Source organism: Callithrix jacchus, chromosome X (assembly GCF_049354715.1).
Source record: "Callithrix jacchus isolate 240 chromosome X, calJac240_pri, whole genome shotgun sequence".
NCBI lineage: Eukaryota > Metazoa > Chordata > Mammalia > Primates > Cebidae > Callithrix > Callithrix jacchus.
Genome location: NC_133524.1, coordinates 38,248,282 through 38,525,123, shown reverse-complemented (window position 1 = coordinate 38,525,123; position 276,842 = coordinate 38,248,282). Strand labels below are relative to the sequence as shown.

The 276,842-nt window shown below is 39.3% G+C and overlaps 3 protein-coding genes across 4 annotated transcripts; all 3 read right to left on the bottom strand.

Annotated features, from left to right (window-relative positions):
- Positions 1 to 33,618: 33,618 nt before the first annotated feature.
- Positions 33,619 to 82,069, bottom strand: XK (X-linked Kx blood group antigen, Kell and VPS13A binding protein). Its single transcript, XM_035287813.3, has 3 exons — positions 81,633 to 82,069; positions 73,623 to 73,885; positions 33,619 to 38,422 (listed from the first exon to the last, which is right to left on the bottom strand). Exons 1-3 carry the CDS (start codon positions 81,875 to 81,877, stop codon positions 37,596 to 37,598), a joined length of 1,335 nt encoding a protein of 444 aa, XP_035143704.1. The 5' UTR covers positions 81,878 to 82,069; the 3' UTR covers positions 33,619 to 37,595.
- An 8,804-nt stretch (positions 82,070 to 90,873) lies between these two features.
- Positions 90,874 to 181,197, bottom strand: LANCL3 (LanC like family member 3). 2 transcript variants are annotated; one of them, XM_003735713.5, is made up of 5 exons: positions 180,273 to 181,197; positions 113,647 to 113,770; positions 109,807 to 110,004; positions 101,987 to 102,194; positions 90,874 to 93,557 (listed from the first exon to the last, which is right to left on the bottom strand). In XM_003735713.5, the coding sequence occupies exons 1-5, from the start codon at positions 180,843 to 180,845 to the stop codon at positions 93,398 to 93,400; spliced, it is 1,263 nt and encodes a 420-aa protein (XP_003735761.2). In that variant the 5' UTR covers positions 180,846 to 181,197; the 3' UTR covers positions 90,874 to 93,397. The 2 variants fall into 2 exon arrangements, with proteins under 2 accessions (XP_003735761.2, XP_017824172.2); XM_017968683.4 differs by lacking the exon at positions 90,874 to 93,557 and adding an exon at positions 100,730 to 100,868 and having other exon boundaries at positions 101,984 to 102,194; positions 180,273 to 181,092.
- Positions 181,198 to 262,249: 81,052 nt separating this feature from the next.
- LOC118150601 (putative ferritin heavy polypeptide-like 19) lies at positions 262,250 to 263,908 on the bottom strand. The gene is given in 2 exon segments (XM_078363734.1): positions 262,250 to 262,429; positions 262,432 to 263,908. Coding segments are annotated over 2 exon segments (1,164 nt in total). The 5' UTR covers positions 263,521 to 263,908; the 3' UTR covers positions 262,250 to 262,354.
- Positions 263,909 to 276,842: the final 12,934 nt, after the last annotated feature.

The window sequence follows — 276,842 nt, the reverse complement described above, 5'->3', positions numbered from 1 at the left end:
TCCCTCTTCACCTTCTGCCATGATTGTAAATTTCCTGAGGCATGCCCAGAAGTCAAGCAGATGCCAGTATTATGCTTGCAATCTGCAGAACCATGAGCCAATTAAAACTCTTTTCTATATAAATTACCCAGTCTCAGGTATTTCTTTACAGATGCTGGAATGGATTAACACAGCTCTGAATAGACATTTCTCAAAAGAAGACATACAAATGGTAAACAGGCATATGAAAAATGCTCACCATCACTAATCATTAGAAAAATGCAAATAAAAACCACAATGAGCTATCACTTCATCCCTGTTAAAATGGCTTTAGTCAAAAAGACAAAAAAATAGTCAATACTGGTGAAGATGCAGAGAAAGGGGAATGATTGCACACTTTTGGTGGCAATGTAAAGTAGTACAACCACTATAGAGAACAGTATGGAGATTACAAAAACAAAAACAAAAAATGAAAAATAGAAGTACCATATGATCTAGGAATCCCAGCACTTGGTATATACCCAAAATAAAGCAAGTCAGTATTGAAGACTAAACACTCCCACGTTTATTGCAGCACTATTCACAATAGCCAGTAGCCCGGAAAAAAAATTAACTTAAGTATCTATCAATGGATGAATAGAAAATGAAAATGAGGTATATATACACGATAGAATACTATTCAGCCATAAAAAGAATGAAATCTGGTCATTCGCAACAACATAGATGAAACTGAAGACATTATGTTAAGTGAAATAAGCCAGGCACAGAATGAAAAACATTTCATGTTTTCACTCATATGTGGCAGCTAAAAAAAATTGATGTCATAGATGTAGAGAGTAGAATAATGGTTACTAGAGGCTAGGGAGGATAGTGGAAAAGTGGGGAGGAAGAGAGGTTGGTTAATGGGTACAAAAATACAGCTAGATAGAAGGAATAAGATACAGTGTTCAGTAGCACAATAGGATCAACATAGTTAAAAATAATTTTTTAGATATCTCAAAATAGCTAGAGGAGTCAATATGGAATGTTTCCAACACCAAAAAAAAAAGATAAATGTTTGAGGTTATGGATATCTCAGTTACCCTGATCTGATCATTACACCTTGTAAGATTAAATCAAAATATTACATGTACCTCATAAAAATGTGTAACTACTATGTATTTACAAAAATTAAAAATATAAAGAGAAGTATCTCTTCTCATCCTCATTTTATAGATGAATATGTTGAGGGTTATGAAACCCACGTAATGTTTCATGTTAGTATTGACAAATGGAATTCAAATTCAGGTTTATCTAAACAAAATTCAGGTTTATCTAAAAATATAATATATATATTAAATTTTATATATATATACTAAAAATCGAAAAATTTTAGTACTTTCGATTGTATCTACCAAATGGACTTCAACCAGTGTTGTCCAGTATATAATAGTAGCCAAAAGCTATATGTGACTTTTAAAATTTAATTTAATTTAAATCAAATGCAATTTAAAATTCAGTTCTTCAGTTCCACTGGGCACATTTTGAGTGCTCAATAGCCACATGTGGCTAGTGGCTTTTCTACTGAACATTAAAGATATAGAACACTTTCATCATCACTGAAAGTTTTATTGGAGAATGCTGATATAGAACTAACAGTTCCTGACATAATTTAATTGTATGATCACTTCTATGAGTATTTCATTGACAAGATATTTTCCAGCAACTCATTAAACTATGTAAATTGAAAGCTAGAAATTTCTTTCTCATACTGACTTGCAGGAGTCTTTACATATTTTAGGCAGAAGTCCTTGTTGGATATATGCATTGAAATATTTTATCCAGCTGGGTGTGGTGGCTCACGCCTGTAATACCAGCACTTTGGGAGGCCAAGGTGGGAGGATCACTTGAGGTCAGGAGTTCAAGACCAGTCTGGTCAACATGACAAAACCCTCTCTCTACTAAAAATACAAAAATTAGCTGGGCTTGGTGGCACGTGCCTGTAATCCCAGCTACTCAGGATGCTGCGGCAGGAGAATGGCTTAAACCTGGGAGGTGGAGGTTGTAGTGAGCCAAGATTGCCCCACTGCACTCCAGATGGGGTGACAAAGTGTGACTCTGTCTTAAATATATATATATATTTAATATATATTTATTATATATATATATATATATATATATATATATATATATATATATATATATATAATCCCATTGCAGCATTTGCATTTTTTCTCTCTAATGGGATCTTTTGATTAAGAGAAGATTTTATATTTTTACTTTTTTATTGTGGTAAGAACACTTGACACCAAGTTTTTAAGTGCAAAATACAGTATTGTTAACTATAGGCCCAGTATTGTAGAGAACATCTCTAGTACTTACTTATTTTGCATAACTTTATACCCATTGAGCATGAACTCCCAGTTTCCTCACCCTCTTCCAGCCTTTGGCAACTGCCGTCTGTTTTCTGTTTCTATGAGTGTGACTATTTTAAACATCCCATATAAGTGGAATCATACAGTATTTGTCTTTCTATATCTGCCTTATTCACTTATCATGAGGTCCTCCAGGTTCATCATGTTACAGCAAATGACAGGATTTCCTTCTTTTTAAGGCCAAATAATATTTCCATGTATGTATATACCACATTTTCTTTATCCATTCATCTCTTGATAGACATTTAGGTGGTTTCCATGTCCTGGCTATTGTGCATTATGCTATAATAAACACGGCAGTGCAGATATCTTTTTGAAATTCTGAGTTCAATTCTTTTGGATATACTGCCAGAAGTGGGATTGCTGGATCATATGGTAGCTCTAGTTTTAATTTTTTGAGGTACTTCCATACTGTTTTTTACAGTGGCTGTACCTTTTTATATTCCCATCAACATTGTGCAAGTGTTCTAATTTCTACACTTCTTGCCAACAATTCTTCTCTTTTGGGTTATTTGACAATTGTAACAGGTAAAAGGTGATGTCTCACAGTGGTTTTAATTTGCATTTCCCTGATGGTTAGTGATGTTGAGCATCGTTTCATCTACTTGATGGTCAGTTGTATGTCTTCTTTAAAAAAACATTCTCAAGTCCTTTGCCTGCCTTTTTTTTTTTTTAATTATTGGATTGTAGGAGCTTTTGTATATTTTGATATTAACTCTTTATCAGATATATTGTTTGCAAATATTTTCTCCCATTCTATAGGTTGCTTTTTAAATATGTTAATTGTTTTCTTTGGTGTGCAGAAGTTTTTGATTTTGATGTACTCTCACTTATCTATTTTTGTTTTTGTTGCCTATGCATTTGGTTTTGTATCCAAGAAATAACTCAAAAAATGGGCAAGCACCTTGAATTGGCAGGTCTACTAAAAAACACACTGAAATATGCCAATGACATTAGTAAAACATAAAATTAAAATAACGGAATGACTAAAATTAAACATGTTAACAATACTAAGCTGCAGAAAGTGTATGGAGCATAGGAGTTATCCTGTAACCCATGTAAGAGTTTATTAGTACAATTAATTTGGAAATAACTGGCAATTTCAAGACATGTGTATCCTATAGTTTAGTAACCTTTTCTTTTCTTTTTTTCTATCATTTTTTTCTTTGTTTTGTCTCCTTTTGTTACCAAGGCTGGAGTATAGTGGCATGATCTCAGCTCACTGCAACCTCCGCCTCCTGGGTTCAAGCAATTCTCCCGCCTCAGACTTCTGAGTAGCTGGGATTACAGGCACCTGCTATCATGCCTGGCTAATTTCTGTATTTTAGTTGAGATGGGATTTCATCATGTTGGCCAGACTGGTCTTGAACTCCGGACCTCAGATGATCCACTCACCTTGGCCTCGCAAGTGCATTACAGGCATGAGCCACTGCACCAGGCCTAGTTTTGCAATATTACTCCTAGATGTATAGAAATGTGTGCACAAATGTCACAGGAAACATAGCAAGGTGATACATGGCCACAGTATTCATAATAAAAAAAATTAAAGCCTAAAAAGAAAGATAAAAGTTTGATAACTATACTTTTAAAATGATAAAATATGTATACCTGGGAGTGAATATAACATAAACATACAATTATAAAACGAATACCTATGTAAGCACCACTCGGGTTAAGAAACAACATTGCCTGTCCTCTAGAATCTGCTACTTGTTACATTCCTTCTTAATTATGGTCCTCCTTCTTTCAGGAGGTTTTACCCTGATTTTATGTGATGATCACTTTTCTTTATAATCTTACCACCTATGAATGGATTAATAAGCCATGTAATTTAATTTTGCCTTTTAAAGACTATATAAATTGCAGCCACTTTGGAAAACTATTTGGTAGTTCTTAAAAATGTTTAAAAAAATAGTTGCCATATTAAAAAAAACCTATATAAATTGAATCATAAAGTAGGCATTCTTTTTCCATCTTGTTTCTTACATTCAATATGTCAGTAAGATTCATCCATGATGTTGCATGTAGCTATAGTTCATTCTTTTATTGCTGTGTAATATTCTTATTGCATAAATATGCCATATTTTATTTACCTCTTCTACCGTTGATGGTCATTTGAGTTGTGTCCAGTGTTTGACTATTACTAGTGCCCTCCTCTGGAAAAAAGAAAAAGGAGAATTTTCCTTTCAGTAAAGTTGAGATTTGGGTTCACAATAGTTCAAATTTTTTTTTTTTTTTGAGGCAGGGTCTTGCTCTGTTGCCCACACTGGAGTGCAGTGGCATGATTTTGGCTCACTGAAACCTCTGTCTTCAGGTTTCAAGAGATTCTAGTGTCTCAGCCTCCCGAGTAGCTGGGACTACAGGCACGTGCACCATGCCCAGCTAATTTTTGTCTTTTTTTCAGTAGCGATGAGGTTTCACCATGTTGCTCAGGCTGATCTTGAACTCCTGAGCTCAAGTGATTCACCTGCCTCAGTCTACCAAAGTGCTGGAATTACAGACATGAGCCACCATACCCAGCAAGTTTACAAATATTTGTTACCACAGCCACAGTAAGAACACATTTTATATTGTGACTCAATGTACTCATAATTGTATAGAATGGAAACAAAAATTCTCCCAAAGGATACTTGACTCAATATGAGGAGAGCTGTCTGATATCTCATTAGTATTTAATTCTTGTCTATTTCCTTTCCAATAATTTTTGGTTGTGACTCACTAAATTTATATGAGGATCTATTAATAGTTTGCAACCCACAAGAGGAAGACTTCTGGAACATAAGTTACAAAAGGTACAGAACACTGGGCTAGTAGGGCCTTTCGAGAAGCAAGCTTTCCACAGTTTCCATGGCTACACATTTTTCAGGTCAATAAAATCAATGATGCAGTGAACCAGAGCTATCATGGCTATCTGCTCCTCTCTTTCTTCTTCATCAGACCTGGGACCACACAATGAAAGCATCACACAATAAAAGCAGCAGGAATGTGACATCTCTTGACAGTGCTCTTGCAGGGAAATCAGGCCAGTTTTTGCAAGAAATGGTTCATATACCTCACCCAGGCTGTGAAAGTGCTGACCCCTTCCTTCGCTTCAACAGCCACTCAGACTATAATTTATTCCTTTATGGGTCCTTTGAGGAGCTGCCCTCCCCCAGGGTGTGGAGTATTACTGATGACTCAGAGAAGCCAAACCCCAGCTCTGAATCAGGGGACATGCCGCCTCTAAGTCTCCCTTCAGGTTTCCCCATTTGCTCCAAGTCCACCAGGCTCCTGAAGCCCTGCTGGTGGTGTGAGCTTTCTTGCCTTAAGCCCAGCTACCCTTTGCCACTGGGCTGATTGCTATAGGGCCTCTTTCCCATAATACTGGAGATGGGACCCTGAAGTAAAGGACCACAGCCTTTCCAGAGCAGCAGATCATGTTGCCACGTCTGATCTGCAGAACTATGAGAGGGGGTTGGCAAAGGGAAACTGGGTGTGGGTGGGCATGGGGGTGATGGCCCTGCTTCACTTTTAGCAGCTGAAGGAAGATCATGTGGTGGCTTGGAGGATCTCAAAAGAGTGGGAGATTAAGAGTAAGGTTTTAAAAGTCAGATGGTTTCAAGTAACTCTTGGGTTTTCCCCTTATTGTCTGTATGACTTTGCTATTGACCAATTTTTTAACCTAGTCTGTGGTCTCCACTTGTGTAACTTCTACTTTTCATCCTGTTTTGAAGAATACATGTGATAATACATATGAATCACGAATTGCCTCACGTATAGCATGGGCTCATTAATGGTAGCTGCTATTATTAATGCGTTGTTGTTATCATACTGGGTAAGAGAAAAAGGTGGAAAGACTTAGCCAGTGGCCCCTGGAACGCAGCTAAATGAAGCTGTAATGCCTGGGAACTGCACATAGAGTTTGCCCTATTACAGAAACTTACCCTTCCTGGTTTGGCAGGGTGTGTCATGCTTGCCTGTTAGGAAGAGAAGTTTCTTGAGTAGCTCAGAAGGACTGCGAAACCATGGCAAGACCCAGTGTGGTAACAGAGCCTCAAACTGAGCATCTTGCCCTGTCACGAGATTGGAGTGGTAAACATGGGCAAGCCAGCTGAGTATTTGCCTTCCCTTCCTTTTTAGGACTTAATATTTTTTGATTTAGTCTTAATCTTTCAGGCTTTTCTTTTTTTTTTTTTAATTTTTTATTGGATTTTAGGTTTTGGGGTACATGAGCAGAGCATGCAAGACAGTTGTGTAGGTACACACATGGCAGTGTGCTTTGCTTTCCTTCTCCCCTTCACCCACATTTGGCATTTCTCCCCAGGCTATCCCTCCCCACCTCCCCCTCCCACTGGCCCTCCCCTTTTCCCCCCAATAGACCCCAGTGTTTAGTACTCCCCTTTCTGTGTCCATGTGTTCTCATTTTTCATCACCCGCCTATGAGTGAGAATATGCGGTGTTTCATTTTCTGTTCTTGTGTCAGTTTGCTGAGGATGATGTTCTCCAGATTCATCCATGTCCCTACAAACCACACAAACTCATCATTTCTGATTGCTGCATAATATTCCATGGTGTATATGTGCCACATTTTTCCAATCCAGTCTATTATCAATGGGTATTTGGGTTGATTCCAGGTCTTTGCTATTGTAAACAGTGCTGCAATGAACATTCATGTACATGTGTCCTTATAGTAGAACGATTTATAGTCTTTTGGATATATACCCAGTAATGGGATTGCTGGGTCAAATGGAATTTCTATTTCTAAGGCCTTAAGGAATCGCCACACTGTCTTCCACAATGGTTGGACTAATTTACACTCCCACCAACAGTGTAAAAGTGTTCCTTTTTCTCCACATCCTCTCCAGCATCTGTTGTCTCCAGATTTTTTAATGATCGCCATTCTAACTGGCGTGAAATGGTATCTCAATGTGGTTTTGATTTGCATCTCTCTGATGACCAGTGACGATGAGCATTTTTTCATATGATTGTTGGCCTCATACATGTCTTCTTTCGTAAAGTGTCTGTTCATATCTTTGCCCACTTTTGAATGGGCTTGTTTGTTTTTTTCCTGTAAATCTGTTTGAGTTCTTTGTAAATTCTGGATATCAGCCCTTTGTCAGATGGGTAAACTGAAAAAATTTTTCCCATTCTGTTGGTTGCTGATTCACTCTAGTGACTGTTTCTTTTGCTGTGCAGAAGCTGTGGAGTTTGATTAGGTCCCATTTGTCTATTTTGGCTTTTGTTGCCAATGCTTTTGGTGTTTTGTTCATGAAGTCCTTGCCTACTCCTATGTCCTGGATAGTTTTGCCTAGATTTCCTTCTAGGGTTTTTATGGTGCCAGGTCTTATGTTTAAGTCTTTAATCTATCTGGAGTTAATTTTAGTGTAAGGTGTCAGGAAGGGGTCCAGTTTCTGCTTTCTGCACATGGCTAGCCAGTTTTCCCAACACCATTTGTTAAACATGGAATCCTTTCCCCATTGCTTGTTTTTGTCAGGTTTATCAAAGATTGTATAGTTGTAGATATGCTGTGTTGCCTCCGGTGCCTCTGTTTTGTTCCATTGGTCTATATCTCTGTTTTGGTACCACTACCATGCTGTTTTGATTACTGTAGCTTTGTAGTATAGTTTGAAATCTGGTAGTGTGATGCCCCCTGCTGTGTTCTTTTTGCTTAGAATTGACTTGGCTATGTGGGCTCTCTTTTGGTTCCATATGAAGTTCATGGTGGTTTTTTCCAGTTCTGTGAAGAAAGTCAATGGTAGCTTGATGGGGACAGTGTTGATTCTGTAAATTACTTTGGGCAGTATAGCCATTTTCACGATATTAATTCTTCCTAACCATGAACATGGAATGTTTCTCCATCTGTTTGTGTCCTCTCTGATTTTGTTGAGCAGTGGTTTGTAGTTATCCTTGAAGACGTCCTTACGTTCCTTGTGAGTTGTATTCCAAGGTATTTTATTCTTTTTGTAGCAATTGTGAATGGCAGTTCGTTCTTGATTTGGCTCTCTTTAAGTCTGTTATTGGTGTAGACGAATGCTTGTGATTTTTGCACATTGATTTTATATCCTGAGACTTTGCTGAAGTTGCTTATCAGTTTCAGGAGATTTGGGCTGAGATGATGGGGTCTTCAACGTATACTATCATGTCGTCTGCAAATAGAGACAATTTGGCTTCCACCTTTCCTATTTGAATACCCTTTATTTTTTTTTCTTGCCTGATTGCTCTGGCTAGAACTTCCAGTACTCTATTGAATAGGAGTGGTGAAAGAGGGCATCCTTGCCTAGTGCCAGATTTCAAAGGGAATGCTTCCAGTTTTTGCCCATTCAGTATGATATCAGCTGTTGGTTTGTCATAAATAGCTTTTATTACTTTGAGATACGTTCCATCGATACCGAGTTTATTGAGGGTTTTTATTTTTTATTTTTCATTTTTTTTTTTCAATTCTTTTTTATTTATTTATTTATTTATTTATTTATTTTTTTTTAAATTTTTTATTGGATTATAGGTTTTGGGGTACATGAGCAGAGCATGCAAGACAGTTGCGTAGGTACACACATGGCAGTGTGCTTTGCTTTTCTTCTCCCCTTCACCCACATTTGGCATTTCTCCCCAGGCTATCCCTCCCCACCTCCCCCTCCCACTGGCCCTCCCCTTTTCCCCCCAATAGACCCCAGTGTATAGTACTCCCCTCCCTGTGTCCATGTGTTCTCATTTTTCATCACCCACCTATGAGTGAGAATATGCGGTGTTTCATTTTCTGTTCTTGTGTCAGTTTGCTGAGGATGATGTTTTCCAGATTCATCCATGTCCCTACAAACGACACGAACTCATCATTTCTGATTGCTGCATAATATTCCATGGTGTATATGTGCCACATTTTTCCAATCCAGTCTATTATCAATGGGCATTTGGGTTGATTCCAGGTCTTTGCTATTGTAAACAGTGCTGCAATGAACATTCGTGTACATGTGTCCTTATAGTAGAACGATTTATAGTCTTTTGGATATATACCCAGTAATGGGATTGCTGGGTCAAATGGAATTTCTATTTCTAAGGCCTTGAGGAATCGCCACACTGTCTTCCACAATGGTTGAACTAATTTACACTCCCACCAACAGTGTAACAGTGTTCCTTTTTCTCCACATCCTCTCCAGCATCTGTTGTCTCCAGATTTTTTAATGATCGCCATTCTAACTGGCGTGAGATGGTATCTCAATGTGGTTTTGATTTGCATCTCTCTGATGACCAGTGACGATGAGCATTTTTTCATATGATTGTTGGCCTCATATATGTCTTCTTTCGCAAAGTATCTGTTCATATCCTTTGCCCACTTTTGAATGGGCTTGTTTGTTTTTTTCCTGTAAATCTGCTTGAGTTGTTTGTAAATTCTGGATATCAGCCCTTTGTCAGATGGGTAGACTGCGAAAATTTTTTCCCATTCTGTTGGTTGCCGATCCACTCTAGTGACTGTTTCTTTTGCCGTGCAGAAGCTGTGGAGTTTCATTAGTTCCCATTTGTCTATTTTGGCTTTTGTTGCCAATGCTCTTGGTGTTTTGTTCATGAAGTCCTTGCCTACTCCTATGTCCTGGATAGTTTTGCCTAGATTTCCTTCTAGGGTTTTTATGGTGCCAGGTCTTATGTTTAAGTCTTTAATCCATCTGGAGTTAATTTTAGTGTAAGGTGTCAGGAAGGGTTCCAGTTTCTGCTTTCTGCACATGGCTAGCCAGTTTTCCCAACAGCATTTGTTAAACATGGAATCCTTGCCCCATTGCTTGTTTTTGTCAGGTTTATCAAAGATTGTATAGTTGTATGTATGTTGTGTTGCCTCCGGTGCCTCTGTTTTGTTCCATTGGTCTATATCTCTGTTTTGGTACCAGTACCATGCTGTTTTGATTACTGTAGCCTTGTAGTATAGTTTGAAATCTGGTAGTGTGATGCCCCCCGCTGTGTTCTTTTTGCTTAGAATTGACTTGGCTATGCGGGCTCTCTTTTGGTTCCATATGAAGTTCATGGTGGTTTTTTCCAGTTCTGTGAAGAAAGTCGATGGTAGCTTGATGGGGATAGCGTTGATTCTGTAAATTACTTTGGGCAGTATAGCCATTTTCACGATATTAATTCTTCCTAACCATGAACATGGAATGTTTCTCCATCTGTTTGTGTCCTCTCTGATTTCGTTGAGCAGTGGTTTGTAGTTCTCCTTGAAGAGGTCCCTTACGTTCCTTGTGAGTTGTATTCCAAGGTATTTTATTCTTTTTGTAGCAATTGCGAATGGCAGTTCGCTCTTGATTTGGCTTTCTTTAAGTCTGTTATTGGTGTAGACGAATGCTTGTGATTTTTTCACATTGATTTTATATCCTGAGACTTTGCTGAAGTTGTTTATCAGTTTCAGGAGTTTTTGGGCTGAGGCGATGGGGTCTTCTAGGTATACTATCATGTCGTCTGCAAATAGAGACAATTTGGCTTCCACCTTTCCTATTTGAATACCCTTTATTTCTTTTTCTTGCCTGATTGCTCTGGCTAGAACTTCCAGTACTATATTGAATAGGAGTGGTGAGAGAGGGCATCCTTGTCTAGTACCAGATTTCAAAGGGAATGCTTCCAGTTTTTGCCCATTCAGTATGATATTGGCTGTTGGTTTGTCATAAATAGCTTTTATTACTTTGAGATACGTTCCATCGATACCGAGTTTATTGAGGGTTTTTAGCATAAAGGGCTGTTGAATTTTGTCAAATGCCTTCTCTGCGTCAATTGAGATAATCATGTGGTTTTTGTTTTTGGTTCTGTTTATGTGGTGAATTACGTTGATAGACTTGCGTATGTTGAACCAGCCTTGCATCCCCGGGATTAATCCTACTTGATAATGATGAATAAGTTGTTTGATTTGCTGTTGCAATTGGCTTGCCAATATTTTATTGAAGATTTTTGCATCTATGTTCATCATGGATATTGGCTTGAAGTTTTCTTTTCTTGTTGGGTCTCTGCCGGGTTTTGGTATCAGGATGATGTTGGTCTCGTAAAATGATTTGCGAAGGCTTCCCTCTTTTTGGATTGTTTGAAATAGTTTTAGAAGGAATGGTACCAGCTCCTCTTTGTGCATCTGGTAGAATTCGGCTGTGAATCCGTCTGGACCTAGGCTTTTTTTGAGTGGTAGGCTCTTAATTCCTGCCTCGACTTCTGACCTTGTTATTGGTCTATTCATAGTTTCAGCTTCCTCCTGGTTTAGGCTTGGGAGGACACAGGAGTCCAGGAATTTATCCATTTCTTCCAGGTTTACTAGTTTATGTGCATAGAGTTGTTTGTAATATTCTCTGATGATGGTTTGAATTTCTGTGGAATCTGTGGTGATTTCCCCTTTATCATTTTTTATTGCATCTATTTGGTTGTTCTCTCTTTTCTTTTTAATCAGTCTGGCTAGTGGTCTGTCTATTTTGTTGATCTTTTCAAAAAACCAGCTCTTGGATTTATTGATTTTTTGGAGGGTTTTTCGTGTCTCAATCTCCTTCAGTTCAGCTCTGATCTTAGTTATTTCTTGTCTTCTGCTGGGTTTTGAGTTTTTTTGATCTTGCTCCTCTAGCTCTTTCAATTTTGACGATAGGGTGTCAATTTTGGATCTCTCCATTCTCCTCATATGAGCACTTATTGCTATATACTTTCCTCTAGACACTGCTTTAAATGTGTCCCAGAGGTTCTGGCATGTTGTGTCTTTGTTCTCATTGGTTTTGAAGAACTTCTTTATTTCTGTCTTCATTTCATTGTTTACCAAGTCAACATTCAAGAGCCAGTTGTTCAGTTTCCATGAAGCTGTGTGGTTCTGGGTTGGTTTCTGTATTCTGAGTTCTAACTTGATTGCACTATGGTCTGAGAGGCTGTTTGTTATGATTTCAGTTGTTTTGCATTTGTTGAGCAGTGCTTTACTTCCAATTATGTGGTCAATTTTAGAGTAGGTGTGATGTGGTACTGAGAAGAATGTGTATTCTGTGGATTTGGGGTGGAGAGTTCTGTCAATGTCTATCAGGTTTGCTTGCTCCAGGTCTGAGTTCAAGCCCTGGATATCCTTGTTGATTTTCTGTCTGGTTGATCTGTCTGATATTGACAGTGGAGTGTTAAAGTCTCCCACTATTATTGTGTGGGAGTCTAAGTCTCTTTGTAAGTCATTAAGAGCTTGCCTTATGTATCTGGGTGCTCCTACATTGGGCCCATATATGTTCAGGATCGTTAGCTCTTCTTGTTGTATCGATCCTTTTACCATTATGTAATGGCCTTCTTTGTCTCTTTTGATGTTTGTTGCTTTAAAGTCTATTTTATCAGAGATGAGAATTGCAACTCCTGCTTGTTTTTGCTCTCCATTTGCTTGGTAAATCTTCCTCCATCCCTTTATTTTGAGCCTTTGTGTATCCTTGCATGTGAGATGGGTTTCTTGGATACAGCACACTGATGGGTTTTGGATTTTTATCCAATTTGCCAGTCTGTGTCTTTTGATTGGTGCATTTAGTCCATTTACATTTAGGGTTAATATTGTTATGTGTGAATTTGATACTGCCATTTTGATGCTAAGTGGCTGTTTTGCCTGTTAGTTGTTGTAGATTCTTCATTATGTTGATGCTCTTTAGCATTTAGTGTGATTTTGGAATGGCTGGTACTGGTTGTTCCTTTCTATGTATAGTGCCTCTTTTAGGAGCTCTTGTAAAGCAGGCCTGGTGGTGACAAAATCTCTGAGTACTTGCTTGTTTGCAAAGGATTTTACTTTTTCTTCACTTATGAAGCTCAGTTTGGCTTGATATGAAATTCTGGGTTGAAAGTTCTTTTCTTTAAGAACGTTGAATATTGGCCCCCACTCTCTTCTGGCTTGCAGTGTTTCTGCCGAGAGATCTGCTGTGAGTCTGATGGGCTTCCCTTTGTGGGTGACCCGACCTTTCTCTCTGGCTGCCCTTAGTATTCTCTCCTTTATTTCAACCCTGTTGAATCTGACGACTATGTGCCTTGGGGTTGCTCTTCTTGCGGAATATCTTTGTGGTGTTCTCTGTATTTCCTGCAATTGAGTGTTGGCTTGTCTTGCTAGGTGGGGGAAATTTTCCTGGATGATGTCCTGAAGAGTATTTTCCAGCTGGGATTCATTCTCTTCGTCTCCTTCTGGTACACCTATCAAACGTAGGTTAGGTCTTTTCACATAGTCCCACATTTCTTGGAGACTTTGTTCATTCCTTTTTGCGCTTTTTTCTCTGATCTTGGTTTCTCGTTTCATTTCATTGAGTTGGTCTTCGACTTCAGATATTCTTTCTTCTGCTTGGTCAATTCGGCTATTGAAACTTGCGTTTGCTTCGCGAAGTTCTCGTATTGTGTTTTTCAGCTCCTTTAATTCATTCATATTCCTCTCTAAGGTATCCATTCTTGTTATCATTTCCTCGAATCTTTTTTCAAATCTTTTTTCAAGGTTCTTAGTTTCTTTGCATTGATTTAATACATGATCTTTTAGCTCACAAAAGTTTCTCATTATCCATCTTCTGAAGTCTAATTCCGTCATTTCGTCACAGTCATTCTCCGTCCAGCTTTGTTCCCTTGCTGGTGAGGAGTTTTGGTCCTTTCTAGGAGGCGAGGTGTTCTGGTTTCGGGTGTTTTCCTCCTTTTTTCGCTGGTTTCTTCCCATCTTTGTGGGTTTATCTGCTTGTCGTCTGCGTAGTTGCTGACTTTTTGATTGGGTCTCTGAGTGGACACCCAGATTGTTGATGATGAAGTATTTCTGTTGCTTGGTTTTTCTTCTACCAGTCTAGCCCCTTCGCTGTACGACTGCTGAGGTCCACTCCAGGCCCTGCTTGTCTGGGGTGCACCTCTAGCAGCTGTGGCACAGTGAGGGATGCTACCCGTTTCTTTTTCTGCTATCTTTGTCCCAGTATGATGCCTGCCAAATGTCAGTCTTTTGGATATAGAGGGGTCAGGGAGCTGCTTGAGGAGACAGTCTGTTCTTTTTAGGAGCTCAATTGTTGAGCTGTGAGCTCTGTTGTTCATTCAGGGCTGTTAGGCTGCTATGTTTGATTCTGCTGCAACAGAGCTCATTAAAAAAACCCTTTTTTCTCAAATGCTCTGTGTTGTTGGGTTCGGGCTTTATTTTTGGATGTCTGTTGAGGTGTCCTGTCCGGCTAGGAGGCAGACTAGCCACTGTTTGTCTGCCTAGGCTCTGCCCTGCTGTTGTGTGGTTCGCCCTGTTGCTGCAGGCTCTGCTGTTCTGCTGTGGTCTCCGCCATGCCTTGCGGCAGAGTCTGTCTGTTGTAGCAGGTTGCCTCGGCAATGGCAGGCTGCGTCAGCAGTGGGCGTGTATCTCAGTTGGGGTGGGTTGCCTCGGTAATGGTGGATGCCCCTCCCCCACAGAGCGTCTCGGACCGTCTGGACGGGGATCATTTGAAATCGCAGTTTTGTTCGTTCCACTGGGCTAGCCCAAACGCTCTGTCCCTGCAATCCCCTGGGCTGGCCCACTGTCCAAGTCTCGTTCAGTCTGAAGTCCAGCCCTCTCAAGTCTCAGGTTGCTGGTTCAACAGGGCACCTGGACAAGCGCGCCCTGTGGGGAGCGTTGGGTAGGGCCGGCCGCCGCCACCCCGGCTGCCGGCTTCGCCAGGCATACTTACTGCCTGGCGTCCCACGTCTCCTTTATACTTGGGAATTTCCCCGTTTTGTGGGCAACTAAGATCAGTCTGGAAAGGCAGCTCTGACTCACCTCTCCGCGGATTCAAGGAGAGCTCCAATCCTGGGTTGTTCTCACAGCACCATCTTCGAAAAATTTTTCATTTTTCAGGCTTTTCAAGATGGCTCTTTTTAAAGGCATTATTTCTCATTGGCATTTCCAGGGGTGATACATAAGCCTCACCTACATTCCTGAAAATATTCTACAAGGCACATATTTGAGGAGGTTGTTAGGTGTGAAATAGAGTTGGGTCTAGCATTGGAGGGGAACAGTAGTAGTGGGAAAGAAAAAACAACAAGTCATAGAATAAGAAATATAAAAAGGAGAAAATTAGAACACATGCACTGTAAAACAACAAGCTGAAACTCCTGCTGGGCCCTGGTGCTAAGGCAGGAACAATATTCTGTACCTCAATGAGCAAACACTGCCACCTGCTGGCCAAGTGGAATGCGACTGCCAAGGGATTCCTTTGAAAATGTCATACATCCATACATCATTTTGTTGTGCTTTGAACGTAATTGTTTTCTTTTCGTCTTTTTTTTTTTTAAACGAATTGAAGGTTTGTGGCAGCCTTACCTCAATCAAGTCTATCGGCACCATATTTCCAACAGCATGTGCTCACTTTACGTCTCTGCTACATTTTGGTAATTCTCTGAAAGTTTTTAAGAAATGAAAAATTTCAAACATTTTTACTATTATTGTATTTGTTATGATGACCTGTGATCAGTGATCTTTGATATTATTGTCGGAATTCTTCTGGAGCACCACAAACCACACCCATATAAGACAGCAAATTTAATGGATAAATGTGTCTTCTGACTGTTCTACAAACTGACAGTTCCCCTATCTGTCTCCCTCTCCTCAGGCCTTCCTATTCCCTGAGACACATCAATATTGAAATTAGGCCAATTAATAACCATACAATGGCCTCCAAGTTTTCAAGTAAAAGGAAGAGTCACACATCTACACTTTTCAACAAAAAGCTAGAAATGATTTTTAGTGAAGAAGCCATGTTGAAAGCTGAGAGAGGCAATAAACCAGCCCTCTGTGCCAAACAGACAAGTTTTGAATGCAAATGAAAAGTTCCTGAAGGAAATTAGAAGTGCCACTCCAGTCAACATAGGAATGACAAAAAGGAAAACAGTTTTTATTGCTGATATGGAGAAAGTTTAAGTGGTCGGGATAGATCAAACCAGCCACAACATTCCCTTAAGCCAAAGCCTAATCCAGGGAAAGACCCTAGCTCTTCAATTATGTGAAGTCTGAGGAAGGTGAGGAAGCTGCAGAAGAAAAGTTAGAAGGTAGAGGAGGTTGGTTCATGAGGTTTGGGGACAGATGCTGTTTCCGTAACATAAAAATGCAAGATGAAGCAGCAAGTGCTGATGGAGAAGCTGCAAAACATCATCCAGAAGATTCAGCTAAGATCATTAAGGTGGCTACACTTAACAACAGATTTTCAATGTAGACAAACAGCCTTATATTGGAAGAAGATGCATCTAGAACTTTCATAGCCAAAGAAGAGAAACAATGCCTGACTTCAACAGACTGACTCTCTTGTTAGGGGCTAATGCTGCTGGTAACTTTAAAATATTTCCTTTCAAAATATTACTGTTCATTGACACTGCACCTGGTCAATGAACGGCTCTGATGGAAATGTGCATGGAGATGAATGTTGTTTTCATGCCTGCTAACATAGCATCCTTTCTGAATGCCATGGATCAAATAGTTATTTAAGGTTTCAAGTGTTATTATGTAAGAAATACATTTTGTAAGGTACAGCTGCCATACAAAGTGATTACTCTGATGGTTTTAGTTAAAGGAAATTGAAAAACCTTCCGAAAAAAAGTTACCATTTAAGATGACATTAAGAACATTCATGATTCATGAGAGGAAGTCAGAAATATCAACATTAACAGGAGTTTGAAGTAAGTTTATTCTAACCCTCATGGATGACTTTGAACAATACAAAACTTCAATGGAGGAATCAACTGCAGATGCAGTAGAAATAGCAACAGAGCTAGAATTAGAAGTGGAGTATAAAAAAGTGACTGAATTGCTGCAGTCTCATTTTTTGTTCTTAATTTTTGTGAGTATATAATAGGTGCATACATTTATGGGTCACATGATATTCTGATACAGGCATGCAATGCATAATAATCTCATCCATGCAAATGGGGTATTCATCACTTCAAGCATTTATCCTTTGTGTTACAAACAAATTACACCCTTTGTTATTTTAAAATGTACAACTAAAGTATTTTTGACTATATTCACCCCATGGTGCTGGCAAATACTAGGTCTTATTCATTCTTTCTAATTGTGGTTTTGTACCACTTAACAATTCCCACTTCTTCCTGACCACACCCCAACTAATACCCTTCTCACCTTCTTGTAACCATCCTTCTACTCTCCTTATCCATGAATTTAATTGTTTTAACTTTTAGCTCTTCACAAATAAGGAAGAACATGTAAAGTTTGTTTTTCTGTGGTTATTTCACTTAACATAATGATCTCCAGTTCCATGCATGTTGTTGCAAATGACAGGATCTTATTCCCTTTTATAGCTGAACAGTACTCCAGTGTGTATATGCACCACATTTTCTTTCTCTTTTTTAAGCTGAAGCCAATGATCATTTATCATTCCAAACTTCTAGGGCCCATAAGAATTAGGCCAAACCTACTCTGCCTGTGCTCTAGAAATGAAGCAACAAAGCCTAGATGACAGCACATCTGCTTGCAACATGATTTACTGAATATGTTAAGCCCACGTAGAGAAAAGTAGGTTCTCCATATTGGTTGTAGCAATTTACTTTACCACCAACTGCATACCAGTCTTCCCTTTTCTCCACATTCTTGCCAGCATTTGTTATTGCCTGTCTTTTGGATAAAAGCTATTTTAACTGGGGTGAGATAATATCTCACTGTAGTTTTAATTTGCATTTCTCTGACAATCAGTGCGGTTGATATTCATATGTCTCCTTGCAATTTGTATGTCTTATCTTTTGGGAAATGTCTATTAAGATCTTTTGCCCTTTTAAAACCGAGATAATTTTTTTTTCTAAAGAGTTATTTGAGTTCCTTATAGATTCTGGTTACTAATCTTTTGTCAAACGGGTAGATTGTAAATATTTTCTTCCATTTTGTGGTTGTCTCTTTACTTTGTTGATTGTTTCCTTTGCTGTGCAGAAGCCTTTTAACTTGATGTGATCCCAATTTGTCCATATTTGCTTTGGTTGCCCGTGCTTGCTGGGTGTTGTTCAAGAAATATTTGCCCACTCTGGTGTCCTGGAGAGTTTCCCCAATGTTTGTTTTAGTAGACTCATAGTTTCGGGTCTTAGATTTAAGACTTTTATGCATTTTGATTTGACTTTTATACATGGTGAGAGATAGGAGGCTAGTTTCATTCTTCTGCATATAAATGTAGAATCATCCCAGTGCCATTTATTGAAGAGGCTGTCTTTCCCCTAGTGTATGTTCTTGACACCTTTTTCAAAAATGAGTTCACTGTAGGTGTGTGGATTTGTTTCTGGATTCTCTATTCTGTTCCACTGATCTATGTGTCTGTTTTTGTGCCAGTACTGTGCCATTTGGGTTATTATATCTCCATAGTGTAATTCAAAGTTAGTTGATGAGATTTCTCCAGTTTTCTTTTCTTTTCTTTTTAGGACATCTTTGGCTATTCTGGGTCTTTTTGTATTCCATATAAATTTTGGACTGTTTTTTCTATTTCTTTGAAGAATGTCATTGGTATTGTGATAGGGATTACATTGAATCTGTAGATTTCTTTGGGTAGTGTGGACATTTTAACAATATGGATTCTTCCATAAACATGGAATGTCTTTCCAATTTTTATGTTTTCTTCAGTTTCTCACATCAATGTTTTATAGTTTTCATTATAGAGATCTTTCACTTTTTTGCTTAATTCCTATGTATTTTATTTTATTTGTAGCTATTATAAATGAGATTATTTCTTTTTCAGATTGTTCACTGTTGGGATGTAGAAATGCTACTGACTTTGTACGCTGATTTTGTGTTCTGCAACTTTACTGAATTTGCTTATCAGTTCTAATAGTTTTTTGGTGGAATCTTTAGGTTTTTCCAAATATAAAAAAGTATTATCTACATATAAGGATAATTTGACTTCTTCCTTTCTAATTTGGGTGCCCTTTATTTCTTTCTCTTGTCTGTTTGCTCTACTTAGGATTTACAGAACAGTGGTGAAAGTGGGCATCCTTATCTTGTTGTAGATCTTAGAGGAAAGGCTTTCAGTTTTTCTCAACTTAGTATAATACCAACTATAGGTCTGTCTTATGTGGCTTTTATTATGTTAAGGTATGTTCCTTCTATACCCAGATTTTTCAGGGTTTGTATCATGAAGGGATGTTAATTTTGTCAAGTGATTTTTTGGCATCAATTAAAATGATCATATGGTTTTTGTCCTCCATTCTGTTGATATAATGTATCACATTAATCGATTTCCGTATGTTGAACCATCCTTGCATCCCTGGGTTAAATCTCATTTGGTCATAATGAATAAACTCTTTAATGTGCTGTTGAAATCAGCTTGCTGCTATTTTATTGAGGATTTCTGCATTGATATTCATCAGTGATACTGGCCTGGAGTTTTCTTTTTTTGATGTGTCTTTGTCTGACTTTGGTATCAAGGTAACACCGGCCTCATAAAATGAGTTCTAAACTATTCCCTCCTCCTTTGTTTTTAAAAACTGTTCTTGTAGAATTGGTATTAGTTGTTAAAATGTTTGGCAGAATTCAGCAGTAAAGCTATTGGGTTCTGGGCTTTTCTATGCTGGAAGACTTTTTATTGTCTTCAATCTTGTTACTTGCTATTGGTCTGTTCAGGTTTTGCATTTCTTCATGGTTCAATCTTGGCATGTTGTATGTGGCTAGGAATTTATCTATTTCTTCTAGATTTTCCAATTTATTGGCATATAGTTGCTCATACTAGCCACTAATAATCCTCTGAATTTTGGCAGTATCAGTTGTAATGTCTCCTTTTTCATCTCAACTCTTATTTATTTGGGTCTTCTCTCTTTTTTTCTTAATCTGAAGTTTTGTCGATTTTGTTTATCTTTTCAAAAAATAAACATTTTTCTTCATTGATATTTTGTATTGTTTTCTTCATTTCAAATTCATTTATTTGTGCTCTGATCTTTATAATTGTTTCTTCTTCAACTAATTTTGGGTTTGGTTTACTCTTGCTTTTCTAGTTTTTCAGATGCATCATTAGGTTGTTTATTCAAATGAATTCTTATTTTTTAATGTAGGCAGTTAAAGCTATAATCTTTCCTCATAGTACTGCTTTTACTGTGTCCCATAGGTTTTGGTATGTTGTGTTTCCATTATTATTCAAGAAACTTTCAATCTCCTCCTTAATTTCTTCAGTTACCCACTACTCATTCAGGACCATATTGTTTAATTTACAGGTGTTTGCATAGTTTCCAAAGTTCCTCATTATTGATTTATAGTTTTATCCCACTGTGGTCAGAGAAGATGCTTAATATTGTTTCATTTTTTTGAAATGTTTTAAGACTTGTTCGTGACCTAACATATGGTCTAGCCTTGAGATTGATTCATGTGCCAAGTAAAGGAATTTGTATTCTGCAGCCATTAAATGAAATGTTCTGTAAGTATCTGTTAAGTCAATTTAATCTATAGTGCAGATTAAGGATGTTTCTTTGTTGATTTTTTTTTGTCTTGGAGGTCTGTACAATGCTAAAAGTGGGGTGTTGAAGTCTCCAGGTATTATTGTAATGGGATCTCTCTCTCTCTTTAGCTCTAATAATATTTGCTTTATATATCTGGGTGTGTCAGTATTGGGTGCATATGTATTTATAATTGTTATATTCTCTTGCTAACTTGACCTCTTTATCATTATATAGTAACCTTCTTTGTCTCTTCTTATACTTTTAGTCTTGAAATGTATTTTGTCTGACATAAGTATAGTTACTCCTATTCTTGTGTTTTGTTTGTTTGTTTCTATTGGCATGGAATGTCTTTCTCCGTCCCTTTATTTTCGGTGTATGTGTTTCTTTATAGGTGAAGCATGTTTCTTGTAGGCAAAAGATCATTAATTTTTTAAAAAATCCATTCAGCCACTCTTTCTTTTAATTGGAGAGTTTAGTTCATTTACACTCAATGTTATTATTGTTAGGTAAGGACTCACTCCTGCTATTTTGTTATTTGTTTTCTAGTAATTTTGTGGTCTTCTCTACCTTCTTTCCATCCTTCCTGTCTCCCTTTCAGTGAAGATGATTTTCTCCTGCAATTTAATTTAATTTCTTGCTTTTGAATTTTTCGTATATCTTGTAAGGCTTGCAAATGTTATAACCCATTATTTTAAGCTGATAACCACACTGTTTGCACAAACAAACATGCAAAAACAATAATAATAAAAAGTTTTCATGGTAAATTTGTCCTCCTGATTTTTGAAATTTTGTTGTTTCTATTCATATATTATTGTACTGTACATGACTAGAAAAGTTGCTGTAGTTATTATTTTTGATTGGTTCATTGTTTAGTCATTCTACTTAAGAAAGAGTAGTTTACACGCCACAGTTACAGTGTTATCATATTCTATGTTTTTCTGCATATTTACTATTGTCTGAGTTTTGTACCTTTAGATAATTTCTTATTGGTTATTAACGTACTTTTCCTTCTGCTTGACCTACTCCCTTAAGCATTTCTTATAGAGCAGTTCTGGTGTTGATGAAACACCTCAGCTTTTGTTTGTCTGGGAAAGTCTTTATTTCTCCTTAATGTTTGTAGGATATTTTCTGTAGATATACTATCCAAGGGTAAAAGATTTCTTTCTTCAGCACTTTAAATGTGTCTTGTCACTCTCTCCTAGCCTGTAAAGTTTTCATTGAAAAGTCCACTGTCAGCAGTATTGGAGCACCACTGTATGTAATTTGTTTCTTTTCTCTTGTTGATTTTATGATCCTTTCTGTATCCTTGACTTTTGGGAGTTTGATGATTAAATGACTTGAGGTAGTCTTTGGGTTAACTCTGCTTGGTGTTCTAGAAACTTCTTGTACTTGCATATTGATTTCTTTCTCTAGGTTTGGGAAGTTCTCTATTCCATTTGAATAAACTTTCTACCCCATCCTTTTCTAAGCCTCCACTTTTAAGGCTAATAACTCTTATATTTTTCCCTTTAAGGTTATTTTCTAGGTACTGAAGGCATGCTTCATTCTTTTTTATTCTTCTTTCTTTTGTCTCCTCTGACTGTGTATTTTCAAATAGCCTGTCTTCAAGCTCACTAATTCTGCATGATAAATTTTGCCATTAAGAAACTGATGCATTCTTTAATGTCAGTTGCATTTTTCAGCTTCAGAATTTCTGCTTGTTTCTTTTTAGTTATTTAATTATCTTTGTTACATTTATCTGGTAGAATCCTAAATTCTTTCTCTGTGTTAGCTTGAATTTCTTTGACTTTCCTCAATATACCTGTTTTGAATTCTCTGTCTGAAAGGGCACATATCTCTGTTTTTCCAGGATTGGTCCCTAGTGCCTTATTTAGTTCATTAGGTGGGGTCATGTTTTCCTGGATAGTATTGATGCTAGTAGATGTTCTTTAAGTGTCTGGGCATTGAAGGGTTAGGTGTTTATTATCATCCTCACTGTCTGAGCTTATTTGTATCTGTTCTTCTTGGGAAGCTCTCCAAATATTTGAAAGTACTTGGGTTTTGTGATCCAAACTGCATCTGCATTAGAAGGCACTTGAAACCCAGTAACTCTGTGATTCTTGCAGACTCATAGGGGTACCACCTTGGTGGTTTTGGATGAGATCAGAAAGAATTCTCTGGATTACCAGGCAGAGACTTCTTTTCCCTTCCCTTTTCCCAAACAAACAGAGTCTCTCTTCCTACTCGGAGTCACCTGGAGCTGTGGGTGGAATAACACAAGTACCACTGTTTCCGCCACCACTATAACTGCACTGGGTCAGACCTGAAGCCAGCACAGCAGTGAGTCAAACCTAAGGCATGCTGTAACCATTCCCTGGCTTTTTCCTTTGTTTGTTTAAGGGCCTTTGGCTCTACAATCAGCTGGTGGCAAAGCCAGCCAAGCCTGTGTTCTTACCTTCTGGTGGTGAAGTCCCCCAGGCTCTAGGTGGGACCAGAGATGCTGTTGGGAGCCAGGGACTAGAGCAAAAAACATTAGGTGCCTACCTTGTGATCTATTGTACTGCAGTATTGTACTGCAGGTGAAATGGCACTCAAACCACAATATGCAGTCCTTCCCACTCTCTCTTCCCCTTTCCAAAGGCAGAGGAGCCTCACCCAGAGGTCACCAGCACCACAGGCCCATGGGGAGTACCACCAGACTATTTCCAATGTTTTTTCCTTTAAGGCCCAAGGGCTTTTCAGTCAGCTTGTGGTGAATGCTGCCTGGTCTTGAACTCACACTTCAGGGTAGTGGGCTCCTCTCTGAGCCAAGGCAGGTGAAGAAATGCCATCAAGAGCCACATCCTGGATTTGGGGCTCCCAAAACCTGCTTGGTACTCTACCCCCTTGTGGCTGAGCTGGTACCTCAGGCGCAAGACAAATTCCCCTCTACTTTTCTCTCTGCTTTTCTCAAGCAGAAGGAGCCTCTCCCTGTAGCCACCACAGCTGGGAGTGTGCCAAGTCTCACCTGAAGCAGCAAGTCTCAGAGTTTCATCCAAGGCCCACAGCATACTATGTGGGCATTGCTGCTGGTTCATCAAGGCTTAAGGGCTCTTTAGCCAAGAGTTGATGGGTGCTGCAAGGACTAGGTCCATCTCTTCAGGGCAGCAGTTTCTCTTCTGGTCCACGGTGTGTCTAGAAATGTCATGAAGAAGCTAGGGCCCAGGAAAGAAGACTCATGATTCTGATTGTTGCCCTATCCTACTGTGGCTGAGCTGGTATCCAAGATGTAAAAGAAAGTCCTCTTTATTTTTCCCTTTCTTCTCCTCAAGTGGAAGGAAGGGGTCTCTGTTGGAGCTATGAGCTGTGCAGCTTGGGACTAGGGTAGGAGTGCCTCTAGCACTGCATTAGCCACCCCGGCTGGTGTCTCAGAAGGCTGTGCCCCCCAAGTGCACTGCCTCTGAGTCTGGTTCAGCACTAGGACTTGCCTAGGAGTTGCAGTCTTTGTGTCACCTGGCCCCAAAGCACTTTGTACCACAGTGATGAGGCTTGCTGGAACTGAATTGTGACCAGCCAGGAGATGAGCAATTCTCCTCTGGCTAGGGTTGGTTTGAATACTTCTTCCATAGGCAGGGGTCAGCTGAATTAAGCCTGGTTTTGTTTTCTGCTGTGGCAGGGCAACACTGAATTCAATGCAATGTCTCATAATTGCTGTGCTCTCCCTCTCCTAAGTGTACAGATTCTCTCTCCATGCCATGCTGCCACTGCCAGGAGATGGGGGAGGGATGGCATCAGCAATTCAAGACTGTCTTTTTTTACCCTCTTCAGTGCCGCTTTCAGTGACATGAAGTGAAATCCAGGTAATGTGAGTGCTCTTATGAAGGCACTTTTCTTATGAAGGCACTTCTGTGTGTGTGTATAGATAGTTGTTAAATCTGGTGCTCCGGTAGTGGCAAGGGACAACTGGTGGAGTCTTCTATCAGCCGTCTTGCTCCCCTCATGATAAAAGATTAACAGATTAGAAGTTGCTTCTTATGAATGAGAAAGGAAAGTAGTTTCTTGACAGGGAATTTGCTCCAGGTGAAGACGCTGTGAACATTGTTGAAATCATAATACAGGATTTAGAATATTACATAAACTTAGTTGCTAAATCACTTGCAACTTGAAAGGATTGACTCCAATTTTGAAAGAAGTTCTTCTGTGGGTAAAGTGCTATCAAACAGCATTACATGCTAGAAAAATATTTTTTGAAAGGAAGACTCAATCGATGCAGGAAAGTTCATTGCTTTAAGAAATTGCTGCAGTCACCCTAACCTTCAGCAATAACCAATCTGATCAGTCAGCTGCCATCAACCTTAAGGTGAGACCCTCCACCAGCAAAAGAATTATGACTCACTGAAGGCTCAGATAATTATTAGCATTTTTGGCCATAATGTATTTTTAAATAAAGGTATGTGCATTGTTTTTAGACATAATGTCATTGTACACTTAATAGATGACAATATGCTCTAACCATATTTTTATATGCACTGAAAAACAAAAAATTCCTGCGATTCACTTATTGCAATATTAACTTTATTACAGTGGTCTGGAACCAAACCTATGAAATCTCTGAGGTATACCTGTATCTGAAAAATATGATGAAACAGGAGTGAACATAGAAAATATAAAATATTTAACATGTTGCGTTTTATCATGCAAGTGTAATTATGTGTTTGGAATATAGGAACTGGAGAGCAATCAAAGTGAGATTATGAGGTAAATGAGGAATTCACACCATGTTATTAATAGCCGAAATTTACTGAATGTTGACAGCGTGCTGGGCACTAGTCTGTTGAGTGTGAATTATCTCATTTTCTTCTCACATCAACCTTGTGAAACGATACAATTATGTCCCTGTTTTACATTTGTGAAAACAGACAGAGAGGTAAATACACCTAGCCAAAAGTCACTCAGCAAGGAGCTGGCAGAGCTAAACTTTCAGCCTAGGCAGTTTAGCTCTGAGCCCAACACAGATATCTGAAGTATACAGGAAGCAAGAGATTGAATGTAAGTTTCAAGGTAAGCAATTAGGTAAAGGAGGTGAACTAACCAAGAAGACACGGAGATCATTTAGCATTTCTACAGCAAATCAATCCACAAATATTTTTTGAGCACCTACTATGTGTTCCCCACTGTGGGAGTCACTGTGAAGGCTGCAAATCTGATAAAGGATATAGTTCCCACCTGCAAGGAGGTCATGGTCAAGATAGAGAAATAGAGACTCTTCTGGCCCTCCCTTGTCAAAAGAAAGCTTTCTTGCAGCTCTCCTTGGCGTCTCCCAAGAAGAAAGGTGGGAGAATGCAGAGGGAAAGGACCACACAAAGGGAGAGAGGAGCTCAGCGGTTAGGGCACAGATTCTGGAGCCAGGCTAGACTCAAGTCTCTGGTTGGCATTTAACAGCTGTGTGACTTTGGTGAGTAACTTAATGTCTCTGTGCCTGTTTCCTCATTAGATTGTGGCTTGGATTACAATGATTTAATTCACATGGAGTACACAGAACAGGGCCTGGCAATCAATAAGTGTTCCTACATAATTGCAACTAGAGTAGTTGTCATGGCTTAAAATTCATATGAATGGACTTTTCTCTATTGCATTTTTCTGACCCTGGCTCTAGGTACCTTAAGGCATCAATCATTTGCTTTGCATGGGAGAATGGAGGGATGAGATTTGGGATCGAATTGGAAAGAGGAAGGTAGAGAATTTCCATTCGGGGCTAGCAAAACTAAGACTTTTTTAGTTGAAGCCATGATGCTGAAAGCTAGGTTTCGTTGTGAGAGAGAACCTTGTTCAAGTTCCTCTGGCTGTCACTTAGCAGATCAAAAGCTAGAGGACTGAGGTCACAGTGTCCCCACAGTGCAGAGAAGACACTGCTTCAACCTGGGATGCCTCCAGACAAAGGAGGCTGTGAATGAGGGCAAGAGGCAGTGGGCATCCATAGACTGTGGAAGGAGGGGGGCTGGCACTTGAGGCCCCTGTGTTCTGATGGCCTCCTCCACAACTAAGCCTGGGAAGGACACAATAAATGGGTTGAGGCAATACCAGAGGCTCAGGGGTTTCTCCACCTCTTTTCACTGGGTACTGTCTGAGGGTCCCTTTTCTGGGGTGCTGTCTGATCCCATATTCCCAAGCAGGAGAGATGTGGCCATGCCAACAGAGGGCAGAAAGTGGTCCTTTGATGAGGCAACATGGAATACAGGAGCCCAGCCTCATCCATGGGAGGCTGGGATGTGAAGCTGAGGGGTGAGAGCCTTCCATGGTGCCCCTGTGTAGAACTGCCCAGTCCCTGCCCTTGGAAGAGGCCATGGTGTGGACTCCTGGGCTGCAGCTCACAGTAGACTGAGCTAAGCAGAGGCCTGGAAGCAAGCAGAAGACAGGCCCTGACAACTGAAGATCTCGACAGTAGAGTCCAGCAGAACTCAGAGGGACCCATGTGAGCAAACCTGGGCCTGACCCAGCTGTAGGCCCAGCCTCAGGCCAGTAGGTCCTGGTACCCTTCTACCAGGAGGCAGCATGCAGTGTCTTTCCCAAACACCTGGGTACTGCCATCTCAGGGAAGGAGGAGGGTAGGGGGAGGCATCCTAAAATATAGAACATTTATTTCACAGACGTGCAGTCACTCCAAAGAGACAGACAGGTAAGAAGAGATGGGGACACTGAGCTTAGCAAGGCTGGTTTCCCCTCCACCTTCTTTGGTACCCAATTCTGGCAGGGAATCACAAGGAAGTGCAAATCCATCTAGAATATAAAGATGCTACATTTACTTGAACATCTGAACACAGTGTGAGGGAATCAGTGATTCTGATACTTTTAGATACCTATATCTGATGACCAGTTCACTGTTGTAAGCTCCAGACAGCTACCTTTGCTTATAAAGAAAGATTGCTGGAATACTGGAGAGTTCAGATGCAAACCCTGATGCTTGGGTCCCATGCCCAGAGATACTGATTTAACTGGCCTGAGGTGTGGCCTGGAAGCAGCATTTTCAATGACCCCCATCCTCTCCAGGTGATTCCAATGGGAAGTCATGTTTGGAAACCACTTAATAGAAAACATGTAGGATTGGTGTGGTGGCTCACACCTGTAATCCCTGCATTTTAAGAGGCTGAGGTGGGAGGATCACTTGAAATAAGGAGTTCGAGACTGGCCTGGTCAACATAGTGAAACCCCTGTGTCTACTAAAAATATTAAAAAAAAAAAATTAGCCAGGCATGGTGGCAGGTGCCTGTAATCCTAGCTTCTTAGGAGGCTGAGGCAGGAGACTTGCTTGAACACAGGAGGTGGAGGTTGCAGTGAGCTAAGATGGTGCTGCTGCACTCCAGCTGGTGCAACAGAGCAAGACTGTCACAAAAAAAAAAAAAAAAAGAAAAGAAAAAGAAAAAAAGAAAACGAAAACATCTCTTCATTGCTCAGGACACTTTCTGAACACAGAAGTAATACATGAGAGTGAGATGTCCTTGTTCTTATTGTAAACACACCTTTCCTGACATGAGAGAAGGGAAGTGCCATCCAAGGAACAGATCTTGGCTAATCTGGCATTTTTCTGGTGTACACTTAGTGTTCTTCATGATAAAACATATCTGCAAAATGTCTTGCCCACTGTAATACAAACCAGATATGGGAGTTAAGAGGAAATTTTAAATTTCTTAGTAACCATCATAAAAAAGTAGAAAGAAGTGAAATTAATTTTAATAGTATCTTTTATTTAGCCTCATATATAAAAAACTTTCCAACATGGCATCAAATGTAGAAATTATTAAAATATTTTGAATTTTTTGTGCTAAGTCTTCAAAATCTGGTGGGTGTTTTACACTTACAGCTCATTTCAATTTGGAATAACCACATCTCACATGCTTAGTAGTCACATGTGTCTAGTGGCTGCAATACTGGACATTGCCAGTGTTAATAATGTGGCATTAGTATTAAATGCCGAACTGAGTGCTTTTAAAGAGATGACATTCTATCATTTAAATTGATTTTCCTTTGGAAATATGCAGATGTTATCAGGGACCCAAGAACATAATATTTGTTTTCTTTTATTACCCCAAAGCTCTGTCTAGGTATAAATTGTCCTGCTGAACCCTGGTAGCTCTTCAGGGCTTAATAGAAACCTTGCTTTTCTTTCTCCTTCAGAATCAGTTCTCCAGAGAAAGTAGACCATAAATTCAGTCTGGGAAGTGGAAAATGTAATGGAAAGCAATGCCAAGAAGTTCTAAGAGCTAAAAAATGAGGTCAACATTCAGGCAGAAAAATTAGGATTATTTTTTTTTTCTGTAACTCATGGTACTGGAAGAAATGTACAACCCTGGCAGCTGAAGACGACCACTTTGCCTCCTTCCAAAACTCTTGGGACCCCTTCCATCTTTCAAGAAAAAGAAGCCCAGATTCAGTTTAGTACATATGATACCTGGAGGTCAGGTTACCATGCTTCAGTAATAAGAAGACAAGCATGAAGATGGAGCAACAGGTTGAAGGTGACAGGAAAGATGAAAAGCCTCTGGGGCCTGAGGACGATTTGCCTGCTAGAATCTAAAATCACCTCTTTCCAAACTGCTTGCTAATATAGGTAATGAAATCCTATTGTTTCAGCCACTTTCAACCAGGTATTCACAAATTGTAGCTGAAAGCACCCTGATATTATAAGAAGGCCAAGGAAGTAAACTGGGAGGTGAATTGAAGAGTGTGTAGAAATCATATTATTTTGATGGATATTATGATAATAATATACATTTATTAATGCTTTGAAACTAAAGAAGCATTTCACCTTGATTATATACTTCCTGTGAAGGTAGATAATATACTTTTTGAAGGAAGAACATTTACAGTACACTTTTAAAATAAAAATATTTTCTGATCTCTTGAAGCAAGCTGGACATGAGAGAAGCCACATGATTTGTGGGTGAATTATCCTCATTTTAAAAGGAAAAGACTGTATCATAAGTCCATAGAAGAAAATAATTCAGCAGAAAACGAAACAAAAAGAAAAACTTCCCAGGATAATAGTTCCCAATAACCTTAATTACAAAAGACATCCTTTAAGGTCACCCTCCAAATGACAGTGGTTGAATTTTGAATATTTGTTCATTGTGGGAGCTGAGAGGATAATGACAAAATTACTTTGACTACAGTGACACTTTTAATCAGTCCTGTCCTATCACTCACAATAGCATTCCCATTAGTTTGAAAAATAATTGCACAAGTGTGTGCCAGATATCTGTAGTTAGTAGAGAGAATCACAATACCTTTGATTCTTGGAGACCCGCAGCCCTACAGACAGGAACCATTTTTCTAGAAAATTCTGCCAATCCAATTAAGAAGGTCACCTTGGGAAGATGACAACAGGGAATCATTATCCTCGTTGCTATGGTGGCAGTGGGTGTGGTGTTGCAGCATCACTCCAAAACAGAATTTCAAAATCCTATTTTATTTCTTGAGTGCTATCACCCCTGAAAACCTAACTCATTAACTCTAGAGTTTAGGTAATTAAGATAGGAAGCAAACTGATAAGAAATTAAACCAGTATGCATAATGTATATGTCTAAGGAGGATGGTATTTCCAGGGCTCTGGGAAGCAGGCTAATCAGGTTTCAATCAGGAACTCATCATTCAGAGAGAGAAAATTAATTCAGGATGGGAGGCAGGAGGGAGCAAAAGCACAGGCAGAACCTCAAAATCAATTTAGATAAATTTATCCTTCTTGGGAGGAGGAAAACCCTCAGACTCCCTCGCACAAAGGTCCATGCTACAGCAGAGTCTGAGTGTGAAGTTTTCTGATAACCTGCAGCAGAGAGATGCAGTTATATGTTGCAGTAACACTCTTTAAAAATGCTCTGAATTCTAAAACCTGTTTAAACCAAGTGTTCTAGATCTCCTTGGCTTAATAATTTCCAGAGAAATAGCCATGCAGAGAGGGTGATAAGATGTTAGGTCATTCTCTAGAGCAGGTTTCTGTGGCAGACTCAACTTCTTAGCATATTGGGGGTCTACTCTGACAGGGGTTGTGTGTTTGTATACGTGTACTGGGAAAGGAGGGATTGGAGATGTTTCTGAATTTCCAGCTCTGTACAAATCTCTGCTGCTATAAAGTGCCTTTTCCTGAAAAAGAGGAAATGCTCAAAATGTTACAATGTATAGTTGATATTTCTGAGCTCTTTTTCAGTTGGAGAGATGTTTATAGAAAATATAGTTTCCTGGAAGAGAGTCACCCAGAAAAATATGGTCATAGCAGAATAATATCTACTTCCCTCACCTCATTCCTAATCTTTTAATACTTGGGCCCAACCACTGTAAAATAGAGTTAGAGCAGCAAGGCAGAGGAGGGGACTGAACTACAGGTCGAAATACTAAACAGCAAACACTTGAAGCATAAAATGGATGTCCATGAAAAAGAATTGCCCAGTTTGCCAATAAACATCTCAAATTTCCAGTTTTAAGCTATTAGTCAGCACTGATAACATCTATGTTTTTTCTTCAAGTAACTTTTCAACGTCTGCTGTAGTTCTCCCATTATTCATAGAAAAGTTAAAACTTACTCATAGTTTTAAATAAAGACAACGCCAAAGAAGAAAACTGATTTGATTCACATGGTTGAGGAAGCTTTGTGAAAACAAATGAAGTGACTGGCACAATTGTTAACTGGAGTACAGATATTAGATTAGATATTAGTATTGCATCAATATTAAATTTCCTGAATTTGATAACTGTAGTATGGCTCTGTAAGAGAATACCTTTATTTATAGGGAAAACATATCAAAGTATTTAGGAATAAAGGGGTGTAATGTAGGCAGCGTAATCTCAAATGGTTCACAAGAAAGAGAAAGAAAGTGATAATGATAATGGACATGGCAAATATTAATGATAGGTGAATCTTGGTAAAGCTTATAAAGAAATTCCTTCCACTATTCTTCAGGCTTTTCTATTAGTTTAAAATCATTTCAAAATAAAACATAAATACCAAATTAAATAATTTTATATGGACTTACCTGAATGCTATAGTTGTTAATATTCAGTTTTCTTAACATGAAAATATTTATTTTAAAAGACTCCTGCACAGCAAAGGAAGAAATCTACAGATTAGAGAAAATATTTGCAAATCATATATCTGACAGTCTCAGAACAGCTCCCACAACTCAATAGCAGAAAGCGCTTAATAACCCAATTAAAAGATGGACAAAGGACTGGAATAGACCTTTTTCCAAAGAAAATGTACAAATGGAAAACTGGTATATGAAAAAGTGCAAAACATTCTTAATACGAATCAAAACCACAGTGAAATATCACTTCACACCTGTTAGGATGGCTACTATCCCCCAAACAAAAAAAATTAAATGTAAGTAAGGATTTGGAGAAATTAGAATACTTGTATACTGTTGGTAGGAATGTAAAATAGTATGACCAATATGGACAACAGTATGAAGGCTCCTCTAAAAATTAAAAAAAAAAATAAAACTTCTGTGTGATCCAACAGGCTCACTTCTGGGTATGTATCCAAAATAATTGAAATCAGGATCTTGAAGAGATATTTGCACCCAGTGTTCATTGAACCATTATTCACAATAGCCAAGATATAAAAATAACCTAAATGTCAATTGATAGGTAAATGGATAAATAAAATATGGCATATTCCTAAATACTATTCAGCCTTAAAAAAAAGAAGGATACCTTGCCATTTGTGACAACATGGAAGAATCTGGAAGATATTATGCTAAGTGAAATAAGCTAGACACAGAAGGACAAATATGGCATGATTCCACGTATATGGGGTGTCTAAAATAGTGAAACTTACAGAAGCAGAGAATAGAATGGCAGTTGCTAAGGCCTAGGAGGTAGGGAAATGGGAAGTTGTTGTTCTATGGGTATAAAGTTTTCAGTTATGTTAGAAAAATAAGTTACAGAGATCTGTTGTACAACATAGTACTCATAGTTGATACTGTATTGTGAATTTAAAATATTAAGAGCACTTAAAATATTAAGTGTTCTTACAAAGAGAAAACAAAACAAAAACAAAGAGGCACAAGGAAACTTTATTTATTTATTTATTTATTTATTTATTTTTGAGACGGAGTTTCGCTCTTGTTACCCAGGCTGGAGTACAATGGCGCAATCTCGGCTCACCGCAACCTCGGCCTCCTGGGTTCAGGCAATTCTCCTGCCTCAGCCTCCTGAGTAGCTGGGATTACAGGCACGCGCCACCGTGCCCAGCTAATTTTTTTGTATTTTTAGTAGAGACGGGGTTTCACCATGTTGACCAGGTCGGTCTCGATCTCTCGACCTCGTGATCCACCCGCTTCGGCCTCCCAAAGTGCTGGGATTACAGGCTTGAGCCACCGCGCCCGGCCAAGGAAACTTTTAGAGGTGATGAACATGTCTATTATCTTGATTGTGATGATGGTTTCATGGGTCTTTGCAAATTCCAAGGCCACCTTCAGAAGCAAACAAATTATTGAAACAGTCCATGTCTCTCTCATGCTCTGAAATGACTCCTTTACTGACTGATGTTTTTCCCAACCATTTACATTTGATTATTTATGTTAATACCAAGCCATTTCTTTGGTGCTTTATATTTCTGAATCAGCATATATTTGTTTGTCTAGAAGAGATGTATATTGCCTCCATTTTTGTATTGTGCATGGCAACTAATGGATAACTGAACAGAATCTTAGTATCCAGAAGTGTAGTTTTTAACAAATGGAGTAAATATTTATAAAACAATCAGAGGAGTTTTCATGGACTGTTGTTGTCCTGCAACGCCGAATCTTAGCACTCTCAAATTTCTCAGCCTACAGGAAGAATTTCCAGGTGAGGTTATAAAACTGTAATTAGTCACAAGGAAACCATTTAAAAATTTGTTTTAAAAATAGTCCCTGAAGTTAAAAGGCCATGTAAGAATTGTGTAAGGAATGAAATACAAGGAGAAATTAAAAAATTAATTTATTATATGAAGAAACATAACAATATTTATTAGCATTAATGACTGCAGAGAAGCAGTCAATGAAAGCTCATATTCACAATGGTAAGTACTGGCACATACACTCATAACCATAGCACTAATGTTTTAAGGTGGTTTCCAAAGAAATGCTGTATTTGACAATGAATTTTAATGTATATTTTCCCATTTGCAAGGCTGAAAAGATTAAACTCACATCCAATTAATGCCTTGAATCAGCATTCAAGTTGTAAAGAACAATTATCAAAAGATGTTGTTATATGCTTTATAGAAAACTATACTAAAATGAAAAATTCATTTGCCACCAGAAAGTACTTTATCAGATTTAGTGGGTCTTTTTCCTCCAAGTGCCATGTGTTTGGGTGCTAATTTTTGTAAGCAACTGGTGGTAAGAGAAAGGGCACCTGCCAAGAAGACCAAAGATTCACATATCCACTCAGGAACTCCTATGAATGACACTACATATTTCTTTTCAAACAGTAAAAAAAAAATAATAACCTTTTTATGGATTTGAATAACTATAATAACAACTCTATAAATATGCATAGCACTTAAAAACATTGTCGAAGCATTTTCACATCTATTATTTAATTTGATCTTTCTGACAACCTTTGAGGTAGGTTGGACAAGTGTATAATGGGGAAACTGAGGCATAGAGGAATTAAGTTGTAGGACTGGACAGGGATATGCCAATCTCTACACTGGCCTGTCTACAGCAATGAGAGAAAGTCTAAACATGTTTGACAAACTTATTTCAATATATTTTGAGGACATAGTTCACTCCCATCCAGCCGAATGATAGCAATTCAGTTGAAGCAGCTATTCTGACAAATTATGGCATGTAATTAATTAGACAAAGCACCAAAAAATTTAAAAATTGAAATTATAACTGAAAAACACATTTTAACTTCAAATGCATGAGAAAATTTGCTGGTTTGTTTTATGCCCATAGGACAATGTAGCTCTGAAGTGTGAACTGTAATTTTGCCAATTCAGTAATATAAATAATTTAAAAACAAAAATTATCAGTTCACCATGGCTTATGCTTTCACCACACAGAAAGAAAGTAGTGATATCTCTCCCCAAAAGTGAATGGACATACATGTCCCCAAAGCTGGAATACCTGTATATCAGGGGTTAAAACTGACCAAATGCCCAAATGAGTTACCAAATCTCTGTCCTTATAAATGTGTGAAGTGAGCTCTGGGTGTCTGACAAACCAGCACTGTCAGTTTGGTTTGGGATCACTCAAGTTGCTCACCTATATTCTAAATTAAAGTGATTTAAAATGTATTTGAAGGTTGAGATTTTGTAATGGTTTTTGAAACAAGCTTCCAAGCCAAGACTGGAAAAAACCAGTCTCTCCATCCTTGTCTAATTCTTAACGTGCCTAGTCAGTGGTAAGCTGGTGGCTACTCCCACACCTCACTCCCAAGGTATGAGCTGAAGGCATCTCAGGTGAAAAGGGAGCACTATCATCCCTATCACTTGCTACTGCAAAACCTCAAGGCAAGAATGCCTGACAAAAAGCTTGAAAATATTTGGTGTCAATGAACACAAGTAACTGGTGTGATACAAATACACACTTGAAATGACTAAAGAATTCCATTACTGCTCTCCTAATCATTTATAGAGTCCTTTTGTTAATTAGAAAAAACAAAAAAATGATGTGTTAACATGGTAGTTTTATTTTACTCCAAATCATTATATATTTTCAAGGGTGTTTTATGTATTACAATTGTGTATCTATGCATATATGTGATTACATGGAGAGTGCATGGAAGTATATGTTGTATGAAGTATCATTTTGTTATATATGCTCACTATTTTAGGCCTATTAAAAATAGTGAAAGTGGTAAGTGATGTGTTGGAATGGAAAACATAGTCTTGAGTGTTATTCTTTTTTTTTTTTTTTTTTTGAGACGGAGTTTCGCTCGTTACCCAGGCTGGAGTGCAATGGTGCAATCTCGGCTCACTGCAACCTCCGCCTCCTGGGTTCAGGCAATTCTCCTGCCTCAGCCTCCCGAGTAGCTGGGATTACAGGCACGTGCCACCACGCCCAGCTAATTTTTTGTATTATTAGTAGAGACGGGGTTTCACCATGTTGACCAGGATGGTCTCAATCTCTTGAGCTCGTGATCCACCCGCCTCGGCCTCCCAAAGTGCTGGGATTACAGGCTTGAGCCACCGCACCGGGCCTGAGTGTTATTCTTATTTGGTAAAATATAGACAAAAAATGATCTACTGTCTGGGCATCCCCACAAAGTTAAACCACAAATATTGATAAACAAAAAACATTTCATATGCGAAAAACTGAAATTGAGGCTGTATAGTTTAGGAGCTTATTGATGTATTTCTATGAACTCTATAAATGTTAAACAATATAGATGCCTTGTGAAAGAATATATGCAGTTTCCTTGACCTCTGAATGTAGTAGAAACTGATTACTAAATTGCATTTTCACCTGTGTGCATGAAATTACTTAAAAATTTGACACCATGAAGAATTAAAAATGAAAATTATCAGAAGTGCAATGGCCAGATAAATATGTTTTGTAGGTTAACATAGAGAATGGATCCCTATTCCATATGATAAAATCGAGTCCTTAAATAGAGCCCTTTTGTAAATTTCTCATACTTTACTCTAATATTCATTCTAAATTGGTATAATCTTTATGGTCACCTGTTTTCAAGTAATTCATTTTCAAGATTTTAATGATAGAAATAATGGTACTAGATCTAGGCATTTTTTCCAAGACAATTGAGGATATGCTAACCAATCTTCTTTTACGAAACAAATAGGGTCTCAGATTAAAGGAAAAAATATATAGAACATTAAAGCGTGTCAAAGAATAAAACTGGAGATCTTTATCAAATTAACTCATGATTATGCTAAATCAAATTTCATTCAATGAAAGACAAAAATTTTCTGGTCATTCGTCTTTATAATTTAGAAAAGTTTCTGAAGTCAATCTCTAATTATGGGTGGTGGTGAGGAAAACCCTCTTCCTTCAAATAATGAAAAGGAAAATTCCCTATATACCTGAACTGGGTGAGAGATTTCTATCAGGTTTTCTAAAAAAATAAAAACAAAAACAAAAAACAAACCCTTAAATTAACAAAGGTAACTCTTGTCTAAAATGTTCCTGACAGGCAAAGATGGGGGAGGAGGAGTAAGATAGTAAGAATTCTACTTATATAAGCCTCCATAATTTTGATGTTTTAACACCCCTCCTGATCCAGAATTTCACCAAAATATCAAAGAATCACAACTTTCCTAAAATTCCAGGGCTTCCATAGCCAAATTTATTATTCATTTCTGCATCCATGGATGCTAAGGAATAAAGTCTCCAAATCTAGACTCTTGAATCAATTAGAGACAGCATGCCAGGGTAGCTACAGTTGGCTATGTACAAAAAGCCCTAATGAGATGAATATGAAACATCTATCTATTCAAAAACCAAACTTGAATAGCCCTCCCTGAAAGCTCTGACTGGAATGATATTATTGATGGCAAACTCTAGTAACGTTTTTTGGTCACCAGGACAGCTCTTGGGTGAAAATTATGTTCAGGGATAATAAATCTTCAGGTTACCCAAACCAACAGTCTGGAAAACTAGAGAACAGGTAAGCCCCTCTCCTCATTCCACCTGATGCATTTAACCAGTACAACTCAGATTTCAGGGGTAACTTGTCAGTGAAAAGGACATAACATGGTTACCTGTGAACTGTGATGTCTTGGGCTGCCCCTTCAACACTCAGAGGTTTCCCTGGCTTCTTCCCATACAGTTCTACATACTCAAGAGCTCTATAAAGAGAAGCAGCTCACAAGGAGTTGACAGCTAACTTCCTGCCTTGTTCCCTGTGCAGGGCTAATTATTTATATGAATAACAGGTATCAAACCCAGAAAATAATATGTCTGTGCCCTGAGACCTTGGGTCCCATTAAGCAGAGCAGAGATCTTCGGCATTCATTAACTGACTAGGCTCAGGACTTGTTTTACTGCTAGAAGGTGTCTCATCTCTATCTCTGGATGACTGTAGATCTGCCTTTCCTATTGGCTCACAGGATTTTTGCTGCCTGCAGGCCCAGCAAAAACATCTCACCCACCTCTGAAAGCCTTCAACAACACTGGTGGAAAAGAGCTTTTTGCAAGGGTGGAAGAACTGATAGAACACAAGCATGAAGAGAATGGCTGTGCAGTATGCAATGAGCAGCTGCAGAACCAACAGAGGTGCGCACACATACATATAGATGTCAGTCTTGAAAAGATACCAGAGGAGGAGGAGGATGGCATTCTCAATGAATCTCATCATGTAATACACCAGTAACTGGTACCAATTATGGGACTTGCTGATAAGGTCAGGGCTGTCTATTTTCAACTGTACAGCAGACCAGCAGAACATGTTGATACCAGTATAGAGTAAAGTTAGAAAGCATAGTACAATGGTGGTGCCCACCCGACTGAGGGCTTTCTCTATGTTCTCAGGGAATGGGGAACCACTGTACCAGAAGAGGATCCAGGGGTACAAGAAGAAGCTGAAGAAGTTGATGAGTATTATAACTACCACCCAGGTCTTCAGGATGGAGGTAAAGAGGACCAGGACTACAACTCGAGTGGCAATCTCAAAGCTCCTCCACAGGAAGATACAGACGTATGCCAGAGGCTTCACTTTGACTTCATATTCATCGTACTTGATTTTGATGGCTAGGATGTTACATCGCAAGGCTCCATACACAATGGACAACAGGGATATGGTCATGAGGAGACCTGGAGAGAAAAGAGAAAGTATTGTCAAGTCTCACCTCCACTAGGAATCCTACTGCAGCAGATACTCTGTCAGCACTCCACCTGCATTCCTTGGACTCTTTTGTTTTATGTGCACAGCCTGACTTCCAGTTGTTAGCGTCTGTCCACTGTGCTTGAGTATGTTTTCCAGAACTGTAGAAAGCTGCTGTGTCCAGATGCCTGGCAGGCTGAAGTGCCAAGAATTCATACTCCTGGGAGCACCTTCAATGCCCCAATTCCAGTGCAGATTAAGAGTGGGAATACAAGTACCATGGCTTCCCCAACCCTTAGATAGAATATCTCTGAGGCATGTGTTCTATGCCATTTCCTAGTATTTCCTCAATGGATTAACGTCTAGTCATCCATGGTGATAGTCGTCTAATAGTTGTATCCCTTTATTGGCTGCCTTCCCTTCCTTGCCTCATTTTTCTTCTCCCACACTCCTTACAACTTCCTCCCAAAATACATGCACTGAAATTCTTCTTTTAGGGTCTGCTTCCAGGTAACTCACACTAAAATACCTTCCTGGCCTCATCTGGGCCTATCTGAATATCTAGAGTCCTTTATATGGTGTGTTTTGATTCCTCAATTGGCTTCTAAGCTTCTGGGGAATCAAGACCGACCAACCAAATCTTATATTTCCTCTTGATGTTCCTGAGCACATAACAGCAGTAGATATACAAACAGAAGACACTCAGTAATAAGTTGCTCAGTATGTTCCTCTATATCTGCAGGATCTTTTAAACTGATACACTGGCTATAGAATGCTCATTGAGGTTGCATTCTTAAATTCTGTGGAAAGCTGAACAAATGAGAACTTCACTGTTACTGAGAGTCAATCTGTCTTGGGCTGAAAGTCCTTAGCGTTTCAAGAAGTCTCAATTCTAGCTGTTTATTTCTTAAAATGACTAATGGGTAATGGGTTTATCCAGTTTATAATAGAAGCTGAAGAGGAGATAAGATGTGGCTCATTTAAACGGAATGTGGTATTACATTCCAGAGCACAGCACTGTTGGCCTTGATTTGTATTATCTAAGATATATGCTGCTAACCGTTAAGTAGACTGTGGTCAAAACTACTTACTACAGGCTGCCACCATCTCTAAATACTGGCACAAGTAAGGATGGGAAGCAGGGCTATGAGTTAGGAAACGACAATCTGGCTCTTGTTTTATTCTTGCCTCACCAGTTTACACTGAAAAAATGGCAACCTCTCTGGGTTCTGTTTTTTTACCCATAAAATTGAGATAATACCTTTCTATGCCTGCTGCTTCATTTTTTAAAAATATCTGGAAATGTTTATTTATTTATTTTAATTATCTTTATTTTTAAGTAATTTTAGGTTCACAGCAAAGTTGAGCAGAAGGTACAGAAATTTCCCATATATTCCCTGACCCCACACAAACATATCAACAACCCCCATTGCCCACCAGAGTGGTACATTTTTTACAACTTTTATCATTCAAAGTCTGCAGTTGACATTAGGGTTCACTCTTAGCATTGTACATCCTATGAGTACACTGGACGTTATACATTGGACAAATGTATAATGATACATAGCCACCATTACGGTATCATAAAGAGCAGTTTAAGTGCTCTAAAAATCCTCTGTTCTCCACCTATTCATCCCTCCCTTGTCTCCAGCTCCTGGAAACCACTGATCTTTTTATTGTCTCCATAGTCTTACATTTTCCAGAATGTTATATAGTTGAAATCATACAGTATGTGGCCTTCTCAGATTGACTTTTTTCACTTAGTAATGTACATTTAAGTTTTCTTCACCATATCTTTTCATGGCTTGATTGCCAATTTCTTTTTAGTGCTGAATAATAGTCCATTATCTGGATGTACAATTTATTTATCCATTCACTTGTTAAAGGACATCTTGGTTGCTTCTATGTTTTGACAGTTATGAATAAATTTGTTATAAACATCCATATGTAGATTTTTGGAGGGACATAAGTTTTCGATTCCTTTGGGTAAATACCCACGGGTGTGATTTGTTTGCTGGATCGTAGAGTAAGAGCATGTATAATTTTGTAAGAAACCTCCCAGCTGTATTCCAAAATGATTGTACCATTTTGCATTCCCAACAGCTATTAATGAGAGCTCCTGTTGCTCCACAGCCTCACCAGTATTTTGTGTAGTCAGTGTTCTGATTTTTTGCCAATATACTTAAGGTATACAACATAATATTTTGATATACAAATATACTGTAAAATGATGACTATCGTCAAGCTAATTAATTTACCTATCACCTCATGTAGTTACCTTTTTTGTGTGAGAACACTTAGAAAATTTCAAGTATATATATGGTATTATTAAGTGTAGTCAACATGCTGTACATTATATCTCTAGAACTTATTTATCTGACATAACTGAAACATTGTATCCTTTGATCGTCATCTTCCTATTTCCCAGACCCATCCCTGTCCCTAGTAACTGCCATTCTATTCTCTGGTTCTATCAATTTGACTTTTGTAGATTATACATATAAGTGAGATCATGCAGTATATTTCTTTCCATGTCTAGGTTATCTCACCTAGTATAATGCCCTCCAGGTTTATTCATGTTATTGAGAAATGGCAACATTTCCTTATTTTTTAAGGCCAAATGATATTCCATTGCAATAGATATATAGTAGTACCTCATCAGTTTTAATTTGTATTTCCCTGATGACACGTAATATGGAGAATTTTTTCATATGTGTATTTGCAATCTGTCTATCTCTGGCAAGATGTCTGTTAAGGTCTTTGACCCACTTTAAAAAAAAATCTGGTTGTTTGTTTTCTTATTGTTGAGTTTTAAGAGTTCTTTGTACATTTTGCATAACAGCCCTTTATCAGATAAGACTTTTGCAAATATATTCTTTCAGTCTGTCATTTGTCTTTTCATCCTCTTGACAGTGTCTTCTGTAGAGCAGGAATTTTTAATTTTAATGAAGTTCAGCTTATCAGTTCTTTCATGCATCATGCCTTTGGTGTTGTAGCTACAAAGCAATCACCAAACCCAAGGTCATTTACATTTTTTCCTATGTTATCTTCTAGGAATTTTATAGATTTGTATTCTGCATTTAGGTCTGTGATCCGTTCTGTTCTTGTGTGTGTATGTGTGTGTGTGTGTGTGTGAAGTGTGTAAGGTCTGTGTCTAGAGTCTTAAAGATTATCATTTCTCCATTGTATTGCATTTGTTCCTTTATCAAAGATCAGTTGACTGTTATGTGGGTCTATTTCTAGGCTCTCTATTATGTTCCCTTGATCTATTTGTTTATTCTTTTGCCACTACTACACTGTCTTGATTGCTGTAGCTTTATCCATGCCAACTTCTTAAAATTCAATACTATGTAACTCAGTCCATGCAACGTAATTATCTCTATCTAAATGGACAATTTAAAATGCATAGGAATAAAGGTTTTTATTACTTAGGTTCTGAATAAATGGAAAAACATCTATAGATGGTGGACATAAAAACTCCGAAGCTTTCTTATTTATTTGCCTGGGAGAAGTTCAGTTTTACTCAAAGCATCAGTTTTTCTCATAGTCTTTTGGCACTGACTTTAATTAATGATGTAATTCACTGGAAAGACTGGGATCTACTAATCAAATTTAAAAGATAGAAACACCCTTACCTGAGTTGACTGGGAAGTAACTGGACTAAGTTATTTTTCCTGAGAGGCTAATTCAATGGAGCATTGTAAAGCAGAACATATTAGTGATATACTTTGTATATTACTTATACATGTATGTGTGGTTACAAATTTCCAAATTCAAAGGATCCAGTATTAAATCATTTTTATAGTCATTATGTTTTCTCCAATATAAGAAAAATACTTCAAGTGTGGAAGATGAGCTAAGCATAAATTATTAAAATCTAAGTTATGTGGTCACACATACACAGTATTTATATCATTATATTTATGGTATTTTAACTCCAAAATATTTACTGCTTTAAGCAATACTATGGCCTACATAGCTTTTTCAAGTATCTATTCATTTTTCTCTTGTTCAATTATTTTCAAATTACATCTTTTTCTCCATCAAGAGAAATAGGCAATTATTACCCAGGTAGTGCTTAATCAACCCCAGAAACCTTCTGAGAATGCATAGAAATTATTTTGAAATCACTGGCTTCAATCATCATTCTTACTGTTGAGTGCTCACTACAAAATGTCACAGACAGAAATGGGGTCAGGGAGGGAGAAACACTTGGGAGATAAGAAGTTTGTACAAAATGCTTCCAATGTACATTTCCAGCTCTAGAAATTAAGCTGTCATCTAATGAACGACGAGGATGATGCTCATGCAAATACCTACTTACTCAGACTTAAATGGAGGAAAGTTCCCTGACAATATTTCCCAATCTTATCTTCACACAGCCAACACAAAAGGGGATAAATTGGCAGTTCTGCCTATTTAAGTGGCATTTCACAGAAGTCTAACATCCCCTAGTAATCCTAATCTCATTTCTTACGTGTTTGTATGGATGGAGGCATTTTGCTGTTTTCATCTTTATTAGAAGGGAAGACATTACTGTAGGTAAAGCTAAAAGGAAGGCTTTGGCAATATTTTAAACCCTTGGCACACTCCTAAAGCTTCCTCTTACCCAATTCCAGCCAAATGAACTCTTTCCAAATGAATCTTCCTATTTCACAGAGAAATTAATTGTCACTAGGCATGCATTTGCTCATTTCCTGATGACACCAAAAACTTAATCTGTATGTAAAGTTATGGAGAATATTCCTTCCCCAGAATTCCTCTTAGGAAGGGAATTCTATTTATAGGACAAGGGAACAGTTTGTGTGTTGCTTTGAAAGAGATAACAGAGGCTGCCTGTAAGATGGAGGATTGTAGATGGTTGTTTTCTGTATTATGATTACTCTCTGTAGATATTGAACCTTCAATAAAATGACTGAACTTATGAAATGCTTTTGTGGAATAGACTTTTCAAAAAAATTAGTGAATGACTTAAAAGGGGAAACTGGGGAAGCCAAGGGAGATATGGAGTGCAGTGGCAGAGGGAAGCTGGAGAAAGTTAGCATAGAAAGCTTCTGAAAATTAGAAATACCACCAGATTTCTGAGAGTCAGTAATTCTTATCGTTTTTTTTTTTTTCAACTAAATGAAAAGAGTCTTTTTTGCGGCGGGGGGAAGAGTGATTAAGAAACTTAATTACAGAAAAATGAATGCATCTAACATTCCAAAATACATTTGTGACAAGAACAGACACACACACAGGAGAAACAGACAATAGTCACTTCATCACAGCCTTGTTCTTTCCAAAGGATAAAATGTCATTCATGAATGGGGTGAGGTGGTTAGAGGGAATAGGTACTATCTTTTTAAATGGAAAAAAAAAGAGCAGCAGGTTGGCATCTTAAGAACACATACAGTGGGCCCAAAAATCAAGCTAAGCCTAAGCCTTAGGTAACACCATGCCACTTACAGCATCTCAGAGAAACTAGGTTATTATTCCATTAGAGGAGCAACCTTGTGACAGTGTGAAAACATTGAGTAGTGAGTGGTCTTGCTGCACCAGCTAATGGACCAACTAGTCTCAACTTGACAGCCTCTTCAAAACTCAGTGTTTGCTAAATCAAAGATCATTTGGCTAAACTGCTTTGCCACTTCTGCTTAGCTACTTTGGAAGCACAAGTTACCCCTTTCCATCCTTTGCCCTTCCCTGGTTAGTATGTCTAGTTACAAGGTAGATGGGCACTACTTAACAAATCACTCTTTTTTCACTACAGGTTGTTTCTTTTTCACATTTGACAAGGCTGGCCACAGCTCCCAAATCTTGGCCTAGCACATCATGGATTGGGAAGCAGAAGCTTTAGCTTAGAATACCAAATTACAAGGACATAGCTGAAGCAGGAGGGGCAATTCTGGAACAAGTGCCTCTGGGCAAACCTCACAACTGAGTTTTTTAAATTAGTGGTCATTTTTTAGAACCACAGAACACATTTAGGATAAACAGTTCTGAAGGGAGAAGGAATTGATATGAATATATAGAGATCAGGCTGTCACCGTGACCATAACCTGTACTCATCCAGGACCTGAGAGGGTAGAGAGGACACCGCCTCCAGACATATGAGTTTCTGAACAGTGAATTTTAAGAAAAAGCTGCTTTCTCTTAAAATTAATACCACGAAAACACTTCTGCATGTCTCATAGCCTCAAACATATGCACTCAAATATTAATGCTGGGCAATAGCAACACTCACCCACAACACAGTACTGTATCATTCATTGCTACAGACAGTAATGATGTATGTATATATCAGCCTTCAAAATGGCATTTAGTGTCACCACTTGCCATTGTGGCCATCTCCCCTCACTCCAACCTGGATAAAATCTTACTCTACTCACTAATATAACCACTGACACACAAACCAATCTTCTTCCAGTTTAAAAACATTGAACATTAATCTACATTTCCAGTGAACAAGCTAAACTTGTGAGTAGGCCATTCAACTTTTCATGATACATTTAGTGCTTAGAAATGGTTGATTCCATTAGCCTGCCCTATAGCTCAGGTGTCCCAAGATGGAACCTACAATCTTCCTTGAGGATTTGGTGTTTTGAAGGTGTAAAGTAGGAGCAAAAAGATAGATACTTTCTCCTACTCCACGACCCCATCCCACATACCCTCACTGGCTTCCAGGAGACAAGCAGCAGGCTCAAGACCCCAAATGTTGGGCACCACAAATAACGTGATATGTGCCAGGAGCATGGGGGTAGAGGTGAAAGAGGAAAACTAAGGCCTGAATTTCTGAAACAACATACAGTCTGAAATTGCTATTTAGCAATGCATTTGGCCCACAAAATAGGGGGTGGAGGTGGAATAGAGAAAGTTAAACCTAGCAGTCAGCCTCAGTCCTAATCACCCACCTTCCTGTACCTTGGAAGGCTGTTGAACCTTGCCTATGTCCTTCTCTTGGCTCCTCCAGACTTCATCTTAATGCCACTCAGACACAAACAAAAGCAGGCAGTAGCTTCAAGTAGCCCTCTCCTTCATCTCAGCCCTAAGTGAACTGGCCAGTGAGTAATAAAGGAAGCTACCATATTTATAGGGAGGCCAGTCTCCAAATACAATGGAGTGGGGGTTTGTTCACTGTTGTGAGTCAGAAACTGACTGTTATAATAGAGAACAGTTTTAAAAATGTAATATTGTTTATTTAACTTCAAAAAACATTTCAGCATTCTAAACATACAAAAAAATAACAGAACGTTGCAAATTGTGTTTAAGTACAGAAGATTCTTGAACTTTCATTGATGCAGTGGCTCTTCACTTTGCTGACAATGAAGAGTTTTACAGTTTGTATAAAAACAAACAGTTCAAAAACTACCTCACTTAACTAAAAAACAAAAACAAAACAAAAAATTCTTATGCCAGCTGACCCGCTTTATCCACAGCTAAGATGGTGGCAGAATGCTATGTCACTATATACAGAAACAAGACAACCTGGCGCTAAACAGATGCCCACTGCAGAGTAAACAGATCCAGCCTCAGAGTGCATGACTGAGCTACAGCCCCTCCAAAAGGCATCTTCCCTACAGCCTCAATGCCAAACAAGGAGCATCAAGAGTTTGTCTTGGTTGTTTTGTTCCTTTTACAAACTATAGATATAGACAGTTGATGACTCAGGATTTCTAGCCAATAGCTATATAGTTAACACCACCTTACAAATAAAAAAAAAATGCCAGAAACATCTTTAAATGCCTCGTCACACCAACAGCAAAGTGCACAGAATGAGGAGAATATGAGAGTGCCTTTTCATTTTAAAAATGTTTGGAAATATGTACAACTTTGATACAGTTTCAGGGTGCTCCAGACACCCATGGTCACTTCATGTAAACTACTGACAATCTCTAGAGCACTTTGAGAGACTACAATATGATCATGATCAAATTTTGTAATTAAATCTAATGAGGGAAACGGACACTTCTCAAATAAGAGATGTGTCAATTATGGCGCTCCCCTACTCTAAGTATTCACAAGGAGAGAGATAAACAGTTTTTTTATTTATCCTCTTCCTCCTCCTCCTCTTCTTCCTCGTCTTCTTCATCTTCCTCTTCCACGTTTTTCCATGCAACTTTAGCAGGACCCTTTGCACCATCAACCTTTCCTTTCGGCTTGTAGTCAGCAACATCCTTCTCATACTTCTTCAGCTTTGCCACCTTAGTGATATAAGGTTGCTTTTCACTGTCATTTAGGTTATTCCACATCCCACTCAGCTTTTTTGCCACATCTCCAATAGAGATGCCAGGGTTTGTGGATTTGATCTTGTGGCAGAATTCTGAGCAGAACAGGAAGAATCCTGACAGTGGCCTTTTGGGACATTACGATTCTTCTTCTTGCCTCCCTTAGCTGGTCTATAATCCTTCATTTCCCGATTATAGCACACTTTATCCACCTTTGCTATTTCATCAAATTTAGATATATTTCACTTTCCCAGACATTGTCTTCCACCTCACAGAGCATTTCTTGGAAAATTCTGCAAAATTGACAGGGACCTCTGGGTTTTTCTTATGTTCTTCCCTGCACGTCTGCACAAAGAAGGCATAGGCAAACATCTTGCCCTTTGGTTTCATGGGATCACCTTTACCCATCCTGACTGTACTGTTCAATAGTCTGGGCAGCGCAGGGCATGATGCGCAGCTCAGTGCTCCCCAGCCTCGTGTTAGCTGCCTCCACAAGAGTCGCCACAGAGTCTTTCTTACTATCTGGAGCCAGGGTCTCTCCACCTGCACTACACTCTATCACTTGCCTCCTCAAAAACTTTGCTGTATCAATTATCACTTTTCCCTTCTAAATTTTCAACTAATCTCTCAATCCTGGCTCTTTACTCTTAGTGTATGAATCCGCCTATGTCAGCTGCATCTTTAGAAAACATCTTTCATTGGTTAAAAACATACATAATTGTTGAAGATGTGATAGATGCATGAGGGTTCATTATAATATCCTTTAAATCTTTTTGTATGTTGAAAAATTTCTATAATAACGCAGCCATAATTCACATACATTTAAAGTAAACACTTTAATAATTAAAAAATTTATATTCACATATAAGTACAACCATCATCAATTTTAATAAATTTTCATCACCTCAAAAAGAAACCCCATACCCTTTAGCTGTCAATATTGTCCCCACTGGTCCTAAACAATCATTAATACACTTCCTATCTTTAAATATTTCCCTATTGTGGACTTTCATATTAATAATGTGATAGAATATGTGGTATTGGGGGACTGGTTTCTTTCACTTTCCATAATGTTTTTAAGGTTCATCCATGTTGTGGCATGTATCAGTACTTTGTATGGCCAAATAATATCCCACTGTATGGATATACACAACTTTGTCCATTCATCAGTTGATAAATATTTGGATAGTTTCTACCTTTTGGTTACTGTGAATAATGCTGTTACGAACATTCATGTGGAAATTTTTGTGTGAACATATGTCTTATTTTCTCTTGAGTTTATAGAAGTGGAGTTGCTAGGTCATATGATAACATAATGTTTAACTGTTGAAGTGACTGCCATAGTGTTTTCCAAAGTGGGTTGCACCATTTTACATTTCGACCATTAGTCTATGAGGATTCCAATTTTTCCACATCTCTATCAGCATTTCTTATTATCTAACTTTTTTATTCTAGCCATTCTAATGAGCGTGAAGTATATTGAGATTTTGATTTGCATTTCCTTGATGACTAATAATTTCCAGCATATTTTCATGTGCTTATTGGCCATTTGTACATCTTTTTTGGTTGCTTTTGATTCTTTACTATGAATAAAACTCATAATAGATTTCACATTGTCCTATAGATATCCCAAAAAGTGTGCCAGAATTCAAAGGCCAGATCTGCATACACTAAATATATATTACAGAATAAAATATTAAAAATGATCATCACTAATCATCAGAAAAATGCAAATTAATACCATAATGAAGTATCATTTTATACCAGTCAGAATGGCTATTGTAAAATGGTAATAAAAATAACAGATATTGGTGAGGATGGGAGAAAAAGGAATGCTTATACACTGTTGGTGGGAGTGTAAATTAGTACAATGGCTGTGGAAAACAGTGTGGAGATTTCTCAAAGAACTAAACATAGAACTACCTTTTAATCCAGAAATCCTACTACCGGGTATCTACCCAAAAAAACCAATCATATTAAAAAGATACCTGCAGTCATATATTTATTGTAGCACTATTCATAATAGCAAAGATATGGAATCAACCGGTGTCCATCAATGAATGACTGTATAAAGGAAATGTGATATATAATGGAATACTATTCAGTCATAAAAAGAGAATGAAATATCTTTTGCAGTAATGTGGATGGACCAGAGGTGAATAACTCAGAAGAAGAGTCAAATACCATATATTCATTCTCACTTAGTGGGAGCCAAGTGAGCTAAATAATGTGTACACATGGACACAGAGGGTAAAATGATAGATGCTGGAGACTTGGGAGGGTGGTGAAGGATAAGAAGTACTTAATGGGTACGATGTACATTATTAGGGTGATGGATACACTAGAAGCGCAGACTTCACCACTATGCAATAAATTCATGTAATAAAACTACTTGTATCTCTGGAATTCATACAAATAGGAAACAGAAAAAGAAAAAAAGGATAAATTATTAGTCTTACAGCCATCAACAAACATTTAAAATAACAAAAAAGTACAATTTTCTTTTTTTTTTTTTGAGATGGAGTTTTGCTCTTGTTACCCAGGCTGAAGTGCAATGGCGCGATCTCGGCTCACTGCAACCTCCGTCTCCTGGGTTCAGGCAATTCTCCTGCCTCAACCTCCCGAGTAGCTGAGATTACAGGCATGTACCACCATGCCCAGCTAATTTTTTGTATTTTTAGTAGAGACGGGGTTTCACCATGTTGACCAGGATGGTCTCGATCTCTTGACCTCATGATCCACCCGCCTCGGCCTCCCAAAGTGCTGGGATTACAGGCTTGAGTCACCACGCCCAGACAATTTTATTTTCTTATGCATTTTGAATTCCCTAAAAAGGCATCAAAAAGCAAAAGATTTCCATGCTAGCCTGGCAGATTGGCTTGTTTTAATCCATTATTTCTGTCAAGAACAACTAGACAAACATCTGTTCAAAGGGATCAGAGATATTCCAAAGCAGTGAGTATTCCTGGGGTGAAGATCTTTGAGAGAAAAAAAAAAATCTGAAGAGATTTTCGAGAAAATTCTGAAGCTGCTTTTTCCCTCAAGACAGTTTCCCAAATTAAAGTGAGTACTAAGAGACAAATAATACGAATACAACTTACAGCAATCTCTCAAAGCTGGTGTATATGGGAGCAAATATTGATGTTCAGGTCCCATAATGATCCCAGTGTACACCCAAAACTTTCTGATAGGAATTCAAAGAACACCAGGAGTAAGGGTGACTGTAAAGAGATTCAGCCCTTGCAAAGACTGAAGTACATATTTCAATCATTTCAAATCATGACTGTGTCAAGTTGATCTGCATCTAGTCCATTTGACTGCCATAAACAAAAGCAACATCTTCCTGCAGAGCCTCAAATATTCTCTACTCTTTTTCTTACAAATACCTGGCATTAAATTAAAAATAACATAGTATGCCAACAATGAAAAATGACTAAAATCCAAAAATAATAATAGATTATAAAAATAGACCTATAGGAGATACAAATTTTATAAATATCTGACATGGACTTAAAATAACTATAATTTATAAATTTTTAAAATTGTGTGACAAAGTTGGAAACTTATCAGGAACTGAAAACTATTTAAAGAACTCAAATGACAATTCTAGAACTAAAAAAATACCATCATTACAATTAAGAAATCAGCAGATGCGTTTAATAGCAGATTGGATACAGCTATAAAGATAATTAGTACTCACCAGAAGGCAGGTCAGAAGAAAACACTTAAATGGAGAAACAAAAAGCATGAAAAACTTATGGGAGAGTGAAAATGTCCCAGAGAGAAAGAGAGAGAGAATGAGCAAGAGAGAATGATGATGAGACGCAATATGTAAAGCAATAAAGGCTGAGATTTTCTCAAACTGCTAAAATATCAAACCACAGATTGAGGAAATGCTACAAATCCCAAGTAGGGTAAATATGAAGAAAACCACAAATAAGCATAATGTGTTAAAATTGCTGAACACCAAAGTCAAAGAGAAAGTTTTTAAAAGCAGTCAGAAAGTATAAATAGATGAACTTCAAAGGAGTAACAACAATGACAGTGGACAATAGCATCTCAACAGAAATAATGGAAGCCGGAAGATGAATGATAACCTAAAAGTAGGAAGTAACACAGGCTTGCATACCTAAAGATGAAGGTAAATGAAATACATTTTCTGTCAAAACAAAAATGAGGAGGTGATCTGTCACCAGCAGATCTGCACTAAAGGAGAGATGCTAAAAGTAGTATTCCAGGCCAACAAGAAATGATCCTACGTGTAAGCATGGAGATACAAGAAGGTATGAACAAAGACCAAAAGGGCAAATACAATGTTTTGTAATGAGTAAAAATACTTGAACAGTCATTTCACATGTGTGTATGCATGTACACACAGACACACACAGAAACACACCCCCTCAAAATGGCCAGTAAAGACATAAAAAGAAAATTAGTTCATTAGTCATCAATAAATGCAAATTCAAACTACAATGAGATACTATACATTTACTCAATCACAAAAAGTAATACCTAGTGCTGGCAAGGATATGGAGGAACTGGAACTCTCACACACTGCTTATGGGAGTGTAAAATGGTAAAACTGCCTTTGCAGTCTCTACCGAAGCTAAACATTGGCATTGCTTATAGGTCTTGTAGTTCTACACCTGCATATACATGAAACAGAACTGCATATATATGTGTGCTAAAAGGCCTGCACAAGGATATTTACAGAAGCATTATTTGTCACAGTCACAATCTGGAAATAACCTAAATATTAATCAAAAGCAGACTGTATCAATACAATGTGGTATATTCATACAATGGAATACTCTACAGCAATGCTAAGGAACAAACTTCTGTTACAAACTACAATATGGATAACTCATGAATACAGTGTGAATGAAAGAAACTAGAACTCTGATTCCATTTACATAAAACTTTAAAACCCAGGAAAAAAATAATCTGTGGTGTGAGAAGTCTGCTTTCTGCTTACTGGTTACCTTTTGGGGAGGAGGGTGGGGAAACTGACTGAAAAGAAACATAAGGAGTCTTTTGGGTATTCTGGTACTCTTCTGTTTCTCACCTTGGATAAAGGACTACATGAGTAAGTTTACTTTGTGATAAATCATTAAGATTTGGCCTTATTATGAGTATAGTTTTCTGTGTCTACTTCATACTTCAGTAAGAATATGTATTTGAAAGAACTAGATACACTACTACTATACTTAGTAGGTACCCAATAAATGTTTATTAGATTAGATTTTTTAAAGGCAAAAGGACTATCATTTCATTGTTATAATGAAGTTGTTTCAGAGACATTTTTCCTTATCCTGGCAAAATGCCAAGTAGAAAATAGCTATGGCATAAACTATTTAGATTACTATAGCAAAACTCACCCTGCAGATGTAACCAGTATGACACCCTGGTACTGTTAAAAAATATTATTAAAGTCTTAGTGACTAAGATTTCACTGTTATTAAAATCTCTCTTGAACATCTGCCAGCTTACCAGATGTTTAATAAAAAGTTGAGGACTTTTCTTTCAATACATATTTATATCATGTTTAGTTCTCAGAACTATGAGAACTAATTCTATGGTCCATCATCTATAACCCACATGATGTGATTATAACTATATAGTCTATAATCCTTAAAGATCCTGAGTGAATTTTTTCTTTTCTCCCAGATATATTTCGATTTCTTGCCTAAGGATCTGGATGATAAGATCTCCTCCAGCTCATCTTTCTTATGCAAAAAATTACTGCACTCTTAGCTCATGCTAAAGGACTATTGTAAGAATTTTACAGGTATGAATCACTTAATCCTAACAACAATCCTATGAAGTAGATACTGTTATTATCCTCATAATAGAGATGAGAAAGTGGAGACATAGAGATGTTAAATAACTTCCCAGAGATCACTCAGCTAAGAGCTGGAATTCAAACCTAAGTAGTCTTGCTCCAGAATGGTAGTCTTAACCAGTAGGCTATTCTGCCAAAATAAATATAATTAGGTCCATTTCCCTAGCAGTGGTCTCAGCTTCACATTTTATCTCTTTTATCACTTGAAGGCAAGGAGTCTGCTATCCTTAAAACTGCCCAGGGCCTCAAGGAGTCTGGATAATCCACCAAGGGTACGCTGAGTAATTGTCCAATTTTTCCTTGCTTCCACTGAGCCCAAATTTCATATCTGTCTTCTATTATGTGAGTATTTCATATGTAAAGACCTTCTGAAATAATGCTGTTTAGGCACCAAGGAATGGGTAAGTCTCACTGTGCTAAGCTGGTTTCTGAGAACTGCCTCTCAAGGAATAACCAATGATCAGAGAAAAGTCGGGCAGAAGCAGATGCCTCTATCTGCCCTCACAATTTGTCCTCCTCCTTCCTTATCATCCTGCCTCAGGCAGAGAAAAGGGGCATCAGTGAATTGAGCTAGACACCCCCACCTGCCCCCACCCCCCAAAACCCTTCCTTTTAATAGCCAGATCAAGGAAGCAAGATCCTAGACTCATGCGGGGCCCTCTATCAGCAAAATGGCAGCAGCAAAATGGTATCTAACATCAATATAGTAGCAAGACCACTCAGAAACCCAAGATAGAGGTTCTCTATCCTACTGCAGATTTTCAGCTGGGGCACGTTATCACAAACTCTCTTAAAATGTAGCTACTCATGTACAGTGAACCTTGCAAATAATACAGCATGGCCATTAGACCCTCCATGACTGAATCAATCTATTATATTTTTCCCTTTGCCAACACTTGAACCATAGACACTCACAAATATTTTCGTGCACATTCTTCTTCTACTAATCTTTTTAACTACCACAATAATCCTCAGTGTACTCCCCCGTCCCCCCCCGCCAAATCTATCTTCCATTCTCTTTTTTTCAAATATTTTTTGTTTTCCTTATTTTATGGTCATGTTTGATATGTGTCCATGGTTATAAACAATATGAAAGCCTTTTAGCAATAGATAGGATATAAAGAATAAAAAGTAAGTGGTTTGGACCTTGCATGGATATAACTTCTGGGTGTGATTATATCTGCTCAGTGTCTCTAATTCTACGCAGCACTACCAAGACCTACTTACCTTACAGAAAAGTGGGTGAGGAATCAGAAGGCCTATATTGCCTATTGGATTATTCAAATAAAGGATTTTGAAAGACACCTAGGAAGCTATATAAGCAGAAGTTACATGTTTCACTAAACTTAGGCACAGCCTTGACAAGACATCCTTGTGTGGAAGGGGGTAGGAAGCATATGTCTTCCGACTGAGTACCACTAAGTAACTTCCACTGACTTGTGGCCACAAACTCCAAAAAAAAAAAAAAAAAAATCAGAGCCAACATCATGCTAAAGCCAAACCTAAGTGAAAACTCTTGGTGGGTAGATGGAAGCATTCTCCCTGCTGGCCCATTTGGAGGTGGGTTTAATTTAGGAGGAACGAATGTGAACCCACCTTCAAGTCTTGCAAATGTCATATAATGGTAGGCATATACCATTACATAATCATATGGACCACTGTTTAGGTTGCTATAGCAGCTATGTATACTATACTGACTATAGCCGAAAATGATCTCTGGTACAGAAAACCATTAAATGGAATTGTTGTTAGAAATGTTAGCTAATAAAATAAGAAAAGTACCAGGGCGTCCAATCTAATATCAGATATATACAAGTTATTTCTTTCTTGAATTTGCAATATGTGACACAGATCATAGACGGTCTGCAAAATCTAAAATGTTTTTCTTTTATCCCTTTACAGAAAAAGTTGGCCACCCTACAATAGAACACTTTTCTGCCACAAAAATGAATGAACTAAGAGTACATTCATGAATTTGTATAGTTCTCAAAAATATAATGTTGACCAGAAAATGCAAGCTTCAGAACGATATTTGCAGTGTATAAAGTTTAAAGATCTACAAAATCAATATATCCTATTTATGGATAAAGTGCCTATACAGCAAAGTTATAAATCATGCATAAGAATGACAAACTCTGAAATCAAGACAAGGAAGACTTACAGGGTGCCCCAACTATACTATAAATGTTATTGCTTAAAAAGAAAAAATATATATATCTAAAGCAAACATGTCATGTAAAGATTTGATAAAGCAGTCAAAGAGGTATGTGTGTACATATATATATATATATATACACACACACACACACAGATAAATATGTATATATGGAAATTTATATAAATATATATTATATATCTATATAATGCTTTTCTAGAAAATCTTAACATAACAACTGAGCTGTAGACTGTTGAACAACAATAAATGTGTTATTTAAACAGTCTTTGGTGGTTTGTTTTTTAGCAATAGCTAGCTGATACAGCAGAGACCTCTCACCCCCTTTCCAGGCATATGGCACCACAGTCTTTACTCACTCCAGGCTATTCCCTCAAGTCTCCTTCCTTCAGGAATCTACAAATGAAAAGGAGGCCTCAGTCACTATGCTCATACTCCTAAACTCCAGGATACACACAGTAAGCTAGCTATAAGGAAGGTAATTAACTGTGAGATAGGCCTATGTATTCCCAGCTTTGCAAGCCAGGAAGTGGCTTGGCAACCTTTGAAGCTAGGACCCTTCATCTTGAAATCCTCCTTTAAGTGGCTTCTGGAATGTAGGAAGTAACCTCTCACCATAAATAGATTAAAGAAGATCCTGTTCTCTTCTGCCCCTTCTCCCCAGGTAAGTCCTTTTAGAATCTGAAGGTAGGGGTATGTGAGATTGACTGTGGTAGTGCTGGTTTGTCACTCTCAGAAAATCCTGAAAGAAGAAAACCGGCCAAGTCTTACTGGCTTTTGTTCTGAGTGCAATATATTCAGCACGTGGGCCAGATGTCATTTCTGGAGAAAAAGGAAAAGTCCCACTTATTTTCTTACTATACAAGAAACAGTTTCTAACAATGAGTGCTTCACCAGTAGAAGTGTCTTTTGAATACTGACAGTGCCACTACTGAATATAATCAAGCAGAGGCTGGTGGACTACCTTTCAGGGACACTGATTAAGTGGTTTCTACAGAGTGTGCAAAATCAAACATGATGATCTCTTAGGTCGCTTCTACCTCTAACATTCTTTAACTCCATGAGAAGCAGTGTTGGTTAAAACAACTAACACTGGGTCAAGTGTCCAAAAACCGGGTCTTGGTCTTGGCTTTGGGCCCTTAAACTTCCTAATTCTCAGTGTTGCAGATACTGTGGGTCTCCCACTTAATTGGTATCGCTCCTCTCTTCTTCCTTAAAGGCAGAACTCTAATTCGGATTAGGTGCTGCTCACCCTTCCACATGTTCAAGGAAGATGATCCCAGGTTTGACCATTGTAGTAAATAAAGATTAGTGTAGACCAGTCTCCTAACTTATTCTGTGTCACAGACAAATATAAAAATTATACTATTTGTAATTTGTATTCATTGGGTTAATAGGATGAAGTTGGTCTATCCATTCCTGGCCCTGCCCAACTGTTCTGTAGGGTCAAGGATATCTATAGCACAGAGAAATCTGTATCTTCATTTTCTATTCCTGTAGCTAGAGATTGGTTTGGTATGGACATGTGACCCAGTCTTGGCCAATGGAAACTAAATAGAACTATGTTGAAAAAAGAGGCATTCTTTTTTAATAAAAAGAAGTACACAGGAAGAAATCTCCCTCTTCATCATGTCTGCATGTAATGTTTAGACCTAAAACTACCTGTAGATGTTTTAAAACATGCCTTGTAAAGTCCTTTGAAATGCCGCCCATCAAAAACTAGGATCTATGTCTTCTTCTTGAATCTGAGATCATGTGACTCCTGAATAGGATCAAGCAAAAATGATTCTGGTTTCCAGGACAACATATTAAGACACAAAAACTTCTACTTTGTGTCTCCTGGAATCCTCACTTTTAAGATCTAGCTTCCATGTTGTAAAAAAGCCAAGAAGAGGTCCACATGGAAAAGAACCAAGGCCTCCAGCCCTCAGCCATAGCTAAGCAACAAGTATTAAACAGTAACAAATTGCCAGTCCCTAGTCAAGCTGCCTCAGCTGATGCCACATGGAGCAAGGTAAGCCCTGCAGATACCTACACAAATTACAAAATCATAAACAAAAAAAGACTGCTATTACTTCATGTAATAAAAAATAACTGCTATTACTTTAAGTACTAAGTTTGATGGTGGTTTGTTATGCAGAAATATATAATGGATAGATGGTCCTCTTGCAGTTATTGGGGAGACACCAAAAAGCAGCCAAAGAAGACAGATAAAAAGATGGAAAGTGCCTGGATCCTCAACACTGCTTGCGATAATAAGTTAGTCAACCATAGGATCACTCTGCCTCTGAACATATTATATGAGGCAATACATTTTACAGTTTTAAATTGCTTTTAGTTGCATATTCTATCACTTGCAATTAAGACATCTCAAGTGATACCCTCAGTTTTTTCCTCTCTGAAGTTGAGATTAATTTAACTTCCCTGCTTAACTCACAAAAATACCTTCTGTGATAGAAGTTAGGTTTTTCAACATTCACTGACCTTACATTGAGCAGTCATATGTGCCTGAACTGGGCATGCATAAATGAGTAAGACAAAGACCCACAGCCAACCCAGAGTAGCCCATGATCAATCACTCTCTCTGTTGCAACAAAACCTTACATTCACTATGGAAGCATGAAAAACAGATACATGGAAAGAAGAAAAAGTACCCCATACTCTCGCTGTCTCATGACAACAACTAATTGACATTCCAGTGTGTTTCCCTTCATACTTTCTGAAGTTTTGTATTTCATGTGTGTGTGTGTGAATACACACATGCAAAAAACATGATGTTCTGGCAAAAGTTTATAAGCATGTATCATGTAAACATACAAACATAAAAAGCTATTCCTTCAACTACCTCTTCACAATATTCCTCTAAGAATATATGGATTAAAGCTATTATCATTAGATTAGTTCATAAAACAGTTGGTCCAGAAAACAGGCAAAAAATTAAGGGTTTTTCAGAATCTAGCCAATGTGTCTGGCCAAGGTAGACCTCTGGGCAGTGTCCTGATCAAATAAAAGATGATTGCATCAGTTTATTCAAAGTTTGAACTGTAGTATAAAATTAGACCTATGAATCCTAGCCTATTCAGCCTTAATACAGCATAAGTAAAATAGCAGGAGGAATCCAAGAGTCAATAAACACCTCTGAAATCACTAATTCAAACACCCTATCCTGACCAACACCACCTTCTATCCATCTGACTTGCCTGCCTAAGAGCTACTACAATCGTTTTTAAAATTTTTACCAAGTCCTCCAGTGAAACAAATCCTCTATTTTCCCATATCCAGCTAAGACTACTTGGTACAAAACTTCATTCATTCTCTTACACAAAACTCAAACATGCTTACCCTTCAATTCTGTCACATCCTCTGTGACAGAAATTGTCCCTGGATGAACCTAGCTGTCTTTTTCACAGCTGCATAGGCCTGGCCCACTGTGACTCAAATTATCATCTCTATTTAGACGACTGCTCTCAAGCTGAAGAGCTTGAGACAAGCATCTGAGTGCAGGTGGTTCATTTGGGAGGTAAGCCTAAAAAGCAGAATGAAGGAGTTGGGTGGGAAGTGGGAGAGCGAAGGAAGCAACGCTAATAAAGACTACATTTTAAAACTGGTTTCCACTGTGGCAAATGGGGCTTATTCCCACCGGATATCCACAGAGTACTGTATAAACTGTACCCCAAATTATTCATCTAAAGGACAGACAGGTTGAGGCCTTATCCATCAACTACCATCTCCCTTAATTTGGGGGTTGCTCCATGGGCATTACCTTCCCCACACTTCTGATCAGTAACTGAGCTGCATTCCCTGCCAGAGGAGAAAGGCCCAAGGCAGAAAGGAAGAGAAACACTGCAGTATGTGCTGCGACAAAAGCTTGAGATGTGATGTTGGCAACGTGCACAGAATCTTTCACCACAGCTGCATGGACATGTGGCTCAGAGCATCCAAGGACTGCTATCAGCCTATGTAGCTCCCCAGGCTACACAGCCATTTCTGTCTCCTTTCTAAATCTTAAAAATCTCTTATGGTATGTCTTCCTTTAGATATTCCACAGACACCTTCAACTAAAAATGATAGAAACTGAGAGGAGTCAGAAACACATCCATGGATTTAAACCTTTTGAGAGAATTTGCTGATGGAAACAGCATGGGGCTTTTTCAATTGAGTGGTTTTGCCAATGGATGAGGCTGTGAGGACACCTGCCAGGCTCTGGAACTCAGGCATCAGCAATTCTTCTTGAATTGGGACATGTCAGTTAGACTGACTGTCCCACCCCTAAAGAATCGGTGGCACTCAGGGCTGTGCACTGGCATCTCCATATTCTGTGGGATGATGTAACTCCTGTTGTTGTTACTGGTCTTGTTGCTTTTCAACTCCAGGATACAGGCTGTCAGGTCACTGATACACATTGCAAAATGCATTGTTCAATGGAGGTTCAACTGTCTTCCCTCTCAAAATGTCATACAAGAAGTTTTGTTTCCAATTACATACTTATTTTGTTATCCCTAATAAACAATCCTTTGTTGGTTCTCTTTTATTTTATTTTTTATTTATTTGTTTATTTATTTTGTATTTTTAGTAGAGACGGGGTTTCACCATGTTGGCCAGGGTGGTCTCGAACTCCTGACCTCAGGTGATCCACCCGCCTTGACCTTGAAGAGTTCTGGGATTACAAAGCATGAGCCACCACACCTGGCCATAACATCTGTTTATTCCCTCCTGAGTAAACAACAGGTTCACATCTGTATGAGCAACATACTTTTACCCTTTTGAAAAATACATTTTAACCACTTTGGAAGTCATAACAAGAAATCCAGTAGATTCACCTGTAAGATCCAGGTAAACATTGTTGACAAAGAAATGTACCTCGTGAGCAGTTAAAACCTGGGCATGCCCTTTCTTCACTCTCATAGGTTAATCCAGAGCACCAACAGAGTTTTGTTGACGCCTTCATTTTCTCATTTTAAATCCTCTTTCTACAAATTTTGTGTTTCTGTTCTGTTCTGGTTTACTATGGCCATTATGTTACTCCCCCTTATTGGGAGAAATTGTTTGAAATCTGATTTTATGGTCTAACAATCTGGAGATCTCTCTAAGTGCATCTATGGTTTATAGAAATCTAGTCCCTGTTGGGTGACAGGCAACGGAAAGTCTGGTTTGTCATCCTTTTTGTTAGTTTATTTTTCTAAGCTAAATCACTTAAGAATTTCATGCTCTTTGGTAAAAAAGAGCTATTAAAATCTGAACTGGGGAGATTTTCTGATTTTGTGTTCACTCTTGACCCATGCCTGAAATTGAAGAACTGAAGCTACAAACTCTATTTCTATCTGTAACACCCTAACCTCTGATTGTATGAGTGTGTAATGTTTACCTACCTTTGCACAGTATTAATATACTAGATTATAAAGTCTCCCAAATTAAAGGAGTTCTATTCTGGTATATCTAGACAAATAAGTGCTTAAATAAATTGACTATACTTAGAATTTCCTAAAATACAGAAATTGTGCTATTCATTTTTAAATGTGCTAGTTTAAAAGTATATGTTATTCTAGAAACCAACTCAAAACCGTTTTAAGAATTCAGATTTATATAATTTATGTAACTCTTTGGCAAATAAGACTAGTTTAAGACTTTGAGTTTATTGTAAACATCTCTGATTTATCAGTGTTATATTTAATACATGCATATATTTTTACACTCTTGGGTATGTTTTCCTAAATTTATACAGCTTTTTGATCAAATGAGCTAGAATTATTCCTGTTAAATATTTAAAACTATTTAAAAACTTAAATCTATTTTTAAGCAAATTGAATCATTGTTCTGATGAACGTATAATTCCATAGTAATAAGGTTGTGTACTATGTTACCTTGAAGAGCATTTCCAAAATCTTTAAATAACTGAAGATCTTGGATATTCACTGGCTTTCCAAATCATTTCTAAGTAAGACAGCAATACTGAAAAATTGATTAGCAAGTAGAGTTTTTATTTATACACTATTGCTTGTTATTTGTACATGCTACCAAGAGGCTCTGTCTTTGGGTCTGCAAATGAACATGTTCATTTCTGCCACACTATGGAATTAAATAAGGGAAATATGTGGCTGGATAAAGCTCAGTGAAGTATATTTATGAGATTAACTAGGCTGCTAAAATGACAGAAATTCACAAGTATCTACTCCCTGCTTTTCTTTGTGAAATACAAGTGGCTGCTTAAAAGTTATAATTAACACATGTGAATGAGATTACTAGGAATCTCAAGATAGTGAAATTTTTATTATGGCAAAAAGGTATATTTCTGTTTTAAAGAAAAATAACTTGTTCCAGGATAGAAATGAGGAAGAATGGCGAAGGATAAAACCTGAATGAATTAAGAAAGTTGTAGAGGTTCACAGAAAGAGTCTGAAAAGGAACACAATTTTGTGTTAACATATTGCCAAATCTGGCTCAGTTTTGACGGTATATTTGTGAGACTATTAAAAGTAAATAGTGGGTTATTTAGAAACAAATATTGCATTGAAACAAATCTAGAATTTAGTCTGTCTGTGAAAATGAGTTTTCTTGGAGTATTGGTCTGTTCTTAATAAGAGGCTGTAAAAGATTACTTTTGATGTGTATTTGTTTCCTACAACTGCCACAACACATTACCACAAACATGGTGGTTTAAAATAACACATGTTTATTTTCTTACAGTTCTGGATATCAGAAGTCTGAAATCAGTTTGGCTGGGCTGAAGTCAAGGTGTTAATGGGCATGCTCCCTCAGAGGATCAAGAAAAGAATCCATTTCCTTGCCTTTCCCAGCTTCTACAACTGCATTCCTTGGCTGCTGCGTCTTTTCTCCATCTTCAAAGCCAGCAGTGCAGCATCTTGTTTCACTCCTCACATTGTCTTCTTCCTCTGTGATCAAACCTGCTGCTGCCTCTCTCTTATAACAACACTTGTCCCAGGCCCACCTGCATGATCTACAAAATATACAATAATCTCCCAACCTCAATCTCTTTATCTGCAAAGCTCCCATTGCCATATAAAGTGACATACACAGGTTTCAGGGAGTAGAACTTGAATATCTTTGGGGGTCATAATTTAGCTCAAAATATTACCTATGTAATCCTGCCCACAAAGTAGGGATTCTGCATTTTACTACAATAACACCCTTTTCCCCCGACTTTATCATGCCCTTGATTATTCTCTTTAAAATTAAAAAAAACCCCACAAATTCTGAATTAAGAATGTGTTAAGGGCTTTTCTATGTTTATCTAAACATTGTACTGTCACTTTAATTAACAGAAAGCCAAGCTACAACCATTCATGTACTTAGCCACCCATGATCCTACCTTAATTCTCAAATCTCCTAGCAATTTTGCCTTTCAAAATCAAATTTAAAATTTTAAATGAAATAAAATAAAACTCCATAAATCTTTTATGCTTAGATTTATCTTTGAGATTTCCAACAGAGTACCTAAAAATAGGAAAGATTTGTTCCGTCACTTCATAAAAGGAGAGATGTTAGATAAAATTAGCTTTGTTTGCTGTAAGCATTGATGAGTTGCATGGAAAAAAAAAATCAAAAGAGGTGCTATCCAGCCTGGGCAACATAAGTGAGATCATGTCTCTAAAAAAAAAATTAGCCAGGCATGGTAGTGTACTCCCACTTACTTGGGAGGCTCAGGATGACTTGAGCCCAGGAGTTTGAGGCTACGGTGAGCCATGATTGCCCCACCGCACTCCATCCTGGGTGACAAAGTGAGATCCTGTCTCAAAAAAGAAAAGAAAAGAAAAGAAAAGAGGTACTCAGGCTTCCCTAGATTAAATCTGAATATAAAATATATTATTAATACAAGTATTTAAGTATTTCAGAAGTTCTAGATTGTATGAGAAGTTCCTAGAGATTTGTCAGTTCCCCCACTGTCCATAATGTTTCTAATTATCAGAGTCCTGTTGGTGCTCTCCTTCATGATATTAGACAACAAAATTATAGTGCTATCAGTTATCATTTCAGTAGATTTCTAAAACTATTTAGTCACAACTTTCTCTTTTAAATTTTATGAAGCATCTTTCCTCAGGGCCTTTTAAATTGAGGATGCCCACCAAACTTTTTTATGGAGATTTAGTAAAATACAGGTGTTTAGAATCTACTCTAGACTTATTTGAAAATAGGTTTAATCATTATTCTTACAAATGTTTTGTCCAAAACTTTTTACATTGTATTTAATATTATTTTGTATGTCACGATTTCTTCTTCAGTTGTATTATGTTTGTTATGTACTTCCACCAGACTTTTTACTTTATCGCAAGTCATAAGTGAACCACAGGCACTTTAAGTCTCTGTCATCTCCAGATACTTTTTTTTTTTTTTTAAGAATTGTGGTTCACTTTGTGGCCTAGTCTGGAGTGCAGTGCTTCCATTGTAGCCCACTGCAGCTCAGAACTCCTTTGCTTGAGAGATTCTCCCACCTCAGCTCAGCTGGGGAGAATCTCTTGTAGCTGGTCCTATAGTTATGTACCACCACATCCAGCTAATTTTTAAAATATTTTCGTAGAGAAAGAGGTCTCACTATGTTGCCCAAGCTGGTCTTGAACTCCTAGCCTCAAAGATTCCTCTTGCCTCAGCCTTCAAGTTGACTGGATTACAGGCATGAGCCAACATGCCTGGTTCTCCAGATGGTTTTTGATTTACATTGATGCTTCCCTAAAGGCCCTACAATCGGCTACAGGATGGAGATTTTTGTCTTCAACAAAGACTTGTCTTAGAGCACCATGAAAAAGGTCAGTATCTCAAGTACTTCAAATACTAGGCTCTTGAACACAGGCTTCTCATGCCATCACATGGCCACATTTAAGATCATGGTTAGTGGACAGAGTCAGAATTTCCAGAACACCGTAACTGAGACATATTTGTGTTCATAACACAGTTTAACACAATGTTCAGTGGAACAAGACCTAAGTTTGCAAAGTCCAAAGACCTATACTATAAAATCAGCACTTTTCTCCTAACCTGTCTGGCGTTCCCCAAATAAAGTACAAGTAAATATTCTTGGGAGTGAGTTATTGAGTGCTTCCCAAGAAATCCAAGAGTACTAACACCTTGGTATTGAAGATTTTAGCTTCTTTTTCTCAGAGGAGAACACTGAACATTTTCTCTTTTGAGACCCTTTTTTCAGGATACAGTAGAGGAAAGAGCCTCAATAACATGGAAGGAAGGCCAGGCTGTTGTTCGACTGTGTGGCCCACTCACCATGTGACTTTACTTGAGCTGATTACCATCATTGGGCCTCAGTGGCCTCAGCTGTAAAACAGAGACCCTAAAAGAATCCTGTCCTCTGAACCCTATTTACCCATTTTCCGTAGATATATTTTGTTAGGAAAAGACCTAACAAATTGTACATCTCTAGCTGACCTTTGAAATAATTTTTCCATTTTCCTCACTGGAAACTGATGGGCCCCCAAGTAATGCTGTAGGAAACTAGAACCCAGTTCTTCCTCTCCTTTCAGTATGTTCTTCCTTCTTGTCATGAAGACTCCCTTTCACAGTTGCCTTTGTGGATTCTTTTCATCGTACATTTCACTACTCAACAATCTCACAACTGCCACATCTAACATGCCCTTCTGTTGCTAATTGGTTTCCTTAATGTCTTTTGCTTTCACAGAAGTAGTTTAGCAACATTTTCATCAGTATTATTCTAAAGTCCTAAATATAAGAAGGATAAATCTGTTTTCATGAAGACTCTGAAGGAGAAACAATACCAAATGCAGGTCCTGTTTACTGCTTTTCATTAGATCTAAAATCTAAATCTAAAAAGTTTGAGGACTGGTACTGGTCAATGAACTGTCTGTTACCAGTCAGTTACAATAAGTATGGACAGAAACACTGAGAGACGGCATTTAGGAATTTGCATAACATCTGATTTGGCCACAACATTTCAATTAGTGGGCTCCCTTTTTGAACAAGGTATATACCAGTGCAGTTGTTAAACTCGAATGACAAGTCAAATATGAGTGGCATACTAGTAATAAAACCACATATCAGTTCACAATGTACTGGAACAAGAAAAACAAGGAAGTTTGCTAATCCTGGTCCTACACCAATGATATTTTGAGAAACATTACACAATATAGTACTTCATAAAATGAGATTGATTGTTCTGAATATTGTGGACTTAGAATTAATTTATAGTGAGAGTAACAATCTCAAGTATCTCCATTAATCAGACAACTACTATAAATTAATGAAGTGGATCAGATATGGGACTTCATAGGGAAGAGTATGGAAAGACTGGCAAACCAGAAGCTCAGTCTTCATGGTGCAGTAGCTAGTCATTTCTATGTGACTGTAATCATGTGTACTCTCATTTTTACTTCTCAAGAGAGCCAGAAATCATAACTTTCAGGTAAAATGTTTTTGATTTTCAACTGTTACCTGCTTATTAATTTTCTTTTAAGATGTCTGCTTAGAACTAGCATACATATCTGCCATCCATATTGAGTTGTAAGATGCCACTCTGTAGATTATGCTTTAGGAAATAATTTATTAGAGATTAGTAGTATCAGGGCTGTCCTTGACATTTGGAAGATGTGCTTGTCTAAATACCAGAAGGCTTTCTTGCCATACCATGTCCACTGACCATCATATTTCCAGGCACCTCATTGTCAAGCTGCCCACCCCACCACTGTGAGATTTTTTTATGGAGCACTCCCAGCCTTAGCCCAGCTCCTTGCTTTCTCTTCTGTGCATTTGAACTGCAAGCAGGCCTCTCTCCAGCAGCTCCAAGTGGGGAATCTCCTTCAGCTCATCACTTCATGGCGACATCAGTGCCCCCTCCCCTTGCTGGTAAAATATCTTTGTGTCCAGGACATGGGTTTCTCACAATCCAGTTTTTAAACACAAGACTGCTATTTCCTTCATTCTCAGGACACTCCTGTGAATTAGCCAAAGGCCAAGGTGGGTCCTTCTGCCTAGACAGAGGCAGAGAGAGGGCGAGTCACAAGGCAGGAGGAGCAAAGGGGACACCAGAGTGGGGACCACCTGGCCCATCCCTCTTCCGTTGTCTGCTTCCTTTGCTGGGCACTTTCCTGTCTCTCTATAGGGCTCAGCAGGATGTGGTTCTCACAGTCAGTGGCCCAAGTGCCCAACAGTAACCTGAGAACCAGGCCCAGATACACTCTGTGGAAGCCTGCCTGCATGTCTGGGGTTAGGGAAGGAGACACATGCAGCTGTTTATTAAGGACCACACTGTGCATATCCCAAGTGGACTCAATCTTTGGGAAAACAAAAGATAGAGGGGCTCTTGTTATGGTTATTTTACACATGAGCAAATCTGCTCTGTGAGAGTAAATGAAAGTCCAAGATTGCATGGCCAGAAAGTGGTGAACTGGGATCTTAAACCCAGGTTGTCTGATGTGTTATTGAATCTGGCTGGGCAGCCTCTGGCCAGCAGGCAGCAGAGTGTGGCCATAGAGGATCCAAAGAACAGGTGAAAACCTGAACTATGGACATTCACAGGCAAGGGGACAGAGTGCTACAACACTTGATGTGATACTTTTTAAAATAGTACAGAGCATGAATTTTTAAAAGTACAGTACATGCTTTGGAGGCCATCACTCGAGACAGAATTACACAGGTCATCTGAATACCTTTCAAACCTGTTTTTGGCCACTGATAACTCTATGCTGTTCTATGAAATACATGATCATACACAGATTATTTTTTCTGGGAATGCGATTGATAATTGTGTTTATAATGGATTACATTTACAAATAAGTTTTCTAGTATTTAGTAACCATTAAGAACTGATTAGATTGCATATCCTAGGCCACAGAACTTTCATATAATGTTACCAGTTAATTTAACAGTGTCCAGTGTCCACAAGAGGACAGAAGAATATATTCCTAACAAAGTTTCACAGTACCAGTTACTAACCGGTATCTCAAGTCCTCTTTTGGAATGAGTCAGAAATAAATAAAATAACATGACCATAACATTTTTTTTTGCATTTTTCCTTGTGTTTTCCGCATCACTCCTCAATATCCATGTAAAGCCTGTCCCATTAAGTTCATGCCAGCCAGTATGCAATATGCCCCCTCTGCACTCACCCCTGTGGCCACCACCCTCTTACTTTAGACACACCGTATCCTGAATAAAGCCTCCCGCACCTAAGTCAAAGTTTGCAACTCCATCCCAGGTCCCAGCATCAGGCTGAGAATTTAACAAGCCTAGGAGGCCCCTAGCCAACTACCTGGCCTCAAAAGGCCTTCCAGTGCAAAGCCAATGAGGATGGCTGTGTCTTTACCCCAGTCAGCTCTTCCCACCAGGTCCGGTGCTCTATCACCATTGGAAACTGTCCCCTTTAAAATCACTGATATTAACACCCTACACTGGCCATACATTCCATCCATTCAGCTCTCTATGGGATAGCTTCTCCTAGATGTCTCACAGACACCTCCAACACAAAACGAGAGAACCTGAGAGAAGTCAGGGGCACTGTCATTAAAGACTTTAATAGCATGGGCTGATGGCAGCGGCCTGGGTCTCTCATCTATGGAAATTTTTAAGGCTGGATGAAGCTGTTGATGAAGTCCCGCCAGGTTCTGAGACCCAGGCATTCATCCTCTTGGGCTGGGGCACTTCATCAAACTGAGGGTGGGTACATCCTCCAAGACGCATCTGAGCTGCTTATCCTTTTTGCCCTGACATGGTCTTGGTGAGTTTTGTCTTGATCAGCCCTCATTGATTTTCCCATTGGCCTGAGCCTCTCCAGGCTCAGTGCTCACTGTGCTCCAGGCCCTCCTTGGTCAGGGAGCTGCCTTTGTGACAAAATCATGGCCCTCTCCATATGTTCTGGGGTGATGGGTACCCTGCAGCTGTTCTGGGTCTCCTTGACTGCCTGCCCCAGGATGTTGGCTATCAGATACTAGAGAATACCAGCCAGGAAAACAGGTGTGGATGAGCTCAGGTGCTAGGCATACTGACCTTCTCACAGAAAACCATCCATGTGGCTAACAAGAAACTGAAACTAGGCTTTTGTGGAGCAGGAAAGAATCTCCTTTCTAAAGCTCCTTTTTGCCCTGACATGGTCTTGGTGAGTTTTGTCTTGATCAGCCCTCACTGATTTTCCCATTGGCCTGAGCCTCTCCAGGCACCAGTGCTTATTCCCGCCCACTGTGCTCCAGGCCCTCCTTGGTCAGGGAGCTGCATTTGTGACAAAATCAACTTTGTGATATTATTGGTGTCCACTGGGCCTTGATCAAAACTGGCCTCGAAATGTCTGTGACAGGAACCTACTCACACTAATAAGTAGACCATCTATTTGAGGAAAGTCTAACTTTGTACTTGACTTAAACATTCTATCAACAACCAAAAAAATGTTTCAATTAAAACATTGTCCTGTCTTCAGTACACCACTCCTGGTTCTCTGATTCTAACTTTGTATTGCCAGTGAGCTCATTTACATTCCTGTGTAAGCTGTAAGTCCCTAATAGACATGTTCAATGTATCATACAGTAGAGGTTCAATTGTCACCCCTCTCATGCTGTAATAAAAGCAGTTTTACTTCCATTCACATACTCATTTCAATATCTCTAGTCAATATTCCTATGTCTGTCCTTTGGGTTATCTTATAAGCTGGTCCAAACATCTGCTTGTTCTCTCATGAGTTAGATATAATCTTTAAAATGTATTAATTTCTTTAAGTCTGAAATTGAAAGTAAAATATACATCACAAACCTGATACTTCTCCAGAGTGCTCTACCAAGGCAAATGGAGATCCATGGCTACCACAGTCCATATCAGGAACTGGGAATTATTCTTGACATCTCTCACTGCTATACCTTCATATCCAAACAATCATCACATTGTTACACTTATGCACTCTTAATATTGCTCCAGTAATCCACTCTGACTATTCCAGTCCAGGCCATTATTCTCACCTTGACAACTATAGTAGCCCACTTCCTAGCCTCTCTGTTTCTCCCTTCACTCTCTTCCAATCCATTTTGCAGAGTAATAAGTTTCTAAAACTAAATTTGATCATGAAATGTGTTGCTTAAAACTCATCAGTGTCTTCCCATTGCCTCTGGAATAAAGCTTGAAATCTGGGATGCTGTTTCCTGCTTTTTCTTCAGCCTGGCTTCTTGTCTTCATCTACCAGTTTTCAGTTTAAACCTATGTTCTAGAAGGCTTTGCCTCATTTTCCAAACTTGGTTAGATACCCACCAATTTACCCTCAGAAAGGCACTTATCTTTCACTTTGCAGGATTTACCTTAAATAAAATATGCGACAGATTAATAATTTGTCTGATGTTTATATATCCTATTCTAAGATGATTGGGGTCTGTCTATCTTATTCACCACTTTATCCTCAGAGACCAGCACAGGGTCTGAAACACAGAACATACCCAGGAAATACTCATTGAGTCCATAATTAAAGTCACACAAATCTAACCTCAAATTCTGGCTTTTCTGGCAGACTATGAGTAAAAGTTTCCTCCTTTTCTTTTTTGAGACAAGGTCCTCCCAGGACCAGAGGATCAGGGGATCCACCTGCTTTATCCTCCTGAGTAGCTGGAACCACAGGTGTGCATCACCACTCCCAGCTAATTTTTGTATTTTTTGTAGAGGTGGGGTCTCGCCATATTGCCCAGTCTGGTCTCAAACTCCCGGGGTCAAGCAATTTGCCCACCACTGTGTCTGGCCCAATTGCCCTCTTTAGTAAGATGGAGATAATATTATCTACCTCAGGGACACTGTGAAACATAAGGAGGCCTATCACAGTGCCTGGCACAAAGCAAGGGTTCATGAAGCAGACATTTTTACTATCTACATTACCACTTTGAGTGGAATGCAGAAGGGCACTGTGAAGGCCAGGCCAGCAAAATGGCAGGCTGCAGGGGCCATCACAAAGCACAGTAACATTGGTGTGCTCACCTAGACTTGGGTCCAATCCATCCTCCAAGATCCAGAAACTTGAGCAAGGCCTTGCTGAGAACTGATTAGACTCAGGGAATCCCAGGATGTCCAAACTCACTCAAGACTGAAGCTCATGACACGGTGTCTGTTCATTGACTATGAGAAAGAAAACTTCCCATTCCACTGATATGAAATATTCGTAATAGTCAAATCCATAGAGCTAGAAAGTAGATTAGTAGGTTGCCAGGGACTAGGGGCAAGGGAAATGAAGAGTGACTGTTAATGGGTAGAGGACTTCTTTTTGGTGTAATGAAAATGTTCTAAAACTAGATAGTGGTGATGACTGTATATCATTGTGAATATACTGAAACCTACTGAATTGTACACCTGAAATGGTGAAATTTATGTTATATGAATTACATTACAATTGAAGAAAAACAATAACTCTACAGTGACCATGTAGCTTGCTCTACCTTCTCTGCCTCACAGCAAACTCTGCCAATGCCAAATCCATCAATGTTTGCTCAATGAGCATAGTATCAGAGAGAGAGGAGAGAGTTACAGAATTTGAATGCTGAATAGGGTCAGGTTGTGATAGACTCTATGTCCTTCTGTCAGGAGGGACACATTTCTATTGGTCTGGACTGCATTTAGATGATGTGGTAGACATTGTTAGTTGCCTGTTTATTTTCCATTCCTCTCACTATCTTAAGAGAATATAGTTTTGTTATGGGTGGCAATGGGCCCAACCACAGACAGGCCATGACTAGTCTAATCCAATGTTCTCAAACTTTGCTGATAATAAAATCACCAGGAGCCCTTGCTTAAGGAACAAAAGGGAAATAAAAAGAAAAGACAAACTTGGCTTCCATCCCAGACATAGTAAATCACGATTTCCAGAGATAATCCTAGTAATCTATATATTTAACAAGCCCCCAGGTAACTCTAATCATCACCAGGGAAGTTTGAGGAATACTGGTCTAAGCCATTGGTGGCAAGCATTCCTAGGTCTGGATTTCCTAGCATCCTTTGCAGCTAAATGACTGATCAGTTCTGGTCAGAGGTCTAAAGCCATTTCTGTTACAGAGATTTCTGGAAAAGCTATAGTTTTTAATAAAAGGAGGAAGACAAAGTAAAGTCTATTAGGGAGATTTATGGAAAAACTATAGTCATTAATAAAAAGAGAAAGATAACTAGCCTTCCTTCTTCAGCTCTTCTTCCTGTTTTGAATGTAGCCATGATGGTTGGAAATGCAGTAGCAACCCAAGCAAAAGGCCAATGGATTTGCAGGGACATCAACTTTGCCAATGTTGAGCAGCTGAAATAATGTCAGTAACTATTTCCAATTTCTAGTTACATAAGAAAAATAAACCCTAGGTTAACTCTAGAGTTAGGTGTTTGTTCCTTGTACCAAATGCATTTCTAACCACATGACAGACACTATCAACATTTGCCTCTGTGGCACATCCTAGACCATGCTTCATTCATAAAGGTCTTACCCCTTCTGGGTGAGATACTCCTTCCTTAGACATGTTAAGGAAGTGATTGGGGTTAGTCAACACCTGCATAAATGGCAGCCATCTATCTTTTTTTTTTTTTTTTTTGAGATGGAGTTTCGCTCGTTACCCAGGCTGGAGTGCAATGGTGCCATCTCGGCTCACTGTAACCTCCACCTCCTGGGTTCAGGCAATTCTCCTGCCTCCGCCTCCTGAGTAGCTGGGATTACAGGCACGTGCCACCATGCCCAGCTAATTTTTTGTATCTTTAGTAGAGATGGGGTTTCACCATGTTGACCAGGATGGTCTCGATATCTCGACCTCGTGATCCACCCGCCTCGGCCTCCCAAAGTGCTGGGATTACAGGCTCCATCTATCTTTTTAACAAGACCATGTCCACTTCCTTTTTCCAAATCTATTTGATTTATCATTTAACTCTCAGAGGACTTACATTTTTTCAAATTCTTTTGGGACATTTCAGATACCCCTTGTGACACTGACATTTTACAAGATAGATTTTCTTTTTCCTGAACAGAATTATGTCTGAAAAATTATATCAAGGGTTGGCAAACTTTCTTTGTAAAATGTTAGTAAATATTTTAGGCTTTGTGGACTATGTAATGTTTATTGCAACTACTCAACTGTTGTTTTAGTCCCAAAACAGTCACAAACAATACATAAATGAAAGGGCATGGGTTTGTACCAACAAAACTTTATTGATAAAAACAGGCAGTTCCCAGATTAGGCCCATGGGATGTAGTTTGCCAACTCCTCAACTATGAGACAATCTTCACTAAAAAAAGTTGAGGAAAAATATTGGATCTACCTGCAAAAATCAAATAGACTATCATCACATCTGATTTCTTGCTGTATCCCTGTCACTTGGAAAAACAATAAACTGGGAAAAATAATACAGTGGCATGCATCTTGGTCAAGACCCATTCCAGTTATAATTCCCTAGGGAATAAGGATGCTGCTATATTTATTGAGCTTTTACTCCCTACCAGGTGTTTTGGAAAGTATTTACAAATAAATGTTGATCTGCCAAGGTTCAAGATCTCTACTTAAAATCCTGACTCATATTTTAAGAATCATAGCTAGGCAACCTGGATAAGGGAGATGGCTCTAACATGTAAGTATCCTGTGACTCTGCCATGAATTACTACTAGCCAGTCTAAAATATAGGCAGAAGGAGGATAAAATTGAGTGAAGTAAAATAAATAAGAGTCTTTCTTATATTCAACATTTTCTTAAATATGTAGTTTTTCAACTTAAGGCTTTTTGTTTTTGTTTTTTTTTTGAGATGGAGTTACGCTCTTGTTGCCCAGGCTGGAATGCAATGGCATGATCTCAGCTCACTGCAACCTCTGCCTCCCAGGTTCAAGTGATTCTCCTGCCTCAGCCTCCCAAGTAGCTGGGACTACAGATATGCACCACTACACCCGGTTAATTTTGTATTTTTAGTAGAGACAGGGATTCTCCATGTTGGTTAGGCTGGTCTCAAACTCCCAACCTCAGGTGATCCACCTACCTTGGCCTCTCAAAGTGCTGCGATTACAGACGTGAACCACTGCACCTGGCCAACTTAAGTCTTTAAAATCATTTTGTATACCCAAAGTAAAACTTACCAGAACGGTTTCATCTACCCATAATATGAATACTTGGGAGGGGTTGTTTCCACTTCTCATTTGTAGGCTTTTCATTAAAGTCTTGACTCTGATGCAAATTTTTTTTGAAAACTTAACCCAAATCTGCTCTTTATTTGATGATATGAGAATAGCCCAAAGGTAGAAATATTGTGTTGACTTATAAACTGATATACCTATTGCAACTCTAAGAAGACAGGAAAGTGGCCTTGTTTCATGATTCATGACAAAGTTGTTAAGCCAACTGTCTCAACTAGTTTAGAACTAGCACTGAAAGACAGAGTGAAATCCCAAGAGGACCAGCCTCTAGTAGTTGAATTTTCAGCCTCTAGTAAACTATGTTTTCTAAAAATGGCCACAAGAGTATTTTTGATTTACATTTCTCTCCCTTCCCTTGAATCTGCGCAGAACTTTGTAACTACATCAACAAAGAGAAGGAAGCAGAAATGATGTCCCATAACTCCCAAGCCTGGATCACAAAAGCTGATAGGGCTTCCATCTGGCCTTCCCTCATTCTTAGAACACTCACCCTTGGAAGCAGCTACCATGCTCTAAGGCAGCCCAAACTCGCCCACCCTGAGAAATCAAATGGAGAAGTTCTGAGACTCCCAGCAACAGCCAATATCAAAACACGTGAGCAGAAAGACATGTGAGTGAAGGTGCCTTCAATAGATTCTAACCCCCAACCTTTGAGCCACCCTAGCTGATCCACAGTGGATGACAGATGAGATAACCCTTTTGAGCCCTGCCAAGAATGCAGTCATAAGCAAAATAAATGTTGTTATTTTAACTGAGTTTTGAGCATAGTAACTAGAACACAGATTCAGAATTAAATACACTTATGAACAAATTTCACTTGAAACAAAGTAAACTGTATGTTTTGCTTCTCATTTTGATCCCAAATGCAGGCAGAAATAAAAAATATACATACTTCTTCCAACAGTGACATCCTGCTGTATGATGCTTATGTACAGCTGTAGGGTCAGCTGGGGGGCTGAGCCCAAGAAAGCTTGTATCACCGATGCCCGGCTGAATGCTGATCTGTGGGTAATTAGCTTGCCTTCTGCCTGGCCCACCTCCTTCTCAATCTCCTCTGAGAGGCCATTTTTTGGCATTTGCCTCTTCTTGGTGATACTGACATAAGGCTCTTCATTGTTGCTTGACTGAAAGTAGATGCAGAAGACTTCAAAACACCTGAAAACAAATCAGCAAGTCATAATAATTAGAGACAGTCAGGATTCTGACGTTTCATGCTCATCCTACTTACTTTTAGCTTGATTCTCAAAGCCTTGACTTGGCTACTCTGAACTGTAGTCTTCTAAATCAACCACTCTTCTAAATCAACCACTCCAAGGACCAATTCTCAGTATGCAGTCCTCTTGAGGCTTTCCAGCAGGCCAATGGGAATTGAATGAGAACCAAATGAAGAGGTAACACTGAAGCAAGGAAATGTCTTAGAGAATGGAAAGTGGTTCTGGCTCCAGAGCCACAGAAAAAATGTGCATACTAGCTGTGTAGCCACAGCCAAGTTGTTTACTAACCCCGGTCCTGTGCATTCCCTCCACTATGAAGCAGATATATTACCCACTTTGTCATATTGCTGTGAAAAATGGTGATAATACAGTGTGACTCTGCACATGCACGCAAACGTGTGTATGCGTGTTCCACATCCAAAAAACGCCCCAAAACCACCCCAGTTAAAGCAGAAGCTATGGCTTGGAAATGGTCCAGCACAGGGCAGCCTGCCATCTAGCATTTCACTGGGAGACCACAATATATTACCTAACTGTCTGTTTTCATAAAACCTTACAGAGCAGGACTAAAGTCAATCCCACCTAGGGATGGAGCCTTAACCAGTGACCTTTCCAGACTGAGAATACCTGGGTTTTAAAATTTGGATTTCCTCTCTAGGTAAAAATATAGATGCTGAAGGGGGATTAGTACTGATGTCTGTGATTAACTTTGAAGTACACACACACACACGAATTGATGGATAAATATGTGAAACAAAATGCTAATTATAGAATCTAGGTGGTGGGTACTTGGGTGTTCACTATAGAATTCCTTCAGCTTTTCTTCTGTGTGTTTAAAAATTTTCATAATAAAATTCTGGAGGAAAAATGTGTTTTCCTAAAGAGTAAGAAAAATGCTCATGGTCTCAGGTTTAAAACTTGTTAAAGGACTTTTTGTCCATCCTCTAACATGCACTTTTATAACAACCTTATGATACTGCCAGAAGATTTTAATGGCTTTATCTATTTCATTAAATGTTAATGTTATAATGTTTACTTTATACTCTTACCCTGAGGGAACTATAGCAACTAGAATGTATTTATAATTTGACATAATAAAATAAAGCTTGATGTAAGAGAGGAAATGCAGGAACCTTTCTGGTGAGTTTGAAGTGGACTTATGTTGTGATCAATACCATTGTTCATTTGTTGCTAGGGCAAAGAAGGTGCATAATGTGTGGGGGTGTGGGAGTGGGGGTTGATTTGTATAGTACATTTTGTCCCACGGGGTCAAGAATACTTTAATATATTACATGAAAACATGTAAAACCATATAGACCAGTTTTTTCAGTTGGAAATAATGTCAATGAAGTTCAGGCCATGAGTTCAATCCCAAGCATGTCCAGTTGAATTTTCTCTGAAGGAAAACTCAAATTAATGACTGAGATTGTATAGGGCCTAGCAACTTCACACTGTTGGACCACTGACCAAAACAAGGATTAGAAAACAGAATAAACTGACTGAGCGTGGTGGCTCACGCCTGTAATCCCAGCACTTTGGGAGTCTGAGGCAGGTGGATCACCTGAGGTCAGAAGTTTGAGACCACCCTGGCCAACATGGCGAAACCACATCTCTATTAAAAATACAAAAATTAGCCAGACATGGTGGTGCACCCCTGTATTCCTACCTAATGAGGAGGCCGAGGGAGGAGAATCACTTGAAATCAGGAGGCGGAGGTTGCAGTGAGCTGAAATCATACCACTGCACTCCAGCCTGGGTGACAGAGTGAGACTCCGTCTAAAAAAAAAAAAAAGAAAAAAAAACGTAATAAACTGATAATCATCTTTATTCTCAAATATAAGATGAATGAAGATGCAATTTACTAAGTGCTGTGAGGAATGCAGATAGCAGGATACTCCTGCCTCATTCTGGGGCACTCACAATCTAAATGGGATAGTGGGACATATGCACAATAAGAATAATAAATAATGAAAATTAATATTTATATAGCACTTTTAGTTGTGAAATATTTTATCATCTATGATCTCACTTAGAAGAAAATATATTGCAACAATTTAAATCATAGCATTATGTGTAATAGAAAAATTCTGGGAATACGCTAAAGGTACCCAAAATGAAAGAATAAATAATTCCTAATATATAAATTCAATGAAACATTATACAGTCCTTAACATCAATGGTATAGAAGTACATATACCAATATACAAAATTTTTAAAAATGTCTGTCTCACTCTCTCACCCAGGCTGGAGTGCAGTGGTATGATCATAACTCATTGCAGCCTCCAACTGCTGGCCTCAAGCCTCACTCCTGAGCCTCCTAAGAAGCTGGAACTCCAGATGCATGCTACTGTGTCAGCTAATTTTGTTTTTTGTGAGGAAACAATCTCACTATGTTGACAAAGCTAAATATTTTTACCATATTTGGCATGTGAAAGAAGCAAATTACAATAGAATCATATATTTTAAATTTCATTTCTTTCTGTAAAAAGAAAATCACATATATAAAAATATATACAGATTACACACAAATACACATACATATAAACAGCAACCTGGCTGTTTGAGCTGGCTCATGCTGACTCAAGAGAGCAGACTGTTAAATAGGAATTTTGTGAGCCAGTTGTTAAACAATCGGTAGCTTGATAATCATGATGGGAATATATGAATTAAAGAAATCAGCAAACACGGAAAATCCAGGCTTGTTTTCTCCAAGAGACAGTTTACCAGCATACCATTATAAAAATATTAGTAAGTATATACAACAAAAAAAAATTAGGAATTGTTCTCTCTGAGCAGTCGAATTAGAGCTTTTCTTTGCCTCATTGTGCATATCTGTTTTCTGCTCTCCTGTCATTCAAAAGATGTCTTACTTGCATAATAAAATCAAGCTTAGAGTTTTGAAAGACTAAAACAAAAAAAATTAAATACCAGCACGTGCTAAGAACTGAATGAATTAAATGAGGGTTGAGAGGAGAAAGCAATTTTCCTGATGCCAGGGAAGGGGCTGTATGAAACTGGAAGCATTCTGCAGAATTGTAAACAAAGTAAAACTTTCATGGTCATTTGATGGAAATGAAAGAAGGTCCTAAAGCTCAGGTGGAACCTCTTATAAGAGCCTGTTTTTCCCAGGTGAGACTTGAGACTTTTGTATTAGCACAGACATTTACATGTAGTCATAGGTGTTTAACACATTTGTAAAAGGCTCCATGATCTCCTGCCACGGTTGATTAAGAAAACTGATAAGAAACAAACTACTATTCTTGGAATTCTGCAAGACTCATAATTACTCAAAATCTGTTATTTTTTGTTTTTTTTTTTTTGGTTTGTTGCTTGAGAGGTTGTCTAAATAAAGCCAGAAATTAAGATACTTTTATCAAAATTGAATATTCAAGATAGTTTTTCAGTATCATGTACACCAAGGGACAGCAAACTTTTCTGTGAAGTATTTATAAAGAGTAAATATTTTATGATTTGCAGGCCATAGTCTCTGTTACAACTGCTCAATTCTGTCTCTGCGACATGAAAGCAGTTGTGGCCAATACATAAACCAGTGGGTAAGGTTGTGTTCTAGTAAAACTTTACTTACAAAAACAAGTGATGAGGGTATTTAGCCTGTGGGGCACAGTTTGCCAACCCCAATACAGATAATCAGCAGGTTGATCCTTCTTTTTCACTTTATCCTATTTTCAAGCATCATATATCCCATTTTTCAAGCATCATAGCAGAAGGAGCTTATTCCTTAGCTGAAATCATGCATGTTGATGCCAGCATAAATAATCCATGGTATCAGAGACCCTAATTAAAATATGTTTTCCAAAGAAATACTATAACTTCCAATAAGCCGCATTATCTGCACATGACACACATGCTCTGTAAGCCTACACAAAACCCAAATTGGTTAAATGGAAAATGCTGCAAAACCTTTGAAAAGCTACTTGCTTAATCTCATTGAACCTCAATTCCTGGACTGTAAAAATAAGATAATGATAGTTAACTCACATGGTTTTACCATGGATGAAATTAAATACCGTATGTAAAAGTACTTTGCAAATGAAAAAAAATGCTCTTCAAATGTAGACTATTAATACTTTAAATTCTTTCAAAAGTTTATAGAAGAAGGATATACTATGATGAATCATTTGCAATATTCTGGAAAAGATTTTGAGAACTTCTTAGCCTTTATTTTATAAACTCAGATTTTTCATGTACCATTTTTCCTCACTATACCAGCAATAAAAAAAAGATGAGGGGAATCCCTGAACTTGTAACTCAATTATATTTATTCCTCCCAATTAATTTATGAAAATTAGAATAAATGTAAAAGAATGGTAAACAGAATTTTAAAATTTTTTGTGTTTTGGGTAAGAGATCTTTTCCCTGCTCTGGTTTGCTAGAGTATCTATTTTAACGCACAATAAGATTTTCCTTAAAATTATAAATAAATTCAAGGAATTATCCAAAGTTTGTATCATTCAATCTCAGGCTTAATGCCAAAACAATCATACAAGTTGCAACTACCATTTTAAATACAAGACTGATACAAATGAAATATGGTGCTCTCTCTATGCCTCCCTAAAGAAAAGAAGGAGCAAAGCCTAATTAGTAGTATTTAGCCCAGAATCATTAGTGTAATCTCTTGCAGTTTAACTGGGCCATCGTGCTGCATGAACCCTCAAACACAGCATCTACCTAGCAAAAACATCAGTTTGGCTAGTACTCACCCAAAGGTAAGAAGAGTTAAACTGTCAAAAAAAACAATTTAGAAATATTACTAAATCTAATCCATAAGGAAGGGGGTAAGAAACACCATGACTCTCCTCTGTTTGAGGGAAAGAATATTTATCTTTATGTAAAGTTGATGTCTTAGAGTTAAAACAGAATCAGTCAGCAGGAAGAAATTCCAGCAAGATATTAAGTCAGGGTAATATACAAGAACAAACTGCTTTTCTTTTAATCTGGAATCTAAGAGACTTGGAACCACATTTTGTTTATCTCAGCTCTAAGGTCATGGGTCCAATATCTCCTTGAAATAAATCAGCTGCATTAGAATCAGAGACTCTTTATTGGTGGAAGGGGGTTGCCTGTTGTTTTGGTTTTTATCTTTTATTTTGTTTTTGCTCCAAGAAGACAATAGTTCATTCAGAACTTTCTGGAAATAGATATTTTTATAGTGTTGAAACTTTATATATAGCTGAGAAGTTACTTCTTCAAAGCACCAAAAGTTTTCTTTCCATTAAAAAGTTAAAATATTTTTACTCTAAAAATGGAAAAATATAGAAAAGCATATAATTGTTTTATTATATAGTTTTACATATTTTCCAGAGTATTAATATCACTTATAACCTCACTATTCAGAAATTACTATTCTTAACATCTCGGTATGTTTTCTTGAGTTCAGGTTTATACTTGTCATCCTGTTTTTATATATATTATGTCATTAGCTTTGTCTTGGGTTACTCTTGGTGTTTAGAAACATTTTAAATGGTAGCAATGATAGGGTATTACGTTTATTTGGATACCTATTTAGGTTGTGGTTATTTAATTTTGCCAAGATGACCAAACTTGTTCTTAATTTAAAATGATACTACTGATAGAATGTACTACACAGTCCTCTGCTCTCTTCCACTGAGCATAGGGAACGTAATTAACTCCACTCTGTTTTTAAGGAGCCTTGAGAACATAGTCTGAGGCCTCATTTTCCTGCCCTACAAAATGGGGACAATTACATGTATGGCATGGTGAGGATTCAGTGAATTGAGGCATGTAAGTACATACCAAACTATCTAGCACAAGAAGCTTTTAAGAAATGTCACTTCCCCCTTTACTGTTACTCCACTTAAACATTATCTGTTTTCTTTTCACAGATAAGGTTAAGAAATGATGACTACCCTGCCCAAGTCAGACCACATTTATTTTACTGAGTGGGAAAACTGTCTGGACCACAGGACTCACTTGACTAGGGAGGACTAAATCTCTCCTCACTAAATGGCTCCGGGTTGCAGGACTTTTAAAATTCCCGTCTCTCCCTTTCTTTTACCCCAGACTCTTCCCAGGCTATCAGGAAATCAGTAGCAACTTCCCACTGAACTCCTGCCAGTGTACCTGTTTGTTTTCATTACTAGGGTTCTGCAGCTTCTGGAGGCTGAGAAACTTGTTCACCAAGTTTGCTGTGACTGTGTGTAAACTACAAGTCAGTAGTCTGTGTGTCAGCTGGAACAGTTTTCTCTAATATGAAGTGCAAAAGTTTTATGGCCAGCTGTGGTGGCTCACGCCTTTAATTCCTGCACTTTGGGAGGACTGGGCAGGAGGATCACTTGAGCTCAAGAGTTCCAGACCAGCCTGGGCAACATAGGGAAAACTCTGATAGTCCCAGGCAGGAGGATCACTTGAGCTCAGGAGCTCGAGACCAGCCTAGGTAACATAGGGAAACTCTTTCTCTACAAAGAAAAAAAAAAAAAAAAAAAGAAAATCAGCCAGGCATGATGGCACTTGCCTAAAGTGCTAGCTACTCTGGAGACTGAGAGCGGAGTATCACTTGAGCCCAGGAGGTGAAGGAGCCAATGAGCTATGATATTCACTGCACTCCAACCTGGCTGACAAAGCAAGAACCTGTCTCAAAAATTATATATTATAAGTTTGTAAAATTTATCTTGCTACTCGAGGTGTGTGTGTGTGTGTGTGTGTGAGAGAGAGAGAGACAGAGAGACAGAGAGAGACAGAGAGAGAGAGAGAGAGAGATTTCCTGGTCGAAAAGGTCCTTGGCTAGCTAATTTTCTGGCAGCTAAGGTGTCTCTCTGGCCTTTCCATCTCTTCAAATTCGTCTGTCGCCTATGTCTAAGGTTCAGCATTACAAACTTATTTCTAATCTAGATGAACAGCCTTTGTTTTGCTTCTCTTATAGAGATGAAAGGAACAACACATTTTAAACTCCTTAGATAAGCCAGTCTCTTTTATTACCATATATTTCTACTTGCTTTGTGTTAATAAAAAATAATTTCCAGAAATGTCATTAACAATTTTTCTTTATTTAACACACAGCAAGTTTTGTCTTCATGGTGCACTGTGCACCAGCTTTAATGGCTATGTTTATAAGTTCGGCAGGGCTGGAAGACATTTCTAGAACCCCTACGTTCCCATATCCCATAATATTCATAACACCATCAAGAGAAAAGAAGGGTGTATGGATTTCCTGACTTCCCTATGAGAATATTTGAAAAGCGTTTAGAACAGTGCTTGGCACACAGTAAGCTCCATGTGTTTGATAAATTAAAATTAAATCACCTGTACATGCTGTCCCCATAACCACAGCTTAGAACACACTTCCCAAGGGTTTGTGACCACAGAAGCCAATCCTGTCAGAGCCTACTTGACCCCAGAGAAAGCAGTGTCTTTAATGAGGCTGAACCACAAGAAACTGCCATTTCTGTCGGTCAAATTCAGTTGAATGTTGGCTATTTCATTTGAGGGAACCCAGCAGGAATGCATTGTGCCCCAGGTTTATGACCATTATGCCATGATTCGTCACACTCCTGACTGGAATAATGGGGCTGAGGGGCAGGGCGGGCCTCCTTCGGGCCCAGCCACCTGTCTCCACAGGAAAACCGCCTCCCTCCACTCGGGCCGGTGTGGGGATCAGGCCAGAGGACGAGGGTTACGGCCTGGGGCTGGCTCTGGACTTCTGCACGCACCTGAAAAGGGGCCCGAGTTGCAGCAGGTGCAACAGCAGTACCAGCGGGCGGTCGCGGCTGAGGTCGCGGTGTACGAAGAGGAGCGTGAGCTGCACCAGCGCGCAGGGCAGTAGCGAGAAAAGCAACGTCAGTGCCTGCCACATGCGGTCCCCCCCTGAGCGGTAGGTGCTGCTCAGGCTGAGCGCCGCCGTTGTCTCGGCCACGAACAGGAACACGGACGCCAGCACTGAGGCCGGGAATTTCATCTCCGCGCGTCAGCGGCGCTCACCGGGGGCGGACGCAGTGGCTGTGGCTGTGTCGCGGCGGTGGCGGCGGCGGCGGCGGCGGCGGCAGCGGCCGTTGCTTGAGGGGCTCCCAGCATGCTCAGCCCCAAACTACTCCCGCGCTCTGCGCAGCCCGCCGAGGGCACGCGGGCCCGGCCGACCGGCCTCGGCTCTGGAGCTGGATCTGGGAGGGGGCGGCCGACCTGGCTGGGGTGTGGTGGGGTGGGGCGGACACCGCGGCCCAGCCGGGACACGCCTACGCGCTCCGTGCGCCGCCCGCCCGCTTGCTCCCCACAGTGCCAGTTGCGTCTCTGTGGTGACTGTCCCCTGGCGGGCCGCGAACCGTTGTCTGTTCCGACACCTCACGCCGTGGCTCCGGAGCTCAAAAGGATACCGTGGGCCTGCGAGCGTCGCGCGCAGCCTCTGGGTCCTAGAGTCCCTTGGCCGGCGGTTTCTTGGGAAATTGTTCACATCCCTTTGAAAAACTGCAACCACCAGGCCCAAGAATTGGATGGAGTCGGGACGCCTTTCTAGCCCACTCTATTTTCTGGGCCGAGGAAACGCCTGATTCTTCAAAGGGCCAGCGTTTCCGGTCCTTTAAAAAATAACCAGACCACACAATATGCTTTTCAAAGTGCAAGTATATTGTCATACACCCACCACCAAGTGGGAAAAGATTTCACTTTTCACTGTGCCATGTAAGCATGTCCCTTTGTCTTCCAAATACGGTGGTCTGCATTGCTTCCAATGGTGAAAAGATCATCTCTAGGAACCAATTCCTTATCTCCCAGAAAAACTGCCTACAAAATGTATTCCTCTATAACTGTAATTCATTCAGGGCAAAGATCAGAGCCCAACAAGGAAGTAGATTTTTATTCCAAGGCAGACCTCTGCTTATTGGTGTGCTAATACCAAGACTAACACAACTCCTTTTCACCCATCAAACTTTCCATCATCTTCTTGATATTAAGATGTATTCAGCCCACCCCTGTCCCTCAAACCTCAATCTAGCCACTAAATCTCTCTAAAACTCAGGTTCCATAAAGGGATTGGACTTAAGTAATTATAAGATCTCTTCCCCTGTTGAAAGTGGGTGATTTTGATCTTCAGGCATCTCTGGTATTTTTCTATTTGGGAAAAATAATGTAAAAACCAATAGAATATAAAGATTCAAATGGAATCAAGACCAAAAAAAGGTACAGGGAGAGAACATGGTGGGCTGTCTTTCTGTTTTTTATGTGGCATGAGAAAATCCATTTATGAGTTAAGGAGAAAATTCAGCCAACAGCTGAGAGGTAGCAGGCCCTTTCCCTAAAAGGATTACTAATATCTATTTATAGAACCCAGAAGGCCACCATATCCTGGGCCAAGATACATACACTGTGACAAATACAGAATCAGCAGCAACACTCCACAGAGTATTTGTGTAATGTTTTACTTGATGCTGTGGTTAGCTTTAAAGGAAAAATTGGGAGCTTAGAATTATTAATTGGGACACTCAATATTTAGCATTGGATTTTATTTTAAGGCAAAGGATTATCACAGGTTTTACATTAAGTATACTGTACATAAATGTATTATAAGGGGGGCAATAAGCCAATAAATAACATTGCTTTAAACACTATAAAGTCCAGTTTATAGCGAATTATTTTCTACAGTATAAAACGAATACAGAAAACACATTTGGAAAGATCACAGTGTTTAGAACATTGTAACAGCAGTTTTTAAAACCATAAGATGCATCTCTAACCTTCAGACTCTATCTTGCTTATAAAGAGATTTCACTATACCATGCAGTGGGCCGTGAGCAAACACCCCACATGAAAGGGAAGCAATATCAGCTGCCTAGTACTAACCCCTCCAGGAACAACCAATAACAAAAGCTATATTCTGATGAGCATTTGCACGTTGATCCTTCTTAGTCTGCGCACCAGCCAACTTGCTCACTCAGTCTGCACACCAGCTAAATTGCTCCAGTGATCATCTCTTTCTGTATTATCATTTGTCATTTTGCCCTTGAGAATAATATATACCTTATAGTTTATGGTTACTAGTTTCCCTGTGAGACACCTCAATGTGTTTTGACTAAAGATTAATGTATTGCATTATATTTTTTCACTAGGACCAAAATACACATTATTTTAAAAAATATTATGTACACTATAATAGATTTATAGAAAGAGATGTTTTGGTATAATATGTAACATCCCAGAATACTTGAGAATTTGGTTTTATTATAAAATACAGTAGCATGACATTTTGTGATATAGTAAAATATCTGGCAGAATATTCTACTCTAAATTTAGACCTAATTGCTGCAGATGTCTTTGAAAGAGCCTCAAAGTGCCTCTAAGGAAATATAACAATTACCAAGAGGTCATATAACCTGTTCTGGCAAAAAGACAATTTTAAAAAGCCTTTCATTTTGTGTACAAGTCTTTCAAAATTTTACTTGTATATAACAGATAACTGGTGTTGAATTTAGTGCTAATGGAAATTTGTAAGATTTTAAAGTAGTAATAACAAATCTCTATTATTTGGTATATTTTAAAATATAATTTTATGTTTTTAACTCTGCATTTGTGCCAAGGCAAATATATTGCAAATAGTACAATTTTATTAATAACAGTAATTCTTTGATCAGTTCCTCAAAATTCAATAGCGCTTTAAATGGTAGTTATTCATTCCTAGATACAATTAGAAATAAGCAGTTATACTATATTGACAGAGTATTTCTTTATACCTCCTCGTAATTAAGAAATTACCCTAATGTGCTGTTTGTGAAATGTATCATTAGGAAGGTGAGCTTTGTTTTCTTCAATGATACAATTATATTTCTGTAAGTATTGTGAATTGTGCCAAAAAAGCTTTTTGGTGAGTGAATTCTATTCACTGGGAAATACAGATTTCAAAACTAACATGTGGTGCTTGACCCAGTATATATTCCCAAGTACAGGACTTTGCAAAGTGTTCCCCCTGATAATTTGATTCTACAAAATCTATTTTTTAGTGTTTGCTAATTTAGAGCCATTAAATTCAAGATACTAAAATTCGGACTTCCAAGAAGAGTTCCCCCAGATGTTCAAAGTTGAGAAAGATGTATCTTTTTAAAGATTAGGCTGTTCTTCCTTATCAGATTCTAAAGCGAAACTTTTGCACTTAGAATATTCCATTTCTACTACTAGAGAGTCTATGTGTAACTCATGTTACATTTTGCATTTTCAAGAACATAGGTATTCTACTGCTCCTACGGTCTTTAAAATTTTTAATACTTAAGAATATTAATTCAGTATGAAAGAATATTAATTCCAATGGTGAAAAGATCATCTCTAGGAACCAATTCCTTACCTCCCAGAAAAACTGCCTACAAAATGTATTCCTCTATAACTGTAATTAATTCAGGGAAAAGATCAGAGCCCAATAAGGAAGCAGATTTTTATTCCAAGGCAGACCTAATTAATTGTCATACACCCACCACCAAGTGGGAAAAGATTTCACTGTGCCGTGTGAGCATGTCCCTTTGTCTTCCAAATACAGTGGTCTGCAATGCAGAATTAATTATATTGGTAATTGCCACTTAAGCATAGATTTTAAAATGAAACTTATGGGAATGACATCAGAGACCCCACTAAAATGAAGTTGCAAAAAGATCACTTATTATAGATTGACAGTAGTCAGGTATAGTCTATATCTTTTTTAAACTGACTGCTATGTCACAGCTACTTCATACATATTACAAGAACAGTACACATTTAAGAATGTACATTAACACCACACACAAAATATAAAAATAAAGCATCAGCAAGAATTGCATTACTCTACTTAAGAAACTGTATTTGGTGTTTACACATATGCACATTCAAATGTCCCCCACCCCGCCCCCACAACTTTTTAGAGTGTTCACCATTTCTGAAAGAATAAGAGGAAGGATATATTTGAGTACTTTCTGAAGATCTATGTCCAAGTGCTAGACTTTAAAGCCATCTGTTGGTTTCAATGTAGGTGGTGGTTGTTCTAGAACAAGAGATATTTTTGCTCTCAGGTGATTCTGAATACAAAGATAAATAGAAATGGTCTCCAAAAGGAGTGGAGAAAGAGAGGAAAACACAAAGGTTTTCTTATGGAGAGACACTTGTGGCAATTTCCAGGATTCTTACAGACCCAGAACTCAACAACTAAACAACTTCAAACAGGTTTCTTTACCCAAGGTAGTTTTCTCAATCTTTAATAAGTTACTGTACCATGTATTCTTATAAAGGGGGTAAAATAATAAAACTTTCATAACATATTTAATCACAGAATCAATTTTCCTACAGGGCAGCTCTTGGTACTGCTGGGCTGCATTTCGGGAAATATTGCAGCACTCATGTAATAGGAAGGCTCTGCTTCCATTTTCTCTCATAACAACAACAGAAGGTAGGAAGACTTTATCAGTACTAGGAAACAGGTATGGGATGTAGGCCCTGCACTGTCCAATACAATAGTTAACTCACATGCAGCTTTTGTACACTTGAAATGTGGCTACTTCAACTGAGGATATATAGTAAGTACAAAATACACACTAGATTTTGAAGATTCAGTACAAAAATGTAAACTATATCATTCATGTTTTTATATTGATTGCATATTGAAATGCTAACATTTTGGATATATGAGGCTAAGTCAAATATATTATTAAAGTTAATTTCATCATTTTCTTTTTACCTTTTTGATGTAGCTACTAGAAAATTTGAAAATTGCATATGTGGTTTACATTTGTGGCTCAAATCACACACTGCTTCTGTATTTGTGAAACTCATGGCTGTTGTCTTCTACAGATGGTTACTAATGGCTTCAACCTGACAGAAGTTTTAATAAGTTCAGTCAAGCTTAATAAATAAGTTTAATAAACTTACTCAACTTAGCTTGAACATAGCCTTTCACTGAGATCTATCTAATAGCTAAATGTCAGCTTTTGCTTCATATGAGATATCGACTCTCCTTAAGTCAGTCTCATTCTCTTTTGCTCAACTACTTACACACACACACACACACACACACACACACACACACACAGAGGGGTAAACTATTTCCTACAGGAACTAAGAAAAACCAAAAGGGAAGCAAACAGGAAGTCCTTGCAAACTGTTTTCATAACCCTGGATAGTTAAGCCTCATGCATCTTTACCCCCTTCTCCCTCTCCTTCCTCAGTATTGGACAGGGAGGAGAAAGACAAAAAAGAGAGGATAGTCTGTTCTTTTAATCCACATTACTCACCAATCCCCCCAAAAACAAAAATACGGGTGATGTGGTTATTTTAAGTAATTTTTTCAAATTCAGTTCAGAGCGGGTAATTAACAGGTACACAAAGGCAAAAGAAGATACAGGGAATTCTGCAGATAAGTGACTTTGCCATTTGTGGAAGAGTGTAGATAAAAATGACAAGGTTCAATGTTTTAAGAAAGAAAAACAAATTTAAAAAGAAACTCGGCCAGGCACGATGGCTCACGCCTGTAATCCCAGCACTTTGGGAGTCCGAGGCAGTGGGATCACGAGGTCAAGAGATCGAGACCATCCTGGCCAACATGGTGAAACCCCGTCTCTACTAAAAATACAAAAGTTAGCTGGGCATGGTGGCTTGCGCCTGTAGTCCCAGCTACTCGGGAGGCTGAGGAAGGAGAATTGCTTGAATTGGGGAGGCGGAGGTTACAGTGAGCCGAGATCGTGCCACTGCACTCCAGCCTGGCACCTGGCGACAGAGCGAGACCCTGTCTCAAAAAACAACAAAAACCTCACTGTGGTCAGTTGTCGGGGGGGCTAGGGGAGGGACAGCTGGGGGTGGGGAGGGTGGGGAGGGATAAGGAGGGGAGAAATACCAGACATAGGTGATGGGGGAATGAAAGCAGCAAACCACCTTGCCATGTATGTACCTATGCAACAATCCTGCATGATCTGCACATGTACCCCAGAACCTAAAGTACAATAAAAAAAAAAAGACCTCTAAAGTCATCATCTGCCAGGCCTCAATTCATTAGTACTTTCAATTAAAGAAACAAGGAGAGAGATTCCACCTCCAGTATGAGATTTATTATAATGGATGAGGGCCAAACATTTAATGAAGCATCAACTTTTTTTGGTCACATTAAAAATAAAATTACCAGGTTTATTTATGGAGGGGAAGCAGGATAAATGCCACCACTACACTATTCTCGTGAATAGCCACACTCACTTGTAATCTGACTACTAGGCCCAACTTGTGTTGCCGCTGACCTTGAGGTTGTCTGCCCTTCTGTCCAAAGAGTAATCCAGTCTTATTGAGGCTGGAACTCTTAGCTAAGAACAGACATGGATGGAAGAGATAAGGAGAAAACCTGCCCTCCCAGGCAAAAGGATGTCACATGATAAAGCAGATCCAGGAAAAAAAACATCACAATGAACTATAATATTTAAAGAGGAGAAGTTGGCGAATCAGGGGTGGTTCTGGGCTAGAGGTTCCAGAAAGCAATAAAATTCATGGGTAAGAATGGACTGGTTCTTTACAGCATTAAATGTGAGTCCACAACTCACTTTGAGATACTGAGCTTCAGCAAGCTTCCCCCAATCACCCATTTGCTTGCCTTCTCATTTACTTTCTTTGCCAAATGTATGCCAATAATACATGGGCTCAGCAAATTTGAGGCTCAGTCATTTAGCTATTAATTTGAGACAGTGCTAAATAAATAGGCCAGGTCCGCAAAGGAAGGCCTAATATGCAACTGAGGGTATATTTTTAATTACTACATGTCACGTGGTTCTGAGACTTAAAGTGCAGATCAAACTCACCCCAGAATTACTTTATTTTCCAGTTCATTTTCTCTCTACAGACCTGGCTTGCCTGCTCCTTTTCTTGAGTTATTGGCACTATAATCCTTTGTTCTCAGCAAGCAAAATAAATACTTGCATTAAAAGGAGCTGCTGAACTAAATCCATCTGTTCCCATGCAGGAAGTCCTGGTGAATCAAAAGTTCTGAGGCAAAATGCTGTGCTCAGGACTGGTGGTAGAATAAAAAAAAGGTACACTTGGTTTTTATCCATCCATCCAGACCTCAAGCACTACATCCACATATAGAGATTCTATTTGGTTGAAATGCTTATTGGAAGTCATAACTGGGCATGATTTTTCTGTGTATATAGTGGGTAAATTATAGCATCCCTTTTAAGTGTAAAAAGGATCTGCACATTTAAAAACTCACTTATATCCATTTTATCATTGACAACTTTTATAACAACCCTGTGAAGTAGACAGGGTGATTATTATTACTACTACAGTGGACCCTAAAAGTGGCAGAGCAAGGTTTTGAGATTTCCAGCACAGGGCTCTTTGCACTACTGATTTTCTTTTTAATTGTGTGTTCATTTAACATGACTAGAAATCACAAACACATTTGTTTCATTGAAATTATGGAAATTTGCTCTTTCAAATTTAAAACAATTTCAGTATTACCATGATTAAAATCTTACTATGTCCAAAAAGTTAAAGAAATTAGCTGCCACTGGAAGAGATCCAATTTAGCACAGACCAGGAAAACGACTGTTTCTTGAGTTATCAGTAAGCAAATACTGTTATCTTAATAGCATAGTCAATTACCTAAAGAAGCACAGGGAAATATACTCCAGCAAACCCCTGTTCTATTCAGTTATCAAGTTACAAGTGGAAGTAAAAGACTACAAGCCCATGACTAAAAAAGGCTTGAGCAAAATAAAGATGTATGATATTTTGGGGTGCATGTGGAAGAGATGGCATGTAATTACATTAATGAAACCAAATACAGAGTTGTAATGGTTTCCAAAATGTCCTGCTATCAAAGTATAATGCAGTCTCCCCATTTGTGAGAGACCCTTTCGATGTATCCTCAAACATTTCCAACATTACCGTTAGGGTTTATAATTACTCATGCCATGTACAGTAAATAATATTAAAGTCATACTAGCAGTGGTGAAAATGCCCCTGTAGCCTTTAAGAGACAACAGGCTTAAGTGCTACATTAAAAATGTTGCCATAGATAAGGGAGGCAAGTTGAATAATTAAATAAGAAGTGATGCAAAACACACTGCCATGTGTGTACCTATGCAACTATCTTGCATGTTCTGCACATGTACCCCAAAACCTAAAATGCAATTAAAAAAAAAAAAGAAGTGACATGCCACACTTTCCTACAACAAAATTTAACAATCTTTTCCCCTTCTTGGGAAAATAATATAGAACAGTATCTTTCAAATTCTCTAATTCTTTCAGGAAAATGAAAAGTTTCATCAACAGGTTTAAGTGCTAAACAAGCTTATTCCTGTTTCTAATTTACTGAGATGTCATTTCATAAAGACAATACCCAAACATGGTCTTTGCTTAGATTTGACACACAAAAAGGGTTGTCTTTTCATAATGGTTAGCACATCATCATCAGACCTATCAGAACTTAAAAGGCCAGATAGCCAGAAAGTGGTCTGTTTTTTCTGAAGTTACTAAAAATGGAACTGATATGATAATGAACTAGAGTATCAGTTCTGAGTGCTTTAGGTTTCAGCTCTCAAGGATGAATTGTGAAAGGAATAGCAAATTGAAACAGAAGGTAGCTTTGAGGGAAAGGTGATTTTGTTCACTATTGTATCCCCATATTCTAGTCTAGAATACTGAATAAACTTAGAAAGTGCAACCCTGGGTTTGAATCCTTGTTTTGTCCTTTTCTAGCTGCGAGACTTTGGAGCATTTACCAAACACATTTGGAGGGGTTCCTGGCCTATAAAAACAGCATGTGTTCCATAAAGCTCTGTATGTAGGATGGTTATTATATTCAGCCTATATGAAAGAACTTCTGGACTCTATTTGGGGAGCTAGATCATCTAAAAGTTATTTATGTGGTATTGTCCCAAACTGAGCATTTTCACAGATGAACAACTGAGGCCAATTTGATATAGTCATATCTGAGGATATAAAAATGAAACAATAAGCTGAAAAGGTATATGCATTTCAAAATCATTTTGTCCTACTTTATTGCAATGAGTGCAAACATACATAGTCATAAAATACACAAAGATAGTTGTTACCTTTCTTTGGTCATATTCTTTGAGAATGTTATGTATGCAGAGATCCTTGTCCCAAAATGAGCACACAAACTGATCCATACACATATACACACCAACATACTTGTAGGTTTGCTTTTTAGGCAACAGAGTATCCTCTAACTTGTTCCAAGGTCTATGATTCAAGTTAAGAATTACAAACAACCCCATCAAAAAGTGGGCAAAAGATATGAACAGACACTTTGCAAAAGAAGACATTTATGCGGCCAACAAACATAAAACAATGCTCATTATCACTGGTCATTAGAGAAATGCAAATCAAAACCACACTGAGATACCATCTCAAGTCAGTTAGGATGGTGATCATTAAAAAATCTGGAGACAACAGATGCTGGAGAGGATGTGGAGAAATAGGAACGCTTTTACACTGTGTGAGTATAAATTAGTTCAACCACTGTGGAAGACAGTGTGGCGATTCCTCAAGGATCTAGAAATAGAAATGTCTTTTGACCCATTAATCCCATTACTGGGTATATACCCAAAGGATTATAAATCCATCTATTATAAAGACACATGCACACGTATGTTCATTGTGGCACTGCTTACAATAGCAAAGACTTGGAACCAACCCAAATGCCTGTCAAAGATAGACTGGATAAAGAAAATGTGGCAGATATACACCATGGAATACTATGCAGCCATTAAAAAGGATGAGTTCATGTCCTTTGCAGGGACATGGATGAATCTGGAAATATCATTCTCAGCAAACTGACACAAAAACAGAAAACCAAACACCGCATGTTATCCCTCGTAAGTGGGTATTGAACAATGAGAACACATGGACACAGGGAGGGGAACATCACACACTGGGATCTGTTGGGGGCTGGTGGGCTAGGGGAGGGATAGTAGGGTGTGGGGAGATTGGGGAGGGATAACATTAGGAGAAATACCGAATGTAGGTGATGAGGGGATGGAGACAGCAAACCACCATAGCATGTGTATACATATGTAAAAATCCTGCAAGATCTGCACGTGTACCCCAGAACTTAAAAAAAAAAGAATTACTGAACTAAAGATAAGTATTTGGATTTACATGGGAATAGCTATGGAATACACACACACACACACACACACACACACACACACACACTTCAAATATTTGACTATTTAAATAAGTCTTATACAGTATATAATTTCCTACTCAATCTGATATATGAAATTGCCACTGACCAAATTCTAGGAAAAGGGTCAACTCATGCTCTGCATATTGAAGTGACAGATGCTCCTATAGTATTCTGCAAACCAATACTTGAAGCAGTTTCACAGCTTCTGTGTGTTTACAGCAGGGTTGAATTTGATCTGACAACTTGGCTCAATGAGCACTGTAGCTAATTTCTAGTGTACCCTGTGTCTTGGAAGGTAAGGTAACTAACCTCAGAATTCACTTATCTCCTCATTTAATAGTATAAGATGGAGCAAAATTATTTCCACAATCACTGATGACTTTCTCAGCCTGTGTCTACCTGTCCCAGACAATGGCAGAAATGACACATCTTTGTAGTGGTTACCCTGATCTTTGAAATTAGTGATTTTTACCAAGAGTATATTTAATAGTTCAGCTAATAGCTTCATAAAGATTATGTACATAAAGGCATTTTACAAATTACTAACAATAGACAATACACAGTTCACACTTCCTTTGGAGAAACACTTGACAGCAACACTTGCTATAGTATACATTTACTAGCTTATACATTTTGCTATTCTAACTGAGCTTTGGGGAAAAAAGAAACGAGGAAAAGAGATGTTCTAAGGCCTAAGAAAACTTTACATTTTAGTATCTGACCTAAGTTATGATATGATTTCTTTAAATTGCCCAGGATAATGAAAAAAATAGATTCATATGCAAATACCTTTACTCAGTAAAAACCATAAATTTCAATAAGTATAAGCACAGGACAACCAAGAGTTTTTTTAATGTATGTCAGCAACCTCACAATTCATCCCTCCTAGCAGTTTTCAGCTGGGCAATTATTTTAGTTTTTGATTGTCTTTATTTATGAATTTAGGGGTAGAGGGCACACACAAATGGTCAAATTCTCATTCATAGTGCAAAGGTATTAGTATATTTCTTGCCATAGTCCACACTTTGTTTGGTTTTCTATGTATAGCTAAAAAACAGATCATTTTTATTTCCCCTTTTCCTATGATCCCTAGTTTCACATCTATTCCCTGAAACATTAAATCTCTACAGTTCTCAGATGAGTTGTGGTATCTTTATTTTGCAGATCCTCTCTCAAGTCTGGCATCATGTTGCCTTCACCTGCCTGATTCCTTCCCTCTGGTGGCAATGTTAAGGCTCATGGTTGTGATACCATTGAATGTGGCTTATGTGGAAACTGCTTCAGCTTGGCTCAGAAAATCTCAGGGGATCTCTGCAGGGCCACAGTGGAAGATGGAGCCTTCTAAACAAAGACGCTGAAGAGAGGGAATTCAGCCTGATTGGGCTGTAGCAGGTCAATCAGAAAGCACACTGTCCCGGAGAAGCCTTCATACAAGCTGTATATACTTTCAAGGACCCGAGAACCAGCCTTAAATTCCTCAGTAAATAAGAACTGAGCAAACCTAGGGGAAGAAGAAAATATGAACAGTTTAACATTAATGTTTCCATATTGTGGACCTTGGGTTGCTTCCTTCTCTTCTATTAAAGTTTTAGCATAATTTTCTTTCCAGAATTATATAATTAAGTATTTTAAGAAACACACTTTCTCTGTTAAAAAAAGGAGAAGATCCATTATATAACTGTATATGTTTCACAACAAATTATGCTGGCAAGCAAATCCAACTATTCTCAGAGTTTGCAAAGCAAAGGATTTCAATCTCTCTGTCATCCAGTAATTAAAGTTTTAAAAAAAAAGCCAGACAAATTGTTCTACTTTTATTTATCTTGAAAAGAAGCAAACTGATATATGACTATTCCTTTAAAAAGGTAAATATGCTGTGTTTCTGCAGGCGTATCACTTCCGATCTAGGTTTTTCTTTCACATGTGACAAAAACAGAGACTTTGAAAATAAATGGGCAAGATTTTATACAATCTGTGCTGTGAGCAAACAAGGGAATAAGATGAATAGGAAAAGACAGCAACCTTTTACAATGATATCATCAAATAGCAAATGCAGCTATGTGACAGATTATTTTTGAGACATCCGCCTTAAATTAAATCACAGACCTCTAAATTCCTTATGAAAGACCTCTTTCCTTTTACCCATATTTACCACAAATGCTAGCTCTTCTTCTGACCTTTTCTTCCATGCACTCATTTATTTATTGCATTATTACATGTTATTAAAGTATATATGATTTGTTACACTGTATTTTTTCACTTACAAATATACTAAATATTTTCTATGCTTTTCAAAATAATTTCTAAATGATACATATCAACTTAAAATACTATTCAGATTATTTATAATAAGTAATATTTTTATGGTGGTTTACAGCTTTCAAAGTGTTGTTACCTACATCATCTTTTTTACTGACTTGCTCTACTCATTCTCATCAAGAACACAAATAATCACCAATTCAGAGGCTGGAGTTCATAGCTTGGCAAGGCCCAAGCACTGATACTATCATAAATTTAGGTTACTGCTACTATATAGGGGGTCTTACAAAGGATAATTATTTATTTGATTTTTTTTAGGGCTCTTTGAATTACATATGGCAGCTTTAAATAAATCAGGAAGAAACAGACTGCAATTGTATTTGGTACAATTTTTCTATAACTGTTTTCCTGAATATGTAACAATTTTAAAATGAAATTTAAAATTTAAACAGTAGAATAATAATGCATCAGAAGAGTTACTTCAGAATATAGCCAGCATCTCATGATATAGCATCAGTCTGGCTCCTCAGGGGAAAAAAAAAAGTTTTCAAGTGTATAAAATAAACCACACAGGATTCCAAAGGAAATTAATTATATTAAAACACAACAATAATTTAAAAGCCATACTTGTGATGTAATAACATATGTATTATTTGCTAACACATTAAATGCCAAGATATAGTATTGGGTTTAGTAATTGCTAACATTTCTAGCTAGTGATGTGAATATAACTTATTTTATAATATCTATAAAAAGAGTAATACCACATGAGAATATCTATTAATTATATTGTTTGCAAAGTCACATCTACTAATATTCTGTGACTTATTACCTACATTCAGAATGGAAGGAAATGCTACATTTAAGTTTGAGACACAATCACTTTCTCAAGCAAACTCACAAATCCTAGATTAAGCATCCCTGGTATAGAAGAAAGAGCAAGGGCTTTGGAGCTGAGATACACTATTTTGATAATTTCATGTTGTATGACCTTCAGCAAATTTCTCAATTTGACTTTAAAATGGTGAAGTTGCAGAACTGGATAGTGTTATATGTAAAGATAAAGGATACCATATATTAGACTCTGAGCATACAGCAATCATTCAGTAAATGGAAAACATTACTTTTTACATAAGCATATTATAAAAAAGTTGTAAAACATAATCATGAAAGATGATTTGTAAAACCATGCTATAGAAGAAACACACAATGTTGCTAGCTCTTCTTCTGACCTTTTCCTCCATGCACTCATTTATTTATTGCATTATTACATGTTATTAAAGTATATATGATTTGGTATACTGTATTTTTTTCACTTAAAATATGCAAAATATTTTCTATGCTTTTCAAAATAATTTCTAAATGATACATAGCAACTTAAAATAGTACCAGCAATGTCTGAAAGTAGCAGTTTCATTGTATTCTGACCTATATTATGTGTTATTATTTGTAAAAACATATTTCAAAAATCTATCCAGTGGTTCGAAATTAAACAAATTATTTTTTCTAAAATGTTCCCAGTCAAAATAGAAGTCCGTATGCTAATTACAGAACTAAAAAGAATGGAAGACACAATAAAATATGAAAACATTTCTTATCAAAACCTATTGTTTATGCCAAAATGAATGCAGAAGAAAATTCACAGATTTGTGAGTTACTATTATTATTAATAAAATGATGGAATGCTTTCTAATTATGCATTTTAAAACTCTAGAACATAACAAAATAAAGGGAAGTAACAGTGGAAAGTAAACAAAAGACAAAAACAAAAAAATTAATACGCAAAACCAGGAGCTAGTTCCTTGAAAGGATTAGCAAGATAGAAAAAAACACTGGTGCATCTGACCAAGAAGGAAAAGCATTAGAAATCACAAAGGGCACATAGCCACAGGGATAGAAAATTAAAAATATTATGGAACTATATTATTGGAGCTCTATGTCAAAAATTTGACAATTCATATGAACTAGATAGCTTTATAGAAATACATTCACTACCAAAAAGAAGAGTTAGAAAACCCAAGTAATTGAATAAGCATAAAAGAAAATTAAGAAGTTGTCAAATATTTTTCTGCAGCCATAAAATCCAACTGTATGTTAAATAATAGATGACAACCAAGTAATATTCATTTTAGGGAGGTACATATTTTTTAACATGCAATTGTTAAAGTATGCCCCTAGCCAATAAACAAAATGGGTTCCCCATGGCAAAATGAGGTGCTCCAAGTTAAAACAGAATCAGGTAGCTATGGCTGGGTGAGGGAGTGATCATGTACTCTGTGTTCTGAGAAAGATGTAAAAGCATCACCGGACCTTTCTTTCTCCAAACCAGTTCCTGTTGTGAGTGCCAAGATACGCCAGCCCTCCACCCACCTTTGGAAGAAACAGGTGACAGAGACTTCTGGTTTTGAGCCTGGAAACTAATCAATCAGATCACACCTAAGCCAAACAGAGTCACCTGCCCTGGCCAATCAGGGCTCAGCTGCACTGACCAACAGGAACTGAGTTTCAATCCTTCATTTGTATAAAAGGACCTGACCTGGGCAGCCTCTCTTGTTCTCTGAAAGCCTGCTTCACTCTACACCACAAGCTGTATATCCTTTGTTTGCAAACTGTTCATTGGAATAGTCTCTTTCCTACACATTCGGTTGCAGAGTTGTTCACACAATACCCAAACAATACAGATATTACCTGCACATTTCCAGTAATCTACCTGTTAGTAAAAAATGTAAGTTGTCTCTTTAGAGCCCTGGACCCCAAATCTTATAACCAAGACTCTGTAAGCTAGGACTGGCCTGCCAGAAAATAATGTGTACAAAGTTTGTTATTTGAGTGATGGATACCCTGAAGCCCTGGTTTCACCAATATGCAATCTATCCAAATAACAAAATTACACTTGAATCCCATACATTTACACAAAATTTTAAAAGTTAAAATATTAAAAATTACAAAAAAGAAAATAGAGGTGTTCTGATCCCTTTTAATAGACTTTATAGCAAATGAATAAATTTCATTCATTTCTGATGAAATGTAGCCCAAAGGAGAAATCCCACTAGCCTAGATGATATCCAAAATTACTTTCTTTTTCTGTATTTGGGAAACAAAAGATCTGGCTTCAAGGAAACCATGAATCAAATATATAAAGACATTTCCTAAACAATAGAGCTTCAAATTGAAGACTTACATAAGTTAGTATTTGCCATTCAGTGCATTCATGTAAATATCATGAAAAATAATTTATGTTTTTTAAACATTAAATATTAGATAAGTTGGCTTGGGAAGGCCTTTATGAGAAAATGACTTTTGAGTCAAAGTCTGAATGAAATGTGGGGTTAGGAGATATATGTAGAAAGTGAGCATTACAGGTGGAGGGAACTAAAACTTCCAAGGCCTTGAGATGGAGTCTACCTGGCATCCTAATGGAATTACAAGGAAGCCACAGTGTTGGAAAGAACCAGGTGGAAGAAGAGTAGGGAATGAGATTAGAGAGGTAATGGGAAGCTAGATCATGTAGGACCTTTCATTCATAGGAAAGACTGGCATTTACTCTGAATCATATAGGAAGCTATTGGATTACACTTATCAGAGAAGTGTTATAATCTAACAGAATAAACATTATAAGAAGTGGATATAAAAACCATGGTAAAAAACGAAGCATTCCTAATAAAATCAGCATAAAAAGCAAGGGTGTTTACTACCACTCTTACTATTGAACATTTTTACAGGGTTGAATTGTTATAGAGAACCAAGTAGTGGGAAAAAAAACCACCATGCATATGAGAAAGGAAGTAACAGAATCATAGTTATTTGCAGATGTATGTGTATCTATTTAGAAAACCCAATAGAATCTAATAAAAAACTAATAGAAACAGTAATGGAGTTAATTAAGGCAGCTAGATATATTATTATAATATTTATAAAAAGTAAAATAGTTATAAGATAAAATCTATATTTATATTAAAAATTACATGTTAGAATAGAAAAGATTCAGTGATGTGTATGTTTTAAGAGCTTTCATATATACCAGAAATAAATGGTGTGAAAATATAATGAAGGAAAAGATTCCACTCACAATAAACCTGAAAACATAAAATACCCAGGAATAAAATTAACAAGAAACATACAAGACCTTTTTCATAAGATCAAAACCTTACCAAATTACATTTGTTTAAACTTAAATAAATGGAAAGGTATGCCATGTTCCTAGATGGAAAAACTCAATATTCTAAAGATGTTGATTCTCATTAAGTAACCTGTAAATTCAATGAAGTTCTAATCAAATTTCTGTAAGATTTTTTTAACTATGACAAATTGACTATAAAATACAATTTAAAGAATAAATGAGAGAATAATAGGTGGAATAGGGGAAAGTATGGAACTCATATTTATATCAATTCAGTTTATGAAAAAATTGGAATTTCAAATTATGGGGGTAACTGGTCAACAGAAGCTATTAGAATTTTTTTAATAAACAAAAAAAGATACACATCTGACACTATTTAAAAAGTTCTGGCAGAATCAAAAATTTTAATGTTAAAATAAAATCATAAAATTATGATAAGCCCATGTAAATTAATTGTTTTCTAATCCTGAATTGGGAAGGGTCTTTTAAAGCATAACACAAAATCTAGAGATTTTAAAGAAAAGATTAAAAACTTTGACAAGAAAAATACTTAAAAGTTTGGTATGACAAAAGGCTATGGACAAAATTAAAAGAGAAATGGCAAAGCAGGAAAATATTTACAACATATATTGACAAAGAGTTACAATCCTGAATAGAAGCATCACAACAGGAAAAAAATGGCAAAGGATAAAGACAGGCTAGTTATGGACCTAGAAATACCTATGGACCTAATGATTTCAATTCTAAAATATCTCTGACAAGTGCTTTCGCAAGTGTACACAAATATATGTATTGAATATTTGGGGAAATTTTGTTTGTATTAGTAAAGATTACATACATACCAAGTGTCCATTATTTGGGGATTGGTTAATTATGGTACATACATAGTGAGTAACTATATAGCCATTTAAAAATGAGATATATTTATACAAAATGAAATAAAGAATAGCCCTTCAAAACTGTTCATTTAAAATTATAAGCTGCAAACATAGTGGGGAGGTGGTGGGCTCACACCTGTAATCCCAATACTTTGGGCGGATGAGGCAGGAGAATTGCTTGAGGCCAGGTGTTCAAGGCCAGCCTGGGCAACATAGCAAAATCCTGTCTCTACAAAATAATAATAATAATAACAGTTGTTTTACTCCATTCTGGCACTGCTATAAAGAAATACCTGAGACTGGGTAATTTACAAAGAAAAGAGGTTTAATTGGCTCATAGTTCTGCAGGCTGTACAGGAATCATAGCAGCTTCTGGGAAAGACTGAGTTCCACTAGTCAGGAGCAAGAGGGCAGGAGGAAGTGCTATGCACTTTTAAATAACCAGATCTCTTGAGAATTCTATCACTATAGAATACCAAGAGGGGATGTTGCCAAACCATTCATGAGAACTCTGTCCCCAGAATCCAATCACCTCCTACCTGGTCCTATCTTCAACACTGGGATTACAATTAGACATGAGATTTGGTAGGGACACAGATCCAGATGGTATCAGCCACGTACGGTGGCATGATCCTGTAGCCCTAGCTACTCAGGAGGCTAAGGTGTGCCCACAAGTTCCAAGCTACAGTGAGCCATGAATCACACCACTGTACTCCAGCCTAGGTGATAGAGTGAGAACCTGTATCAAATAAATAAATAGGCAAGCAAGCTATAAACAGTATGTATAGAACTATTACACATCTATAGTAGTAGGAGCTCATTAAAATATACATGTACAGATATACATCTATGTGAACAAACATTTATGTATAAAGAAAAGTCTGGAATTATAGTAATAACAATGAACATTTACATTGCAGTTACTATGTGCCAAGCATTATTCTAAACAATTTTTCATATATTAACTAGTTTAAACTATCAAACATCCCTATGAGGTAAGTACTATTTTCTGTATTTTATGAATGAAAATATTAAGAATCACTTGTTAAAATGAGCTGAGTGACTTGCTAAAAGTTGTGTGACACTTAAGTCACTTAGCTCATTGTAATAAGTGATTTGTTAAATGTCACACAATCAATTTGATAATCATCAGTTACGCACTTTCAGTGGGAATCTTCGTAACAGTACAGGTGCTACTCTAGCACCCCCTCCCACCTCCACCAAGTGACAGCTAAGACTGATGGAAACCAGACTACATGGGTGGGTATGAAAGACCACTCTGGCTTAGAAGACCTAGGTGCCACACAGGAAAACAATGTCTTTTGTAAGCATTCATGGTTACAGACACCTTCTAAGTCCCTTTAAAGTGAATGCCACTTTCATGCCACTCTGCATTCAGGGAAGCCCCTACCTGTGCTTTCTATCAGATTATTTATAGTTCATTTATGGTCCCCGGCCCAGTTTCCCCAGATCACCAGTCAGAGGTAATATCTATTAAAAGCAATGTTGTCTGGTATATAGCAGATGTTTCACCTTTATTAGGTTTACAGGAAATAAACCATAGAGGAAAATTGTATATTGTCTGTCAAAATTACAAATATATGTATTTATATATATTTATTTATACAACACATATAGGAGATATGTATATATAATATATGTATACACACACACACACACACACACACAAGATATATATCTCCTTTGGCCCAACGATTCCATTTCCAGAAATTTATCTTTTAGATATACCTATACATATGTAAAGTGATGTATGCACAAGATTATTCATCATAGCAATATTTGTAGTACACAGTATTGGAAATAACCTAAATATCTTCCTATGTGGGACTGGTTAAATAAATTACGGTGCACTCATATAATATAATACTATGCAATAATAAAAATGTTTAAAGAAGCTCTTTCTGTACTGATATAGGGTGATCACTAAGATAGCAAGATGCTATCATTTGTATAAAAAAGAGAGACAAATACACACATACACACACATATGTGGACAAATACACACACACACACATATGTGAACAAATACACACACACACATATGTATGTATGTATTATAGTTTAGATATTTTACCCTTCAAATCTCATGTTGAAATTTGATCCTCGGTATTGCAGATGGGACCTAGTGGGAAATGGTTAGGTCATAGAGGCAGATCACTCATGAACAGATTGATGCATCCTCCTGGTAATGAATGAGGTCTCACTCTATTTGTTCCCACGAGATGATTATTTAAAAGAGCCTGGCACTTTCCTCCTCTCTCCCTTCTTCTCTCCCCTTGTGATATCTGTTTTCCCTTATTCTTCTGTCATGAGTAGAAGCTTCCTGAAGCTCTTACCAGAAGCAGATGTTAGTGATGTTCTTGTACAGCCTGCAGAATCATGAGCCAAAGGAAACTTTTTCTTGATAAAGTACCCACCCTCAAGTATTCCTTTATAGTAACTCAAATGGATTAAGACATTTACCTATACACTATGTATACAGAATATCTTTGAGAAGATAACCCAGAAACTATCTCTAGAGAAGTCAACTGCATGGCTGCAGGGCACAGTTGATGTATTTATTTTTACACTTTTCAAACCATGTGACTATATGACTAATTCAGAAAATTAATTAATTTTTGAAAAAAAAAAGACCTATAAATATCAGCTGACCTTTGAGCTCTGTAGATATATTTAGAGTTTCCTGTGAGCCGGTACAGCAGCAGGAAGACATAGGCACTGCCAGCTACTCCGTGGCAAATCCCAGGCCCTTTCTTTAGCAGGCCTTTCTGCCACGTGAGCTCCCCACACCGAATACATGTGTCCAGGTACTGCGGTTTCTTGGAAACCAGATAAGCTTTGGCAAACAGATAGGCAATTCCTGTGAAAACATCAAAGACATTAGAGGTAACTTTCAGGACTTAATATTTTGGAGCAGAACTTATAGAACTATAAAAAGCTCATGAATAACCTGAGTACTGTTAAAACACAGATTCTAATATGGTAGTTCTGATGTGGGGCTTGAGATACTACATTTCTAAGAAGCATCCTTCTAAAGACCACACTTTGAGTAGGAAGGTGCTAGAATGTTCTATAAGGGTCTAATTTTCTGGTAAGATTTTAATTTGTTTTAATTGTAATGTGGGGTTGGCTCTGGGAGAAAAAGCAACATTTAAAATTGACGTATATAGATAAAATCTAAAATTTAATTTACAAATGGGTTAATATTTAATGATGTATACTCTAGTAAGCATTATATAATATTTGGTTATTTGAAATGGCTAAATATTTATCCTGTAATGAATTTGTAGTTTTACATTTGTAATGTTTAAGTACTTATAACTATGTACATTTTCTTAAGAGCAAAACTGGGCGTCTTTCCAAGAAAAACAATGCTCCAGAAGGACCTTGCCAAGACTTCTACTTCAGCTGTGAAGTGAGCCCTTCCCACCCTGATTGTTCCAAGGAAAGCATTGTTCCTTCAAAGCTCTTTAACAAAAGTAGTATCAATTACAAAGGCAGAAATGGAAACAAGAGAAGCAACAGCTATTAATAGAAATGATCTTCCCCAAGTTCTGGGTGTTCATATTCAGTGAGGAGGTTGATATCACAAGATCACATTCTTTCCTGCATAACCTACCTTTCTCCTATATAAAAAGTGTGAAAGACTGAAATATAGTTGATATCTGGACTATCTCATCAATCTGGGTTATCATTGCCTTTTATTGCTTTGACTAGGCTATTTTACAACTCTGTAGAGATAGAAACTGTCTTATAGAAAACTGATAGTAATGTAAATATTTGTTGTCCCTAGAAACTCACATTCTGTCTAGTAGAGGTTGACTTCCCTCTGCCTCTGTGGAAGAAACCAGTTTTACATTTATTAAGCAAATTTATTTCAGCATCCCTAATAGCCCATATAAATATGTCTACTCTTTGGATTTTCCTTTGAAACAGTTGTAACATCTTTCTGGTTCCCTCATTAAATAATGAGCTCAGTAAAATGGTTCACACATATCCTTTTTATATTTGTATGAGAGTCATGATTTCATTCTCTTTTTAAGTGTATCCTTTAATATACCCTGTGATTAATACTTACATAGCAACAAGCTCTTTGCTCAGTCAATGCTTTCCAGTCAACTATTGACAATGGTTACCTACAGCATTCTCCTACTTCAGTTTTAGGAACAAAGTATCTTGCACAAACTAAAGAATTATATTAAAATAACTGAATTTATTTAACCATGCATTCATTCATTGCACCCATTCATTTGAAAGTAGTCATTGATTATGTACTGCATGCACAGCCCTAGGAAAGGCTGGCTTCATGGGCATGCCACCTGTGAACTCCTACAGCCCATACTCCTTAAAGGGGTCTTATGTTGAGTTTAATGCTCTGCTATTACCACCTTGAAATTCTCAATAATTTTTCTAAAAAGAACTTGAATTTTCATTTTTCTGTGGGCCTTCCAAATTATATACTCAGTTCCAGCACTGGGTGATATTAAATAAATGTTAAACATGACTACCACCCTTCAAGAAGGCACTCTCTATAAAGGGAGATAAAAATATATACTTATGACTAATACATAATAGGATATGTAATTCATGATGCTGCTGGAACATAAAATAAATGGTTCTCTCAATAATACTATTGGAATCAGAAAGGTGGAAGTTCCCTATGGAGATAGGTGATGAGGCCCTAGATGGAAGGAGCACTTTTTCAGAACTTTGAAGGATACATAGTAAACTCTAGGCTCAAGATGAAGCAGGGAGGGCATTCTATCTAGCACCAAGATTAGTAAGGGCAAAGATATGGAGCCAGAAAGGACAAGCCACAGGAAAGCTAACGGGGCAATGTTCTAACCAACAGACCAGTGAAGAAGAAGGCTAGACTGGGTTCTGATTATGGATGGTTTTACAAATCTAGTTAGATAGCTTAGACTGTACTCTATGATCATCAGGGAACCAATGAAAGTGTTTTTGTCATGGACTGGTTGGCTTTTATTTTTGTATGACAATGTGATTATTATGGACAAAATGTCCCAATTTTAGTGGTGTCAGGATAGACCTAAAGAAGGGTAACAGGGCAGTTGTGGGCTGATTATGTTGGTAGAAAGACAAAAGTGATCTGCATGCTCATCACAGCACTATTCACAATAGCAAACACATGGAGACAACCTAGATGCCCATCAATGGTGGACTGGATAAAGAAAATGTGGTACATATATACCATGGAATACTACGCAGCCATAAAAAAGAGATCATGTCCTTTACAGGAACATGAATGGAGCTGGAGGCCATTATCCTTAGCAAACCAATGCAGAAACAGAAAATAAATACTGCATGTTCTCACTGATAAGTGGGAGCTAAATGACGAGAACACATGGACATAAATATGGGAACAATAGAAACTGGGGTCTACTTGAGCAGGGAGGGTAGAAAGAGGGTAAGGGTTGAAAAACTATCTATTTGGTACTATGCTCACTATCTGCATGACAAAATCCTTTGTACACCAAACCCCAGTGACATGCAGTTTACCCATGTAACAAACCAGCACATGTACCCAATGAATCACAATAAAAGTTGAGAAAATTAAAAAAATAATAAAATGGTTAATTGTATATTATGTAAATTTCACCTTAGTTTATAAAAAGGGAAAAGCTTCTCTTAAAAAATAGAAAGCCAATGAAAGAGACATTTTGCAAAACTTGGTAAATGTTTCAATATTAATTGGGCATCTACTATATGCCAGGCACAGCAGTAGGTGCTAAGCATTTAGAAAGTCTCTATCTTCATGGTGTTTTTCAGTTTAACTGGAAGTATTAGACTATGTGAGGGGCAATAGAAGTCTCATGGAAGCACACAGGAGGTCCCCCAGCCCATATGTGGTAGAAGGAAATGACTACTAGAGGAGTGAAACAATCTAATCTGATTATTGGAGGTTGGTAAGGAATTAGCTAGGTGTACTGGATGGTGTTGATGACCTGCATGGATCAGCTTTACCTTACAGACCAAATGCCTCATTTCCTAGTTCCTGTGAGAGCTGGCAATTAATAAAGCTCACTGCTGCATCTTCTTGAGAGATTTTCCCTCAGACAAATGAGAGGCTATGCTATGCAGCCACTCCTCAAAGGGATGACACAGGGATAACCCAGGGATACAAAATATCAGCTTCCTTGCCTCAAGAGAGACCCAGCTTCTTGATATAATCTGTTTCTTAGCTTCTCCTCAGACTCAGGGTGAAGCCAGCCTCCAGGTAAGACATGGTCCTCTTTGGCCTATTCTGCTTCCCTGCTCCCTTACAGGTTTCTCTTGATAGCAAGCTCTGCTTCTAGACCCTGAGCAAAAAGCTTGTTGAAGAGTGAGGGCATTACAGCCAATCAAAGGAAGGGTGGGTGGGAAGGCCCTGCTCTTGCTGGCCTCCCTCAGGCTCTTAGTGTCCTTCCTAGATGATTGCTTTAGCTTCCTGCCCTCAGGTCTGCCATGCCTTAAACTCATTCAGTGGCAGTGAGTGGCCTTTCTGGGACAGTAATCTGACCATGACACTCCCCTGCTTAAACTACCAAAATGACTCCCTGTTAACCAGATGCTTTAGCATGACACAGAAAGCCTTTTGTGACTGAGCTCCTTTTCTATGTTCCCAACTCTTCTCCTCCATTCCCTTCTTGAATCTTTTCACTTCAGTAGAACCAAACAACCTGCAGTGTTTTCATACTTCTAACTACCAATGTGGTTCACTTTTCTTGGAATAAGCTTTGTACCTTTCTTGGTCTGGCTAACTTGCTTCAAGCATCACAACCTTCAGGAAGCCTTGCCTGGGCCTGTAGGCAGCACGAGGAACCCCTCTGAGCTTTCATTTCTCCCTATACAAACTTTAGCACTTACACAGAACCCAATTAAAATTACCTATTTCCATTGCCAGCTCCCTTAATACCATGCAAACTACTCAAAAGCAGAAACTGTATCTTGTTCACTTTTGTTCCACTAGTGTGTGGCATGGTGTCTGGCAAATGCCAAGAACCTCATAAATGTCTGTTGACCATAAAGTGCCCCATTTCTCACCTCAGCATAGGCCGATACTGGGGTATAGATGAGAGATGTAGAAGGAAGAAGGGTGAGATGGTCTAATTTTTATACCAGGCCATGAGTCCCAGACAGATTAAAAGGTATTGATCCTGTGGTTCTGGCCAGGGTGAAAGAGCCTCTTCCTGCATGCTGGATCACAGAATGGTACATGGAAGTGACCTTGCAAAACTTCTAAACCCATTTGGCTCCTTACCCAACATAATGGAAGTCACAATAAGGTGGCTTAATTGAAAAAAAAAAAAGGAATGGTCGGTTTCTTTCCTTTTGATAGGAATCAGGAACCATATCATTTCATCATAGGAACACTAATTATTGTGCATTGATGAGAAGTCTGAGTCAGCAATGATGTCTTTGCTAAATGCAACTGGGAAAGGAATTAATTGTTACTTAATATATATGGTTTGAGAGACTAAACTTCAGAAAATATGAGATCTAGCAGGGCCTTCTGACAGCCAGACTTGGCACGTATAGCTTCAACATACTGGAGAATCACCACTCAGGTCCATTCTGAGTTGTGTAATTTCGCTGAGGCATGCATTTTATGGTGTGCACTACAGAGCTTAATGACCGATGATATCTGTCCTGCAAAAGCCTTGTTGTTCTTTATTCAAAGTCACCTACCCAGGAACCTTTACAAAATGAGTTTTTTAAAAAAAATGCCCACATCTGTATTTCATGCAGAGTCAAGGAAATGCACTGTCAGTGTTACCACAGCAATGATGTAACCTAATGCAGTTGAGAGTTTATTTTAACCACAGCATTTGTTTTAATGATTTTGTAAATGACTTTGGTCCTGTATTTCAGAATCATCAAGGTTATGAAGAGGTCATATTAATCTTCCTGTAATACTTTATTGCACTTATTAAGAAAAAGCTATGTGCCAGTGCCACACAAGGTATTTATAGATGTCTTGTTCACAAAGCTTTTGAGAGACAGCCCTCAGGAATGGCAAGGGTCCAAAGTATAAAAGGGGGTCTATGGTGATGAAATGATTGAGTTCCACTAGTGAGTCTCAATGTGCTCATTTTACAGATAAAGAGACAAAGGCAGAAAAGAAAGAAAGTAATCCTTTCTTAAGGTCAGCAAACTGGTTAGTGTTGGAGCTGAAATTAGAAGCTGGAGTTATTAACTTCGAGTCAAGAACTATTTATACAGTGTATAAATGATAACTAGGCTTGTCACGTGTAGAGGTGGGTTGAAGGAACAATCCACCTCTACAGGTAACAATTACAGAAACAGATAAGGTATCATTAACGAAGCTCCACATTGTGGATTATTTCTAGCAGGTTTTTAATCACAGAATTTGTCTGCTGCCTCAAACCATCTGCACTGTTCATAAATCTACTCTCAAAAATGTTTTCCTTAAATAAATGAAAATTATTTTATACTTCATTTCCTGCAGAGAATTTTTAGAGAGTTTGCTGTTGCCAACTTCTGCAAAATCTTGGTGGTCCCTGGACTGCATTTATTGGACTTATAAACAATCTTGACGCTGTTTTTAGAGCATCTATTCAAAGAAAGACCAATACCCTTGAGATGGGGGTAGGGGTTGGTAGAAATAATGGGCCCCACTTAGTTTTTTATTCAGTTGTGAATTGGTTTATTTTTGGTAGTTCAGTGAATACGTGGATTGAATGATTTTTCTTTAAAATCTATGTTTAATATTCTCTAGATACTGAACATGAATGATAAAGGAGGATGTAGTCTCCAAAGTGATGAATTCTATGCACTGTTATGGCAAATGATTTACAAAGACAGATGGCATTTAGTGTACAGAAAGGATGGAATAATTTCCCTGTAAGACAATTAACTGACCCAGTCACTCATTTTAGTAGATTATCGTCCCACTTTTTTTCAGGACTTTTACTAGCACATTGAATGCTTTTAAAATATTCTGTGTTTAAATTAGGGTATCTCCAAAATTCAAGGATCCTGGCTGGGATGCTTGGAGGATATACAGAGACCATCATTGAGAATAATTAAAATAAATGAAAAATGGGAGAATTGAGCATAACGAGAAGGAGTATCATTTCCAGCATGGTAAACAACTTGTTTTTCCCCAAAAAGGCCAAATTAAAAAGAAATAGACTCAAATTATAACTGGCAGGAGTTAGCCTGGACATAATACACAATGCATGGATACTGGTACAAGCACATATTTTGAACTTTCTTTCATAGGTAAATGTAGCAGGCAGAAAAAAAAATGACCAATGGACTGCAACTTACATTACTCATCAACTCAAGACTATACTTTCTGGGATCATTATTCATCAACTCAAACTGAACCCCCCAAAATGAAATTATAGTTGGATTAAAGAACATTAATTCATGGGGGGAAGAGGTAATAAAACTAACGTTAAAAAAGCTTTAAAAAATCAAATATATTTTTAAAGTGTGCTTGTGGAATTGAAGCTTCTTGAAAATTAAATTGACTTGGAACCTAAGAATTTTGTACTATTTTGGTATTTTAAATCTCTCCCCTAGCCATCTAACCCATATTAATTCATTTATTTGAATTTAACTTTTTTTTCAAATTACCCCTTCTCTGAAGGCTTAATTAGCACTGTGATGAAATTTTTAAAAGGGGGAAAAAGAAGCAGTTTGCTAAATTTCTAGGCTCAGTTCCACAGAGATGATTGGGGATGGCTTTTCATGTTTCTAGACATTTTCTTTGGTACTGATGGAAATTTTCATTTGAAGAAGAGTTGTAGGACAGTACATTTCAACCTTTAAAGTACATACAATTTGCCTAAGGATACTGTTAAAATGTAGATTTTGATTCAGTGAATTTAGGATGGGGCCTGAGATTCTGGATTTCTATCAAGCTCTCAGTTGCCCATGCTACTGGTTCCTGTGGCCACATTTTGAATTGCCAGGCTCCAGATCAGCACTATCCAATGTAGGTACTGAGCACTTGAAACGTGGCTAGTATAATTGACATTTGATATAAGAATACAGTATATGCTGGATTTCAAGGACTGAATATTTTTTTAAATGTGAAATATCTCAATTTTTAAATTGGATACACATGGAAATGATAATATTTGAGGTATATTAAGATCTATAATATATGTTTCTAAAATTAATTTACCTGATTTTACTTTTTTAATGAGGTTACTAACAAGTGAAATTACATATGTGACTCATATTATACTTCTATTGGACAATACTAGTTTAACTTTATAAACAAATAGATGTAGCTCATATATATTAAAATATAGAGAACCATTTTCAGAAGTTGTTTACTGATCAGGATTTTTTTGGCTTTGAAAAATTTCATCTTGACCTTGTTATCTCACATAGTAATGACATAAGATGAGATATCCTTACTTCTCAGAAAAGGAACCTCCCTGTGGCTAACCTAGATGAAAGGCAATGTTTATAGATAACAGAGTGTGTAAGACCTGGAGCGCCATGGCACCAGTGCACCAGCTCGTTCTCTCTCTCGATGGTCTCGCCAAGCTCAGGTGGCCAGTTGCAGTTTTGTTCCTGTTCCATGAGAAAGTCCACGCTTTGCCATACCAGCTCCCGATCTGAGGGCTTGAGATGCTCATGGTAAGAAAGAAGCATCTGAAGAATAGACGACAAGCCATGAGCTGCCCCTGTATTAACAAACAAGGCATAAAATTCACACAATTGGGAGGACAACCAGTTTGATTTAGTGAAAAGATAAACAACAGGATAAAAAACAATAATGCCAATATTACTTGAAAGCTCATACAGCAATGTGATAACTAAGATACATAAGAACTAGGCTTCTAGCAAACTATAGCCTGCAGGCCAAATATAGCTCACTGCCAGTTTTTCTAAATAAAGTTTTATTAAAGAATAGCCATGCTCATTCATTTGCATATTTTCTGTAGCTGCTTTCTGGCTACAACAGCAGTGTTGTATTTGTGTCAGAGACTGTATGGCCCAGAAAGCCAAAAATATTTACTATCTCTAGCCCTTTACAGAAGAAGTTTGCTGACCAATCTTTGTTTTAGAAAAGAGATCTTTTAAAACTTTGTAATTAAAATATCAATAGCTTTCACAAAAAATTTCTTAAAATGCTTGAAAATAATTTGGTCTAGGTATCCTAAACATTTTTTTTATTCATTCATTCAACACACAAATATTAAGCACTACTCTGTACCAGATACTTTTCTAGGTGCTGAGGATAGATCACTGCACAAAACAGACTAAATCCCTCTTTTATAATGTTAAATACTAGTTATTGATATCCATTTACTTAATTCTTTACATTCAGCACTTGCATATTAGGCACTGTCTAACCCTGATTATACAGATAAACATGATTTGGTTGATACCTTTGAAGATCTCTCCATTCAGGCCAATGAGACAGCCAGATTTGTAAAGAAATAATTAGAACATGAGGCAGTAAGTGTTCTATGAGAAATGTGTACCAGAAGTATGATGGTTAATTCTGTGTGCCAACTTGACTTGACCAAGGAGTGTCCAGATATTTGGTTAAATGTCACTTCTGAGTGTTTCTGTGAGTGTGTTTCTGGATATAAATACCATTTGAATCTGTTCACTTAGTGAAGCACATTGCCCTCTCCAATGTGGGTGGACCTCATCCAATTCACTAAAGGGCTGAATAGAACAAAGAGTGAATAAGAATTAGTTTTTTTCTGCCTGACTGTCTTTGAACTGGGACGTTGGACTTCTCCTGCCTTCAGATTTGGACTCAGACTGAAACTTACATTATTGGCTTTCCTGGATCTGGCTTTCTCAGCCTCCATGATCATGTGAGCCAATTCCTTATAATAAATAATTTATTTATATAATATAACATATTCAGTTTGTCTAGAGAACCATAACTACTACAAGGACTAATGGAAAGGATGGAGGAGAGCTTAACTTGGCCTCAAGGGTGGAGGGGATGCTGAAGATTCCATAGAGATAGTGTCATCTGAGCAAAGTCTTGAGAATTCCTAAGAGAATTCTGAACTAGCAAAGGGTATTGAACTAGCAAAGGCCTCAACCTGCCTTTGGAAAAGAAGTTAGCTTAACAAAGGTAAAGCCCAGTCTCTCTAGGAGTTTTCACTCATTCCCAGTTAGTAGAATCCTGATTAGTGGATGGTACTTGGGTCAATATATTCTGATGGCTTCCTCTTTAAACTCAACTCTATAATTTTAAACCTTTCTCTTTGTATTCAGGCATGTTATACTTTGCCATACTCAGAACTTTTGACTCCCTGTAAACAGCTTTACAGTTTGTATTCAGTCAAAATTTCTATTGCTTTTAACATTTGATCATGAAATTTGAAAATGCCGTTACTTTGCTGGATTTGGAATTGTTGGAGAAAAAACTTGCTTTTCAGGAAAATACGTATGCATTAGACAGAAATCTAGTTTAAGTGATATATGTAAAAAGCCAGAATGTTAATTTCTCTAATGAAAACCTGAAAAATATCAGGAGGCTGAGGGGGGAGGATCACATGAGCCAAGGAATTTCAGGCCAACCTGGGCAATATAACAAGATCCTGTCTCTATAAAAAAGTTTTAAAGATTAAAAATTGGCCAGGCATAGTGAAGCATGCCTGTGGTCCTAGCTACTTGGAAGGCTGAGGCGGGAGGATCACCTGAGCTCTGGAGGTCGAGGTTGCAGTTAGCTATGATCACACCACTGCACTCCAGCCTGGGTGACAGAGAGAGATCTTATCTCAAAAAATAAAACCAGAAAAATAAATGGAATAGATTAGGGGACTATAGCAGACACTGTCAGTGCCCTGGCTTATCACCTCATCCACACTCACCATTCAGGTGCATTTTTGCTCCAGCTTCATATCTCAAGCATCTATCATCCTGCCCGAGGCTTTCTCTGGTCACAGAGTATGCCCTGCCTGAAGGGGCAGGACATAATTGCTAGGGAATTAACAACTCTAGGAGCAGCCAATCAATAGAGTAGAGAGTTGGTAGATGAATACCCCAGCTTCTTCCCCACTTGGGTGAAACAATTCTGAGACCTGTTCTATAAAGTCTCTAAGTTCCCTAGGGGAACTGAGTCTCAGTTGTCCACAATTGCTCATTATTACATACTCAATTAGCTTCTTTCTCTTCCTTGTGTCATTTCTCTACTCCTCTATCAACACTTTCTAAAATTAGAAAACTTGCCGTTTCAAATAAACCTTTTACACCCAAATCCTTTTCTCAGGGTCTGATTTTAGAGAAACTTAAACAGAAATGTAAAATTTCTTTGAGAAGACTCATTGAAGTTCTTTATTAGATATTCATTCATTCATTTGGGTTCCCTTATGTGCAGGCTCTGTGGTAAAGGTCTAGGGATCATGAAGATAAATGAGAGAATGTTCCCATCCTGAAGGGGCACAAAGCCTGCTCAGGCAGTTAGGCAGGTAAGCCACTAATTACAGTGTGATAAGGGCTCCAATAGAAGTACGCACAGGATGACAGCATATTATTCAATTTTGCTTTGGGGGAAAACCTGAAACTTGTAAATATTTCTCCACAGAGGAATCAAGAACCCTCTTTCCAAAAGCACAGAACATTTTGCAGGAGATAAATGATGTCTGAGCAGAGTCTTGAATTATAGGTATAATGATTACAGATAGATAAAGAGGCTGAGAGAAGTAGGGCATTCTAGACAAAAGGAACCTGGGCAAAGGTAGAAAGAGAACACTGCATGTGGGAGACCATGCTGGACAGAACCTGGAGGGTAAAGATACAGCTTGAATCTAGAAAAAGAGGCAGGTGGTCCATAAAGGACCTTGCAAATCTTGCTCAGTAGTAATGGTGAGCCACTGAAGGACTCAAAAGAAGAGTAACTACTTTTTTTTTTTTTTTTTGCATGGCCCAGAGTTCAACATTAGCCATTACAATTCAATTGTCTGGTTAATCCACTACTATTAAAACCTTCAGAATGTTAGCCACTGAATCCTGCTTCCCTACGCAGAGGCATTATCTGCAATTGTGTGTGAAAAATATTCATAATCTTTCAGAAAAATTGGGCCAATGAGCTTATAATCTTGAATAAAGATATTAGTCTTTAGTGAAAATAATTGTTAAAATGGCTACATTTCTGTCAGGTAGACTATGAAAACAAATATTAACTTGTGATTTGTGTTATCTATCAGTATACGTTTTTAAAGAACATTTTAAAGTACTTCATATTAAATGAATAGTAATGACCTACAGCAAAAACAAAATCTTCCAGCCTTTATTCTGTATTAATACTAGAGACTTTCTCCATCCTACAGGCCCATGTCAACACCTTCACTTACCCAAGTATTCAGTTCCATAGTAAGAATACATCAGGGGGAATGGTTTCCTCTTCTTTATGGCATACTGCTTCCCAGAATCCAGAATTGCCTGGCAAATTGATTTGATCTGTGCTGGAGTCAGCACCTGAATAAGGAAATAAAGAAGCAGAAGTCAAAGCAGGATCTTTTTTCTTAGACACTGAATTTTCTTGCTTAAGAAGTCTAGCATCATATCCACAGAATCCTGTACTATATGTAAATAAACTTAGTCAACAACAATTTATTCTTTTTTACCACTGATTCTTCCTTTGTTGTCAAGTTTATCTACCCTCTTTAGAAAACTTGCTGTTTCGATGGGAAACACACACCTTTACTGCTACAAGTTGCTATAAAATACAAAGACTACATTTTGGCTATTATATCATTAATCCTTGTCACAGGAACAAGGATTTGCTCAGAAAAGAACAAACAGCAGTCCTAACTGATTATGCTTAACAAAGCTGTTACTCCTGGTATATGATGTAGGATCTGGCCCAAACAATGGACCTTCAATTTGTGTTATTTAGACTGTGCTTATAAAGACTGTAGTTATAAAGCCATGATTCTGTGATAAGCTGAAGTATGATGGACTCACTCTAGGCATTTGTACTACCTGAATGAAACCCAAGTCTAATGGTGTCAAGACAAAATAACTTCTAACATCAAAATGACTCTGAATAGAGAATGGCTAAAATGTAATGACTTAGAGTTTTCCATATTTTATTCAACCTGTCCACAGTCGGTTTTAGGACACAGAGAATAACAGGCTCTGAAGCCTTCAAAGCATCATTGCATTTATTAATATTCTGCTCAGGTTAGCCATGTGTTTTGCATCCTGCCCTTCCTGTGACAAATTAGATGTTCCCATTGGCACACTCCCTTTATGACAGTGGCATTTGCTCTGGTGCACAGCACTTACTACCTGTTGTGTTAGATCTCTTTCTCTTTCACTAGACTATTAGTTGTTTGGGAGCAAACACTGTGACTTCATAATTTTGGTATCCTTGGTGCCTAACATAGAATCTGGGGGGGGGTACTTCACAACTGATGAGTGGGTGAGTAAGTGCCAGGCTATCTGGTATGAAAATTAGAGCCCTCCCTCCCTTCCCTCTTGATTCCTTTCCTCCCTCACTCTCTCCTTCCCTCCCCTCCACAATTGTTTCTTAAGAACCTACTACATTCCAGGCCAGATTATTCTAGATGCTGGAGATATGACAGTGAGCAAAATAGACAGGACTTGTGCTCTCATGAAGCCAATCTTCCCAAAAGTAGACCTACACAGGAAACGTACTGGTCAGAATAACAAAAACCAAAAATCACTGAAGTTTAGTCTGATTGAATGAATCTGGGATCAATGAAAAGTCTGTTGGATTTTGGCCTCTCTCCTAAAACTGACACATTTAATTTTCCTAACCAATATCCAGAATTAGACCAGCCAATACCTTTTGAAGTAAGCTTCTAACGATTTAATTCATAAATTGCTCCTCTGATTTACCTGACATTAGAAGGAAGAAATATTATCCAGGTTTTGGTTTCCCCAAATCTAGCATTTAATTTGAAAAAATAATTACTTCACGAGGAAGCCATTAATTAATTAATTAATTATGCCAACTATCATTTATTAAGCCACTATTCCAGTAAGGTCCCACACTAGGTATTGTGAAGAAATTTGAGAAACCATGAGACATATTTTTTCCCTACAGTGAAGTTACCATCTAGCACTGGAGATGAGATATAGACAAGAGTCTACAATAGAGCAACTAAAGCTCATGAGCTTAGCGATGGAAAGAAACAGTAATGCAGAGTAGGTAAGATAGTCTTGGCTTCAGTAAGACTACTTTCTTCTCTTTTCTTTTTCTGTTTGCTGAAATAATGATGTCATGGCTTTCAACTTAAATTTCCCTTTTATTAATCACTCTCTCTGTCTCTTAGGTTTACTCCTCCTGTCTAACATTCCTGTTAGATCTTCCTATGCAGCATCCCCATTGTCCTATCATATCAGCCCCAAGTCTTCTTTCCTTAGCTTAATAGTAAATTTCTCCTAAATGACTGAATATGCCCATTCAAATTGCTACCATAATTTTCATTTGCTATTGAAAACATTTACTCTTTGTGCCTTTATCAGTGCCAACGGATCTTAAGTTTAGTCTTATACTACTTAAAACCTTGCATCATCATTTGTCTCAAATCAACCCCTCTTTCTCAGAAAACTGCTAAAAGTCCTGAAGGGCATGCACTTAATAGGACTCTATCCTGATTGAATCTCATAGTCTTCCGGGAATATATCTGGCGTGGCTTGATATTGATTTTGAATTCATATGACAGAGGCAGTTTTTGTGGTAGGAAACAGTGACTGAATTTTCAGGGATATATTCATTTGCATTACTAAAATTTTTCCTATTTGACTTTCATGCCTATAACTGAAAATTGGCTTATTATTTCCTCAGCTGAACATTTATTCATATGTTGTGTGTGTATCTGTGTACATGTATATTTGCCTGCTTATTTTTTAACCCAGAAAAAAAATCAACTTATGCTATATGTGGTGCCCTTCCCCTTTCTTTCTACCCCTAATCTACAACTTAGAATAGGGAATGAGTTTATAAAATATTATTTCAAAACCTCCCATGGTCATGCATCATGTCTGGGTGGTTTCCTTTTATCTCTCAGAAACACTGTGAAAAACAAAGAGAAACCGGTGCTTGTTTGGCTGGATAGAGACCAGTTATACATGCAGTTCTTTATCTCTGGGAACAGACAAGACCTACCCTTCAGTTTAGTGATAAGCAAATAAAAACTAAAAACAGAGCTGATTAAAAGCCTGTGTGAGGGGAACACTGAGGAAGAGTATTTTTCGCCCCCCAACAAACAGTACAGAAAGAAGAAGGGAGTTGAGATTCTGGAGTAAGGGCTTGAGCTTGTTCTCTTGTGTGTCTGTTTTGTCAAAGATCCCTCCACTGCTGCTCCTAGTACACAGCAGCACATGCATGAGCACACCCACTGCTCCAAGAAGATGGCCACTGTGCTTTTGAGACACTTTGGGATCCTGGGAATGAGGGAGCAGCATGTCCAGTGGGGGAACAAAAATGACTAGGAATGGCAGAGGGGGCTCCCTGGCCATCAGGCCTTCACCAGAACAAGCCCAAATTATTCTCTCTCCTGTATTTGTTGCCCTTAAGACCAATGCATTTGTTGATATTTTGGATGGAATAGATTCTTTTCTTTTTACATTGAATTAAAACAAATTAAGATATCTCAAATCTGAGGTGGTTTGGTTTAAACTGTTTAGCTTAACTGATTCCCTTTGCTGACCTTGTGAGATATTCCTATTGGTTTGGCCTCTAAGTATGAAGAGACAAGAGAGCAATAAAACTCATGCTATATTTCTTGGCCCTGCCTGAAAGTCATGCTATGACTGAACTACTTCCATGCAGAGGAGAGATGACTTTCTTTTAAAAAGTGAATAAAAAGGACCGAACCACAGAATACTGGTCTCACCACAGACTCCTTCCCAAGGCAAGAGTCCTACCCACAGCTCCTCTGAAGTGGCAGTCTTTCCTAGCTATATTTCTTTTTCTAGGCATCAAACACCTCCTGCCCCTCCCCCATCAGCATTGACTGAATATGTAAATAACAGCAACTAAATCTTGGGTGTGCCAGTGTCCTAAAGCATGTTATTCCAATCAAATTCCTCTTCTTAGCAATTTGAAATACATGTTCAAAAATTAAAAATGAAGTTGTCAGCAATTGTAGGTGCTGCTGAAGACAGGTCAGGAATGGGCCCACGCATAAGCTGAGGTTAACAGGGAGTAAGCAGGGGCTGTGAAGGAGAAAAACAAAATAAACCACCCAGCGGTGAGAGTGAAAGGAGACTGGAGCAGATATGCTAAGAGAAACAATGATACCAAGAGAGAAAGTTAGAGAAAAGTAGCTGGTCCTTATAGCTCCCTCTTCCTAACAGTTTAGGGCTACTCCCTTTAGGGCTACCTGCCAATTTTCCATACAATACCCACCCCCATACTCCTGCTTTTCTCTTTAGTCATTTGAGAGTCTCAGTTTCTTACAAAAAGAGTCTTACTAGAATATACACAAATATAAAGTCAACCCTTTCATTTATCACTTCATTCCTCACATAAACAAATCAGCTTTGCTACCTACCATGCTAGATCCTTTCAGCCAAAATAACAAGGATACCTGTATCTAAGGTGCGTGATAAGGTGCAGGGTAAGACTCTCTGGGCATGGGGCCAGGCATCAGGATCTTTTTTAAGCTCCCAAGTGGATTACAAAGAGTAGTCAAGGTTGAGAACCACTGCCATAAAATACTGAGTGAATGCAAAACTAGTTTTAAAAACAAAGTAATATAATGGATAAGCACAGAAAATAAAATTAAAGAAAAAAGTAATAATAATAGAATGTAATACAATATAATCATACTAATGACGAAGAGGAGGACTAAAGGGAAAACAAGTAAAAAAAACTCCAAGGTATAAAGAAATGTCTTTGGTCTGAGTCATGGAGGACTCAAAATTATCTGTCCAGCCTTAAATTATCTGTCCTCATACTTCTGTCAATAACCCATTTGAGACCTCTGATATCTAAGAGGTATCTGCTCCTCAAAGTGTGGTCCATGGACTAGCAGCAAGAGCATCACATAGGAGCCTGATAGAAATTCAAATTCCAAGGCCCCAGCCCAGACCCAGTGAATTAGAAACTGACTTTTACTTATTTTAATCTAAAATTTTACTTTAAGTTCTGGGACACCTGTACAGAATGTGCAGGTTTGTTACATAGGTATATGTGTGCCATGGTGGTTTGCTGTACCTACTGACCTGTCTTCTAAGTTCCCTTCCCATGCCCCCCCATCCCTCAACAGGACCTGGTATATGTTGTTCCTCTCCCTGTGTCCATGTGTTCTCATTGTTCAACTCTCACTTATGAGTGAGAACATACAGTGTTTGGTTTTCTGTTCCTGTGTTAGTTTGCTGAGGATGATGGCTTCCAGCTTGATCCATGTCCCTGCAAAGAACATGATTTCATTCCTTTTTATGGCTGCATAGTATTCCATGGTATATATGTACCACATTTTCTTTATCCAGTTTATCATTGATAAGCATTTGGTTTGGTTCCATGACTTTGCAATTGTAAATAGTGCTGCAATAAACATACATGTGCATGTGTCTTTATAGAATAATTTATATTTCTTTGGGTATATACCCAGTAATGGGATTTCTGGCCAAATGGTATTTCTGGTTCTAGATACTTGAGGAATCACCAAACTGTCTTATACAACGGTTGAACTGATTTACAATCCTACCTACAGTGTCAAAGCATTCCTATTTCTCCACATCCTCTCCAGTATCTACTGTTTCCTGACTTTTTAATAATTGCCATTCTGACTGGCATGAAATGGTATCTCATTGTGGTTTTGATTTGCATTTGTCTAATGATCAGTGATGTTGAGCTTTATTTTTGTATGTTTTTTGGCCATGTAAATGTCTTCTTTTGAGAAGTGTCTGTTCAAATATTTGCCCACTTTTTTAGTTTTTTTTTTTTTGGTTGTAAATTTGTTTCAGTTCCTTGTAAATTCTAGATATTAGACCTTTGTCAGATGGGTAGATTGCAAAAATTTTATCCCACTCTATAGGTTGCCTGTTCACCCTAATGATAGTTTCTGTTGCTGTGCAGAAGCTCTTTAGTTTAATTAGATCCCATTTGTCAATTCTGGCTTTTGCTGCAATTGCTTTTGGCATTTTCATCATGAAGTCTTTGCCCATGCCTATGTCCTGAATGGTATTGCCTAGGTTTTCTTCTAGGGTTTTTATGGTTTGGGGTTTTACATTTAAGTCTTTAATCCATCTTGAGTTAATTGTTTTATAAGGTGTAAGGAAGGGGCACCATTTCAGTTTTCTGCATATGGCTAGCCAAGAAACTAAATTTTATAAAGATTACCAGGTGGTATGCATATGCGTATTAAAGTTTGAGAAGCACTGGATTAAGAAATATTAGCTATAAATTCTTTAAATTTCCCAATATTAGGTTAGGTCCTGACAATACTGTATATCTAAATTATGCAAATCTGCCTTTCCACAGATTTTTTTATCCTAACTATGACTATCATGGCTTTGGTTTCTATATGAAGGAAAGGTTGATTAAAAAAGAAAAGACAAGTTTTTGTAAAACTGCTATTGAAGACACTGCTCACAGTTTTCTAATGCCTCTATATGAAGGCTCAAATGGTAAGCTGCTCTCATAGCCTACCTAACAAACTGAAGTGAGAGTTTGTCTTAGTCTTGAGGGCCAAGAAGCAGAGTTAATTTCTGTGCTTAGCGCAATAACTTTCTTTATTCTAAGGGTTTTGCTATGAACATGTTACCTCCTAAACCTTAATCCATGTTGAATGGTTAATGGTTTCACTGCATTTGTGAATTTTTGTTGTAAGCCATCCCACACATTTTTGGAAGTGAGTAGAGCCTAAGGAAACATTTTTACAATATAAGAAATATGCATCTTAAGGTGACAATGAATTATTAGTGTAGAAGTAGAGTTATAAGGCTGATCTGACAGGCAATCCTCACAGAGTCTGAAACAACTGTAAGGAGATGCTAGACTTCCCACCCTAGGCCTTGCTCAAGTACCACCAACGTTATCATGCATTAGTCCAAAATGCACTGAGTGTCCATCTGCATAGAATGCAGAGTCACTCTGATATCAGAGCAAACACATATGTAACAGAGTAAGAATCTGATATTAACTTAATGTTTTCTCCCAGCAATTTATGTCACCCAATCCTTTGCCTCATCATCCTGTTGATCGCATAGACTTCTGCCTAGAGAAAGAAAGAAGCCTGACTACCAATAAACATCAAAATGTCTTTTTTGTATTTTTTTTTTAAAGTTAGAGCTACTGGAATGAGACAAATGACTTTTGATTCCCATGGACAATAGCTTTAAGGAAAAAAGCTTCCAGGTTATTAGAACATGGATGTTTTTAATACTTAAAGTTGATACCATAAAACAATGGATTTGAAGGATAATTAAACTAAGGATGGAGATACAAACTGTTCAAGGTGGGATGAGTTGACATGGAAAAGAAACCAGAAGTTGAATGTCAGTGTGAGTGTGGTGTTCTTGCTTTCCTACCTCCACCCCATCATGCCAAGCCTTAGGAGCCTTACAACAGGCCTCCAGATAGGTTTGGGGATCTATGGTTTGTTAGGATGTGTGTCTCCCTTTTGCCTGGAACTCAGAAAGATAACAGCCTCAGAGGTGTGTCTCTTGCTTCAGGGTCTGGGACCAGCAAAAGAGATAGCAACACGTGACCTGTCCCAGATGAGACATCAGAAGATGATCCTGAGTTTCCTTTGGGTACCAGAATAGAGTAAAAAACCATCTCATCCCCAAAATTAAATTTATTTTTTAAAATTCCCAGTCCAATTTCTTTCAAATTAAAAAGTTAGGGAAATTGTTTATACAAAATCAATGGTTAAATTTTTACTTCCTGCATATCTCTGGGGTTGTAGTTCACTTGGAACCTACTAGGTTACAAGAAAGAGCCGGGCCTTTCAGGAAATCTTTGTAGCAGATAGAGATTTACTTACTGTATTGACAAGACAGAAACTTGGAGGACGTTCTTCGAGGCAGAACGTCATAAGCACTCTTACAGTGCAGTGACCTCCAGAGAACATCATGAGCAGAGAAGGTGTTGAGCAAGCTTAAAGAGACAAAATAGGGCTAAAGAAAAACTTTCAAGTAGGAAACTTGACAAACAATAATTCATGAGTATTATGTGCAAAGCTTATGCTAGACACTTTGGAGAAACATGGAATCTTAATAATGAAACTAAGTAGACATGCAAACCATTTAAACCATGAAATATTCAGCATTTATTTCAATCCTAAAAGTAGTACCCTATAGGAGTAAAGTGAAGGTAGTAAATATTGAGGGCTTCACTAAGGAAGAGGTATATGAGCTAAGCTTTGAAGGACAAGTAGGAAGTGGGTAAATGAAAGCATGGAGAAGAGAGGATCTTTTTTTTAACCTATTGGATGATGGGGAAAGCCCTGTGTATTGGGGCAATGCTTCAAAAACCTCAATGTGCACACATATCACTTGGGGCTCTTGAATATATATATATATTCTAATTCAGTAGATCTAGAGTGAGGCCAGGATTCTGTTACTAAGAAGCTCCCAGATGATGCTGAGGCTGACACTGCTGGTTCATCAACCACACTTGAAGTAGCAAAGGATTATGAAAATAGAGAGGGTGGTTGCAGCAAAGGATTTTTTTTGGAAAAGGTGAGAAATTAGAGTGAAGGAACTATAGAAATTCACGGCTGGGTGCGGTGGCTCAAGCCTGTAATCGCAGCACTTTGGGAGGCCGAGGCGGGTGGATCACGAGGTCAAGAGATCGAGACCATCCTGGTCAACATGGCAAAACCCCGTCTCTACTAAAAATACAAAAAATTAGCTGGGCACTGTGGCGCGTGCCTGTAATCCCAGCTACTCAGGAGGCTGAGGCAGGAGAATTGCCTGAACCCAGGAGGCGGAGGTTGCGGTGAGCCGAGATGGCGCCATTGCACTCCAGCCTGGGTAACAAGAGCGAAACTCCGTCTCAAAAAAAAGTTCCCAACAATATTCAAGGCAGCAAGAGGAAGAATCAGGCAAAAGTGCTGCACACTATCACTTAAATGACTAGATTACCCAGAAAAGGGACACAGCAATGATGAGAAATTCTCTTCCAATATTCTATATGTAAGACAGACATGTCCATATTTGCATGCTCCACTGAGGAGCTCTTTTAGCCAATGTGGCCAGGTTTGTTATTTTCTTAATTGGTCACCAAATGGGGCATGTGTGCTGCTGCAGAATGAGCAAGTCCCTTCCATCTGGTTTTCCTGATGCTTCCTGACCATTATTAGGCAGAGGCAGGTTGCTCTAGTTGATTATTATCTTCCAGCATTAAAGGGATTCAGCAGGGAATTTCAATTATAAACATTTGGTCCCAGATACCATTTCACAGTTGTTTCTTTTCCCTTCTCATGTGAAGAAACACAAACCCAGAAAACACTAGCAACCAGAAAAGAAAAACAGGTTTTACCCCATTCTTACAGCCTGACTGCTGGCTTTAAAGATTTATTAGAAGTAGCTGGTAACCCAGTCTGCACCAAATGTCACTAGATGATTTTATTCTCTTTCCTCTAAGACACTAAATGTCTCAGAGCACAAGCTTCCTTATCTACAAAAACGGGATTACGTTTGCCTCACCTATCTCCTCAGATGATGAGACTTATGAAAAAGCAGTTCCCAACGTTTGACTGCATACTGCCATCACCTGGGGAGCTTTTAAAAATCCCAATGTCCTGTCCACACTCCACACCGATTACATCAGACTCTCTAGGCTTGGGACCCAGGGATGAGGATCTTTTTTATACTCTCCAGGTTATTACAAGGAGTGTCAAGGTTGAGAACCACTGACATGAAACACTGAATGAATGCAAAAGTGGTTTTTAAAAGCAAAGTAATAATACTAAGATGATGATGATGATGATGATGATGATGAAAAAGAGGAGGGCTAAAGGGAAGATATGGAAAAGACATCCCGAGTATACAGAAATGCCTTTGGTCTGCGTCATGGAGGAGTGGAAGGAGAAGCCTGATGTGTACATGAATGAACATGCTGGGTCAGGCCAGAAGTCTACTAAATGCCATCAAGTGTTTCCAACACAGGCACCAATGCACATTGTGGGAGGCTAATGGGAAAACCACAGAACACAGCAGTGAACTGGACTAGTAATCAAGAGATCAGGGCTTGAGGCTCCTTTGGCACCATACACATGGTTAAGTCAGCAGACCACCATTTCTTCATCTGTAAAATAAAGGGGCTGGACTAGTATCTATTCACTAGGTCATGGCTTCTCAAATGTTAGTGTTCCTAAAAATCATCTAGTGATCTTGCTAAAACACAGCTTCCCAGGCCTCACCCTCAGAGATTTTAACTCAGTAGCTGTGGAATGGGGCCTGAGGTGTTGCATTTCTAACAAGATCTCGGGTGATAGTGATGCTCCTGGCCAGGGAAGCACCTCTTGAATAGCACTGTACTAGGTGACATCTAAGGTCCCTCTAGGCTCCAAGCTCTGTGGTTCTCCAAAGCATTGGAGGAATCTGGTTTTAGAATATAAAAAGGAGAATAGCGTGGTGATAAACAGGGACTTGGGGCTCAGACACACCTGGGTTCCAAGCTTAGCTTCACCACTTTCTAGTAGCATGAATTTGTGAGTTACCTACTCTTTCTAAGCATCATTTTTCTCATTTGTAAAAAGTAGTGATAATAAGATCTACGTCACTGGGTTGCTGTAAGGATTTCACATAAGATACTTAGCACGGTTCCTAGCATAAAGCACGTGCACAATGCATGCAAGCTATAGTGAAAAGGGACAGTCGAAATCTAATAGTGACTGAACTCCATAGGCATTGGAGGTTTGAGCTCAGGATATTTCTCATAAAATAACTATGCTGTTGCCTACTTTCTATACCTCATCTTCCACCCAAGGACCAGGTTATGTCAGCCTGCATTCCTAAATTGTTATAATTTATAATTCATAAACTAGCAATGTTTGGACCTACATGTCTGTATTTACTTTTCTCATATCCACACTTGCAGCCTTCACTGTCCCACTTTTTCCAAAATGACATTGCTTTGCTCTTTCAAAATGTCTCTCAAGTTTATCTGGTTTCTAGATACCAACTAACTGGATAACTTTAGACCAATCATGCAACTTTTATGGATCTCAGTTCCTCATCTGGAAAAATAAGAAGTCAGGCTGAGGGTGGGCTTTAATGTATCTTTCACATATAGCAATTTATGATTAAAGCCTTTATGATATTTGCAAATCTATACACCATACACATATTTGGGCTATAATTCTGTAATGTGAACATGCTGGTATGTTTCAGCAGTTTAATTTCTTAGAGAAAAGGCAGAAAGTCATTCATGGTGAAACTAGAACACAGATGCAACTTGTCCTGTTGTAGGCTTTTTATTTTATCAATATGCCTATTTTCTTATATACTTTCTTCCCAATAGAAAGCTTAAAGGACTAGAACTCTTTGTAGCCTCCTGGCATCAGTAACTTGAATTATCTGCAGTTGTCAGTCTCCTGATGTACCCAAAGAGAACGACAACATTATTAAGGCTGAATGCTTTGTTGACTATTTCACATCAGACCTTTTTCTAAGCCACCGTTAAATGAGTATGTGATTACAGTATTCTCAAACCATGGTTCAAAATGTTCAAGTGCCTGCTGGGTACATGATTATGTATCAGAGAGAATAGAAATATAGGGATGAATAGTTGCTTATTGTCAAATATACAGTAAATGCCCTTCCTATTTTGAAAGGCCTATTCTGAATTTATAGTGGCTTATACTATTAGTTAGCAACATCTCTTTTTCCTTTATTTCTTGCTAACTGAATATCAATTTTACTAGGCTGGCAATTGTGCCTAGCTCTAAGTGACAGTAATTAGCCTTAGACAAACATGGAAATCTCATTGTCCCTTGCCAAGTACTCTGCCTTCCTTGTAGCTAGGGTTGGCTAAGTGGCTTCACTTGATCAATGGAGAAATTTGCAAGAACTTCTTGGAAAGATTTTTGTTTCATAATACATGGAAATAAAATGGACATACATGGCTGTTTTCTCTCTTTCCTGTTTTGGCTGCCTTGAATATATATGTGAGGCATGAAGTAGTAGCAGCCAATTTGCATCCAGAGACAATGACAGCGTGGATGAAAGGCCAACATTCTGAGAATGATGGAGGAAAAAGAAAAATCCTGGGATTTGTGGACATTATTAAACATCTGTACCACAACCAGGACCACCTATATCCAGACTCTTGTTAAAAGAGAAAATTTAATCCCTTTTTTAAAAGTCACTGTTCTTCGGGTTACTTACTGCCAAGCCCACATAAACTGGGCAGCCATAAAGTGCCAACCTAACAACATTGCTATCCTTCACTATCCTGCAAATTTTTGCCCACATGTACCTCTGTTGCTACAGAAACCTCTAACTCTAAAGCTTTTTAAAGTGGGGCTGACTGCCTGAGTCGACAAATTCAAATGCAGTTTCCAATTCTGACTGCACTCACAAGGTTGCAATTGATTTTTCTCATTAAGTGCTATCCTAGAGCCCAGGGACAAAGAGTGGAAAACACTCTTTGCTGCCTTTGACCCAGGTGACCTCCCTATTTCTTCCACTTATCCAGTTTCAGGTCAGGGGCAATGGACACTCTTCAATCCATCACCATGATAGTGGATCTTCAAATCCATAAAGTCACTTTGGGAAGACAAAGAGGAGGCCTGTGGGAGCTTCAGCAAGTGCTATGAAGCAATTATCTTCTTTTCCAGGAAACACTGTCCCTTCCACTCAAGTGACTGCATTATATATTACCAATTCTGTCATCTTAGAGAGCTATTCACAAAGATTGTCCTAGTTGAACAATATCTGAACAATTTGTGACATTTTAAGGCTTAATAGCTCTTTCACCTAGATGCTTTCAACAGAACAAACTGAAAAGATTATCTTTTCCCATGTTTTTTGACATGTGCCTGTAGGATTGATGGATGCACTGAAGGCCATAATTGGGGATGGGAAGGCAGAGATACTTTAAAATTGCTTAGATCTTTCTCCCTTTTTTCTTTAGTACCTTAAAATACACTTTAATAAATGTATTCTTTGGATGTAGGGAAAGCAGTGTGATATAGTGCTGGTTTGGCCATGAATGGTAACTTTTCTGTGTATAATATGAAACCTAAAGCTATGGGATGTGTGGGGGGTCTGGTAACCATGGTTTGAAAATTCAGAACTTCTAGCTTTGTCATAATATAGCCCTGAGTAAGTGTTTTAACCTCTCTGGCTTCTTTGTATTCATCTGCAAAATGAGGTGGCTGACCTAGTAACTTCCCAGATCCTTTCTGGCATGCTGGCTCTATGGCTGAAGAGGGGAGAGAAGGTAAATTGACATCCTTACTCTGTTAAGGGTAAGAAGTTCCCCAAAGTCTCTTCCTTAGATTTGATCTTTGACAAGTTTCAAATGGTCACTGTCAAATGAATGCAGCTGGGGAGCCTTCTGGCCTTAGAATCACTGAGATGAGCAACTAAGATATGTAGTAGGCAAAGCAGGATTTAAAAATCTTGTAAGTTAGTAACTAAGATATTTGTCTTAGACAAAGATTTATTCTATGACAATTATTGAGCGCTGCAATGGTTTACTAGGAGAACATCAGTGAGAAAAAGAGAGAAAACTTTCTGCCACTATGGAGATTATATGTGATATGGTTTGGCTCTGTGTTCCCATTCAAATCTCATCTCAAATTGTAATCCCCACATGTTGGGGGAAGGGCCTTGTGGGAGGTAATTGAAACATGGGGACAGGCTTCCCCATTGCTGTGCTCAGACCTCAGTTCTCATGAGATCTGATGGTTTAAAAGTGTGATACTTCCCTCTTTATGCTCGCTCTCCTGCCGCCATGCAAATAAGCGCCTACTTCCCCATTTCACCATGATTGTATGTTACCTGAGGCCTCCCAAGCCATGTGCAACTGTGAGTCAATTAAAACTCTTTTCTTTATAAATTACCCAGTTTCAAGCAGTTCTTTATAGCAGTGTGGAAACAGACTAATATAACATTCTAGTGGAGTAGTCTGAATAAAGTCATATCATGTTCCATGCTTTATTTTGCCAAATGTGTCTTATTCTGCCACTGTCTATAATTTATTATTTTAATGAGTGCATGTTTATAAAGTAATCAATATTAAGTGAATTGTGTGCCCACATCTCGTGTCGCCTGGGGAAAGTTTTACAGGAGATAAAACTCATTCACAGACTTCAATGTGAATTCAACTGAAGGCAATTGCCAACATTGTAAGGATGGACATATTAAAGAAATGGCCAGTCACTATAGCACATAATTATATGGTGAGTTTTTAAAAAAATAGAGGTCTCAATCTAGACCAAGACTTTGAGGAAAATGAGAGAGAAGAATCAGACACTCATATTTTTAAAAAAGCTCCACATTTGATGCTGGGACACAGACACTGCTTTACAGAGCTTTGCATTGCAAATCATGCATTATTTAGTATTGCAAATAGCACAGGTGGTTAGAATAAGGAACTGAGCTTAATCTCATGTGGTTCACGCAGTTTAGCTGGATATATTCCTAGTCACAGACTAGACTTTCAATAATAAGCTTACTCCCAGGTACCTTCCCTATAAGTTTGCCTCATTAGTTGTAACACAAAATACTACTGACCATTTACCACTTTTTAAATAAACCAAAGCAGGCTTACCCATGATACTGAGTAGCCTCATGTTTAACATGTAAAGAGAACAGGTTCAGTAAATATGTAATTGGTCATGAAGCAGTATTTTAAAAATATGGTCTCTCAATTACAACGTGAAGGAACTCAAGATGGAATTTACCTATATACATGCATGTTTTACATATATACACACGTACATATATGTATATATATGTATATATGTACGTGTGTATATATGGAGATATACATATATATAATGTGGACATCTATTACAGTGCATCAGTGTCTAAGGGAAATAAATGCCTAGGCCCATTTGTATAAGAATATCTACAGCAGCTTTATCCATGAGTTAAAATCTGGAAACATCCTAAATATACATCAACAGAATGAATCAATAAATGGTAGTATATTCATACAATGGATTATTACTTAACAACAAAAGAGAACCAATTACTGAAAAATGCAGCAACATGGCTGGATGTCATGAACAATGGACGAAACAGGTAAGACACAAAAGAGTATTTGCTGTATGATTCCACCTACATGAAATTCAAAATCAGAGTATGATGACAGAGGTCAGAAAAGTGATTATCTACCTTTTGGGGGGTAGGGGTGTGTGTGAGAGGGTGAATGATACTGATTGGGATAAATGAACCTTCTAGATTGATGGAAATGCTCTGTATATTGATCTGGTTAATGGATATATGAAATGCACAATTAATTCATTGAGCTTAATCCTTAAGATTTGTATGTTTTGCTATACGTAAACTATACTACATTTTTTTTAAAAAAGCAAAAGTAAATCAGGGTATTGAACAGCATATCTGTCATATGGTAGAATGAGCAGTTTCGCTGTTGTTAATACATTTTGTGTGAATGTTAAGGTCCTTTGGTTGTAAGTATGAGGCACCAACTTTACTAGCTATCCTGATGTAGGGTCTTCCTAAGATTATGTGAGATAGAAAAATGTGTACACTCTACTGGGAAGAGGAATTACATAAAGAAGCACATTACCTCCAGGCTGATATACCCCCAGGCCAGGGCTTGGTGACCAGAACATGATGACTGGATTTCACTTCCCTTGCCCTTTTGACCAGGTGCCTTTATGCAGGGCACAACCTTGCCTGTTCTTCCCCTATCTGGAAGAAAACTGAGTCAGCTCCTGAAACTTGAGGGCACCTATGACCAAGAAGGAACAAAAGCTTGGACCCAGAAATCCTCCAGGCTGTAGCCAGTGTTTTCTCTCATGGTGATAGGGGTCTCTGCCTCTCTTTCACTTTCTACAGGTCTTCTACTCTACTTTTCTGTGGCTGAAGGTGACCTCCCATCATAATATAACACACACATGCACAAACACACACACTCACTCTCTCTCTCTCTCTCTCTGTCTCTCTCCAAGTTTTAACATGTCCCTCAGTTTTAGTCACATCACAGCATCAACTAGAATCACTGAAACCCAATTTTAAATTCCTCAGAGAATCTGATAGGTTCAGCCTCATTCAGGTATGTTTATACAATGGCATCCACTCTAGCTGAAGGAACAGGGCCAAGTAGTTCAAGATGGCCGCAATGATCCACCCAGAGGAGAAGGAGGACAAAACCTCACAGAGAAATAGGGTTATTTTGAGCTAGGCAGACGTTCCCAGAAGGGTCTACTCTATTTGTGTCAGGAATGTGTTTAACTCAAATGAATAGAAAATTTCACTTCTAATGGCTTAATCAAATAACAGGTCATTCTCTCATGTAACAAAAAGTCTGAAAGTGGTTGATTGCTGATATTGCTTAGTGACTTATGATGTCAGAGCCAGGATGACACAATTTACACTTCCTTCCTTCATGACGGCCTGTAGGCACAAAATGGCTGCTGCAACTCCAGACACCATGTTTACATTCAAGGTAGGAAGAAATGGGAGGGAGGAACCACCCATATATATTCTCTTTTATCAGGAAACCAAAAGGTTTCCGAGGATACTACAGCATATTTACACTGACATGTCATTAACTAGTACTGTATGACATGGCAACCCTGACAGAAAGAAAAGCTGGAAAATCAAGCAATTATTGGCAAAAAATTGTTATGTCAAACAAAACTAGGGTTCTATTTGTAAGGACAATGTGACAAACAGAGCTCTGGTTGGGAATCATGTTTGTCACCACACTGCATTATAGGAATCCATATTGTCTGAAAATTTATGTTAGCCATTCATGATGGTGTCTGAACACAGGTGATGGAAGGCGCACTTAATTCCTTTTTCAAAAATGCACTGCTTCTTGCCACACGATATTCCATTATATATTCAATTTTGCACTCCACCACATAGGATTATTTGGCTAGGATTTGCATTCTATTTCAAAAGCTGTTGTGGAGATAATTGGTCAAGGCAGGTTTCTCGGCTCCGAATATGACTGTCTAACCACTACACAAAGGCCTTCTCTAAACCAAAAGTAATATAGAACTGTAGAAAGCATGCTTAAAGGATGCTTGGATTTCTCTAAATATAATACTTCAGAAGTGATCTAAAATAATCATCTCAATATATGCAAATAGATAGTATTCCATTTAAAATATGTTCCTTACTGTAAAACAGGTACAAGAGAAGAAGAGTGTTTAAGTAACCAAGTGCCAACAGTCTTCACCTTTAAAAGGAATAGGTAGGACTAGGTGGTTTCTAGGCACCCCCCTGCTTGATATTATACTTTCTAAATGAACTGCAATCATAGTCGCTCCATATCATGAGGAACATTTCTAAGAATTGTCTAGATTAGCATTATTTTTCAATTGAGAGTCAGTGTATTCTACAAGGTGAGAAAAATGTCATGGAAGAGGACAGACTGTACTTACCCATATGATAAGTGAAGAAATTCAAATTTCTAGCTGATTTTTAAAATTATTTTTAAAAATTGTACTTTAAGTTTGGGGGTACATATGTAGATCTTACAGGACTGTTGCATAGGTACACACATGCCATGGTGGTTTGCTGCTCCATCCCCCCATCACCTACATCAGGCGTTTCCCCCAGTATCATCACTCCCCAACCTCCCCGCCCCCTGCTACCCCTCCCCTTGCCCCCCACCCCCCAACAGACCCCAGTATGTGCTGTTCTCCTCCCTGTGCCCATGTGTTCTCATTGTTCAACACCCGCCTATGAGTGAGAACATGCAGTGTTTGGTTTCTGTTCTTATGTCAATTTGCTGAGAATGATGGCTTCCAGATTCATCTATGTCCCTACAAAGGACAGAAACTCATCATTTATGGCTGCATAGTATTCCATGGTATATATGTGCCACATTTTCCTTGTCCAGTCTATCATCAGGCATTTCTCCCAGAGTTTTCCCTCCCCAGCTGTCCCTCCACTAGACCCGTAGCCCCCAACCTACTCCAGTGTGTGATGTTCCCATTCCTGTGTCCACATGTTCTCATTGTTCAATACCTGCCTATGAATGAGAACATGCGGTGTTTGGTTTTCTGTTTGTATGTCAGTTTGCTGAGAATGATGGCTTCCAGATTCATCTAAGTCCCTACAAAGGACACAAACTCATCATTTTTTATGGCTGCACAGTATTCCATGGTGTATATATGTGTCATATTTTCTTTGTCCTGTCTATCACTGATGGGCATTTGGGTTGGGTCCAAGTTTTTGCTATTGTAAACAGTACCGCAATGAAAATATATGTGCATATGTCTTTATAGTAGACCGATTTATAATCCTTTGGATATATACCCAGTAATGAGATTGCTGGGTCAAATGGAATTTCTATTTCTAGATCCTTGAAGAATTGCCACGCTGTCTTCCACAATGGTTGAACTAATTTACACTCTCACCAACAGTGTGAAAGTGTTCCTATTTCTCCACATCCTTCCAGCATCTGTTGTCTCCAGATTTTTTAATGAACACCATTCTAACTGGTGTGAGATGATATCACAATGTGGTTTTGATTTGCATTTCTCTAATGATCAGTGATGATGAGCATTTTTTCATGTTTGTTGGCCACATCATACAAGATTGTCATAAAAGACAATCACCTGTGCTTTTTAAAAAATTATGTCTTATAACAGATGCTGGTGATGTTGCAGAGAAAGGGGAATGCTTATACATGGTTTCTGGGAATGCAAATTACTTCAGCCACAGTGGAAAGCAGTTTGGTGATTCTCAAAGAATTTAAAACAGAACCACCATTTGACCCAGCAAGTCCATTATTGGATATATACCCAAAGGAACAGAAATCACTCTGTCATAAAGACACATGCACACATATGTTCATCACAGCACTATTCACAATAGCAAACACAGGGAATCAACCGAAATGCTCATCAATGGTAGACTGAATAAAGGAAATGTAGTACATATATACCATGGAATACTATGTAGTCATAAAATGAATGTCCTTTTCAGAAGCATGAATGGAGCTGGAGGCGCCATCCATTATCCTAGGTGAACTAGCACAGGAACAGAAAACCAAATAGTGCATATTCTTGACCTATAAGTGGGAGCTAAACACTGAATACACATGGATGCAAAGAAAGAAACAATAGACATTGGGGCTTACTTGAGGGTCGGGGGAGGGAGGAGGGTGAAAATCAAAAACCTACTTATCAAATACTATTGCTTATTACCTGGGTGATGAAATAATTTGTACACCAAACCCCCATGACACATACTTTACATACGTAACAAACCTACACATATACCCTTGAACCTAAAAGTTTTTTGAACCTAAAAAACAAATTTTAATTAAGTAATAATTATACATATTCATGGGGTACATAGTGACGTGTTTATATACCAAATGTATATCAGATCAGGGTAATTAGCATCCAGCATCTCAAACATTTGTGATTTCTTTGTGTTAGGAATGTTTGGTATCCTCCTCCTAGCGATTTCAAACTATATAATAAAAAAGTTAATCTCATAAAAATAAAAAGTATAACGGAATACTAGAGGTTGGAAAGGGGAAGGGGAAGGTGGGGATAGGGATAGATTTGTTAAATGATACAAAATGACTATGCTTACCTAGGCTTTTTAATGTTTAGATATCTTATTATACACATTTAAGGACAAAATTTGGGGGAAGATCATGTTAATTGTGTGTGGGGAAATGTTTAGATATTTGTTTACACCATATATATTCATGTTACAGCATATTTATCATTATTTGTTAATGTTGTCCTTACTTTAACTCATATTCAAACTTAAAAATGTAAGAAAGAGAACAATCTTTGCGTATCCATTCAAAAATCAACAAGAAAAGGAATCCTGAATGTATGTAGTTGGAAACTACATTAATTATCTTTGGGCAAGTTACTTTAGCTGTGTGGATGTCAGTTTTCTCATTCATAAAATGGATCTTAAAAGTCCTTTTCTTGCTCTAAAATTCTAGGTGTCTAATACTTCAAAGAGGTCTGTCCAGATTGGAATTGTTCTGCTGGCATCAAGTTTTCACTTCCAGTTTTCAAGGTTTCCATGCTGCCCTCAGTCTTATATCTCTCTTTTTAAAATTTTGTGAGGTTTCCCAGTATCTAATAATAATAACTTTTTGAATTTATTTTTATTTCTATGATTTTTGTATATAATTCAAAAGAGTTTAAAGACCAGTACAAAACTTCTCATATACCACTCGACCAGGGTAATATTCTGTTAACATTTTGCCACATTTGCTCAATCATTCTATTTGGGGAGGAAAGGTGTTTTGGAGTAAGTTGCAGACATGATGCCTCTTTATCCAGAGATACTTCAGTATTTATTTCTTATAAACATGAACATTTGCCTACCGAACTACAGTGTAATTATCAAAATCAGCAAATCTAATAATTATACAGTACTATTATTTAATCTACAGTCTATATTAAATTTTCCAATAATCCCAATGGTATCTCTTACAGCTATTTTATTTTCTGTCACAGGAACCAATCCAGAATCACACATTAGTCACTTCCCTTTAGCCTTCATTAATGTAGGATATTTCCGAGCCTTTCTCTTTATTGACAGAAATTTCTGAAGAGTACAGGCAATTTTTTTCCAAGATGTCCCTCACTTTGGATGTGTATGATGTTCCTCATGATTAAAATCACCTTATGCATTTGGGGAAGGAAGATCTCAAAAGTGATGTCTTGTCCTTTGCAGAATATCATATTGGGAGAGACACGATATTTGACCCATACTGGGGCCACCTTTTTAAAAATTATGTTATTTCAAGTTGAATTTCTATTGCCTAAGATTGAAAAAGTTATGACTAATTGAAGGATTTAGCTGTTAAAGACCCACAGGCTCTTTTAACATCATCTCAACAGTAAGGTGTATCATCATTTAAGCCTGGTTACATTCAAGCTGGGAAGGTCTGGAACTTAGGAGTTTGACAAAGATCACCAGCTAATAAATTAAGCTTACTATGAAAGTCAGCTAAATTAGCCAAGTCAGAGGAACATAGATTGGTAAGTACAAGAGGTCAAAGTCCATGAGGTCAAAATCAGGAAGTATCAGTCAACAAGGATACTGGGCACTGATTTCAGGGCAGAGGTTATGGGCTTACTGCCCACTGTTATAAAGATAGTGGGTGGAGCTGGCCCTGGGCCCATGGGAGTTAGTCATAGACCTCAGTGGAGTACAGGAATAAGCTGTTCCTGGCTATGTCAGATTCTGAGGTGCTAGCACTCTCTCACTGAGTAATGCCAATACCTGTGTTGACATTACTGTGTGCTTTTCTCTTATTCTAGACCAGTATTTCCTACACTGAAATGTACATGCTGATTCCGTGGTAATCTTGTTAAAGCGAACTGTCAGATTCAGTAGGTCTGCAGTGAGGCCTGAGATTCTGCATTTCTAAGTCCCCAGATGATCCCAGGGGCTGCTGATTCAGAGCATTCTTTGAGTTTTAAAGCTGTAGAATAAAATTGTTTTTCACTATGGCAGGAATGGAAATGCTATCACTACCTCACATACCCTGGAGTCAGCATTACTGTGAGATTCTCCTCTATTCTATACTATCACACAGAAGCTTCTTTTAATCAATCAGTTCATATCTCACTGAAATATCCTATTATGTAATTTAAATCCAAAAAGTGACTCCAAAAAGGTGAGGAGGTAGGAAAGGAGGAGACATATATGGCGTACTGCCAAGCCAGAAATAAAGAGAAACTCCATAAACATTGAACAATGAACAATGGCTTTATTTAAAAGATTCACAAGAAACCTCACTTTGACAGCCCTGACAATGTGTATGTCCTAAGAAAGGGTGGCTCTTTCTGGCAAAGAAGTGTTGAGTTTGCATCCATCCTCATTTTTTCTTTACAAAAATCATAGTCTACCTACATAACATAGCAAACCTGGTGAGTCAGGATCATTTCCTCTTAGCAAACACCTTTAAATAGGCCCAACACAACCTTCCCATAATACTCACAGATGTTCTAAAACTGAGAAGGTTAGAACTGAAGTAACAAGGGCATTATACACAGGAAACAAGAAGTTGCTTATTAATAATTCACATCCTGGAATATTCTTTAAAATCAGTGTCTTTTGTAAAGCTCTGTTTTGAAAAGAAGTACCCGTCTGTATTATGGCTCTGTGAGAGGCAAATTTGGGACACGGCAGGAGAAACACTGTATATAAAAAGGCAGTCTAGCAATACAGCAAATTGTTTATTACATTTGCTTTTGACTAAAGGGAAAATATCTTGAAGTCTTCAGAAAAAAAAGATACCATTTTACTCCAGCAGAGGGAGCCTATGAAACAATCAAAATCAGTCAAAATATCAGTGTTCATATGATCTTGTCAGAGTGAGTTAAGGGTTATTTGCCAAAAGAAAAAAAAAAAAAAAAAAAAAGAAAGAAAGAAAGAAAATTTCCAGCTATTGAAGCATGAAAAAACATGACAATGACCTTGAAATAATGATTTCAGGTGCTCAGTACTTGCTTCGTGAATAAATCATTTGCTTCCTCCCTCAGGGAGCTGTCATATTGGTGACCTAATTCACTCAGCAACCTCACAGAATGCCAATATTAAATCACATACCTGTCTTCTGGGAGAAGCTTGGATGGCAAACAATCAGAATTCAGTTGTGGGAGTGAAGAACTAACTTTTGTTAAGGGTCTCCTATGGCAAATGGTTTCTGTTTATCTCTACACCAACCCAGAGAAAAGGGCCCAGTGCCATTTTGAGGATAAGGAAACCAAGTTTCTGAGAAGCTAGTAACTTGCTTATGCTCACACACCTAGGAAGAGTGAAAAGCGAGAGGTTGGAATATTGTTCAGTCTTCATTCTAGTGTGACAGGATTATATGTCTACATCTTTACCATGTAACTGTACTGCTTCCCATTGTGGCTGAAGAATATTCAGCCCTATTAATGGTCTTGGCCATGTGAATTACTTTGATCAAAGGAATGTTAGTGATAGAAGCAGAAGCCTGAAATGGGATTTTATAGTTTGTCTTGTCCTGAAACACATAAAGTTGAACCCTACATACAGCCTGAAACAGAGCAACCCCAGATGACCTGCAGACCTATTGGCAAAAAAATAAATGTTATTGAAAATCATTGAAATTTGGGATTGTTAAAAAGCAAGAATTGACTAGTACAACAGCTCTGTACATTATACCTAGCCCCAAGTTGCAGGTGAGAACACTAAGGTACCAAAAAGCAGCTTGCTCAAACAGGAAAAAAAATTTCTAGGGATACCTGGAAGAGCTATCCTGATATCCCTTTAGCCAGAACTGTGTAACATGGCTACCTATAGCAGCAAGGAAGGATGGGGAATTATCTGACATTGTGAGTCTTGACTCTGGGGACTAGGATCCACCACCATGGAAAGAGGAGAGATAACAGTGTCTGCCATTCCAGTGTTGTGAGACGCCAAAGTCCATTACTTTTATCAGTACGCTGTGTTGTGTTCTATTATGGGTATGCAGAAGTTACCTGGAGTTCCCTTCATCTTAGCATTTGTGAGCTCACTATGGTGGTATGATTTGGCTGGTCCTTTGGAACTTCTGCAATTTCTGAAAAAAGAAGTTGCTTCTGGTAACTGACAGTCCAAGAAGAACAGGACATACATGGAGCTAAGCTGAATCCACACAGAGCTGCCCCATGAGTGAGGAAAAATAAATTTTTTGTTGTTGTAATTCACTGAGATTTAGGGATATTTGTTAGGTATTTAAATATAACTAACTAAAACACTGTTTTCAAGTTCATCCAGCCCTATTCCAAACTAGTGATACAGATGTACTTCAATTTGTAACCACCCAGGAGTGTCAGCACATGGTACTGCACGGTAGCTGCCATAGTCAATGAGCTCTCCAAAGAGTCTTCTATAACATCTCCTTCACCTTAGTGCCTGCCGCCTGACCAGGATACAATACTGTGGGTTTTCCTTCATACACAGGAAGTTGAAAAGTGGCTAAATCTCATAAGAATGAAAGTAGTGAATGTGAGCTAATACACTTCTTGGGGTTACTCAAGGCTCTGAGCATCTTGAGAGGAAGCAGTGAAGGCCAGGGTCAGGGCTGACTCCCTGGTCACCACTGTCACATTGTCCACTGCCAACCAACTGCTGATGTTTCAGTAAATGGTGAGTATGACCTCTTATTCCTCAGAACATCAGGTCAGAGAAGCTTCTTAGAGGAGGCAGATAAGAAAAGTGAAGAAAATCCCAGAAACGTGCTATCCATTATCTTTTGACCACAAGTAGTACTAAATAAATGTGTCTGACCCTAGGTATACAATAGCTAATAAAAGAATCTTGGCTTTGTTTTCATGGAACTTATAGTGATTTAAATTGTATTAGTTTTACATTAATAAATTAATTTCCGGATGGATAAAATACTTAAACATTAAAAAGTAATCATAAAAGTTACAGTAGAACAAAACACAGAGGAATAATTTTATATGTTAGGAAAATATGTAACATGATATTAATATTTTAAATTTTACAAAGTAGTTAGAAAAAGAGCAACAATTCAATGGGAAAAATGGGAAAGGACATGAACAAGCAATTCACATATAATAATATGCAAAATACTTAAATTGTATGTCAAATTATCTTCATTCATAATTCAAAAGTGCAAATTAAAATGAGCTACCATTTTTAACCTAGCAGAGTGGTAGAAATGGGTAAGTAAAATTTATAGCACAGACTATTTGTGTGGAAACAGGCACTGTCATACACTGTTGAGAGAGGCCAACAGGTGCTACCTCATTGAAAGGCAATTTGACAACAATGATAAAAAAATTGTCTAAATTCTGTCACATCAGTAGTCAGTAGTGCCCCCATCTCATTTACATCCAAATGAAGAACATCTTAATATGAGATTTCGTCCTTTCCAGATTGACCCACCTGAATTTAGATATCTCAGTAATAAGCTACTTTGTCCTTTTTCATATTTACCTCCTCAGATAGTTTGCAGTATTTGTGTGTCCCTGTTTTTCTTGTCTACGTGCCTTGAGGTAATACACTGTCTTTTATTAGTTTTTCAGACTCCACACAGAGATTGACATAGCACTGGCAGAACACGTAGATACCATTGCTTAATAAGAAAATTCAAGATACTTGGTTGATTCTTCAGGACATCACTTCTGGAATCTTTAGCTACAGGCATTAAGTTTAAGGAAAACCTGGTTAAAGGTCATCTTTATGGTGAAAATAAGTGTTGGTGGATCAATAGCAACCCATTACAGATATATTTACAATCACTGAAGTGAAACTTTAAAAGTGGCACTCTAAAGAGAATATCAATAGCATTTTATCACTTTAATATTTGGGTATTTTTTCTATTTTCATCAGCTCACTGATATTTCAATGAAATTATTTGTTTTGCTTTGCTGAAGAAAATATTCATTTGTTAAAAGATAATTTTGGACTGTGTCTGATCCTCTGTCCAAATATTCAGTCTTTCTGGTTTTGTGACATAAAATAGTTGACCCTGAACTTCAAGTGGCCCTGCTTAGTGAATCACCATATTCCAGGGATGTGAAGGAACTTGGAAGCTTGAAATGGAATAAGCTGCATTGGAGCCAATCGCACGCAGCCTCTTTCCCCTTAACTGGTGGTATCCCCTTGGCTCTGCTTCATGGCTTTAGGCCAAATCACATCCTGTCAGCATCCTTCATATACCTCTCCCAGGTGCCCCTTAGGATAGTTCACAGTGGCCTGGAATGACTCTCATCTTCCTTCGTCTTTCCCAAGACATTATTGCCAAACACTCTGCTGCTCTACCATCCATTTTACCTCCTAATCCTTGGTTCTCTTTTTTTCTAAGAGCCACCCCCGCCCCCTGAGATTCTTCCCTTCAACTTGACATTTCTTCAAATCACAATTCTTTTTATTTTTTATTTTTTAAATTGCATTTTAGGTTTTGGGGTACATGTGCAGAACATGCAAGATAGTTGCATAGGTACACACGTGGCAGTGTGATTTGCTGCCTTCCTCCCCTTCACCCACATCTGGCATTTCTCCCCATGCTATCCCTCCCCAGTTCCCCCTGCCCGCTGTCCCTCCCCTATTTCCCCCAATAGACACCAGTGTGTAGTGCTCCCCTCCCTGTGTCCATGTGTTCTCATTGTTCATCACCTGCCTATGAGTTAGAACATGCGGTATTTCATTTTCTGTTCTTGTGTCAGTTTGCTGAGAATGATGTTCTCCAGATTCATCCATGTCCCTACAAAGGACACGAACTCATCGATTTTGATTGCTGCATAATATTCCATGGCGTATATGTGCCACATTTTCCCAGTCCAGTCTATCATCGATGGGCATTTGGGTTGGCTCCAGGTCTTTGCTATTGTAAACAGTGCTGCAATGAACATTCGTGTGCATGTGTCCTTATAATAGAACGATTTATAGTCCTTTGGATATATACCCAATAATGGGATTGCTGGGTCAAATGGAATTTCTATTTCTAAGGCCTTGAGGAATCGCCACACTGTCTTCCACAATGGTTGAACTAATTTACACTCCCACCGGCAGTGTAAAAGTGTTCCTATTTCTCCACATCCTCTCCAGCATCTGTTGTCTCCAGATTTTTTAATGATCGCCATTCTAACTGGCGTGAGATGGTATCTCAATGTGGTTTTGATTTGCATTTCTCTAATGACCAGTGATGAAGAACATTTTTTCATATGTTTGTTGGTCTCATGCATGTCTTCTTTTGTAACGTGTCTGTTCATATCCTTTGCCCATTTTTGAATGGGCTTGTTTTTTTCTTGTAAATCTGTTTGAGTTCTTTGTAAATTCTGGATATCAGCCCTTTGTCAGATGAGTGACCTTGATGCATGCCTTATGGCTTCCTGCAGGGAGAGGGCCCCAGATAATCTTGGGCGTGGCAGGGTCAAAGTAGCAGTTTCTAGGGCATTGTTCTTCAGTTTGGGTTTCAAGAAGCCCTTTCAGCTGAAGTAGGTCAGAGACAGAGCAGGCTGGCTCCAGGCATCCCACCCTACTTCTGCCCAAAACAGGTATGCTTTCCTCTGTGAACTGGGTTTCTGCACATGATTTCATTTGAACAAAGGGTTCCACAGATTTTTTTTAATGGCTAAAAATTCCTTTGTAAGACTCACATGCTTTAGTCAAACTCCTCTAGTAATCATTCTTCACACACACTACACCCTCCATGCCTTCATTCATGCCTTCTCTTTTGTGAATGCCCTTACTCCTAATTCCATCTACTGAAGTCTTCCTGTGCTATAGGCTGCTGGTGGCTTACCCAAAAGCTTTCCCACTGAAATGTGCTTGTTCCCTGCTAACAGCAGCTCCATTCTCCTGGAATATTGGGCTGAGATTACTAGAAGTCATGAAAGATAGAACAGACCCTGGTATACTGGTAGTCCCATGTTCCAGTTCTAGATCAGACACAGTGGAGATTTGCTGGGAGCCCTCTAGAAAAGAATTGCCACCTTGATAAGAATGCAGAAAGAGGATTTTTTGTGCTATGCCTATCTGCTTCCTTCTTGCATTTGAATATGGTTGGATGAGAATGGGATTCTCAGAACTAAAGCAGCCATCTTCTAATTGATCATAAGGGGGAAAGAAAGAGCTCTAAAGAGATGCTGGCTCAGAATCCTGGCATCCTTGAATAACTGAATCAGTGCTGGAGACTGCCTACCTTCAGGATACTTACATGAGAAAGAAAAACCCTTCTTTAAATTACTCTCAGTCAGGTATTCTATTACAGCCAAGTGCATGCACTTCAAACTGACAGTATTTCCCTGTCCTTCAACGCCCCCTCCAGGAAACATTCACCAATCTCTCCACCTACAACAAGGTTAAATCAATCTCAATCTCTCTCTCTTTCTCCCTCCTCTCCTCTTCCTTGTTCCTATAGTCACATGTGTGAGTGCTTCTTATCACATTTTATTATTCACATTCAAATGTTATTTTTTTTTCTTTTGAGTTACAAGCTCTCAAGGACAAGACCATAATGTGTTCTTCCTCTGATAAAAGTGATCTTTCAAAAGAGCACTTTTAAAGTTTTAATGTACATACAAATCACCTTAGGCTCTTGTTAAAAGGCAGACACCGGGGGTCCCAGCTAGAGGTTCAGATTCAATGGGTCTGAGGTATAGCCCAAGAATCTGAATATCAAACAAGTCCCTAGATGATGCTGATGTGCTGACCCAGGGACCACTCTTTGATAAAACACTACTCTAAGAAACTGTGTACCATTTGTATTATCCTTGTCACATACCATCTCCTGTTAACCTTGTTTCTCTCTGTATTATATCCCTAGCAATTCTGTGAACTCCCTGAAGGCAGAGACCATATGCTATGCTCGTTACCTTGAGTTCCTAGCATAGTGATGCTCAACAATCTTTATTTAGGAACCGAATGTACAAATGAGTGAATACAGCCACTGATCTTCTAGTCAGGTTTATTATTCCCAGGAATGATAAATGAGACAAGCCAGTATCTCACTGACATTTCTGCAGGGAAAGTAACAACTTTAGAATGCTAGTCAGTAAAATCCAGACAAGAGTCCTATTTAACATTGGTCCCCATTACAATGTAGAGATGCTAGCATTTTGCCCTAATCTTGGTTGCATGAAGTCACATATTTTCATGAGTCACATATTTTATATTATATATTTTGTTCCCTCCAGTTCTCTGAGCCAAGAAGTGCCTCTTAAAATAATCTAATAAGTAAATCAATTTTATTCCAGGCAAAGGCTCTTTGTCACATATATGTATTATCTGGTTGGAAAATATTATCCAGAGTGGTAGGAGTAGATAGAGAGTCCTTCCGGGAATGTTAATGGCTGAATTGTTACAAAGAACATTAAATTTGATTCTTGTTTTGATCTCTGATGGGCCTTGTTCTCAGGAGACCCTTCATGGAGGAAATCTATGATATTAAGACATGATAGGGAATGGAAGCCTGAATCTCACCCACTACAAAATTGCACTGAGTGAGAGTCAAGACTACTGATGAAGATATTTCCTTTCATACAAAAGTAGAAAATAATATTTTTGCAAAACCTTAAATAGTGGCACTCTTTTTGAATTATTGTGAATAATATTGCTTGTATAGCTACTGGGATTGCTATTCAGACAATTTAATGAGAACCATTTACATCAGCAGGATTCCAGTTCTGTGCTATTTTTTCAAAAGCAAAGGCAATGGTAAACAGACACACAAAGATATCTTCAAAAAAACTTGCTGAGTTGTTTCCTTTGTGTTCTCTGCTAACAGCAAGGGTAGAATAACCTGTTTAGGCTATCAGAAGAAAATGTGGTAAAGATGAAACTTGATACTAGATTCATTTCCAAGGTGTAAAAAGAACAGATGAAAGACATATAGTTATTTGAGTTCTATTCATTGCATTCTAACCTTTGACTATATAATAGCCACCTGTTGGACCCATCACTGAATCTCAGTTTACTTATCATTCAATAGCCATTTATCAAGCACCTAAGCAGAGCAGTTATGCAATCACACTTGAGACCCACTGCAGGAATTCTAGTTACAGCTCCACTGTATATTTGCTATGAGAAGCTGGTAATACCACTACCCTCTTTGAGCCTCAGAGTACTTACCTGAAAAGGGGACAATAATATAAATTATCCCGTAAGTTATGTTCTTGCCTCTCAAAATGTGGTCCATGAATCTGTAGCATCAATACCACCTGGGAGCTTGTTAGAAATGCAGACTCTTAGGCCTCATCCCAGATCTACTGAATTAGAATCCAAATTTTAACAAAATCCCCTGGGGACTTCTATGCATGTTAAAATTTTAGAAGCACAGGGTAGATGATAAGGGAGTGGGCTCTGAGGCCAAACTGCTAGCTCTACAATTTATCATCTGTGAGGCCTTGGTATGGTACTTAACCAATTTGTGCCTCAGTTTCTTAACCATAAAATGGGGATAATAATCAAAACTCAACTCACAGGGTTGCTGAGAAAAGTAAATGAATGAATACCATTAAAGAGCTTGGAAAAGGGCATAACACATAAGTGCTCAGTAAGACTGCTGGTATAATAGTGAGGACTGAGTTGTAAATGCTGAGTAGTAAATAACAGAAAGTACTCAGTAAATGTTAGCTGTAATACACGAAATGGCATTGAATGCTGCCAGAAAAAAGATGATTATAAAAGGACCCCGGCCTTACAACACTTGTAACCAAGAAGGGCTAATTGTGCTTATATGTGGTACACATTTTTTAAAAAATCAGAAGTCTTTCAGAAGAATCCACTCAATTGTAGTGAAGACATCCCTGCCACAGCTTGGAGTTTGATAGCTCTAAATTGTAATTCATGAGCCAAATTTCAACTAACATCTCTCTTGACACTATAGAGTGACAACCATGGTAGAAGGAAAAGCCACATTCTTTGACATCCTTGTTTATAAGCAGTTATCATATAAATCGTTCCCTAAGACTTATAAAGTTGGTAACATTCAAGAGTTTCATCTGGTAAGTTGTGTGGAAACAAATTGATTGTGCTTGATGCCAGGGGAAAGAAGTGACTTCATTCTACACATCTGCACTGTTTCCTGAGACAAAATGTGTCCTGCAGTGGTGCTCAAAATTGGCTGCCCATTAGAATTGCTTCAAGAGTTTTTCAGAAATAATAATATCCAGGTCCCACCCCCAGAGATGTTGATTTAATTGCCTTGGAGTGCAGCCCAGGCATAGGCATATTTTTTAAGTTCCCCAATCGATTATAATGTGCAGCCATAGTTGAGAGCCATGGCTATAAAACACATTAGGCCCAAAGGTGCCCCCAGTTAGTGAAGGGAATTAGCAGAAAGCAAACAAGAACCAAGGACAAAAGAGGAAGTAAAAGAGAGGATATCCAAAGAGATAGCTAATCAGCATTCTGCTTCTGTGTCCTGGGATGAACCGGCAGGAATGTGGGTTTACTACACCACTAGTCCAACTAGGGGTTTTGTAAATTTGACTTCGTTCCAGAGAGACATCCCAGGTCCAAGCATAAATCAGAACCCTGAAGTAGCAGGAAGAAAAGGGACAGTTCCAGAAATGTAGGACTGACAAAATGGGGTAATGAGGAAAAGCACACAGAATAGTTGCTATCAAATCCATGCCCTCTACTCATGGGACCTTTCAGGAACTTTCTCAAAGCTCCTTTTCTATAACACCAAAACCTAGAAACAACACACATGTGAGTAGAATGGACTAAACATACTGCAGTAAATGCAATGAATATTACAAGCAATAAGGCATGAACTGCTGCTTCACACAACACAGACATAATGTTGAAATGACTAACATATAAGAGCACAAACTACATGATTCCATTTATATGAAATTCAAAAATCACCAAAACTAATCAATTGTGATAGAAGTCAGAAGAGTAATTATCTTTTGGAGGAGGTCCTGTCTGGGCATGGTTTGAAGGAGCCTGCTGGTTAGGTACTGAAATGCTTCATATCTTTGTCTGAGTGGGGGTTATAAAGTAGGCACGTTTAATCAGTATTTATTGAATTGAATGCTTAAGATGGGTGCATTTTACTATCAAGCTATGCCTCAATAAAAAATTAAAAAAGAAACTTATTTGCTATTATTATCATTCATCTAATAAATATTTATTGGAAGCCAACCCTGAACCAGGCCATGTTTAGGTGCTAGATACTGAGGTGTGCTAAACAACAGAGCCCCTGCCCCCTTGACACTTATGTTCCAATGAAGAAAGTAGACCACGGAACATAAACAAACATATGTAACATGATGTCAGGTAGTAATAAAGGCCATAAAGAAAAATCAAGCAGAGCAAGGAGCTGCAGTGTTTGTGTTGGGGGTTGGGGGATGCAATTTTAGATGGCAAGGTCAGAGAAGGCCTTTCTAAGAGAGCAGACTCTCAGCAAGTTCAGGGTATCTGGTTTCAAGAACCACAGCAGAATGAAAGCATCACATGAGATGAGGATGGGAATGTCCTTTGAAGGCAGAAAATTGATAGAAACAGGGAGTGTCAACTGACAGCAAGGGAGAGACATAGTAGTTATAAGATAGCAGAACTCAAGGACTCAGGAGGCTCAGCATCAAGATAACATATCCTTCCCACTTTTATAGCTGTTAGGAATTCCCTGTAATAAAGCTCAAAACAGCCTTCTATTCTATCAATTCTCTCACTGTATCACCATTTCCTAATCTCTCTTCTACTAGATAGTGTAACTCTTGAAGGCAGGGATTTGGTCCTATTCATCTTTGTATCTTTAGCACCTACCAAAAGGAGGGTACAGAGTAAGACAGTCAATAAATATTTACTATCTGCCTGGCTGTCTGATGATAACTAAATCATTCAAAAATACTGTTATAATACTACTTTCCAGAATTATCTGGGTAAGCATGTGATATGTTATTTACTAAGCATAATACATCAAGGGTTAACTTTTGAGATTGAGTGTATATAGAGGACAGTCTAAGACATCTAGAGAACTCACTTACAGGAAACTTTTAATTTCTCAAAATTGCTGAGGAAATGAGATGTTACTATGTTAATCAATCTTGTCTTGACATCATCACCTGTTCATTCTCCTGGCCTCTCAGCTTGGAGCACTGGTGTTCAAACTTCAGGATATATATAAATCACCTGGGGAAGGGGGGTTAGAAATGAAGATTTCCAGGCTCCTTTCTCATAGATTATGATTCACTATGTCGAGGGTATGAACTGGAAATAATAATAAAAACAACAAAGTAAATTATTGAACACTTAGAAGTTGCCAGGCGTTATACTAAATTCATTTCACATTCTATCCACAAAACACTCATATGACCAAGGTACATTGCACAGATAAGGAAAATGAGGTACAGAAGGCTCAAGTAATTTCCCCAGGTCACACAACTAGTAAGTAGTTCAGAGATTCAAACTCTGGTTCCAAAACCTATGCTCTGAAGCTCCTCAGTCTTTTGCTTCTTGGTATAGATTTATAGCAAGCAGCCTGGGAGCTTCACTTTAAAAAACACTGTCCTATATCAATATTTTCCTTTCCCCTTTGCATTTGTTATCTATAACTACTGGTTGCTACCTCGACCCTGGTCATTCTGGAAACCTTTGCACTTTCCACACCAGAAGGTGACCACAGGCCCTATCTTCCTTGTTTACAATGACAGGATGACTACGCCTACATCCATGGCAAGGATGAAGTATGATAAAGGAACAAAGGTATGTCAAATCATAGTTTGGGATGGAGGACCAAAAAAACCCACCACAGCCATGGAGCAGAGGAGATGGCCAAAGGATAAGGATACCCATTGGAAGATAGAGAGAAAGAAAGAAGGTTAATCATCATTCTGCTTTCTGTTTTGGTCTGTCCAGAAGCATCATATGAAAGATAGATAATGGAAATATTTGTCTACTCTGCCTGAAGCCTTTGTTTGGCTTCATGAGTGTGTTTGGGCTAGGTATAGGACAAGCTGCAAGTATCAGAGTGAATGCTGCCAACCAATAAGAGCCAGGAATTGGTGGATAAATATTCCATTTTCCTCATTCCTTCTAGCAGACAACTCTGGGGGTGTTCTACACCATCCATTACGAGTCTCCATGGGCTCAAGTCCCAGTTGTTCATGAGGTAACCTGCTCATTATCACACACTTTATTGGCTTTCCTTCCTGGCCTACCTCACTTTCCACTCCCTCACTATGTTTCCTTGGATCGCCCATCAAATAAACTACTTACTCCCAAATCCTTATACTTTAGGGGAACCCAAACTAAGATAAGGACTATATATAGTATAATAAATGTGGTGGCTACCATAGGCGAAGTTCTAAATTTGATGAATCTCTTTGTGTGTCAAGGAGGGCCACTGTTGGTTAGAAAGGCCACTGATAAATACCTGCAACTTCTGCTTCTCTTGTTTAATTCTTTTTTGACTGCCTCCTTCTCAGCTCTGTGACCTGAAATGTTTTAAAATGGCCAAAATTGGCCTCATGAACAAAGATAGGGGAAAAAGTGGAGTTGCATCTGGGACTGGCCTTGTAGTAAAAGTCAAGCATTCTGTCTACGAGGATAGAGGGAGAAAAAGGAGCAAGATGAGAAACACTGAGGCATCTCTTTGGCTGTTGTAAATACTAATTGAAAATATAGAGCATGCCTTAGGGTCCCCTGTGTGGCAGATTGTATTATCCAAAAATGGCTACAACACCCCATCCACATGCTCTTGAAGTACCCTGCCACTCTCTATTCCCTTGAGCCTCAATGACCACTGTGATTGCTGTCTGATTATCTGACATTTTATGACATCCAAGGCTAGGTCATGAAATGTCATGCACTTTGGCTATGTTCTGTTAGGATGCTCACTTAATTCAGCCACCATAAATGAGAAAGCCCAATCAATTCATGGAAAGGCCAATATAGAGAAGAACCAAGGCTTCTAACCCTAGATGAATTCCCAGCAGACAGCCAGTACCAACTTGCCACCCATGTGAATAAGCACCTTGAAAATTGTTCCTCTAGCCCCAAGTTGAGCCCCTCAGCTAACAACAGAAGGAGCAGAGACAAACTATCCTGCCAAATCTCACTCAAATTGCCTACTTTCTAGCAAAATAAATGATTGCCATTATTTTGAACTATGAAGTTTTGAGGTGGTCTGTTATGTAGCAGTTGATAACTGATACCGCTTGGTTTCCCAATAATGGAAAGCTGACTCAGGGTTTTATCAAAACATTAAAGTCGCAGCATATTTTCCACTTTATGAAGCCTGTACTCTAAAGTTCTCCCCTCAATCTGCATGCCCCTATCTCTTTACTAAGTCTGTTATAGTATTAGGGAAAGTTTCACATCTCACTAACTGCAAAAACTTTCATGTGACTGTAAATATTTGTTAACTGATAGATACTCGTAGTTTTTTTTTTTTTTAATCCCATCCACTCTGGTTTTCTTGGAAACTTGATTTTCCATGGATTTCCTTGATTCCCTCTAAGAAACAAAGGTTATTACAACAGAGATGGAGTCTTATGTACTTTGGGTAAACAATAAATTCAATGACCCATGTGGTCCAATCTCAGAGCAGTATCTCTTTTAGCATCTACAGATAATTAAAAAGCAGCTCTTTCTTTACTTGGCTTTAAAGGACAATAATAGAAATCCAGTCTTAATCCACAATGATACTTCCTCATACCCCTTCCTCATTCTCCAACTTTTTTGTCCCTCTCAGCTGCTTCAGGACCTTTTACACATCAATGCTTTCTCAAGCCCCAGAAGCCATTAAAGTTTTATTTCCCCCTTCTCCAAAAACCTTAGTTTAGCCTCTGGATCAACAAGGAATATTTTTCCCTTCTCTAGGAGGGTAGAAGGCACTATAAAGAGGGCAAATATGGGTTTCTTTTTAGCAGGTGGAAGGTTGCTGAAAGGAGACAGGAAGAAAGGTTGCTACCACCAATTTACCTAAAAATTTTGTCTCAATATATTGTAAAACATCTACTCGAATGTAACTAGTTAATGGATACTGACAAAAAGATAAAAATAGCAAATAAGTGGAAATAAACTGTATGTTAATGAAAAGATGTGCTTAGACTCTCAGTGAGAATTTGTTTTTTAGATTTAATCTTAGTATCAGGAAATCTTCCCATTCTATAGCACCAAGGAAAACTTAAAGCACATTTCTGACAATCAATTTGTTACCTGGCCCAGATAAACAAAATCTGAGGGAATCAAGTTCTTGTTTTAAGTTTAATTCTCTGTGTAAAAATTACCCATTTTGTTTGTTTTCAGTCATCATTTCTGGTTCTCTTTTTTCCTACGTTAATGTGAATATTCAAGATGAGAAAAGGCAATTTGATAATTTTCTGGTGAGGAGTTGGATTCTCAAGAAATATTTACAATTAACCATTGTCCCCAGTGGGTCATAATTCTGAGCCAGGCAAGAAATTTCTGGGGCATTTGTGCCAACATTAAAAACCTTATCTAGTAATAATTACAAGGGCACTAGGAGAAGTAAACTTACTAACAGACCCTTCCATTCCCTGGTTACTAATACTTAGTAAAATACTTGCTCCAATCAATCAATCTAAGATTTCCCCTTCTGTAGGAAATTCCACATTTATTCTTATTTTCCTGATTATCCCTCCTATGCCTTTGACCAGTGGTTCTCAGTGTGGTCACTGGAGTCATACCATCAGCATTCCTTGGGAAATTGACAGAAATACAAATTCTCTGGCTCCATCCCAGACCCAAGGAGACAGCAACTCTGGGGTAGGGCCCAGCAATCTGTGTAGTAGCAAGCCCTCCAGGTGATTTTGATGCCTGCTGGATTGTGAGAACCACTGCCTTAAAACATAAAATTGAATTAGAATGATACAGTGACCTGAAAATCAAAAGGCCCGAGTTCTGTTCTGTGTTCTGCTATTAGTTTACTGTATGCCCTTTCCTCTGGACTCCAGTTTTCTCATGCATAAAATGAAGGACCTGGGAAACAAGTTGTTTAAGGCTTTCACTAGTTCTAGGAAGTAACAAAGTCACTGCCTTCTGAAGCACTAGCTAAGTACTGTAATATCTTGGCATATGGTTCCTTTGTTCTCATGTCAGATTTTTTTGAGTTCAGGAATGGCTAACCCAGTCTTGTCAAAATGACTAAATACCTTGAACAGCTAGAAGCTGTATTTAAAACATTTCTGTCAAGACCAAATCATTTGCTAAAGTTGCTGGTAAATCGCACTGACAGTTTACCTCCCTCAGAATTTGTCATTTCTCAGCCAGGACATTAATTCATCTGATCCACCCAGGGATTCTGATGTGCAATTATTTTTATTTGACCTAAGAATAGATTCATAATTCCTCTTCCATTCATAAAAGTATTCTCCCTACACTAAAATGACTCAGCATGAGAGTTGTTATTAAGATGCCAACCTACCATATTCTATTGGTAGGAGTGATATTTCAACATATTCTTGCAATAATACTAAAACAATTTTGATAACAAATGTTATGTAAGATTTATATCTTAAGCTGGTACTATGATATTCATTTTGAAAATATTTCATTTTTTCTGCTGATAAATTCAATTCGGTAATATTGAGCTGAGATTAATCTTAAGCAGAGACATAGAACATGGGCTGGATGCTCTTTGTTGAATTTCAACTAATGATTCATTCCATCAATTTGTCAAACTTCAGAATATGACAAGCAAAGTTGTGATGACAAAGATAGACTTTCCAGATTGACGAAATCGTAACACAAGTAGCTTTGAAATTAGATTAATCCTTCTATTACTGAGGGCATAGAGAATGAAAAATGATTTTTTTTTTGAAAAATGAGATTTTTACCTAAAGAGTCACTGATAATAGGTAAATGGAAGAGCTTACATAGTCACAATGAAAAATAGTTCAGGAAGTAGAAAGAGAAGAAGGAAATGTATGTTCTCGGGGAAGGGAATCATTTAACATGGCACTTTTGCCTTTAAAAGTAAACATTAGAAGAAGAAACTGAGACATTGGTAACATAGATGTCACAACCAGTCACAGGTAAAGTCAAATGATCCCTCCAAGCCAGTTTTTAGTCCAAAGTAGTTAAAAATGTTTAAAGGCAATATAGCATTTATTTAGCACAGTGCCAGGCACTGTGGATGGCAAAAAACAAATATGATGAAGAGAAAAAACAGATAAAGAGAACTAGACCCTCACTAAGCAACTAACTAGGTTATTCTGAACATGCCATATCTGAGCAAATGGGCTCATAAGGGAGATTTTTTTCCTCTTCGTATGTTGCATAATTCCATCCTAAGTGTTTGAAACACTATTGAATAGACAGACGTATATGTGAAATAATCAGATAATCATATCAGGGTGTGGAAGCTGAGCTTGTTTCAGGATCCTTGGACAGGGAGATAACTGGATAGGAGTACATGTACGTGGGTCTGCTGGTTCAGGTAAAGCCTTGTGGGGGTAAATCAGGAGCTTGTTTCTCCCATGTGTGGTATTTCTGCTATAGAGACAGTTAACTCAAGGGCCTGGGTTCCATCTATTCATTCAACAAATACTTATTGCACACCTACTGTGTGCCAGGTAGTTTTAGGGGATGCATCATGGACCAAAACAAAGATTTCTGTCCTCAAAGAGCTGATATTTCTGCATAGTGTAGAGAAATGTGTTAACATAGCAGCACTGGGAATGCTATTCTTAGAAAGGCCTGCTTGCAAGATTGGTCCTTGGCTGGCATTTGGGAGCTTGAATTTTGGGACAACTATTCCCTGGACTGGTAAGACTGGCTCACTGCACCTAAATTGTCCAAACAATGTGACTTATGCTGAACACCTAATTTCCTTCTGGGAGTCTGGAATTTTGATATGTGTTGGGCAAAGGGTGACTATGTAATCGTCCCCCAATAAAAAACCCTGGATACTGAGTCTCTAATAGAATTCTCTGGCAGATAATATTTCATATATGTTGTCATAACTCATTGGTAGGGGAACTAAGTGCACCCTATGTGAGTCCACAGGGAGAGGACCTTTGGAAGCCTGTGCTGGTTCCCCCAGTATTTCAATCCATGCAACTTCTCCATTTGCTGATATTGATTTGTGTTCTTCCAGTGTAATAAATCATAACTGTGGCTATAACTATATGAGTCCTTTGAGTTCTCCCAGTAACTCACTGATCCTGCGGTGATCTGGGGGATCTCCAAAACACACGAGGAGAAGGTTCAGACAATATAAAATTTATATTATAAATGAACAAACTGTCTAGTATGATAGCATGTGGTCAGTGTTAAGAAAAATAGAAAATGTAGAGCAGGGAAGGGGGCCTGAGATGCAGTGAGAATGTGGCAGTGTGTTATATTAAATTAGAGGGTCCATATAGGTTTCATCAAAAAGGTGTCATTGGATCAAATATCTGAAGGAAGTGAGCATGTCAGCCAGGTGATGTTTTCTACGCAAAGGGCACAGCTCATACAAAGGCCCTAAGGTGGGAGTGTAACTGTGTTTCAGGAACAGTAAGGAGGCCTGTGTGTATGGAGCAGTAGAAGCCTGGGGGACATAGGCAGGCCACGAGGTTAGGGAGGCAAGGCCAGTAAGGATTGTTGCTCATCTTTTAGGGCCCTGTGGGCCATCATGAGGATAATAAGAAATCAAAATAAGGGTAGGATAACTAAAATGAAGTCAGGGGTGAGATGAATGTATCAAAGATGTACACCACTGACCTTCATAGTTGTTAAATGGGCTATATACTTGCATTGGTCTAAGAAGGAAATATCAGAAGTTGAGTCATTGTATTTCAGTCTTAAGGTGGGAACTACATCAAAAGCAGCAATATAATAGCTTAATAATGGGGTTGCATAATCACTATCCTTTTTTTTGCTTTTCAAAAGAACAGCAAATAGCAAAAGCATATAATTGAATAACACCACATCATTGTGGCCTCAATCTGCAGTTTAATACCTAACATTGGCCCTTCAGAGGTATAAAGGTAAATATCCAATGATACTTGTGAAGAAAGCTGTCTGGGATTATTTGTGGCAGCCCCAATGAGAGATGATGGCAGCAAAGGAAATAGAGGGGTGTGAAATACTCTGTAGCATCTGCCCCTCCCCTTCTCCAGCACACACATCTTCTAATACTTTGCAGAAATGTAGAAACTGAGAACACACATCCACATATCTGAATGCACCTCTCATCTCATGCTGCCTCTGAGACCACATGCTGTGACAAATTGCAAAGGCTGCCACAAAGTCTTTCCCTCTCTGCATCAATGACTTTTGCTATTTTACTCTATAGCTCCTTCCATCAAAAGGTGGAATCCTGTTGTCTACCCTTCGCAACTGACCTGGCTACATTACTTGCTTTGTTCGACTGAATACAGCAGAAGCGATAGTGCACCACCTCCAAACGTAAGTTTTAAGAGGCTTTGCATGCTTCCATTCCTCCTCTTGATTTTGAATCACCCCTGTCACACCAGTCAACAGCTGGCTAGCTGAAAAACATAAATGATCCTGTGCCAGGCCAACCACTGTTAGCTGACTTTTCACCTAACTGCAGACACATGTGCAAACCCAACTCAAGTAAGCCAAGCCTAACACAGCTCAGCAGAACTACCAGGTGACCTGTAGACTTATGAACAATAAAAATAAACAAAACATAAGCCAATCAGTTTTGAGGTAGTTTGTTATGCACCAATAGATAACTGACACATGTGCCCAAGGTGGAATATCTCTGAAAAAGTTCTCTAGATGACTCATAACAAGAGCTCAGAACCTAAAACCACTGCAGAAGCTCTCACAGCATCTCTTAGGACAACTGCAGATCTGACTGCCACTTCAAAGCCAGGAAGACTTGGAGGGAGGCTACTGACTTCAAAGATGGGATGCTTGGCTTCAGAACAGCTCTTACATTTCGGCTTGAGAGTACAACAGTTGTCACACTATTTCTCTGTTCCTTTCCAGCTCACCAGGAGAAGAGCAAATGAAATGTTGGGAATGTTCTCTGCTCAAGTACAACAAAGGGCAGATTCTCACATGGCTCGGGGAGGCTGAGCCTTTGGCAAAGTGGGGAACAGCAGGAAGGGCACAGATGCCAGAGTAGCTGAGAAAGAACTCAGTGCCTAAGTGAAATGTCGGCAGGCTGCCCAGCAGGAAACCTGGCATTGTTTCAATATTGCAGCCTCATTTTGTAGAGGTGAGATAATATTTTCATCTCCTAACAATAGCAGAGCTGCCCATTTTTTTCTGTATATTTCTTAGGCAGCAACATGTAAAGTTAATTTAAAACCTGAATGTGCACATACCTATCCATTTCAACACTTGTTTCTTTTTCCCTATCCCCACCACTTTTTTCCCCTTTCTTCTGCACAAGGTATCCCCACTAATCATTGTGCTCTGAAAAGAAAAGGTCATGATATTTCAATAATTTTTCAAAGTCATACCAACAAGTCTCTCAATGCAAGTTGACTAAAGTACAGTGGGAAGTAGGCATGATTTGCCATTGAGAAGGTAGATCTTAAAATGAGATACAAATACAAGTCTAAGAACCACAGTGGGGTTCTTCATTCATTCATCAATTCATTGAACACCAAGTATGATGGAGAGCAAAACAGGATATACTCCTTACGCTCTTGGGTTTGAAGTTTTGGGTCTGCTCTCAAAGAACTCAGCACTGGCAATGCTCAGAACCCAAAGTGCCAAGTTCTGTGTAGACACAAAAGAGGGAGTAATGTTTAAAAATATGTCAACGAAGGGGCAGTGGAACCCATGGGAAGAGAGTATAGCACTCTATTTCAATGTTCATATCTCCCACAGTCTGTGAGTTCAGCTCATTCACTCTGAGGCATGCACAAATCTCCTGGAAAGTCTAGTTTCTGATATCTCTACCACACTGTCCCTCTAGGACCCTGCTCATGTTTTAGATCTTGGCACAAGTTATTTCACATTTTCTTGTGGAAGCAGGAAAGTGATTCTCTAGTAACAACTAATCTCCTGATTCAAGATCTATCAAAAGTAGCCCATCTATAGGAATCTGTAAAACACTTCTATTTCCTTTAGATCAGCAAAACAAAATTAAAATTTGTCTTTCATCTCACTTTTCTCCCCAAAGTCTAAAATCTACACAACACAGAAATCATTCTTTTCATCGTATGAGCTAATTCAGAAACAGAAAGCACAGAGAAAGAGGATTAAACAAGGTAATCACCTTCAAAATGTTACAAAACTAAGCTGAAAAGCCTGATTTTGACTGTACATGTTGTTTTTAATTAAAAGAAAAAAATCATCCCTCCAACCAAAATTGTATTTTTCCTCAATTTCAAAAGAAGAGTTACCTCCTAGTGATTAAATTAGTTTAAAGAAGGGGACAAAAACAGTTACCCAGGCTCTACTGTGTGTAAAATCCTACTCCAATACAGATCTAATTAACTTTATTTGATGCGGAACATTGACTAAAAAAACCAAAAACAAATATATACTAACGTCATTAGAGAGATATTATTTAAGTAATCAATGTCTAAAGAAAACTTTCTAAAGAAATATACCCCCAAGATTTTCATGTTTCATGCTGCTTTATTCTTTAGGAAAAGACCTTATGGATTGTTTGTTAACAAGAATGGAATCTTGAAGTGTCCCAAGAGGCATTCTAATGATAATTAATGGTACAGTGTTTTCTTTCAAAATCACTAGGGATTCATTAAGCCTACAACATAAGCTGTTTAATACTTGAACTTTCTAATAAGACTTCAGAATAAGGGGAGCTGCCATAATTATGACTTTAGAAATTCTGTTGAATATGCAAACTGCTTTGCATGCATAATATGATGTCCATTTGCCTTTCCTTTTGAATTCAGGTATAACTTGTGACTTCAAAACCGTATGTATATATGTATCTCACTGGGAGGGAGTGGAATTTGGATGCCAAAATGCTGTTTGACCCTTGCTTCTTCTCTCTACCAAACCTCCCTAACCCACCCCAATACACTCACTCTATTTCCTAGAAATGATTATTGCATTCTGCTAAGAACAAAGTTGAATCACATCAGGTAGGGAAATTCTACTTCTAGTTACTTTTGGCATGGCACCAGTTCCTTGCCTACCCAGTAGCAATCTCTCCCTTCTTTTTTTTTTTTTTTTTTAATTTTTTATTGGATTTTAGGTTTTGGGGTACATGAGCAGAGCATGTAAGACAGTTGCGTAGGAACACACATGGCAGTGTGCTTTTCTTTCCTTCTCCCCTTCACCCACATTTGGCATTTCTCCCTTCTTTCTTGCTAATAGGACCCCAATATTTTTTCAAGGTAGGCCAAATAAATGCAAACTTTCCCAGTTTCCCTTGTGTGGCCATGTAGCAGATCTGCTCAATAGACATAAAAAGAAATTGGCTGGAGATTTATTGGATAGCTTTTGTTTCCCTGATAAGTTCAGACATATCTGGCACAGACTTCACTCTTCTTCCTGCCTTGAACACAGATATGATATCTGGAGCTTCCACACATCATCTGAAACCATAAGGCAAAAAAGGCAAAAAGTCCAGAGACACTGACCTTGACATCACCAACCCATTGAACTCACTCGCTAGCAGCCACCAACTTTCAGACTTTTTTTATATGTTAGAAAAATAACTCTAAAAGCATTGCTAACTGACCTTCATCCAGGAAAGCAATCCAGCATTCACTCTAAGATCTGGTTAGATTTCATTGTTTAAAATAATTCTTCTTAGTTTACTGTAATGTGTTTCTTAAGAATAGAAGCATACTAAGTAGCCACAATGAGCCATGACTGCACAGACTCATTAATATCTCATCACTCGAGTTTCACCAAAGAACAAAGCAAGCAATGAAATTATCATTTTACTAAAGCAGTACTCATCCCATGCACCACTGATCATTAAGTTGAAATTTACAAGGGAAAGCTGTGGCTTTCTGATGACATCATTAACTGGCATATCACAGAGGCTGCATCTTATATCTTTCCTTAGTGTTTGGGGGCTTTTCTCTGATACCGTGCTATGCAATTACCCACAATATGCTATTCATGACAACTCTTCCCTCACCAAACAGCATTTTCTGTTGGAAACAAATTTGACATTTTTCATGCCCAAGGTAAAAAGATCTTAAAGGATATAGACATAAAAGGAGTGGTTTCCAACATAAATGGTATCCATAGTGTTACCTGAATGTTTTTACTGAGTGGACACAAGGACACAGGCTGTAACCACTTTGGGTGACTGGGCTAAGCTTCTGGTGAAGTATTATACCACTGTCCCACTTGCTAGTTTGTCAGGCAGGTGACTTTATAAGAGCAGAGGTTCAAAAGTGTTTAGCATCTTGTCACATAACATGTGGCCCTCAGACCAGGAACACAGATACCAACTAGGAGCTTAAAAGAAATGCAGAATCTCAGGTCCCATCCCAGCTCTCTAACAAGGTCTCCAAGTGATTCGGGTACAAGAAAGTTTGAGAATTACTGAATTAGTACTCTAGTAAGGTTTGTAGCAGGTTATAATGCCAGGATATTATTATTTCCATCCCAGTGAAAGGAAGGCATCATCTAATATTCAAAGGGCTATAGATCTTGCCTGTGGACACTGAAAAGATTAGCAGCATTTGCCATGGTGGCAAGAAGGAAGGTTACTCTGCCTGTGGCACCAATAATTAATATATTTGACTCATCCAATGGTATTAATTTTTCCCTAATGGGTAATTTATTACGGTCTCTGAGGTTGATATACTCTATCTAGTCCACCCTTACCTATAGAGGATACATTCTAAGATCCCCAGTGGATGCCTGAAACCTCAAATACTACTGAACCCCATGGACACTGTTTTTTCCTATTCATAACTACCTATAATAAAGTTTAATTGATAAATTAGTCATAGTATGAGATTAACAAAAATAATAAAATAGAACAATTAATATACTGTAATAAAAGTTATGTGAATGTGGTCTCCCTCTTTCTCTCAGTATCTTATTCTAGTATACTTACCTATTTTCAGACTGTGGTTGACCAAAGGCATCTGAAACCACAGAAAGTGAAATTGAGGATAAGGGGGGACTACTTTATTCTTTAAGATGGCAGTAATAACAATATTTCTTGTTGAGAAGCATGTCATGGATACATAATGCTGATTTTTTATAAACAAACTTTTTCCTGTCACCTTGATGAGGCAACACAAATATCTCAGAAGTCTGGCAAGCTGCCTGGTTTATACTACTGGAAAGGGTTACCTGGGATGCTGCTTGAGCAGCAAGTCTCTAGAAAGCTGTCAACAGAGTGCCCACAGAATTCTCAGAAGAACTGAGAACTTGATTATACCCATCATCACACCAATTCACTTGAAAAATAAAATATATGTTTTGCTCATCTAAGAAGAGTGTGAACATCTAACTAAACATGATCACATATACTCTGCAGCCTACAATGATTGTGCCAGATCTGAATGTGGTGCTCTGGACAGTGCACCAAGAAGAGGAGATTAAACTGAGGTTTAAAGAAGTTATTCTAACTTCACTAAAAGTGATTGCTGGAAGTCAAAACTTTTCAAAGGAGTGTCAGGGCTTTGTGTTCCACAATCTAAGCTGGAAACCATTGACAGAATTTCTGCTGCCACCATTATGGTGGTCTAGGGCAGAGGTTCTCAAAGTGTGGTCCCTGGACCAGTGACACTAGCATCACCTAGGAACTTGTTAGAAATGCAAATAATCCCACCCTACCCCAGACCTATATAAGGCCCAATGACTTGTGTTTTATCAGTCTGTGTCAAGTGACTCTGATGAACACTAAAATTTTAGAACCACTAGGATCAATAGTATTCAAGCTATCACTGGTGAAGAAATAGTCTTGTTTTTTATTTAAGTATCTAATGAATTATGGACTGATATTTTCACAAAATAACATGCTGATACATTACCAGAGAAATTACCAGAGAAAACTCAATCTAATTAGTCTAATGGTTCATAAAGGTTGCAAGTGCTTACCTCAAATTTCCATACTTATATCCTGTAGACCAGTAACAAATTTGCAGAATGGCACTGATCTGCAAGCCATATTTTGAGTAGCACTAGTCTCGATACTTCAAAGTCCCTTTTCCTATTATAAAAAAATTGCATAATTAAACAATTTCAGTACACACCTTTTTAAAAAAAATCTTAACATCCTTGAAAATGGAATATATCGCAAAATCATGTTCGGCCAGGAAGCAGCAGTACATGACTCTTGTCTGTGCGTGTGCATCAAAACCTTCAAAGTAGGTGTCAACTACTCGGGAAAAAATGCCACAGACTAAGTGGAACGCTCTTTTAAGAAATTTTGCATCACTAGTGCTTTTGATGGTACAAAGGAAGATACTTTGTGAAAAATCATGGAAATCAGTGACTCTGAGGAAAAAGTGATTCAGGACTGTAGAAGTTTGTAAGAAAGTTTTATGAATATCTTAACAAATTTATCTTGCTTGTATTTTTCTGTTAGGTATACACTTGAGTGATACATGATAAAAATCAATATCTAAATAACTTTAAAAGATGAGTTATACTTATCCTTCAATAAGTATAAAATCCTAAGTGATAAGAAGGTATTGAGTCATTTTAATGGACAGTGATTTTTCTCTTAGTGGTACATAAAAATGTATCTTACAAAAGACAGATTATTATAATTGACTAGATACTGCATATCCTTTATAAAACTTATTTACCAATAAATAGGCTCAAAGACAGAAGACACCTCAAGGTCTCCTAACAAAGCAAAACAAAACAAAAAAACTTGAGCTAAAATATATGTGGTAAGCAAGGCAAGGTTGCCCTTATGGTAAAAGAGCTGGTATCTCCTGCATCAAGCCAGGGAACCTGGAAGAAGGCTAGAATGGTCCCAGATTAGCAGTATCTCTGGCTCCCAGAAGCAGCAAACACAAATCTCTGTGGAGAAACATCCTCAATTTAGGCAACATACGTTAAAATCAACCAAATATGTGTGCATGGTGAAAGATTAAAGACCCAAGGAAGCAAGCCACCATGACTAACAGTCTGCAGAAACAACAAGAAAATGAGACCACCAAGGACTTCCAATGTTGAAATTACAAGATATAAAATAAAAAAATTTATTGATTACTTTATGAAAAGGTAAAAATCATAAAACTTGGCAAGCAATATAAAACCACGAAAAAGGATCACCTGGAACTTACAGAAAAATTAACTAAAATTTATAAATATAAAATTCAATGAACGTGCTTAACAGCAGATGAAACATCACTACTCGAGAGAGAACTGGTGAACTGAAAGATAAATCTAAAGAAGTTATCTAGAATGCAGGACAGATAAATAAAGTAAATAAAAAATGTAAAAGAGAGGAGAAGCAATATGAAGTGATATAAAGTTATAATATATGTTCATTTGCAATCCCAGAGGAGTATAGGGCAGTGTGTTCCACCTTGGTTGCACACTGGAATTATCTAAAGAACTTTAAAACTATTGACACTTAGGACCTGCCCCAGGAGATTCAGATTTAATTTATCTGGAGCATGGCCTGGGCACAGGAATTTTTAAAACTACCCAGGTGATCCTAATGTGCAGCCAAAGTAGCAAAGCATTGATATAAAAAGTGGAAAAGATAATAAATTCAATTTAGACAAAGTCTTATCAGATATGACACCAAAAATATGAGCAACAAAAGATAAAGTAGATAAATTGGACTTCATAAAAATTAAAAACTTATACTTCAAAGGAAACTATCAACACGATTAAAAGACAACCTACTTTTGTAGGTTGGCAGAAAATATTTGCAAATCATATTTCTGATAAGTGACTCATATCCAGAATATATAAAGAACTCTTACAACTAAATAAAAATAACTTAATTAAAAATGAACAAAGGATCTGAGTAGACAATTCTCCAAATATGTGCAAATGGCCAATAAGCACATGAAAAGATGCTCAATATCATTAGTCATCAGGAAACTGCATATCAATGTGATAACCAGATACCACTTCACACCCAATGAACATGACTATAATTAAAATGTCTGATAATAGTAAGTGCTGTGGCCAGGCTTGGTGGCTCACACTTGTAATCCCAGCTTTGGGAAGCTGAGGCAGAAGGATGGCTTGAGCCTAGGAGTTTGAGCCCAGCTTGGACAATATAGAAAAAACCCTGCCTCTACAAAAAAAAAAAAAAAAAAAAAAAAAAAAGCTGGGCATGGGGGCATGTGCCTGTAGTTCCAGCTACTAGGGAGATGGAGGCGGAAGGGTCACTTGAGCCCAGGAGTTCAAACTGGCAGTGAGCTATGATCACCCCTCTGCACTTCAGCCTGGGTGACAGAGACAGAACCTGTCTCAAAACAAATAATTAAGTGTTGGCGAGGGCAGGGAGAAACTGAATCCTTCATGCATTGCTGGTGAGGAAGTAAAATGGTGCAGCTGCTGTAGAGAATGGTCTAACAGTTTTTCAAAATGTTAAATGTACAGTTGTTCTATGATCCAGCAATTCCATTTCTAGGTATATACCCAAAAGAAATGAAAGCATATGTCCACATAGAAACATGTACTCAAGTGATCAGGATTATTCAAAATAGCATTATGGCAACATTAGTCATAATAGCCAATAACTGGAAACAACTCCAATGTCTATCAACTGACAAACTGGTAAAATGTGATGCATTCATACAATGGTAATAAAAAGGAATGGAGTACTAATACATGCTATAACATACATAGATCTTAAAGACATTTTGCTTAGTAAAAGAAGCCAGTCACCAAAGACCACATATTATATTATCCCATTTGTATTAAATGCCCAGAATAGGCAAATCCATAGAGACAAAAACTAGATTGGGGTACCTAGATCAGCAGGAGTATGGGATGGGGTTGAGAGGAATAGAGGAGTCATTGTTAATGGCTTCAAGGTTTCTTTTTGACGTAATGAAAATCTAAAATTGACTGTGGCAATTGTTGCACAACCCTATGAACATATTAAAACCATTGAACTGTATAAATGGGTGAATTGTATGATATATAAATTATATCTCGATATAGCTGTTAAATGAAGAGACAATATTTGAAGGGACAACAGGTGTGAATTTTCTATAAGTGATTAAAGATGTGAATCCACAACTACAAAAAGCACAACATATAACAAATAGGATATTTTAAATGAAATATATACAAGACACACCAAGTGAAACTCAAGAAAGCAAAAGACAAAGGAATTCCTAGCAATCAAAAATCAGAAGACACTGTAAATATACTGAAAGTACTACAGAACTGTAACTGCTAGAGAACAGAGCTTCAGAATTCTAAGAAAGTACTGCCTTTGGCCTGAAATCACTAAAAACAAAACAAAAACTAGACAGTAACAGAAATCACAGTAAGATTGTTCTGCCTTTGATTTGCATTTGGTTCATCAGGACAGGAACACCTAATGAAAAACATAAAATCTCTAAGCTCAAAAGTAAAATGTTAAAAGCCATTTGACACAATAATTTTAGTAGAACCTCTAAGAAGTCACTTGCACCAAAGGGAAGAATTGGAGACTTTTCTCTGACTGCTGGAGATACTGATAGGGATTTATCTATTATTCAATTCTGAACAGCACAACTCAGAAACAGTTGTGCCATATAGGGTACCATCTTGCTAATTAAAACCTCATGCTATCTAAGATGGGGAAATATTATATTAAGTCATAGTATGTTTCAGAAAAAATCTGAGGACCCATTTTTTGTTCCAACTTCTGATTTAATTATCTCTTCAGGTATCTTTATTCAGTAGGAGAAGGATGATTAGATATTCATTTCTTAGCTGTAGTAAAAGTAACTTATTAGAAACAAGCTTTGACTCTTCCATACATATATAATTCACAAACATTGAATTTAATACCTATTTGGGGAACAACATATTAATATAAAATTAAAGTGAAAATTTTCAATATTAGTCTCCTTCTTTACAAGAAAAGTACAAGCCCTTCAAAAGAAACAGACAAAGAAATTCTAATAGCTGTAAAGTACATAGCTAATCAATGTTCAATTTATCAAGAGTGAATGCAAGCTTTAAACATAAGGAGATAAGGGTCCAGAAATAAATATAAAATTTTACCACCTGCATGAATATAAAAGTAATGAGGATTACTTTTAAAAGCCAAACCAAAGCCTTTTTAGATGTCAGGTATTGTACTAGGACAAAATTATAGTTTCGTAAAAGGTATTTACAGTCAGAGAGTTCTACTTGTCAGCACAGAAACACATAAGTGGATCATTTGGACCTGTCACAAGCTAGGCATACTTCCCATTTTATAATGTACAAATGGTAAAATTTTACCATCTTTTGGCTGTCAAAAGGCAGATTGTAAATATAACAATATTCATGACACACCAAGTATCCTGTCTTTCAAATACTTAATCCTAAGCGGCTCTGCTGTCAGATCCATAAAGGTGAAAACACATTTAGGCAGGAGCATGTAAAGAGCTAGTTTTAGAAGGTAGGTTGTCCTTTCTTGAGATTTTTATACTTGAGCTTCAAAGGGAGTTATTTTGTTTCACAAAATTAAAAACATGCCATCTGTAATCCTTTCTTCCTTCTGCAAATATGTATTGAGCATATTGTTTGCCAGGAAGGTGCCTATCATTCTGCTTTGTAGTAGTAAAAAGGCAGTGGCAATCAAGACTTTGGAGTTGCCTTGGCTAAAGGCTCCCTAGGAAACATGTAAGATAAAAAACAAAAGTGATACTGTATGTGCAGTGAGCAATGCACCTACAAGGGCAGCCAGAGATGCCAGGGAAAGGGATCAAGAAAATTTCATAAACGGCTTGTGAAAAAAATAGCAGAAGAAACTCAGGGAACAAATTTTGTTAGAAACTTTTTGCTTTGTGGTTTATTTCACAACTTGCCATCTAATTTCACTCCATGTACTTAAACATCCACGCTTATCTCCAGCATGGCACCACCAGTCCTTTTATTATGTTCCATTTAGGACTTCATACCTGTACCTGAATGCCCCTCAAACACCTTCACTCTACAGGTTTTCAAGTTACTTTGGTGAGTCTAGGGTGAGAGTAAGCAACTAATCCAGTCCTGAATCCCCAAGATTGGTTTAGAAGCTATGCCCATTCCCGTGAAAGTTCTCTCAACAAACAAAAACCACTGCCATTCAGTCAACATTAATTGATATAATTAGGTAATGGGATAATTAGGTAATACACTAATGGTACCACCAGCCCAAGGCAGCAGAAAGTTCACAACTTTGGAGAACTTGAGTTCTGGATTAGGCTCCATCTCTTATCAATTGAGGGCCATAAGTCTCATAGGTAAATCTTGGGTTGTATCTGTTGTTAGATTCCCCACTGGCTGGTGCCTGTCAAAAGTATCCTGCCTGGGCAATAAATCTTATGATTATCCTACTTCTCAACCATATAACCTTTGGAAAGCTACTTAACCTCTCTGCAAAGTTTTCTATTTTCTATTCTGAAAATGAATGTGATAATATCCAACTTGAAGAGATATTGCAAGAATTAAATACGACAGCTTATGTAAAAAGCACTTAGCTACTTAATGTTCTATATAATTATCAGTTGCTCTTGGTTGCAATGACTTGCAAGCATTTTAGGGTCTTGGAGCATCTAAGAGCCACTGCCATGAAAAACTGTTACTCTTGCTCTGCTTTAAATAAATGGTTCAACCAGTCTTTATTGTATTCTAATCATCTACCTTTTCACTTTTAATTATCTTAACTGGGCCCTATCCCCATGCCCCTTCTCCCTGGGTAGAAGCTTAATATAGTTGCAATCCTCATTTTTAACTCACTACTTTACTAGGGAAGGCACAACTGTGTAAATTAAACCATATGAAGATTTGAATCAACACAGAGCTGTTCAACTCTTTATTCTACTAATAAAATATCATCATTAAATCTTAATTTAATATGGCTTATAAGAATATAAGGGGTATATCAAGCTATATTTTTGATAGGGAAATGTTTGACAAAATGTATCTATAAATGACCACATTACTTTTGTTATTAGATGGCATTCCATAAATGTTCTCCAATAATGCTGTTTAATCATTGAGCAAGAAGAGGGTAAATGTGAAGAACAAAACAGAGTATGGATAAATAACAGCCAAAAAGCACAGGTAAAGTCAGTTAAAGAGTCCTCATTTATTTTCTTGATGTTTATATTTCTCAATGAAACACATGTGCATAAAAAGTCAAGAGTTCTTCAAATAATAGCAGGCTCCTGCACCCACCTATTCCTACCCATTTATCAACTCCTTTGAGGAAAAAAATTAAAACACTTTGATCTGTGTATTTTTCTAGCAACTTACCTCCATATTTTAAAAATGACATCATTATACAACTATTTCTTTATTTGTTCATTTAGGCATTGTCCATTAATTTGCTAAAATTTAGCTTTTTTATGATCTCTCCATACATATTTCTCCTTTCTTACCTACCGCAAACAATAATATCACATTATTTGGCTAAATCAATATTCATTGAGAAATATCATGTGCAATTAGTACAACTTTTGTCTCCTTTTTCTCCCCTTGGTATTAATACCCAGCAGTGATCCTAGACTGTCCTTTTACCACCACTTGGGAAGATCTCTGTGATCCCCCTGGTATTGGAGCTTCAGGTTTCATGATCCCATATTTTCCAATGTTTTGGTTCATTCCATCTTTTTGGCAAACTACAAAAAGGATATTTTTTGGAGACTGTGCATATCTAAAGATAAGTTTTCTACTTTCATACTTGGTTGATAATTTTGGCTGCTATAGAGTTCTAGTTGAGAAAGTTTTCTCTATGAGTTTTGGAGGCCTTGCTTCATTGTATTTTAAATTTCTAAGTTGCTATGAAAATTCCAATGCTAATCCTTGTATGGAGCCAGGTTTCTTTTTATTTTTGGAATGTTTTAGAGTCTCTTCTTTATTGTTTTTCCATCAAATATGCTGGTGGGTCTCCTAAATCTGGCAACTCATGTATTTCACTTATAAAAATATTCTTTCTTTTTTCATAATTTTTCTCTTTCACTTTGTTCTCTTTTAATTGGGACCAACTACTAGACAGAGGTTGGACTTCTCTAATTAATCTTTTATTATCAATCTCAGTGTCTTTTGGTTGAACATTTATTCAATTTAATATTCTAACTTTTGCATTGAATTATTTTTATTTCTATCATATTTTTGTTTTCTAAGTGTTCTTTTCTGTTCTCTCAATATTCTTTTCAATAATACCCTGCTTTCATTTCAGACATGATTACTTTCCTCTCTGACAATATTTAATTATAGATTTGGGCATTTAGGGAATTTCCTTATGTAGTATCATCTGTTGCCTCCAAGATTGGTTTTCCTATTTGCATATTCTGTTACCATCACTGCCTTTTAAATCAGACATGTTCCTCAAATGTCTTTTGAATGACAGTCCCTCCTAAAAAACTCACTGGCAACTCTGGGTATGGGAAAGAGCTAGCCAGTTGGTGGGCTTTAGCAGAGGGTGAAGAGACAGTGTAACTGCATTTACACTGGGATGGAGTACACCTCCAAATGTCAGTATCTGTGATTCTTTTTTCTTGAATTTATCTGACAACCACATATCCTCCTTCAACCTACTGCCTGTTGGAGACAGTGGCTGCCAATGTTCTGGATGTGGATTTGAGGAAGAGGGTAACTAAATGTGTGTGCGGGAGGAAGGCAACCACAATTCAGCATGTAAACATTCATGTCATTCTCCTTTCAGTGAAGTACCACATCTCTGCCCTTGACTGCATAGGCCTCAAAGCTGAGTTTCTGTAATTCAATCTGCCAAAAAAGTGAATCCCAAGGCTTCTACTAAGGTGTGGAGGGCCCAGGTGGAGAAACTGCGGGTTTCCCTACCAAACCCTCTCAGATGCCTCTTTATGAGTTATTTGAATCCATCCTCATATGTCCATATGCTCTGCTTCTAACAACTCTCACCTGCACCCTTCTTTAGAGCCCTACTTTTGGGCAACAAGGGCAACTTCAGCAGCATGCCAAGAGGGTCAGTAGTACCTGAAAATTTACATACTCCCTACCATCAGCTGGAGCTCATTACTGATACAAGAGTGTACCTCTAGTTTAGAGTGTAATTTACATTCCAGAGTTTCCCTACAAGATGAAACAGAGGCTGGAATTTAGCCTAAGATCATACTCTTGCTTTGTTTTCTTCCATTTACTGCTTCCTACTTTTCCCATTCTCATACTGGTTTCTCCTTGGAACACTTAATAAACAATTCCATATGAATCCCCATCTCAGGGTCAACTTTGGGAAACCTGGCCTAAGACTATCATCTGGTCGCTCAGATTTGGGAAAGTGTCTGGGATTCTAAACACTGCTTATTAAACTTGCAATTAATTCTGTTTTCATACCTCACCCACACCCCCACTACCATAAGAGATGCCTGGAACCTCTAATTCCTTAACCTTTCTAGTGTTCAGGAAGCTGAGACTCCCAGGCTTCTGGATGTTTGTGGAAAATGTAGAGCACCTTCCTGTATTGTCATTTTTAATAGAAACATTTTGCATTTGATAGAGTTGAGTTCAGGCTATTCTTCCAAATGTCTTGGGGTACAAGCCCAAGATCCTCTTGGAAGTATGTGCTTTAGTAGAAAACATGCAGAGGGCTTACCTGACTTAAATCTATAGAAATTAAGAAGTGATATAGTCAGACAAACGTGGGTTCTCTTTCTTTACTAGCTGTGTGATGATGGGCAAGTTACTAAACCTCTCTAAGTCACAATTTTCTCACCTGTAAAATGAAGAAAATACACATATCATAGTGCTTGCCACATAGTAAGTCTTATCCTTTGATTTAATTTCTGGTGGTGATAAGTTTATGGTACTGCCACGATATGCCCTCACCTAGTTCCCACATTTTTGAGATGTTTGGCTAAGGTTAAGGGCATAGTCTAAGAAATTCATTCTCAAGATATATTCCGCAGACTAGCAGCAGCAGCAGCATCACTGGGAACTTGTTAAAAGTGAAAATTCTCGGGCCCATCTCCAGAAACTTAGGGAGTGGAGCCCAGCCATGTATGTTTTAATAAGCCCTTGAAGGATTCTAATGCATGTTCAAGTGTAAGAAACTCTTGTATTAGGAAAAAAAAAAAAAGATAACAGATCCACATGGAGACTAAAGCCAAGACTTAGAACCCAGTTGGTGTAGTACTGAAGATCATAAGCAGAGCTAATCAATATATATATAACACCCCCACCCTCGATTAGGGGTAGAGGAAAGTCATGATTATAGGTTTATTATTAGATTAGTGTAGTTGTTAATATCAAGAGCATTATGTGATAAATGAATATACATAGGAGCTAGGAATGAAAGAGTGAGGAACAGATTTAAGTTTGTAAAACTGACAGTGAGTCTATGCCATGTAGCTTTCAAATACTAATAGTGTATTAATGCAAGAAAAAATAATTTCTGAGCCCAGAAGCTGAAGAAACACTTAAAAGAATCCTTAATTGTATTAATACTTTTCTGAAACAAGCTACTAAATGTACATGATCTGGAACATTTGCTGAGAAAAACTCATTTGAAGTTGTTACTTTGACAGTGTCACAACTACTGAAATTCCTTGGAAATTCTGAATCAGTGCTATGTAAGTAAATTATCTCTAGAAACAAAGAAGAGAACCTAAGAGCAAAAAATAGCTCATGGAATCCACCACTGAGAATATGGGGGTTGGAGTGGAGAACAGAGCAAGAAGCAAGTATTCCAGCATCACCTACATAGCAATTTACAGTATCTTCAAGCCAATCAGGTGATTTACTCCAAGGAGCACAAATCAGAGAGACAGGAAAGCCAATTCTTTTATAAGAATGCAAAGAACCCACAGTTTTCAAAAGAGAAAGCCTTTTCCCTGGAGGAAGTACAAAGAGTAATTCACACAAGTTCTTATTTTAGGGGTGATGTCCAGCAACTCAATTTACTTTGACATATAATCTGCCTGAGCAGCTCAGCTTAATCTCCTGCATGGCAGAGCTGAGGATACTTCCCTCCAGCTCTTTATGGCCTATGTGTTAAAATCGCAAAGCTTTGGTGTCGCCATCAGGAACACAGCAACTCTGAATATCACCACAGGGAATATTAGACAGACTGGCTGAACATCCAAAAGAATACATATGCTAGTTAATCAATGCAGAGTGCTTTAGTACCTATGCTAAAGCACAGCAATACTCAGAATCAATAGCCAGAACACTGGCAACCACTGTCTCCACCAAGCAGTAGGTTGAAGGAGGATTTATAATTGTCAAATAGATTCAAGAAAAAAGAACCACAGATACTGACATTTGGAGGAATACTCCATCCCAGTGTAAATGCAGTTACACTGTCTCATCACCCTATGCTGAAGCCCACCAATACTCAAAATCATGGCTGACATAGGGAATTCTTAGTCTATGCCTGGGAGCATCCTCTGCCAAGCACATTACAACACATTCTTAGTGGCCCTTCATAGCACACCTATGAGGTAGGTGCTGCATGAATTGCATTTTGTTGGTGAAGAAATTAAGCCTCAGAGATACTAAGCAACTTGCTTAAAGTCAACCAGACATTGTAGTAGAGTCAGACAATCCCAAGGCTACCTGAATCTGAAAAGGCTATTCTTAACCATCATGCTTTAATGTCTTCCTTGAGAATCCAGCCTATTTTAACAATTACAATTTGTAATAATTGTGCAATTCTCTTTGCCTCACAAGAAAAAATTTAAAACACAAGATTATGTTAATGAAATACGCATGAGGACAATACATTCTTTCTGGTTGGACACTGGATTTCTTTGGCCTTTATAGCTGAAAAGTCTGTTAGAGACGTGTCTCCTGCCTAAAGTCATTGTGTGAGTGGAGATTCAGCAGTTACCGACAGTGCTTGCTTTGAGATTGGTAATGCTTTTGTTGTCATAGACACCAGATTTCAACACACCATTGAGCACAGGGAATCCATTTCACACAAAGCAATGCAGCCAGCAGATGAGCACAGTAACAGCTAACCACACATAATGCCATGACCAGTATTTGTTTTGCTACCTCTCATTTAGATGATGTTCTCACCAATGAAGTCTGTAAGACTGTCTCTGATTTGAGAAACAGCTTCTTTATGACCCAGATAGCAATACTCAGATTTTAAAGGCCGAAAGTCATTCATTTATTTGGTTCACTGAATGGTTAAAGCTATTCAGAAGGGAAAATCTGATCTTCCACAAAACACTCTTTTATTCAGCTTGCAAAAAGATCAAATACTTCTTGAAAATTCAATTTGTTCAAGTGGCTAGCACCCCAAGAATAATGGGCCTATTATCTTGGTAGATTTCCCTAGTAACTAAAACCACAAAGTAAATAATTAGGAAGATTTAAGTTATGTGTGCCTGTGTATTTTATATACATATGCATACATATGTGTGTGTGTAATGAGAACAATTCATTTTATTAGACAAACCAAACAAGACATTGTACTTGACTAGTGGTCAGAGATAAACGTATAAAGTTGAATCATGAAGAGAAGCACTTGGACACATCATGAACACATCATGGACCAGTTTACCAAGAGACCATCACTATGTGGGGAAACTACATGGTGATGTAGTCACTTGGAGGAAATCTACTGGATATTGTGTTACAGCCCATCACATGACAAACATCATTTACTCTATTAACCAGCCAAAGTGTAATTAGTGAAGAAGTTAGTAAGAAATTAATATAATCTGTCATTTTCACATTCAAAAGCCAATACATTTAATAAAATTCCATTAAACAATCTCCTTATAGAGCACTGGGCATTTAGTTATTGGTAAAATAAATAATTATGTTCATTTAAATGAATTTTTACCATGTTTATTTTTCCATTTACTCTAACAAAAAATTATAAACTATGTCCTCTAAATAATTATAATACAAATAAGTCTGGGTTTTAGTGGAATGTATATTAACAGATGAAAATATATAAATAAAGTGTATCTCAAGGTTTCGGGATTATTTTGAATAAGTGTTAAATCATTGTGATTAGAAAATAAAAAGGAAAATGATCATTTTAAGTTGAAGTTAATTTAGTGTTGGAAGAGAAGCACTACTTTATGTCAAACAGGTAAAATCAATTGAATGACTCTAAAATAGGAGTGGTATCATGATTATCAGGCTCATGTTTTCTGTTTGGGAATGATGTAATACAGTGCCTCTTGAATTATCATGAAATAATTTAAAACTGCTGGAATGTGATTTGTTTGGCCCTTTAAAGGAATTCTAAAATCTTGCTCTATACAGTGAAAAATTACATCTATTAAGAAAAAGAAATCCATGTATTTGCTCATTCATTCAATAGATGTCAACAGATTCCTTAAACATGCAAGGAGATGCACCAGGAAGTGACTCTTTCCTTCAGGATAACCTACAAACCAGAGAGCTGGTATTCTTGCACCTGTGGAAGAAGTCATCTTCAGTACAAGAAAAAATTATTAAAATCATGAAGTTTGTGGGAACAGTTAAATTTGTTGACAGGCAACCCCATGAAATTGAGGGAAAAATGTAATTAGGAGTATTGTGCTGGAGTCTGCTCCATAGACCAGCAAGAGCAGCATCACCTGAAGCTCAGTAGAGATGCAGAATCTTGGGCCACACTCCAGACCCACTGAGCCAAAAGCTGATTTTTAACAAGATCCCTGGGGTTTGTATGCACATTAAAATATGAGCATCACCAACTGAAATTACAGATTTAGCAACTAGCCTGGGGAAGATGGAACCCCATCTGTGCTACTGACTAGCTGTGTGATCTGGAACATGTTTCTCAACCTCCCTGTGCCTCAGTTTTCCTGCTGGATATGATAGAGACAATAATGGTGCCTATGTTATAAGGTTGTTGATGGTATTAAGTGACATATACGTAGAATCTCAAAAAGTCAAACTCATAGAAGATGAGAGTAGAATGGTAGTTGTCAGAAGCTGGAGTGGGTGGGAGGAGATGGGCAGGAAAAGGGGAGAAGTTGGTAAAAGAGTACAGTTTCAGTTACACAGGAGGAATAAGTCCTGATGATTTTCGGCACAGCAAGATGACTATAGTTAAAAATAATGTATTATATACTTCAAAGTTGCTAAAAGTGGAGTTTAAATGTTCTCACCACAAAGAAATGATAAGCATGTCAGGTGATGGATATGTTAATTAGCCAGATTTTCTCATTCCACAATGTACACGTGTATCGAAACATCACATTGTACCCCATAAATATACACAATAATTGTCAATTAAAAATAAAAATAAAATTTTAGCCAACAAAATTACACTGAGGTACATTTTGAAAAGTGACATAATACATGAAAAATGCTACAACAGTGTGTGGAAACAAGTGATGAATCATTGTTTGTCCCTATTACATCACTACATGTTAGCACTCACTGGGTCCTGGGTCATGGATAACAAATGGTCTAAGCTGTAGCCTGTAGAAGTGCCCGCTTTCGGGTGGATCTGTAATAAGGCAATTAGAAATTGGACACAGACTACAAAAATCCAGCTTGCCCAACCCTGCTGTCATTTCAAGCCAAACTTTAGGGTTTACTAAGGCAGTATGCAACACACACCTACCTGAAAAATGGGGACTGCTCAAATCCAAAGACAGAATGAAATCCTACACATGCATTTTATTTGGAAAAAGTTGAAGGGAACAATAAGGGGACTCAGTTTCTACCCTGGAAACCTCCATCTAATTTTCTATTCATCGGTTTGGCATATATTAAAAAGTCTGATGAAACCCAGTGAGAACACAGGCATTCCCAAATGCTGTTGAAGGGAATAGAAATTAATGGAACATTTTTGGAGAGCAATTTGATAATCCTCTAACAAATAAAAGCAAATATATAGGCCGATCACAGTGGCTCACACCTGTAATCCTAGCACTTTGGGAGGCCAAGGCTGGTGGATCACCTGACATTGGGAGTTCGAGGCCAGCCTGACCAACATGGAGAAACCCCTTCTCTACTAAAAATACAAAAAAATTAGCTGGGTGTGGTGGCACAAAGCTGTAATCCCAGCTACTCAGGAGGCTGAGGCAGAAGATTCACCTGAACCTGGGAGGCAGAGGTTGCAATGAGCCGAGATCGTGCCATTGCACTCTAGCCTGGGCAACAAGAAATGCTGTCTCAAAAAAAAAAAAAAAAAAAGTAAACTTTGAACCAGCAATTGTGTTTTAAAAATTATTTACTCTCCATAGATACTTGCAAAAGTAGGCAAAAATACACATATAAAAAGACATATATATGCACACATATATATATTACATGTATACATTATATTTGTATATATGCATTTTACAGAAGTCCTCTTTAATCTAAGGTTTTGCTTTCTGTGGTTTCAGTTACCAGGAGACATCTGGGATGCAAAAACACTATGTGAAAAATTTCACAAATAAATAATAAGTTTTAAATTTCATGCCATTCTGAGTACTGTGACAAAATTTGGGGACATCCTGCTCCTTCCCACCTGAGATGTGAAAAATCCCTTTTTCCAGCATATCCACATGGTAAACTACCTGCCCCTTGGTCATTTAGTTGGTGTCTCTAGGCATCTGGGGTATCAGATAGAAAAAGCAGTATATATAGCATTTGGTACTATCCACAGTTTCAGGCATCCACTGGTGGTCTTGGAACATATCCCTGGCAGATATGGGGGAATTACTGCATCTGTATATGCATTTATATTATTTATGGCACTATTTCTGATAGCAACAAAAGGAGATTAAACTTGAATGAACCTAAATGTCCATCAACAAAGGTTAAATTATAATATAACCATAAAATGGAACCAGTATAAATAATGTTACATCTCTCTATATAATATGCAAAGATGTCCAATGGACATTAAGCAAGAAAGCAAGCTGTATAATATATGAATATTATAATTTGTATAACTGGATAAAATATAGGTATTTTATAGAATAGACTATTTTAAAAAAAGAAAAAATGTTAACTTCTAAAACAGATTTTTTTTTTTGGAGACAGAGTCTTAGTCTGTTGCCCAGGCTGGAATATAGCAGCACAGTCTCAGCTCACTGAAACCTCTATATCCCAGGTTCAAGCGATTCTCCCACTGCAGCCTCCCCAGTAGCTAGAATTACAGGCACCTACCACCATACCCGGAGAATTTTTCTATTTTTATAGAGATGGGTTTCACTATTTAGGCCAGGCTGGTCTTGAACTCCTGCGCTAAATTGATCCGCCCACCTCACTACTTACACCTCCCAAAGTGCTGGAATTATAGGCATGAGCCACTGTGCCTAGCCTAAAACAAAATTTAAATAAACAATTTAAGGACACATTTTGTTTTATATCTTTGATGAGAGAATTTTTAAGAAAAGGTAGGAAAAATGCAGCTGCTGCCATAAAATATACTCCGCAAACTTTACTAGTTTAAATCTCAATTAATAGTTAATATCTTAGCTTTTACTTAATTGGCAGCTAGCTGACAGCAAAAACAAGATACCTTACAGGTGTCACAACACACAGAGGTGACCTGGAAAAGGGAAGAGAAACACCAAAGGGAGGAAAAGCGAACGGATAAAGGAGGTCACATGACAGACCTTGCCAAGGGACGCCAAAAGGCAGATGCTTTGGTAACCACCCAATAGTCATTTCCTTCTCCTTTTTTTCTCGTCAGTACCTGTGTACCAATTTTAACCAATAGAGGTTTAAAGTTAAAACACTAGCCTTCCCAGCCTCCCTGGAACTAGAACCGGCTAATGACCAAGTGCAAAGTCAGAAGGGAAATTCTTCTAGGATAGAATGTTCTACATGACTTTAGAAAAAGATGGAGGGGGAAAAAGCCTCAGATCCTCCTCCCTCACTACTTCAGTTAGGGGAACACAATGCTTGGAATGACAGCAGCCATTTTACAACATTGAAAGGTGAAACAGCTGAAACACTGACAACAGCAGAGAAAACAGCTGGAAAGAGTTTGGAATTGGATAACTCTCCTGACTTGCTGAAACAATCCTGGAATGGCCTACTTTTCAACTAAGTGAGGTAACAAAGATTCTCATTATATAGATCACTTTTTATTGGACATTTTGTTATTTACAGCTAAAAGCATTGCCTCTTACACAGCTGCCAACCACCTGCCATAGAAACCAGCCAAGGACCCAATTAACAACTTTGCAATAATTTGCTGTTGTTTTCAAATCTCAGCAGGAAGATATAATTCTGATTCTCAGAATTACCTTATGTTTTCTGTTAGTATTAGGGAAAAAGGCTACCACTGATTCCATTAAGCAGCTACTACGTGCCAAGCACTGTGCTAGGTATTTTACCTAGGACTGGTCATCACAGCAACTTCCAAACCAGTCTCCTTTGGCTAGGGAATTATTTTATGATCACATCTATATATTTCCCATGTCACTTAAACAATTTAGCATTTTGTTACAACTGTAAACCACAAACCACTAGTTGTACTTGTGACTCTGTCACCTGTAGAAATCACAGAGACATGCATCTTCCACACTTGCAGCTGTGGATGATATCTCAAAATATCATTGGCTCTCATCACCGTTTCAAAAGCTTTATATTAAACCTGCTGTTTAATCTAATGTAATGTGTTAATAAAGGAGCACATACGCTACTGCATGACACGTTTTAAAAATGTTTTGGTAACAAGATTGCAATATGATCGACTTCCTTTGTCATTCTGTGTGTTTTATTTTATGCTTTTAAAAATATTATTCTAAGAAGAGGTCCCATAGGTTTCACCAGACTGACAAGGAGTCCTTGGCACAAAAGAGGTTTAGACCTCACACAACCAGTCCTCGTCGTTATCATTGTTAATCTCGTCAATCCCTCTTAATACAGAAAACCAGGGTGACCTTTCTAAAAAGTAAGTCAGATCAAGATATTTCCTCCTTTAAACATGAAACAAATGCAGACTCCTAGTTTTGACTAACTTGGCCCGCCAGGATCTGATTTTACCCTGCTCATATTTCCTTCCATGGTTTCAAACTCCTCTATTCCCTGCTCTCTGCTCCAGGCATGCTAGCCTCCTTCCATTTCTTTGAAATGTCCAAGCCATTTCCTACCTTAGGGGCTCTTGCCCTCTGCCTGGAATACCTGTTCATAGAGCAGCCACTCGGCTCCCATGCTCTAGTGATAAGCTAGGACATTGCCTCCACAGAGAAGCCCTCCTACCAAACAGCAGCCCTCTGCTTTCCCACCTGTCCTCAGTTCCTGATTACACCCTTAAGAGCACTTATCTAAAAGGACTGATGTTATTTTCTTTGTTCACCAACAGACTTTTATTTTTTTGTTCACTACTGAACCGCAGCATCTAGTGAGTGACCTCACACCATGTAGAAACCTGACATTCACTGAATGGACGAATGAAAAGCAGAATAAGTCAATGAGGCAGCTTTTACTAATCAATTTACAGGGGAGGAAATTGAGGCTCAGCGATGTTAAAAATATTTTTCCTAGATCATTCAGTGGCAGAGTTATTATTTTAACTGAGATCCTAGGTCTCCCCCTAATCCCTCCGTCATTGTCCGCTACATTTCCACCAATCAGTGGAAAGCCCATTGGACCCAGTTTTTATGGCAGGATTTCTTGAGACTTCAGTGCCCCACTGCTCAAGGATATCTGCCTAAGCAGTCCTCAGAACTATTCCAGGAAGGCCAAGTTAAATAAAAATACATTGCCTGGAGAGAGGGATTCTCTGTCCCTTGCTACACACACATACATCTTTTTCTTATATCTGAATCTTGTAAACCTAAATACAAACAACAAAAGCAAATAAAAGGCAAAAAAGTCCAGAAAAGGGTAAACTAAGGAAGAAAAATTAGATAAACCCAGGGGAAACATCTACACATAAAAATAGATCTGATAAGGTATGGTATAATAGCTTATACGGACCACAATTCTAGCCATAAACTCCCTAGCGGCCAACACAGAGTGAGAAACAGAATCAGTTACACGCCATACTTTGAAGAGTTTTGAAATTCAATCCTCAGGAGTCACACAACTATTTCTGTCTCTACATTCTGAGAGCAATTCCTCTTGTGGATCTTTAGAGTGAAAGGTAGGATATAGTAGTCAGCATTCTAAACTACAGACCTTTTAAATAAACATATCAAGCTTATAGAGTGGTGTCTTATAGTATGCCTTAATAGAGGAGGTGGTTATAATGCCAAAACCTATCCACCATTGTATCACCTTGCTCTTCAAAGCATGCTCTATAGACCGGCAACATCAGCATCACCAAGGAACTTGTAAGAAATGCAGCTCTACAAGATCTGCAGGTGATTCCTATGCACACTAAAGTTTAAGAAGCACTGCTTTATTGGTTGAGCTTAAGCCAAGGAAAAAATCCTGTAAGAAACTAGAATTCATTCATCATTCGTCCATCCATTTAACAAATATTTACTAAATCTTTGGCAGGAGGAAATGATTTCTTTAAACTTGACACCAAAACCACCACCATAAAGGAAAATACTGATAAATGGGACACCACTAAAATTGAGTGATATTTGCAAACACACACATATCTGGGTATCTAAAAATATGTCGGGCAGTCTTGGCAATGAACATCGATGAAACCAAAAATGTCTACCTTTATGGAGCTTCCGTTCTAATCGGCGAAGACAAAAATAAACAATTTAAGTAAAACAAATCAGGCAAGGGGGATAAGTTAAGGGTGGGGTTGCATTTTTAAATAGGGTGGTCAGAAAAGGCCTCATTTGAGGAAGTAAAGACCTCTACAAGGCCAGGCCCAGTGGCTCATGACTGTCATCCCAGCACTTTAGGAGGCTGAGGCGGGCAGATCAATTGAGCCCAGGAGTTCCAGAACAGCCTAGGCAACATGGCGAAACTCTGTCTCTTAAAAAAAAATACAAAAGAAGTTGCCAGGTGTAGTGGCGCATGCCCGTGGTGTCACCTACTTGGGAGGCTGAGGTAGGAGGATCACCTAAGCCCAGGAGGTCGAGGCTACAGTCAGCCGTGGTTGCACCACTGCACTCCCGCCTGGGTGACAGAGTGAGACCAGGTCTCAAAAAGAAAAAAAAAAAAAAATCCTATAGAGGGTCAGACATCTAGCTATAGATATCTAGGGGGAGTGTTCCATGTAGAACGAACCGTCAGAACACACACCCTGAGACAGGAAAGTAACGAAAACAGTAAGATGGACGGTGCGGTTGAAGAAGAGTGAGCAAGAAGTAGAGTAGGTGTGTAGGCTAGATCATGTGGAGCCTTCTCGGCTAATTTTGAGAATCATAACTTTAGCTGTGAGATGACAAGCCACTGGAGGAAAAGGAATAGGGGGCCATTGCAGTGTGTTGAGCAGGGAAATAACAATCAAAAGTGTCTTTTGAAATACTGGTTTCTTAGAGGTGGATGGAATGGCTTGAGGGGGAGATTTTAGCTCCAAGTATATTGCACCAATCCCAATATATGGTGATTCAGTCCTTCAACTATGTATCAGGTGGCAAAGATGTGCCAAGTAATGTGGGGAGGATCTAAATTAGAGTGATAACTGAGGGAACTGCCGGAGGAATGTGAATACAAATGACGTCGGAGGGAAAGAAATTCAGGACATACTGACAGATTATTTAGAGAAAAATGATACAAATTCACAATTTGATTTAATCAAGGTTTATGGATCACCTACTGAGGGCAAAGCCCTGTGCTGGCTAGGACTTGGAGGGTGAGGATGGAGTCTAAAACTTGTACTTTCCCCTCAAAGGGCTTCCAGCCTGACGTGCTTAGCCCCTGCCCTATGCCTTTCAAGCCAGAAAGTCTTGAATTGCCACAGCTGCAGCTGGCACTGGAACTAACTGGTTTGCTCTGGTTAAGAGCTGATGGTAGTGGTTTTTTTTTTTTTTTATCCTTGAAGCTTGTTCCATCTCCTGGGAGCAGGGGATGGGACCCTGCACCTCAACTCGGTTAATACAAAAAAATAGACCTGGTTTGGCAGGAGGGCAGAAGGGAGGTCTTAATAAATGTCTTTGTGGATCAGTGTTGCCGACTGGCCCAAACCACCAGTTTTGGGGCAGAGTCCTTCTGGTCTGCTTCCACTTGTGTGACCTGGTGGTCAGGCACCCTTCCCATTCCATTCTAGAGAAAAGGCCTGAAGGCATGGAAAGGGGAAGAGGCAGGATTAAGGAAAGCAATTTGAAAAAAAAAATTTTTTTTTTTTTTTTAAATCCCCTGCTGCAGGACTACAGGGTGAGGGGAGCAGATGCAAATGTATGCAAATGATATGTAAATGTCTCTGTGGCCTTCTAAAAGGTTTTCTACAACTGGAAGGGCATTTGAAAAACTGCTGGCAGTTAACAGTGACTCAGAAGCAGAGCGAACTATTTCAAGACAACTCTGTGACACAGACCTTTGCTGCCCAGCTAACCAGGTGCACATTGTTTACTCTTTTTTCTCACTTGAATCAGCCTCACCTGCTATAAATAATAATAATTTTAAAACCCTGTCTGCCTCTGCAAAGGTTACCGAGGTTAATTACTCACTTAAAACACTCTATATACCTTTTTCTTCAAACGCCTTTCTCACCTAAATAAAGCCGAGTTAAAAGTGTCCCTTCCTGCCTAGAACAATACTTGGCTCCAGTGGATTATGAATGAAAGAGACTCTCTCTCCTTTCTAGTTACTATGATCCCTCAGAGTTTTGCTTTTTTTCCTATTCCACAGGAACTGGCATGTTCTCTTCTAATAACCACATGCTGATTTCAAAGTGAGTCCAGGAAAAAATCTGTATGTGAAAACCAATTCACTTTTAGGAGCCGCTGTCAAGTTACTCATCAAGAAAAGCTGCCCGGTCAAGTAAGCTGTGGTCTTGCCCATTCTAAGCAAATACTCTTAAGTGAAATAATGGACATACAACCACACTGGGGTACATTTCCGTCTACATTTATGTACTTTTAAAGGGGACACTCCTACCAGACATGCATTTAGTAAGAGCCATGGGTTGAACTGAATAGTCAGCAAGACAGTAAACACAACAGCCTCACAGCTGAGCAGTTATTCTTGGTTACAGACCCAGGGCTCCAGAAGCAACTAACCTCCACATCGGCCCCCAAAAGTGCCCCTACTTCCTGGCCCTGTAACATTCGAGGATGCCTCAGCTTTTCGCAGCAGAGTCAAAGGAAAGGAAATCCCTTCCATTTCTGAGGTTTTCATCTCACTTGAAAGGGCCACACTGTCACCCCCCAGAAAGCTGACAGGCATCTGGGGCGATGCCACGTTCAGCATAAAAACAGCGGCAAAGTGCAGAGACGCCGAATCTCGACAAACGAGAGGCTGCAGACAGACAGGAAAGAAGACGGACAGGAGCAGGAGACAGACCTGAAGGGACTGAAGAAATACATGCTAGCGCCACAGGAAGAGTAACTAAAGGAGAGCAACCCGGGTCAGTGCGGATGGAGCCAGGAAGTCCCGGCAAGGGAGGCCGCCGGGTAGGCGGCGAGCGCCCTCCCGCGGCCGAGTTACCTCTTACCTCCTGGGCGAGTTTCTGCTTGAGCACCAGCGCGGCACACAGGTAGCCCGCGCGGCCGACGAACAGCTCGTCGGAGCCGCACTCCAGGAAGGAGACCGGCGCGCAGACGGCGCACAGAGCCCGGAACTTGCCCAGCGGCTGCACGTAGTCGGACCGGCCCAGGGCGTGGTACACGAGCGTGGCCACAGCGTACACTCCCGCGCCCCCGAGCAGGAAGGCAGCGCGGGTGTCGGCGTCCGGCTCGCCCCACTCCTCAGCGCGGGCGCACGCGTCGATGAGGCGCTTAGCCGAGCGCAGGTAGCGCTCCCGGGCGGTGGCGAAGAGCGGGCTCTGCGAGACGTGGTAGAGCATATAGGCTACCCCGGCCACGCCGCCGTAAAGCCCCCCCTGGCAGCCGCTAGCAGCGGCCGTCGCTCCTCGGGCCTCGGCGCCGCCCCCGAGAGGGGGAAGTTCCTGGAGGATGCGCTCGATGGTGGCTGTGACCAAGGGCGCCACCGCCTCCTCACACTGGCCCGCCAGCAGGCTGCCCTGGTAGTCATCGAAGCGATTGGCGAAGCAGCGCTTGGAGTCCATGCTGTCTCCCGTGCCCCCTAGTGCTAGTGTGGAGCTAAGGACCGCTCGAGGTCGCGCCCTGCAGCCCCGCACACCACCTCCGGCTCTCTGAGGCGCTCACTCGGATGGTGAGGCGGTGTCTGCGGCGGGGACGGAGCGAGAAGGGTGAGACGGGAGGTGACAAGAGGAGGCGGGCAAGGGGCGGATGGCCAAGTGGGGCGCCGGGCTGCCGCGAGGCTCCCGAGTGGCCCGGTCTATCGCGGGGGATGCGTGCGGTGAGCCCCACCCGCTCAGAGGCCGCGCCCTCGCCGAACCCGCCCCCTCCTGCGCCGACGCAGCTCGGCTGCCTCTCCAAGGGGCCGAGGCGATCTCTGGCAGGACCCACGCGGGGCCCGCGCCACTCCTCCCGCTCCGCCCCCGGCTCCTCCCCTCCTGGCGGAAGGCCGGGGACGTGCGGGACACTGATCTGGAACGCAGAGACTCAGCATACACACTCCTGGCGGCGGAGGTGACGGTCTCCAGTCCCTTGCGCACTCACAGTGTGGTCCTTGGCTTAGAACATCATATAAGCATGTGAAAAACGCAGCATCTCCGGCTTCGCTCCAGACCTATTGAATCCAAATCTAAATAGTTAGCAAGGTCCCCAGGTGATTCGCATGCACATTAAAGTTTGAGGAGCCACTGAACTAGGCTTGAGTACCAGGAAAAACCTGGGCGCCTTCTTTGAAGTTTGTATTTTATCTTGGTCGCTTCGGAGTTCTCATTATGAATGCTTCAGTCCCAAAAGCTGGAGCATTTGAGTACATCGTGTTGAATGCATTGAAACGGTGAAATACCCCATACAGAAACGTTTTTCCTAGCTTTGGTTTTTGGATTGTTTTCTTAGAGTATACAGGAGTAAAATCTCAAAGAAACACACCGGGTTAAGGCAAGGAAGGGGCAGTCCCCTCCTGCCGTTCGTGCATTGTAAAAGCTCAATAAGCTCACGCCTGTAATCCCAGCACTTTGGGAGGCCGAGGCGGGTGGATCACGAGGTCAAGAGATCGAGACCATCCTGGTCAACATGGTGAAACCCCGTCTCTACTAAAAATACAAAAACTAGCTGGGCGTGGTGGCGCACGCCTGTAGTCCCAGGTACTCGGGAAGCTGAGGAAGGAGAATTGCCTGAACCCAGGAGGCGGAGGTTGCGGTGAGCCGAGATGGCGCCATTGCACTCCAGCCTGGGTAACGAGCGAAACTCCGTCTCATAAAAAAGCAATAACAACAACAACAAAAAACGCTCAATACGTATCTTGGGGTCATTAACTACCTGGTATTAGGATAAACGCTCTGTGAGAATTTAATTAGGCTTTTTTTTTTTTTTTTTTTTCGATACGGAGTTTCGCTCTCGACTCACCGCAACCTCCGCCTCCTGGGTTCAAGCAGTTCTCCTGCCTCAGCCTCCCGAGTAGCTGGGACTACAGGCGTACACCACCACGCCCAGCTAATTTTTGTATTTTTAGTAGAGACGGGGTTTCACCATGTTGACCAGGATGGTCTCGATCTCTTGACCTCGTGATCCATCTGCCTCTGCCTCCCAAAGTGCTGGGATTATAGGCGTGAGCCACCTTGCCTGGTTAATTAGGCTTTTTATCTCCTCCTTGCTTCCCTTCTTTCCCAGGTTTGTTCTCCTCTACTTTTGTCCCACGGGCATTATGAAGGGTCTCCTGTGTGTCCTGAAACCTGGAAATAGACGGATGAACAAGATAGACATGGTCCCAGACTTCTGGGAGCTTAAAATTCGGTAGGAAAAACAAAACGAACAATTACACAATCTAGTCGCCTTTCTTGTGCTCAGCTGTTTGAAATAATTCTGCCTTTCCCCAACTGTTGATTCTTGAGGACTAAAGACTTGGTTACGTGTCCCAGGAGTATTTGCATTTTGATAGGGACTGAGCAAGACACGAAAGAGTGAGTGGCTTATAGAACAGTTTCTGATTCTTTGTGGGGAGAGTATTCAACTTAATTGAAAGGCCAGTTTGGAGGCTTTTTCCCCCCCTCAGAAGTGCTAAATGTCACCATGATTGGGAAGCAGAAATTAAATTCCCTGCCCCTCCATCCTTACTTTATGTAGTCTGGGAAAGAGCCTTATTTTTCCAGCACGACTGCCAGGACTGACACGCCCACATAGTTCAAGATTTCTGAGGGTGCAGGCTCAGGGCACACACTCTTGTCTGCCTTAGTCTACTGGCAAATCACATGAGGAAATATAGGGTGGTTTGTTGAATGTCAAAGTTGTATGACAAAGGGTAGGGATACAGGGTTGGGTGAAGTATTAGGGTTCTTTGAAGCCCCACCTCCAATAGTCTTAATATTAAATATACTTAATTGCATGCAGTGTAATGTATTTTAATATCATTACTCCACTAGGATATACTCTCCATGAGGGTAGGGCTTTTCATTGCATTTGTTTACTGATAAATAAGAGCCTAGGATAGTCTCTGACTATTCTACTGCTACTACTGCCACCACTACTATATGTAGTAGATATTTACTTAAAGTTAATGAAATAATAAGTGAATTACCATGAGAGAATTAAGGTACCCTGAAGTATACAGTACAGAGCAAGGCCTTTTTTGAAACCTTAACCCTACTCGTTTAAACTCCTCCTATATTCTTGGATCCTTTTGCTCTTGTGAGCAGAAGAATGTAAACATATTGCAGTTTCTGCTCTTATTTTGTCTGTTTCTCTACAAGATATGGTGACCTCTATACTTCACCTTGAATTCAGGGCCTTCACACCTTCTACTTTTGCTAACTCACCCTGTCTGGCAGCTTATATTTTTCAAATATGACCACAACAGTATCTCCTATACCACATGTTCCTCTACAATCAATGTGACCTTGACATTCTTCTCATCAGGAGGCAGGTACAGGTAACCTCTTCTTATTTCTGGGTGGGCTTATATCTAATTTGTAACCAATAGAATGTGATGGAAATAACACTGTGTGGCATCCAAGGCTAAATTATAACAAGTAATGCAGCTTCCATCTTAAATGTTACAGCACTCACTTTTGGAGCCCTGGGCTGCCTTGTAAGAATCTGACTGCCCTGTAGCTGCCTTACTGGGAGGAAGCCCAGACAACATAAAGTGGCCACTTGGAAGTGCTTGGATTGACTGCTCCAGGACAGCATTGACTGACAGCTATGTGAGTAAACCGCTTTGGATATATCCAGCCCAGTCAATCCTTCAGATTACCACCATCCCGTAACATTCCAGAATTCCTGACCCCAAAAATTATAAACAAAAATATAGTTGTTATAAGCCTCTAATTTTAGGATAATTTCTTATGTAACAAGGTAACTGGAATTTCCTGCTAGCTTCCTACAATCCAATGCTATGGATGTCCCCTCTAATCAACAGTCTACACTCAACAGGGTAATGAGCCGTCAGGAAGATAAATATTTTAGAGAAATCTGGAATACACAGATGTATGCAGGGACCCAAAAAGTTGTGTTCCAAAATAACAATTCTAGCTGGATTCTTTAGAAGCAGTGATGACCCCACAAGAAATATGCAGTCTATACAAAATCTTGCCAAGGCCATTTATTTTACCCTTATCTGCAAGATTTGTCCTGATAGTCACAGAATTTCTCGCAGCATTTGCTGGCAGGCAGCTCCCAACACCTGTTCCTGTGATCTTGCTGAATTGCTCAGTTCCAAGTTCTTCTTCAGTATATCTTTATTATGCAGATTATGCAAAACTGTGGATGGAAGAGAGTATTAGCGGGTTCATCATGGAAATCATGTAAAAAGTATGCAAAACTATCCAGAAAAGAAAGCATTAAAATCAGGGTTTCTCTTATGCAAATTGTTGCTATCTATGGTGAATATGGAAAAAAAAATCAGTAACTGTATGACTGTCAAACCTTACCAATTAAGTTTTAATACATTTTATGGAATACTGCATCTTAGAAATGCTTTCAAACAGTTTTCCAATGTTTTGCTCAAAGGGTGCATCCTAGAAATGCTTGAGATAACTGAATAGTGCTTTGTTCATTCCTGACAGCATATTCTCTGTGGAGACTCACCCCTGTTTTATTAGATTAACAACAACATAATTGGAAACATTTCCCTGGTTCTGCTCTTTCCTTTGCAATTTCCTCTCCTTGGAATACTCTTCAAACAGTTTCCTCATGGCTTGCCTCTTCACTTCTCTCTCAATGAGGTTTTCTCCAACTTATTTGTTTAAAGTTACTACCATTACACCAACCCTTAGTATCTAACAACTATATATTTTACTTACTTATTTTGTTTCCCATCTATTTCTCTCCACTAACATTTAACCGGATAAGAACAGGAATTTTTGTCTGTGTTGTTTCCTCTTGTATCCTCAGCATCTAGATCTATGCCTGACACATAATATATGCTCAGTAGATATTTACTGATGTCTGTGATGCTCTTCATAATGTCAAAATTTTCTATCCATCCATGGCTGAGCTTTGCTGTCTGCCTTCCTAACCAGTTGCTTGATGATACTCCTCTGCCATAAGCAGCCGTAAAAACGTGCACTCTAACATAGGACTTGATGCTCTTTATTGTCTTTTCTCCCCTCTACTTCCAGTTTTATCAATTTAGAGCACTTTGTTAGCCATTATAGACTAAGCATGATCTCCAGTACACGTGTAATCTCAGACTTCAAAGCCACCTGAAATAAGCAGGCAAAGTGGCACTCTCCACTGCCCCTGAAGGAGGGGCAGCCTAGTTTGATTGGGTCACAATGGCCAAGAATGAGCAACGGTGCACACCCTAGCTTACTGGATATGAAGAAAGTATATGTCACTTATACCCTTGGGTATTACAATGTGTATGTATGGATGAGTGATTTGAATGAACTGTGATAAAACATTACCGTATGGGACACTGCTAAAACAGGTATTCCTCTGTCGTAAACTAACGAATCTCTGTAAGGCACATTAAATTGGCAAGTGGGGATGTAGGTGTTCTTTAGGTAGAGTAGATTGCTTAACTGGAAACATTTAACAGCCTCCTACATGTGGTCATTTCTAAGGTTGTCACCAGCATTCAGAAAGGCAGGAGGAAAAGAGTGATTATAAATTATTTGGTGTTATATTTCAATGGCTATTAAATAACCTAATAATAGTGTAGGGTTGACAAGCCATTAACATGTCTGCTTTTGCCTTATGGTACACTAATGGTTTTCACTTGTACATTCACAGTACTTCTTCTTGTAAGCAGTTCCGATGTCAAAAATATAAGGTAGAAGTAATTGCTGTATATAATTTTTAGACACTTGCAAGAGGTGGTAGTGAAAGAGCAGATATGTTCCAAATAATTCATATTGATTATGACTCTGGAATGGCCATGGTCGCACTTAGCCAGCTGTTCTCAATATGAGATGACTGCTCAACAGAACTTGACCCAGCATTCTCATGAGATACAGTAAGGGGTGATAACCGGAAAAAAACAGGGTCTCAGTCCATAATCCAAAAGGTAGAAAAATCCCTTACCAAATGATTAAACAGAGCTATCTGCTTCAGGCTTGCAAGGATTAACGGAATCATGGACCTGGAGATCATCTTCAAGAGATCACCTCTTTATGCCATTCCTTTAACAATAAGGAAACCGAGGTCCGTGGAAATTATACAACAGGGAATCACTGAAATGTTGTAAAGAGAAGATTCCTGGGATCATAGCTGTGCTGTAGAAAGATGAATTTTCTGGAAAATTAGAGAACATATTTGAAAGGAGGAAGATATGTCAGAGTGGTAAGTAGAATAACCAATAAATGAGGAAATCTGAACTAGGGCAATAGCAGGAAGGGGGTCGAGACTTCAAAGGAGTTAAGAGATCTTAAGTGAGCAGGTTTGCAGGGTTTTATGAGCAACTGGACGTGGGAGTAAAGGAGGATAAAAGTCAAAGATTATGACTGGTTTCTGTTCCGGACAATTGGGCCAACAAAGGTACTATCCACCACACCAGAGAATAAATGCAGTGGAATAGATATGAGACACAAAGAAGAAGGAAAATAGCTAATTTAGTTTTAAAACCTGAGTGTGGCTTTACAGTCTTATGATGTGAAAAGAGAAACAATAAAGCAATAAAAGGTTAACAGTATGTCCTGAAGATTAAAAATTCCGTACAACTGATTAAAGAAGGTTGATGGAGGTGACCTTTGGGAATTGGTTAATGTAGGGACGGTATGGAAGAAGGCATGTAGCTAGACTTCAGAATGAGGAAGCTTGACTACCCAGGTTTCATTGCCTTCCACTATCAGCAACATCTTGAGTTTATTTTGAGAAACCACCATTCCCCATTCCTAGAACTTGTGATTTAAAAGAAGCTATACCATTTCCATGTGCCCAAGGAACAGCATATAGCCCAGGTCTGCCTGAAGCAAAGCAATCCTCACCTTTCTTGGCTAAAACCATTGGGAAAGCTAAGATTGCTAATTTTATTTAGAAGGATTAAACCTATAGTTACTGCTGGCCCTCTTAGGACTGCAAGGAGAAAGCATGCTGAGGATAAAGCCACACAGAGGAAAGCAGAACGCAGTCATAATAATAATAAAAGTATGGCATGCTGTAACAAGACACCTTAGAATAAAACAGAAAAATAAAATAATAAACCAATAAAACAAAAATTATAATAAAAAGAGAAAAAAAAGTATGACAAAAAGTGTGATTCAACAACATTATTAAAATGCCTGTATCTGGCTTTACCTGAAAGACTATTCAATTACTGAATCTAGTACATTCCTTCATTTACTTAAATGGGGGTGTGTCACTTGCAAAAGAAGGAGACCTGGAATAATTCAGGGGTTTTTGGCCATTTGAAGTCGTTTGCTGTGATTCAATTAGAGGAGCTAGGTAGGCATGGACGGGAGCAAGAAAAATATTTGCTGTAGTCACATTTGATAGAGGATTATTGACAACAGAGAATTTCTATAAGCCTTTGAGCAATGAATGAGTGGAAGTATTTAAATGAGACTTGATGTTAAATTCCTGCTCCACCAATCCCGACTGTGTGACCTTGGGAGAGTTATTTAACCTTCCTAAGCCCTGGTTCTCTCATCTGTAAATTGGTAAAGACGATGTATTCTTTATCTTAGCACGGTTAAGATAATGCCTGTAAAGGGTTTAACTTGATGTCTAGCTCTGAATAAATGTTAGCATTTGTCCAAAGTTCTTATTATTATGTGTGTAGTTGCTTTGAGAAGTGGATTATTCCTGCCCGCTTACCACCTAGCCTCTTGCATTTTCCTCTTCTTTTAAGTTGGGTTTCCTTAGAAAAGAGTCATAGATTTTTGGTTTGTGTGTGTGTTCGCTTGTTTGGCTTCTTCTTTCTCAATGATTCCTAAATAAAATGTGTTCCATTACAAGCCTAGAGATTTTTTAGTGTGACAAATTCAACTTCTAAGGTGAAAACAGAAATCAGGTTGTGTTTTTCAGCTTTTATGTGATCACCGGTAATAAAGATTCAAGTTGACAAACTCCGTCGCTGATGCATGAAACAGAATAAAGTTAATCTTATCAAGGCTATCCGGTTCTGCAGCATAAGAGTAAACAGGAAAGTGTAAGCGTGTGACAGAAGCTATGTGGGTGAGCAGATCTGCAAAGAGAGGATAAGCAGACAGTATCTGAGTGGGGACTCTTAGTTGTTTCCAATCTTTTAAGTTCTTTGGAAGTTTCCCACAGTTTCTGTTTACCAAGCTCTCACACTTTGGGGGGAAAAAACTCTGCAAGATGTCCTTAACTATTTAGTTATTTGAGCTGCTTCTGCAGGGACTGAACAAGAAATTTGCTTTATTTTTGGCTAGTAGGTATACAAATCAAACTTAGTTTAAAAAGAAAATGAGTGTCTTCAGCTTCTAATTATATTTTCTCTTTCAATTAAGATGTTCCAGAAAATTATTAATAGTATATTTCTGTATGTCATGCAAATTGGTGGCTATTCATATTTACTTGAAATTCACAATGAGAACCGCCACATAACTGAATCTCCAGGCCACCACTACTCAGTAAAATTGGTTTTTATTTAGATAGTGACTTTCAGCACTCCCTGTCCCCCCTACCCTTTTTTGGCCAAGAGTCTGCAAATCTGAATTTTGAGTTTTTCATGAGACTTACAAAATTTGAATTCAGACATAGAGAACTAGTGATGATGCAGAGGTGATAAGCAGATAAGTAAATATAAATGGTGATTGTAAAGGCATTCAAAAGATCAAGTCTTTCCGAAAAGGGAACCTGGAGATAAATCAATGGAATAGAACATGGCAACAGTCTAATAAGCTCCTGCTTCCAGAAAAATGTCACGGAAGGGTAAAGAGATTTATTTTGTCTCAATATTTATTTTTAAATCTGAAGTCTATTATCTCTTCTAATGGTTTTATTTCATTTCCCAAACGATTAAATATAAATAAAGTGAGACCATTTACTTAATACAAGCTGACTCTGGTTTCTGATGGAGGCTAAGTATACGACCCAAAAAAGAGAGATGTGGAGTGTGAGGATAGCTAACACATTACTATGTGGACATCTCCTCTAAAGTTTTTCCCAATTAACCCAAACAGCATGAGGCCCATGATTTTCCTATGGGCAAAACCAAAAATAAAGAGGAGTATTTTCTTTCCTGGGAATTATATTTGTGTATATTTTCATTAACTTTATTATTTTAAAGTTCCTCTTTTTCATAAAGTATTTGGGAGAAGAAAAATGAGCTGAATCTTAGATTTATATACTCCTAGATTTGTAAAGTTTTAAAGTATCATCTGATATTATCTACCACTCAAAGCAGGGATCTCTTTGTATCCATTAGGATTAGAGTTTAGCTGCATCAAAAATAAAAATCCAATAATTCTCAGCACAATAGAAGTTTATTTCTCTCTTCTATTAAAAAGGCCCAAGGTACAGAGAGTGACATCATAAAATGGCACAGTGGGAAGCCTTAGATCCTCCTTCCTACCACGGAGACAGATTTGGCAATAAAACATGAACCAACTCCCTCTGTGAGAAATCCAGAAACCAGTTAAAGGGCTCCTGCACTCCAGACAAGTACAAACCCTGTCACATCAGGTTCTATATGAAAATTCATGGCACTCATGCTACAATCTCTCCCCCAGTACAGCACATGTTTGGGAGAAAACTCGAAGCTTCCAGTTTCCGGCTTCTGCCTAGGGAGGGAAATAAAAGACTGGGCTGTACTTCTAAGTTTTTACTTTCCAGGGAGCTGGATGAGGGACTGGCTTTTGTACACCTGTCTGGGAGTATTAACAGGAACAGGTGCGTTCTCAATACCTGGGGGGTGAGGGGGCTGACAACAAAAAGTAGCTGTGCATCATACTGCTACTCAGGACCCATGCTACAGCAGACAGAGGTCAATAAAGTTTGGCAGTTTCTTTTTCAGGGAGAAATAGAAGAGTACAGCATGTGTTCAATATCTGGCTTTTCATGGGGCTGCCTGAGGTACCGGTTTCTGTCCAGTTCGATGTGGTGAGCTGACAGAACCCAGTATACTTTAGATACCTGGGGTTCCACTGAGAGTAAAAAAGGGCTAGACTGTATGGTCATGTTTCTGCTTCAGATGACCTGTGGTAAAACGGAAAAACACAGAAGGAGCAAGAGATTACAAGCTCCTTAAAATAAGAAACTGGCAAATCTCTCTAATGAGAAATCTGCACACATGACTAGAGAAGACATATTCACATAAAAGACTTGAGAATCCCCCAGAATCTCTAGCCAGGCTTATTGGTTAAGATATTTCTGTGTATAAAGCTAATCCTGAAAGACTGGGAGAGGCGGCTGATTTTTCAAATACACAGAAAGCAACACAAAATCACAAAAAGTGCAAGACATAGCGAAAAATGGTCCAATGAAAAGAAAAAACAATGAAACTCCAGAAATTGATCTTAAAGAAACAGATAGCTACGAATTGCCTAAAAATGAATTCAAAATACCTGTCATAAAGATTTTTAATGAGCTCAGAAAAATGATGCATGAGCAAAATGACAATTTCAAAATAGAAATTTTTTTGAAAAAATAATGAAGCAGAAATTTTTGGAGCTGAAGAATGCAATAACTACGATGATAAAAAAAAAATCAGTAGAAGGGCTCAACGGCTGACTTGATCAGGCAGAAAAAAAGATTCCAAGCACTCGGAAATGGGTAATCTGAAATTAGGCAACAAGAGGAACGAAAAGAAAAATGAATGAAAAAGAATGAACAAAATCTAAGGGTCTTATGGGACATCATCAAACAGACCACTATATGGATTATGGAAGTTGCAGAGAGGAAGGAGAAAGAAAAAAGGAAAAACAGTTTATTTAGAAATCGATGGCCCCAAAATTTCCAAATCTGGAGAGGAAAAAAGACATCCAGATTCTGGAAGCCAACGGTTCCCAAAAAAGATGAATCCAAAGAAATCCATGTAAGATACATTATAATTAAATTGTCAAAGACAAAGACAGAGAATTTTGAAAGCAAGAGAAAAGTAATTTGTCCCACATAAGTGAACCTCAATAAGACTCAGAGGATTTCTTAGTAGAAACCTTGCTGGCCATAAGGAGTGGGATGATATATGTACAAAGTGCTGAAAGGGGAAAAAAAGTTGCCAACCAAAATACTATACTTAGCAAAACGTTTCTTCAAAAATGAAGGAGAGGTAAAGACATTCCAAAACAAATAAAAGCTGAGAGAGTTCCTCTCCTCTATACCTGCCTTACAAGAAATGCTAAATGGAGTCATTAAAGTTGACATGAAAAATGCTAAAGAGCAAAATGAAAGCATATAAAAGTACAAAGCTGTCTGGTACAGGTGAATATAGATAAATACACAATACTGTACTACTGTATTGGTGGTACACAAGTCACTTTTAATTCTTCTATGGAAGTTATAAGACAGAAGTATAAAAATAACTATAAATATTAAATACATTAATGAATAAAAAATATTTAACCAAAACAAGATTCCATGATATGCTTTCCACAAGAGACCTACTTTATACTTAAAGACACATATAGGCTGAAAGTGAAAGGATGGAGAAAAGATATTTCATACAAAAGATTATTAAAATGAAAACAGCATACAAAAACTTATGGGGTGCAGCAAAAGCAATACTAAGAGATGCTAAAAGAAAAACTATAGGTGAATTAAATGTAAAAGAGTTTAATGGAGCAAAGAACGAATCATGAATTGGGCAATCTTCCGAGCCAGAGTAGACTCAGATACTCCAGTGTGGCAGATGGTAGAAGAAGACTTATGGACAGAGAAAGGAAAGTGACATATAGAGAACTGAAGAGAGGTACAGAAACAGTCAGCTTGGTTACAGCTCATAGTTTGCCTTAATTGAACATGATTTTGAACAATTGTCCACGTTTGATTGGCTAAAACTTGGTGATCAGCACAAAAGTAGGTTATGATCTGTATACAACTCCATTTAGCTTATGGTTTACGATGCACAGAGAAACCTTTAGGCTGAACTTAAAATATGTAAGGAGGCAGCTTTAGGATAAACTTCAGTTAACAGAGATAAGTTGATAAAGATACATGAATGCATTAAAAATGAAGAAATATCTCAAATAAACTATCTCTCTACACCTAAACGGATTAGAAAAAGAAGGATAAACCGAGCCCAAAGTTAGCAGGAAGAAAGAAATAACAAAGATTAGACCAGGAATACATAAAATAGAGGATAAAAACAGTATGAAAAATCAATGAAAAAAGATTTGGTGCTTTTAAAAGATCAAGAAAATTGGCAACTTTTAACTCAACTAAGTAAGAAAAAAGACACAAGATTCAAAAAATAAAATCAGAAAACAATGAGATGGTATTACAACTGATGCTATGGAAATAAAAGATTATAAGAGACTACTGTGAACAATTATACACCAGATCCAGGAGATTTAAGTTTATCTTGAAACCTCAAGAGACAAGATCACCCAACTCACGGGTATGTGAGGATAAACCCATGGCTGGGCTCAGCTTTAAAAGGTCATATGCGAGATCCCTTGGGGAACAGAGCTCCATCAAAGCCAATCCAAAAGGCCTATGTAGAAATAACTATTCTTGCTGCACTTTAATAATCAGGCCAAGTAAAAGACTAATGTCTACTTTACAAACCACCAGTCCTATGGTGATTTGTTTTTTAACAAACATGAGGACTGGAGAGACAGAAATGATGTTCCAAAACTTATCATACATTTGTCATTAAATTCTAAACCCTCTAGTTGTTTTTAAGTTTGTGCCTACATTTTAGACTAACCCCGCTTCTTCCAGTGAACCAATCAGCAATCTGTGGCTGCAGCTCAGAAAGAGCAAGAGGGATGGATAATGTAAAACTCTGGATTGCTATTCTAGTTCTGAGCAATTATCCTGCAAACCCTGCCAGGCCATTGGAATCAATATGATGCCTATCACTTAGAGCTTTCCTTTTCAGAAAGTAAGACCAAGGGAGCTAACCAAAGACAAACACCATGCACCCAAATCCTAGCAAGCATAACTATAGCCATGAGTATTTTTGGGTGTGTCACTGGACATCCTTTTCTGTCTCCCTTGCTGGAGGAGGACTGAGTTCCACAGTCTCATCTTAGCATTCAGCTTATGATAAGGAGGCCATGCAACACCCCCATGGCATATATTTTGTCCCAAACTAATTCCAAGCTTTGGGTCAAAGCCCTAGGAAAGAAAACTAGATCTAAGGGATCCAGAGGCAGACGACAACAGAGGTTAAAAATGTAAAGACACATGCACATGTATGTTCATAGTGGCACTGTTTACAATAGCAAAGACCTGGAACCAACCCAAATGCCCATTGACAATGCACTGGGCAAGGGAAATGTGGCACATATACACCACGGAATACTATGCAGCCATAAAAAATGTTGCATTCATGTCCTTTGTAGGGACATGGGAACCTGGAAACCATCATTCTCAGCAAACTGACATAAGAACAGAAAATCAAACACCGCATGTTCTCACTCATAGGCGGGTATTGAACAATGAGAATACATGGACACAGGGAGGGGAGCATCACACACTGGGGTCTGTTTGGTGGGGGCAAGGGAGGGACAGCAGGGAGAGATAACATGGGGAGAAATGCCAGATGTAGGTGATGGGAGGATGGAGGCAGCAAACCACATTGCCATGTGTATACCTATGCAACAATCCTGCATGATCAGCACATGTACCCCAGAACCTAAAATCCAATAAAAATGTAAAAAAAGGCACGGTGCAGGTGAGTGTGGCTGATTTCTGCCAATTAAGCCAAGCCCAAGCTTCCTGTTTCATAGATAAAGGCCACATTAGTATCCATGGCATAAATGAGGTCTAGGGAAGTCAAGGCTAGTGACAGCAGGGAAGATAGGGCATACGTGGGAAGGAGTGGATGACTCCCACCCATTAGACCCCTCTGCCTCATGGGTGTAAGCCACTTTTACACTCATGGCCACCCCTGCCAAGGTTGACCGGATATAGGGATGCAAGGACAGAAGAGGAAAACAGGACGCTCTTCCCTCTCTCACTCAGGTATCCTGGATATCTGTTCGGCACAGAAGGGAACCAGGGATGCCTGTTCCCTTCTTTCTACATAGGTAGTCATTCGTCTTCCTTCAGTCTGTATCCCTTTCCAATGCATCTTGAACCCCTGGGACTTCTTGGGGAAAAAAAAGAAAACAATTAAAAACAAAACAGACAAACAAAAAGCTTTCTTTTTCTTCTATCCACCTCTGTCCTCTCTTCACTGCTAGGTAATTGTGTCCCTATACTATGGAACACTTCCCTCAGATGCATCCTCCAAACTGGAAAGAGTTAATTATTTTCCAAACTTTAAACTAGTTGGCTTGGGCTTGTGCTCAGGGAAAGGAAACCCAGAAGTCCAACGTGCCAGTAAAAGGGTAAGGTTTTTTTCTTTTTTTTGAGATGGAGTTTCGCTCTTGTTACCCAGGCTGGAGTGCAATGCTGCTATCTCGGCTCACCACAACCTCCGCCTCCTGGATTCAGGCAATTCTCCTGCCTCAGCCTCCTGAGTAGCTGGGATTGCAGGCACGCACCACCATGCCCAGATAATTTTTTGTATTTTTAGTAGAGACAGGTTTCACCATGTTGACCAGGATGGTCTCGATCTCTTAACCTCGTGATCCACCCGCCCCGGCCTCCCAAAGTGCTGGGATTACAGGCTTGAGCCCCCGCGCCCGGCCCAAGGGTCAGGGTTTTCACCAGCCAGGCATTTGGCCTCCCTGTCCCCTGCAAACTCATAAAAGGCCTTAGGAGTTCTGAGCAATCATTCCCCTTCCCTTCCCCTGTACAATGGCATGATCTCACCTCACTGCAACATCGACCTCCCACGTTCACATGATTCTCCTGCCTCGGCCTTCGGAATAGTTGGGATTACAGGCACACAACACCACACCCGGTTAATTTTTTTGTATTTTTAGTTGAGACCAGGTTTCACTATGTTGGCCAGACTTGTCTTGAACTCCTGACCCCGTGATCTGCCCGCCTCAGACTCTCAAAGTGCTGGGATTACAGGCATGAACCACCCCAACCGGCAGATGCATGTTTTCTAATAACCCAGTTTGTCTGTTGTTGCCTTCAGGCCATCAAACTCCAAAGGATCATGCAACCAGAGCCTCTGACGATGGTCCCTTTTGCTGGGAACCCTTAGATAGGCCTCTGAGGGAAATCCGACTCCCGTTCCCCCAAAACAGCGACCCCTGTCAGCCGGAAGCAGTTAAGCTCGGTCTTTAACAGGAGTTAGATGTACTCCTTTAGAGGGGGTAATGATACAGCTAAGTGAGAGGGCATCCCCTAGGAAAACACCAAACAGCTTGCACACTGGAGTGGAGACACAGGAGTTTGAGGCCTTTGCAGCCGAAAGGAGCCTGTCCCCACCTCTTCCTGTGTGGAACCTGGGATTCAAACAGCATGAAGTGGGAAGGGCACTGGCAGGAACTCTGGCCTTGTGGAGAGTCCCTGTTCCCCTCCTTTTCCCTTTCACCTAATAAAACCCTGCCTTACTCACTCTTCAAACCATCTGTGAGCCTGAATTTTCGTGGCTGTGGAAGGGACAAGGAGCCCATCTTTAGCTGAACAAAGGAAAAGTCCTGCAACACTGAGAGCAGCTACTGCTGGCAGGTCATATGACTGTGTGGTATGCGCAGGTATTGTAACATTGCTCAGCATCCCTCAGACCTTAAATCACTGTCAAGGACTAAAAACTGCGATGATGACTGGAACTATCTGTTCCACATCCAAAATAATCTGTTTAGAATTGCTTCCCTATTTCACCATGTCTCTATCAAATATCAGTGCTTTTAGTTCCTTCCAAATCATCACTTTGGCCTCTAATCCAATGTATTCCGGAATTATGCTGTAGAGAAAAATGCAGTTTCCTCCATGTGGGTCTCCCTCCTTAAGTTTTTCTTCCTCACATTTTAAAAAGCTGTAACATTTAGAAAAAGACAATTGTTTGTCAACGAATCCAGGTGCACAATTGTCCTAATCACGAAAATAACTTCCTACACCATTATTCATTGATAAATATATTGATCAAATCAATGTAAGTATTTCAGTTGATCAGTTTGTCTACAGAGAGTTTGGCCACAAAATGAAAAATCACATTCAGCTTATTCATTTGTTATAAATGCAAAAGGAGCAATGGAAATAGGAATCACAATAGTCTATGCAAAACCAGAAGTCTGCTTCATTTTTTCCCAGTGACACTCGTTTTTAGACTATGGCGCTGATTTTCCTAGCCATGTTATTAAATATAATTGTTTAGATTACATTCCAAATTACAGCAGTTCATTGGAGTAAACCTGTGTATGGGACACTTGGCATCATAAAGCTGTTTCACAGCTGGATGATGTAGAATATCCTTCAGACTCTTTGTAAAAGAGTACTGTTAGATCAAATGAGCACACTGGTAGCAATATAATATTAGAACTATTTTTATAAAATCACAACTCAACATTTTGTAATAGGTTCAATAATATCTTAGAAAACTATGGTGTGTTCACATGTGTGTTGAATGCATAAATTTGCCTATACACATTAGGCTTTGATCACTAATGTTAAAACCAGCTAAACTTTGGACTTTTATGTGAACTGTGGTATGAATATATATATATAGAATTAACAACCTGCATTTCTTTCCTTTCCTTTCATTTTTTTTTTTTTCTTGAGATGGAGTCTCTGTCGCCCAGGCTGCAGTGCAATGGCATGATCTCGGCTCACTGCAATCTTCGCCTCCCGGGTTCAAGTCATTCTCCTGCCTCAGCCTCCTGAGTACCTGGGATTACAGGCACACATCACCATGCCCAGCTCATTTTTGTATTTTTAGTAGAGATGTGGTTTCACCATCTTGGCCAGGCTGGTCTTGAAGTCCAACCTTGTGATCCACTCGCCTCAGCCTCCCAAAGTGCTGGTATTACAGGTGTGAGCCACTGCGCCTGGCCAACAACTTGTATTTCAAAATTGAGGTTAAAATGGTAACAATCTGTCTGTAAATAATACTAATACTGCAAATTTTTGCCTGCTCTTCCAATGTTAGGCATTAGCCAGGTAAAGTGGACACTACTGAGAACATGGCTTTTAGCTGGTTATGTGTGTATGTTACAGTACTCTGTGAATTGATAATTCTGTAAAACATGCACATTTTGCATTAGAGACCAAGGAATAAGACAAAAACAGCAGTAGTGGACAACTGAGATTATTGATTATTCTACATTATTCATATTCAGAATGTTTTTGCTAGCAACTAGAAAATAAGCTTAGATTAATGACAGCTTGTTGAATGCATCTACAAAATTCCATCAATCAGAAAGTAAGAGCAGTCTTTTTTCAATTTTAGTATATGTGCTGCCAAAGTGAGCACGAGCAGTCTTTTTTAATTAAATCAAAAAACATGACACAGTACCATTTACCTGTCCTCAAAGTTTTATTACTTTAACAACACACAAAATTACCAAGATTTTAGCCGTTTGTGAAGTCCTCTAACTTTATACTGGAGAGTGTCATTTGTACTTGAACCACCTTATAAAATAGTGCTGCCTTTGTTCAATTATTTTCTGAATATTGCAATCCATTTATATTTGTGAATTGGAACAACGGACCAGATGATAAATATCCACAGAAAGAGACAAGAATACTGTTACAGTTTTCTGGAATTTATCTATACCAGAAAATAGATGGAATCTTCCAGAAACGTGAAAAATACTAGCCTGACACTGTTCATGCTTACTTTTTCAGAACTTGTATAAATCATTTGTTCTCTTTTTGCCTCAAGTTCTTTATTAATAACAGTCATGCTGGACTATATCCTGTCTGAGATACTGTGATCAAATTATTATGTATTCAGGGATTTCAGCCCTTGCCTGAGAATCATTATCAATGGCAGGAATTTTGATTCAGCAGGCTCGGGGTAGAACGTTGGCATATACACTTTTAAGATGGGCCACAAGTGATTCTGATATTTAGCCAAGGTATGGAATAATTCTTCTATGCTTTTTGATTCAAAGAACAAAATGGAAACATTTAAGTCTACATTATTTCTTAGGCCTTAACTACATTTTATATCTTGCTGAGAAAAAGTGTCAGTGGGTATAGCAGTGGTAAAATTGCTGCAGTGTATCTCATTATAAGACAAGATATGTGCATTGTTACTGGTAGAAAAAGGTGATCAAAATGAATAGTGTATTAATCAAGGTTCTCCAGAAAGAAAAGAAAGTATTAGGACTATATATATAAGGAGAGAGGTGGAGGGAGAATTCGTCTTCTTGGTAGAACTTTTGTCTTTTTCCTAAAGGCCTTCAACTGATTGGATGATGCTCACTCATCCTATGGAGGGTAAATCTGATTTATTCAAAGTCTACTGATATAAAATGTTAAATCACAACTACAAAATACCTCCACAGCAACATCTAGACTGTTTGACCAAACAATTGGCACCATAACCTAGCCAAGTTGACCCAGAAAATTAACCATCACAGAAAGTAAACCTACCGAGATCTAATAAAAGCAAAATATTTCCAAAGTGGGTCAGATAGAGTGAAAATAATTAGGTATCTGAAAAAGACTGGCAGGGGCTGTGTGTGGGTGGAAGAGGCAGCAAACTTGCAGATAACTTGAGTCTGCTGGAAGATGAAAGTGGTGTCCTGAGTTAAGCCTGCAGTAAAGGTTGTAGGTAACTAAGAGCAGTCAGAGGCACACTAAGATGTCAGAACTGGGACTGCTTAGGCTCCATTAGACCAATGCACTTCATCACATTGATTTTCATTGTTTGTTTTCATTTTCTTGTTTGCTTATTCATTACATGTTGCTCTGCTCAGAGCATTTTGACTTCCTTGAACACTTATTTATTAGCTCTTTGGTGTTGGTTTTGCTTGTAAGCTGCATTACTCATTTCTGGAGTAAGACCTCATACTAAGGCAGTTGTTGCTGGTTGACTGAACAGGCCAGTTGTAATTTCTTTGTACTCTATAGTAATGTCAGTTTTCTTTAACCCAAGAAGGGCTGTTTGGACAAGTAAGGTGCTTTCACTCCCACTTGGTACTCGCCAAACTTTGTATCTTCATTACTCTTCTATCTTGACTTCATTATCCTGTGGGCACACCAGGTATGTACATGTTATCTAAGTGAACTGTTTTGTCCACGGGTTCCACTATCTCATTTTCATATTCCCATGTAGCACTTGCTGAAATTTAATTTTCTCCAAATTTGGTGACTTTGGATAATACCATAACTACTGTGGTTTTTAAACTCTTTGAAAGTCTTTGGGGCCTATAAAAGGCACAGAGCTTTAGAAAAGTAATTCTCACATATTGGTGTGTGTAACTTAGAGACCATGTAAAACGTAGATGACTGGGTCCACATCAAAAAATTTATGATTTACTATATATGGTGTGAGATTGGCCACAAGTATGCGTTTTAAAGAAGCTACAGCTTTCTCTCTTGTATAGTTAATAGTGATTTGCTGATAATTTATCTTGATGCAATATGTAGTTTAAAATGGAATCCTTTTATTTTAGAATAATTTTTGATTTATGAACCAGTTGCAAAGACTGTACACAGCATTTTCATGCACATTTTACTCAACTTCCCCTAAAATTAATATCTTACATTGTACATGCATTTAAACTAAAAAATTAACATTGACCTATTACTATTAACTAAACTTCAGACTTTATTCAGATTTGTAAATTTTTTACACCCATGCCCTTTTTTTGGTGCCAGGATCCAACCCAGCCTACCACATTGAATTTAGTTCTCATTTCAACCCAGCCTACCACATTGAATTTAGTTCTCATGTCTCTTTAAAGTCTATGACCGGTTCTCACTGTTTACTTGTTTCCCAAGACCCCATGGTTTGGAGGAGTACTTCAGAATTTCGTAGAATGTCCCTGGACTTGGGTTTGTTAGATGTCTTCTACTCATTAGACTAGAATTCTGGAATTTAGAGAAGAATACTATGGAGATGAAATGTCTTTCTCATCACATCCTATCAGAGGAGTGCATGATACCAACGTGACTTCTCATTGCTCATATTAACATTGATCACTTGGTTAAGGAGAGAACTGCCAGGCTTCTCCACTAAAAGGTCACTATTTTTCCCTTTCCATATTCTATTTTTTAGAATCCAGCCCACTCTCTGTGCAGGGAGTTTAAATTCTACTTCCTGGAGGGAGGAGTATCTATGTATTTTAAAAAATTTTTGTAAGACAGATTTGCACATTTTTTCATTTATATTTGTGCAATTATATATATCAGTATGGACTCATGGATATTTTATTTTATACTGTGTTATAATTTTTAAATTTTAATTCTTGTGTTGCTTCACTTGTTTTAACTTTGGCCATTGAGTGCTCTTTCTGCTTGGCTCCTGATCTGCTTTTATCCTTCTGTTTTCTGAGAACTTCCGTATTTTCTGGCGTAGCATAATACTCCAGCCCCTTCTGTGTTTTTACTGCCCCAAGCCTAGAATTACTCATTTCTCCAAGGATGTCTCATTTTGCTTTTGCTATCTTGGAGAATGGTATTTAGAAACCAAGATCTGGGCCCTGGATGTACTTTTGGCTACTCGGGTGCCATTTTATTCTAGTTACTCAGCAGACAAAGCTATAAAATATATGCATGTATTCTAACCAGTATGTGCACAAAACAATAATTATTTCTTTAGCTATATGTCTCTATCCATGTTAAACTACTATGTATTATACATTTTGTTTTGTGTTCCTTGTTGTTTATTGTTAAGTTTTAATAATTATGTATTCTGGATGAGTGTTTTGTATAGTATTCTACTTTGAAATGTGAAAAAAAATGAAGTGACGGTAAGGTACAAAAACTGTTTTAATGAAAAGTCACATGAAAAATTTTGAAGATGCCCTGTTGATCTTTAGGAGCTTCAATGTGTCTTTTTCTGTTGTAGTATTTAGAATATGGAAGTTTTGTTCAAACCCTCACCCATTTTAGATAAGTGAGTACTCATATGAGCTTGCCGGTTAGAGTACTCTTATAGATAATTGTTGAAGCATTGGCTCTTGAATTTAACATACATTCCATGCAGTTTTTCCAAGTAAGAAAGTTGAAAATAAATCCATGTTAAAATGGTCTCACCAACTTCACATTATGAAATCTGCTAAATATGTTGAGAGTTTAAGAGATTCTTATGATTGATAAATGAAAATATTTGTGACATGTAATATATCTGCATGATTTCCACTTCTTTATTTAGACACTGAATGTAGAATATTTTTATTTTCAAATTGTAGTAATACTATACAAAATAACAATACTGGATGCTTATTCTGTACAGGATACTATACAATATTATCTTAAATAGATTATCTTGATTTACACATAATCTGTTTCTTTGATTTAATGAGAAACCGAAGAGGAATATACATTGTGTCTGTTTTCCAGAGGAGGATTCAAAAGGAAGAGAGACATTGATCATGCCTCATTTACAAGGAGGAGCTAATGTCTATCTGCTGGTAATGGTAGAAAACATTGTTCAGTTGCACCTAACAAGGGAAATAAGAAAACTCCTTTTTAAAAATGAATAAGAATGTACAAAAAATTATGTGATGAGAAAATAATAGAGTTAAGGAATAATGCAAGCTGAATTTTCTATAATTATTTTTTTTATAAAAAAGCTTTTTCATAGATATCGTTTTAAAACACCATTTTATCTCTCATAAGAGATATATCTCAATATCATTTTATCTCTCATAAGAGAGATAAAAATTTAACTGATGTTACTTAAAGGAAAATCAAGGATTGCAACTGGACTGTGCAGGGTGGGGAATGAAAATACTCAGTTTGGAAAGAAAGAAGGAAAACTGTCTTTATTAACAGATGAGGTTATCATAGATACAGAAAATTCAATTAAATTTACAAAAATGCTCCAGAAAGTAAAAAGCAAGTTTACCAAGTTGTATGATACAAGATGGATATACAAAAATCAATATTTATATATACTAGCACCAAAAAATTGGAAATTGGAATTAAAATAACACGATTACATATAACATTTTTAAAAGCTAAATATTTAGGAAAAATCTGGAGAGAAAAAATGTGAAAGACATACACACTAAAAAATACAAAATATTCCTGAGAAAAGTAAAGATTACATAAACAAATGGAAAAGTGTACCTTTTTCAGTGGTCAGAAGACTTCCTGTTGTTAACATGTCAATTATCCTCAAATTGATCTATAGATTCATTAGAATCCTAATTAAATCCTAACAGAATTTTTTTAGACATTGAGAAACTGATTTTAACATTTTAATAAAAATTCAAAGGACCTAGAGGAAGCAACTTTGTAAAGTAACATTGTTAAAGGACTAATACAGCCTTATTTCTAGATTTATTATAAAGCTAAAGTAATCAACATAGTGTGAAATTTGTGTGAGAGAAAAATCTGGAAAATAGTGCCCCAAAATTGACCCACAAAAAATCAGACAACTTATATTCTACAAACTTCCAAAGGTAATTCAGTAGAGAAAAGATAATCTTTACAAAAAGTTCTGAACTTATCAGATATACATAGGCAATAGACACATTTTTTAAAATAAAAACTTTGATCTTTATCATGTGCTGTTTACAAAAATTTAAACAGATTTAAATTAAAAAACGTTGTGACATTTGGTAGGCAAAGTTTTCTCAGATACATCAAAAGAACCACAATCAGTAAAAGAACAAGTTGATAAATTGGACTTCATCAAATTAGAAAACTTCTCTTTATCACTGTTAAAACAATGAAAAGGAAAAACCAAGGATGAAGTGAAAATTTTGCAAATCATATATCTGATAACGGACTTACATCTGCAACACAGTAAGCATTCTCAAAACTATTTACATCTCTGCCTGGACATCTAGCAAAACAATTTAAAAATGGGAAAAAAATTGAACAGCAAATACAGACATGTTCAATACTAGCAGTCATTAGGAAATGCAAATGAAACTCAGAATGAGATTCCACTACACACGTGTTAGAATCCAGGCTGCGCTTGTGACGTCAGCACCGCCCCGCCTCCCGGAAGAACCTGGGTTGTGCGTGGCTCACAGTCTCCTAGCGACTAGAGCCACAGGGATCAGGAAATGCTCTAGTTGAGCTGGAGAGGTGGCACCCCAACGACGACCACCATGGGGGGCCAGAGGCCACAGGACCAGCCGAGGTCCCCGGGCATGGACTCCACTCCCGGGTATTGTGACAAACCACCTTCCAAGCGCTTCCTGAAGCGCAAGCACAGGCACCTGAAGTTCCCGCCCATGGACACCCGGAACTCGGTATTTGTGAAGGAGGGCATGGACGACGTCCCCTATGACTGTCAGCCTCCCGAAGATACACTTGTTTGTCGCCGTCATGAGTTCTTACTCCCCAACATCTCTCGCAGGGGTCCCCAAACTGACCCCAAGAGCAAGCAGAAAAAGTTGCTCAAGAAAGCGGCCCTATTTTCCAAGCTGTCGGCAGACCAACTAGCACGGAAGGCATTCACAGAGAGAGCCCAGCTGATGGCCAAGCATCCCTTGCCCAGGTACTCCACTGTGGGAGAAGATATGCCTCCAGGTCTCCTGCGACAGATACTGAAAGCGCTGGATCCTGAGAGGAAGCTGGAGGGCGCATGGGCTTGTTGTGAGGACTGGGAGAAGGCAACCGAGGAACCCACTGAGCCTGGTAAATACCCTTGTGGGGAATTCGGCCCGCAGCCTCCCGAGACTCTGTTACCACATCTCCGCCCAGAGTCTCCTGAGACTGGAGTTTCACATCTCTGCCTGGAGCCTCCTGAGACTGCAGTGTCTCATCACCCAGAGCCTCCTGACCCTGGAGTGTCTTATCTCCACCCAGAGCCTATTGAGAGTAGATTGTCCCATCTTCATCCAGAGCTGCTGGAGACTCGAGTGTCCAGTCTCCTCCTGGAGCCTCCCAAGACTCGTCAGATGTCCAGTCTCTACCCGGAGCCTCCCAAGACTGGAGTGTCCCATCTCTACCTGGAGCCTCCTAAAACTCGAGTATCTCATCTCCACCCAGAGCCTCCTGAGACTGGAGTGTCCCTTCTCTGCCCGGAACCTCCCAACACTCGTCAGGTGTCCTGTCTCCTACTACAGGTGCTGAAACTACTGCAAACTGAGAGGAAGCTGGAGGAAGCATGGGCTTCTTGTGAGGCCCGGGTGAAGACAACCAAGAAAACCACTGAGACTGATAAATACCTTTATGGAGAAGTCTGCCCATGGCTTCCCGAGACTCGAGTATCCCATCTCAGCCTGGAGCTTCCCAACATTCGTCAGGTATCCAGTCTCCATGCAGAGCCTTCTGAGACTAGTCAGCTATTCAGTCTCCACCCAGAGTCCCCCAAGACACTGGTGTCCAGTCTCTGCCCAGATCCTACCAAGAGTCCTCGAGTGTCTAGTTTCTGCAAACAGCTGCCCAAGAGTCGTCAAGTGTCAAGGGTCTACCTGGAGGCTCTGAAGACTGCAGTGTCTCATGTCCTCCCAGAGCCTCTCAACACCCATTGGGCATCGAGTCTCCACCTGGAATCCCCCAAGAGGCGAGTGTCCAGTGTCTCTTCAGAGCCTACTGAGAGTCATCGAGTGTCCAGTGTCTCCTCGGAGCCTCAGAAGAGTCGTAGAGTGTCCAGTGTCTCCTCGGAGACTCCCGAGACTTGCCGAGTGTCCACTGTCTCCTCGGAACCTCCTGAGAGTCGTCAAGTGTCCAGTGTCTCCTCGGAGCCTTGTGAGAGTCGTCGAGGGTCTGATGTCTCCTCAGAGCCTTGCAAGAGTCGACGAGTGTCCAGTGTCTCCCTGGAGCCTCCCGAGAGTTGTGGAGTGTCTAGTGCCTCCTCAGAACCTCCCCAGAGTAGTCGAAGGTCTAGTGTCTCCTCAGAGGCTTGCGAGAGTCGTAGAGTGTCTGGTGTCTCCTGGGAGCCTTCTGAGAGTTGTCGAGTGTCCAGTGTCTCCTCAGAACCTCCAGAGAGCCGTCGAGTGTCCAGTGTCTCCTTGGAGCTTCGCAAGACTCATCGAGGGTCCAGTGTCTCCTTGGAGCCTACTGAGAGTTGCAGAGTGTCCGGTGTCTCCTTTGAGCCTCCTGAGAGTCGACAAGTGTCCAGTGTCTCCTTGGAGCCTCTGGAGAGTTGTCGAGGGTCCGGTGTCTCCTCAGAGCCTCCTGAGAGTCGTCGAGTGTCCAGTGTCTCCTTTGAGCCTCCTGAGAGTCGACAAGTGTCCAGTGTCTCCTCGGAGCCTCTGGAGAGTCGTCGAGGGTCCGGTGTCTCCTCAGAGCCTCCTGAGAGTCGTCAAGTGTCCAGTGTCTCCTTGGAGACTCCTGAGAGTCGTCGAGTGTCCAGTGTCTCCTTGGAGCCTCCTGAGAGTCGTCGAGTGTCCAGTGTCTCCTCAGAGCCTCTGGAGAGTCATCGAGGGTCCGTTGTCTCCTCTGAACCTCCCGAGAGTCATAGAGTGTCAGTTGTCTCTTCAGACCATACCAAGAGTCGTCGAGTGTCCAGTGTCTCCTCGGCACCTCCTGAGAGTCATCGAGTGTCCAATGTCTCCTCGGAACCTGCCAAGAGTCGTCAAGTGTCCAGCATCTCCTTGGTGCCTACCGAGAGTCGTCAAGTGTCTAGCGTCTCCTTGGAACCTGCCGAGAGTCGTCGAGTGTCCAGTGTCTCCTTTGAGCCTCCTGAGAGTTGTCGAGTGTCCAGTGTCTCCTCGGAGCCTCTGGAGAGTCGTCGAGGGTCCGGTGTCTCCTCAGAGCCTCCTGAGAGTCGTCGAGTGTCCAGTGTCTCCTTGGAGCCTCCCGAGAGTCATCGAGGGTCCAGTGTCTCCTCTGAACCTCCCGAGAGTCGTAGAGTATCAGTTGTCTCTTCAGACCATCCCGAGAGTTGTCGAGTGTCCAGTGTCTCCTCGGCACCTCCTGAGAGTCATCGAGTGTCCAATGTCTCCTTGGAACCTCCTGAGAGTCGTCGAGTGTCCAGTGTCTCCTCAGTGCCTACCGAGAGTCCTCGAGTGTCCAATGTCTCCTCGGAACCTCCTGAGAGTCGTCGAGTGTCCAGTGTTTCCTCAGTGCCTACCGAGAGTCGTCGAGTGTCCAGTGTTTCCTCGGAACCTGCCAAGAGTCGTCAAGTGTCCAGTGTCTCCTTGGTGCCTACCGAGAGTCGTCAAGTGTCTAGCGTCTCCTTGGAACCTGCCGAGAGTCGTCGAGTGTCCAGTGTCTCCTTTGAGCCTCCTGAGAGTTGTCGAGTGTCCAGTGTCTCCTCGGAGCCTCTGGAGAGTCGTCGAGGGTCCGGTGTCTCCTCAGAGCCTCCTGAGAGTCGTCGAGTGTCCAGTGTCTCCTTGGAGCCTCCCGAGAGTCATCGAGGGTCCAGTGTCTCCTCTGAACCTCCCGAGAGTCGTAGAGTATCAGTTGTCTCTTCAGACCATCCCGAGAGTTGTCGAGTGTCCAGTGTCTCCTCGGCACCTCCTGAGAGTCATCGAGTGTCCAATGTCTCCTTGGAACCTCCTGAGAGTCGTCGAGTGTCCAGTGTCTCCTCAGTGCCTACCGAGAGTCCTCGAGTGTCCAATGTCTCCTCAGAACCTCCTGAGAGTCGTCGAGTGTCCAGTGTTTCCTCAGTGCCTACCGAGAGTCCTCGAGTGTCCAGTGTCTCCTCGGAACCTGCCGAGAGTCGTCGAGTGTCCAGTGTCTCCTCGTTGCCTACCGAGAGTCGTCAAGTGTCTAGTGTCTCCTTGGAACCTGCTGAGAGTCGTCGAGTGTCCAGTGCCTCCTCGGAGCCTCCCGAGAGTCGTCGAGTGTCCGGTGTCTCCTCAGAGCCTCCAGAGAGTCGTCGAGGGTCTGGTGTCTCTTCTGAACCTCCCGAGAGTCATCGAGGGTCTGGTTTCTCCTCAGAGATTCCCAAGGGTCGTCGAGTGTCCAGTGTCTCCTCGGAATCTCCTGAGAGTTGTCGAATGTCCGATGTCTCCTTGGAACCTCCTGAGAGTCGTCGAGTGTCCACTGTCTCCTCGGTACCTCCTGAGAGTCGTCGAGTGTCCAGTGTCTCCTTGGAGCTTCCTGAGAGTCATCGAGTGTCCACTGTGTCCTCGGCACCTCCCAAGAGTCGTCAAGTGTCCAGTGTCTCCTCGGAGCCTCTGGAGAGTCATCGAGGGTCTGTTGTCTCCTCAGAGCCTCCCGAGAGTCATCGAGTGTCCAGTGTCTCCTCGGAGCCTCCTGAGAGTCATCGAGTGTCCAGTGTCTCCTTGGAGCCTCCTGAGAGTCGTCGAGTGTCCAGTGTCTCCTTGGAGCCTCTGGAGAGTCGTCAAGGGTCCGGTGTCTCCTCCAAACCTCCCAAGAGTCGTAGAGTGTCATCTGTCTCTTCAGACCGTCCCGAGAGTCGTCGAGTGTCCAGTGTCTCCTCAACACCTCCTGAGAGTTCTCGAGTGTCCAATGTCGCCTTGGAACCTCCTGAGAGTCATCAAGTGTCCAGTGTCTCCTCAGTGCCTACCAAGAGTCGTCGAGTGTCTAGTGTCTCCTCAGTGCCTACCGAGAGTCATCAAGTGTCCAGTGTCTCCTTGGAACCTGCTGAGAGTCGTCGAGTGTCCAGTGCCTCCTTGGAGTCTCCCGAGAGTCGTCGAGTGTCCAGTGTCTCCTCTGAATCTTCCGAGAGTCATCAAGTGTCCGGAGCCTCCTTGGAACCTCGTGAGAGTCGTAGAGTGTCCAGTGTCTCCTCGGAGGCTCTCAAGAGTCATAGAGTGTCAGGTGTCTATTTGGAGCCTCCCGAGAGTCGTCGAGTGTCCGGTATCTCCTCAGAGCCTCCAGAGAGTCGTCGAGGGTCTGGTGTCTCCTTTGAACCTCCCGAGAGTCATCGAGGGTCTGGTGTCTCCTCAAAGATTCCCGAGAGTCGTCAAGTGTCCAGTGTCTCCTCGGCACCTCCCCAGAGTTGTCGAGTGTCCGATGTCTCCTTGGAACCTCCTGAGAGTCGTCGAGTGTCCAGTGTCTCTTCAGAACCTCCTGAGAGTCGTCAAGGGTCTGTCATCTCCTCGGTGCCTCCCAATAGTCATCGAGTGTCCCGTGTCTCCTTGGAGCCTCCCAAGAGTTGTCGAGTGTCCAGTGTCTCTTCAGAACCTCCTGAGAGTCGTCGAGTGTCCGTCATCTCCTCGGTGCCTCCCAATAGTCGTCGAGTGTCCCGTGTCTCCTTGGAGCCTCGCCAGAGTCGTAGAGTGTCCAGTGTCTCCTTGGAGCCTCCCGAGAGTCGTCAAGTGTCCGGTGTCTCCTCCGAACCTTCTGAGAGTCATCAAGGGTCTGGTGTCTCCTTGGAGCCTCCTGAGGGTCATCGAGTGTCTACTGTCTCCTTGGCATCTCCCGAGAGTCGTAGGGTGTCCAGTGTCTCCTCAGAGCCTCCTGATAGTTGTCGAGTGTCCAGTGTCTTCTTGGAGCCTCCTGAGAGTCATCGAGGGTCTGTTGTCTCCTCTGAACCTCTGGAGAGTCGTCGAGGGTCTGGTGTGTCCTTGGAGCCTAACCAGAGTCGTAGATTGTCCAGTGTCTCCTTGGAGCCTCCTGAGAGTAGTCGAGTGTCTGGTGTCTCCTCAGAGCCTCCCAAGAGTCGTCGAGTGTCTAGTGTCTCCTCAGAACCTCCTGAGAGTCTTCGAGGGTCCAGTGTCTCCTTGGAGTCTCGCCAGAGTCATAGAGTGTCCGGTGTCTCCTTGGAGCCTCCTGAGAGTCGTCGAGTGTCCACTGTCTCCTCGGCGCCTCCCGAGGTTCGTCGAGTGTCCAGTGTCTCCTTGGAGCCTCCCGAGAGTCATCGAGTGTCCAGTGTCTGCCTGGAGTCTCCTGACAGTCGTCGAGTGTCCATTGTCTCCTTGGAACCGTGCAAGAGTCTTCGAGTGTCCAGTGTTTCCTCAGAACCTCCCAAGAGTCGTCGAGTATCCAGTGTCTCCTCGAAGCCTCCCAAGAATCGTCAAGTGTCCAGTGTCTGCCCAGAGCCCCCTGAACCTGGAGTGTCTCATGTCCTCCCAGAGCCTCCTGACATGTGTCGGGCATCCAGTCTCCACCCAGTGTCCACCAAGAGGCAGGTGTCCAGTGTTTGCTTGGAGCCTCCCAAGCCTCATCGAGTGTCCAGTCTCTTTCCGGAGCCTGCCGAGACTGGAGTGTCGCATGTCCTCCGAGAGCCTCCCAGTGCCCGTCGGACGTCCAGTGTTCACCCAAAGTCCCCCAAGACGCGGGTGTCCAGTCTCTACTCGGAGCCTCCTGGGAGTCGTCGTGTGTCCAGTCTCTGCCCAGAGTCTCCCGAGACTGTAGTGTCCCATCTCTTCCAGGAACCTTCCATTACTTGTCGTGTGTCCTGTCTCCTACTACAGGTTTTGAAACTTCTGGATACTGAGAAAAAGTTTGAGGACATATGGGCTCATTGGGAGGCCCGGGAGAAGGCAACTGAGGAGCGTCTGAAGACTGGAGTGTCCCATCTGCCATCGGAGCCTCCCGAGACTGGAGTGTCTCATGTCCTCCCGGAGCCTCCCAAGATTCGTCGGGTGTCCAGTCTCCACCCAGAGTCCCCCAAGACACAAGTGTCCAGTGTCTCCTCGGAGCCTCCTAAGACTCGTCGAGTGTCCAGTCTCTGCCCGGAGCCTCCCAAGACTCACTGGGTGTCCAGTTTCCACCCAGAGCATCCCAAGACTCATCAGATGTCCAGTCTCCACCCGGGGCCTCCCAAGACTCGTCAGGGGTCCAGTCTCCACCCAGAACCTCCCAAGACTGGAGTGTCTCATCTCCACCCAGAGTCTCCCAAAGCTCCAGTGTCCCATCAGTTCTCGGAGCCTCCCAAGATTCAAGCATCCCATCTAGAAGAACTGCATCAGTAAGATACACTAAGCACAATGGAGTGCATTTCTGACTCTGTTCAACATAGATACATATCCAGAAGATTCACTGAGTTCTTCAACTGGGCTCGAGACATGGGAGTTGATGAAGAATGCATCAGGAGTCTGTATGACTGTACCCCCGAGGGCAGAACAACCTATCAAGACCAACAGATGAAGAAGACAAAAGACTATTCCTCTGAGCTGCAGTACAGCATGGAGCTAGATGAAACAGATGAGGCTGAATCCTCTTTACGTGAAATGGACTGGGACATGAAACTCCAGGAGCCTCCAAATTCTTATACTGCACAGCCTGTGAAGATAAGTCATGGAGGAGCAAGGTACCTCAAGCCTATGTTGTGGAAAGAGCTAAGAAGTGATGAACCTTTGATTGACCCCAATCTCTTACTTGAAAAGCCTGAGGAACCTGACATGTTTGACGATCTTTATGGACTAATTGCCTTTAAGGATTGCATTCTAAGCAAGGGCTATGAAATGCCCGGCATCATTGAAAGGCTGTTTACCAGGAAGGGATGGACTTATACCTCTGTTAAGACTCTTATGCAACGCGCAATTCAAGTTTACAAATACAAAGAAGATGACACAGATGCATCAGAAGAAGATTAGATGATTTTCAATTTATGACTTAATTGGGTATTACTTGCTCTCATTTTAAACATCAATTGGAATTTATGATGACTGGCCCTGTGGATGTACAACTTTGGCAGCATCTGTAAATTCAATCCCTGTTTATAAATATTTCTTAAGGACCTACTTTGGCTTCATTATTTCATATATTTTGTCAATTATGTGATTAATATTCACATATACTTTTCTCACATTTTTGAAGCAGCATTGTGAATATTACATAATCATGTCAATTATTTGCAAAAATACATACAACCAGAAATAAAAGAATAATTCTTTTTTTTTCTTTTCTTTTTTTGAGACAGAGTTTCACTCTTGTTGCTCAGGCTGGAGTGCAGTGGCATGATCTTGGCTCACTGCAAACTCCGCCTCTCAGGTTCAAGTGATTCTCCTGCTTCAGCCTCCTGAGTAGCTGGGATTACAGGCATGTGCCACCATACCTGGTTAATTTTGTATTTTTAGTAGAGATGGGATTTCTCCATGTTCGTCAGGCTGATCTCAAACTCCTGACCTCAGGGGATCCACCCGCCTTGGCCTCCCAAAGTGCTGAGATTACAGGCGTGAGCCATCTAGCCCAGCCAAGAATTATTCTTGAGAATACAAATGGGGCTGGGGGCATTGGCTCATGCCTGTAATCCCTCCCCCTCTTTGGGAGGCCCAGGTGGGTGGATTGCTTGAGCCCAGGGGTTCAAGACAGTCTGGGCAACATGGTGAAACCTGATCTCTACAAAAAATACAAAAATTAGCCAGGCATGATGGTGCACACCTGTAGTTCCACCTACCCAGGGGGCTGAGGTGGGAGGATCATTTCAGCACAGGAGGTTAGACTACAGTGACGCATGATTATGCCACTGCACTACAATCTGGGTGACAGAGAAAGACCCTGTCTCAAAACAAACAAACAAATGAAAAACCAAAATGTGCTGAGTAAAAGGAGCGTTGTATAATTCTACTTATATTGAAATTGTAATGAAATAATTATGACAGTTATTTTGTTGATCAAAAATTGGAGTCTATAGCCAAAATAATGTTAACACTTTTTAATAGTAAAATTGTTATCTTCCCTTTGGATTACATCAAACCCCCAAAACCACTTTAAAAAATATTTATCAAAATCATAGTTGAAACTTGAGTTATGCCATGTTATCATATCTCTCAATTGAATGTATGTACATTTTCACCATGTTCATAAACCTTCACTACAGAAGGCTATTACCAAATCATATAAACAGGTGCAGAATAGGAGGTAGCTTCAACTCCCTGGCAAATCTCATGTGCAAAATCGATCTGCATGAGAAAAGCTATCAAGCAACATCAAATATCCTTACATACCCGTTCAAGTTAAAATAATTTTCATTTAATTAATAGCAATTTAAAATGCATTCATAAGTCTAAAATAATAAAGCAACTGCCTTACCTTTCAAAAATAGCAGGTAAAACTGGCATAGGTAAATTTGTAGGTAAATATATTTGCAGTGTAGAACTGAAGTGCACTTTTTCTTTCAGTGGTGAAAGAATCCATCTGTACATGGAAGTATATGCATATATTTCATCTAAGTAAGGAGTGATATATACATCTGTCTGTGTGCAAATTCTATTTGTAGTGAAGTTTGTCTGTGGGCATTATGTTCCTGATGAACCAAGTCTTTTTTAATGTTTTCTAAGCCAAGGTCTAGAATTTCTCTTCAAATTCATCATCATAAATTTAGGTTTATGACACCACTATGTCTTAATGCATTTCTGCAACTGTTTCCAACTTGTGTCTCCTCTTGAGTGCATTTTTGTAAAATACAAGCATGGCTTGTTAATTCTCCAGGCTCATTTAAACTTATCCAAGTACATAAACACTCAAACACACCTGCGCACACATACACACACTTGCTCCTGCATTCCAGACTTCAGTCAATATTCCTTTTCTTACCTCTGTGTGTTTCTTGTGTCTTCATACATAATCTTTATTGTTAGGACTTCACTCAGGCCATGTGATCCTGTTTCAGTACTCTCCCCACCAAGGTCAATTTCATGATGACTTTTATTAAAATCATGTTTGTAGACAAGGATACTCATTTTCCAGTTGTCTTCAACTTAAGAACTCACTTCAATATCTTAAAGAAATGAGTCATTAATGCTTTCAAAATAAGAGAAATACCCATACTTTTTCATTCAGACTTCTGAGAGGCCAATAACATGCCTTATGGCTGAGAGTTTCCTGGTTTCTGAGGTTCTCCAGCAAAGCCTTGGGCTTCATGCAGCAGCATTCAATGTTGAGTTCCTTTCAGCAATAGACAGACCTACTTTTCCACACTTGGTTAATGTGACCTTGCACTTCATGGAGGATGTATTCTCATCTATATCATGGACACCATGTCATCAAACTCAAATTCTTGTGTGACTTAAAGGATTACTTATTAAAGTGCTTAATGCTTCAGGCATCAGAGAATTAATACTAAACTTATATTTATGGAAGACAAGGAGGGAGTCGGAAAAGAAGTATACTAAAAATTCACAACTGAAAGACAGTATAAAAAATAACTTTTTGGTGTGTTTATCTGGTGATAGCCTTCACCTGTATCACACACAATCTTAGCCGTTTCTTTCTTTTCTTTTTTGAGATGGAATTTCACTCTTGTTACCCAGGCTGGAGTGCAATTGCGCCATCTCGGCTCACCGCAACCTCCGCCTCCTGGGATCAGGCAATTCTCCTGCCTCAGCCTCCCGAGTAGCTGGGATTACAGGCACGCACCACCGTGCCCAGCTAATTTTTTGTATTTTAAGTAGAGACGGGGTTTCACCATGTTGACCAGGATGGTCTCAATCTCTTGACCTTGTGATCCACCCACCTCAGCCTCCCAAAGTGCTGGGATTACAGGCGTGAGCCATGCTTAGCCGTTTCTCAGCATGAAAATGTGGTGCTTGCTTTGGCTGCTCATATACTAAGATTAAGTTGAAAAAGTGTAATTGCATAATAAGAGCCAATAGGGTTTCTATTGTTTCTTGGTAATGGCTACTTCCAGTGAAATAAACTTTCCTCAGAAAAATTATGTGGGTTTCTCCACACTGTGATTACAAACATTGGCATTAGTTGTCACACAGATATAAACAGAAACAATGTTTTATCTATTTGGATTTTTTAACACCACTTGGACTTCTGAAAACATCCTAACTTCAAATCTATAGTTTTTCAAAAGAGAGGGAATTCAAAAGAGCTTGATAAATAACTATTCCTGTGTAGCTTGAAGCTGTGAATGGTACATGCCATAAATACTGTAGTAATCAATGGTATTACAGCATCACATAGGTTTCAGAAAAGCTTTGGAGAATTTGTCTGTAGGAACAACATGTGATTTAACAAAGATGAAGGGAATTATTTTTCATTTCTGAGACTTTGCATGAATGAACAAGGCTTTTGGAGCTAGGCAAAAACGAGCTTATATCCCAGTGCTACCATGTTCTTATCCTGTAGCTACAGGCAGAGCAGATGGAGGGAAAACACAGAGGGCTTGCTGAAGAGGGAGGAAGCTAGGAACACTTCCTGGGGCTACTGCACACTGGAACATGTTCCTAGACTCCAGTGATTCCTACAGAGAGGATGAGTTTAACAGGCAAGGAGCAACCCACTCTCAATGTGAGCCTTTGGAATCTCAGCAGGAGGAGACCCCTTGACAACCACAGACACTTGAGTTGTCAGGGAAAGTTACTTAGAGAAATGGTTGGGGCAGAACTCTAGCTGGGGACAGAACGCAGAGAGTGTCTTGTGGGAGCAACTGTAGTGGAGCACTGTCAGAGATGTGCATCCCCCTAGGCTTTTTGCTTCCATAGGAGAATTTAGCTCTAGGTGAAATTTCAGACCAGAACTCTGCAGGGCAATCTTACCCATGAGACAGGACTAGTCCAACCTGAGCACCTCTTGGTCTGATGGCCTCTTACAGGGCCCTAGCCTGGCCACAGTTGCTTGTAGCATGCTGCCAGGTGCCACTTGGGGCCCACATCATAGCTGGTAGACCATGCCAGAGTGGTCTCTACAAACACACAACAGCTCATTTGCACCCATGGCCACCATCCACATTGCTATGCTGGTGCATGTATGCTCAGGCAGACCTAGACTTTCCTTCCTGCCAGCACAATGGTACACCTGCACCCTGCCTTTCCACTGATGCTGGTGTGAGTGCACCTCCTCTCCCTACCCTCTTCCCCACCACACCACCATTGTCTTCAGAACACTGGTTTGCACAGACCCCCCAGATCCCACTGTCAGTACCTTGCTCCTAAGCCTCAGCCAGCAGAGCAAAACTAGTCATGGAAAACAGTGGACTGCCACCAGCCTTGAGGGGCCACTGCTGCCTGGGTGAACATGCACAGGGTACAGACAGTCCTGCATCCACCAATGTCCCCATCTTCATGCTGAAACCACCACCTGCAGGGACATGCTCACAGCCCCAGTTGGGACTCTTCACCCCCACCAAGCCATACTGCCATCACTGCTGCTGCAAATACCCACATTGAGGCTACCACCTCGGACATGGAAATAAAAAGGATTATAAGAGATGACTGAGAACAATTATATATCAACAAATTGGGAAACCTAGAAGAAATTGATAAATTCCTAGAAACATATAACCTACTAAAAGTGAATCATGACAAAAATAGAAAATCTGAACATATTTATAATTAGTAAGGGCATTGAATCAGTAATAAAGAAACTCCCAATAGGACGGACATGGTGGCTCATGCCTGTAATCCCAGCACTTTAGGAGACCAGGCAAATAGATCACTTGAGGTCAGGAGTTCAAGACCATCCTGGCCAACATAGTGAAATCCTGTCTCTACTAAAAAATACAAAAATTAGCCAGGCATGGTGGCAATTGCCTATAATCCCAGCTACTCAGGAGGCTGAGGCATAAGAATTGCTTGAACCAGGGAGGCGTAGGTTGCAGTGAGCCAAGATTGCACCACTACTACTCTCCAGCCTGGGCAATAGAGTGAGACTCCATCTGAAAAAAAAAAAAAGAAAGAAAAAACCTCCCAAGAAAGTAAAGCTCAGGACCAGATGGCTTGACATGGGAATTCTAACAAATATCTGCAGAAATATTAATGAAAATCTTTCTTGAAATCTTTCAAAAATAATTTAAAAGATGAAATACTTCCAAACTTATTTTATGAGGCCAGCATTATCTAACACCAAAGCCAAAAAAAGACACTACAAGAGAAGAAAAGTACAGACTAATATTCTTGAATATAGATGCAAAACTCCTCAAAAACTAACAGTAAACTAAATTTAACTTATTGAAAGGATTATATACTATAAATAGGTAATATGTATCCCTAGGATGTAAGGATGGCTCAACATTCACAAACCAATAGCGTACCACATCAACAGAATAAAGGGTAAAAAATACACTGTCGTCTTAATAAATTGAAAAAAAATTTTTTAAATTCAATTTCTTATAAGAATTCAATAAACTTAGAATACAAGGAAATTCCCTTAACATAATAAAGGCTGTATGTGAAAAGTCCACAGCAAAGATCATACTCTGGTGAAAAACTGAAACTTGTCCTGTAAGATCAGGAACAAGCAAGGATGTGCACCCTTGCCACTTCTATTCAACATATTTATCAGAACAATTAGGCAAGACAGAGAAATAAAAGGCACCCAAGTTGGAAAAGAAGAAGTTAAATTGTCCCTATTTGCAGATGATGTGATCTTATATATAGAAAGCCCTAAACACGTAACAAAAAAATTAGAACTAGTAAATGATTTTAGTAAAATTGCAGGAAACAAAATCAATATACAAAATTTAGTTATGTTTTTACACACTAACAATGAACTGTCTGAAACAAATTAAGGAAACAATCTCATTTATAATAGTATCAAAAAGAACAAAATTCTTAGCAATACTTAACCAAAGAGGTGAATGACATGTACACTGAAAACCATTTGCTATAGTTTCTATGTAGGTTGTCGCCACAAAAATCTGTGTTGAAATTTCATTGCCAATGTAATGGTATTGGGAGGTAGTAACTTCAAGAGGTGATTAGGTCATTAAGAGAGATTAATGACTTTCTCACAGGAGTGAGTTCTTGGTCTTGTGAGACTGGATTTGCTACCATGAGAGTAGGTTGTTATAAAGTAAGGCTGTCTCTCATACTTGGCCTCTTTGCATGTGCCTGCTTCCCCTTCCAATTCTCTGAGACATTATGATACACAAAGCCCTAATCAGAAGTTGGCCACATACAGCCACCTGATCTTGGGCCTCCCATCCTCTAGAATTGGGTGCTAAATAAACCTCTTTACTTTATAAAATACCCAGGTATTCTGTTGTAGCAACAGAAAACAGACTAAGACAACATATAACATTGATCAAGTAAATTAAAGAAGACATGAATAAATGGAAAGGCATCTCATGTTCATGGACAGGAAAAATTACTCAAAGTAATCTATAATTCAATGCAATCCCTATCAAAATCCGTATGTTATTTTTTACAGAAATAGAAAAAAGAATCCTGGAACTCATATGGAACCCCCAAGAACTCTGAATAGCCACAGGAAAGAATATAATTTCACTTTGTTCTTCAGAAAAAAAAACAAAGCTGAAGGCTTCATGTTTTCTCATTTAAAAATATATTACAAAGCTACAGTAATAAAAAACAATATGGTACTAGCATAAAGACAGACATATAAATGAATGGAACAAACTAGAAAGCCCAGAAATAAACCTGCTCCTATATGGTCCACTACTAAGAGTAAACAATGGGTAAAAGATACTCTCTTCAATTAAAGTGAAGGAAATACCATATAGCCACATGCAAAGAAATGAATATATCCTTGTCTTGCACCATACACAAAAATAAACTCAAGACAGAAAGAGACTTAAATGTGAGACCGGAAACTCTAAGACTCCTAGAAGAAAACATAGAGGGAAAGCTTTATGACCCTTGTCATGACAATGGTTTCTTAAAGTCAGACCCTACTTCCTTTTGCATAATTGAAAATGCCACATTCAGATTTTTCACAACATTTCTTGCAGCTAGGATGTGAGTACATGACAACATTCTGCCAGTCAGATGCTCTTGTCAGCACTATCACACTTTGAATTGAAGCTAACCATGCCAAAAATCTGTGACCATAGAGATCCACCTTGGGTGGAAAGTGTAGTTGTCTCAAGATCAAATTCCCAGGGGAGCAGAGTCTTAGTGGCAGCATGAAATGACCAGTACCATTGTAGTTCTGACACAAACTGTATCATCTGTTACTTAGAACTGAGTCTTCAATAGGCTTTTATGTGGGAAGATTTGGAACAACGTTTCTGGCCCTTAGCGTCTGCCGAGCTTCCCAGCCCTCCCAGAGTTTCAGTGAGCTACACAATTTTCTTTTAATAAATCCCTTTTCTGTTTAAATCAGCAAAAGTTATTTTCAGACTGATATAACCTCTGATCTTCGTAAGTGTCCAGGGTTTCTTTTCTTGTTCCTGATCTTTTCTAAGATTTTCTAATATTTCTAGTTCTAATATTTTCAGTTTGAAAACTAATTTTCCTCAATGAAAAAAGATAAAAGAAATGCAATCGTTTTGCTTTACTTCAATCAACTGTTATGGGACAACCAATACTCCTGTAACTTTTTGTCTCTTCTTTCTCAGAGAATCAAAGAAAGGAATTGTGTCTGGTTTATGCATGTTTACATAGGAATCCTAAACTCTCTCTGCCTTTCTGATGCCATTTTTGGGCTTCATGCCATTCCTTCCAATTCATATTTGGTTAGTAGCTCCCATCTTGTCTCTGCATTTTAAAAACTTTGTCTTTAAGCAAATTCTGTCTGCAACTTCAATGGATTCTTCAGATGCCTCTGTATTAGGCAGAAACCCAACTCATCCTGAGTTTCTCCAAAAGAGAACTGGTGGGTTCAAACCAAGAGATCCTGGCATGGTTTACACCGAGTTGCTAAAATATGATGTGAAAACTTTCTTTGGCCTGCCTCCTCCTCCTCCTTGTCCTCCTATCACCCCAGATTGGATTCATTCTGAGGCAGGCTCTTTCTATAGTTTAGTAATCTTAATAGAAAAAGAGTGTTTCTTTGTGGACACAAAAAGGGGAACCACAGACAAAAAGGGCCTATTGGAAGGTGGGTGGTGGGAGGAGGGAGAGGATCAGGAAAAATAACTGATGGGTACAAGGCTTAGTACCTGGGTGACAAAATAATCTGTAAAGCAAACCCCCATGACACATTTTACATATATAACACACCTGCACATGTACCTTGAATTTAAAATAAAAGTTTAAATAAAGAAGTACATAAATAAATTGAAGAAAAGGAGTGTTTCTCTCAAGATTTTCACTGGCTTTGGCCTAGTTTTGGTCACATGCCCATTCCAGAACCAATCTGGTTGGCCAAACTTTGGTCACATGGTTATGCCGGGGAACATGTCATGAAACTGGGAAAGAAGTGCTTCCCCAATGAAAATTAGGGTGTTGATGCCAAAGTGAAGGCTGAGGGCTGCCGGGAAGCAATAGCTTCCCAATTTCTCTTAGTGTTTTGCCCCCCCACTTACAAGGTAACTGTCCAAGAGTTTATTCCTGTCTGTGAGAATTTTGAAATAACTGCTTCCCAAATATGAACCCAGACACATACAGGATCTAAGTCAGACAGTGTGTATGACAGCAGTGTACTACTCTTCCTAGTCCTAACACTTCAGAATCACCGCCATCACTACCCAGTTTTTCCTCGTGATTAATATTAACATCAGTAACTACCCTTATTATTCTTACTTTCCATTGACAGATAATACATTTTTTGGGGTAGACAACAATTTATCAGATATTCTGTCTGTAGTACAATGAGATTTCTGCAAGTGCCCAGTGGCTGAAAGCCTCCCCTCCCTCATCACTGAACAAGTTTTGCTATAACGCTAAGCTAATTGGAAAGCATTACAGGTGAAATCAACTGAAACTTCTCAGCCTCCTCCAAATTGTATTTATCCTTTTCCACCGAGAAAGAAGAATCAATAAAAAATTTATTTCTCGTTTTTCCATACACTAGTATGTGATCTTAGGCAAGTCTTCTCTACTTTTTAGCATCTCAGATTTTAAATCTATGTTAGAAGTTGGTTGTAGGCTAAAGTGTGGCAAAAATATAATAAAATAATTTTAAAATGAGAAATTATAAGATCTTAGATATATTGATTAGTTAGTTTTAGTTTGCATGTGACAAATTCAAATCAAGCCAATTTGGAAAATTTATTGGCTCACAAGACCAAGGGAATGACAGGGAAATAGGCCATAAAGACAATTGGAATTAGGAACTTGAGTGTTGTTAGACTAGTCTCACTCTGTTTCTTTTCTTCTAAACATAGGAGAATGTGACTGCCTTACAATTCACAATGTTCTCCATCAAAGGGAAACATACCCCACTAATTCAATTTAATAAGCTCCTACTATGTAACCGTTGTTATTCAAGGTGATAGAGATATATCAGAGAGCAAAGCAAAGTTCCAGAACCTCATGTAGCACCCATTCCAGTGGCCATAAATTTGAAATTCTAATGAATAACTCTTATTATTTCTGTCTGGGTCACAGGCTTGCTCCTGGGCCAATCAGAAACAGTCAAGTGGAGCTTGATGAATGGAATGGTCTTGTCTCTGGAAATTTGGATTCAAAGAATGAATCCTGAGAATTTGCATTTTTAACGATCCCTCCCAAGTGATTCTGATTTAGGTAATTATTGAAAGAAACAGAAAAACCCTTTTCTCTTTCACAGAGGCACCATCATTTTTTTGGCATTATCTCAGAAAGTCACATTTCTGTCCACATGCCCTAGTGCTAATAGCATGCTATCCTCCAGTAATACTTTCTTGTACCTTAGTGGTAAGGGCCAACTATGACAATGAATGAAGAACTGTACAATGAAAACAGCAACAAACACATCGGAGTAATTGTGGACTTTTGTAAAGAGCTGGCATGAGGCAGCATCTCAGGCATGGGAAGCTCATGGAAAAATAATTTTTCCTTAACACATGTGATAAGTGATGAAATAGGTCTTTAGAATTTCTTCAGCGACTTTTTGTTGTTGTTGTCATGCTACATGTTTATGGAAGCCTAATTTGCGTGGAAATTGGTTGAAGGTGGAGATCAATTTAGTCTCATAGGATGACTTCTGAAATTCAGTGTCAAGGTGCTTGATGAAGAGAATATTCCAAAGCGTTGTAGGTAATGGAGTTAAAGCAAACATACTCAGGAAGGGTCACTTTTCCTGTCCAGGGGGATGTCACTTCTAGGCGATAAAGATAAGGTACATTTTGCCCAGCAGCCAGGTTGCTAATCTCATTTGCATGCTATTAGAGTTTTGCATGTCTGTATCCCAAATGTGGCTGAACTGAAAATATGTTGGGAAAACGGAATTCATGAAAGGAAATTGGGTAAAACTTGTTTGGATGGCAAAGAAAATAGATTTGATGACACCTCTTATATCCTTTTTCATTTCTAATTGTGGATTTTTGAAAAACTTGTCAGATTACATTTGCATAATTTTAGTAGGAATTAATCACAAAATAGTCCAAAAGACAGAATTTGTAGTGGTATAACTCTTTCCATCATTTCCTACTTTAAACTGTTTTTAATGATGAATTCATTTTGACAAAAATTTTACTTGGTTATTTTTAAGCATAAGACTTTTAAATATACTTTCTACCTGCCCAGAAAATAAAACCCTTTAATAACATGTGGTTTAAGTTCTTCTGATATCACATTTGACTTTCTTAATTAATGCATATGTCTATAAAATGAATGTGTATTCTATCCTATTTGAGAAAACACAAACAACATCTTTTAGCACTTAATCTGTTTGGGAGTCTATAAGGTGTTGGATTGGGGGAAGGCAGAGAACAGGGGCACAAAGGGAATAAATCAGTTCCCATTCAAAAGTATTCTTTAACTCAATGGAAAATACAGATGTATAAAAACACAAATGACTAAATGATAAATGCAAAATAAAAAAGCATTAAAGAATATTCAGTGTGTAAAACTCTGTGTGTGTGTATTTATATATTTATGTAGAAATATAGCATATATATATATAGCATATAGATTATATATTTGTGTAGAAATATAGCATTAAAAAGTGCCTTAAGTCGTGATTCTCAGAAACAGATCCTGAGAAGAGGATTGGCATGCAATTAAAGATATTCCTGGGGGACTTGGGGGACTGCTAATGCAAACGAAGGAAATAAAAAGGAAAATATAAAATGACAAGTAAAAGTACAATTTTAGTACCAGTTTCACAGAGGGTAGCTTCAACATAATATCAGCAGTAAACTCTGGAGTGTAAGTTACCCTTCAGAGTCGTCTGAATCTGAATCAAAGAAGACATGATTTCATACTTCCACATCTACAATCGTTGAAAAGCAGTCCCAGTAGCCTCAGTGGCATCTTCCTCCTGAAGAAAAGCTCTAGATATTGGCCTTGTTGTTGAAAGCACACCAAAGTGAGGAAGGGCCACAAAAATCCCCCAAAATGGATCCTTGTGCCCTGCAGAGCAAATGTGGAATATTTTGCCTAATTGCAAAATATGTGTTGTCTCTTTTTATACGTTATTATCATACCATGATATTTTCACTTAATCCTGCTAAGGGGTGATACTTTCATATTTTCATGCCCTATTGTAGGCATTTAAAACATATAATGCCTTAAGTAAATATTTAAAATGATTTACTGTTGAAGTAATAAATGAATGAATAAATTAATGCATAAAAAGATAAAAGTCCAACAGATGGGATTTCTCAGGGATCCTCTCCAATATGGCAGAATAGACACCACTCTGGCGCACAGCACCCACGAGAGAGATGCAGAAATCCAGACATCTAGCTCCAACTGAGGTACCAGGTGCATTTCAATGGGTCTGGTCTGATGGTGAGCAAAGCCCATGCAGGGCAGACTGAAGCAGGGAGGGGTGCTGCTTCACTCAGAAAGTTCATCTGACTGGCGAGTTGGAGGCTACCCCTCTGCACTCTGGTCCAGATACACTGCTTCCCCCAAAGCCTCAGCAATAGACAGACCAGGGAATCTTTGCCAGTCAGGTTCACAGAATTACAAGCGTGGAGTTGAATAGTAATCCAGGATGGTGTCCCGGATTGTCCCACAGACCTAAATAGACATGTAATCCCAAAAGGCAGCTGGAAGAGCCTGCAGACCGAGCTATCACCCCCCCCTCCGACTCACATAGAGACAGAGGAAGCTGAAAGGGGTAGACAGCTGGCCGGGTGCAGCTGGGTGGGTCCCTACTCTCCCCAACAAACCCCAGAGCACTGAACCTCTGACTCTAGCTGGTTGCACAGCCACAGTCTGAGCTGAACCCTGAATGATCCAGCCCAGTGGAGGAAGGGCACAACACACCATTAGAGGGGAGGTACTGGGCTACATGTTTTAACAAAAAACACAGGAAGCTTATGTAGCAACAGGACTGCGTTCTTGATCACCCAGCAGCACCACCAGTTCAGCAGAAGAGGTGGGCCTAAACCCCCAGTGTAAACAAAAAAGACAGAGGAAGCTTCCCTAGAAACCCAGTAGTGCCTCCACAGGCAGACAAATGACCTCATCAAGTAGTTACCTGAGATCACAGCCAGATAAATCGACAAAGATGGGAAAAAACCAGCCCCAAAAAGATGAAACCATCAAAGACCAGAACACCTCTTCTTCTTCAAGGGATCACAACTCCTCAACAACATGTGAACACAACATGACAGAGAAGTAATGCAACGAATTGACAGAAACAGGCTTCAGAAGGTGGATAATAACAAGCTTTTATGAGCTAAAGGAACACGTTCTAACTCAATGCAAAGAAATGATAAACCTTGAAAAATGGTTAGAAGAAATGCTAACTAGAATAACCAGCTTAGGGAAGAACATAAATGACTTGATGGAATTGAAAATAACAGCATGAGAACTATGTGAAGCAAACACAAGTTTTAATAGCCAAATCGATCAAGCAGAAGAAAGGATATCAGAGATTGAAGATCAACTCAATGAAATAAAAAGAGAAGGCAAGACAAGAGATAAAAGAATGAAAAGAAATGAAGCCTCCAAGAAATATGGGATTATGTGAAAAGACCTAATCTACATTTGATAGGTATACCTGAATATGATGGGGACAATGAATCCAAGCTGGAAAACATGCTCCAGGATATTATCTAGGAGAACTTCCCAAGCCTAGCAAGGCAGTACAACATTCAAATTCAAGAAATACAGAGAACTACACGAAGATATTCCTCAAGAAGAGCAACCCCAAGGCACATAATCATCAGATTCACCAGGATTGAAATGAAGGAAAAAAATGCTAAGGGCAGCAAGAGAGAAAGGTCAGGACACCCACAGAGGGAAGCCAATCAGACTCACAGTGGATCTCTTGGCAGAAACCCTATGAGCCAGAAGAGAGTGGGGCCAATATTCAATATCCTTAAAGAACAGAACTTCCAACCCAGAATCTCATATCCAGCCAAACTAAGCTTCATAAGTGAAGGAGAAATAAAATCCTTTAAATACAAGCAATTACTTAGAGATTTTATCACCACCAGACCTGCCCTACAAGAGCTCCTGAAAGAAACACTAAGCACAGAAAGGAATTAGTACCAGGCACTGCAAAAGCAAACCAATTGGCAAAAACCAAATATGCAATGAAGAAAATGAGTCAACTAACGGGAAAGAAAACCAGCCAGTAACAAAATGGCAGGATCAAATTCACACATAACAACATTAACATTGAATATAAATGGCCTAAACACCCCAATCAAAAGACACAGACTGGCAAACGGGATAAAAATTCAAGACCCATTGGTGTGCTGTATTCAGGAAACCCATCTTACATACAAAGACACACATAGACCCAACATAAAGGAATGGAAGACGATTTACCAAGCAAATGGAAAACAAAAAATAGCAGAGGTTGCAATCCTAATCTCTGATAAAATAGACTTCAAACCAACAAAGATCAAAAGAGACAAAGAAGGACACTACATAATGGTAAAAAGATGAATCCAACAAGAAGAGCTAACTATCCTAAATATATATACACCCAACACAGGAGCACCCATATACATAAGGCAAGTTCTTAATGACCTAAAACAAGATTTGGACTCCCACAAAATAATAGTGGGAGACTTCAACACTCCACTGTCAATATTAGACAGATCAATGAGACAGAAAATTAACAAGGACATCCAGGACTTGAATGCAGAGCTGGACCAAGTGGACCTAATAGGCATACACAGAATGCTCCACCTCAAATCCACAGAATATACGTTTTTCTCAGCACCACATTGTACTTACTCTAAAATTGACCACATCATTGGAAGCAAATCACTCCTCAGCAAATGCAAAAGAACGGAAATCATGACAAACAGTCTATCAGACCACAGCACAATCAGCTAGAACTCAGGATTAAGAAACACACTCAAACTCGCACAACCACTTGGAAACTGAACAACTTGCTGCTGAGTGTCATCTGGATAAACAATAAAATGAAGGCAGAAATAAAAATGTTCTTCAAAACCAATCAGAATGAAGACACAATTTCCCAGAATCCCTGGGACACTTTTAAAGCAGTGTTGAGAGGGAAATTTATAGCAATAAATGCCCACATGAGAAACAAGGAAAGATATAAAATTGACACCTGATCATCAAAATTGAAAGAGCTAGAAGAGGAAGATCAAAAAAACTCAAAAGCTGGCAGAAAGCAAGAAATAACTAAGATCAGAGCAGAACCAAAGGAGATAGAGACACAAAAACCCTTCAAAAAATCAATAAATCCAGGAGCTGGTTTTTTTGTAAAGATCGACGAAATAGACAGACCACTAGCCAGATTAATAAAAAAGATAAGGGAGAAGAATCAAATAGATGCAATAAAAAATGATAAAGGGGATATCACCAGTGATCCCGCACAAATACAAACTACCATCAGAAATTATTACAAACAGCTCTGTTCACATAAATCAGTAAACCAGGAAGAAATGGATAAATTCCTGGACATTTGTGCTCTACCAAGACTGAACTAGGAGGAAGTTGAAACCCTGAATAGACCAATAACAAGGGCTGAAGTTGAGGCAGCAATCAATAGCCTACCAACCAAAAAAAGTCCAGGTCCAGATGGGTTCACAGCCAAATTCTATCAGACGTATTAAGAGGAGCTGGTTACATTCCTTCTGAAACTTTATCAAACAATACAAAAGGAGGGAATCCTCCCTAACTCATTTTATGAGACCAACATCATCCTGAAACCAAAACCAGGCAGAGACTCAACTAAAAAAGAAAACTTCAGGCCAATATCCATGATGCACATTGATGCAAAAATCTTCAATAAAATACTGACAAACAGATTGCAATAGCACATCAAGAAGCTTATCCATCATGATCAAGTAGGCTTCATGCCAGGGATGCAAGGCTGGTTCAACATATGCAAATCCATAAATGTAATCCATCACATAACCAAAACCAAAGACAAAAACCACATGATTATCTCAATAGATGCAGAGAAGGCCTTTGACAAAATTCAACAGCACTTCATGCTTAAAACTCTCAATAAACTAGGTATCCATGGAACGTATCATAAAATGATAAAAGCTATATATGACAAACCTACAGCCAGTATCATACTGAATGGGCAAAAGCAGGAAGAATTCACTTTGAAATCAGGCACTAGACAAGGATGCCCTCTCTCACTGCTCCTATTAAATATAGTATTGGAAGTTCTAGCCAGAGCAATCAGGCAAGAAAAAGAAATAAAGGGTATTCAATTAGGAAAGGAGAAAGTCAAACTCTCTCTATTTGCAGATGATATGATTGTATATCTAGAAGACCCCATCATCTCAGCCAAAAATCTCAAACTGATAAGCAACTTCAGCAAAGTCTCAGGATACAAAAATCAATGTGCAGAAATCACAACCATTCCTATATACCAATAACAGAGAACCATATGAAGATTCAACTCCCATTCACAATTACTGCAAAGAGAATAAAATACCTAGGAATACAACTAACAAAGGATGTAAAAGATCTCTTCAAGAACTACAAACCACTGCTCAATGAAATAAGGGAGGACACAAACAGATGAGAAAACATTCCATGCTCATGGTTAGGAAGAATTAATATCATGAAAATGACCATATTGACCACAGTAATCTATAGATTCAGTGCTATCCCCATCAAGCTACCAATGACCTTCTTCACTGAACTGGAAAAAAACACTTTAAACTTCATATGGAATCACAAGAGAGCCCACATAGCCAAGACAATCCTAAGTAAAAAGAACAAAGCTGGAGGCATTGCACTACCGAACTTCAAATTATACTACAAGGCTAGAGTAATCAAAACAGCATGGTACTGGTACCAAAACAGAGACATAGACCAATGGAATAGAACAGAGGCTCCAGAAGCAACACCATACATCTACAACCATCTGATCTTTGACAAACCTGACAAAAACAAGCAATAAGGAAATGACTCCATCTTTTATAAATGGTGTTGGGAAAACTGGCTAGTAATGTGCAGAAAGCAGAAACTGGACCCCCTACCTGTCACTTTACACTAAAATTAACTTCAGATGGATTAAACATTTAAACATAAAACCTAACACCATAAAAACACTAGAAGAAAACATAGGCAAAACCATCCAGGACATAGGCATAGGCATAGGCAAGAACTTCATAACTAAAACACCAAAAGCAATGGCAATAAAAGCCAAGATGGGCAAATGGGATCTAATTGAAATTCAGAACTTCTGTACAGCAAAATAAACCATCATAAGAGTGAACTGGCAACAAATAGAATGGGAAAAAAGTTTGCAATCTACCCATCAGACAAAGGGCTAATATCCAGGATCTACAAAGAACTAAAAGAGATATACAAGCAAAAAACAACCCCATTAAAAGTGGATGAAGGATATAAACAGACACTTTTCAAAAGAAGACATATATGAGATCAACAAACATATGAAAAAATGCTCATTATCACTGGTCATTAGAGAAATGCAAATCAAAACCACACTGAGATACCATCTCATGCCAGTTAGAATGGTGATCATTAAAAAACCTGGAGACAACAGATGCTGGAGAGGATGTGGAGAAATAGGAACACTCTTACACAGTTGGTGGGAGTGTAAATTAGTTCAACCATTGTGGAAGACAGTGTGGCGATTCTTCGAGGACCTAGAAATAGAAATTCCATTTGACCCAGAAATCCCATTACTGGGTGTATACCCGAAGAACCATAAATCGTTCTTCTATAAAGACACATGCACACATATGTTCATTGCAGCCCTGTGTACAATAGCAAAGACCTGGAATCAACCCAAATGCCCACCAATGATAGACTGGACAAAGAAAATGTGGTACATATACACCATGAAATACTATGCAGCCATAAAAAATGATGAGTTTGTGTCCTTTGTAGGGACTTGCATGAATCTGGAAACCATGATTCTCAGCTAACTGACACAAGAACAGAAAGCCAAACATGGCATGTTCTCACTCATAGGTGGGTGCTGAACAATGAGAACAAGTGGACTCAGGGAGTATCACACACTGGGGTCAGTTGGGGGGGTAGGGAGGGTAGGGAGGGATAACATAGGGAGAAATGCCAGATATAGAATGCACTTAAAGTAAAATTTAAAAAAAAAGATAAAAGTCCAATTTCTGTAATGCAGAAATTTCCTTGGAAGCTATATAGATGAAGTGAGAGACTATAGTTCAGAAATTTGCACAATGCATTATTTAAAATTTTTCCTTTAAACAGTAACTGCCTCATAGAAAATGCGTCTCATAACTCCGTCGTTTCCAAAACCAGATGCTTTCTATTGGTTTTCTATTTTGCCTGAATAGAAACTCTGCCATGTACATGGCAAATCTCTATGGAGGAGATGATTTTTGGTTTTAATTATCGATCCATTATATACGTATTCATGGAGGGCTTAGGAGTACTAGATGTTCAAGGACATCTGGTCGCTCTTCTGAAGGAGTGCCCAGAGTAGGAGGGGCTGCAGCACCTACAGAAGATTAATTCTAATCAGAGGAGGTGACACACAGAATGAACCTTCACCTGAGGGGACTTAGGGTGAGCTACACAGGCTCAGTACCTGAATTCTAAATTTGCATTTTCCAGGGGAGGAAGGAGGGAAAAAGACATTCCACTTGAGAAGTTTTCTCAATTCAAGGCAGAAATAATAATAGCTAGCTAATATTTATTGAGGGCTCTCTTTGTGCTCATTACTGTGTAATATAAATCAACATAGATTTGTGAAAGACCACAGGGTTTAGCAGCAATGTGACTATAGTAAGCAGAATCTGATTTTGAAGGGTCTTGTGTAATGAGGTTCATAAATGGTGTCAGAGTAAGCAATATTATTAATGAACTGATTTCCCGGGGTAATAAGGAACTCCTAACAGGAAATGAAATTAGGCTGGGTGTGGTGGCTCATGACTGTAATCCCATCCCTTTAGAAGGCCAAAGCTGTGGATTACAAGGTTAGGAGTTTGAGACCAGCCTGGCCAAGATGGTGAAACCCTATCTCTACTAAAAATACAAAAATTAGCTGGGCAAAGTTAGTTGGGCACAGTGGTGAACACCTGTAATCTCGGCTACTTGGGAGGCTGAGGCAGGAAAATCACTTGAACCTGGGAGGCAGAGGTTGCATTGAGCCAAGACCACTCCACTGCACTCTAGCCTGGGTGACAGAGCAAGACTTTGTCTCAAAAAAAAAAAAAGAAAAAAGAAAGAAAGAGATGGAATCATCCCTTGCCTTTGGGAGATCATTACAAACATGCATCTACCCTTGAATACAAAAGACTATCCACACCCACGGCCTTAAAATCAGAAACTATTAAACACAAATGATCATGACTATCTGCCTCAAACACGGCAAAACTAGAGGTTAGAACAAAGGTAACACTCATTACCTTGATCTTATTAACCCCAATGATTCATTTGGGCACTCTAGAATAACGCTTCTCAACCTTCAACATGCATGTAGATCATCTGTAAATGTTATTAAAATACAGATTCTGATTTACGAGGTTTGGAATGGGGCCTAAGATTTTGTACTTCTGATAAATTTCTGAGTGATGCTGATGCTTCCAGTCCATGGACCACACTTTGAGTAATAAAACTCTAGTTTACTGGTTATCAGCACAGGATGTACATTAGAACACCTGGGAAGCTTTACAAACTACTGAGGCCTGGAATCCACCCACATAAATTCTGATTTAACATGTCAGGTGTGTTTTCTGAGCATTGGAAGTTTTTTAAATGTCCCAGGTGATTCTAATAAGCAACAAAGTCTGAGAACCACCTTAGTTAGTTATAAATGCACAGGTAAATTACCAAGAGTATTTTTGACATGTTGACAAAGCACATTTGAGAGGAGAAATAATTTTGTTGAAAAGATGATTTTGGATCACCAGGCATAATGGCCAAATAAGAATGGCCTGAGTCTGCAGCTCCCAGTGAGACCAATGCAGAAGGTAGGTGATTTCTGCATTTCCAACTGAGGTACATGGTTCATCTCATTGGGACTGGTTAAACAGTGGATGCAGCCCACAGAGGGCAAGCAGGAGCATGATGCGGCATCACTTCACCTTGGAAGCCCAAGGGGTAGGGGAACTCCCTCCCCTAGCCAAGGGAAACCATGATGGACTGTGCCATGAGGGACAGTGCCATCCGGCCCAGACACTATACTCTTACCCTGGTTGTCACAAGGCACAGACCAGGAGATTCCCTAAGGTCCCTGTACCACCAGAGCCCTGGGCTTCTAGCACAAAACTGGGCAGCCATATGGGCAGACACTGAGCTAGCTGCTGGAGACTTTTTTTATACCCCAGTGGGACCTGGAATACCAGTGAGACAGAACCATTCACTCCCCTGGAAAGGGGCTGAAGACAGGGAGCCAAGTGGTCTTGCTCAGTGGATCCCACCTCCATGGAGCCCAACAAGCTAAGATCCACTGGCTTGAAATTCTCACTGCTAGCATAGCAGTCTGAAGTTAACCTGAGATACTCGAGCTTGGTGGGGGAAGGGGCATTCACCATTACTGAGGCTTGAGTAGGTGGTTTTCCCCTTACAGTATAAACAAAGCCACAGGGAAGTTAGAGATGGGCATGGAACACACTGGAGTGCAGCAAAGCCACAGTAGCCAGACTGCCTCTCTAGATTCCTCCTCTCTGGGTAAGGCATCTCTGAAAGAAAGGTAGCAGCCCCGTGAGGAGTTTATAAATAAAACTCTCATCTCCCAGGGATAGACAACCTGGGAAAAGGGATAGCTGTGGGTGCAGCTTCATCTGACTTAAAGGTTCATGCCTGTTGGCCCTGAAGAGATCAGTGAATCTCCCAGCATAGCACTCAAGCTCTGCTAAGGGACAGACTGCCACCTCAAGTGGGTCCCTGACCCCCATGCCTCCTTACTTGGAGAAACCTCCCAGCAGGGGTTGACAGACACCTCATACAGGAGAGCTCCAGCTGGCATCTGGCAGGTGCCCCTCTGGGATGAAGAGTCCAGAGGAAGGAACAGGCAGTAATCTTTGCTGTTCTACATCCTCCATTAGTGATATCCAGGCTAACAGGATCTGGAGTAAACCCCTAGAAACTCCAGCAGACCTGCAGAAGAGGGGCCTGACTGTTAGAAGGAAAACTAAAAAACAGAAAACAATAGCATCAACATCAACAAAAAGGATACCCATGCGAACACGCATTCCAAAGGTCATCAACATCAAAGAGCAAAGGTAGATAAAGCCATAAAGATAAGGAAAAAACTAGCACAAAAAAAGGCTGAAAATTCCAAAAACCAAAATGCCTCATCTCCTCCAAAGGATCACAACTCCTCGCCAGCAAGGGAACAAAGCTGGATGCAGAATGAGTTTGACGAATTGACAGAAGTAGGCTTCAGAGGGTGGGAAATAACAAACTCATCTGAGCTAAAAGAACACATTCTAACCCAACACAAGAAATATAAAAACCTTGATAAAAGGTTACAGGAACTGCTAACTAGAATAACCAGTTCAGAGAAGAACGTAAATGACCTGATGGAGCTGAAAAACACCGCATGAGAATTTTGTGAAGCATACACAAGTATAAATAGCTGAATTCATCAAGTGGAAGAAAGAATATCAGAGTTTGAAGATCAGCTTAATGAAATAAAGCATGAAGAGCTGATTAGAGAAAAAAGAATGAAAAGGAATGAACAAAGCCTCCAAGAAATATGGGACTATATGAAAAGGCCAAACCTATGTTTGATTGGTGTACCTGAAACTGACAGGGAGAACGGAACCAAGTTGGAAAACACACTTCAGGATATTTTCCAGGAGAACGTCTTCAACCTAGCAAGACAGGCCAACATTCAAATCCAAGAAATGCAGAGAATACCACAAAGATACTATAGCAATCCCAAGACACATAGTCATCAGATTCACCAAGGTTGAAATGAAGGAAAAAATGTTAGGGGCAGTCAGAGAGAAAGGTCAGGTTACCCACAAAGGGAAGCCCATCAGACTAACAGCAGATATCTCCACAGAAACCCTACAAGCCAGAAGAGAGTGGGGGCCAATATTCAACATCCTTAAAGAAAAGAATTTTCAACCTAGAATTTCATATACAGCCAAACTAAGCTTCATATGCAAAGGAGAAATAAAATGCTTTACAGACAAGCAAATGCTGAGGGATTTTGTCACCACCTGGCCTGGCTTACAAGAGCTCCTAAAGGAAGCAATAAATATGGAAAGGAAAAACTGGTACCAGCCACTGCAAAAACAAAACAAAATGTAAAGACCAATAACACTATGAAGAAACTGCATCAACTAATGGGCAAAATAATCCACTAGTATAATAATGACAGAATCAAATTCACACATAACAATGTTAACCTTAAATGTAAATGGCCTACATGCCCCAATTAAAAGGCACAGACTGGCAAATTGGCTAAAAAGTCAAGACATATTGGTGTGCTATATTCAGGAGACCCACGTCACGTGCAGAGACACACATAGGTTCAAAATAAAGGGATGGAGGAAGATTTACCAAGAAAGTGGAAAGCAAACAAAAAAGTAGGGTTTGCAATGCTGGTCTCTGATGAAACAGATTTTAAATCAACAAAGATCAAAAAAGACAGCAAAAGGTATTACATAATGGTAAAGGGATCAATGCAACAAGAAGAGCTAACCATCTTAAATATATACTCAGGAGCACTCAGATTCATGAAGCTAGTTATTGGAGACCTATAAGGAGACTTAGACCACCACACAATAGTAGTGGGAGACTTTAACACCCCACTGTCAATATTAGATAGATTAATGAGACAGATAATGGGCAAGGATATTCAGGACTTGAACTCAGCTCTCGACCAACTGGACCTAATAGACATCTATAGAACTCTCCACCCCAATTCAACAGAATATACACTCTTCTGAGGACCACATAGCACTTATTCTAAAATTGACCACATAATTGGAAGTAAAACACTCCTCAGCAAATGCAAAAGAATGGAAATCATAACGAATAGTCTCTCAGATCACAGTGCAATCAAATTAGAACTCAGGATTAAGAAACTCACTCAAAACCACACAACTACATGGAAACTGAACAACCTGCTCCTGAATGACTGCTGGGTAAATAATTAAATTTAGGCAGAAATAAATCAATTCTTTGAAACTAATGAGAACATGGAGACAATGTACCAGAATCTCTGGAACACAGATAAGGCAGTGTGTAGAGGGAAGTTTATAGCACTAAATGCCCACAAAATAAATGAGGAAATATCTAAAATTGACACCCTAACATCACAATTTAAAGAACTAGGGAAACAGAAGACAAGAAATAACTAAGGTCAGAGCAGATCTGAAAAAGACAGAGACACAAAAAAGCCTTCAAAAAATCAATGAATCCAGGAGCTGGTTTTTTTGAAAAGGTTAACAAAATAGACAGACTGCTAGCAAGACTAATAAAGAAGAAAAGAGAGAAGAATCAAATAGACACAATAAAAAATGATAAAGGGGAGATCGCCACTAAGCCCAAAGAAATACAAACCACCATCAGAGAATACTACAAACACCTCTATGAAAATAAACTAGAAAATCTAGAAGAAATGGATAAACTCCTGGACACATACACTCTCCCAAAACTAAACCAGGAAGAAGTCCAATTCGTGAGTAGACCAGTAGCAAGTTCTGAAATTGAGGCAGTAATTAACAGCCTACCAACCAAAAAAAGTCCAGGACCAGACAGATTCATTGCTGAATTCTACCAGATGTGCAAAGAGGAGCTGGTACCATTTCTTCTGAAACTATTCCAAATGATACGAAAAGAGGGAGTCCTTCCTAACTCATTTTATGAGGCCAGCATCATCCTGATACCAAAACCTGGGAGAGACACAACAAAAAAAGAAGAAAATTTCAGGCCAACATCCCTGATGAACATCAATGCGAAAATCCTCAATACAATACTGGAAAACTGAATCCAGCAGCTCTTCAAAAAGCTTATTCACCACGATCAAGTTGGCTTCATCCCTGAGATGCAAAGCTAGTTCAACATATGTAAATCAATAAATGTAATCCATCACAGAAATGGAACCCATTACAAAAACCATATGATTATCTCAATAGATGCAAAAAAGGCCTTAAATAAAATTCAGCATCCTTTCATGCTAAAAATACTCAATAAACTAGGTAAGGATGGATGGTATCTCAAAATAATAAGAGCTATTAATAACAAACCTACTGCTAATATCATACTAAATAGGAAAAACCTGGAAGCATTCCCTTTGAAAACCGGCACAAGACAAGGATGCCTTCTTTTACCACTCCTATTCAACACAGTATTGGAAGTTCTGGCCAGGGCAATCAGTCAAGAGAAAAAAATAAAGGTATTTAAATAGGAAGAGAGGAAATCAAATTGTCTCATTTGAAGATGACATGATTGTATATTTAGAAAACCCATTGTCTCAGCCCAAAAACTCCTTAAGTTGATAAGCAACTTCAGCAAAGTGTCAGGATATAAGATCAATGTGCAAAGCTCACAAGCATTCTTACACATCAATAATAGACAAATAGCCAAATCATGAGTGAACTTCCACTCACAGTTGCTACGAAGAGAATAAAATACCTAGGAATACAACTTACAAGGGATGTGAAGGACCTCTTCAAGAAAAACTACAAACCACTGCTCAAGGAAAGAAGTAAGGACACAAACAAATGGAAAAAATTTTCATGTTCATAGATAGAAAGAATCAATATCATGAAAATGGCCATACTGCCAAAAGTAATTTATAGATTCAATGCTATTCCCATCAAGCTACCATTGCCTTTCTTCAGAGAATCAGAAAAAACTACTTCAAATTTCATATAGAACCAAAAATGAGCCCATATAGCCAAGACAATCCTAAGCAAAAAGAACAAAGCTGGAGGCATCATGCTACTTGACTTCAAACTACACTACAAGGCTACAGTAACCACAACAACATGGTACTGATACCAAAACAGTTCCATAGACAAATGGAACAGAATAGAGGCCTCAGAAATAACACCACCCATCTACAACCATCTGATGTTCGACAAAAGTGACAACAAGTCACGGGGAAAGGATTCCCTATTTAATAAATGGTGCTGGGCAAAGTGGCTGGCCATATGCAGAAAACAGAAACTGAACCCCTTCCTTACACCTTATACAAAAATTGACTAGAGTTGGATTAAAGACTTAAATGTAAAACCCCAAACCATAAAAACCTTAGAACAAACCCTAGGCAATACCATTCAGGACATAAGCATGGGCAAAGACTTCATGACTAAAACGCCAAAAGCAATTTCAACAAAAGCCAAAATTGACAGATGGGATCAAATTAAACTAAATAGCTTCTGCACAGCAAAAGAAACTAGCATCAGAGTGAAATTTTATTCTTTTTTTAAATTATACTCTTAGTTCTGGGATATCTGGACAAATCTTGCAGAATTACATAGGTATACACGTGCCATGGTGGTTTGCTGCCTCCATCCCCTGTCACCTACATTAGGTATTTCTCCTAATGTTATCCCTCCCCAATCTCCCCACCCCCTTCTATCCCTCCCCTATCTCTCTACCCCCCAACCGACCCCAGTGTGTTCTCATTGTTCAACACTCACTTATGAGTGAGAACATGTGGTGTTTGTTTTTCTGTTCTTGTTCATTGAAATTTTATTCTTTAAAATTATCTTCTACTTACAAACTCAGTTTGTCTTCCCACACTCAATTTTCTTTTTGTATGTTTGTTTTGTTTCGTTTGACCTCCTTCTCAGTCTGGAGGATTTCCTTGGAAAATTGCTCTCTAGATTGTCTGTCCATCCTTAAATATGAAATATTGAAAAGCTGACTGCAAGCTCTTGAGAGTAGTTGGGTTTTGTTGAGTGTGGGTGACATTGTAATGTGGTGACAGGACTGGACTATTCCCTTGGAGAAACTTTAATGTTCCACAGAGAAGAACTATCCAATAACCTGCCTAGAGGGTACAAGCCTGACTGCCATTGCTGCAGGAACTGAGTGGAGTAAGCAATCTGGGAGACGCAGCATCTCAAATTTCATTTGTAAATGTTCACTTAATTCCCTAGTTTTCGGACAGTACTTCTGACCTCAACTGTGCCTGGCGTTCTCTGGTCCTAAAGTTTCTTGTCTTATCCTCTCCGTAGACCAATGCCCGGTTGCTGCTTGAGTGTGGGCAGGACAGTCAAGGGCTGCACATAGTGAGGGAGGGGAACTGGATTCCAAATGCTTTGTACACAGAAATTCACCCAGTCCTTCAGATTTAGCCCTATCCTCACCCCAATTTTCAGGGTTCACTATTACTATCAGTCCTAAGCTTTTCAGCGTGCTGCTGAATTTATCATATTGGTTCACAGTTTTCCTCCCTGCCAGTTTGGAAATTAGATTTCTTAGGTTTTCTAGGTCATTTATTGCTTTCTTTCTTTTTTTGTTTTTTAGCTACTATGATTTTTATTTATGCTGTTTGTTATCTACTTAGATTTTACATATTTCATGTGTCTCCATAATTGAAGTTACTGTAAGAACATATGGCAATATGGCATTAGCTTATTCAAAACTAACGTAATTGAACATAGCACAATTCTGAAACTCTTTATAGGAGAATTAGTAGCTTTTATTTTAACCAATCTTCTGACACTGGGATTTTCCTCAGCTTAAATTGATTCCTAGTTTTAAATGAGAAGAAGCTGACTGACTCTGACTGTTCTCAATTCCCCTCTCTTAGATAACCAGGTAGCTAAGTCCATATAAGTTTCTGTGAAGTTCTCAGGAAAATACCACTCAAGAGGATAAGAACTCAGAAGCTCTTCAAGCATCTGGAGTATCTTTTCCTTTAAAATTCTCAGGACAGGGCCGGACTCACACCAGACACTCCAATATTTGTGTGACTAGACTCTGTACAACCCTAGGGTAGGGCTGTATCTGGCTTATTCACAGTTGAATCTCCATTGCCTACCAAAGCATCAGAAATAAAAATTAATGTTGAGGAGAAAGGAAGCCTAAAGGCCCAAGATAGTTAGCTTCAGTTCTAAGTAACAACATTCTCTTAGACAGTATACTGAAAGGGTCAGGCATTGAACAAAACATCTGCACTTTAACAACTGTCTTTATAATAGCACATGTTATTAAACACCAAAGAACCTTTGGAACTACACACATTAAAAAAATTTAGAAAATTGCATTCAAATTATAGGTAATTTACATACGAAATTGCTTGCAGTTAATGTGTTGCTTAATAGGCACACATGTGTTTGTAAAATTTTAGTATTTTCTTTGCCCATGATTTAAGTAACTTACCTTCTCAAGAAAGTTGCTGTAAAACTATACTTTAAATCTCAATAGTTTTTTTTTTTCTTTTTTTATTGCATTTTAGGTTTTGGGGTACATGTGCAGAACATGCAAGACATTTGCATAGGTACACACATGGCAGTGTGTTTTGCTGCCTTCCTCCCCTTCATCCACATTTGGCATTTCTCCCCAGGCTATCCCTCCCCAGCTCCCCCACTCCCGCTGTCCCTCCCCTCTTCCCCCCAATAGACCCCAGTGTTTGGTAATTTATTGCTTCCTAGTTTCCAGACTGTGTTACTGTTGTCTTATCTCCCAATGTACTTATCCTTTTAGGGTTCTCTCTTTAAAACATCACTTTCCTCTCATTTCAGAAGAGCTTTGGGGAAAAAGCAAAAAGAAGGTAATACATTTCCAGATGCACAATTCCTTTTGGAGCAGAAACTCTTTGTTCTCTCTTCTCTTTGTTCTTTTGTTCTCTTTGTTCAGTCACTGATTTTCAAGAAATAAAATCATATTCCCATTTTACACATAGAACATATTAGGAGTAGGTTGGGCACAGTGGCTTAAATCTGTAATCCCAACACTTTTAGAGGCAGAGCCAGGTGGATCACTTGAGGTCAAGAGTTCGAGACCAGCCTGGCCAAGATGGGAAAACTCCATCTCTACTAAAAATAGGAAAAAATTAGCTGGGTGTGGTGGTGTGTACCTGTAATCTCAGCTACTCGGGAGGCTGAGGGGAGAGGATCACTTGAATCTGGGAGGTGGAGGTTGCAGTGAGCTGAGATGGCACCATTGCACTCCAGCCTGGGTGACAGGGTGAGATTCGGTTTCCAGTAAAAAAAAATAAAGAACATATTAGGGATAAATAAATAAACTAACTTTTCCAAGATGATGGAGTTGGAGGTGGGGCAGTAGGCCAGTTTATCGGTGTTGAAGAAAAAGCCAATGCTGTAACACTATGCAGCTGTCACATTTCTGACATAAGTTACTCTAGCCTGGCTGCTCATTGCTCTGCAGTTGACCTCTATCAGTGTCGTGGCCAAGTAATAAAAGCCATTGTTAGTTACTGAATATGAAATGACCTGGCTAAAACATTCACATTTTACTCTGTTTTGCAAAAGAAAAAAGAAAAAAATTGAACTGCTATGACCTAGTATTTTTCATGATAATAACTATAATTATCTAACCAAGCTGAACAAGCCATGGAATTTATCTGAGAGAAACTACCACTACTAGTTTCAGAAACTGGAAGCAAGACAAATTTGTGAGTTTGATCTTTTAGAGACAGGAGAAAAGCCGAAGTCATCTAAAATTTAATTTAGTACCTGAAAGTAGGTCTCAAAATGAAAATGATGCTTTACCCTTTTGAAGCAGAATTTTCTGTACCCTATGTCTCTTGAAGCAATTTGCTGCATGGATTTCTCTTAGGTCAGCAGAATGGTTAGTCCAAGTTTAAAACAAGCACAGTTCACAGGCAATTTCTGCTCAGATTCATTACTTTTGCAGCTAGCTGTCAGCCTTATTGCATCACTAGGAGTCAGACTAATACTGCCAGCCGATCATGTCATAATTTGTTAATGAAACTCTTCATTACTATTTTTGCCATTTCTTTATTTATTTGGGATATAATCTGTATCTCCCTATTAAAATGTGTCAGATATGCTGATGTTCTGTACAACTCAGTTGTATTGTCTTGAGTTTCTAGATGAAATGAACCCATATCACAAACCTGCGATTACTCTATAAGAATGCCTCTGAGTTAATTGTACTTCCTGTTAGTACAAGACTATTCTAAAATGCACTTAATTGCATTTGCAGACATTTATTTTGAAGTTGGTCATTGTTGGTGGTTTGTGGCTTTGCTCTCAGGAAGAAGGGTGCCATATTTAAATTAATCAATAAAGAATAAATACACTTGAAAAGGAGTTTATGATTTGGTGTTCTTAGAGTGAAGATGTGAGAAGAGAAGTACTTCGAACTGTGAGGACTCAATTTACAAAAAGTTGAGTCTTGGGTAATTTAGTGACTTTATCCCACAATGCTCAGTTATTTAATGGTAGAGTTAAGAGTAACCAGTTCTCAAGTGCCCCAGACCCATTCCCTTTCCACTTTACTATGGGAGCAGGATCTTGCAGAAAAATTTTCTCTATGTAATTTACTTTTACTAAAATAATAATTAATAATTTGGTATTTTTAAGATTTTTATTTAGAACTAATTTAAAACTTACAAAATAGATGCATAAACAATACACATGACTTTTTGTAATTTGTCTAAGATTTTTAGTTTATTATTTTACAAAACAGTTAAAATAAATACCTAAATTTCTTACATTTCATTTGCAGATTGATAAGTTTTCATTAATTACAATAATATTTAAGTGTATGTAAATATAGGTCTTCCGTTAAGTTGAGCCATAATCTTAACATATATTATTTATACATTTTTCTTATAAACTTTAGACAATATTCCATTCATTTGGATTGATAGTTTCACTGCTTACATCAGCTGGGTAGAGTTTTATGATGTCCTTGTTTCTCTGTCAGAGTGTTATCATAAACTATAATACACATACATTTCTACATTTAGATGAACTGTTAACACTTTACACATGATGTGTCACAGACATACAAACACACACTGAATTATCTGAATGAAGAGACAGACAGATGCAGGTAACTTCATATATTTCCCAAGAACAAGAAAATTCTGGACCAGATACCATGGCTCACACTTGTAATCCCAGCACTTTGAAAGGCCAAGGCAAGAGGATCTCTTGATCCCAGGAGTTCAAGGTTACAGTGACCTATGACCATAACACTCTATGCCAGCCTGGGTGACAGAGCAAGACCCCGTCTCTAAAAAAAAATTAAAAGGAAAGAAAAAAAAAAAGAAAATTGTCTTATAGAACCAAGATACATGTATGCAATTCCAGAAATTTAACATTGATAGCATGCTGTTTATTATATAATATCTAGCCCATATTCTATTTTCACCAGTTGTTGCAACAATAGTTTTCTGGCCATTCTTTTCTTTTTCCTCCTAAATCTAATCCATGTTCATGTGTTGCACTTAGTTGTGATGTCTCTTTAGCCTCTTTTAATATGGACTAGTTCTCAGTGTTCCTTTGTGTTTCATGACATGGGCATTCTTGAAGAACACAGGCCCAGTTTTGTAAGATATTTCTCAGTTTGGGTTTGTCTGATATTTCCTCATGATTACATCTGGTTTATGTACTCTTCTGGCAGAAATACTCATAAATGATTCTGTTTCCCTCTTAAAGCATCTCATCAAGAGGCACATGAATTTGCTTTGTCCATTATTGGTAATAACAACTTTAACATTTGGTCAACGGGGTGGATGGGGCATGGGGGGTGGTTCTTTTCCAGGATTCTTGGCAGATTATTTTCAGCACCACATGAGACACAAGAAAGTCTACACGGCAGGGGGTACCTAAAATCTGTTTATGAGCTGAACTGGATGGAATGCTGGCATAAGCTAGGGTTAGGCAGGGTTCTTTGCAGTGCTAGACAGTGTGATTCAGTCCTCAGCTTGTACTGTTTTCTAGGCAGCTTTCTACTGCTAAGCCCTACAGGCTTCAACATTAGCCTAGCAATCCTTGATGCAGCCTGCTGAGTCACTTTCTTAGGAGCCAATGCTATGTAGATATTCCTTCCTCTATAGAAATTGGAAAAGTATTATCTCAAAATCTAAAAACACATGACTTGGATGACATTATGATCTGCATATCCTGAGTTGTTTATTCATTGGTTGCAGAAATGTTTGATAGATAAGCCTGGCTTTAATTGAGCTTACTTATGTAATAGGCAATAATAATGGTCACAAGGAATGTATTTCCCAAGGCACTAACTATGGTAGCAGGGGCCCCTTCTCCTTCCCCATTTCCTTGCCCTGTCCTGTGCTCAGGTAATTGGCTGAATAGAATAGAACTTGAGCTTGGCTAAGTGGCTCACAACTGTAATCCCAGCAATTTGGGAAGCCGAGGCAGGTGGATGGCTTGAGTGCATGAGTTCGAGACCAGACCGGAAACATGGTGAGACCCTATTTCTAATAAAACACAAAGATTAACCAGATGTGGTCATACATGCCTGTGATGTCAGCTTCTCAGGAGACTGAGGTGGGAGGATTGCTTGAGCCCAGGGGCATGAAGGTTGCAGTGAGCTGAGATCGCCCCACTGCACTCCAGCCCGAGTGACAGAGCAAGACACTTTCTCAGAAAAAAAAAAGCAAGAATCGAGCTTGAAAAACATGGTTGTGGTTGTGTTCCTCAGGGGAGCCATCTCACTCTAATGGAGATTCTACCTACTACACACCCCTATCCCCTGCCTTTTCTCTCACTAAGCTGGGATAATGTTAAACATTTTTTACTTGGCAGAAATATTCATTCTTGATTACAAATCGCTGGGTTCTCTAAGAAAGGTGAAGTCATATGAAACTATGGGCGTTCGAACTGGATATTCCATCCTCTTTAGGGACTGATTAGAAACTAACATGAACCAAATAAAACAAAATGAATAAAGTAGTTCTCTGTAGAAATGTTTACAGGCCTAACTTCCAAACTTCAAAGTGATTTAATCATGCATTGCTATTGAGAATAGAGCTTCTCTCACATTTTAGAATGTTATAGTTAAAAAAGAGTGTTATAAATGATCAACCTGCTAGCTTCCTCAGTTTCTTCATTACAAATAAGAATAACCTGATCTAAAGGACATGTTTGGAGCAAGTTTGAATTTATTTGGCCTTCTAGTCAAGTCAAGAAGGTTTAGCTTGCAAGAAACTGAATCACACATAAACTAGAAGTGGGATTACCCAAAGCCTTTCTGGATACAGTCATTATAGGAGTTCCTGGTTCTTTACCCTAACCCTCCATAGTTTCTGCAAGTCAGCTAAATTTCACATGTCTGCCTCTTTCTGCTTTCTCACCAACTCATTCTTTTAATTCCCCCCACCTCGCAAAATCTGTTAAGACCAGGAGTAGTATCTCAGCTTGAGTTCTCCAAAAAGATGGTCCTGGAAGAAGGGTTTGGATATAAGCAGTTTATCTGGACGATGTCTTAGTTTGGGCTGCTGTAACAGATTACATAGGCTGAGTAGCTGAAACAACAATTTCTTTTTCACTATTTTGAAAGCTAGCAGTCTGAAATCAAGATGCCAGCATGGTTGGGTGCTGGTGAGAGCTCTCTTTCTGGTTTGAAAATGGTAGTCTTTTCACAGTGTCTTCATGTGGTGGAGAGCAGAGAAAGAAGAAAACAACCTCTCTCATGTCTTCTAAGTGCACTAATCACGTAATGAGGGCTCCTCCATTGTGACCTGATTATCTTCCAAAGGCCTCATCTCCAGATACCATCATACTGAAGATTAGCATTTGGACGTATAAAATTTGAGGGGATACAAACATTCAGTGCATAGCAAGGAGTCATACCAGGAAGCATAGGTGGGAAAAAAGAGAAAGGGGAAGACATTCAATAAAAGGCACATTAATGAGTGAATTATTACTAGGGAGCTCAATCCACTAGGGACCTTCTGAGAGACTTAGCTATCTCTCATATTGCAAATCATGAGAGATCATACCGTAGAATTGTCCCTACAAGAGAAGGAAGGAAATTGGAACTTCTGTTCTTCATTGGTTAAAAGCCACTTCTAGGTCATTAAATTCACTGGCACTTCCTGGCATGCCCCACAAATTAGTGTAGCGTACACTCATAGCCAGAGACTATCCTAAGTCACAGAAATACAGGTACTTAAGGTAAGAAGCCTCTGGCATTATGGGAACAAGTAACTGTCCACGGAAGTTGCACATGATCTCCTGGATAAGCTGAGAGGTTATGGATGGGGCAATAGCAATGAGTGACACTACAGGGAAGGCATCTGAGGCAAGCTGGCCAGGCAGCTGGTAAGGAAGGTAGGCGTGTCCTTGACCAACACTTCAACAAAAGCTGTATGCACAGCAGTTCCCAAAGACAGGAATTGTGAAAGAACTGGTACTCTAAAATCTGCCTGCTAGAGCCTCTTTCTGAACACCCTGTATAGGCCCAACCAACCTCCCTCCAACACACACAAATTGAGCATACATACACACGCTAAAATTCTAGGAAAGCCTAATGCTCATGGTCCACACATTCTATCTTTACATCTTCAAGAAAGCTGTAAGTTCATCGGCAGAGGTAATTATTGCAATAGTTATTTATTAATCGAGTTCTTTTTTTTTTTTTTTTGAGATGGAGTTTCGCTCTTGTTACCCAGGCTGGAGTGCAATGGCACCATCTCGGCTCACCACAACCTCCACCTTCTGGGCTCAGGCAATTCTCCTGCCTCAGCCTCCTGAGTAGCTAGGATTACAGGCACGTGCCACCATACCCAGCTAATTTTTTGTATTTTTAGTAGAGACGGGGTTTCACCATGTTGACCAGGATGGTCTCGATCTCTTGACCTTGTGATCCACCCGCCTCGGCCTCCCAAAGTGCTGGGATTGCAGGCGTGAGCCACCGCGTCCAGTCTATTAATCGAATTCTATCTGTCACTCTGCTCAATTTCCATTACTTTTTAAGATCATGTTTTGGATGAACTTTTAAAGTGATCTCACAAGAATAGAGCAGAAGGAATGCTATATGTGGCCTTTGGGAAATCATTCAAGTATTCTAAATTACATATAAGAATTTTAAAATATACAACCCCTAATTTTGCTGGGATTGAAAGGATAAATAAAGCACCCCTTTTAATTTTTCTCCAGAGTCACAAACTAATGAGACATAAAATACAAGAATAAAACAGAGTTAAAAATATCACATTCATCACTGTAAGATTGAACTGCAAAATGAGACTAGATTTATAGTAGTAATGGGCCCCCCAAAACTGTACCCCCTAACAATATGCCCAAGAATCTAGCCTCCCACTCATAGAGGGAAATTATTTCCTAAGAAATTCAGCATATGGAGATTGTAAGAGTGCTTGAATATTCTCTACAAATTATAAGAGAGAGACAGAGAGATAGACCAAGAAAAGTAGTGCTATAGAGCCACGCTGTATTATTTGGGTCTTTTTGGGAGCAGACTCTGAGACAGAGTTAGTAGTGCAAACAGTATATTTGGAGGTAAATCTTGTGAAAGATGTAAGGGTCAGGAAGCAGAACTGGGCAGGGAAAGCCTCAGACCATGCTATGGCTATGACACTTATGAAAGGAAAGAGGGGAGAAAGCAAGATTGAGTGAGGAGGAGAAAGCAAGACCGGGCAGGGCAAGCCTATGATCTCAATGCAGATTTGACAAAGTCTCAGTCAACACATAGGGCAGCTCCAAAGCAAACAATTCCTGTTAATTGACTCCCATATTAGCAGAAATGATCAGGCATTAGCATTTCTTCTGTGTTTGCTCATTGGCTAGGTTTCCCAAAAACAACGTGGCCCTCAGAGGTTGGAGGCTGTCAACTAGCCTCACTCCTTGCAATTGAGTGGCAAGTTCTTTCCTGAGAGGTTCTTAGAGTGGCACACCTCAATGGCTGCCATACACATCTACTTTGTTCCTTTTCTTACCATTTCTGATCAGAAAAGTTGCACTTCTTCACCGCTGGAAAGGAGTAGAGACAAGCTGGTACTGTTACTCCCATGTGTTTTGTTCTCAGGGAATGAAGTGTAAACATACACATACAATTACATATTAAGAAGAAGTACTTTATGGAAACATGAGGCATATGAAATAATTCTCATCCCTTACCCCTTGCCACAAATAACATATAATACCACTTGCCTTCTAGGGAGTGTGGGTCCTGTTAAATGGAGAACCCTTTATATTGATGAGCTGGAGAGCTAGGTGAGGTTCAACTGCAAATCACGATGGAAGAGAAACGAAGTGAGGGGAAGGATAAAGAGAATGGATCCTATTACACTGAGCATTGTATGAAGGATAGAGAGAAAACTATTGTATCAGAAAGGCCAAGAAGGTAATTAGGAGAATATAAATCTCAATAGAAATTTTAAAGTCGATTGCATTGAGGAAAATGATGTGAACTTTCTTGGATTTCACTGTGAAATTTTAAGAAAGTCTGCATTGTCCTGAAATGCTTTTGTGAAATGAATTTTAATAGGCTACTCAGGAAGGTATTGACATTTATGTCTGAATGAATATGGCATGCAACAAAGCCAAGTAACTGAGATAGCAATCTACCTTAGGTCTGCATGATGCCAAAGCCCATGATCTCAACTGTTAGGCTTAGACTGCTGTTGGTTGGCTTCAAGGAGAATGGAAGTGGTGCACAAAGTTGATGAAACAGCCTAAGAATTTTGCCCTGAACATGCCAGTATTGTGGAGTTCCTCCTTTTCTGGGATTGCGCTCCAAAACTAGGGTGCGACCTCAGAGAGTGCATACACACTCTTGTTTTCCATAGTTACTCCCATAGGCCAGTCTTTGGCTGCCTGTAGCAGTAAATACGTTAAGAGAGCACACATAATACACTCAATCACCAAGGCCAAATAAGAGTGGGGTGAGTTTTGGTCCACTTTCAGTCCTAAGCCCCATGATTCCCAAATATTAAAAAAGATGCTATTAAAATACAAAAACAATTTTAAAAATTTATATTCATGATGATTCTAATATGTTCTATATTAGGATTGTATCAACTATGGTTAATGGGAACTATTTCACAAAATGGATTAACTGTTGAAAATATGTGTTAATGCCTTTCCAATACCAGGGAGGGAAACGTTGGTTGGCTTTACAGGAACATTTCCATTTATTCAGAAAAAAATCCTGTAATAGAAAATTTGCTCACTAAGCTGTGTTACCTAATGAATATCATTTGGGAGAAAACAAGTCTAACAGATGCTGTGGGTGCCCTCCATCCATAGCCCCTTAGCATTTACCATGTTCATACATGCTGTCCAACTTCCAGCTGCCAGCACCTACAATCCTCAGCCTGAAGCCTTTCTTTGGACACTGGAGCTCTTTCTCATTCTCTCCACAAGCAATACCTAACCAATCATGGATAGAGTTACTGATAAATATCCCAGCTCCCTTGTGCCATGACTGGCATAAATCTGAGGTACATTCTCCCAGGGAGATTATTTATGTTCTCCTTGACTTTGGTGATCTTGCTTAATAATGCAAATTTTATTGGCTTCTTCCCATGCCCTGTTTTATTTCTCTATTTCCTTACTGACAGTTGCTGGGATTATCTGCCAAATAAATTATTTACATTTAAACCATTGTCTCAGGGGCTTCATTTGGCTTTAGTATAAAAGACTACCTGAGACTGGGAAATTTATAAAGTAAGGAGGTTTATTTGGCTCATCATTCTGCAGACTGTACAAACATGGGACCAGAATCTTCACAGTTTTGGTGAGGCCTCAGGAAGCTTTTATTTTTTGGGAGAAGGCAAAGGGGGAGTAGGCATGTTACACAGTGACAAAAGGAACAAAAGAGAGGAGAAGGCAAGAGACTCCTTTAAACAACCACCTCTCCCATGGACTAATAGAGCAAGAACTCACTCATTACCTTGGGGAAGGCACCAAGCCATTCATGAGGCATCTACCTCTTTGAACCAAACACTTCCACCAGGCCCCACCTCTAACATTGCATATCACATTTCAACATGAGATTTGGAGGGAACAAATACCCAAACTGTATCAGGATCACTTCTGTAAGAACACATACCAAAACATTTCATTTGCTTCACCTGTTGCTTACTAAGCAAACTTCTTATTTGAAGTTGAGCTTCTCCAGTGGCCAATTTCCGATCAAACATGCAGTAATGTGCCCTGCTTATATGAGTCCTATTTGTGGCTGATTAATGCTTAGAAATATTGTTGGTGTGAGTCAATCATCTAGAACAGAGAATGGCAAACTATAGCCTGTAGACTAAATCTGGCCAGCCTTTAAATTTTGTAAATAAAGTTTTATTGGAACACAGTCACATCTACGTATAGTCTGTGACTACTTTCACAACAGCAATTAAATAGTTGTGACAAAGACAATATGGCCTGTAGATTGTAAAACATTTACACTTTATAGAAAAAGGCTGTTGATCACTCATGGAGAAGCTATTCACCATTGGGTTCACTGAGAAAATCAAACTGGTGGATTTATGAGTATGACTGTCAGGACTTGGACAAATGGCATCTCACCAAGTGGCAGCCCAGTGAGACTCTCAAATTAAAATCTAGACTAGTCACCACCTAATCAATTCCTTCCAGTGTTTGATTATGGCATGATCAGAATCATGTCTTGGCAATCCTAAGGTAGAGACAAGAAGGAGGGCATTGGCTAGACAGCAATATTAACAAAGTGTCTTTTAAATTGAGGTTCATCAACACACTTTAAGCAAATGTCTCCCAGAAAACTTCCTTTGTTTATCAACCGAGTTCTTGATAATCATTCCCTCATGCTGTATCCTCTTGGTCCTTACAGGTGCAGCATCAATTATTAATTAATTTGAAATTGATGAAGTCCTCTGTAAATGATGCTAAGGTATGCCACAATTCTAGCTAACCCAAGGTTCTTCAGCATAGAGACAATTTATATTACATGTAACCTCCTAGCCCCCCAAAATTGATACCATAGTATTCTGTATACAGCACATGTTCAGTAAATTATTTGACTGTCCAATATCCACCACAGACAGACTTCTACAGATGAGCCAAAATGATAATCAAACTGAAATCATTTGTCAAATGTGAAATAATTTTACATAATGTTTCTTGAGTGATAAGGATTGTAGGCTTCAAAAATGCTAAAGAAATGTGTAAAATCCCTAGCCTTGGCCATGTAGTGGTATTTTTAGACATTGAAGTGGAACAAATTGCTAAGTCACAAATTTCAAAAGTGACCCCTTCCTGAGTAAGTAATAAGAAGGCTAACAAAGAAAGAAAAAATATATCTGGCTCATTTGGGAAATTAACCAGATTACATGTCTTGTAAAATCCTTCTGGGTAGAGACTAATTACTAAAAACATATTTTTGTGCAATTATCCACAGTCTAATTGGTGGATAAAATAAGTAGGCCAATAATCATATTCCAAGGAACATTTAGACATTGGAAAGAACAACCTTGCACTGTAATTACCATCTCCACTACCTCACTTCTACTCATTCTTTAATCCACTGTGATCTGGCTTTTATTTTCAATTAAGTTCAACTTATCATTCTTAATTTCCTGTTTATATATACACTAGGGCTTAATGAGAGAAAAAATTAACTCATTTCCTACACTCCAGTGTTCCATAGCCTATTAAAGGATCCAAGCACATGAAGAAACAATTGCCATGCAGAGTGGCAAGTGCGACTAACAAGAAATGCAGTATAAAAATGGTGGTAAGAAAAGGGGAAGGAGATCTACACTGTTTGAGAGTGGGCCTTAGGTTGGATTCCTTGGAATCAGAACTTGAGACAGGATTTATTAAAGGCATGCACCCTGGAGAAAACCCATATCACAAGACAGGGCAGGGGAAGGAGCCAAGCAAAGAAGTGATACTTTTTATTTTAATTTTTCTATTGCATTTTAGGTTTGGGGGTACAAGTGCAGAACATGCAAGACAGTTGCATAGGTACACACATGGCAGTGTGTTTTGCTTCCTTTCTCCCCTTCACCCATATTTGGCATTTCTCCCCAGCCTATCCCTCCCCACCTCCCCCTCCCGCTGGCCCTCCCCTTTTCCCCCCAATAGACCCCAGTGTTTAATACTCCCCTCCTTGTGTCCATGTGTTCTAATCTTTCATCAGCCGCCTATGAGTGAGAACATGCGGTGTTTCATTTTCTGTTCTTGTATCAGTTTGCTGAGAATGATGTTCTCCAGATTCATACATGTCCCTACAAACGACACAAACTCATCATTTCTGATTGCTGCATAATATTCCATAGTGTATATGTGAAACATTTCCCCTATCCAGTCTATCATCAAGGGGCATTTTGGTTGATTCCAGGTCTTTGCTATTGTAAACACTGCTGCAATGAACATTCGTGTGCATGTGTCCTTATAGTAGAAAGATTTATAGTCCTTTGGATATATACCCAGTAATGGGATTGCTGGGTCAAATGGGATTTCTATTTCTAAGGCCTTGAGGAATTGCCACACTGTCTTCCACAATGGTTGGACTAATTTACACTCCCACCAACAGTGTAAAAGTGTTCCTTTTTCTCCACATCCTCTCCAGCATCTGCTGTCTCCAGATTTTTTAATGATCACCATTCTAACTGGCGTGAGATGGTATCTCAATGTGGTTTTGATTTGCATCTCTCTGATGACCAGTGACGATGAGCATTTTTTCATATGCTTGTTGGCCTCATATATGTCTTCTTTTGTAAAGTGTCTGTTCATATCCTTTGCCCAATTTTGAATGGGCTTGTTTGTTTTTTTCCTGTAAATCCATTTGAGTTCTTTGTAAATTCTGGATATCAGCCCTTTGTCAGATGGGTAAACTGCAAAAATTTTTTCCCATTCTGTTGGTTGCCGATTCACTCTAGTGACTGTTTCTTTTGCCGTGCAGAAGCTGTGGAGTTTCATTAGGTCCCATTTGTCTATTTTGGCCTTTGTTGCCAATGCTTTTGGTGTTTTGTTCATGAAGTCCTTGCCTACTCCTATGTCTTGGACGGTTTTGCCTAGATTTTCCTCTAGGGTTTTTATGGTGCCAGGTCTTATGTTTAAGTCTTTAATCCATCTGGAGTTAAATTTGGTGTAAGGTGTCAGGAAGGGGTCCAGTTTCTGCTTTCTGCACATGGCTAGCCAGTTTTCCCAGCACCATTTGTTGAACAGGGAATCCTTTCCCCATTGCTTGTTTTTGTCGTGTTTATCAAAGATTGTATGGTTGTAGATATGTTCTGTTGCCTCCGATGCCTCTGTTCTGTTCCATTGGTCTATATCTCTGTTTTGGTACAACTACCATGCTGTTTTGATTACTGTAGCCTTGTAGTATAGTTTGAAATCCGGTAGGGTGATGCCCCCCGCTGTGTTCTTTTTGCTTAGAATTGACTTGGCTATGTGGGCTCTCTTTTGGTTCCATATGAAGTTCATGGTGTTTTTTTCCAGTTCTGTGAAGAAAGTCAATGGTAGCTTGATGGGGATAGCATTGATTCTGTAAGTTACTTTGGGCAGTATAGCCATTTTTATGATATTAATTCTTCCTAACCATGAACATGGAATGTTTCTCCATCTGTTTGTGTCCTCTCTGATTTCGTTGAGCAGTGGTTTGTAGTTTTCCTTGAAGAGGTCCCTTACGTTCCTTGTGAGTTGTATTTCTAGGTATTTTATTCTTTTTGTAGTAATTGTGAATGGCAGTTCGTTCTTGATTTGGCTTTCTTTAAGTCTGTTATTGGTGTAGAGGAAGGCTTGTGATTTTTGCACATTGATTTTATATCCTGAGACTTTGCTGAAGTTGCTTATCAGTTTCAGGAGTTTTTGGGCTGAGGCGATGGGGTCTTCTAGGTATACTATCATGTCGTCTGCAAATAGAGACAATTTGGCTTCCACCTTTCCTATTTTAATACCCTTTATTTCTTTTTCTTACCTGATCACTCTGGCTAGAACTTCCAGTACTATATTGAATAGGAGTGGTGAAATAGGGCATCCTTGTCTAGTGCCAGATTTCAAAGGGAATGCTTCCAGTTTTTGCCCATTCAGTATGATATTGGCTGTTGGTTTGTCATAAATAGCTTTTATTACTTTGAGATATGTTCCATCGATACCGAGTTTATTGAGGGTTTTTAGCATAAAGGGCTGTTGAATTTTGTCACATGCCTTCTCTGCATCAATTGAGATAATCATGTGGTTTTTGTTTTTTGTTCTGTTTATGTGGTGAATTACGTTGATAGACTTTTGTATGGTGAACCAGCCTTGCATCCCCGGGATGAATTCTACTTGATCATGATGAATAAGTTTTTTGATTTGCTGTTGCAATCGGCTTGCCAATATTTTATTGAAGATTTTTGCATCTATGTTCATCATGGATATTGGCCTGAAGTTTTCTTTTCTTGTTGGGTCTCTGCCGGGTTTTGGTATCAGGATGATGTTGGTCTCGTAAAGTGATTTGGGAAGGATTCCCTCTTTTTGGATTATTTGGAATAGTTTTAGAAGGAATGGTACCAGCTCCTCTTTGTGTGTCTGGTAGAATTCGGCTGTGAACCCATCTGGACCTGGGCTTTTTTTGTGTGGTAGGCTCTTAATTGCTGCCTCGACTTCTGACCTTGTTATTAGTCTATTCATAGTTTCAGCTTCCTCCTGGTTTAGGCTTGGGAGGACACAGGAGTCCAGGAATTTATCCATTTCTTCCAGGTTTACTAGTTTATGTGCATAGAGTTGTTTGTAATATTCGCTGATGATGGTTTGAATTTCTGTGGAATCTGTGGTGATTTCCCCTTTATCATTTTTTATTGCATCTATTTGGTTGTTCTCTCTTTTTCTTTTAATCAATCTGGCTAGTGGTCTATTTTGTTGATCTTTTCAAAAAACCAGCTCTTGGATTTATTGATTTTTTGAAGGGTTTTTCATGTCTCATTCTCCTTCAGTTCAGCTCTGATCTTAGTTATTTCTTGTCTTCTGCTGGGTTTTGAGTTTTTTTGATCTTGCTCCTCTAGCTCTTTCAATTTTGACGATAGGGTGTCAATTTTGAATCTCTCCATTTTCTCATATGGGCACTTACTGCTATATACTTTCCTCTAGAGACTGCTTTAAATGTGTCCCAGAGATTCTGGCATGTTGTGTCTTCATTCTCATTGGTTTCGAAGAACTTCTTTATTTCTGTCTTCATTTCTTTGTTTATCCAGTCAATATTCAAGAGCAAGTTGTTCAGTTTCCATGAAGCTGTGCGGTTCTGGGTTGGTGTCTGAATTATGAGTTCTAACTTGATTGCACTATGGTCTGAGAGGCTGTTTGTTATGATTTCAGTTGTTTTGCATTTGCTGAGCAGTGCTTCACTTCCAATTATGTGGTCAATTTTAGAGTAGGTGTGATGTGGTGCTGAGAAGAATGTATATTCTGTGGATTTGGGGTGGAGAGTTCTGTAAATGTCTATCAGGTTTGCTTGCTCCAGGTCTGAGTTCAAGCCCTGGATATCCTTGTTGATTTTCTGTCTGGTTGATCTGTCTAATATTGACAGTGGAGTGTTAAAGTCTCCAACTATTATTGTGTGGGAGTCTAAGTCTCTTTGTAAGTCGTTAAGAGCTTGCCTTATGTATCTCGGTGCTCCTGTATTGGGTCCATATATGCTTAGGGTCGTTAGCTCTTCTTGTTGTATCGATCCTTTTACCATTATGTAATGGCCTTCTTTGTCTCTTTTGATCTTTGTTACTTTAAAGTCTATTTTATCAGAGATGAGAATTGCAACTCCTGCTTTCTTTTGCTCTCCATTTGCTTGGTAAATCTTCCTCCATCCCTTTATTTTGAGCCTTTGCATATCCTTGCATGTGAGATGGGTTTCCTGGATACAGCACACTGCTGGGTTTTGGCTTTTTATCCAATTTGCCAGTCTGTGTCTTTTGATTGGTGCATTTCGTCCATTTACATTTAGGGTTAATATTGTTATGTGTGAATTTGATACTGCCATTTTGATGCTAGCTGGCTGTTTTGCCTGTTAGTTGTTGTAGATTCTTCATTATGTTGATGCTCTTTAGCATTTAGTGTGATTTTGGAATGGCTGGTACTGATTTTTCCTTTCTATGTGTAGTGCCTCTTTTAGGAGCTCTTGTAAAGCAGGCCTGGTGGTGACAAAATCTCTGAGTATTTGTTTATTCACAAAGGATTTTATTTTTCTTCACTTCTGAAACTCAGTTTGGCTGGATATGAAATTCTGGGTTGAAAGTTCTTTTCTTTAAGGATGTTGAATATTGGCCCCCACTCTCTTCTGGCTTGTAGAGTTTCTGCCGAGAGATCTGCTGTGAGTCTGATGGGCTTCCCTTTGTGCGTGTCCCGACCTTTCTCCCTGGCTGCCCTTAGTATTTTCTCCTTTATTTCAACCTTGTTGAATCTGAAGATTATGTGCCTTGGGGTTGCTCTTCTTGCGGAATATCTTTGTGGTGTTCTCTGTATTTTGTGCAATTGAGTGTTGACCTGTCTTGCTAGGTGGGGGAAATTTTCCTGGATGATGTCCTGAAGAGTATTTTCCAGTTTGGATTCATTCTCTTCGTCACATTCTGGTATGCCTATCAAACGTAGGTTAGGTTTTTTCACATAGTCCCACATTTCTTGGAGACTTTGTTCATTCCTTTTTGCGCTTTTTTCTCTGATCTTGGTTTCTCGTTTTATTTCATTGAGTTGATCTTCGACTTCTGATATTCTTTCTTCTGCTTGGTCAATTCGGCTGTTGAAACTTTTGCATGCTTCGCGAAGTTCTTGTATTGTGTTTTTCAGCTCCTTTAATTCATTCATATTCCTCTCTAAGTTATCCATTCTTGCTATCATTTCCTCTAATCTTTTTTCATATCTTGTTTCAAGGTTCTTAGTTTCTTTGCATTGCTTTAATAGATGTTCTTTTAGCTCACAAAAGTTTCTCATTATCCACCTTCTGAAGTCTAATTCCGTCATTTCGTCACAGTCATTCTCCATCCAGATTTGTTCCCTTGCTGGTGAGGAGTTTTGGTCCTTTCTAGGAGGCTAGGTATTCTGGTTTCAGGTGTTTTACTCCTTTTCACGCTGGTTTCTTCCCATCTTTGTGGATTTATCCACCTGTCATCTGTGTAGTTGCTGACTTTTCAATTGGGTCACTGAGTGGACACCCAGATTGTTGATGATGAAGTATTTCTGTTACTTGGTTTTCTTTCTACCAGTCTAGCCCCTTCACTGTACGACTGCTGAGGTCCACTCCAGGCCCTGCTTCTCTGGGGTGCACCTATAGCAGCTGCAGAACAGTGAGGGATGCTGCCAGTTTCTTTTTCTGCTATCTTTGTCCCAGAATGATGCCTGCCAAATATGAGTCTTTTGGATATAGAGGGGTCAGGGAGCTGCTTGCGGAGACAGTCTGTACTTTGTAGGAGCTCAAGTGCTGAGCTGTGAGCTCCGTTGTTCATTCAGGGCTGTTAGGCTGCTATGTTTAATTCTGCTGCAACATAACTCATAAAAAAAAACCCTTTTTTTCTCAGATGCTCTGTCTGGGGGGGGTTGGGGCTTTTCTTGTGAGTGTCCGCCACGCTGTCCTGCAGTCTAGTCACTATTTGCCTGCCAAGGCTCCGCCCTGCTGGTGTGAGGTTCGCCCTGTTGCTGCAGGCTCTGCCCTTCTGCTGCAGTCTCTGCCCTGCTGCCACGGGCTACGCCCTGCAGCGGAGTCTCTCTGTTGTAGCGGGTTGCCTCGGCAATGGCAGACTGCGTCAGCAATGGGCGTGTACCTCAGTAGGGGCGGATTGCCTCGGTAATGGCGGGCGCCCCTCCCCCACGGAGCTGCGGCCTCAGGGAACCCCTCCACGGGGAGCATTTGTAATTGCCGTTTTGTTTGTCCCACTGCGCTACCCCAAACCCTGTCACCCTGGAATCTCCTGGGCTGGCTCACTGTCCAAGTCCTGTTCAGTCTCAAGTTCAGCCCTCCCAAGTCTCAAGTTGCCGGCCCAATGAGTGTGCTTTGTGCTGACCGCTGTGTAGCGCCACCACAGCATGGGCCGTTGCCGCACCGGCAGCTGGCTGTGCCAGCCAAAACCTCTGCCTGGCGTCCCGCATCTCCTCTCTACCTAGGAATTTCCCTGTTCTGTGGGCAACAAAGGTTCGTCTGGAAATGATGCCCTGACTCACCCCTTCTGCGCATTGACCGTGAGCTTCAATCCTGGGTTGTTCTCACAGCCCCATCTTGAGTCCAAAGAAGTGATCTTAGTCAATCTCTAAACTTGGTTTGACACAAGACAGATTCTGGAGCATAAATCTCACAGCTGAGAGAAAGGGAAGGCTCCAGGCTTTTGTACCCCTGTGTCACAGGGCCATTGGCTGTCCCAGTTAGCCAAGGTTATTGCTTCTGAGAAGGTCACAGGCATAAGCCATCAGCTGAACTACTCACAGGCAGCTGAGCATTTGGGTGTTCTGCTGGTCGAGTGGATCTGGGCAGAGCACCAATATCATCTATTAAGAGAGGGTTAGAAAAACTAGATTCTATGTTTATTACTTTGGGCAGCTCAACGTCTGAACACCATTCCTCTTTGAGAGAATAGGACAAGACAGATGGCAGACAGGGTTCCGTTTTGCATGATGCTTCCCATTTTCTGAGCCAGCTCCAACAGCCTTCCAAGTTTGTTATTGTATGTCCTTCTTATGAAATTCCTTTTCTGCTTTGACTAGCTAGGGTCAAATTTTGTGGCTGGGGAGATTTGACAGGTACAGACATTAGGAAAATTGTTAAATCACAGATCATCGTAGCCAGAAAAAGATAAATCCCACTGAGTGGGAGAAAAGCCTATGGAGAGGAGAGATATTAAGTATATTCAGGCTAAGTAAGAACCATAAATCTAGGGTGACTATAAAATGTGCTACCTATGAATCTAGGGGAATGTATGGCAATCTAGCAAGCATCTGAGAAAAGGACAGTGAGTTAATCTTGAAACCTGATGACTATGAGTGTTCTGGGTACACCCAGAGGGAGATACTTCATAGGTGGCTGTTCAAGTATCATGTTCAAGAAAAGCCATCTGGAACACACACACACACACACACACACACACACACACACACACACAGAAGAGAGAGAGAGAGAGAGAGAGAGAGAGAGAGAGAGAGAGAGAGAGAGAGAGAGACTGGGCCCTGGGGGTGGCTAGGCTCAGGGGGAAATGAACACAAAGCAAGAATTGAAGAGGCTAAAATCAGCATCCAAGAGGGATATTAAATCTATGTAGTTCTCCAGAGATAAATTTTAGGCAAACCAAGAGAGAAGAGGAAAAGCAAGGAAAGAAGGACTAGCCAACATGATTAAATGGCTCCAGAGTCATCAAGCAGGGCAAGGGCTGAAAAGAGACCAGTGGTAAAGTGAACTAGTAAGTCAGGGATGACCTTTCAGAGGAGAGTTTTTTGAAGTTCCTTAAAATATGAAACGATGTATCCCTCCTTCTGTGTCAAGTAAATACCTCACCTCATCAACTAGATCCCCTGGCAACCGTGTGTTTGTAACTGTTCCCTCTCTATTGGCGGCTATGCAGCAAATGAGCATAACTAAAGTACTCTTTTCTCTCCTTTCCAGCTGTGGAACGTCGTCCTTCAAGAATCAATGTCACCTCCACAGTAGGTGTTTTCTGACTCCTCAGGTGAGAATTAGATCCCGTTTCTCTCCTGCAGTCACATAGTGATTTCTGTTTATTTCTTTTTTATATTGCACTAAAGTGTATTTGAGGCATCTAGTTGTATGTCTGACTGTGACCCAAACCTGTGTCCGAGTCACCTTGTATTCCTAGTGTGAGGCATAACATGTGAAACATATCACAGGACCCAAAATAAACTTGAAAGAATGGCTATTTGGCTAAAAAGAAAAAAAAAAGTATGCATGCTCCCTTCGAGAAATTTTTACCTTAAGTCTATTTCTTGATTTATAATCCTGAATACATATTTTAAATGGGAACTTCTGATTTTCAATATATTTCATAGAATAAATTCTTGGGAGAAAATAAAAAACATGCACAGAGAATTGTCCCATTGCAAAAAATAAATATCTCTGATGCATGTGGCACAGTTAATATATCATTACAATAAATTGTAAACCAGAATCAACGTTATAAAACACAAATGTTGAAATACAGATAAAATGAAAGAGGTCTATTTATCCTCATTCCAGGAAGTAGCTCTGCATATTATTATAATTTAAATGCCTCACAGACAGAAAAATGATGGGAATAGACTGTAATAACTTAAAAATGAGCACACTTTAAACAGCCTCTCTGATGAATATGTGATTATGAAGAATCTGTCAAAAAGGCTAGTCAGGCATGTTTCCACTCTGATGCTTCCAGAAGCAGGATGACTGATGGCCCTCAATTTAAAAAGGCACACCGAGACACCTGCTAAACTGAAGACACAAAGACGAGAGGTTCGACTTTCTGAAATATACAAAGCTGTTAGTCTGAAAGGTAAGAATTGAAATTCTAGTAAGTGTGAGTGTTCTCAATGTGGCTAAAAGATCACAAATATCCAAATCATTCTAGAATACTAATGGAGAGTGAGAAAAAGTAAAAGGAAAAATAAAAAGACAAATAGATGTATAAGGAAAGCTGAAAACTTTAAAATATTTGGTAGCTTTAGGTGAATTCTGGGTTGTGGCAAGTTGCTATAAAACATGGATTGGAAAAACTTTCTACATAGAATGAGATAGTAAATGTTTTAGGCTTTGCAGCTACTGCAAAAGACTTCTGTCTCAACTACAAACTCTCCTGCTGTAGTGAAAAAGTAGCCATAAACAATAGGTAATTGAATGGGGTGGCTGTGTTCTAATAAAACTTTATTTATAAAAAAAAGTGGGGGCCAGATTTGGATTGCTGGCTGTAGTTTGCCAGCCCATGCTATAAAACAAACAAGTTTGCAATAAACAGCAGAATAGATAAAAGCTAGTGTGTGTGTATGAGAGATCAATGATTGTTGAGTCAATAATTGTTGAAGTGACAATAAGTTTTTATTGTATTTCGTTTAGCACTTACACGAGAATATAACTGAGCACATAGATTAAGTCCAGGCATTAGTAGTAATTTCAGATTCTCTGGGTGATTTCAAGGTGCAGCCATATTTGGCACCAAGGGTTCTAAAAGAATGCTTCTCAAATTCCAGTGTTCACATTGATCACACAGAGTCTTGTTAAGATGTAGATGGTCATTCCGTAGGTCTGGGGTGTGGCTTGAAATTTTGCATTGCTAGCAAGTTCTCAGTTTAGATTGATGCTGCTGGCCCACAGACCACACTTTGAGCAGCCAGATGCTAGTGCTGGTTTTCAATGCCTGGCATGTCCAGGTCCTGTCCCAGAGGCTTATGCATTTCGTCTGGGATGTCACCTGGACATTTCACTTTTCAAAAGCTTTGCAGGTGATTCAAACGTGCAGCAAGGCTTGAGAAATGCTACGTCAAAGCTCACGATGATGTATCGATTTTAGTTATGTTATCAGGAGCCCTAATGCGTTTCCTTTTTCTTATTCTCCCCCTAAGGCCCACCCAGCCATTCCCTTCCTTTTTAGCTCCAAACATCCAGATGAAGGTGGGGATCAGGGTGAGCACTTCATCCTGCTGCTCTTGTCCATCTCAGAAGAGTGGGAGGAAGTTCAGGATGAAAATAGGAGACTCAGGGAACCTGGGTTTGGGAAGAACAAGCACAGTCTTCTAAAAGTAAATTCAAGGGAAAGCTGGTTTAGATACAATGTGGGGGCAAGGTGTGAAATAGCACGGAAAGTTGTCACAGCACAACCTTCCTCCTCCTTTGGGCCTCAGGAGGGTGGGGAGGTTGGTGGTGAGGAGTGAAAACAGCCTTGTACCCTCCTGAGTCCTGGAGACACCTGGCAACCAAACCAGCTTCTAGGGTTTTCCCTTCTCGCTATGCAGATGACTTGGTTAATAGACATGCAAGAGAGTGCCCCAGTGGCAAAGTGTAAAAGTGAAGTATTTTCCAAAAGCATAGAGACTACAAAGAAACATAAGGGCAGAGGATGATGGCTTCCAGCCTATAACCTTTATCAAAAAAATCCAGGGACAGAAAATCAAATGCCACCTGTTCTCACTGATAAGTGAGAGTTAATAACAAGAAAACATGGATACAAAGTAGGGAGCAACAAACACTGGGGCCTACCTGAGGGTGGAGGTTGGGAGGAAGAAATGGAGAAAAAACAATGACCGTTGGGTACAAGGCTTAGTACCTGGGTGATGAAATAATCTACACAACAACCCCCTGTGACAGTAGTTTTCCTAAAAATAACACCTGTGCTCGTATTCTTGAACCTCAATAAAAGTTAAGAAAGAGTAGAGGATAATCATCTTGATGATGGTGGTAAATCATGAACATACAGTATGCCAGTGATACACTCCAAGTGATTTACATACATTAATTCATTTAATCTCAGCAACGCAATGGGGTTAATGCTTTTATTATACCTATACTACATAAGGAGAAACTGAGGCACAGAAAAGTTAAACAACTTGCCCAAGTTTACCCAAAATGAGTGGCTAGTATGGGATTTGAATCCAGGCAGTCTGAGATCAAGGAAACACTACACCAAGTGTTCTCTCCCAAACAGGAAATTAAGAAATCCCTTCAGTCAACTTAAACTTTGAAACACTCAAAATCGATGCTTGCTCTATTCTTTCTCATATCCACAGGAGAACAGTCAAGGGACATATATTTCAATAGGTAATAGATGAGACGAAGTCAGAGCATTCAGAAGTCCTTATACCAGGCAGAGAAAGAGATACAATGAGAAGACCAAGTTTGACTAAGATACAATAGCACTGAAAGTAAATTGATAACATTTAAAATAAACAGACAACAGCATTTTCTGGAAACTGAACTAAAAGTGTCAGAATCTTAATTTTAAAGAACAGTGTTAAAGTACAGTAATGTGGAAACGTGGAAGATAATTACTGCACAGCTAAACTTGTTCATATCTTAATAAATGCTTAGATGGTTTGACTTTGTCCCCACCCAAATCTCATCTTGAATTGTACTCTGTAATTCCCACATTTTGTGGGAGGGACCCAGTGGGAGATAATTGAATCGTGGGGGCAGATTCCCCTATACTATTCTACTGGTAGTGAATAAATCTCACAAGATCTGATGGTCTTATTAGGGAAACCCATTTTGCTTGGCTCTCATTCTCTTCTCTTATCTGCTGCCATGTGAGACGTGCTTGTCACCTTCCACCATGATTGTGAGGCTTCCCCAGCCATGAGGAACTGTAAGTCCAATAAATGTCTTTCTTTCATAAATTGCCCGCTCTTGGATATGTCTTTATCGGCCGCATGAAAAAATGGATGAATACAATGCTCAAAACTATCTGCTGTTAATACAATGCTCAAAACAAATGATGTGAGCCACCCATGTGTCTTTGACTAAAGTGTATAGTCTGTAAATTTTTTACTTTAACCTTTGTAACCCAAAAAGGAAACAAGATTTCTTTTTGTTTCTTATTTCTTTGTAATTTTCTTTTGTGTGGCATAGAAGGTAGATATTTTAAGTATTTTTCCACAGACATGGACAACGTTAAGGTTTACATGGTTGAGGAATTCCTTTGGTCAAATAGAGAGTGGACTGAGAGAGGAGAAGAGTTTTTAAAGGGGAAAGAGGAAAAACAAATAGAGAAACCGGTATCAGTTCCGTATGGAATCTTCTTCTTACTAGGAAATAATATCTTTCTATCCATAGCCATGAAGAAAAAGTAAAAGGCAAGCTCTTCTCTATATCTTGAAAGGAGAAACCAGAGGCCACATTGAGCTTCTCAGGAAAAGGATGATTTTGAAATGAGCTTGGGGCAGACATTGGGAATAAGGAAATAAACTTGGGGCAGACAAAGGTCAAGGTGGAACCAGCAATTCTGTGGGTGTTCAAACTCCTCAACCAGCCTCTAAATGTTAGCTGTCCTGCGCTTGGGACTGGATATGTCATACTCTACCTTATATGCCTTTCTGAGCTCATCCAATCACATGACTTCAATACTATCTATAAAAGTCCCCCATATGTATACTTCCAAACGTGACATTTTTCCAGCTTCTTGATTCACATTTCCACTTGGATGTCTAATAAAAATCTGATTTTACATGGCATGCATTTCCCGCTTCTCTACCCCAGGGGACCCCTGCAAACATCCTCAGGGTGATGATAACACCGTCATCACCCCAGGTGCTCAAATCCAAACTTCAGAGCCTACATATATTCTCCCTCTTCCATTCCTCACCTCGTGCCCATGAGCAAAGTTTGTCTTTCCTTTTCACAAATCCATCTGGAACCTGTATTCCTCTCTTCACTTCTGCAGCCACCATCACAGCTCAAGCTGCACTAGTCTCCCACCTAGACCAGGTACAATGACTCTACCTGGTCTACACCTTCAACTATTCCCCCACCCTTTTACATTCTTCAAAGCAGACAGTCACTGCCTTGACATTTGGGGACATTTATTCTACTTTATATACAATATCACAAATTTGGCCTTCAGGTTTGACCTTATGTTTTTCAGTCCTTCTTCTGAGCTGCTTTTTTTTTTAAACCAGCTTTAATGGAAGAAATGGTACAATGGAAGGCAAAACTATGAGTGGAGGAATCTTAAGGGCAATATGCAGGAAATCGCCCCTTATCTGTTGGGAAACCAGCCTAAGGCTCAGTCCCATTATCTGTCACTCACAGTGAACTTGCCAAAGAGATACTCTGCCATACTGTTCTCCAGAGCCACCATCTTGCTGCCCAGAAGCAAGAATCCTTAGCACTTGCATATTTTAAAAAGAAAACTTTTCATGTTAAGTTAAAGACTGTATTATTTTAATCTCTGCCCAATGTCATTCCCCTCCCTTCTTCTCCAGAGGCAACAACTATGATGAATTCCATACCATGCTTTACACCTTACCATGCAATGCACCCACAAATAGCATGGCCCAAGACTGCACACCTCACCCATCCCACCCATCTCACCCCACCTCACCCCATGCCATCCCACATGCCCTCAGAGTTTATAAGGGGAAGGCGAATATGTTTTCCAGGGGCCCATAGAATACCTTTCCCCTTCACCCCCACAGATCCTGAGCTGCATGCAGATGGGGCAGAGCTGGGTGTGGAGACTGCTGGATACCTACTTTAAACCTGTATGGGGATTTGCCCTGATTCCTAAATGGTGAGAGTGTTGCAGGCACACATCAACTGGACACCTGTATTGCTTTGAGAACAGATAACTTTATTACCAACAACGGTAAAACTGAGAGGAAAAAAAACTGAAGAAAACGTTCTTAAACGGCAACATGCACGCCCCGCCTGGAGGCCAGATCCAGGGAAGGCACCCTCTGATTGTGGGGCCCGTCTGGGCTCAGGTCTCTCTCTCTCTCCTGCCCTGAGTGAGCCTGTCAAACAGGTACTCTGCCAGGCCGGGTTCCAGGGACCACATCTTGCGCAGGTTGCTCAGGTAGCCACCCACCTCTTTCACGGTCTTGGCCTGCTGGTTGAGGAAGCGGCTCTTCAGGAAGTTGCACAGCTGGGGGTCGCCCTTCTCCATGGCCAGCTGGTGCAGCTCCACGAGGCTCTTGTTGACGCTCTTCTCCAGGTGGAAGGCGTACTCCATGGCCTCGAGCCTGCTCTCCCAGCCTGCGCTCTCCGTCTTCCTGATGTCTTGAAGGGAGATGCGGCCACCGCGCAGGTTCTGCAGCCTCATCAGCTCCTGAGCGTGCTCCCTCTTCTCGTGTGACTGGCGCAGGAAGTAGCGGTCAGAGTGCTCCAGGGCAGCGTCGTCCCGGTTGAAGTAGAAGGCCATGGACAGGTACACGTAGGAGACGTGGAGCTGCAGGTTGACATGGCTGTTGATGGCGGCCTCGCTGCTGGGGTGGTAGTTGTGTCGCACTTGCGACAGCGGGCCCAGGGCGGGCAGCGCCGGGGCGGGGAGCAGGCAGGGTAAAGCGGTGCGTTGGCGCTGGTTCCGGGGGGGGCAGCGGCCTCGGTATCTGCAGTGGCGCCGGCGGCGGAGGCCTCGGAGCACCGCCATGATGGGTGAGAGCGGCTGTTGGCGGAGGGCGGGCTCCTCCAGACCAGGCAGTGGCGGTAGTCGCAGAGTTTGCGAGGGGAGCGGAAGTGGGCGCTGGGAACCGTTAGGAGGTGAGGGGCGCGCGCCCTCGGGAGGGCGGGGGCGGTGCGGAGCAGCGCCTACCTTCAGAGTGGTGGTGGTGGTGGGGGACACAGGCTGAGTTCTGTGGCAACCCAGGGAATTGGGCACTGCCTGACTTCTGCGCGATGTCAATTCTTCAGTAACTTTTCTAGTGTCCAAGGACTTTCGCCTCTCTCCTGGTTGTTCCCCTCTATGACGGCTTGTTCTCATTTTATAAACCTCTTGTCTTTCTTAAACTCTGAGAATATTTTCTGGTCACGTTTTCTTCTGTTTCCTGTATTATATCCTTTTTTTTCCTCTTCCAGAATTAGTTTTATTTGTGCATCATGATCTCTTCCTCACTTTCCTTAAATATTTGGAAAACGTTTGACCTTTCGCGATTGAAATCAAGGACTGGATTAACCTAGGTAATGAGCATGGATCTAATTCACAGCTGTGTCTGGGTTACCAGTAGGATTCTCCTATGAACAGGAGGTGGACTGTGTTAATTAGGGAGTGATCATATCCTTTGGAGATAAAGGTATAGAGCTCCCAGGTAGAGTAGGAACAATTCCAAATGCCCAAAGTGTAGCATTTCTCTGGCATTGAAAGACTTTAGTGGATCTATCTTCTAGGTAGATGTCAGCTTCCTTTAAACGTTCATCCATGTCTGCTGTACTCTGAAGTTGAATTCTCTCTGCAGGAGAAATTCCTCCACATTATCGGGAATGTGATTTCAGATTTGTTTGAGGATCAAAGCTTCAACACCAGACTGAAGACTCTGTTTTTAAAATTTACGTTGAAAAGCCCTCTATGTTCATGGTTTTTGGGTACTCAGTAACTAATCCCCATGTCTTCCCTGCTGAATTTAAAACCAATTAGTAGACACAGGACTCGGCTCACTGAAGAACAAGCTTAGGTCTGTAGCAAAATGAACTTGCTAGTACTTTTCAAATCTTCCAATTAGAGAAACTCACTATGACATATTGACTTCATCAAAGCTTATTTATTTTCATCTTGGTCCACAAAATAACCATGTTTTTCGAGCTACACTTGTGATTTGATGAGGTCATGTACTGATTTCTGGCTACTGGAATATGAAAATAACTGATGTATGCCCAAATAAGGCCAAGTTTATATGACACACCCTGTGAAATTCATGTCTCGAGTGAAGAAGAGGAACAAACCCTAAAATATGACATATCTTCTGTGGAGAAGTAGCCTGGATCTTTGGATAACATATTGAGAATATATCCCCTCATCACTGTCACCACCAACTTGCACTGGACTTTGATTAAAAAAAATAAAACGTTAAAAGATAAAGAGATTTGGAACATTTGTTACAGGACATACCCTCTTCTGACAGTCAAATTAGCTTGTCAAAGAAGGTACTGTGTAACCACAGGCTGTACCCACAGGGTCCTGTAGGCTTATGGCACTAGAGTGCATTCCAGAACACACTCTCTTGGTAGGAAGGCAGATGAGAAAAAGGGGAGTTTTATAGAGCTCTGGGTCATCACACTTTCACCCTTTTGCTTAATACACCAATTTTATATATATATATATATATATATATATATATATATATATATATATATATTATATATATTATTATACATATCATAATTATAGTTATATATAATATATATGTATGTATATATAATCCTTCTCCTTTTTTTCCTTCTGGAGAGTGAAATTTAAAATCCCTCATTAGCCAGGCATGTCAGCTTATCTCTGTCATCTCAGCACTTTGGGAGGCCGAGGCAGGCAGATTGCTGGAGCCCAAGTGTTCAAGTTCAGCCTGGACAACATGGCGAAACTCAGACTCTACAAAAAATACAAAGAAAAAAAAATAGGCATGGTGGCACACACCTGTGATTCCAGCTACTCCAGACACTGAGGTGGGAGAATTGCCTGAGCCCAGGATGTTGAGCCTGCAGTGAACCATGATCCCACCACTGCATTCCAGCCTGGGTGTCAGGAGTGAGAGACTGGTTCTCCAAAAGGAAAAGAAAAAAGAAAAGTTCCTCATGGACACTTGAAGATCAAGGAAAAAGATTTTCCTCCTCCCTTGATGTCCTGGAATAAAATCAGGCTGGTTCTTGGGTGCCTAACCTTAAGCCAGGAACACAAAGTGCAGGGGCAGAGATCACGACTGTCTGACCCCAGAGCCAGTAGGTTGTGGTGAGGAAGGTGGGACATGTAGCGACACAATGCTCTCCTGGAACCACATACCTGGAGTCTGTGATTGTGTGGAGAAGTTCTCCAGAAAAGGGGAATGCTAGTTCCAGGACTGGTGGTGGGAGGCTAAGCAGGTGGTACCACAGATAGTATCCTTCAGTCTTCCCTATTGAGCTGTGAGGTCTGCAGAGCTAGGAGGTTCCCATGTCTGTCTGTGTCTCCCACACTGCACACCATGCCGGCACTTAGCACATTCCATTCTTCTCCTTTGGAAAGGAATATAGTGAGGAAAAAGCAACAAAAGTGGGCTAGGAAAGCAAAGGAACATATTGTTGGAGGTATCTGTGGAAATGGAAGTGATGTCAACTCTCAACTACAAACGTAAAATGCCTTAGGGCAGCATGGTGCATCAATGCTCTGTGTGAGGCCCATGGTTGAGGAGCATGGCCACAGTGAGCACTAGTTAATAAAGGTATCCAGGAAGCCAGTCTCAGCTCTATCACCAGAGAAGTAGATGATTTGACGAGTCCTAACCACACTAGATGATTTCCAAGATTCTTGGGAATCTTCACAATTTTGAGAGGTAGGAATTGTTTTTGTTATTGTACCCATGAGGAATCTGTGATCCTAAATATAAAGCCCTTGCCTAAGATGATACAGAAACAGATGTTTCAATGTTAGGGCTGATGCTCAACTATAACTGTGGAACCACCATCACGTTTTCAATGAAATTCCGTGTAATTAGGTTTCTGGGTCATATAATATCTCATATCCTCTCTGTACTTTAATGAGAACAAAAATATGTAGAGAGAAGCAGAAAAAAAAGCACAAACTACAGCCCTCCCTTGCCAAGTGTTCCTGGGGTAGCCCTTTCCTCTTGCAAGGTCAAGTTTCTCCTATGCAACTTCATAAAACAAATACTCCTTGTTCAATTTTTATGTGGAAATGAGTTTAAGTTAGTTGTTTTCTAAAAATTTGAGGCTATGGAATGAGATAGAAGAAAGCTTTCCCTCAGTAGGCTGCCAATCCTCTCTTCATGAATGGGATGAAGAGTTTAGTCTTTTTATCTCTTCTCTGATGGGCTGACCTCCACTTTAGGACTGTGCTTGATTTAAATACTGTGTGTCTACATTTTAGTGGCATATCTCCATAAAGTGTTGATCTCCCATTCCTTGTACAATGGGGATAATCAGCATTTCATCATAGGAGTACAGCTGATGCTTGGATTGACTTTCCTGGTAGGATTAAAATACATTTCATTTAGCACCTTACTCCTCCCAAACTCTTGTTTCTTGATCAATTCTCTGAAAAACTGGTGCTGTGTCTGATTATTTCCAACTTGACTGTAATTATGTGGCTTCTCATGAAAATGATCTTCCTTCCTCTATCTCTTAACAATTTGCTGGACATAAATCCCAAATAATTGTTTACTGGTTAATAGACACCTCTTTGGCTTATGTAGACCAACAATTCTCATATGTAATCCATAAGTTTCCACACTGAATTTTTGAGTCTGTTGGTGCAGGGTGGGGGTGATATGAAAGACAAATTTCAGGGTTTACATTATGCATTTAATGTTCAAGAATCAGTTTCATTTCATCCAGAAACTAGCATGCAGAGAAATGAGAATCATCACTGATCCTCAGTGCGCTCCTGATAGTTATTTTATGATTGAGTTCTTGTGCTTCAAAACTCAACTACCTTCATTGCATGTTTTATTCTAGAAGGATTTCAAATGGATTACTCTGTCACTCATGGTAGGAGACTGTGACTCTCTCATGGAGAATTCTAGTCTAGCAGTGGCCCCAGTACCTCTTTACTGCTTGTCAAGTCACCCATTTTATTCAATGAAGAGTGTGGAAGAGTAGTGATATGGTTTGGCTCTGTGGCCACACCCAAATTTAATCACGAATTTTAATCCCTAGGTGTTGAGAGAGGGACATGATGAGAGTGATTGGATCATGGGAGCAGTTTCCCCCATGTTAGGTAGTTCTCACAAGATGTGATGGTTTTGAAAGTGACAGTTTCACTGACACTTTCTCTCTCTCCTGGTGCATATAAGACATGCCTTGCTTCCCCTTTGACTTTTGCCATATTTGTAAGTTTCCCCAGCCATGTAGAACTGTGAGTCAATTAAACCTCTTTTATTTATAAATTACTCAGTCTCAGGTAGTATCTTTATAGCAGTGTGAGCATGGATTAATATAGATTACTGGTACTGGCAGAGTGGCGAACTACTATAAAGATATCCTGAAAATGTGGAAGCGCCTTTAGAACTGGGTAACAAACAGGCAGAGGTTGGAACACTTTGGAGGGCTCAGAAGAAGACAGAAAGATGTCAGAAAGGAACTTCCTAGAGACATGTTGAAGGGTCTTGACCAAAACGCTGATAGTGATATGGACAATGAAGTCCAGGTTGAAGTAGAAAACAAAAACCCATTTTCTGGGGAGAAGTTCAAGATAGCTGCATAAATTTGCATATGTAACAAGGAGCCATATGTTAATAGCCAAGACAATGGGGAAAATGTCTCCAGTGCATGTCAGAGGTCTTCATGGCAGCTGTTCCCATCACAGGCCCAAAGGCCTAAGAGGGAAAAATGGTTTCATGAGTTAGGCCCTGGGTCTTGCTGTTCTATACAGCCTCAGGGCATGGTGCCCCACATGGCAGCTGATGCAACTCCAGCTGTGGCTAAAGGGGCCAAGGTATAGCTCAGGCAGTTGCTTCAGATGGTACAAGCCCCAAGCCTTGGTGGCTTCCATGTGGTGTTGGGCTTGCAAGAGCACAGAAAGCAAGAGTTGAGCTTTGGCAGCCTCTGCCTAGACTTCAGAGGACATATGGAAGTGTCTGGATATCCAGGCAGAAGTCTGCTGTGGGGGTGTATCTCTCATGGAGAAACTCTACTGGGGCAATAGAGAGGGGAAATGTGGGTTTGGACTCTGCACACAGAGTCCCCACTGGGCACTGCCTAGTGGAGCTGTGAAAGGAGGGCCACCATCACCCAGACCTCAGAAGTATAGATCCATTATCAGCTTGTACCATGCACCTGGAAAAGATGTAGGCACTCAATGCAAGCCTGTGAAAGCAGCTGTGAAGCTTCACCCTGCAGGGCCACAGTGGCAGAGCTGCCCAAGGCAGTGAAAGCCCGCCCACTCATTGCATCAGTGTGCTCTGGAACTTTAAGATTTAATGACTGCCTGGCCATGTTTCTGACTTGCATCGGGGCTCTGGCCGCTTTCTTTTGGCCAATTTTTTCCACTTGGAATGGGAAAATTTACCCAATGTCTGTACCCCCATTGTATCTTGAAAGTAACTAGCTTGCTTTTGATTTTATAGGCTCAAAGGCAAAAGTGACTTGCTTTGTTTCAGATGAGGCTGCGGACTTGGACTTTTGAGTAGCTGCTGTAAAGAATTAAGACTTTGGTGGACCATTGGGAAGACAGGATTGGTTTTGCAACATGAAAAGGACATGAGATTTTTGGAGGGACCAGGAGCCCAGTGATATGGTTTGGCTCTGTGTCCCTACCCAAACTCATTTTAAATTGCAATCCCCATGTATTCAGGGAGGGACCTAGTGGGAGTGATTGGCTTCTGGAGGCATTTTCCCCCATGCTGTTCTCATGACAGTGAGGAAGTTCTCATGAGATCTGATGGTTTTAAAAGTGGCAGTTTCCCCTGCCCTCTCTATCTCTCCCTCCTTCTGTGTGTAAGATGTGCCTTGCTTCCCCTTCAGCTTACAGCATAATTGTAAGTTCCTTGGAGCCTCCCCAGCTATGTGGTACTGTGAGTCAATTAAACCTCTTTTGTTAATAAATTACCCAGTCTCAAGTAGTTTCTTTATAGCAGTGTGAGAATGGACTAATACAAAGAGCCACAGGAGGAAGGTGAGAATCAGACATCTTGCTGGTTGGGGCTTGCAGTCCATAAATGTGTCACATCTTATTTTATATCTTGTAAGGCAGGGATTTGTCACAGAAATCATAGAGGGAACAAAGGTATTCTCCAAAGACATAAGGGGGCAATATGAATCTTTTAGAGGAAAAATATTGCCAATTTCTTGTAACCTTTGGCTGTCAAATTATACAGGGCATTTGTCCCAATGTTTGGGCTGTAGACTCTGCTAGAGAGAGGATGTGGGCAGCAAGACAGTTTCGGAGTTATTGCAAGTAGACTGCAAGTCCATATTTTCACTGAGCCTTATCTGAGGTCTGAATGATGGCTCACAATTAGCTGCTGTTTTCATAAGCATATAGATACCCTTGTGATGAAGAACATACAAATTTATTTAAAAGTTCATTGCAGACCATTACCATGAGTAAAAGCTCCCTGAGCCCTCCCCACAAGCCAGGCAGATGCCAGTACCATGCTTGTACTGCAGGCAGAAACATGAGTCAATTAAACTTCTTTTCTTTATAAATTACCCAGCCTTGGGTATTCCTTTATAGCAGCACAATGGACTAATACAGAAAAACAGCACTGAGAAGTGGAGAATTGCTATAAAGATACCTGAATATGTGGAAGCAACTTTGGAATTGGATAACAGGCAGAGTTTAGAAGAGTTTGGAAGGCTCAGGAGAAGACAGGATGATGAGGGAAAGTTTGGAACCTCTTAGAGACTGATTAAATGGTGGTGGTCAAAATTCTGGTAGTGATATAGACAATGAACTTCAGACTTATTAGGTCTTAAATGGAAATGAGGAACTTATTGGGAGCTGGAGCAAAGGTCAAGGATGTTATACCTTAGCAAAGAGTGTGTCTGCATTGTGTCTATGCTCTAGGGATCTGTGGAAATTTAAACTTCAGAATGATGATTAGAGTATCTAGCAGAAGAAATTTCAAAGCAGCAAAGCATTCAAGATGTGGCCTGGCTGCTTGTATCTATCTATGTTCAGATGTGAGAAAAAAATCAATGACTTAAGATTGGAATTTATATTTAAACAGGAGGCAGAACATAAAGTTTGGAAATTTTTCATCTAGGCCATGTGGCAGAGAAAGACAAAGCTTTTTCTGAACAGGAATTCAAGCAGGATGTAGAGCAGCCACTTGCTAGAGATATTTGCACAGCTAAAAAGGAGCCAAGTGCTAATAGCCAAAACAATGAAAAAAAGGCCTCAAAGGTATTTCAAAGACCTATATGGAAGATCTTCCCATCTCAAGCCCTATAGCCTGGGAGGACTGAATGGTTTTGTAGGCCAGGCCCAAGGCCCCACTAACCTGTGCAGCCTCAGGATGCTGCTCCCTGCATCCAGGCTGCTCCAGCTCCAACTTTGTCTCAGATGACCCCAGACAAAGCTCCAGATGCTGCTTCAGAGGGTGCAAGTCATAAGCCTCAGTGACTTACACATGGTGTTAAGCCTATAGGTGTGCAGAGTACAAGAGTGAAAGACACTTGGCAGCCTTCACCTAGATTTTAGAGGATGTATGAAAAAGCCTGAGTGTCCAGACAGAAGTCTGCTGCAGGGGCAGGGCAGTACAAAGGGGAACTGTGACATTGGAGTCCATGCACAGAATCCCCACTGGGGCATTGCCTAGTGGAGGTGTGGGAAGGGGACACCATCTTCCAGACCCCAGAATGGTAGAGCCACAGGCAGCTTGAACCCTGCACCTGGAAAATCCACAGGCACTTAACAACCTGTGAAAGCAACCATGGGTCCTGAACCCTGCAAAGTCACAGGAGTGAAACTGCCAAAGGCCATAGGAGCCCATCCCCTGTACCAGTGTGCCCTGGATTCACAATATATAGTGTAAGGGCACTTTTGAAGCTCTAAGATTTTATGACTTCCCGGCTGGGTTTTTAACTTTCTTGGGGCCTGTAGGCCCTTTCTTTTGGCCAATTTCTTCGTTTTGGAATGAGAATGTTTACACAATGCCTATACCCCCATTATATCTTTGAAGTGAATAACTTGTTTTGGTTTTATAAGCTCATAGGAGGAAGGAGATGAGTCTCAAATAAGATTTTGGACTTTCATTTGGGACTTTTGATTGAGTTGATGCTCAAAGGAGTTAAAACTTTGGGGGACTGTTGGGAAGTCATGATTATATTTTGCAATGAGAGAAGAAAATAAGATTTGAGGGGCCAGGGACAGAATGATATAGCTTAAATATCTGTCCCCACCAAATTTCATGTTGAATTATAATTCCCAGTGGTACATGTGGGGCCTGGTGGGAGGTGTTTTGGTCATGGGGGTGGATCCCTCATGGCTTGCAACTTTTATTGCAATAGTGAGTGAGTTCTCATGAGATCTCATTGTTATAAAGTGTGGTGCCTCCCCCAACCCTCTCTTGCTCCTTTTCTGGCCATATGACATGCCTACTCCCACTTTGTCTTTTGCCATGAGTTAAGGTCCCTAAGACCTCCCTAGAAGCCAAGCAGATGCCAGTGCCATCCTTGTCCAGTCTGCAGAACCATGAGTCAATTGAACATCTTTTTTAATGAATTACCCATCCTCTGATATCCCTTTACAGCAATGAAAACAGACTAATACAGCATCCATGCTTTGTGTTGAAAAATCAGCTGTTAATATTATTGATCATCTTGTGTGTGCGAAGTGTCACTTCTATTTTGCTGCTTTCAGAATTTTTCATTGTCTTGTCTTTTTTTTTTTTTTGAGACAGAGTCTCACTCCATCACCAGGCTCCAGGCTGGAGTGCAGTGGTGCGACCTCAGCTCACTGCAACCTCCACCTCCCAGGTTCAAGCAATTCTCCTGCCTCAGCCTCCTGAGTAGCTGGGACTACAGGTGCATGCCACCATGCCCAGCTAATTTTTTTGTATTTTTAGTAGAGATGGGGGTTTCACCATGTTTGCCAGGATGGTCTCAATCTCTTGACCTCGTGATCCGCCTGCCTAACCCTTCAAAGTGCTGGGATTACAGGTGTGAGCCACCGTGCCTTGCCCATTGTCTTGTCTTTTTACCTTTTGTTTATAGTGTCTTAGTTGGAATAGCTCTGATTTTCCCCTACATGAAATCTATTGAGATTATTGGATATGTAAATCAATATATTTCGTCAAATTTAATAAGATCTTGACGGCTTTTTCCTCAAATATTACTTATATCCCATTATATTCCTCTTTTTATCTCTTTCTAGAACTCCCTTTATGTATGTTTTGGTACACTGGATGGTTTCTGCAAGTACTCTGAGCTTCATTAATTTTACTTCATCCTTTTTTAAATTTCAGATCCTGAGACTAGATAATCTCAATGGATTTATCTTGGAGACTGATGATTCTCTCTACTTCTAATTTAAATTTGTTATTGACCCCCTCTACTGATATTTTCATTGCAATTGTTATTCTTTGCCATTCCAGAATTTCTATTTTGTTCCTTTTTTATAATTTATATTTTATTATTGGTATTATCTATTTGGTGAGACATAATTCTCATGGCTTTCTTTTCTTCTTTATAAATGATGTCTTTAACTATATTTCAAAGAGTTGATTTAAAATCTTTGCTTAATAAATCCACTGACTGGATTTCCTCTGAGACAGTTTCTATTGATTTCTTCTTTCTCATGTTTGGGCTATACTTTTTGTTTTCTGGTGTAATTTATATTATTTTATTGAAAACTGGACATGTTTAACATTATTGAGTGGAAATTCAAGAAATCATATTCTTCCTCAGCCCAGATGCTATTATCTAAAGCCCTCTAAAATTTATGCATTGAAACTTAATTGCCAATGTGATAGTATTAAGAGATGGGGCCTTTAGGAGATTATTAAGTCAAGAGGGTAGATTCCTTATCACTGGTACTAGTTACCATATAAAAGCACTGGAGGGAACTAGTCCTTTCATTCTTCCATCTTTCTGCTATGTGAAGACATAGAGTTCATCCCTTTTACCATTTTTTGCTCCTTATACCATGTGAGGGCATAGCAAGAAGATCCTTAGTAGGTGCCTAGTAATTCTGGAGCCTTGATCTTGAACATCCCAGCCTCTAGAAATATAGGAAATACATTCCTGGTTTTCATAAATTATCTACTCTGTGGAAGTTTGATATAGCAGCATGAACAGATTGAGACTCCAAGACTTGTTTTTGTCTTGTTTCAGTTGTTGCTTGCTGATTTAGTGACTTTGTTGAACTCGTTTTGTAACATCTGTATTCTTTGTCATGTGTGGTCACTGACATCTCATTCCTGTTATTGTAGTTGTTAGCTTGTGATTTAAAAGAGTTCTTCTCTAGAACCATACCTCCCCAAGGAAATAAAACAGGAAACAGTCTCCTAGTTTTCACAGATGGGCTCTTTGTGCAAATCAGAACACACTTTCAATTTTTTGCTTGGCAGTATACAACATAGTCATAACCTTCACTTCCTGCTTGAGGGTAACCTGAAGGTCAGACAGAGGTAAGAGTTTAGAATGTTCTCAGATATTTTTGGAGTATGCATGCAGGCTTGCATATGTGCTTGCCTTTCCAGATTCTCAGCACTACATGGGAGGTTTTGAAAGCCTTTATTCTCTTCATTCCTAAGCCTTTCCTCCAAAGAAAAAGCTCTTCAGTTTGTCTATTGTTTACCCCAACTGTTATCCATTTTCTAGGCAGAAACAGCTAATACATTTACATGTGAATGTTTTTGACTAACACTCCAAGAAACTCACAAGGTTGGTGAAATAGATGTAAATCCTTTGAGCTTGTACTTCAGAGAACAATACCAACCACAACGATTTAAGAATAAGGTCTGTTCTGTTTCTTCTGGTAGTAGGCACCTATACCTGGAATGTGGGCTGTTGTCTTCCAAGATGCTACTCAGAGGTTGTAATGGTTAATTTTATGTGTCAACTTGACTTTATTAAATGGCACCCATATATGTGATTAAGCATTATTTCTGAGTGTGTCTGTGAGGGTGTTTCTGAAAAAGATTTGCATTTGAATTGGTGGAGTAAGTAAAGCAGATGCTCTTCTCCAGTATGGGTGTGTATCATCTAAATAGTAAAAGGACTGGACAGAACAAAAAGTTAGAGGAAAGTTGCATTTGCTCTCTGCCTGATTGCTTGAGCTGATTATGTTGTTCTGCCCTCAGTGCTCCGGGTTCCTAGGACCTCAGACTTGGACTTGCACCTACACCATTGGTTCTCTAGCTTTCATGTCTTCAAACTATAACAACAGAGTTCCTGGGTCTCCAGCTTGCAGATGACAGATCATGGAACTTCTCAGCCTCAGTGAATGCATGAGCCAATATCTATTGGTTCTGCTTTTCCAAAGAATCTGGACTAATAGATATTTTATTACTGAGAGTGGTTCTAGAGAAACAAAATTTTAAGAATGGCTTCTAAATTGGTTCCAGGGTTTATAGAATTGACTCTATAATCTAATTTGATATAAAGACACTTCTAAATCTATTTCTTAGTAAAGAAAGCACAGCTACTCCATGGCATAATCTGTTAATAGAGACATGAAAAAATTTCTGCATTACATACATCTAATATAACACTTATATCAATCAAGGAGCTGGGTATTTCTCTATATATGATACTTTCAAATATTTTTGAAAGCTAATAAATAATGTTGGTTGGTTGCTCTTAATGTCACTGGACAAAGTAGTGAAAGAAAAGGATGAGTTCAAAGATTTGAATTCCCAGATTATGTACTGCATAAATGATGTGAAGGCTCCTAGGTATGTCCTGAAGGAGAAACTTAGTCTCTTATAGCTGCAGGACTGAGATTACTAACAAGCAAATACAGTAATCTCATCCTTTGACTTGTTGAATATAAGTTGAACTCCTAGTCTCACAAAGTGTACACTGTACATGGATATGAGTTCTGTAAGGCTTTTGTTACAAGCAGGTTTTTAAAGGCAAGAAAAGGGGATAGGGAACAGGGCATTAATGGGGAAAAATGAGACCCTATAAGTTGGGATGGAGGACATGTGGGTAGAGCCTGATGAAGCGGGGAACTCTGAGCCCCTAGATTCTGATGACTCATCTTTGTCAGTGAAGAGGTCTCCCCACACCCAGTGGAAGTAGTCTCTCCAACTTCAGCAGAGTGGCATACCCACCCCTACGGTGAGTGGCATCCCCAACCACAATAACATCAGCTCATTCACCCTCAGTGGTATTGGACCTTCTTTCTCAATCTGAGGGGATTAACTCTGAATTGCCTGAAGAAACTATAATGGCTTCTGTTGAGGCAGTTGCCATGTTAGACAATGCTGATTCTCTTCAGGCTCTACCTCCATCACTTATCTTTGCTTCTAGACCTATAACTAGACTCAAGTCCCAGAAGCCCATAAAGGTGAGGTACAGTGTGTGACACATGAGGAGGTGTGATAATCAAAATGATTACTTGAATTTTCTAATTTATAAAGAAAGAATCTGGGAAACAGTTGTGGGAATAGATGCTAAGAGTGTAGGATAATAGTGAAGGAACATAAAGTTTGGTTGGCTTAAACTTATTGCTATGAGCTCAAAATGCAGTGATCCTACATTTAATGTAGCAGCTCATAGAGTTACAAGGGACTTTAATAGTTTGGTTGGTTAGTTACTTGAAAAATGAACCAAAATGTGGCCCAGAGTAAGCAAATTGGAAATGCCTGTCTTGCCTTATTTTAATATAGAGGAAAGGATTTAAAGACTTATGGAGATTGGAATGTTGTAGTGAATTTTTCACTTAAAACCAACTCACCCACACTGGGACTGTCCACATGACATGCCTTTTAACTGTAGGGAAGTTTTAATTTTTTTTCCTGTCAGTGCGATAATTTGAAGCTACAATACAAACTGATAATAGATATTAACAGGAAAAAAAGGCATACAAATTTATTAATTTGCATAAGGTCACAGGAGTTATACATAAAGTATGATGCTCAAAGGGGAATTCAGATGGTTTATTTTTATATCATCCTGAGGTTACAGAAAGAATAGGGGCTGGGGCTTTGCAAGATAGGTTATGGGAGGAAGAAAGGAAGAAAGGCACAGGGTAAAGGCAGTTCTGTTATACAGATGATTCCTCACAGGTAGTAGTCCTCATAAATAACAGATGACAACTTACAGTTGATTTAATATTCCCCAGATGTGTAAAAGAAGGAGGGATTCAGAGAAAAACTAGCTGTTTATCTAATTATGGTAGATTTTTCTCTATAGATACAAATCTCCTCCATGAAAGGCACCTTTTCAGGGCTATTTCTGCTTGCAGGCCCTCTGAATAGCCATTTCAAAATATGTTAAAGAAGTACATTTTGAGGTGAAATATTTTTGGTTTTCTTTACACTAATATGGTGAGACATTTTTGTGAGGAGAGCCACAGCATGCTTAAAGAACTCCATGATTGATTACTCTTCTCTTTAGGCCATACCTTAAAGTGGGAACTACAGTCACTGAATTGAAAACCTAAATGCAATGGGAATAACTGGATTACAGGGTGTCAGGGGCCAAGTGGCT

Bases quoted from the DNA above. Each gene is read 5' to 3' on its own strand.
- XK (XM_035287813.3), bottom strand. From the start codon at position 81,877: ATGAAATTCCCGGCCTCAGTGCTGGCGTCCGTGTTCCTGTTCGTGGCC. The intron at 73,886-81,632 runs GTGCGTGCAGAA...ATTTGTTTTCAG, and splicing joins CAACTCGGGCCCCTTTTCAG to GTGTTTTGAAGTCTTCTGCA. The intron at 38,423-73,622 runs GTATGTATATTT...TTTTCTCTCCAG, and splicing joins GGATGTCACTGTTGGAAGAA to GTCTCCTCATGACCATATCC.
- LANCL3 (XM_003735713.5), bottom strand. From the start codon at position 180,845: ATGGACTCCAAGCGCTGCTTCGCCAATCGCTTCGATGACTACCAGGGC. The intron at 110,005-113,646 runs GTAAGTGAAGGT...TTGTTAATACAG, and splicing joins CTATGGAACTGAATACTTGG to GGGCAGCTCATGGCTTGTCG. The intron at 93,558-101,986 runs GTCAGCTGATAT...TTCTTCCCCTAG, and splicing joins TATATCTACAGAGCTCAAAG to GTTTGCTCAGTTCTTATTTA.